General features: G+C 46.2%; 2 protein-coding genes, 3 long non-coding RNA genes, 2 other non-coding genes and 1 pseudogene across 11 annotated transcripts; 5 read left to right on the top strand and 3 right to left on the bottom strand.

Annotated features, from left to right (window-relative positions):
- Window positions 1–3986: 3986 nt before the first annotated feature.
- On the top strand, window positions 3987–4374 carry LOC131815543 (uncharacterized). The gene is made up of 2 exons (XR_009347787.1): window positions 3987–4119; window positions 4289–4374. It is a non-coding gene; the product is annotated as an uncharacterized LOC131815543 (long non-coding RNA).
- Window positions 4139–4210, top strand: LOC131817222 (small nucleolar RNA SNORD104). The gene has a single exon (XR_009348406.1). It is a non-coding gene; the product is annotated as a small nucleolar RNA SNORD104 (small nucleolar RNA).
- A 29-nt stretch (window positions 4375–4403) lies between the features above and the next one.
- On the top strand, window positions 4404–4539 carry LOC131817239 (small nucleolar RNA SNORA76). Its single transcript, XR_009348423.1, has one exon. It is a non-coding gene; the product is annotated as a small nucleolar RNA SNORA76 (small nucleolar RNA).
- An 866-nt stretch (window positions 4540–5405) lies between these two features.
- TEX2 (testis expressed 2) lies at window positions 5406–110229 on the bottom strand. Of its 3 annotated transcripts, XM_059147274.1 has the most exons (13): window positions 110100–110229; window positions 66273–66476; window positions 63267–64932; window positions 45532–45732; window positions 44254–44593; window positions 42516–42763; window positions 31903–32049; window positions 27004–27103; window positions 18605–18737; window positions 13103–13228; window positions 10982–11191; window positions 8703–8823; window positions 5406–7094 (listed from the first exon to the last, which is right to left on the bottom strand). In XM_059147274.1, the coding sequence occupies exons 3-13, from the start codon at window positions 64905–64907 to the stop codon at window positions 6972–6974; spliced, it is 3390 nt and encodes a 1129-aa protein (XP_059003257.1). In that variant the 5' UTR covers window positions 64908–64932; window positions 66273–66476; window positions 110100–110229; the 3' UTR covers window positions 5406–6971. The 3 variants fall into 3 exon arrangements, with proteins under 3 accessions (XP_059003257.1, XP_059003256.1, XP_059003259.1); XM_059147273.1 differs by lacking the exon at window positions 66273–66476; XM_059147276.1 differs by lacking the exon at window positions 66273–66476 and having other exon boundaries at window positions 13103–13222.
- LOC131817301 (U2 spliceosomal RNA) lies at window positions 89720–89861 on the bottom strand (annotated as a pseudogene).
- Window positions 110230–110331: 102 nt separating the features above from the next.
- LOC131816094 (uncharacterized) lies at window positions 110332–112643 on the top strand. Its single transcript, XR_009347943.1, has 2 exons — window positions 110332–110456; window positions 112227–112643. It is a non-coding gene; the product is annotated as an uncharacterized LOC131816094 (long non-coding RNA).
- A 32918-nt stretch (window positions 112644–145561) lies between these two features.
- On the top strand, window positions 145562–154837 carry LOC131816907 (uncharacterized). The gene is made up of 3 exons (XR_009348232.1): window positions 145562–145739; window positions 153876–154030; window positions 154485–154837. It is a non-coding gene; the product is annotated as an uncharacterized LOC131816907 (long non-coding RNA).
- On the bottom strand, window positions 151799–210233 carry PECAM1 (platelet and endothelial cell adhesion molecule 1). 3 transcript variants are annotated; one of them, XM_059150057.1, is made up of 17 exons: window positions 210032–210233; window positions 206580–206736; window positions 206468–206494; window positions 195541–195834; window positions 193152–193457; window positions 189251–189526; window positions 184745–184993; window positions 183211–183486; window positions 179467–179754; window positions 178722–178829; window positions 177570–177597; window positions 176287–176363; window positions 173938–173991; window positions 172322–172384; window positions 166802–166858; window positions 157632–157654; window positions 151799–152842 (listed from the first exon to the last, which is right to left on the bottom strand). In XM_059150057.1, exons 2-17 carry the CDS (start codon window positions 206641–206643, stop codon window positions 152813–152815), a joined length of 2220 nt encoding a protein of 739 aa, XP_059006040.1. In that variant the 5' UTR covers window positions 206644–206736; window positions 210032–210233; the 3' UTR covers window positions 151799–152812. The 3 variants fall into 3 exon arrangements, with proteins under 3 accessions (XP_059006040.1, XP_059006038.1, XP_059006041.1); XM_059150055.1 differs by lacking the exon at window positions 210032–210233 and having other exon boundaries at window positions 206580–206817; XM_059150058.1 differs by lacking the exons at window positions 166802–166858; window positions 210032–210233 and having other exon boundaries at window positions 206580–206817.
- Between the last annotated feature and the right edge of the window lie 23456 nt (window positions 210234–233689).

Here is a 233689-nt window from a genome sequence, read left to right as displayed (position 1 = left end):
GTAATCGAATTACTTAATCTCTCTGAGTCCTGGTTCTGATTGCTCTGGAACTTAGAGCTAAAAAACAGAAATAGCATTCCCTACCTTTCAGGACTATCCCAAGAATTAGAACTAAAGTATGTCAAGGGCCTTGCCTATGGTAGGCACTCCCATATTAGTAGCTCATGTTATTCTCGGGGGGACGGGGGTTATAAATCTGGGCTCTGGAATGTCACAGGAAGCTTGAACTCCACCACACGGTCACTCTCTTGTTTAGAACCCATCAATGATAAATTGGATTTCATCAAAATTAAAAATGCCTCCTCTTTGAAAGACACTATCAGGAAAATAAAAAGGCAAATATTCCCAATACTTAGATATGAAAAAGGATCTAAAGAACTCATATAACTCATTACTAAGAAAACAATTTAAAAAGTGGGCAAAAGATCTGAGCACGTTACAAAAATAGATATAGTCATGGTCATATGAAAAGAGGGTCAACATCTTTGGACATCAGAAAATTGTAAACTAAAACCGTGATGAGCCCCATTAGAATGAGTGACAATGTCAAGTGCTGACCAGGATTTGAAATAACCAGACCTCTCATACATTGCTGGTGGGAATGTAAAATGGTGTAATCACTTTGGAAAATAGGCTCTTTCTTATAAAGATATATGCTTATCACATGATCTAAAAATTCCATTCCTAGAAGGAATGCAAACAAATGTCCATAAAAAGACTTCTAATGTTCATAACAGCTTTATTCATCATAGCCCCAGACTGGAAACAACTCAAATTCTGTAAACATGCGGATGGAAAAACAAACTGCGGCATATTCGTATAATGAAATCCTACTCAGCAACAAAATGGCATCGATCATTGATACAATAATATGGACAAATCTCAAAAACATTCATTTAAGGGACAGGAGCCAGACACAAGAGAGTACAAACTGCGTGAATCCATTTACAAGAAAATCTAAAACAGACAAAACCATTCTGTAATAACAGAACATGGGTCAGTGGCTGCCTGAGTTGGTGACTAAAGGCGGGGGTGGGGGGGCACTGATTACAAAGAGGCAAGAGAGAAGCATTTTGGATCAGTGAGAATTTTCTGTGTCTTGAGTGTGGGGGAGGCCACACAAATGTGCCTATTTGGTTTTTGGTTTTTGGTGTTTTTTAAAGACATTAAAAAAAAAGTATATTTTATTTATTTACTTGACAAACAGAGGGAACAGCAGGCAGAGGGAGAGGTAGAAGCAGGCCCCACGCTGAGCAGGGAGCCAGCCGTGGGGCTCAATCCCAGGACCCTGGGATCATGATGGAGCCGAAGGCGGACACTTAACCAACGGAGCCACCCAGGCACCCCCAAATGTATCTATTTGTAAAAACAAACAAGCAAAACCCAGGGAAATGGACACTTAATATGGGTACCTTTTACTGTATATAAAGTTTAATTTTCTATAGTTTATTTATTTATTTTTTTTAAAGTTATTTATTTATTTATTTGAAAGAGAGACAGTGAGAGAGAACATGAGTGAGGAGAAGGTCAGAGGGAGAAGCAGACTTCCCATGGAGCTGGGAGCCTGATGTGGGACTCGATCCTGGGACTCCAGGATCATGACATGAGCCGAAGGCAGTCGTCCAACCAACTAACCAACTGAGCCACCCAGGCGCCCTAATTTTTTATAGTTTAATTTTAAAAGAGCAACTGCAGAAGAGAAAACCCGATTGTCAGCTGATTGCTCAATGATCCTATAAAAATTAGTAAATGCTTTCAAAATTTAACTGCACTGAGATACCATTGTATACTCACGTATGAAAAGTCTGACAATATCAAGAATTGGAGAGGGTGTAGGCCAATGCGTGAGTGCAAAGGAGAGCATCCACTTTGGAAAGTTATTCCCTATTATCTAGAAAATTGGAAATGTGCCTACCCTACCGCCCAGCAATTGTGCCTCCATCTACATACCCCAAAGGAACTTGTTGGCACACCCACAAGAATATTCTGAATGGCTTCCTTTGCAATAATGCAACCTGAGCTAAATTTAAATTAAATTTAACTAAAGACTGTGTAGAAAATAATGAAAATAAGTACAATGTAACTACAAGCTCAGGTTGAAATGGTTTTCTTGTTTTTAATTAGGAGGAAAAAAGGAAAAATTTCCCCAAGAGAACATGGAGGAAATAAAACCAGATATTGTGACTGGTTGCTGTTCTCCCTCCAGGTAAATTAAGCTCTCTTGGGACAGTGCCATATTTTTCTCCATTACAGTTCACCCTTGAACAGCATGGGTTTGAACTGCGTTGGTCCGCCTTTTTTTTTTTTTTTTTTTTTTAAACAGATACCGCCTTTTTTTTTTTTTTTAAACAGATACCATACAGCACTGTAAATGTATTTCCTCTTTAAGAATTTTTAAAAAGATTTTATTTATTTATTTGACAAACAGAACACAAGTAGGCAGAGAACCAGGCAGAGGGTGAGGGAGAAACAGGCTCTCCCTGAGCTGAAGGTAGCCGCTTAACCAACTGAGCCACCCAGGCGCCCCTGATTTTTTTTTTTAAGAGAGAAAGAAATAGGGAGAGGGAGAGTGTGCGCAGGAGCAGGGTGAGGGGCAGAGGGAGAAGAGAATCTCAAGCAGGATCCACGCCTGCCAGAGCCCCGCCTGAGGCGTATCTCACAACCCAGAGATCATGACCTGACGTGAAATCAAGAATCAGGAGCTTAACCTGCTGAGATACCCAGGCACCACCCCTTGGTGGTGGTGGGAGAGTCATAATAGAGTCAGGAATTTTCCACCGCTGGGTGGTGGGTGCCCCAAAGCCTCCCTCACCCCCTTCCTTGTTCAAGGGTCACCTGTAATGAAGAGGGTGCCTGGGTTATAGTAAGAGTTCAGTACTTAGAAGTACTTCTAACTTGCCCAAAGTTGGGCATTCGGCCCTTGGGGCTTCCACAGCAGATCGCTCATAGCTCTGTTTCAGCATTTATTTATTTACTTATTTATTTATTTTAAAAAGATTTTATTTATTTATTTGACAGACAGAGATCACAAGTAGGCAGAGAGGCAGGCAGAGAGAAAGGAAGCAGGCTCCCTGCTGAGCAGAGAGCTCGATGTGGGGCTCGATTCCAGGACCCTGGGATCATGACCTGGGCGGAAGGCAGAGGCTTAACCCACTGAGCCACCCAGGCGCCCCTGTTTCAGCATTTATTAAAGCACTGCCCTCACATAAGTTTTCCACATCACAGCAGTCCTTTTTTTTTTTTTTTTTTTTTAAAAGATTTTATTTATTTGTCAGAGAGAGAGAGAGAGGGAGAGAGTGAGCACAAGCAGACAGAATGGCAGGCAGAGACAGAGGGAGAAGCAGGCTCCCTGCTGAGCAAGGAGCCCGATGTGGGACTTGATCCCAGGACGCTGGGATCATGACCTGAGCCGAAGGCAGCTGCTTAACCAACTGAGCCACCCAGGCGTCCCACACAGCAGTCCTTTAAAAACAATTATTTCTTTACCACTCAGAACGTGCAGGGCAAATGACATCATTTCATTTAATGTTCACAACAACTTTTTTGGATATTCCTAATCTCCTCCAGTTGAGGGTCATACAACAAATTCGTTACAAAGTCAGGATCTGGTTGCACGTCCTCGACATTCAAAGACAGACTCTTCTTAACCGAACAGGTTACTTTCAAAAAAAGGACAAGGTTAGATTATCACCTTTATATGCTCAGCTCCTAGCATACCTCCTGGAACAGAACATCACAAACAAGTGAATCAGTTGGGTCCTATTTGTAAACTTTTCTGTAAACTGCAGAGAAACGGGCTAATTACAAGCCTGCAATCAATACAAGAGAGAGAAAAATGCAGACTGGCAGTCTTTCTTTGATTCCCATCTCTATGGTTGGCATGTGACCACTCTACACTCTGGAGGACTCAACGAGCACAGCCGCTCCTTAGGCTACGTTACAGCACGTGACAGGATGCTTCACTTGCTATTGGTTACTGCCGGCAAGGCCCGCCCAACCGCCTCCCATCAGCTCCTTTAAGTAGAAGCCAGAAGCAGCGCTTCATTCTTTCCGGGACTGAGACGCTGGAGCCTTCTGGTGTGTTTGTGATGGGCTCTAGCGGGTCGGCGCGGGAACCGGGTGGGTCGCTGGGGGTCCTGCAGTGATGACATTCCCAAAAAAAAGCACGTGTTAGACTGCTGATGCGGGTGATGCGAACAACAATCTGAGCCGGGCCTCCGGGGTTGCGGCGGGCGGGGACCGGGCTTGCGGACGCAGCCCCACTAACCCACTCCTCTCGTTCTTGCAGGTTCTGGCCGGGCCGAGAGCGTCCGATTTCTCTGTCCTCCCCTTTGATCTCTCCCCACAGCCCCTCAATAAAATAATTTGATGCCAGTGCCGGCGTTGGGTGTTCTTGTCGCGACGCGCTGCCTTTGAGCCCCCGTTGCGCCTGCGCGTGGCGCCGGGGGTCAGGCTGCAGCGCCAGAGTACTGCGCTTGCGCATAACTGGGGCCGCCTGGTTCCCCCCGCCGGCGGCCCTTTTAACCGCGAGCTACAGAGCGGCGCTTGGCTGCAGGGAGCTGGGAGGTTTTCCGCGGGAGGTTGCGACGACTCCAGCCTGTCTCGTAGCCGGGTTGAAGCGCCCTGGAGAGACGTCGGGGATCCTGTAGGCTTTGCTACTCAGTGCCCGGCACGTTCCTGACCGTGATCCTGGAAACCTGATTAACCGTGGATGGCCTCTGAAAGGCGGGGGTTGGTTGCTAAATGAGCAGTATAAGAGCCCCGGTATACTTAACAGGAACTGGTTTCAGTCTTGATGCGGCATGAATTTGGAAACTAGCCTGGCCAAGGTGTAGCAGCAACACACCTAGGAAAACTATCATTTAGGGCCAACTGCGTATTTGTATCCTGTGCTGAGCATGGGATAAAGGCTTTGGGCAAATTAGCCCAGTTAGCCTACACAAGGTCGTTGTAAAGATATATTTCATGCATTACTGGGCCCATCAGGCACCAAAGTAAATGCAATGCACACTCCTTCCCAATCCAGATTGATGGTGATGAGCCATCTCACCCGGGTTTAGGTGAAAGGTCTATCAGTTCTGAGCACAAGGCAGCACTGCTGAAGGGCAAGGATGCATGAGGGCCGTGTTTAAACTACTTTGGTATATCTTAAGTGCAGGGCGCTTTAAGTTAACAGGATTAACTACGCTATTGAGGGTGTTAAGATGAGTGTAGAAACCAGACTCTCTTGGGTTCTTAAAATCTATGACGTCAGGGTGTGGTGAGGACCACCTTGCAATATTAGCCCATCTGGTGGTCACCCAGGAATTGGAAGCCACTTGGGCAGCTGAGTGCCCAGGTGACTTGTACACACTTTATTCTCTCCCTATTATCCAAAATGGATTGAGTAGAAATAACTTGGATGCTTATCTAGTGTTTGACATTGAGATATTTATTTTGTGAAACAACGCAAGCGACTGTAAATCCCCACATACTATTTAAGTGCAATAGGGTAGTCATGTGTAATCTCTTTACACAGTAGTGCATCTAGTCCTCTGCCTTTAGTTATTGCACAAAAATTATAGACCAGTGAACAAGACATGCGGACTGACAGGCAAATCGGCCTACACACAGAAATTAGAACAGTACACCGACTGGAATGATCAAATAATTTAAGTCAAATGTTTTAATGGTGCAATTAAAGTAATCAAGGATTCAAATATATTTTTTCAATATATTAATTTCTTTAAAGTCATGTTCAGGCAAGGTGCTGTTTAAAAAACCACTATTAGCTTTGTCCACAGATGTAAGTTATCAAAAGTTACCCACGGTAGTTTTGATGTTGAATGCAGCTTTTAAAACAATAAAAAATTGTGTTTTAAGAGTACTTCTCAAAGCAAATTCTACAACTAGGGAGCTCCCAAACTTGTAAACTAAAGATTCTGACACAAATGCACCAAATAAGGTTGGCAACGTTAAAGAAAGGTCACATGGATTTTTAGATAATGTAGTGTTTAATGTTGAGCAAACTTGGTCTTGACTCTCAAAGGTGACAGTTTGTTTTGACTGTCAGAAGAGGAAACTGTCCACAACCTCAAAACCAGTTAGATTAACCCCTAAACCAGTTGATTAACAAAGCATGTAGATGCCTATATAAAGCACAGAGCACATAGGAGGTGCCTGATAGAAAGATGTGGATCTGGCTCTACCCCGACCCCAATCCACTCATGATGTGCAGTATTTGACATTTTCACATATGCTCATGTCTCAGGAAAACATTTGGGATTAGTTAAAACCAGGTGATTGTATCTCATTGGTAGAAGGCTTGGGATGGTTTGATCTCATGGCTTTGCCTAATGTTCACATAAATCCCACTGTCCCCACCCCTGTCGATCGTATGTTAGTGTGTATGTGTTCTATGGCTACTTGCTTCCAAAATGCACAATATGAGAAAAAGTTAAGTTGCTATGCGTATCTCTTTATCATCAATGAAATGGTTCACAAAATTCCACTCCCCACCCTTCACATGTTCCTGAATTGACATTCTCTGGGAGCATGGAGGGCTATATCACCCACAAGATGCAGAAGTGAAAAAATCGTTCCATTGTGCACCAGCCGCCTGAGGAAAAGCTTTGGAGGAGTTGAGGCAAAGGGAAAGCCTTCCAGTTGTACAGCTTTGCTTTTACTGTGCTCTGGCTGCCACAAAAACTGGTAGACTCAAGAAAGCCATGGAGTGAGTCATCTGTAGCCTCTGGGCCCACTGTGGTGATTGTCCCACAGTCCCCTTGGCTGAGTCTAAGCTTTGCAGCCAGCAACCTGGACACCAGTTCCCCAGACGCGTGGAATGATACCTCGCAGTGGAATGGGCACCAGCAGGCAGAGGGCAGAAGCTGTGGCACGAGGAGAGGCCAGTGCTACAGCACGGATGGCAGCCGAGAACCCCACACCTTGAGCTAGGTCTCCTAATACTGGGAAGGTCAGATCTTCACCCATCACAGCTGATCAGCAGCCTCCACAAGTGGGTCCTTGAGGAGGCAGGAAGCGGAGCGAGGGTCCATGGCTGAGTGCATTATAGGGATATAGACATCATCCATGTTTGGCATGACAAAAACTTTCTGTAGAAAGAAATAGCCATGTGGAAGAATGCTTGCTTTTCTCAGGGTGTCACCCTATTCTGTTCTGATCATTTTAGGATTTGGAGAAGTTTTAGAAGTACACATGAAACAGCTTCGTGCACATTCTAAACTAGTTTCTCTGCCATATTTAAAAAGTCGAATCACATTAGCACATGGACTCAAGAACTCAGGTCTGGGGCAGAAGCAGCCTTTGATTTCATGTACATATGATAAAATTCATAAATAATAATGAATTCATGAATGAATTCATAAATAATCAACACCATTACTTTAAGAAAATTGGCTTCAGGGACTTTTAGTATTTCCAAATTGCTAGGTCCAGAACACAAATCCCAAGTGAATTTTATTCATTTAGATCTTAGCAACAAATGTAAGCTCATTTTTTTCACCCAGAACCAGACAAAGCTATAAATGAAAGAAATCCTACTTTATAATGAACATAAGAAAAACAAGCAGTGATTGATAGTAATGGTGCTTTGCCTACCCTGTTTATAAACTAATTTTATGCAAGTGAATTTTGGCAATACGTTAAGTCTCCAGTAACACCCCTCTTACGAAAGCATACACAAAGCAAAAAAAAAGATGGCTATGGGAGGTTGTAGCAATTACTCATCAACTTCCCAACTTGCCTCAAAAATACCAGATGCCAGGGTGCCTGGGTGGCTCAGTCAATTGAGTGTCTGACTCTGGATTTCAACTGAGGTCATGATTTCACAGTCATGAGATAGAGCCTCAAGTTGAGCTTTGCAATGGGCTTTGCACTCTGGAGGGAGTCTGGTTGAGATTCTCTCCCTCTCCCTTTGCACCTCCTCACACTCTCTCTCTAAAATAAATAAATCTTAAAAAAAAAAAAAAAAAAAAAACAACCAAAACCCACAAAACCCAGGAGCCAACCTCCACCCCTTGTCCTTTCTTTGTGCTCTTTGTACCCCAATATACCTGAAAGAGATGACCCACTCTAATGCCTATTGTAGGATCTAGGGAAAAGGAAAAAAACTAAAGATTGTCTTTTCCCTCCCTAGGTTCAAAGTACTTTTCCACTTGATGATATTGCTAAGCTTTCCAGAAACTGGTTTTCGGTTAACATTCATCCATAGCTTTTAAATATGAATATAAGTTTTTAAAGGCAAGAGCTCAAGATATACCCCTGCAAAATTAGGGGTCTCCTTCAAAAGGTGAAACTCATTTACAAAGTAAATTGTTTGCCAATTTATGACACCATTTAAAGACAACCATGCCTCGAATTCCTGACAGTTGATCCCAGGGCCTTGGCTATACCGCTGTTTGCTTGGGCGGCAGAAAGCAGAAACCAGGCTTGGAGAAAGAGCTCTGGCTTAGCGAACCCACCTTTGGGGCTTCCTCTGAACAACTTAACGGGGTTCTGTGGCTAGGGCTCGGGGTTTCTGAGACTGTACCTAAAGTGGTATGCCCGTTTGATCATGATGGGTACTTTCCTGGGATGAGGGCCCATAGCTTTCAGTAGATTCTCAAAAGCAGATCCTGACCTGGATGGACCTCAGAACCGCTGCTCTGCCCTGAGCTTTGAGACTCTGGTGAAAGGCACACCAGGTGACACCACACGTTTACCTGAAACTCTTGTTCCAGTTTCTTCTCTATCCAGTCTGTCACATGAACTAAAGTCACTTCTCTCTCTCCAAGTTTTGGCCGAGCTTTCAGCTCTACATGTGGTGGCTTCCGGAAACCGTACCTTTTGAAGAAAACAAGTAGTAAACAACTACGTTTAGATGCAAAGAGACAAGTGGACAAGTACCAACAGCAAACACTGTTCATTTACCCAGGGCTATCTGCCTAACTAAATGTTCTCTTGCTGTAAAAACCCCTCTAAAATGATTCAAGGCACCAAACAGGAATCATGAGCTCCCACATCCCTGGACTACGTGTAAGGCTGTGATGATCCGAGAACAGTTCTGACAAGCTGGGAAATTTAGGAAGCACTACTGGAAAAGTCTGACCTGGGCATTATTTTCTGTTTGGTTTTTGTTGTTGTTGTTGTCGTCATTTTTCCTGAAACAGCAAAGATCTTTGTTTCTATTTTAATAAAGGTAGTATATGTACATTGCAAACCCCAAAATATACATGTGTACGAAGGAGAATGTGAAAGCTACTGCCTCTCTCTGAATCTCACCCCCAAGACAGGACCAGGGTCAACTTCCCTTACACTCCTAACATGCATATGTAAACAAAGAACATTCTGTAACCTGCTTTTTCTTCCCATCCCCCACAGCATGCTTATTAAGGCCTCCCAGTAGAGCAGACTGGCATTCAGAACTGTTGGCAAAGGATCCAGACACGAGACTGTGTGCTATCAAACTACCTAAAAACTTCCATTTGTCATGGATCGATGTTCTAAAAATTACAACAAAAATGTCAAATTGCTACAAGCATTTCTAAACACTCTCAAGATCTATACTTAACTTTATGGATTCATAATAAAGGCACTGGGTAGTAGGACCCCAGAAGCCTTTAATTTTGTCTTCCACTAAGCAGTGGCACCTGTAACTAATACATCTTAAAGCACGAAAGTGAAGAAATGTGTCAACTCTATTAAAAAAATATTTTTTGTTAGGTTTGGAAGACTGTACAGTAAGATATTAATAATGGTTATTTGTGGGTGGTAAGATGAGAAGCTTTTTTTCCCCTCCACTTTTTTCATTTGTTCCCAATCACTTTTTTTTTTCCCAATGAAAATACTACTCTCAAAAAATCTAAAAAGGCATTTTACTCTTTTTTTAAAAAAAAATATTTTATTTATTTATTTGACAGAGAGAGATCACAAGTAGGCAGAGAGGCAGGCAGAGAGAGAGAGAGAGAGAGAGAGAGGAAAGCAGGCTCTCTGCTCAGCAGAGAGCCCTATGCGGGACTCGACCCCAGGACCCTGGTATCATGACCTGAGCCGAAGGCAGCGGCTTAACCCACTGAGCCACCCAGGCACCCCTAAAAAGGCATTTTAAAGTTTTTACTGGGAAGCACTGGTATCATCTTCAAATGGTTAGTCAACTGAAAAACTGTCTTCTGATCATTCTCATAAACCCTTCTAAATGCCAGGGGTATGTACCAGCATGAGTTTCAACTCTAGGATAGAACAGAGCTATCTTTTTTATGCCAACATAGTTTCTGATACAATGAAGTCTCCTGCAATCACTGTATACACTTATTATATACATTTTAAAGGATCTGGAATGTCAATTTTTAAACTGAAGTTCACAGATAATGATTTTCTTCTGCTGGACCCATGAATAATAGGTTATTTCAGTGTTTCTCAATCCTGGCTTAGTGCCCCATGCCCTGGATCCTGGGGCTGGGTAAATCTTTGTTTTTAATGAGTCTGAGGTTGACTGTGATACGCAGATAGGGTTGAGAACCACTAGTTCATACGATGACAACTCGGTTAGACCGGCTACCACAATTACCAAGTGCAGAGGTTCTGCCTCCTTAACACGGAGGTCCAACCCAGGGAGTCTTCCCTAAACATCTCGGGCTCTGCTGAATGCTTAAGCAGGTAACAGTGGTACCCATCTCTGCGGGATGCTATGAGGACTGATAGCGAAGAAGCGACACCCCAGGCCAGGCAGAGAATAAGAGCTCTACGATGGCGGCTGTTCTAACTGGTGGAAAGAGCTGGCTTCCAAGGGGAGGAAGACCAAGAAGAGAAACATGTGAAGAGGAAGCTTTCAATGGGAATCAAGCATTCACAGAAGAAAGCACAACTGGATTTGCAATGGACATTAAGGTTCCATGATGGAACATCTGAGAGTGCTTCTGCCCAGGAGTGGGCACTTTCCATCATTTCGGGCTAGGGGGGAGGCAGGTGGGATATGTAGGGTCACGTGACCAGCGGTACGCACCATATTCGGTCAGTCGGCGGAGGTGGAATGTTGACTGCCAAGGTTCCTCTGCATTCCTGCACTTCCACGGTTAGCAGCAGGGGTGTGTTGGAGACTTCTTCAATCTTCTTCTTAATGAACTCTGTCTCTGTTGCTTTTTGGAAGTATTTTGACTTGGTAATTTTATCGACAAACCTCATGATCTTACTTGTTCGATGACCTCCAACATACCTTTAAATGAGGGACGCAGACAGGTGTTACATAAACTTTGCCCTCTCTCCCCCGCAACCCTGTGGCTCTTCATTCACCTCACCTTAGACAGGAGTTTCTCAACCGAAGCGCCACCCACATTTTGGACTGACTAAGTCTTTGTTCTCGGGGCTGTTCCGGGCACTGTAAGTGGCTTAGCCACATCCCTGGCCTCAACCTTCTAGACCTCAACAGCATGCTTTCCTAGTCATGATAGTAAAAAATGTCTCCAGACATCGCTTGAGGTCCGCTGGGGGCAAAATAACCTCCAGCTGAGGAAGTACTACATTAGAGAAGCTGCAGAGAGTGGACAGAGTCCACGTCATGTCCAACAGAGAGACAGAGTTCTCACAGCACAGAGAAGGCATCTCACCTGTCCTCCTCCTACCTCCTCTTTCTTCTCCTCCTCTTACTACTACACCTACTATGACTGATTATAAATCCTGTGTCCTGTTAGAGAAACTGCCCCTTCTCTACACATCCAATAAGAAATCATGTCCCTGCAATGACAGGGACATAAAATCCAGCAGTTAACTGACTGCCTTTTGTTTATTTATTTTATTATTACTATTTTTAAAAGAATTTTATTTATTTATTTGACAGACAGAGATCACAAGTAGACAGAGAGGCAGGTGGGGGGCGAGGGGGAATAGGCTTCCTGTCGAGCAGAGAGCCCGATGCAGGGCTCGATCCCAGGACCCTGGGACCGTGACCTGAGCCAAAGGCAGAGGCTTAATCCACTGAGCCACCCAGGCGCCCCTTGACTGCCTTTTAGGTGATGTTATTATCAACTTTAAGTGGCAACTACTTTTCAAAGGGCTTTAGAACTCCTTTTTAAAGAAAACTACCCATCAAGCTGGCACGTCAGCAGGCCAAAAAAGCAAGCTTTTCTATCAGGTCCTAGCTATATAAGACTTCCCTCAGAAGAGAGGATATTTGCTTTTAACAATCCTCCAGAGTTTCAGAGTGTCAGGCACAGTATGTGTGTATAGGGAAAAGCAGTCATTCTTAGGAAGGTGAAGAGGGTAGGTTTTAAATAACATATACAAACTTTAGTATCAACTCCTCAAATGTCCACACTCTCTCCATCTTGTTTCGGATTTCAGAAGCAAACAGGCTGCTCTTTTCTTACTAAGTGCTTCTCAATCTCTGGTGTCTTTATAATCTTTGTTTCTTCGACTCACTTTAAGTAACAAAAAGCTCCTTATGGAGAAGCTGTGTAAACCCTCCAACTATTCCATAATCCAAGTAACAGGCAATAAAATTCATGATCCAAAAGATCAGCTAAGTGACCCACATCTTCGAACTACACCAAAGAAATCCCCTGCAGTGTTCCAGTCTTGCAGGAAGGTTCCGGCAGCGCCAACAGAAACGCAACCTGACCAAGGGGGCGCAGTGCCCTCTGCCGACACCAGGGGGAGGTGTTGCGTAAGCTGTGCCTCTGGCCGCAAGCAGGCCTTTCAATTCTGTACTCCTAATTTTCTTACATGCAAGGGATGAATTACTAAATTCTAATGATATAGTATATGCTAATATATTAATTATAATGCAACATATGCTAATAATACAATATACAACATATGCTAATTATTTTAATTAGCTAATAATACAATATATACTAACTAATTTGAATTTAAGTAACATCTTTAGAAAATATTAGTTTTCTTCAATGGCCTGGGAAAGCCGTTCTGATGGGGGAACCTTCTCAGCTCAGGAAAGCTATTCAGGTGTTTTTGCTCTGGGGCACGGGGTTGGAAGCCACTTTGGGTTCTTAACGCAAAAACCGTTCGCTCAACGTGAAGGCGTAAGAAAGATTACTGCGAAGAGGGGGAAAAGCTCACTCCCAACTTGGCACCTTGACCCGTGGAGACTCTGGAAACTGGATCCACTCACCCTTCGGCCCCTGGGAGAAGGGGTTTGTCTCCTGCGCTGGGCTCTGGAGCGTCGTCTTCCTCTGAGGAGCCAGCACTGGAGGACTCCTCCTCGCTGTCTGCCAGACAGTACGCCCTGGGCCTGCAACTGATGAGGGCAGAGTCACCACCGTAGCCTGCCCGTGGGGCTCCGCTTCGACAGAGAACACACATGCCCCACCGCAAACGTGTCCTCACTCTCCCCACCCCACCCAGAAAAGACGAGGCCCAATCCAAGAGCCTTGGGATTGGTCAGGGTACCCGGGAGACTCTTCAGCACCAAGTCCCCCGAGAGCAGCACGGAGGACTTGGGCCTCAGGAGTTCCATCTTGCGCATGCGTCAGGACAGGTGGGGGGCGTGACAGAGAATGCAGTGACCTCATCAGCAGCGCGCAGGAGCCACGTGGGAGGGAAAATGGAAAGAACGATGGTTGCAGGGGGGAGGTGACAGCTTATGTTGGTGACATGACCTCCTCTCACCCATGACAGGGATGTTCAGGCAAGTCCCTTGACTCTGGCTCAGCTCCGTAACTATGATGCTTCCTTCATCGCCTCCAGATTCATTTTGACTCAAGACTCCTTCCTAGTGAACCTACGTAGCCTACCCCATACCTGCCTTAGCTCCTAAAGGCCATAGAAAAAGTGACAAATCTCAACAATCACAAGAGACAAATCTCAAGGGACTCTGGGAAGCAACTGATGGGAAAACCCAGGAATTTTCCTGGAGAAATACAAAGTAAAAAACCATTTTAAAAATAAAGTAATAGGAAGCCTCATCAAGGAGCAAAGTCCCTCATTAATCCTTCCAGGTTGGATACTCAGTGTCCAGAGGCAGGGGGGTTACTAGAACCCCAGCAGGGGCAAGTGCCCCTCTATGGCACAGGGCGGGGTTCCTAGCTGAGCTCTGGCCCCATGAAAGGCAGTTCCCTCCCTGGATGGCGGCTTTGCTTCAGAGGAGCAGAGAGGCCGGGTCCATCTCTGAGGCTCAGACACTTAACTGGGATGAAGCGAACAAGGAACAGATCAGTCTTGGAACACTACTAAGCAACCAAATGGTTACAAAGCAGAGGCAAGGCCTCGTATTTTTGATCAGGACAAAATTACCAGGACAGGAGAAGGCAGCGGGGCTTAGGTCCTATTCCTACAGGTGCAATCCCTTTTGGGGTCTTCCTCTGATGCTCAAGGAGGGGGCAGGGGGAGACAGCCATTTTTTGGCCAATGGAGGCCAAGGGCACCCAAGGGCAGAGTACACACATGAGTGCAGACCTGAAGGGCCAGCAGAGGCCCCAGCCCTGGAAGGGTGGGGCTGAAATCCCCACCCCTGAACAGGAGCCGGACTGTAAGAAGACCTCGCAAGCGTCCTCCCTGGCAGGACACCCGGCTCCTCCCCAAGCCCAGCTCGGAAACATGAGAGCCAGCTGTTTCAGCCAACAGGCTTGAGCGTACAGTTAAAGGGAAGCTCCCCCTGCAGATATGAAAGCCTCCTGTCCCTGGCCAAGACGACAGGACCGGACTGACTCCGCCTCCTTCCATCAGTGTCCGGGCTAGTCTGGGAACGCTTATGGGTGCCCACTGCTCTCAAAGCCATGGCAGAGTCTCCCGTGGTCAGGCAGCCCTCACAGAGATCTTCTTTTATATAAAATATGCACAGCAAAATAGTATTCCCAAGAAAGCCCAAGCTGGGGGTTGGCCTGAGGAAAGTCAGGGAGGCAAATCCCCGAAGGTCACACAGCCACCTGAGACGTCTGTTTTGCTCATCCAGCAGCACAGCGCCCGGGCTCCCTGGCTCACAGACCCAGTGCTAGCAGGCGAGGCGTCTGTGTCCTCCCGGCTCAGGAAGCTGGTTCCTCAGCCACGCAGCACAGAAAGCTGCCTTGCAATCTGGGGCTGCGGTGAGACCCTCTGAGCCCCCATCCCCTCCTGTCCCCACTGGTACTTGTCATCTGGCAGCCCCCAGGCCTGAAGCAGAAGATGCCAAGGGCTGAGCACTGCAAAGAGCTCTCAGGAACCCTCCGCAGGCCAGAGAACAGGAAACATTCTGTGGCTTGAAGTTAGTCATGGAGACAACACCCTATCAGTTAAAGTAGACCAGGTGACATCAAATTGTGATTTTGGAACAAACGGTACCTCTACATGGCACCAGCTAATTAAATGTGTCACTCTGTTTGGCAGATAGTTTTGTAACTGAACGTGCATCTGAAGATCTCATGATGGCAGCATGAGCTTCAGAGAAAGATACACTGCACATTGTGTATAGTGTGCTAGAATGTATTAATAATAACGTATATAATGCTTATTAGCCTCATTTTTTAATATGCATCTTAGAATCCAGATGAGTATGATATCCTTTCAAAAAGCCACCTTAAAGGGCTAATTCTAGTTTTGCTGCTGCTGCTAAAAATCTTTTTGGACATGTGCTTAGAATCAGACACATAAGAAAAAGTGAATTATTGTATCACTAATACTCTATCTTGGACAGACCATTTCATTTCTTGGTCTCATAACCACCATTGCCTCTGAACAACTAGCAATTTCTCCAGGATCCAAAGCAGGATGATTTGCTGATGCTCAAAATAGTTAAAAGAATGTCACAGACTCGAGAGACAGTTCTAAAAGGCAGCTCCAAAAAATACTGTAAGTGAAGGATGAGACAGCCCAGCGAGATGGCCACCATACATGTGGCCCAGGCACGCACGTGTGCACACCCACAGAGAAAGGTCGGGTCACGGGGTGGGCTGTAGGCACCTGGCTCCCCAAAACCAGGAGCTTTGCGATAGTGGTGGTTTGGGGTATGCTATGGACTACAGACCCAATATGGAGGTGGCAGGGGCACCCCTGTGGGGACTGGCTCGCTGGACACAGGCTGCTGAGGTAGAGCATGAACAGGCCAACTGCCTTATAGGAAACGCCCTCCTCCAAAGCCACGGTCCCTTCAGAGAGCCCCCAGCATGGAGAACATTTCCCTGGCTCCCTCTGGTCCTCTTCGGGTCAAGTCCTAAAGTTACGACTGCTCAGCTTGCTACCTGAATCCCACTTTGAGCACCTTATCACCCCAAAGTGATGTTAACTACAACATATAAAATGGCAGCTACTTGGGCAATAAAGATTAAAGGAAAAAAGTCTACGAATAAAAAGTATACACACATTTAAAAGAGAAAGGACTTCACTGGACTAAAGCCACAGAGGCCGCCATTTCTTCCTATCATCCTCAGGGTAGTAACGTGAGGACACGAGCAAACTTTCTACAAGTGGGGCTTCCCGCAGGGTGAGCAGCATCTTCTAGAGAAACACCCCCGCCCCCAGAGCACGATTAGTTGCACACTTAAAGGGGGACTGAAAAGAAGCCAAGAGACAAAGCAGAGGCCCTTCCACAGGCTACTCTTCAGAGAGATTCACTGTTAAGGGTGTTCTAATACGCTCAGGACTGAGGAAGTAAAGGCGTGGATTCTAGAATCACTTCTGGGATTATTGGGTTCTTAGTCATGGATGGGCTTTCAGAGGCTCTCAATATTCCCAGAAATTGTGAACTCAAATGGTATATGCACAGGCATTTTCAGGGAGAAGGATCCAGAGCTCTTGGATTCCCAATGGGGTTCTTCATGTTTAAAAAAAAAAAAAAAAAAAAAAATTAATGGTTCATTTTTCCAGGCCTCTTTTACCAAATGAAGTACTTTTGGAGTGGCTCTTTTTCCCTGCTTTTAAAATTAAATGACAGCTGATTATCCATTAACATATAAGGTAACACCGTCATAGGAAGAAGCAAGATATTTTATACCAGACTCCACCAGGAAAAAAAAAAAAATGATACTTCAGAAGTATACTACAAAATCATACTACCATATTCCCAAAGCAGAGGATTTTTTTTTTTTCCATGCAGTCTGGAAAACACTGCTTGCTCAGAAACCTATTTCTCCTCTAATCAGCCAGGGTTTATGAACTTGAAATTGTGCCAAGAGAGCCATGTGAGTAAGGGTGAACGTGGAACACCTACACGGCCAGGATCTCAGGGACCTAGCTGTGTCGGGGCCCCACCTGCTGCCCAAGACGCCCATTACCAATGGTGCTGGCACAGGGCTGTTTCCAGAATGGACTCCTTCTGACTGAAATGGGCTCTGTCCCTGGCAGTGCAGTGGGGGCGTCCAGACACAGGAAACTGAATCTGATTAGAGACTTAGATGAAAACCCCAGCAACTCAGATCAGGGAAGTTGGCAAGACTTTCCCTCCCAGGAAAGCCTCTTATAGACTCTGACCTCAATCCTCTTAGGTCTACACATTGAGCCTTTATGTCCAGGAACATGATGAAAGGACAAGCTTCCTAGTGGCGTCACGTGAGACCAAAACAAGACTCAGCACCCACAGGGTATGAAATGCTACACGGAGAGTTGATAAACACCACTCACCAGAAAATAAAATCCACAGATTGCCGAATCCAAACACATTTTAACAAATAGCAGAAAAATGAAAGGAAAATAGCACAGATACAGGTTAGATTGCATACAGGTGGGGAAATTCTCTAATTATTTCATTAAATCAGAATAATCTAAGTAAAAGCACATTCTCGAATGTATGAAACCTCCCTATCTGCTATGACCGCATGTATGAATATACGCATTAGTCAGCATCGTAACTAAGCACAAATCTAAGAGTCTGTGTGTCTTTTATCTAGACCTTGAGAAGGTGGCTCCTTGTGGGGTTTTCCTGTTAACGTACCGTTGATTCCATGCCAAAGGGATAAAAATGTGAGAAGCAGATCCTACTCAGCATTTTTAGTTTGGTCAAAACAATACCATAATTTAAATTTGTGGTCAGAGGCAGTCATTTTAAGGTACATGGGAATGTAAAGTTCTAGCTTACCCATTCTAGGCATCTAAGGGGGAAAAAATTAACCTTCATTAACTATCTCACGAATTTGAAATGTTTACCAAATCAGACAAACTCTGGGCATCAGATACAAGATCTTCTACAAAGAGAAGAATTCACTACTAAGCAAATCAATATTGTATTATTTAAGGAAAATACATCTCAAAACACTTTAAGAGCACCATGCTGGCTGCAAAATTAATCGTCTTATTAGAAATAATTCAGACTCTGCGTGATTAAAGCACATAGACCACCTAGGGCCCTTAGCATTGCCCACACAATGCTATCTGGGGCTGCAAGTTGAAGGAGGAAGTTTCTGGATGATGATTCTCTTCACAGAGCATTTTACTGTGCAGATGAGCCTGTCCTACAGGTCTGGGTCAGTGATGCTTTCTGGGTAATTGATGCTGTGCGCCCCACCGGCAACACTGAGGTCACAAGACGCTGAGCAGAGGTGGGGATGAAAACAGGGAATAAACCCCTGAAATCCTCTGTGGTCCGGAAGCACTTGCCCGGAAACTCACTCAACATCTAAGGCTACTACATATCTAAGCTGTTTCTCAAAGACTAGAGGGAGAGGTTGGTTCCCCAGGGTTGGGTTAGTAAATTCATACGGCCCCTTACCCTTCTTTGCCAATTTCTCCAACCTTCAGGGCTTCAACAAGAGGCTCTTTACCTAGTTTGGTCAAATTCATTTTGGTCTCGAGAGTCATCAGAAAGGACCCATTGTAGGACATTTCCAAATCGATCCAGAGTCCTGGAGAAATGGTGAAAAAACAGAAGTTTTTTTTTTTTCACCCCAGAAAAACATGACTATAGATGACAGTATAAAAATATGTATTTTAAAGTATCGAAGTAGGTATCACATTGAAAATCTGTAGATTTATATCGCCTGACTACCCATGCGTGCAAGAGGAGGTCCTCCTGGAAAGGGTTCAAGCGTTTGTCAACTTGCCAACACGTAAATATCCATTAAAACGGTGAGCTCACTGCACCTGTGAGTGCTGGAGGCGTCCTGTTCTCTGGGTTCATTCTCACATGTAGTAGGAAAATACACTCCCACCAGGAGGATGGCTTGACCCACGGTGAAGCCAGGACAAGGCCTGCTGATTCCCAGCCAGTTATGAGGCAGAAGAGAGGTGCGGAGACCTCACTGAATGCAGGGCTATTCTTTAAAGACGTGTGTGAGAACCACTGCCTTCAAATGATCTCATGGTGGGGGAATGGGGCACAGGAAATGCTTCAGACTGAGCTCAGTATGATAAGGAGAGGGACAAACATCGTTAGCACCCTTTTCTTTCTAGAAATTGCTTAGCAATGCACAAAAGAATTCACATTCAAGCCCCAGAATTACCTGGATAAAGTAGGGTAGCCTCTTGGTAACTTAGTTTAAAACTCCATTCTTGGAGTGCCTGGGTGGCTCAGTGGGTTAAGCCTCTGCCTTTGGCTCAGGTCATGATTTCAGCATCCTGGGATGGAGCCTCGAGTCAGGCTCTCTGCTCAGCAGGGAGCCTGCTTCCCCCTCTCTCTCTGCCTGACTCTCTGCCTACTTGTGTGCTCTCTCTCTCTAACAAATAAATAAAATCCTTAAAAACAAAACAAAACCAAAAACGCTGTTCTTTACAAAAGACACCAGTGTCAGTGAGCTCGTATGTAAGAGGTTCTCAGCCTTGTAGAATTGCACTGGGATGGGCCACCGACAGAAGTGGCCACTAACCAGAAGGCCACAATGCCATCAGGGACCATCACCCGACCTTCCACACCAGGACTCTGGGGTTTGGGGGTAGAACATGCTATGCCGTGAGTGTTCAGACTCAGGGTTCCATAACACTTCACGGACTTTCAATCAACGTGGGATCCCTCAAGTGGGTGTTTAAATGTTTATCAACTTTATAGATCCTCATAAGATGCATGACAACATCGAAAAGGAAGCAGGAAACTAATTTAAAACCATCGTTGACACACAGCAGGATTTTCAAGCAATTACAGTAAATAACCAATCCCCCATTTGGCCACCGTTTCAGATGAAAGCTCTGCTTCACCTCTAGAGGCACTAATGGTGTAATTCCTTACTAAAGGCGGAATGAGTCCCATTTTGTTTTCAACAAAATTCTTTTTATCATAATTGAAGGTAATTGTTTTCCACAAATGATATTAAGTGATATGCAGCTCAATGCGACTGTCTTGTTGGTAGCAGCTCACAAAACTGCTTTATTTCTTGCTTAAATTAATAAAAAGTCATCAATTAGCTTGCTCTTCAAAGGTACTGTTACTAGAAACAAAGGGTATATCGGTTTTAATGAAGAAAGTCACCAATCACTTCCGGTGGAAAGGGATGGAAAGGGAACAGGGCAAAGGCTAGATACGAACAGGCTTTAAACTCAATATAGATAGAACATCAGTAAAGAAGATACTTATTGGGGCGCCTGGGTGGCTCAGTTGGAAGCGCAGGAAACTGCTGATCTCAGGGTCATGAGTTTGAGCCTCACATTTAGTAAAGATTATTAAAAAATAATAAGTAGGGGCGCCTGGATGACTCAGTGGGTTAAGCCTCTGCCTTCAGCTCAGGGTCCTGGGATCAAAGCCCACAGTGGGCTCTCTGCTCAGCGGGGAGCCTGCCTACCCCTCCCCACCCTCCTACTTGTCATCTCTTTATCTCTGTCAAATAAATTTTTAAAACCTTTAAAAAAAAAAAAAAAAGAAGATACTTGTTACTGTAGAATATCTCCACCTTTTTTTAACTTGAGAATCGATGGGCTCCGACTACCTGGCCGCTGTCTGTATTCAGAAATAACTTCTGAAAATCCTGGTCAGGTTTCTAATAAATATTAATAGTATATAGTGCCTTTGAGGATTGTTCTAATAAAGGCACCAGAATTTTACTTCTTTTCAAGTAGGTGGTTTTGTTTGTCTGTTTTTTAAATGAGGGGACAAGGCCATGGCTTAGGGCGCTGCTGGCTTATACCCCGGTAACTGCGACACCCCCCAGGGACGTGTGGGCCAGCGTCCCCTCTGCCAGGAGCTGAGGGGAGGCAGGCAGAGGAAAGGGGCATGTGGAGCGCTGTCACTCGGACCAGCGCTTGAGCTCCACTGGATGTTTCTAGACCTCTGTTCACCAGCCTCCTCATGAGCACAAGAGGGACTATACTGCCTCTTCAGGGGGAGGGCTGGGTCCTTCCAGCCAGGGCTCTTCCCTCACTCTGCTGTCACCAGCCCACTTCCTTGCCTCCAGGACTCTCTGTGCCCACCTAGCTTCCTGCTGTTGCCATGGTAGAGGGGAACCAGACCACAGGAGGCCGCTGGGCCAAGGGGGCACCGGGCAGGCAGAGAGCCCTGTTTGGGCTGGGGAAGGCACGAAGCATGCACCCTCTGACCAAGCCTCTGCGTGAGGAACGGGGTCTGATGTATATCATTGTAAGCGTCCCAACAAACCCACCCCCATGGCCTTGTTCCGCCCCGGTTCTCAGCAAGAATCGGAAGAAATCAAGAATGGCTTGACAACTTTTGAAAACAGATCTAAACTGCAACCATTCCAACAAATTATTTTACTATGACACGCTTGCATTTAGATGAGGGTAAGGAGACTATTTTAGCATTAGGTGCAAAGAAAAACTTGCTTCTGTGACAATGATTCAGCGAGCCAAAGAGCACCCCGAAAACCCTGCAGTACACACAACCTGGCGCTGAGACCGAGCGGTTATGTAACGGGTGAGTCAGGAGGCACCTGCCTGTGGGACCGAAAGATGAGAGTCACAGCTCCTGGGGAGGCTGTCTTCCCATTGCGGACAAGCACGTCAACAGTGTGAGGACGGGGACACACGCGGCTCCACGAGTGGTGTCCGAGCTCGGACCGAGCTGACTGCGGCTCGTCTATGTGAACGTGGTCCCAGAGGTTTTTCTTTTATGCTCCTGACAAATGTTAAGACTCTTTTGTGAGGCATTTCATTTGAAATGCTGCTTTCTGTAACCATCTGCTTTTGGTAGCGCTCAAGGACAAAAACCAGAAGTTGAGCAAGATAATTTTTTAAGCCACTCAACAGGAGGAAGGCCGTCAGTGCACACAGAGGTTTTCCAGAAAGACCATGAAGACAGAGGGTCTCAGTGAGTCTGCTGGGGCTGCCGTAACAGCTAACACAACAGGCATTTTTTTCTCCCAGCTCTGGAGGCTGGAAGTCCAAGATCAAGGTGCTGGCCAACTCAGTTCCTAGTGAGAGCTCTCTTCCTGGTTTACAGAAGGTCACCTTCTCACTGTGTCGTCCTCACGTGGCAGACAGACACAGCCTGCTGACGTCTGCTCCTAAAACCCATCATCACGACCCCTCCCTCAGGAACTCATCTAAACCTAGTCACCCCTCGAAGCCCAGGTACCACCATGTTATAGGTTAGGGCTTCAACATCTGAGCTCAGGTTGGGGGACGGAGGGATGTTGAGTCCCTAACAGACTCCCCCCTCCTCCCCAACACACACACACACACACACACACACACACACACACACACACACACGAGGTGAAGACTGGCAGCTGATTACCACCAAGTCTCTATGAAACCAGCACATCATATGGCAACATGGGGCACACTCTGACAAAGACAAAGATTTTCACGCCAGGAGCTTTGAGGAGCTCAGATGGCGGTTTTTCCACTCCTCAGCTGAGGGCAGGATTGGTTACCATCATCGCCACTCCGAGGGAGACTGCAGCAGAAGTTACAGCCTGCTCCACCAAAATGTTCCTCGAGTTCTCAGGGCAAGACATCCGAGCAACCCCTGAGGTAAATCCCCACCCTCAGGCACCTGATGCTTGAAGACGAATAAAGATGGCGGGGGCCACCTGGGGCAGACTGACCATGGCGCCAGGAGAGATGAGCATGCCCTAGTGTGTGTCACCAGGGACAACTAGACTAAGGGTCCCTCAGCCTTCCCTGGTGTTCTATTTGATAGATGCTGCGGCCTCAGGAACAGTCCAACTATGTATGGCCCCACAAACCTAATAATTTCACTCAGGAGCCCACTGCTTTATTACCACTAAGATAGCAAAAAGGCATCCGTCTCACTGGAGTGGGCTTAACAGGGTACCTGCCGCTTAGAAGGGGTAAGAGAACCCACAGCCTTGCCCGTCTGAGCTGGGCCCTTATCCGCTCCTCCATTTCTCTCTTATTGTAACTATTACTGGTTGATTTTTCACTTTGAGAGGCAACATTTGGCATCCAAAGAACAAACTTCTTAAAATGGAACATTTAATAATATATGACCAAGAACAGATGTTGGGAGTTAGAGGTTCTGGGAAAAGCATACCAGTGATTGTTTTGTTCCTGGTGCCATCCTGCTCGCTCATGTACCCCAGAAAACTAGCAATCCTTGTATGACAATGTGTCTTTCAGGAGAGATGCCATTCTGTCTGTCTGAACTGTTCTCAGAAACAGCTCCACGTCTCAAGACTGATTTAGTTGCAAATCAAGAGTCCCCCTCATGCACCCCAAGTTCCCCCAAAATAGCATTTTTCTCCTTTTCCGTGAAAAAAGTCCTTTCCCTTTCTGCAACATGATCTGGTTAGATTGTGTGGGCCCGCTCTGTCAGCACTGAGCCCCACTGTCTGGCCCTGTCACGGGGCTCAGCCCTGGGCTGCTGCTCTCCTATTTGCTCTTTAAAAGGGCCCAGTGGAAGGAATGGGCAGGTCCCAGTGGTTCCAGTTTTCTGCAATACTCAGTGGCAAAATCCCTTCAGCTTCAGCACTGGATAAAGACACGAGGCACTAAAGGATAAGGTCCAAAAGACAAGTCATTGATGGGGGACACCATCAGTCACGCCAAGCACGTCTCTGAAAGCAGACCAGGTTCCTGTTCCTGTGGGACATGGTACTCCTGCCACAGAAGCCAAGACCTTTGTCAAAACTCAGGCTGGTACTTGGGTATCTTGAAATGGGGTATAATCAGCACAGCACTCTGTCTGTGGGAGACGCTCAGTGTCTATCTGCAGACCCACAACCGTGCGCCAAACGTCCTGAAGACTAAAGGAACTGATCTGAACCCGAGGGGTCGCAGCGCACACCTGTGGTGCATCCCGACACTGGCTGACATGCTGCACGCACTGCTCGGACTCCCCTGGGCATCTGCGCCCACTGTGCCCCCACACACGGCCTCAGTCAGAGGTGTGATTGGAGCGAGCGGGGCTCAGAGATGAGGCACGAGGCGTGCAGCCAGTTTCCAAGGGACAGATCTTCTCTATCTCTCAGCCACCTGCCTCTGGTGGGGAGTGAACCGCCCCTGGGAAAGGCGGTCATTCAACCTGCGACACCAGCTGTGTGTCCTGGGACTCAGACAGGCCCCTGGTGGCCAAAAGGTGATTTCAGAACTACAGACATCACTCCTTTTAGTGGCAAGGCCTCAACACCTGAGAATGGCCTTTTTCTTTCCATTTATTCCTATAAAATGGGTCAAATGGGCACCGGAGCCGCCCACATTCTAAAGTCTCCAGGGGCAATATCGCAGGGGCCACAATGGGTGGTAAAAGTAACAGAAGCCAGCACTTATCACACGGGGCTTCTAGGAGCCTCCACACACTCACTCACTCAGTCCTCAGACCAGCCTAGCTTACCGAGTCCTAGTCTCCTCCGTGGAGAGAGAGGTTAGCGGGGTGGACAGAACCTGCCCCAGTCCCCAGAGCCCTGAATCCCAAAGCCTGGCCCTAGAGCTATGCTCAGAACCACAGCTCATTCCTCATCCCAAGGATGGAGTGATCCAGCCAGCTCGCCCGGATAGCCACCCTCCTCCAATTCCCCAGCCATGTGCCTCCAAAAAACTGCACAAGTTAGGAAACAAGAAAGAAAAGAAAGGGGTGTGTTTGTGCATGGCGGGGGAGGGATTCCCCCAGGAGGTGCCCCCTCCTAGTGCTATGGGAGCCTTATTCTACGGGTCCCCCGCAAGGTAAGCTCTGCTTCCCAGCATCAGTTTTAGCCAATCACTGTTGATTTTCATTTCCTTCAAAGAAAAGTTTACCTTAGAGCAATGGAATCCAAAACAGAACATTTCCTTTACGTTTATTTCTGTTTTAACTACCACATGCATCCTTTGTTGACTTGGAGAAACCAAATTTGATCAAACTTTTAAAAGCCACAGGCTTTATGTCTTTTATCACTCCTTTCGTAACATTTCTTCCCTTGTTACATAAGCAGGCAGATGTCTAAAACTTGCCCTGAAAGGAGTGAAATAAGCCTCAAATGGATTAAAAACTGGCAAAGCTTTGATCTGCGTAGTGAAATGTCTTGCTCCAAAGGAAGAGGAAAGAGACTTAGGCATTTGGTGAATTTCCCTCAAAGCCTGACAAAGCTGCCCTGGGAGTCTGCAGAGTTCAAAGCTACAGGGGACACTTGTGAGATGCGGCAAAGCCCAGCTGTGGCTTCTTTCTTGCTGGAAATTTCTACTAATTCAACAAAGGACAGAGATAAGAAACTGCCAACACATTAGGAAATAGAGCATGTCCACATGTTATTTACTTTCCTTAAGCCTGACTCTGTGGAGGTGCATGTTAGCTGATCATTTACCAGCTCGTTACAAGTCAATCCCTAAAGAGGCAAAGAACAAAGGGGAGCCCAGAGCCTGCCAGAGCCAGAGGAAGAAAGGCAGGCAGACCCTTGCATACAGATGAGGTGGAGATCCGAGCCAGGTACTCAACACATAATGCATCTTTTAAAACTTCATATGTGGTTAAAAGAACTCTAGCAGATTATCTTTTCTAGATTTACCCTCCGTGTACCAGAAATTCGCCAAATCCAGGAGCTCACAGATTTATCAAAGTGTAGACAGGATCCAGGGGTTACAGGTAACCTCAACATGCAGATATTGGACTTTTGGATTTGTAAATAGCACTCTGGTCTATTTCTGAAATCCACGGAATGCTAAAAACACAGAAATACAGGCTTGCTGTCAGCTGATATATCGCTAAGGAGATAATCAGAGCTGCTAATTGTAGGGCTAGGAAAAAAATCTCTGTATTTACATCAAACACAGAAAATGATTTCACTAAGTATGATTTAAGAGCTATCCAACGCAGCCATAGAGAGACAAAAGTAGACACTGCAGTCTATAAATTTATAAAGAACACTTACTTCAAAACAAACGTCACTTAGAAAGTTGTAAGTATTTCCTCCCCTACCTTTTGAGGAATGACGTTCCAGTTTAGGTGGAAAGAGGTACATGGGGAAAAAAATACTCTAAAAAAGAAGTCGAACACTTCCACGATGGGGAGATTTTCCTGACTGTTCTTGGACTATTCTGGCCTGTCTGGCCCATGGCTCTTTTCACCCCACTCCTCTGTATAAAATTTTCCATAATGGTCCTTTTAAAACTACGTGCCACAAAATACACGTAAATCTTCACGTCATAATTTACTTAAACTCAATACATCCTAATCAACTCTTCTTGCCCCAACCCACCAGAGTAGGTATAAATACTGTGTCAGGAGAGGGTCTTCAAAATCAAACTTGAGCACCTTCCCCCAGCAGAGAGCTCTACTCTCAAAATACTGCTGACAACATCTGTCTTCATTTCTTAAACATGTCCTGAGCACCTACTAGGTGTGGGAAGGAAGGCAAGATGCAAAACATGAAGGTCAAAGAACCTGCAACCTAGAAGTTGGGACAAGGTAAAGGCGTGAACGCAGATGGAGCAGTAGCAGCTCCTGGTGAGAGATGAGGACTGTGGGGGGCGCACACACGAGGCCACGAGGGACGGGGGCTATTTTCTGAATCACACAAGAGCCCGGCCCCATCAACGGGCACAATGAGCATGTTTGGACTGGGGCAGGACTGGCAGGGATCTGAGAGACTAGAAGAATTAGGAGGGGGATCTATTCCTGATCTGCTGCCCATCAGTTGAAGGCTGTGACTGTTCCCAACAAAAGATAATCAACATAAGACAGATGCTTAAATTGTCCCCGACCCCCTCCCAACACAAAGCTTCGGTGATCCACCTGCAGTGATGGAGACATTTCGACCTGCGCACAAACGGTCAGTTCTCTGCTCGAGTTACCTTGGTGATCAACGTAAGGCTTGAAGGCCTGAAGGATTTTTGGCACAGCCACCCCCATGTCAAGTTCCGTCAGAGTTAGTTCATTCATAAAGTAGGGGAGCTGGAGGAGAGAAGGAAACAATGAATGAGACGTTAGTAACCTGGTCAATGTTAGAATTCAGCATCCGCTCAGGAAGAGTCAAGGTCAAGGTTTTGGGGACACATTCACTTAACTGAAACTTATTGAGCATGTGTTACATATTAGGCATCATCCTACAGAGAGAACTGTGGGCAATCAGGCAGGTCCTTGTTCTCACGTTTTTGTTTTTTTTTTTTAAGATTTTATTTATTTATTTGATAGACAAAGATCACAAGTAGGCAGAGAGGCAGGCAGAGAGAGAGAGGAGGAAGCAGGCTCCCTGTGGTGCAAAGAGCCTGATGCGGGGCTCGATCCAAGGACCCTGGGATCATGACCTGAGCCGAGGGCAGAGGTTTTAACCCACTGAGCCACCCAGGCACCCCATCTCGCGGGGTTTTTGTTGGAGAGGCAGAAATGGATAAATAAACAGATAGATTTATTTGTAATCTTATTTATTATAAATAAGTAAATAAATAAATAAGATAAATAGATAACTTGAGAGAGTGATTAGTGTTCCAGAGAGTGAGCCAAGTGCTGGGACAGAGGGAGCCGGGGTGTAGGGCGGGGTGGCTATTTTGGCCAAGAGGTCGGTAAAGGCTTCGGTGAAGAATGCCGTTGCTGGGGGACCTGACTGAGGAGGCAGAGCCGGCCATCCTGGTCAGGTTAACAATGCCCGGAGCTGACCAGTGTGTGTGGAGCAGTGAACCCCTCTTAGACGCTCAGTGAGGAGTTCAGAAATTGCTACAGCCTGTCTGACAGGCAAACTCACAATATTTATTTAAATCTTTGGGGAAAAAAGAGAATCACATCCCTTGACCCGGTGCTGGACATTTTCTGTTTGCCCCCGGCCTAGATATGAGTTCCCCTAGAGGCTAGTTTGTGCGAACCACACGGATGGGCTCTCCCGCCCTCTGGCTTGTGGCTTGGCCAATGGGAAACACCAGTGGGCAGGGAAGATGGGAGGTAATGCGGAGGGCTGTTGTCAGGTAGTTGTCCCCTCCCTCTGTTGAAGCCCATGGCTCCTGTCACTTAGGCAACCAACCTCTCCACGCGGCTGTGCTGCCCCAAGGTCTGGTAACTCCTTCCCACTTTTGCCCCTACAGGGAGTACTAACAGCTCCCAGTGCCGCCAGCTTTGGTCCTACCCTATCAGTTTCTCTACATTGGCCCACACATTTATAAATCTTTCCTTAATGAACTCTCCTCTCAGGTGACGCCACTTGAGAGTAACATCTGTTTCTTGCTGCGACCCCCAACTAATACAGTGTTGTAGGAATTGCTCTAAAGGAAATAACTTGAGTATTAATATCATGCTTAGAAATTTCTTCTTTGCCTCAAGACTACAGAATTAATTCATCTGTTTCTTTCACCTGCATTTAGGTATGTGTATATATTGTTATTTTTTTAAACCTGTGGCCCATTCCCCATTTCAGTGTAAGATATAGTTACAGCTCCACCTTAATTTTTTTTCCCCCAATGGCTTGTCAGGCGTCTTACTGAACACCCAATACTTTCCCTACTAACCTGCAGCAGTGTCCTTAAATGTGAGATTGCCATGACACCGGCACCTGTAATGACACCCTGTTTTTCTACCAGCATCAAACTGCTTTTTTAAAATAAATATACACTGAACATTTCCCATAAAACGAGGCAGCATTTAGCCAGGCATGGATTTAATGCCTATTGTGGCTGGAGCTCTTCGGTTGTCAAAGGCATACACTTTGACGATTCGCCAGAGAACTCCCTCTCTGCTTTTCTGCAGGGGTGGGTCGGTCAAAGTTACAATGTCTGTGATGAACAGAACATGACCAAAGACAGTACTCAAATGCACAATGTGAATTGGTAGTTGCTGGGTTTGGAAAACCTTTTTCTAAGGTATCAATGTTACATGGTGGCTGGCCTCCCAATCAGCCCACAGAATGTTACTTGGCCAAAAATGTAGCCAAATTCTTGCACCCTTGCCCCAGACTGTCTATTAGTATCACTTGATACTAAGTCAGGGGCCTGCTGGGTTCCTATGGGAACAGGAGTGTGACACTGAGCAAAGGGGGTGAATGCCGTGATGGCATTCCCGGAGCCCTGTGCCACCTCCCACCCCGCCCATCCTGCACCCTGTGGGCCCTACCAGGGCAGAGGAGGGACCTGAGACAAAGAAGAGATGAGGAACCCGGGACTGGGACAGACTCAGCTGGGCTGGGCTGAGCTCTAATCATCAGTAGGTAGAACAAGGGCCTGCTTCCTACTTCTTCCCCTGGGGGCCCAATTCCAAAATTCTGGAATTAAGCACCTTTCCCCTCCAAATCACAACTGATTTGAATCAAAACTCTCAGGACCAGGCCGTAGTCTGGTCCATCTCCTTCCTACTCTGCAGGGAAAGGCAACAAAAGGTCACTCCTGCTCTTTTCAACCAGAAATTCTCTTTTTCCCATCCAAAGGTACCACTGTAAGACGAGAACCCACTGCCTGTTCTTTAACCTCCTGAGTGAACCCAGTTGGACACGCAGGTGTATAGAACATTCTCAGGTTGGTGGGGGGAACTGCTGGAAGCTGTCTGCAGTCGTAACATTTGCTGACACAGGGCACAAGAGGCCCTGACGACTGATGGCCCCAAGGAGGTGTTGGGAGGGACTGGCTGAGGCCAGGAATGTACTTGCTGTGGGGGCAGAAACTCAGCTTGTTTTAAACCATCCCTGGGCATCAGATACACACACAGCTCTGCTCTTTCACACCATGAGTCACTGTCACATGTGAGGGTGACAATCTGAGACTGCAGGGCAAGGCCAGCAAAGAGTTCTCCGTATGTCAGGACTTCAGGGAAAACCAGGAGACAGGGGAGATCTTTGTCAGAGCGGACAGCTCAGGCTCCTCCGGCCATTCTGGCTCTTGGACTGGCCATTAGCCAACACTCACTACTAGGTTTCCTTCTTCCCAGAATACTTGGCTCTTAGTGATAATAAGAGTCTTTTTGGCAGGGGTGGTGGTGGGTTGAGAACTAGAGTAACAGCCTGCTACCTATCTCTTCATTCCATTACATCCAGGGTCTCCTCTGGACTCGCAGGGCACTGAGGTCAGGGTGGAGGTGTGAGACTGGTGACAGAGGGAGCGCAGCCCACTCCTGGATCCAGGCCACTTGTCTCCATCCCCACCTTCTAGCACTTCTGACCTCTGTTCTAAGTCTGCAAACTGAAAAGCTCACATGCCAGCAAAGGGGGAGAAGAAGAAAAGCTTCCTCTGGGATGAAAGAAGCCACCGTTCTCCAAGACGGCAGAGGTTCCATGGGCTTCCAACACCCGAGGGAAGCACGACATGCTGCCCTACCCCTGTCGGTTTTGAAATGTGTGTAACACGAACAGGAGTATCCCATCTGGAGTTGAGGTGCACCCTGCTTTCTGCCTCCCCCTGCCGGGACCCCCAGCCCTCATGCTCAGGGAAGGGCCTGCAGCAGTCTTTGGGAAGAGAGGAGTGCCAACCCTGCTTGTGTGTTTTGACCCAGGAATTCATCAAGCTCTCCATCTTTTTCCAGAAAGGGGGAGGCGGTGAAGTGCGCCCCAGCTCGGCTACTTGTCTGTGAACAGGGGAGGGTCACTGCTGCTTCCTGACCCCCCGCCCCCGCCGGGCCTGGCTAGTAGAGTGCATTCTACCCTCGATCTACCTGAAAACAACAGGCTGACTCGTGTCAATAGAACCCTCCCAAATCTTTGCCCCAAATTCTGCCTCAAAATCTGCTCTACCAGCTCAGAGCACAGACTCTCCTCTTCATCAGGGGTTAGGAAAAAGATGACACCGGTCTGCAGCTGGCAGATAGAGCTTGCCAGAGCTTGACTGAGCCCTAAGGGGTTGGGTTTATCACCCAAAGGAATGACAAAGCCACATCGAAGCTCCTTCATGCCCTTATTTTCCTTCTAATGTAGTTTTCCCTTAGCTCACAGTTTCCTAACCTGGAGACCTTGAACCCTCTGAAGTCATGGGCAAAATTCTGCATCACTGTGCATTTTTCTAGGGAAAGGATCCATTTGTTTCTGTGTCTCAAAGGTATCTATGACCCAGAAAGATCCATGGATTTAAGCTGCTGACTGTGCAACTTCATCTGGGGATCAAAGGAACTCTTCCTTGGCTGGGTCTTTCCTGGGTCAAAAACTTACTTCTACGTAACCTACTGAGGTCTCTGGGTTGGCAGAGGTGATACTAAATGTGTCATTTAGTGGCAATCGTGAGGAATATTTATGCAGTTTAAACTTACTTCCAAGTGGGCTTGATCAGCACCAGGACTGTTGTTTTTCAGCAAAGACAGAGCCCAAAATAAAATACCATCTGGCCAGAAGTAAAGGTCGGGCCCAGACACATTTAGAGTGCCGTGCTAACTTTCCCGCTTTGAGAGCGAGCACAACTTGAGAAAGAGGTCTGGAGTCTGGCACTTTCCTCAGCAGAGATGTTGCGGCCCCCAGACTGTGAGGCTGGGTGGGCTCCTAAAGTACACTTTAAGTTCCTTACTCATTTCAAGATAATAGAGGTCTATGTGACAAACCAGCTACAAGAGCTCCCACTGTCCCAAACCAGATTCTGGATTATCACCGAGAATGGCTAACGACAAGGGCAACACCAAGGAAAAAGTAAACAGGAACACTCATGAGTCCCCAGGTACGGTGAGTCATACGGCCAAGGTCACAGCTCAGGTATGTTATTGTTCTCATGTTATATGCTTTTCACTTAGGATATAATGATACAAAACTTCTAAATCAAGACATGTGAGGAACCGGAAATCTCTTATGTGGAAAACGATACCTTTATTTTGCTGAGTTTCATTTGGATTTTCTTAGACACCAGATCAGACCAATATTTCTCTCCTAAGAAGTCCCAAAACATTCTTCCGAGCAAGGCGTTCACCCAGGCTTCCTGTTCTTCCTCCTCAGAGGGCGGGGCCTCTGGCAACTGGCAGGAGAAAGGAACCAAAATTAGCTGGAAAGCAACTGGAGAACAAGACAGGTGCTTATTTTTACAAAGTCGCTGAAGGTCCCTCCCCACAGAGAGGGGCGCCCACGGCAGATGTATTCCTTCCCTACAAATTACCAGTCTCATGTTATGTCAGTGAATAGAAAAAGGGAGAAACAAAAGCCATCACCCCAGATAAAAACTCCTCTTTGTTTTCTTTTCTTGCTAGTCGTCCTGTGATGGAGCTAGTATTTCACACAATTAGCTCAACCAGATTGCCCTGCCTCCCAAATGAGCTTGGGATTCATGGCACTTCTGATTCATGGCACCTCTGATCAAATGTCTGCCTCTCTTTCTTCCAAGTCCTTGGACATGCAAGGGTCAGGCTGGTCCTCCCGGGGCGGCCCCAAAGCCTCCCGTGGCCAGGACTCTTATGGTCAGCTGTGAACTCACAGCCCTCCGGGGCGAGGGGCAGGGGCTACTTAAAAATACAGGTGCCTAGGCCCTACAGCCAGAGACACTAATTTAAGTGGGTATCAAAATTCCCAGAAACACTCTCACAGATGTCATGAACAGGTGAGATTGCGAACTGCAGCCTCAGATTAGAGAGAACCTGTTCCCAGGAATTCTGAAAATTCCTGTAGCTGTTCTCCCCAGTCCCAGCCCAGTGACATCCCCCGGGGCCTCCCCTCCACCGGGGACAATCTGTCTTAAACATCTAGCATGGCCAGTGTGAGCAAACTATGTTAGTCTCTGATTTCCCAGGTTACTCATCAGATGAGGGATTCTTGCCTGCAGAGGGCCCTGCGGGGTGAAGCAGGAGACAGAAGTGGGCACTGATGGCCGCTGAGGGGAGGGCAAGCCAGCTGGCAGCGCGGGGAATGCCTGCTGACCGCCACCGTGGGTCACCGCTGCTGCCGCTGGCCCCGTGCCAGGCCCTGCAAGAAGACCGCTTCCCAAGCTGCTGGTTTCCATCTTACGATACCCCAGAAAGACGGAACCGTGACTTCTATTTTAGGGATGAGGAAATGGACTTGGAACCATGCAGTGTCCTGCCTGAGGCCCCTGGTTCATCAGCACAGCCTGACTCAAAGCCTCCTTCTCCCTGATCTCCACCTGCTCTGTCCTGAGGGAGGAACGAGGTGGCGGTGGGATAAGCACCTGGTGTGACAGACCTTTCCTTATGCCGAGGTCTCTAATTAGACTTAGTCCTCACAGAAACAATTAGCCTTGGAAAGCAAGGACCAAACAAACAAACAAACCTAGAAAAGCAGAAATCAACGAATTGTTTACCCTTTCTCTTCCTTCTGGTGGTTTGTACAAATGCAACTACCCTGCCCTCATGGGCTGCCTGGAGCTGTAACACACATCAGACACCCTTGTCATCTCCACACTTTGTAAGAGTGTGCTCGTGCCTACACAATCTCTGGTGGGCAGCCGTGTGCCCAGGCCAGGGGGACTGTACCCAGGTGGCCTGGTGCTCATGGACTTGACCCTCGGAGATTTGATGACTTCCGAGTACCCCAAAGGTCTATGGCACATTCCCGTGTGTGATTTTTCTGAAGCCTGGAGTTTGAAGGTCTGAAGCGGTCGCTGAGCTTGCGCCAGGGCTCCTGGACTGCCCAGCACCCACCTGTCCACTAGTCTTGTCAGAGCATGCGCTGTCTCTCCCTTTGGGGGTCTGGGAATTTGCCTGTGGTTTTTAATCTAACGTTATCCCGTGTAAGGGGAGATATTTTATGTTCTAGGAGCCCTTCAAATTCAGGTATTTTCACAGGTCTCCCTTATGAATGTTGGGGAGTCTCTTTATTTCTTTTCTTTTCTTTTTTTTTTTTTTTAAAGATTTTATTTATTTGACAGACAGAGATCACAAGTAGGCAGAGAGGCAGGCAGAGAAAGAGGAGGGAGCAGACTCTCCGCTGAGCAGAGAGCCTGATGCAGGGCTCGATTCCAGGACCCAGGATCATGACCCGAGCTGAAGGCAGAGGCTTTAACCACTGAGCCACCCAGGCGCCCCTGGGGAGTCTCTTTAAAAAAAAATTAAACTCCGGTTTAAAAAACAATACATGTTGGTCATTCCATTTCAAAAGACACGACTCTCCCTCACTCATTTCAATGGCTCTACAGCACCTCTGTGCTCCCTAGTGCTGTACTATCTTTCAATATTAACCAAGACTTTTAAGATTTTATTTTTAAGCAATCTCTACACCCAACGTGCAGCTCAAAGTCACAACTCTGAGATCAAGAGTCGCATGCCTCCCCCCCGACGCAGCCCGCCAGGTGTCCCCCACCCAAACGCTTCTACCACCAGGTCCCGGATACAAGAGCAGATGTCTGGGATCATTGGGCACTTGGTCATGCCACAGGCGGTACGTGTTTCTCAGACTCACTTTTCTCTCTGTCTGAACATCTGCGCCCCACCCTCCGAGGGGATGTGGTCTAGTTTCTGAGGTTATAGTCTTTGAGTCTATCACATCACATCTGATGGTCTACACAGTCTTCTGAGTAAACAAACACCCATCCAAGGACAATGCTCTCCTCCCCCAGGTAATTTGGTAGTGCCAAGCTGTGGCCACACAAAACAGCGCGTGTCTTGCTTTGATCTGGAGGTGACCCAAGAAAATCGGTCACTTTCCCCTCTCAAGAGTCTACCCTCTATTAACCTTTCTTTACAAACCCGGATATTCACAGCAGGCAGGTTGAGCACAAAATAGCAAGAAACAAAGGCTATTTCACAATTTATGTCCAAGCCAAAGACATATGATGTGGAAACACATTTCTGAAATAACTGACAAGCAGATTGTTTTTTCTTTTCAACAGTTCCTTCTACAGGCTTCTCTCCACAGACTTGTTGGGAACAAAGAAAAAACCCAAGAGCAGCAGAACACTGACAATGCATCAAAGCAGCTTTATGAACAAAATCTGGATTCACTGGGCTACTAGAAAGAACTCACTTCCAATGAGTGTCATAAAAATTTGAGAGCTTGAAGAATAAATATGCCTACGTTTCCTACCACTGCCATTTGCCTGCAGGAAGGAATGTGAGAAGAATATTCATTTCACCATTTCAACTATACAGATCCATTTAGATAGGGTACCTTTCTCAAAATGACTTCCAAAAAAAGGTGTACAGAGTCCGACAGCCTGAAGCTGAAGGAGGCTATTATGACTGTCTGAGTAGACCTTGGGATAAGTTTAGGAAAAGCTAACCTCCAGAGGAAAGTACAAATTTACTTAATTTTTTGGTGTAATCTTTCCTGCAACAAATGTGGTACCAGGGTTCCACAAAGCACTGCTGGGTCCAGGAGAAGGCACAACGGAAGCCCCGTCCCCCAGGTCTGTTCCCTGTTTCCCCAATTATAAAAACAGTATGTATTTATTGCAAGAAATACCCATAATCCCACTATCCAAATATAATACATAAAACATTTTCCTCTATTTACTCAGTCTTTTTTCAATGTATACATACAGAACTTGAAAAAAAAAATAAAATTGGATCACATTAACATAGTTTTGTATCTTTTTAAATAGCTTTATGAAAATATAGTTCACATAACACACAATTCACCCATTTAAAGAGTACAATCTATGGTTTTTATCATATTCACAGAGTTGTGAAGCCATCACCATCAACTTTAGAACATTTGAATTACCCCCCAAAGAAACCTTGTATCCCTTAGCAGTTACCTGCCACTCTTCCCCAACTCCATCCCTGCCACAACCGTCCCCACCCCCACCACCAGGTGCCTACCAGCCCCAGGCAAACTAATTTATCCCTGAAAATGCACCTATTCTAGACATTTCATATAAATGGAATCATACAGGGTGCCTGTGTGGCTCAGTGGGTTAAGCCTCTGCCTTCAGCTCAGGTCATGATCTCAGGGTCCTGGGATCGAGCCCCGAATCAGGCTTTCTGCTCAGCAGGGAGCCTGCTTCTCCCTCTCTCTGCCTGCCTCTCTGCCTACTTGTGATCTCTCTCTCTGTCAAATAAATAAATAAAATCTTTTTAAAAAAATGGAATCATACAAGATGTATTCTTTTGGGACTGACTTCTCTCATAAGCATAACGTTCTCAAGATTTAGCTGTGCTGTAGCAGGAGTTGGTACACTATTCCTTTTCATCGCAGAATAACATTCTATCCTGTGGATATACCACACTTTATCCACTCATGACGGACATTTCAGTAGCTTCCACTTTTGACTACTGTGAATAATGCCACCATGAACATTTGTGTACAAATTTTTGGGCAGAAGTAGGTTTCCACTTCTCTTGGCCAGACACCTACAGGGGGAGCTGCTAGATTGAATAGCTGTGTTTACTTTGAGGAACCACCAAAGTGTATTCCATGGCAGCGGCATCATTCTGCATTCCCACTGCCAACACACAAAGCTTTCTCCACATCCTAATACTTGCTATTACCTCTTTTATTCTAGCCATCGTAGTGGTTGTGAAGTGGTATCTCATTACAGTTTTGATTGCATTTCCTGGATGAGTAACGACTGAGTATCTTTTCTAGGCTTAAGGACCGACCATCTGTAGGTCTTCTTTGGAGAAATGTCTGTTCAAATCCTTTGTCCATTTCTAAGATTTTATTTATTTATTTGACACTGAGGGAGAGAGAGAGAGTGCATAAGAAGGGGGAGTGGCGCTCAGAGGGAGGAGGAGAAGCAGGCTCCCCACTAAGCAGGGAGCCCAATGAAGGGCTTGATCCTAGGGCCCTGGGATCATGACTAGAGCTGAAGGCAGACACTTAACGGACTGAGCCACACAGGTGCTCCCCTTTGCCCATTTCTCAATAGGGTCATTTACCTTTTTATTACTCAGTTTTAAGAATCCTTTGTTTATTCTAAGTACTAGTATACAAGATAAATGATTTGCAGAAATTTTCTCCCATTTTGCGGGTTGTCTTTTCACTATCTTAATGGTATTGTTTGTAGTATAAAAGTTTTTCATTTGGATGAAATCTATTTTATCTTTTTTAAATTCTTTTGGTTGCATGTACTTTTGGGTGTCTTAACTAAGAAAGCTTTACCTAAGCTCAAACCACAGAGACTGACACCCAAGTTTTCTTCGTTTTATAGTTTTAGCTCCTACACTGAGGTCTATGATCCTTTTGAGTTAATTTTTGTGTACGGTGTGAGGTAGGGGTCCAACTTCATTCTTTTGCCATGTGGATACCAGTCGTTCCAGCACCACTTGTTGAAGACTATTCTCTCCCTCCCCCTCCCTGCTCCTTGAATTGCCTTGGCACTCTATTCTGGATCCTTTCTAAAATGTTAGCTTAAATTGGCTCTATGGCTTCATATTTTTTACTCACTGTACGAGGAGCACTTTCCAAGTCTACTTTTAAATGTTTGAAAAGGTGACTTTGCTCAGGAAAGGGAAAGCCTTGGAAAACCACTCTGCCAATTAAGATTTCCTGGTTTCTATTTGATGCCTATTTGCTTTCTTAGGGTTCTCATGTCCTGATAACAGCAAACAGGGAGTAATATCTCGTGATCCAGTTTATGGGTAACAAGATAATTAACTAGAAATAATGAAGTCAGAACTCTCCAAACCTGGGAAGCCTACATTATCTCTAAACGTTTAGGGTCTTCCCTGGATAAAGAGTGTGGGAAGTGTGTGGCACAATCAGAGTATCAGGGTCTTGCACCTGCCTGGGGCACAGACATAGCCCAGCCCCACCGATGGTCCTCTCTCCTAGCCAGGCCACTTCAGGGCATAAGGAACTAGCAGCCTCCCTGGCCTCACACCCCTAAGCAAATCTTCAGGCAGCCTGTGCGGTGTCCCTTCCTAAGGTGACCACACTAGGGATAATACTATGCAACCTTTAGACATTTTTAAAAAGAGAGTTTCCTTTAAAAATATATATATTTTTTATTTAAATTCAATTAGTTAACATATAGTGTTTGAAACTTACAGTGTTTTAAACTTTTGAATGTATATGTTTGAAACTTATAGTTTCAAAAGACAGTCTCCTTATTTTCTTATTTTCTAAATTACTATTAAAATCTCCTCCTCTAACCAAGAAGACTACCTTGACAAGACAATAAAGCTCTGGTCTCTTCCGCCAGCCTCACGGTCTCTCAACTATTCTGAAGGGTGAGAAAATGGTGCCAATACCATAGGGGTTTGGGGATTCGGAGGCTTGCACAGCCTGTGGCGGTGGGACAAAGCAGTCACAAGGGCAAGTCAGGGCTCAGTGACCGGTCACTGAGCACTAAACATCTGGAGAATAAGGCCCTTCCTCCAAAATAGTGATTTTATAATTCCAATTTTGAGCTCCAAAAGTGGTTTCCATATGCAGAATCCCCTGAATATGTTTTTAATGATTATAATAATAATCACCAAAATTATTTCAGCATTGTTTAACACAAACCTTGTCTGCATTTACTAATTGTATCCTGGATGTTTTTAACATTAGTTTGGCTCCTGTGCACCAGTGGCCCCATTCTCTTCCAAACCTAGTTTAGCACTGGGTGACATGCGAGAAAGGAGGCCCAGTGGGCAGAAGCTGCCATGAGACTTGGGAGCCCTCGGGGTAAGCGATGCTTTGACCATGGCCTACAAGAGGCAGCAGCAGGGGGAGAGAGGGGAGAGGAGAAGCTGAGACAAGGGCCAGAGCTGTGTCCCAAGCTCCCTCTGGGTGAGCTCTGGCTGGTGGCCAACACTGATGGTGGGACAGTGTCACTTGAAGAGATGTCAGAGGTTCATTTGTGTCTCTGAGCCCTTTGAGTTTCTCTTGGGACTTATGATATCAGAGGTGATATGGACTCTAAGAAATAACCTGGCCCAGTCTTTGGCAGGAAGGATCAATACTACTGACCGCATCCAAAGGGTCCACATTTGGTGACCCCATGGAGAAACAGGCACTCTTACTACTGGTGGGAATGAACACTGGTGCAACCCTTACAGAAGGGAATGTGATAATACCTAACAAATACCTAACCTTGAAAATATACTGCCAATGGCACAAAAATACAAGTTCACAAATTATTCACTGCACCATTATTTGTTATTGGAAAATACTAGAAACCTAGATGTTCATATGAAAGAGAGAATGAATATACTATGAAACATTTGTACAATGGAGCAAGTTTGGCAGCTGTTTAAAAACAAGAGGAGGGAGAGGCCTCTATGAACTGATGTGGAGTGATTTCCAGAATGTACTAGGAAGCTTAAAAAGTAATGTTCAAAAGAGGATCCATAATATGCTATCATTTGACTAAGACAGAAGGGAAAATAAAGGCAGAAATTATAAACCCAAGACTAAGGAGACTGGCTTACTTCAGGGGTGTGAGTGGGAATGGAATGGAAGAATAGAAGAAATAGGGTAGGAGAGACAGCCCTTTTCTGAGAACGTCTTTGTCCAGCTTTGATCTCTGCAACCACATTAATGTTTCACATGCACAAAACATAACCAGTTAAAAATGGAGGGAGAAGGTCCTCGTGTGCTCAAACAGCAAAGTTAATAAGAAATAAAATTAGTTAAGAACTGCCTTAAAGTGTGAAAAGTAATCAAAATAGCAGAGGAAACTGTAGCAGATATTCCATTCCAAAAACAGTGACACGATATTTCCCACCCTAAATGCTCTTCCAAGAATTTGCTACTTTCTCAGCAAGGAGAACCTCTGCCCCTCCCCGAACCTGGGAAGGTGTGCTGACTGCTCTAATAGAGCCTGACGGAAGTGACGTCACTTTACTTCCGAGACTAGGTCATAAAAGGTGCTACGGTGTCCGCCTGGCTCTTTCTCGAGGGAGACTTAGCTGAAGGAAGCCCAGGCCACGTGGAGAAGTGAGCTCCCAGCCAGCAACCAGCATCTATCTGTGTGCCGGCCCCAGGAGTGAGGCATCCTGGGAGCAGCTCCTCCAGCCCCCCAGCCCCACCCCGTGGAGCCTCCTCGGCTAACACCGTATGGAGCAGACAGAAGCCTTTACTGGCAAGCCTGGTCAAGTTACAAACGGGTAAGCAAAATGAGTAGCTGGTAGGCTTTTAGGCCACCACTTCTGGGGCTGTTACGCAGTAATAGTTAACTGTAACACACGCCCGTACCTTAGTCAAGACCATCTCAAGTAGCAGACCACCCCTGAGAGCCAGGACATGGCCCACACATGCTTCACGCCAAGTAGATGCAGGAGCCCAGCACCAGACCTCAGGCACCTTCTTCCGAAGCCCCCTTTCGAAGCACCCCGGTTTCCTAGCCCACACAGACTAGAGTGGTTACATATGGGGGAGGGGGATAAGCACTCAAGGAGAAGCAACTAGAAGGACATATGCCAACAGCTGCCAGCTGACCATCGAGAGAAACTATGCAGAATCTGCAGCCTGGGGCGGCTCAGATGGCCTCTGACCTCAAGCAGGCCTGCATGACCGACAAGCCTGAATTTCTGTTTGTTTTGTTAAGTCCTTAAATTATCAAGATTAAATCCTCTCTGTCTACTCTGCCTAAGGGGGTCAGGAAATGCAATGTGGTTTTTAAAGATTTTCGTCAGACTTAGAAAAGGAAAAACATGTTTTGGTGCTTAAAGAGGTAAATGCCAAGGACTCAGAAAGGACGTTTGCACTAGAGAAGCCCCTGGGTGACAGGGATGCTGGCTTGAGGGGCTGGGTTATGGGCCACTGGGGCCTCCCAGCCCCCCCTGGGGCTTCCAGAAATTCCAGCGTTGCCATGACAAGCACATGCCACACATACGAGGACATGCTATTCTAAAACATGGGTTTTTTTTTTTCATATTTTTAACTTAAGGAACTCTTTTAAAGAGCAAGCATTTCATGAAATACACTAGTCTACTCGGCTCCTCCTGATTTCTCTCAATGTGATGAGAGTCCAGACAGCTGACAACCCAGGGAGAAAAGGGGTTTGGGGTAGGGGGATTCACGGGTGGTAAACAGGACATTCCCAGAATAGTTTGGTACTACCCGACTCCAGCCTAGAGAAAGGCCTACTTCCCACCCTAGCTGGTAACTTAGGTCAGAGGGTGGAGGCAGTGGGGGAGGGGCCAGCAGAGGCAGAGGGTCTCTTTGGGCCTGACCAAGTCTGCTGGATGAGGGTTCGGGACCTTCTCCCCACTGGAGAGGATCAACGGAATGAATCAAAGCCCGCAACGGGTTAACAGCACAAGGAAGGCACCCAGTGCTTCCCATTAAGAGCAGAGGTACAGCCACTGGAAGAGGCCAGACACTTCAGTAGGGAACTGGCTTTGTATGCATGGGCTGGCCCCATGCTAAGAGGACGAGTGTGGTAGCGGCAGGCGGCCTGACGGGCCGCACAGCTTCCGAATGCCCACCAAAATGTCAGCGGCGGCAGCTGGGGGCCTGCGAGTGTCCTCTGGTTTTACACATGCCACCACTTGGCAACTGTGAAATTAAGCTACTTAACCCGTGTGAACCTGCTTCTCCACCGACAGAGTGGAGAGAAGAGCATCTCGTCTGCAAGGCTGCCGAAGGGGGCAGAGGCATTCTGCGACAGGGCCTCACGGAGGTTGGCACAAGGCAGCTTAGTTATCTCACTGCAGATGATGCTGAGTGCGCGGCCAGCTGGTTACGCTGTGGGAAGAATGCTCGTGGCAAATCTTCAAAAGCCCTGGACATTACTAATGAGTCTGCGAATTTGAGAATACAAAGGTAACTCGGGAATCAGGCCTCTATTACGAATGATTCTGAGAACTTTCCCACTGACTGCCCACTTGCTTGGGTCAAAGGTTAGGAGTGATCTTTGGCCCCTCTGGCTCACTCACGCCCTACACATAATTCACCAGCAGATCCAGCCACTCCCCTCCGACACAGATCCCGAGCCATTCTCACCACCTGCTGCTGACCCTCATCACAGCCCCATCGCCCACAGCCGGAAGCGCCCCCCACCCCCTCTCTTCCTCCTGCCCACTCTCCACAGACAGTCACTTTTAGACTTAAATAGATCAACATGACTCCCTGCTCAAAACCCTCCCAGTGCTTCCCCTCTTCCTCAGAACTGACCTAGGAGGCCCCGCTCTCTGTCCCCTGCTCACCGTCATCATACCAGCTTCATCGTGGTTCCTTGAATATTCCAACTACATCCTTGCCTTGGGGTCTTGGCACTTGCTGGTCCCCTCACCTGGAAGGCTCCTCTCACACCCCCACACCCTCCACGGCTCACTTCCTCACTTTGGTCAGATCTCTGTGCAAACGTCACCTCTTCAAGGAGGCCCTCCTTGACCACCATTCTAAAACAGCAGTCTGGCCACCTTTCACCCTCTCTTACTTGGCTTTAATCCTTGCCACTACCAGCTGTTTTATTTCTTTCTGTCTCCCTGTTGAGAGCACAAGCTCCCTGAGGGCAAGGCCCCTTGTCTGTCTTGTTCATTACTGTGTCCCCAGTGCCTAGGGCAGGGCCTGGTACACAGGAAGCACTCGAAATGCTTCTGTAGGCAGAAAGGAGTTTGAGTAGAAAAGCAGAAAAGCCGCAGCCCAGGCAGCCAGCTTTACCTTCTTCCCAGTCGTGGGGCTGCTCTCCGCACTCTGCACTGGGCTCCTTTGGGGGCTTCGGTTTTCTTGGGGGACACACCTGGCCATGTACACGCTGTAGTCCAGAAGCATCTTCTGCCGCACGCCGCCCACCAGCTCCTTCTGCTTCGGCTGGGACATGATCTCCTCCACGCTGCCTTTGCTGCTGCTGCGGCTGTGGGTCAGGTGCCCCGAGGGGCTGCTGTGCCTGCTGTGCGAGGGCAGGACCCCTGCAGCAGAGAGGGGCCGACTGTTAGGACACAAAGTCAATGGAACATCAAACAAACTTCACTGGGCTAAGTCGACACCCAATGAAAATGCTTACAAACGATTGTTTAAGAAAATAAGGTTATAGGGGCGCCTGGGTGGCTCAGTGGGTTAAAGCCTCTGCCTTTGGCTCGGGTCATGGTCCCAGGGTCCTGGAATCGAGCCCCGCATTGGGCTCTCTGCTCGATGGGGGACCTGATTCCTCCTCTCTCTCTGCCTGCCTCTCTGCCTACTTGTGATCTAAGTCTGTCAAATAAATAAATAAAAATCTTTTTAAAAAAATAAAAAAAAAGAAAAAGAAAATAAGGTTATATTATAAAGGTACTTCCTATCTTTTCCCTAGAAGGGAAAAATACCCTCCCTTCTAATAATAGCTCATTTTTTAGAACAGTTTTTAGTCTTCTCTAAGATAATTCGGAGGAACTGAAAGCCATGAAGTCCATGTGGTAAGTAAGTACCTTTTTTTTTTTCCTGGTGATCACTTAGGGTCAAATACGGAGCTGCCACACCCCCAGACAAATGGAAAACAGGCAGAAAGCTAACTGTTCACCCACAGCTCACAGCAATTCCAGACCTGTCATCTTTCATTCAAAAAAGGTTTTTATCAAGCACTTTCTCTGGACCAATTCCACATGAAAAGAAGAATGAGACATAATCCCTGCCCTTGAATTTGGGCACCTACGCAAATAAATCCCAGCTCTGTAAAATAACCATTGTAACTGAAGCGTGACTGAAGGGTTTTCAGGGCCGAAAGGAGGAGGTGCTCTCTCTGCCCAAGAGAGCCCCAGGACTGACTTCCACAGGTCGTGTCCTCCAGGCTGCCTCTCAGAGAAACAGCTGGCATTTTCCTGGTACTGGTGGGGGGGGGGGGGAGAACATTCTAGGTAGAGGGAGGAACATATGCAAAAAGCGATGAAAGGGGAACGATGGATGTCTGGTTCAGTGAAGGCCCAAGTGGGCTACATGGGGCAGAAGGGACAGGAAATGAGCAGAGGCTCATTCATCAGTACAAATTTGGGGAGTCAGGAGACCAGAGGACTCTGCATTTCTGTGGTGATCTGGGGCTTGGAGAACCTTGTTCGGGGCCAGGAGCTTGAGAACACTAGCCTGATATGCTGTTCTGACTCACCCGCCTGCTTATCCTCACCAGGGTTCTCCTGATGTTTCTCTCAGAGGAGTCACAGTATGTACAAATAAATATAACAATAAGGAACCAATGATGGCAAAAAAAAACCCCCCACACATCTTCAAGCTGTTCCCTCACAGGTTAAATGATCCAGTACAAAGAGTTACAGCGATTGGCCTAAAAGGTGAATGGGTCCTGAGGACACTCCTCAGGTGGCACAGGATCATCGGTTCGGGATGGGCTTCCTTCCTTCCTACCTGGAAATCTCTGTCCGTTCTCCTATGGACCCTTTAAAAACACCTGAGCATCTAGCACACATGTCATTACCTGGTTTATTTGCAGAGACACCAGGGGCCTTCTTGATTTCCGACTTCAGTTTAGACGCCAGAACAAACCGCCTGAACCACTCCTCTTTCTCTCGGCCAGTTCTCCCAAAGAGATAGAGTATCTGGTCTCGCTGGCCAGATCGGGTTCCCTCCTGAGGATGGAGTGGCTTCTTGGGGTCCTCGCTTCCCAGCTCTTGCTCAGCTGGAGGCTTTTCTTCAGAAGTCTCTTTATCAGTCTGGGCCTTAGACATAAAGTCATCTTGTTGACCAAGCTCAATACAAATGGGGTACTTTTTATTCCAGATTCGTTTTCGAGCCAAACTTTTGGGTACAAGATAAATCTATGGGAAAGGGAAATGATGGTTGACATACAAAATTAAGAACTGGCCACACTGTGCAGTAATACTATGCAGAACACAAATGCAAACTTTATAGGCTTTTTGACTAAGATAATGAGTGTAAACTACCACCTGTCTACAATGTGAGTATAGAAACTGGGAGAGAGTTTTAGAAGTGACTTGTTATTCTTCGAACTCATTCCAGAAGTAGATGTTTAACAATTCTGCAAGAGTTACAAGCATCTATAATTTTTAGGTAACAGTGGCACAAAAATTATTTAGGAGGTTATCATCAACTAAGTTTCATGACCAGACCAACCATACATTTGAAAAAAAAAAAAAAAGTTTATCAAACTAGATCTAGATGAAGCTCAAGTTTATCCTTCTTAAGAGTGAACTTATACAAAAACTATTTTAAATACTTCTGTCATTTGAGGTAAATTTAAAGATCATTTCACATGAGTTATAACAAGAGAAAACCTACAGCTTTTTGGAATAACAGACAATTTACATTTCTCAACAACAGTAGTATATAACACTTACCAAATGTAGTTATTTTGCATTTCCATAATTTTCACATATACAGAGTCCTCACTCATTATTACCCTAGCACCACCACACTTGGCTTTTTGTTGGACTGAAAAAGTTAAAAGTTAACTCTCAAAGTCAGATGACTATGTTATGCCTTTGCTCCTCAAAGTGTGGTCCATGGACCACCAGCAGCAAGGGTATCACTTGGGAGCTCATAAAAATGCACTCTCAGGCCCCACCCAGAGTTACTGAAATAGAATCTACATTGAAAAAGATGCTTGGGTGATTTGCATGAAATTACACACACACATACAACACACACATGCCCTTTTGAGGAGGAAAAATGCAGTAAAACAATCAAGATTCCAAATGCTTTTTTCATTTCAGTCTCTCAAATTGGCCAGGCTCACCTTGCTGTCTGAAAGGTCGTAGATTTTCTGGCTGATGTAGGTAACCTCTGGCTTTGTTTCATTGTAGCTTGCCCTCCTGGATATATTTTTATTGGGCTTTGAAAGTCTTAAGGTCCCACCCTCAAGTCGAACAAAGACTGAATGTGTCAAAGTTGCATGGTAAGTTTCTGGATCATAGTTGTAAATCTCATTCATCCATCCCTGATGGAGAAAAATTTGCATTAGTAAAATTAGAGTAAACAGAAATCCTATTTGATACAAAAATGAAGATCACTGAGGTCGATGGGACACTGAAACCAAACCTGACTGTGACGCAAACATCGATTCATTGGTGACTGGGAGTTGCTCAGACAGGTGCAAAGCTTGAAGGATAATCAGTGTAGAGCTGTAAACTGCTAGGTTTCTGATAACTAAAAATGTGGATATGGGGGCCTAATGATAATGTCCATTTCTCTAAATAAACGGTTCTTTTCTTTCTTTTTTTAAAAGGTAACAAGCGAATCAGGAAACTCAAAAGTTTTATTCATGTAAATAGAGCAAGTCTTTCAGCCTAACCTCCTCTCAAGGTGAACACTACTACTCAGTCTGGTCTTCTTAAATCAGCCAAACCCATCCTCTTCTCACTCACCTGCAAACCATCTTTGGAATTTCACAGAGCATACTAACTCATGCTCCCATTCCAGAACTGAGACCTTCCACTCTATTTCTAGCTCACTGAAATCACACAGCAAGGCAGATGATCAGAAATTAGGCATTAAGAATTACAGATATGATCAGGGGCGCCTGGGTGGCTCAGTCGTTAAGCGTCTGCCTTCGACTCAGGTCAGGATCCCAGGGTCCTAGGATCAAGCCCCACATCGGGCTCCCTGCTCGGCGGGAAGCCTGCTTCTCCTTCTCCCACTCCCCCTGCTTGTGTTCCCTCTCTCTCTGTCAAATAAATAAAGTCTTAAAAAAATTACAGAGATGATCAACAGTATGTCACAATCCAAAGAGATATATGGTAACTTAAATGAGTAAAATTGTGCCCCAGCTCTCCACCCCCCGACCCACCAGTCAACATAAATGAACGTATACACTGATCTTCACATACAGCACATATATGAAAGTGTAAGGACTAACACACCATTAAATTATGGTAAAGCTCCTCTCATAGGGATGATCAATAATCATCATTTAATTCTCTACCTGTCCCACTGTCCTTTTTCAGATGATACAGTGGCCCAGATCTTTTTAAAAGAAGCTCTCTAGGGAATTTTAATTGATTCTCTTCCATACTCTTCATTTTCTTCTTCTTTTTTAAAAGATTTATTTATTTGAGAGAGAGCATGTGCACATGGTAGCAGGGGACAGAAGGAAAGGGAGGGAGAGAGAGAGAGACTCTCAAGCAGACTCCCCACTGAATGAGGTCAGTCTCATGACCCTGAGATCCTGACCTAAGCAGAAATCAAGAGTCTGACGCTCAATCAACTGAGGGGCCACCCAGACGCCCCTCTACTCCTCTTATTTTATAAATGTTTTTGAACCGAGCAGAGAGGTACTAAAAATCACAATGCATTTGGGAATGTCCTTCTTTTCAAATAACGGCCATTTCCACAGTGAGTACTTGGGTCTCACACTTAAGTTTTGACCTGTGAAATTTATGACACAATTACATAGTTTTATGTATCTTTTTTTTTTTTTCATGAGTTAGGAGTAGCTCTCCCTCCTCCCAATGCGTTGCTGCATCTATTAAAGTGTTGAATGACCAAGCACATGGCGACAGGGAGAGGGTGTAATCTAGATGTTGCAATGATTAGAGCAATGAAATGAAAAGAGGGACAAGCAAGACAGTGGGGCCTGCAGTGGACTGTACAGTTAGAGCATCAGTTTGGGAAGGTTTCTTTCGCTAAGTATAGAACTAAGGACATTCTTTGGTTCATAGTTTTTTGTCTTTTTCCTTAGTCTGTTATTATGGTAAAGTATATTCATTGATTTTTGAATGTTGAACCAGTCCTGCATTCTTGGGAAAATTAGGTATTGGTCACGATGTGCCAAAGCTGGGTTCCACCAGCTCATGAGAGCTAATTCTACACGCTTCTTCCTGATTCCGTTGTCAGGGACCTCACACTGGTAGCTTACAGCTGGCCACGGTGGGAGAGTTTTGTTTGTTTGTTTTTTGGTGGAAGTTTTTATATCATGGAAATCAGTGAAAAGTACAAACAGGGCTTCCCTTTGATCCAGAGAGCCATTTTATCAGCACAGTACTAATATCCTTTTTTACATTGCAGAATTTGGCTTGCTAATACTTTGTTCATTTGTCCCCCTAAATTCATAAGGGAAATTGGTCTACAGTTTTCTTGCAGTATCTTTCAATATTAGCTCGCCTCATAAAATGAGTTGGGAAGTGTTCCTTCTCCTATGTTCTGGAAGAATTTGTATAAAATATTTCTTCCTAAAAGGTTGGGTAAATTTGCCAAGGAAGCCAACTGGGCCTGGAGTTTTCTTTATTGAAAGGTTTGAAACTATGAGTTCAATTTATTTAATTTCTACTGGAAATTAGGCTATCTATTTCTTCTTGAGTGAACTTTGGTAGCTTGTGTCTTATAAAGAATTTGTCTATTTCATATAGGTTGCCTAACTTGTGGGCATAATGTTGTTTGTAATATTTCCCTATTATGCTTTTTAAATCTGTAGAGTCTAGTAATATTCCTTTAGTCCTAATATTGGTAATTTGTACTTCTAAAATAAACACTTAATGCTATTACTTTCCCTCTAAGCACTGCATCAGCTGCAATTTTTCATATGTTGGATTTTCAATATCATTTGATTAAAATATTTTCTACTTTCCCCTGTGACTGTCTTTAGACCAACAGGCTAAGGAGAAGTGTGCTGTTTAATTTCCAAATGTGTGGGAATTTTCCAGATATCTTTTTGTTACTGATTTTTAGTTCCATTTCATGATGGTCAGAGAACATGCTTTTTATAATTTCAGTTCTTTTAAATTCATTAAGTTTTTATGGCCCAGTATACGGTGTATCTGGTGAATGTTCCATGTATACTATAAAAAATATGCATTTTCTGTAAATATATTTGTCTTTTTAAATTGTCTAAAATGTTTCAAACAACATTTTTGCTAAAGATCTCCTGGCATATAACCCAGTTTTCTTTTTATCCACTTTTGTTGCAGAAAGTACTTTCTTACCTAAATGGGTTTATACTAGGCCGAAAGTTCTAAAGGCAACTAGATTAATAAAGAACTTGAAGCAGATCTGATTTTTCTGGCCTGCTTCAGAGCCATGCTCAAAGGTCAGACTGTATTTACTTGCAGAGCTACTAAAACCAAGAAGAATCTGTGGAGGGAGGGATGAAAGGGCTGGTGCTGAAGAATTTCTTAGGGCCAGGGAATGACAATGAGATTAAAATAGCCACTTCGAGGGGCGCCTGGGTGGCTCAGTGGGTTAAGCCGCTGCCTTCGGCTCAGGTCATGATCTCAGGGTCCTGGGATCGAGTCCCGCATCGGGCTCTCTGCTCAGCAGGGAGTCTGCTTCCTCTTCTCTCTCTCTCTGCCTGCCTCTCCACCTACTTGTGATTTCTGTCTGTCAAATAAATAAATAAAATCTTTAAAAAAAAAAATGGCCACTTCTATCAGTGTCACTTACGAGCCATTTAGCCATACAGTCCCCACCAGGGATTGCTCTTCTTGAATTATTTCACTCTGAGTGTACATCTCCTGCCTAGAATAGAGGCTTTTGAGGATACACGGCATGTGAGATACCCTCTCTGGGGTCCATAATTACATCTTACCTAAGATGTTAAACCTTTTTTTTCTGATTCTCGAGTTATGATGATCATAATTTGATATACGTCGAACATTTTTACAATAATATCTCCATATAAAAGATTTTTCATTTGTTTCTAGCTATGTGAAATCGGGGAGGTTTATTTTGCTAAGTATCAGGACATGTAAAAAAGTCAATAGAAGTAACACGATACTGGAATTTTGGACAAAATACCCAGCATTATAGTTGTCATCATCACCAGACCAGAAAGGCAGGAAGAAAAAAAAGTTAGGCATATTATGAAGTTATTCTCAAATAGGAGAGTCTCTGAGAAATAAAGTAATGTGAGCTGTAGAGGGTCTTCCCTTTTGAAACTCAGACTGCACAGGTTAACTGATCTATGAATAAGAGACATTTGGGAATAAAAGGCTGTTTCTCTCCAATTGCTTTCATTTTGCCTTTCCTAATAAGTCAGAAAATGCAGAACTGTGCAGGGTAGCACGGTCCAATGGAAATATAACACAAACCATAAATACGTACCATGAAAACACATAATTTTAAATTGTCTAGTAAACATAATAAAAAAGCAAAAAAGCAGGTGAAATTAATTTTAACTATGTTATTTAACTCAATATAGTCGACCCTTGAACAACATGGGTTTGAACTGTGCAGGTCCACTTATGCACAGATTTTTTTCAGTACATACAGTATACTACTGTACATTTATTTTGTCTTCCTTAGGACATTCTTAATATTTTCTTTAGCTTATTTTAAGAATATGGTACACAATACATATACTACACAAAATATGTGTTAATCACCTCTGTTAGTGGTAAGGCTTCCTGGTCAACCATAGGCTATTAGTAGTTAAGTTTTGGAGGAGTCGAAAGTTATACAAGGATTTTCAATTGCACAGGGTGTCGGTGCCCCTATCTCCCACACAGTTCAGTGGTCAACTGTGTATCCAAATATTATCATGTAAACACATCACATTAACATTATTGATTATATTTTACATTCTTTGTTTAGTACTAAGTCTTCAAAATCCAGCACATATTTTACACTTAGAGCATGGCTTGGTTCGAACTAGTGGCACTTCAAGCACTCAATGGCCCCATGTGGCCAGTGGCTACTATATTAGCACACAGCCGACTCGTGGGTTCTGCCTTTTCGAACCTAGACACCTGGCTCAAGCAGAATGATCAAAATCCCCCTCTCTTCTCTTGCCGACACTTCCAGGATTCTAAATTTTATTTCACATTAGGTCATCGCTATGTCCGTCCAATATGGGACTCAAAGTCATGACCCCGAGATCAAGAGTCATACACTCTGCTGACTGAGCCAGGCAGGTGCTCCTCTTGCTGACACTTCCAACATAAGCAGTTTTATGCTGTGTTTTACTAGGTGCTGTACAGAATCACATGAGAGAAAATGGTCTAAGTAATCTCCAGATGCAGCATTCAATCTCAGAAATTCAAAACCACTTTAAAAAGCTAACATGTGGGGCACCTGGCAGGCTCAGTCAGAAGAGAATGTGACTCTTGATTGGGGTCGTGACTTTGAGCTCCATATTGAGTATAGAGATTACTAAAAAAAAAAAAATAAATAAACAAACTTTAAAGAAAAGCCAACATGCAATCTTAAAAACTAAGGAATCAGAGTAAAAGTAATCTAAGTAAAAGGCTAAAGTTTTTGAAAACTGTTACAGTTCTATAAGGTCATTAAGACACTCAATTTGCAAACAAACTTACATTAAATTTTTAGCTTATTCTTCTGTTTTTTAGCAGAAAAGAAGATAGGCTACAGAGGCACATGTGTTAGGTCACACTGCTTCAGCTTATCTGTTTACAGGATTACCTGGTGAAGAGCCATCACTCCGTACTAGTTTAACAAACCGCTGCCCAGCTACTATTCCTGTATCTAGTTAATAAGGGCAAACACTTCAGTGCTTTGGGGATTTGCTCCTGACCCAGCAGCCTGAGCTCCTACCCAACCCAGAGAGCCAGCCCTCCGGAGTTGTTGCTAGGCTACAGCCTGTGACCCACTCCCCCACCCCCAAAGTGGCCACAGTTCCAAGATGATACGTGGTCATCTTTGCTCACTGCTCTGACAGACAACAAACAGGTCACCGTCTACCGTTTGCCAAGTTGCAGAAATACTAGAACAACCTGATTTAGAGGCACATGGAGGAGAAAAGAGAGTTTCAAGTCCTAACCAGTTCGGGAACATAACCCCACACCTGTCCCACGAGTGGACACTGGGTAGAGGCAGGAGTAGGCCTAAGAAGAGAATCTAGGAGATGCCTTTCCTCAGGAAAGGTCCAGGAGGCTCCAAGCTGCCTTCTTCTGGTTCAGGGCTGGCTTGAGCCTCCTCCCCATCACCTGCTCCTTTCGCAACCACCACTGGCTGCGTTCCAACACAAAGGGCCCTGTGGCTTCTCTTTCCTTTTTATCTTCACAGTGCCTGTTCCCTAAACTACCATTTGCTTTTCTTTGTGTTCAGGAGCTATCAGAGGCTAAAGTCCAAAGCTGTCAACAGATAAATACAACCCATGAATCAGTATTTCAACTGCATGTCTATTGTGAACAATCATTTGTTAGCTTCAGTGAGGCCTGACCTTGACCATACATGACAGACTGCTGGTCAAAACACGTGCATTGCAACCTGCCCACAAACATTAGCAGAACTGCCGAGCCTGGCACACCTAAGTTCCAATCCTGGCTTCACCACTTGCTAACTGCCAAGCTGGGTGGTACTTATCCTTAGATGCTTGGTCTTCTTGCCTGTGAGGGGGTCTAACCCAGCTTCGTGCCTCCCCCCTCCCCACCTCACCCTCTTGCTCCAGCTGAAATGAATTCCTCCACGCTAACAGTGCTTTAGTGAGGTACAATCTTCATACATAGTAAAAGGAAAAACTCTTACCCATGAGATTTTTAAGATATTAATGTTTGTAATATTCGCTGACATCTGAGCTCACATTATGATCTGGGCACTTCAGCTGCACTAGCTACTTCTGCTGATTACTTAAGATCTTCTAAGTGAGCAAGATACTGAGAGGGGTTAAGTGATTTGCCTAAAGAGGGGTTAAAAAAAACAAAAACAAAAACAAAAACGTGGCCCAGCAAGGGGCAAATCCAGGACTTAAGCCAAATTTACCTGACTTTGAGGCCCAGGCTCCTACCTTCCCTCCAGAGCATGGCCCACCTTCCATCTGTCCACCTAGCCATCCCACAGGTCATGGCGAAGGTGACACTTTTCCCAGGGAACCTCTCTGATCACCTAGCTCTGTTGTCTACTGCCTTCCTCCTATCACTGCACCTGTTAACTGCCTGGTCTACTTGTGTACAAACATGGCAAGAAAATCAGAGTCATAGCACACGTTCACTGACCGAGTACCTGAATGCACTCTGATTCAGACGGCCCCCGTGAGGGTTACAGGGGATCTGTACATCAAGCACAAGTGAGCAGGACAAGCAGTGTGCCCTTCATGGCCTGGAAGTATTGTTCTATTCGCAGAAGCGGAGAGAAGCACAGAAGGAGTGGAGCGCGCAGAGGCCGGCAGAGGTTATTTTGAAGCAGAAGGCTTGGTCACTGCTCCCAAGGAGAGAACCAAGTTTTAACTGCACAAAATAGAACAAGAGAATAAGTAACCTCAGGAAGAATCTTAAGAGTAAAAGGTGTTCAAGCTTTTCAGGGCAGAAACTGAATTAGCTACTTCTCTATAACACAGAGAGGTAGGTGTTGTGACTGGTGCTCAGGTTTCTTGATTCCCATGCAGGGCTCCTTCCAGAACATTATGAGGTTTGATAGGAAAACTTGAGTCACAAGGCTGCTACTTGACCTGCATCAGTCAGGCATCCAGGATGCAGATGGCCATTGGAAGGCTCTGGCCAAGAGGTGGCCAGGCATGATTCTCCTGCTTCTGTCCCCTAATGCACCTTACTGTCCCCAAACCACTCAGGCTGCCCTTGCAGAAAGTGATCTCCCAATGCAAACCCCGCTGGCTTTTGATATCTTCAACTGGCCAAACTTTTCCAGCCGTTTGACCAACTCCTTAGATAAAGCTGCAAATGGAATTTCCTGACCTAAGCAGTCAAATATCAAATCTAGTGAGCAGTACAGCAACTTCAAGGCCTTCCCCAGTTCCCCATATAGTACCCAGCTGTCTATTGCTTAGCTGTTCTACAATTCTTAAACTTAATTAACCTTACTTAACAAGTAAGATACTTCTCCAGTTTGGGGTGCCTGGGTGGCTCAGTGGGTTAAGCTTCTGCCTTCGGCTCAGGTCATGATCCCAGGGTCCTGGGCTCGAGCCCCACATCAGGCTCTCTGCTTGGCAAGGAGCCTGCTTCCCCCCACCTCTCTCTGCCTGCCTCTCTGCCTACTTGTGATCTCTGTCAAATAAATAAATAAAATCTTTAAAAACAAAAAAGGTATTTCTCCAGTTTTACTTTGTTATGAGACATAGGAGGGAGTATAAAGAGACTGAGTATACAGTTAGCAACTCATTCCATTTCAACAGCTCAACTAAAAAACTCAGAGATGCTCTCAACCCACACTAAAGCAGCTCAAACAAGCCTCGTTTCTTTCAGAGGCTGGAACTGTTAAAATGGAGACAGTTGCACACACTGGGGGACAATGACCACAGTCAGCTGGCCCGCAGCTGTCTGGCCCACAGACTGGTCCTGTGATCCTGTCTGTAAAAGGTCAGGGGTTTCTCTTCAATTCTCCACTGGATTTAGAAGCCGTATCTGGCTGAAAGTACAAACCACAATCTATAAAGGGACTCATTTAACACTCAGAAAGATTAAAAGCTGCAATTAACCTTTTGCAAAATAATAAAGTCTGGAAGAACTGCTATTGTGTTCACTTTCAGTTACAGTGCCAGTCAGGAGGTCAAGACCAATGCTCTCTCTTGGTCAGCTTAATGCTGTGCTGACCAGAGCGATGCGCCCGAGGAAGCGATGGGGCTTTCTCTATCTTCGGTGTCGTGTGGGCTGACATCCTGCTGTCACATGGCTGTGCTGGCATTTGAGGCTGTCTGTCACTCAGCTCCCCTGCATCATTCCTTCACCTAGCCTATCAGGAGAGGAACAAATCCTAAACATAAGGACAGAGCCAGGGCCCGAGGCCCCGGCTGCTGGAAATCCTCTGTGAAGCTGATAAAAAGGGTTGGGGACTTTTCTTTTGTCCCCAGAACTAGATCATAAGCATAAGCATAAGCATAAGAGTCTTCTCTTTGCAGGTTTTGACCCTTCTTGATGTATTAATGGTTTAGAACTGGAAGTCATCAGTTAAAACACGACCTCACAGATCATGGACTTAGAGACTATGGCAGAACAGTCTACTTAAATTTACAGAACGTTAGATAAAAATTTTATTTTACCCATAAAAGACAAAAAACCCTACAGATATATAGACTTCATAGTATGAATGACAGCCTCAAGCAAATAGTCAACATTCAAAACAGATGCTACGCAAAGAAACCACCAAGAAGGGGAAAAAAAAAAGTCCATTAGGGGAGAGAAGCACCAGCATCAATACCATCCACATCCTCCAACAGCCCACTCCAAGGTCACCTTCATGGCCACGTCACTAGAAGCTGTGGAGTCAGAGCTAAAGCCACAAACTCTGCCTGGCAAAATGGCCCTTATCTCAGCTTTTCCCATCCTTCAGGGCAGCATCTACTCAAAGAAGACTTTTTAGAATGTACTGGCAAATAGTAGAAGAGAAAATGAGCATTCCAAAAAAAAAAAATGTTTTTTAGAGAAAGAGGAAGGGGAGGGACAGAGGGAAAGGGAGATAGAATCTCAAGCAGACTCCAAACCCAGTGCAGGGCCCAACGTGGGGCTTGATCTCATGACTCTGAGATCACGACCTGAGCCCGTATCATGAGTTGGATGCTTAACCAACTAAGCCACCCAGGCGCTCCTGAGCATTCAAATTTGACAGAAAAATAACACGATCTCAGATGAACCACTGAAATAATCAAGGTCTGATTTACACTAACACATGATAAACATTAAATCATTATCAACAAGTATTGAAATTATAAGACAAGAGATTAGCAAGCCAATAAATTAGGAGCCTCTAAAATTTTAGATCACACAGACCCACTCTCTCAGATCCACTATGCCCACAGTTTCTCTCCTTACTCCATAGATGAAACCTGCAACAAAACTAAAAAGCGGGCGCCTGGGTGGCTCAGTGGGTTAAGCCGCTGCCTTCGGCTCAGGTCATAATCTCAGGGTCCTGGGATCGAGTCCCGCATCGGGCTCTCTGCTCGGCGGGGAGCCTGCTTCCTCCTCTCTCTCTCTCTGCCTGCCTCTCTGCCTACTTGTGATCTCTCTCTCTGTCAAATAAATAAATAAAATCTTTAAAAACAAACAAACAAACAAACAAAAAAACTAAAAAGCATGGTCCTGGAATACCTAGCCAGAATCCAGAATATATTTTCTCAAGGAAATGATGCTATAAACTTAGTCACATATAAGTGAACCAGAATTACCATTTAGCAATGCTGTAAGCTAATGAGTTGAGTGAGAAATTGGCAAAATGTTGGTAATTGTTGAAGCTGAGACAGGGCATCGGGTACATGGGGTTTCACTACACTATTCTCTTTACTTCTGTGCATACTAGACATTTTCTACAATAAAAAGTTAGAAAATACAAGCTCAAGAAAAAGTCATTCTGGAGTCACCTAACATCCTTAACCACACTATTCAATGGAATTTAAGAAACATTTTCTTACAGTTAACTTTCCAACCAACTTTAAAACACGGTACCTGCCTGCACTCAAACATCTCACCACCTGGTATTTCTCAAGCAACAAGGGACACTGGGAAATAGCCATATTTATAAAAGCCATCCATAAAAACTCAAGTGACCCATTATGGGAGCAGGATATTTTCAGTTCAGAATAATGTAGAAAGAAATGCTCTTTTATTTCTTGTACTCACTGTATTAGGAGTTATAGACACCAACAAAAAGCAACCCAAGTCTCTTCTGGTTGTAATGGAGCTGTTCTCTCCTTAATATCTGAACATTCTAATTTCTTGAAAGAAAGAATTGCTTGAAATTGAGATTAAATTTACAAGTTTGAATTTCTTCTCAAAATCTATAAAGTTCTCCCTACAAAATTATTTTTACATGTCAATACCAAAGCCTATTTTAGGGACTGCAATGATTTAAAAAAAAAAAAAAAAATCTATCCCCCTCACTAAAAACCTAAATGTGATATAACCTAAGAAAAAAAATAAAAAATAAAAACATTCTCCAAAATTTATTTCTATTAGTTTTGTGAGGGTGGAAATGTAATTTTAGTTGACTTTATGAGCTGTATCTTTTTTTTTTTTTTTTAAGATTTTATTTATTTTATGGAGAGGTAGAGAGAGCCAGAGAGCACAAGCGCGGGGAGGAGAGGGAATGGTGAGAGAGAAGGAGCAGCAGTCTCCTTACCGAGAAAGGAGCCTGATGCAGGGCTTGATCTCAGGGTCCTGGGTTCATGACCCAAGCCAAAGGCAGATGCTTAACCGATTAAGCCACCCAGGTACCCTGTGAACCACATATTTTAAAAAGAGCCAAGTTGGTTTGATGTTTATGTTAAAATAATTTTAGAAAAATTAAAAAAGAGAGAGCGAGCAACAGTCATCACTCTAGAAACCAACATTCTACGGTTGTGTTCCACAAGTGGTTTGTAAGTCAGAGATAAAAAATTTACCCGTGACTATAATTCAAAACTGCATGAGCCATACACTCAAACATACATCAAAGAACCTTATGAAATCTTCAGGAAGCTTATCATTACAGACACGTGGAAACCACAGTGTACAAGAATGGCACTGAATTAGGCGCACTCCTGGTCAAGTGACAAGTACATTCCTTTTTTTTTTTTCTTTAATATTTTATTTATTCATTTGTGAGAGAGAGAGAGAATGCACGTGCACAAGCAGGGGGAGCAGCAGGCAGAGGGAGAAGCAGGCTCCCTGCTGACCAAGGAACCCAATGCAGGACTCGATCCCAGGACCCTGAGATTATGACCTGACCCAGAGGCAGACACTTCACCGACAGAGCCACCCCAGCTTCCTGGGACAGTACATTCTCAGAGAAGTCTCACCCAAATTGCTTAAGAATGCTGAGCAAAACCACACATCCCAAATGCAGTGCTGACTCTGAATGTCTTTCTCCCCGTGCCCAATCCCACTCTTTCCCAGGGTGCCCAGCTCACAGTATCTAGCCAGTCGCCCAAAATAAAACCCCTAGAAGGTTCCTACAGAGGGATTGTTACTCAAAATGAAGCCCTTGGGACTCTGCAGTACACATGAGTCTCCGTCTTGAGCTAGCATACCCAGACTGCCAAGCTTTCAGTCACATCCGTGTGTCCTAGCATTTTGGTGGCGCCCCTTCCTCTCACATGTTCGACTTGTCACTTGGTGCCTGGGTAGCCGCCCTTCTCCTATTTGCTGCTTCTCATCAGCAGCATGAATGTATGAAATAACAATGTATGAATTCCCAAACATGAAGAAAAAGCAGGTTTTCAAGGAGGTTCCAAGAGTCATTCTATGGACTTGGTGACAACTGTTTGGCCTTACAGGGGTTTTGACTGCTTCTGTCCCAGATGAGAGAGCTGCTGGCTGGCAGGGTTGAGTGAGAGATGGCGAAGGGTCATGAGGCCGGATCAGTCACATATCAGTCCTTGAGAACAGCTACTTCTGGGCTGCTAGCCAGTCTCTGTGACTCTTCATCCCATATACTCAGCACTGTAGCAGTGTCATTTTTTTTTTTTTTAAGATTTTTATTTATTCATTTAGAGAGAGAAAGTGAGCGACAGCACAGACGGGGGGAGGTCAGAGGCAGAGGGAGAAGCAGACTCCCTGCCGAGCAGGGAGCCCGCTGTGGGGCTCGATCTTAGGACCCCAGGATCATGACCTGACCTGAAGGCAGATGCTTAACCGACTGAGCCACCTAGGCACCCTCTGTAGCAGGGTCATTTTTCAATACAAATATCCACTGTGTGGACGGAACAGTAAAATCACCGGGAGAAAGTATAAAAGAGCTTTACTTTACTTTTCTCCTCCCTTTCATGTGAAGTCTCGCTGAGGAGAAACTGCAGTGCTTTCTGAATTGTTTATGGAGTCAATTTAGGACTTAGATTCTCAGTCCTGGGCCTATAGGTGAGAACCTCCATGACTCAGAGGCTTAAAAACACACAGTCTTCTAAAATACTCCTGGAGCACTAATCCTCCTGCCTGTCTTGTTCATGGGGCCCTGAAGATACAGTCTACTTAGGGCATGAAGCTTGGAGGATCACTGTGCATGCTGGGCCTCTATGCTAGAGATCTTTATCACACTCAGGTTTTACAGCCCATGTCTGCAAATTTTTTTTTAAAGTTTCAATGCCTACCCTCAAAACTTACACCATTACATCCTCTGTAAAAACCAACAGAATAGTATCAGATCCGCTGAAAATAATTCGCAACAGCTAATTCCCCTAATTCAAGCCTATTTTCAAAAAGGGGCTTTTTCGGCCCTAGGAACAGGTTCACAGATCAGCTTTATAAAGAAACCAAGGCCCATCTCCTGCATCACTTTTATTTATTTTATTTTTTTTCCCCTGCATCACTTTTAAAGCCATAAATCTAGAGAGCAGAAATCTAGAACTTGCCACCATCCCCATTTCTCTAATGCTCAACTTGGCAGACGCCAGCAGTCCTCTCCCCCTTTGAATTCAGGAGGCCAGCGCTGTAGGAGTGTAGGTAAGAGAAGAGCAGATTTGCTGCCAGAGATTTCTAAGCAGTAAAAATCAAGTTCCAAATCCTGTGAAAGATGGACCACCTTGGCTTTTCCACTGCTGTGGGGAAAGAAAAACCTCTTCATAATCTGTACTTTTTGGTAATTATTTTTTGTCTTCTTAAAAGACCACCTCTTTCAATCCAACCAAATTTTTTCTTTAAGTATCAGGGATTTCTGGGCACCTGGGTGGCTCAGATGGTTAAGCATCTGCCTTTGGCTCAGGTCATGATCCTGGGGTCCTGGGACGGAGCCCCACATCAGGCTCCTGGCTCAGCAGGGAGTCTGCTTCTCCCTCTGCCTCTCCCCCTGCTCATGCTCTCTCCCTCTGTATCTCTCTGTTGCAAATAAATAAATAAAATCCTTAAAAATTAAAAAAAATATATCAAGGATTTCTTTTAAAAAGCAACTTGAGGAGTGCCTGGGTGGCTCAGATGGTTAAGCATCTGCCTTCGGCTCAGGTCATGATCCCAGCGTCCTGCTCAGCGGAGAGCCTGCTTTCTCCTCTCTCTCTGCCTACTTCTCTTCCTACTTGTGATCTCTCTCTCTTTTAAATAAATAAATAAAATCTAAAAATAAAAAAAAAAGGCAACTTCATTAGGAGATGACAAGGCCAAAACTGCCTCACCACCTACATTTCCTGATAAAGCCTCTTTCATTCATTTACTCATTCATCATCCAACCATCTACCCACCTATTCATCCAGTAATTACTTATCATGTGCCCAATATGTGCCACGTGCTGAGGACACAATGATGAACACGATGGACGTGGCCTGTGCATTCAGGAGGCCCATTGTGGACTGGAGGAGATGGGCAATAAACATACATATAACTAGGGCTCTCACAAGTACTATGAAAGTGAGGCAGAGAAGGCTAGCTGTCTCTCAAACTGGGGTACTCCTTTCTATAGTCTATAGCTGTTGCTGGGAAGAAGCTTCCCAGCCAAGTCCCAGATTCCCCATGACCCCAGACATTTCGGAGGATCTATGTGACTAGCTCACAATGGAGTGTGAGGAGAAGTGCTGTGTGTCACTTCTGGGTCTAGGCATTATAAGAAGGCATGCCTTCTTTTTTTTTTTTTTAAAGATTTTATTTATTTATTTGACAGAGAGATCACAAGTAGGCAGAGAGGCAGGCAGAGAGAGAGAGAGGAGGAAGCAGGCTCCCCTCCGAGCAGAGAGCCTGATGCAGGACTTGATCCCAGGACCTTGAGATCATGACCCAAGCCGAAGGCAGACGCCCAACCCACTTAGCCACCCAGGCGCCCGAAGGCATGCCTTCTTTTGCTTTTTCATTCTCCTTCTGCCAGGTAGATGTAAAGAACTCTAAAATCCTAGTACCCTAGGCAGGGATCAACAAACTGAGCCTGAGGCCTGTTTCTATAAAGTTTTATTGGAACAGGGCAACACCCATTTATTTACACATTGTCTGTGGCTGTTTTCCTGCTACAATAAAGAGGTAAGTGATTTAAAAAAAGAAGAGTTAAGTGATTGCAACAGAAACTATATGACCCACAAGCATAAAATATTTACTATCTGGCCTTTTAAGAAAGTTAGCTGAGCCACAAGATGGAAGGAGCTTGGGCCCCTGAATCAACATCTAGGGATGGCCACCAACCCACCAGGAATATCCAAACAGGACTCTTCCACAGGCAAGAAACAACTTCTCATTTGTTGTAATAGCTAGTGTTATCCTACCTCTTACAAAAAATAAAGCACAATGTCCAATGAGAAAATGTAAGAAAACAGACGCTCGAAGTAAGACTCCACTACCCTTTCCTTTTCTTATTACACCATCTGAGTCCTAAATGTAATGTCAACACTGCTAAATGTTTTAGAGTGTCATACTTTTTAAACGGTTCCCAAGAGTATGATCTCCAACTCAGTAAAATTAAGCCCAAAGAACATTTGCATTTGAAATCTTTGCCTTACAATACACAACCTACCCTTCTAATCTGTAGTAGTGTTCCTTTTTTAAAATAAAGTATTTAATCATGCCTCTAAAAACAGCCCTGTATACCAAAACAAAAGACTTCCCGCTAAAATATAACTTTTCCTCAATAATAATGAAGCCCCCCTAAACAAGTCACGTGCTCGAACCAGTTTAAAGTGAATGTCATCATCGTTAGGCGCTGGAGTAATATAGAAGTACCATTTTCTTTGCTAAAGTTACAGTAACTGACTTCGAGGGCATGTAACTCAGGTAGTCACAGCATCACCCTATGAAAAACACAGCAACCATAATGAGTCCTTCCTACTCCGCTTCATATATTAATACTAAGCTGATGTGTGTCACATCCTCAAGACTCAGCACCAGCTTCTCTTAAAAAGAAGTCTCATATTGCCATGAGAAAGAAAAAAGAAAAAAATCAAATACATGATTCATTAAGTCAAAACAAAAAGAGTGAGTATGCACACGTGTGGTGTATATAGACTTGCAGAAATTTAAAAAAAGAACAAAACCAGGATATATAACAAAATTGTTAATCCCTTCCCACTAGTGTGATAAAAATAAATAAATTTTTTCTTTGGGTTTCCTATGTTTTTAAAATATTGTCTGTGTATTTACTTTGAATAAGATAAAAAGTTTATGAAACTAGAAAACAAACAATGTTTTGGACCCTTAGCTTTCTTCCTCCCCTTGTTTTGCTTTTTTGCTTTTGTTTTTTGGTTTTCTTTTCTTTTTTTTTTTTTTTTTTTTTGCAGTAGAAAGACGGGCTGCCATTTATTAAAGCATTCTTATTTAAACAGAGGGGAGAAAAAAAACCTATTAACAGAGAAATGAAACCAGCTTTGAACTACCAAAATACTACAAACTAACAAACCCGCCAAAAAAGCGCTGGCAAGGCTATGAAGAAATTAGAGCCCTGTGCTCTGCGGGTAGGAAGGTGAAATGGTACAGCCGCTGTGGAAAGCAGGACGGCAGCTCCTCGAAAAGTCTGAAACAGAATTACCATCAGATCCAACAGTCCCACTTTGGGGTGTGTACCCAAAAGAACTGAAAACAAGAGCTCAAAGAGCCATCTATACACCCACGGTCACAGCATTATTCAGCATAACTAAAACGGGGAAACAACCCAAGTGTCCGCGGCTGGATGAATGGATAAGGAAAATGGGAGTACATGCACACAACCGAATGGTATTTGGTCTTAAAAGCAAATTCTGACTAATTGTGATTACGCTAAGTAAAATAAGCCAGGCCCCAAGGGACAAATACTGTCTGATTCTACTCATATGACAGAATCTAAAGGACCAAGTGGAACTATGGTTTGCTAAGGCCTGGAGGGAGGGAAGAAATGAGGAGTTACCGTTTAATACGTAGACGGCTTCTGGGGTACAAGATGAAAAGAGCTACGGGGACAGATGGTGGTGATGAGGCCATAAGAATGGGGATGTACTTAATGCCACTGAACTGTACACGTACAATGGTTAAGATGGTAAATTGTATGCCATTTGTATCTTACCACAATTAAAAAATATATATATATATAAAAGCGTATATGAGCCTATGACTTACAAGCTATATAAGCTACAACTGTATGTTTATATCTTGTATATTCTGAAACATACAAAAAACACAGCAGCTTTTTAAATATACAAAAACAAATGTGAATGGAAGTTCTCCTATTTTCTTCCCGCACCCTAAAAGATCACCCGAGCAGCCGTCAGGGGGCCCAGATCCCGAGACCGTCACAGCCTGGAGATGTGAGGTCCCTTCTCCAGCCCGCATCTCACTGTGCACGAAGGCAAGAGGTGTGCCCGTAGCTGCCAACCACGGACATCGACTTGCCTTCTCTTCCTCCTTTCCTTCGCTGGCATTCCAGGAGTGCCGAACCCTTCTCCAGGGTGTCAAGAATATGCAATCCTGGCAGACTCAGCTATAACAAATCCTCAGCAAGTCGCAAATCCCAGGAAATTTCGAGAGAGACCGAAATACGAACCGCATGCAAATGCTGCTCTCCAGTGCAACAGAGATCTTGAGAAGGTCGCTGAGCTGCTAGCACCGGATCTAGAATGAGGTTTACCAGAGAAGGCTCTCGCATGCCCGGAGAACGAAGAGAGACCCCAAAGCCTAAGACACACAGCTTGTGTGAAAACCCGTGACCATCGACTAGAAAAACGAAGCTGGATCTAAACTCCGGCCATCCCGGAGAGAGCATGTGCACTCCGCCCCGGCAGGGACTCACCTTTAGCATTTCCGGTTCTTGGATATCCAGAGACCTCGTGTTCCAGTGTTGTCGGTTTTTATGTAACCTGTGATATTTATGAGCACTTGGTGGTGTAAAAAACCAAATCATGCAAACTGCAGTCATGAATCCAAGACCAATTCCCAGGAGGAGTCCGTTCACGTAATGGGGAAAAGGGAGGACGAGGTACCCATACACGCACATTATCAAGAAGCCCAGTGTCTTCACGGGTAACTCCGGGTGCTGCACGGCCGACTGGGCCTCGTCCTCACTGTCAAGGGCCGGACCGTCCCCCGCCAGCACCGCAGGCTTGAGAGGGCTCTCCGGGAGCTTGTCGACTGTGCTCTCGGCCTCTGCTTCCAAATCGAAGTCCTCTGAGTACAGCTCGCAGAACTCCTCATCTTCCTTGCTCACTAAGGCAGACAAGGAGCATTTCTCAAGAACTAGTGAGCTCGTCTTCAGGCCTAAGTCCTTCAGGCCGCCCCCCTGGGAACTACTCTTGGGCTCCGCCTCTCTTGGGGGCTCACTGGAGGCCCTGGGGTGGTCGCCCGTGGGGGCGCTGGGGTCACCGCCGCAGCCGTCCCCCTCCGAGTCACCGTCCTCCTCCTTGATGCTGTAGTTGTTACCGCTTTCCAGGTGACCGTTCAGGCTGGACAGACTGGAGAGCTCCGAAGCACTTGAAGATAAGGCTTTGGGCCTGTGGCTGCCACTTTCTTCCCCCATGATTTTACTGAGGAGCTGAAAAGGCTCATAGATGACTTCTGAAAGGCGTCGCTTCGTGTCCTCGATTTTAGCCTCCATCTCGGGCACTTTGAAAAAGGAGCGCGTATCGGAGGGAGAAGTCAGCGGGGAAGAGGGGGCGGTTTTGGAGTCTCCGCCTGTGTTTCGTGGCTGTGTGAACGGCTTGAACAGGGGCAGGTTGAGCTTGGAGTCAGGGGGCTTATAGGACACGGCATCTGACTCCTGCCGGGAGGTGTCTGTGGACAGAGACTTCACTAAAGTCTTCACCAAGTGCCTGCGCCTCGAGGGCTGTGGGAATTCTTTTGGCTCCACCTCGGTTGACTGGGACTTCGCATGGCTCATGAAGCGTCTGGTACCGGACAGGGTGGAGGACGAGGCACTGGAGGACAGGCTAGGAGACTTGGAAGGAGAGGACAATGGGGAGGAAGAGCTGATTTTCTGCTCGGAAAGGGAAGACACACTGGGAGAGCTAGCTAAGGGCCCCAACGAAGACGACCCTGGGGACAGAGCCGATGGCACTGTGCTTAATACTTGCACTGCCGGAGCAGGGGTCTCCAACAGCTTTACCGTGTTCTCGGAGACGGGCAGAATGGCAGGGGACACGCACAGGCCATCTGCCACGATGGGCTGGCCGGCAGGGCCAGCGGAGTCATGGCCACCCTGGGTTTCAAGGTAAAGGTCTTCCTTGGCTTCGAGCGCCGTCACAATGCTTTGGTCGTCCAGCGCCTCCTCAAGGTACTCCCTGAACTCCTCCTCCTCTTCCTCCTCCTCCTCGCCGGACGCCGAGAAGTGAATGGCGATAGTGTCTCGGGACACGGACCTCTGCACGTGCACTCTGGGGGCAGATGGTTTTGGCATGTCAGTGGTCTTCTCGGCATGGCGACCATTCAGACTTGTCATCGCCGGCTTCACGAGGGCTCAGGCTCTGTGGAAACAGCAAGGAAACCAGAAGTCAGGGAGCCGTTTCTCCAAGGAGGGGCTGTCGTGTGCACACGGGAGCGCAGATGAAGCTCCCTTCCAAATGGTGATTATGATTTTACTTGGCAGATGGCCACTCTTTTTCACCCGAGCGGGTTTGATGGTTTAATTTTCACCAGATAAATCCCAGTTAGGCATTCTCTTTTATGAGCAAGCTACAAACCGGTATTACAGAGGCCCTGCGATCTGTCTGACTTCACAACAGCGGAGTAATTGTTTCCTCCCTCCTAACTGGCTCATTTCTACCAGCCTTTCCCTATCTCAACCCTTGAAATACCTGCACAATAGATGTCACCAGAGTCATTTCAGAAAGCCAACAGGCTAGAAAGCAGCAGCCTGGGGATTTTGATGATCTTGGAACAAAAATGTCACCACTGTTTTCTAGCTATAAAAAGCCAACCCAGGAGGATCATTGCTTCCATTGCTATTTTCCCAGCAATCCTAACAATTATTTGGCTTGCTTCTCCCACCAGGACTCATACTATCTTGCCACGGCAAAGGAGCAGCCAAGTCTCCAAGGGTGGAAAGGGAAATCTCTAAATGGATTGCGATCAACTGTTGGCTTCTTTGTTCCCCAGATGGCAGAGTACTTGGGTAGCCATGAAGACAAGGTCATATTCTGGAGCTTCAGGACAAAGGAAATGTATTTTAAACTAAACCCAAGATTCAGAGGGCACAAAAGTTAAGTCTCAATGCTATAATCTACCACCAGCCAAGAACTCTGTTAAGAGCTGCAGTGAAAAACATGGGAGCTATGCTTTCTGCCCTTCTGGAGCTCAGCAGCCAGCTGGGAAGAAGACAGACACTTGAAAAGCTGTGCGGCACAACAGAAGACACCAAGCTGACCCTGTGGTATCTAGTACATTACCTCTCCCCCTATTCGTTAAAGGCCCGTTTCCTGGACACCACTCACCATGACAGAGCCTACAAAATGCAAATTAACACCACAATCCGGAAAGAGACCATATCAAAGGAGCTAAAACACACTTGAGGAATGAACCTCAAATGTTCTGAGGAGGGTAAGAGCAGTGTGGGAAGTAGGTCACCTGCTCAGCCTTTTCGGATGGGTATGGGGTGCCTGGCTGCCTCCATCAGTAGAGCATGTGACTCTGAATCTCAGGGCTGTGAGTTCAGGCCCCACACGGGGCATGGAACCTACTTAAAATTTTAATAAATTAAAATTATGAGTGGATGGGCAGGTTGTGGCGGAAGGAGCATGATCAGAAAGAAGCAAAAAGGTGTAAAGATGAGCATGGGCTTGATGTGTTCTGCCAGATGGGCCTTTACCTCCAGGAGGGTGGGCGGGCGCTGGGGAGCAGTGGGAGACCAGCAGCACAAGAGCAGCATCATGGGGAGCGGAAGGGCAGCCCTGGGGGCTGCTGGTATATACATGCGGGCACACAAATAGGGCTCCTGGGACCTGCTCCTTTTGCAGCTGACTCTGTGGGACCCGGAACAAGCCACAACTTCTCTGGTTCTCAGAATCTTCATCTGTAAAATGGAGGATCAAGAGTTCTTTCCAAATCTAAAGTCCTACACGATTATAGATGGTTGAATACAACCCAACATAACACACTTCGACAAATAATCTAGGATAGACGATCAATGTCACGTTGCGTGTTGTGTTTCTTTAGTTTGAAGAACTCGTATATTTGAGTCTTCTGTCAAATATTCATGTGCAAAATGCGGGTACCTGATACTACCAACGAGAGAAAAAGTAAATCCATGGTGGGGGGTGTTGGGGGGCAGTGATCCTGTGTCATGAGAACAGAAAATACCCTAATGATGACAAGAACGGCCATTCAAGAGCACGGTCGCAACATGGACACATCTGAAACTACACATTTTTAGCATCAATGCTTAAGAGAAATTACATTCGTAGAAACTTTCCAACCGAGTTTTGTCCATGCTTACCACGACCCTCAGGTTCTCCTATCCCCAACAGATTCAGGAAAAGAAAATGATCTTTATGGACAGAGAAAGCAATTTAAATCCAGGAGCTGATGGCAAGTTGAAAACACACGCCTCAGGTCCAGAACAATCCTCTCCAGTTATCTTTAAACCAACAGGTTTGTAAGCTTAGTAAGGAGAAAAATACCAAGCCCAACACACGTTTTCTTCTCATTTAACTGTCACCTAGTTTTATAAGAGTAATTTAAGAAGAAAATTATAGAGGTAATTTGAAAAGTTTGATACTTGATAATTCTCAGTAGGCTGAAAGATAAGCTTCACTGAAATTGCTTTAATAATGGGGCACCTAGGTGGCTCAATCGGTTAAGCATCCTACACTTCGACTCAGGTTGTGATCTCAGGGTCGTGAGATCGAACTCTCTGTTGGGCTCCCCACTCAGTGAAGGGTCTGCTTGAAATTCTCTCTCCCTCTCCTCCTCCTGCTCATTCTCTCTCTCTCTCTCTCTCAAATAAATAAATAAAATCTTTAAATTGCTTTAATAACATAAAGGATGACCTGTAAGGCTCTGCTGCTCGGAGTCTGCATCCTTGGCAGCAATGGCTACATGTTAAAATGACTGTGGGCACAGGGGTAAAGACAGAGCCTAACTTGGGTGCTGAACAGTGTGAGTCAGTCCTCTGGGAGCAAGGCAAGAGTGGAGAGAGGCCTTAGTGTAGTCGAGGATGCCTGGGAATCCGCGGGCAAAGTCAGGGCCAGGCAGCAGCCAAAGGGAGAGAACAGTGTATCCAGGAGCCTGTGGTACCATGAGCAAGCACCTGCCCAGGAAGGGCCACCCCCAGGGGCCTACTTGCCCAGTCCTCCTCCACACGGTCAGGTCCCCTGACTTGCGACTTGAAAGCACCTCTGCTCATCTCTGATCAGACTATCTCACGGCCTGTGTCAGCCAATAGGGCCCAAGCTGGACCCCATGCAGAGCTGGCTGCCAGGAAGCCCACTAAGGGCGGGCAATCTGGCTTACCCCCCAGCCTTTCTCCAAGGCTCAGGTGGTAGCCTCAGGGACCCAATGTAAACTCCCCCACATCCCTGCTGACCAAAGCCTTGGCTCTATTTCACCAGTTTGTGGGTTTTTTCTTTTTCTTTTCTTTTTTTTTTTTTTTAAAGATTTTATTTATTTATTTGACAGAGAGAAATCACAAGTAGATGGAGAGGCAGGCAGAGAGAGAGAGAGAGAGAGGGAAGCAGGCTCCCTGCGGAGCAGAGAGCCCGATGCGGGACTCGATCTCAGGACCCTGAGATCATGACCTGAGCCGAAGGCAGCGGCTTAACCCACTGAGCCACCCAGGCGCCCAATTTGTGGGTTTTTTCAATGCTTATTTTTATGTTTGTATTTTATCAGTTCTTTTCAGTTTCACCTGATAAAATATGGATAAAACAAGCCCTGTGAGGCCACAGCAGCACTACTACTGTTTAAACACAAGAAAATCTTGGGGCCCTGTTTGCTCATCTGAAAAATGAGGAGATGAGACCGAAGAAAAGCTGCTTCTAGGACCAACATTGCTGGGTAATGGAATGTCGTGGAATCAGAGACAATGGTTTGGGTTCCGGACAACCCTTCAAGTGGTCACTGCCTCCGCTCGGTCCTCCCAATGGCTGGCTGCTGGGGCCTGCAAAACAGACCCTCTCAGTCACAGCCCTGCAGGACGACCAAGGTCAAGAGAAAAGAGCACCTGACTGCTGCCCAGGAAGATAACATGGTTTGTCCAAGGCCATGGCACTGACTCAGAAGGGGGAAGGGAGAGACAGTTAGACACGGCTTTTTGACACTGATGTCCTGATGCCCTTTTCACCAAGCAGGCTGCCTCCTCGGGCATGTCACACAGGTTCTTTATGACTGCTTTGTCTTGGACTTGGTACCCGCCCTCTGCGCTCCTTCACCGACGTTTAGGGACAGCTCTCCCAGGAGCTAAAAGCTCAGTTTGCAGCCACCAGCCTGTGACCAGCTGTGCAGAGAAATTAAAAGTCATCTCATCATCCACCTGACAATCCAGGATCTTAAAAAATAACTAGCTCCTGCCCGCTACTTCAACTCAATTATAACCGGGCTCCAGAAAAGGAGACAACCTTATCAAGCCCTCAGAAAGTATAAGGCCAGAAAGGAAATTTCTTTCCCAACAGGTCTCCTTCATCCAAAGCCATCAGCAGATCACAGGACTCTGGGCTCTGACCCTGACTCCTGAGTCCTACGAGGGGAGGGCCTCTAGCTCATGTTGCCAAAGAGGAGGATTTCCTGCCAGAGGTGAGTCTGAACAAAAGTCTGATTTGGTTGTGAGCAAAATGGGGCTAAAGATTAACCACATCCAGCCCCAGAATGGAGGGGGGTAGCAGAGGCAACATTGATAAACTGAAGCTAGAGGTCTGGTGTCTAGGAAGGCAAGGCCTATCATCAGGCTCACCATTCTGCTGCAAACAATTAACACTGAATTTGCTATTAAAAAGAAAAAAGAATCTTCTAGAAGCACTCAAGCTTTAACAATTGGGAAAGGAAAAACCAGGCTGAGGCTAAGGCCCACGGGAACCCAGAGAAGAGCTCTGGAGAAGCCAGGCTAGCCCTTAGAGCACTGGATGATTCCTGGCAAACTGGAGCTTTCATTTTCACGATCTCCTGAGCAGAAATCGAAGTTCCGGGCTGACCGAGGTAGAGCACTAACTGAAGAACTTACCACAATGAACTAGAACCCAAGAAGGCTACATCCACTCAGCAGCAAGTGAACGACAGACCAACAGGCCCCTTTAGGCTCTGAGAACTTTGAGGACATCACACTAAGCAAAGTACACCAGTCACAGAAAGACAAACACCGAATGATTCCACTTACCTGAGGTACCTCGAGTAGACAAATTCCAATAAAAAGAACACAGAATGGCAGTTACTGGGGGCTGGGGGAGAGGGAAATGGGGAGTTGCTGTTTAGTGGGTACAGGTTTTCAGTTTCGTATGATAAAAAAGTTCTGGAGCTTGCTTGCATAACAAGGGGGATATACTTAACATCACTCACCCAAAAACCGTGAAGACAGTAAATTTTACGCTGTGTATGTTTTGGCATAAATTCAAACTAAAAAATATTTTTAAAAATATTCATTCAGGGTGCCTGGGTGGCTCAGTGGGTTAAGCCACTGCCTTCGGCTCAGGTCATGATCTCAGGGTCCTGGGATCGAGTCCCACATCGGGTGCTCTGCTCAGCAGGGAACCTGCTTCCTCCTATCTCTCTCTCTGCCTGCCTCTATGCCTACTTGTGATCTCTGTCAAATAAATAAATAAAATCTTTAAAAAAAAAAATATTCATTCAAAACTTTACAATGAAATACTAAAATACTTGGAACTCCTTATCATGCCAATGAAAACAATTCTACTCATAAAGTTCATACTGTTCTTCAGCTTTTACCATGTGGTTACATTCTAAGGTAACAAATGCAATTGTATTTATGCTCCCATACTTCTGGGAAGTAAAAAAAAAAAAAAAAAAAAAAAAAAGCTATTTGGAACCCAATGCTCCCTGAACCTTAGCCTTGGTTGGGTATGTTTCAGGGAAAAAGGACATTACAAACTGTTCTGCTTGACCTGTCTTTCCTAAGATCCTGACTGCAATTCTCCTTTAAAGTTCCTATGCCTTGTAAAGATGGTCACTGTTCTCATTAAGACTGAGAAAGCCTCCTCTCTCTATAAATAAATAAGGGGCGTCTGGGTGCCTCAGACCATTAAGCATCTGACACTTGATTTTGGCTCAGGTCATGATCTCAGGGTTGTGAGATCGAACCCCAGATAGGGCTCCGCCCGCACTGAGAGAGAGGAGCCTGCTTAAGATTCTTTCTCCCTCTCTGTCTGCCTCTCCCCCTCCTTAGGCACGGGCTTGTACTCACTCTCTAAATAAATAAGGGGCGCCTGGGTGGCTCAGTGGGTTAAAGCCTCTGCTTTCGGCTCAGGTCATGATCCCAGGGTCCTGGGATCGAGCCTGGCATCTGGCTCCCTGCTCAGCAGAGGAGCCTGCTTTCCTTCCTCTCTCTCTGCCTGCCTCTCTGCCTACTTGTAGATCTCTGTCTGTCAAAAAAAAAAAAAAAAAAAAAAAGAATAAATAAGACTGAGAAAGCTTCAAAGGAGGGCTTCTCTCCCTAGCATTTATGCTGGATTCGATTCTATCCAGTCTAAAACAAGGAATAAATCAATGGCTCAGCTCCCATCTAACCTGAACTCATAAAAAACAAAGACCTTAAACAGGAAGCCAGGAGCCAACTGCCCTCCCTGTCGTGAAGTCCAGGAGGCTCTCAAACAGTACAGTCAAGGTTAGGATATGAAACATCCATGAAATTTATTTTATTTCTAGTCACTCAAAAAGGTTATCAGCATTAATTAGGCCATGAAAAACCAATCAACAATAAATCAGACTATATAATGAAAAATGAAAAGCTATTTCAAGACTCAATGTTGGCATTTATTAACTCAGATGTAATAACCTTCCTGAATTCTGGTGATTTTCTTTTCGGGGCGGGGAGCTAATTTTCTAATAAAAATTGTCCTTCTTACTTCTAGCTGTCTTTGAAACAATTTAATCCTGGCATCCTACAGGGCCATAAAAAGAGAACACAGTTCCTTCCAGGTCACTCACTGACCAGCAATTCATCTACTTGGTCCTTCCACATTAAAACAAATAGTGAGGGGTGCCTGGGTGGCTCAGTCAGTTGAGAGTCCAACTCTGGATTTCGGCTCAGATCATGATCTCAGGCTCCTGAGACTGAGCCCCATCAGGCCCCAAGGTCAGCAAGGAGTCTGCTTGGGATTCTCTCTCTCTCTCCCTGTGTCCCTGCCCCCATTCACATGCGCACACGCACGCGCACACATACACACTCTCTCTCTAAAGTAAGTCTTTTTAAAAAATGATGTGACCATTATTATTATCATTACTATTAATTTCTAAATCATATACTAGATTAGAGAAAGCACTGGAGGAGGGAAAAAGAGGAGGAGGGAAGCAAGGAAGAAAACCATTTTTTAAAAGATTTTATTTATTTTTTTGAGAGAGAGAGAGAGAGAGAGAGAGAGCACAAGCAAGGGGATCAGCAGAGGGAGAGGGAGAAGCAGGGAGCCCAATGTGGGGCTCAATCCCCAGATTCTGGGATCATAACTTGAGCTGAAGGCAGACGCTTAACCGACTGAGACACCCAGGGGTCCCAAAAAGAACAATTTTGATTAAAAACTCAGCTAGTCTCCAGATAACATGGGCACAGTAATAGAGCAGATCTTAGGAGGCAAGCCTGTCTGGAATATGCCTCATTTTTCAGAAGCATCACTAATCCTTCAAGATCATTATTAAAATGCTTTGTCTTTGTAAGATTCAGCCTGTTGGGTATTTGCTGCCTCTGAACAAGCCTGCACTTGGACGTATGATGTGTGAGTACCGTCTGCTAGCCTGGGCTGTGTCAGTCAATACTTTTAATTCAAAAACTTCTCCTGGAAGGGGAAAAGAGGCAAGCTGCATTGTGTGGCGGAGGATGGCTTAATACCCCTTATCTGTGCTTTTTTAAAAATAGGATTTGGTTTTATAAAAAGTAGGGAAGAGGCCTTAAGACTATTTTTCTGCCTTGATGGTGTAGAGAAAACAGCTGAATCTGGTCAAACCAACCATCACAGGAAGGTCTGACTTAGTCTAAAAATTTCAAGTGCACCCGAATAGCTGTCTCTTGATTCATTGAAATTCAATGAAGCAGCTGAGAATGGCCAGCCATTCTAATCTGTTAATACTCCACCTCGCAAACAAAAATCAATATTGACATTATAGATAATGAACTAGCTCTGGCCTTAAGTTTCATCTAAAAAAAGAAATGAAAGAGGAAAGAAAGTACTTTCAGCACAGGGAGCCTTCCCAAGGCACTCTGACTGTCAGAAACTGAGAACGCCTTTCCCATTAGTTTTCAGGTTCTAAGACGCACACCCCAAAGTCTCTTCCAACCCAGCAGGGTCCTGCGCCTCGACCACAGGCTTACTGTGGTCACCCTCTTCGCCAATGCCTGGACCTTTTCACCTGCCACAGAGAAGGCCCACCTGGGAGGAAAAAGGTGTTCAAATGCAGCGACACAGTTAGGATTTTGCTTTATAGACTGCTAGCTAGTTCCGATAATGGAATCCAAGTTCAGTTCATAAGAACTCCTTCAAAACCAGGTGATGCCTCCAGCACAACCACATGAGGCCTATGGAGGCAGAAAGAGGATAACACCGCTGCTATCCACAGAGGGGAACTCAAGGAGCCAACAGATGGAATCGTGTAGGACATCGACGTGAAAGCAAAAAGACACTCAAGTAAAACAGAAACTTAGAACAGGTAGGCCCAGATCAGTTGGTGCTAATCAAGTAAAGAAGTCTGGAAATGAATTTTTTTTTTAAGCAGAAAAATCAGGTCTATGGCCTAGACATGAAAAGAAAATTGCAGATGTGAAACCTTAGCCCCTGAGATGGGAACAAGTCGGAAACAAGAAGCAGCTAAACAGCTGGGTCAGCTACAGCTGAGGGGCTCTGCTGGGGGGCAGGGGAGGAAGGTTAACCTCCGAGTTGAGGGGCAGGGAACCAACTGTTCAAAGCTTTTAAAGTGTTTGGATTTATATTTAAATCTTAGGAAACAGAACCCCTGTAGGTTCTTAAGATATCTGAAAACTGGGTGTAGATGCTTTTGCTCAGGTGAGTTCCTGCCTGGAACCCAGGAGACCAGTGTTAGAAATCTGGAAGGAGGGTAAGAAGAGTGGTTAGTGGCTGTGGTCACCACATAAACATGGTTCAGCTGTTTCAACTGCTGATGTTCACGGGGTCAAATGTTAACAAAAGGCACATCTGGGAAAGAGTACATAGTGCTCCTTATTCAGTTTTTATTTTTGCAACCATTTTAAATTTTGAAATTATTTTCAAGTTACAAAAAACAAAAAACAAAAAAGGCAATGTTCCTTGCCCTTGTTTGGCGTTGGATCTGTTGTCAAATGTTGCTGCCTCCCACACCCACCAGCTCTACCAGTCAGAATGATCAAGGCCTTCAACAAGTACTAACAGGAGGGACCCTGACTTTTACCATAACCTGAACTTTTTAAAACTTTATTTTGAAATAATCAGAGGCTTGCAGTAAGTTGCAAAAGTAGTACAAAGAAATGCCGTGTACCTTTCACCAATCATTCCTTAAATTTTATTTTTATTATTTTTTTTTTTTAAGATTTTATTTATTTGAGAGAGCATGAGAGCAAGAGAGAGCAGGAGCAGGGAGGGGGCAGAGGCAGAGGGAGAAGCAGACTCCCCACTGAGCAGGGAGCCGGCCAAGGGGCTCGATCTCAGGAACCCAGGATCATAACCTGAGCCAAAAGCAGATGCTTAACCGACTGAGCCACCCAAGCGCTCCTCATTTCTTAAATTTTAAAGTCAAATAAATCCCAAGTGGTTAAGAAATCACGTTTTAACCACAGACCACCAATTCATCCTTGTAAGAAAAATGCATTCTACCTGAGATTGAAACTTCCCCTTATAAGGACTTCCTGATAGTCTTTCTTAAGTCTTAAATGATCAAGTTTAGGCAGGTATCATCAATAGATAATTCCTGATACATCATCAATAGATAACATAAACAGGCAATTCACCCAAAAGTTCAAAAGGCCAATACACAAAAAAAGTTCAACTTACTAAAAATATCAGCTGGGAAACAAATCAGTGAAACAATCTGGGTCATCAAATGCCAACATCCCATCATTAAAATATAATGTATGATGTTGTCAAGGGCACATTGATAGAAACCCACTATTGCACTAATGGTTGGAACAAAATTGGTAAGAACTTTTTAGAAACTAATTTTGCAGTACATTCCTCAATAATGTTCTTTCCAGGGACACCTGGGTGGCTTAGTCGGTTAGGCGTCCGACTCTTGATTTCAGCTCAGGTCATGATCTCAAGGCTGTAAGATGGAGCCTAAGCTTGTCCCTCTCCCTCTGTTCCTCCCTCTGCTTGCATGTGCTCTAATAAATAAATTAAATAAATCTTAAAAAAATAGTAAGGTTCATTCCACACATACACCAGCCAAAACCAGAGGGAGGCGGGCAGCACTGTCAGTTGAGCTTATCAGTAATTTTTATTTTCTAGATCTAAGTATTTCCAAATATTTTCATAATCTGGAAAAAAAATTACATGTAAATGGATGTCAATCTTTAAAATGAAATCATGATCTTTGGAATATAAAATTGTACTAGCCCATCTCCCATAAGTTACCCAAAAGAAAACTAAGGCACAGAAAGATTCATTTTTATAAAATGAGTCACACCATATGAATGCCTGCAATGTTTTTATACACAAGATTACACAGTGAAGTGATCTAGCATATGGGTATCAGTGAGGCCTTTGGCTTCAGTTCCACCAGCCTGGGAGGAGTCTGACCCTCAGGCGAGTTATTTACACTAGCCAAGCCTCTGTTTCTCCATCTGTAAAATGGGAATGGTAAAAGACTTCAGATTAAATAGAACAATTTATATAAAGCACTGAGCATGATCTTTGGTACAAAGCAAGCATTCCCTAGATGTTAACTGTGCTTTTAAGTATTTCCTCAAGTCAACAAGAGATTCTTCTACACATGATTTTAAATAGTTACCTAAAATTGACTATTCCATAACATAACTGTTTCAACACAAGATACTACTTGGAATTTGTTGCTATCACAAACAACTCTACAATGCATTATGATCCTATATGCAACCTTTGACTGTCTCTGATTATTTCCTCAATAAATGAGGTTTTAGAAGTGAAAATATACGGTTACATAGCATCTATACATTTGCACTCCAGTTAAAAAAAATACAAACAACAACAACAAAAACCAGTTTCAAACTCATTGTAAAAACCTTCCAAAACTGCTCCCCTCAAATCAACTGCTTGGAATGTATCTTTCCTTAAAAAAAAAAAAAAAAAAAGTACCCTTCCTCCCTGTCCTTTTGTATTTATAAATACACACAAACACATAAAGCTGTTTTTTAGTCTTAAATGAGATCATATTACACATACTGCTTTGCAGTTTGTTTTTCACCTACTATTTTTTAAGATTTCGTTTATTTATTTGAGACAGAGAGTTGGGTGGGGGGTAGGCAGAAGGAAAGGGAGAAGCAGCCTCCCCGCAGGTCAGGGAGGCCGATTCGGAGCTCCATCCAAGATCATGACCTGAGCCGAAGGCAGATGTGTAAGTTACTGAGCCATCCAGGCAACCCTCACTATTTCTTGAACTTTTTCGAACGCCTATATAGTAAATTGATAAGTATACATACACACACACATTTTCTTTACGTAATATAGATACACTATCATCCAATTACTCATTCCTTTGATAGAAATTTGAGGTTTTTTTAAATTTCCACTATTAGAAACAATGCTATCTTGAAAAGATAAATCTTGTGTCCAGGGCATGCCTATCTGTAGGATACATTTCTAGAAGTGGAACTGATGGGTCAAAGGAAGTGCATATTGACAATTCTGGAACTGTCTTGCAAATTTGCCCGATTTGCTAATTTACTCTCCTACCAGCAGCATATAAAGTATCCACCCTGAATTTTGGTCAAGACCGAACATTATTTTTAATTATCGTCCAACTGATCAATGGTAAAAAGGCATCTCAATGCTTTGATAATCATTTCAAGCTTTTCCCCATCTGTTTTCCTTCTTCTGTCAACTGGTCATTCATCATTCTTGCTCAAGGGTTTTTCTAATTTACTTTATGAGTCGTGGACAGTTACCACTTTGTCTACTGTCTATTGCAAATATCACTTCCCATCTCTGGCCTGCCTTTTAATTTTGAAATATACGAAGTTTTGGATTTTGAGGTGTTGACTCTCTCAATCTCTTATTTGTAGTTTCTGGGTTTTACACTTCCCAAGAAAGTATTCCCCATTCCATCAGCTTAAGAACATCAGTCTCCGAAATCGCTGCAGAAAACGATGACAATAGTATATGTAACATGCGTATTGTTCTCTGGTGCCCACACAAGGATCACACTCTTAACTTTAGTAAAACAGACTGTCAGGAACAATCATTCCTCCGTGTTTTCTAGTCAAAATAAACAGTAAAGTATGGATTTTTTCCCCTCCAAATCATATTTGTAAACTAGAAAACCTAGTTCACATATCTGAATCCATTCATATCAACGGATGGCTCAGCTTTTCCATGTGAGGAAAGTATTTCAGATCAATTCCTCAGAAATGGAAAAAATCTCAGAGAGAGAGAAAGGAAGAGACGGGTGAAAGTAAGAGAAGGTAACTTGAAGAAAGTGGAGAGCTGGCTCTTATAGATTTCACAGGCTGACCACAAAGACTCAGTGAGTGTTGAGAGTACATTCTGTGAAGGACAGACCATGAGAAAAGGAAAGAAGACAAGAAACCCAAGGCCATGTTCAAGACCTACAAGGTCACGAGGTACTGTGTTCCTGGTAGAGACACAGTCCTGGATGGCCAAATGGCCACACTGCAGTTCCCTCTGAGTTGGACTACTTGCCTATAGGCCCCATCAGGTAAAATCCGCCCCATCCCACACAACCACCATTGTGGATGTGACAGGGAAGGACTGGAGCTGGCAGCAGCCCAGTGATAAGACCGAGCCCAACAGTTCTACCCAAGTGTGAGATTTTGATAATTGTTCAGCTGGTAGTAGAATCAGCCTCTGAAAACTCATACCGAGTGAAGCCATGAGGCAGCAGGGCCAGGAACTCCAAGGGGAACCAAGACCCTCAAGTGACAGTGGTGGCGCTACTCCACTTCACCTCCCTGATCCTGGGTTGCTTCACTGTAAACTGAGGGGACCCTCCTCGTCTTTGAGAAAGCTTTCCAGAAAGCTCTAGATTCTGTACATCTATGGTTCTATGATTCAATGTTCATGGAACAGAACCTACTTAGAGTTCCAACATTTTCATTTTGCCCAGAGAAACTCTTGGCAATTGCCCAAGTCAAGCAAAAGGATGAGAGTACGCTTGAAATGATTAACGTGCCTAAGGCAATTAAGTCAAAATATTTTTCTAATAGTATTGAAACAATTCATCTCAGATTAACAAATACTTCTAGATCTTGTCTTGCTTAGCCCAGCTGTGGAAACATCCCTCACTTCTTCTGGTCCTAGGTGGAGAGTCTGCCGAGTCTACGAAGAATGAGATGCAGACAGAAAATCAGTGCTCGCGTGTGCTGTGGCGACAGAAGTCTTCACCCTCTTGTGGATTCAAACAATACCTCCTCCAGGTTCCCATCTATCCTTACAGGACACATTCCATACCCTCTCACAAAAAATGATCCCCCTCCTACTCTGCCTGGCTTTTTTTTTTTTTTAATGGGGGAAGAGAGCAAGGTAAGAGAAGGGCTGGCCTAGTTTTTAAGACGAAACCACCATCTGTATTGTCAGATCAAACCACCATCTGTACTACCCCGTCTAAATCATTAACACTGCTATCTATCGCCTGCAAGACATCCCCACCCCCATGCCTACAAGTCCTTCCCACTGCTAGGGATCTTCATCCTGGGTAGGGAGGGTGTGGGGGGAGAGAGCGGGGTGGGGGATGCTCCAGATCCCAGCTACAGAGCTGACTACAGCATGCAGACCTGGGCTAGGACATTGCTGTTTCCAGGAAATTCCTGAATTAGCTCACTGATTTCCTGGTCAGATCCCCCACTGGTGTGATATCAGGCCTTGTCTCTCATCCACGCCTCCCATTTTGTCTCCCTCTTTTCTCCCTCTAAGCAGATGGCCTTGCCCCTAATTCACTGGGAACGTGGTAGGAGTTGCCATCTTGTCTCCCATACCCAACTACATACACGAATCCATTCCTTGGCTAGAAATTCTAGCTGTTCCTCTCTAATCTACACCCACACAGAGATCCTATCTAGGTCTAAAGAGGCCTAATTCTAAACCAAATGGACCCATCTGTCCCCTCATTCCTGCCCACCCAACCTGACCCCACACTAACTCCCTCTCATCCATCAAGGGACCCCTGATCTTCCAACCACCAAGGCTCCAACCCCAGTGGTTCATCTCCAATGTTCTCCTCTTCTTTATCCTCTAAGCCTCTTTTGTTCCCCGAGTGCTGTTGATGGAGTTCTTTCATCATCTCATACCTCAACGTTTCTTTCTGGTTTCATCCCTCGTCCCCAGAATCCAGCCCACATGGCATTCTGCAACCCAGCTAGCCTTCTTTTTCTTCTTCTTCTTCTTCTTTTTTTTAAGATTTTTTTATGTATTTGAGAGAGAGAGAGAGCATGAGAGGAGAGAGGTCAGTAGGAGAAGCAGACTCCCCTCTGAGCAGGGAGCCCGATGTGGGACTCGACCCTGGGACTCTAGGATCATGACCTGAGCCAAAGGCAGTGGCTTAACCAACTGAGCCACCCAGGCGCCCCAGCTAGCCTTCTTTAAACACTGCTCTCATTATGTCCCTCTTCTGCTCAAAGACCTATCTTGAGTCTCATCTAATCTCTTTGGCTTTAAGGGTCCAACATAACCCGGTCCCTTCTATCTACTCAACCTTATTTTCAGTTACTCTCCAACGTGTTCCCAACATTCTGGTGGGGTCTGATGAGCCACTGGCTCGTGTGAGAACCATCCTCCTTCCCACCTTCATTCAGGCAGCTCCCTGTATTTCAAGTGCCTTCCCCTCTTGTCTCTGCCTCGTCAAGTGCAATGTCCTCCATGAAGCTAGTGATGCTTGAACTGAGCCCCAGGTCTTCCTCCTAGACAACTCTGGCCTGTCAGCTGACCTTCTACAACATTTATGCCATACAAGTAATCATAGTAAGTGAGTTCTCACCCAAGAGCGGGCTGAGTCTCAAAAGTTCATCGGTAAGTCAACTGTGTGAAATTTAAAATCCATTTATCCTGAAGGAAAATACATGGGAAAGAGGTTCCTAAGCCCACAAAATTTACGCAGTCCACAATGCCACCGTGCTACAAATGTACCTTTTAGACCACACAGAACATAACTCAAAACAAAATCACATTCTGAATTCAGATAATGCCAGGACCCTAGAACTAGGATCCCCCTGTACACACTCCAGAAAAAGATAGTTCTAGAGAATAGGAAACCAGAAACCCAGGGTGTAAACCCAGACACTTCTCACCCACCTGTCCCAATTGGACTTCTGGAGTCCAATCTCCAATCCAGCTCAAGGACATGAATCTGTTTTAACTCCTGTGTAAAACTTCAATAGACCCTGGAAAAATAGAGGAATTGGACCGCCAGTCCCAGACACATAGGGGCCAGGCGGCAGTCAGAGGAAACACCTCCTCTCTGGCCCTTCCAGGCAGCGAAAGAACTGCTTCGATGACTTCTAAGCATTGACATGGAAAAGGCATAAGGGAGAACATGGGAACGTTTTTAATTTGTCCAGAGGATAGAGCAGGGCACATAGATAACTTCTAACTAGGAATCTGGTGGCCACTCATCAGTGGCGATTAAGTTCTAAGGTCAGGGCAAAAATCTACCAAGAGCCAAGATTACCCTACAAAGTACGGTACAAACACTTCAGGTGACCTTGTGCGGTCATTGTTGTGCCCAATCAAGTTTGAGAAACTCCAAGGCCGACTATAGGATGGAGTGAAAGAAAAGCCTGACTGTGGCCTGGCTGTTTGCCCCACTCTGCCCCAAGGAGGACAAACAAAGCTCTGATGCCGAGGGGGGTTTCCTGGGGCTCGGGCTCACCTGAAGCATTTGCTCCGGCTTATTCTAGTATCAAGCCTCTGTGACTTTAATGCAGGTAACAGATGTGTTTGCGGCGAGCATGAAGGTGGAAGATAGAAGGTGGGAAGTCTTCTGAAGTCCGAGAAACCTGGTTACCAGTTTAAACGCTGGTGTTACACTGCCCCAGCCTCCGACCCTAGCTGCACTGCTGACCAGCGTATGACTCTGGACAAATTATCACAAAAGGCCTCTTTCTCCTCATTATTCAAATAAAACAGAGATAACAGTGCCCACCTCAAGAAGGGCTGCTGGGAAAATGATTTAGCACATGGAAATTATAATTATCATTATCCGCAGCATGCACAAGCACATCTTTTTATCCGTGCCCATGGGGCCAGAGCTGACCCCACCCAACCACGTTCTCAAGGATCAAACAGCTTGTCCCCAGCCTCTCTAACCACCTGAACTAGACTGTCCCACCTGGCTGACTTCAGCTTTAGTTCAGGCAGCTGTGACCATTAAGAATTACAAACATAAGGGCAAAGCAGAAATATGGAAAAGTCTATACATTACAGCACAACATGAAAAAGTAGAACTTGGGAGGGTGTGCATGGAAAAAAAAGAAAGTGCAGCCAACAGGATCCTAGGAGGCTACAGAGACAAAAGGTTAATAGTTGATGCTTTACTGTGAGTTGTCTGTTTTGCTTTTACTGTAGAGCTGGTTAAAAGGATCGCTTTTAAAATGAAGGCACCAGGCGCACCTTGGGTGGCTCAGTCATTTGGGCTTCCGACTCTTGATTTCGGTTCAGGATTGTGGTCTCAGGGTCATGGGATCAAGCCCAGCATCAGGCACTTCACTCAGCAGGAGTCGCCGGGAGATTCGCTCTCCCTCTCCCCTCCCCACACTTGTGTGTGCATGCATCCTCTCTCTCTCTAAAATAAATCTTTTTTAAAAAATACATAAAATAAAATAAAGACACTGAATGACATATGCAGTCCTACCAACATTTTTTCCTGTCCCTTCTGCACTTTAGCCACATATTTGTGGCCAAGATTCTAACAAACGATGTTTAGTAGTAATTGGGCTAATACTATATACTGTTTTTGCATTTCAATGCTGATCCAAATTTTAACCAATAATCCATACTTATAAAGGGTTTTAATTTTTTATTTATTTGAGAGATACAGCACGTGTGTGTGTATGCACACACACATGAGAGAGAGAGAGAGCGCATATGTGCACACGAGCAGGGGAAGGGACAGAGAGAGAGGGAGAAGCAGATGCCCCACTGAGCAGGGAGCCCAACACAGACTTGATCCCAGGACTCTGGGATCATGACCTGAGCTGAGGGCAGATGCTTAACTGACTGAGCTACCCAAGCGCCCTATAAAGGGTTTTAAATAACATTATGAAATCAAATCACTGCCATAGGTATAAGGATGATAAACATTGCTAAGTAAGCAAGAAAGAATCAGTTGCTTAACTTTGATAGTCAAGGTCAACTCCATTCTAAAGGCAGTAAGAACATTCAGTTTGGGGAAAGAGACCTGATACCAGCTCTAATAACAATATCCAGAGTCAGACCAATCCTGTCTCAAAAGTTCTTATGTAACTCACAGCCAATCAGCACTTGGAATCAGCATGAAACCACACAGACTTGGCAATTCCAAACAGAAGAAAAGAAACTTGATGATTTGGGTAGCTTTTGTGTCCTTGTCCCGGGTAAATGCATAGCTTGTCTGAAGCCTTTTGAAATACTGAAAATGGCTCCCTGCCTCCCATGGGCTCCTTTGCAGATGTCAGGTTGGAACCACCAGCCTAGATCGGCCCCACCCAGCACACTGTGGTGGGCTCTTACCACCCAGCTCTGAGCACCTTCCTGTCCCTCGTAACCAAAGGGTAAGTGGGCAAGTGCATTTGGGGACTGGGTAGAGCGGAGGTGTGCCAGAAAATCCTAGGGAATGTATTTATGCCAATGACACAGCCACCCCTCCCCATCTCAAGACATGTAATAACTGAGAAGGGGGGATTAGAAGACAAAGAATTTGAAACAATTTCCCAGTAATCACAGCCTATGTATGTGCACACATTTGCCCCAATACCTGCCATGGAATTAAGACTCACCGGTCTATGGGGCGCCTGGGTGGCTCAGTGGGTTAAGCCGCTGCTTCAGCTCAGGTCACGATCCCAGGGTCCTGGGATCAAGTCTCTGCTCAGCAGAGAGCCTGCTTTCCTCTCTCTCTCTCTCTCTGCCTGCCTCTCTGCCTACTTGTGATCTCTCTCTCTCTCTCTGTCAAATAAATTAATTAATTAATTAAAAAAAAAAAAAAGACTCACCGGTCTAAATCACCTTGGAATATCAGGAACGCAGTATACTCACTCACTTACTAACTTACACACACACACACACACACACACATGAAAGGGTGATGAAATCATGAAATCCCCAGGAACTCAGCTGCAGGCACATTATCAGCTGTTCCTCGGCACCAGTAACTAGTTAACCCAGTCTACATCTACGTTAGAAGACACTACCTTAGAGGCAACAACTCCTTTGTAAGAGGTGACCTGGCTCTGTGCCTACATTAGAAAGGCAGGGGCAGGCCTACCTCCATCAAGGTTAATCAGTGAACTACTTCAGATCACTGTCTAAGGGCCCAAAGCAGGAGAGAAGGCAGAAATGAAGGGTAAGTGAAATACACAAACTTGATGCACAAAGTAACCAGAGAAAAAGCTGTTTCTTGGCGAATCAGGGAAAACACACACAAGGAGCATTTCATCACCAGAAAAACACGAGTACACAGCCTAGAACCAAACTGCCTCATCTAATTTGGGAGGCAGTCTAAACCTGACGGCTGTACTGGGCCTCCATCTGACATCTCAAAGGGGTGAACGGTATAAAGTTGTGATCTTGATGTTCTTCTGTTCATAGGTCCAGCAACTGCCTAACAGCAGTGTCCTGCCCTTTCCAGGTGACGATGCTGAGTCTGTTGTTGGCTTTTGTCTTCCAGCTCATGTGGGTCCTCAGAGAGGACTCTCCGCCAAAGGAAAATGCCAAAACAGGAGCAGAATTTTCTGGCTACCGAAGTGTAATTAAGGATACCATAAAATCCCACAGAGATAACTCAACACCCAAAGGCATAGCGCGGGACAGCTGAGGCTAACTGGGAAGAGCTCTGGCTCGGGAGCAGCCTCGCTGGGACTGTAGTTTCTGAGCTGTCAAATGAGGGTCGTGATGGTGAAAACCCACTCCTCAAATTGCTGGGAGAAAGGATAAATGGAACAGCACTTCATGAACTTCAGTGAAGTTATGGGCACCGATGGCACAGAAATGTTATAATTAACCACGATGCTCTTTCCCCGTGGACAGGACGGAGTAAAGTATATCAAGGAAATATTATTACTTGTTCTCAAAAGACTCTGTTTGGCAGTTATTTTTATTTAAAACAATGTATTACGGTCATCATACAAGGGGTTTTTTCCTCCAAAAGCTTTGAGAGCCATTTAAATGTCCATGGTAAAGAATACCATTCACGTCCTGAGCATACACGCCCAGTCACCTAAAGCAGCAGGAATTATTTTCCGGAGGAAAGGAGGGCCAAGGCCCACAGAGATCCAAGGGAGACACGATCTGGGCGTGGGAGGATGTAGCAGAGGGATTCTGATAATTAACTTCTACACGCGCCAGGCCTCGGGGCCTTACCAACAAGATCTCACCCAAGACTAATGACTCGGTGAGGTAGGGAGCTAGTATTATTCCCACATTTTGCAGATGGGGAAAAAAGAGGAATGTTCTGGGCAACTTACCAAGGCAACAGAAAACTACCGACTAGCTTGGGGCTCACCCTCCAAGGCCATGCTCTACACCCCTATTAACTGCCTCGTTCATGTATTTCCAAAGGCAAATGGATCCATGGGCAACAGAAGCTCTCTACCAGTGGTCTGTGCTTCAAGAAAAGCTTCCAACCACTCCACATTTACTGAGCACGGGCTGTATGCCAAGCTCACTGCTGAACGACAAAGACCTTCACACTATCTGTCCAGGAGGGAGCATCAATTCCAGGGTGGACCCTGAGTATAACTCAGTGAAGCAATGAAAAGTACTTCTTAAAAAGTCCCAGTAATTCATAGGACAGGCTATAAAATGCTTTATTCTTCTCTCTACTCTTCCAGGCCCCTCAAAGCCTGCTTGGGATAGTAATCAACCTATTAGGGAACTACGTTCCACGTTGGGAAGACTTTCTTATAGTAGATCACAATTTACAGCAAAAAGAAATCCAGCAGGCTGGTATCAGCCCTAAGGACTACATGTTCTACCCCCCACACACACACACTTTATTGCTGTACATAAGTAAATGTTCTATTGCATGCACAAAAATCTTAAGAAAACCCTAAAAATGCGGCACATTTCTTCTTGTGTGCTAGTGGAACGTATTTGCATCCTAGGGAAGATGGTCACAATTAGCTGGGACTTCACGGGAGACAGTGGAAGGTGGCATCAGAGGCGACGGCTGTTTGTAGCAAATGGTCCACCCATGTTATTGATTACCTGGTGACTTTACTGATGTCTCTGCCTTCCCTTTTATACTAGCCATCACAGGCAGTCGCTACCACAGGTTTTCCCTACGTGACCACTCCACGAAATGTTCATCCAAAATGTGTAAAGGTGTGACCATTCAGAAACTGACTTCAAAAACAGCACCTAAAGACATATTCATTTTCCTCTCCATTTATTATGTATCCAAAACAAGCATTTGGCGTTGATAGTAGATCTAAGGCTCTCTTGATTTCACAGTTTACGCACTGGTGCAGGTCTATTTGCACAGACATTTTAATCTCAGCCAAACCTTTCTAGTTGGACATGTGGAACTAAAGCTCTGAGAGCAGAGACACGTTTTAGCATTCAGTGCTTGCCACCTGCCTCCTGCCTTACAATGTCATAGCAGCACAGTACTGGAGCAGCCCTCAGGGAGCTTAGAGGACAGGGGGTGGAGACCATCAAATAGTCAATGCAAGGGCTACGAAGGAACACGAAGGGTGCCAAGAGAGTACAGCCAGAGGGGAGACCCCATCAGTTTGAGGCTCAGTCATGGAAGGGTCCCTAGAACAAGTAGAATTGGGCTGACATTTCAAGGATGAGGCAGAGCTGGCTGGGATGGTAGTGTGGGCGGTCCCCAGGCAGAATGGCATGAGTAAGGGACCTGAGGCAGGAGCACAGCTTAATGGAGGAATCCAAAGGAGAACCCTTGAATGTAGGTGTAGCGTACACAGCATGAGACTGGAGAGGTGGGCAAGGAACAGGTCATGCAGGACATTGAAGGCCACATTGAGGAACTGGTTTTTATCCCAAAAGCAATGAGGAACAACTGAAGGATTATTGCTTGTGGTCTAGAGGCAGCATGACGGTGATCAGATAGACATTCTGAAAGCTTACTCTGGGTACAGTGTGGAAGCATACTGGAAAGGGACAAGAAGGGACTCAGAATGATCAGTTACACTCTTACATTTAGGCGAGAGGTGACAATAGCCCGGACAAGGGAGGTGACTGTGAAGATGAAAGAAGGGGACTGAGAGAGAGAAGATGACATGCGAGGGACTTGACGGGGAGGATAGGGAATGAGAAAGAAGGTGCTTTTAAGGACAAGCCTTAAGCTTTAGGCTTACAAGACAGTGGTCAGCAATCCCATTTACCAAGTCTGGGGATAAGAGAAGGATCAGTTTAAGGAGGACATAGTAGGTTCAGTTTGGGACATCTTAAGAGTCTGACATTTGGTGGCCTCCAAGGGTGGATGTTAGAAAGGTGCTGGAAGGGCGCCTGGGTGGCTCAGTGGGTTAAGCCGCTGCCTTCAGCTCAGGTCATGATCTCGGGGTCCTGGGATCGAGTCCCGCATCGGGCTCTCTGCTCAGCGGAGAGCCTGCCTCCCTCTCTCTCTCTCTGCCTGCCTCTCCATCTACTTGTGATTTCTCTCTGTCAAATAAATAAATAAAATCTTTAAAAAAACAAAAAACAAAAAACAAAAAAAGAAAGGTGCTGGAAGTTCTGATTCACTAACTGATACTATTACACAACCACCAGGAAGAGAGACTAACGGTTCCTCACAAATAATGGCAAACAAGGGGCACCTGGGTGACTCCGTTAGGCATCCCACTCTTGATTTCAGCTCAGGTCATGATCTCAGGGTCCTGAGATTGAGCCTTGGGTCGGTTTTTGCACTCAGTGGGGAGTCTGCTTGAGGATCCACTCCCTCTCTCTCTCTCTCTGCCCCTCCTCCCACTCCTGCACATGCACACGTGCTCTCTCCCTCTCTAAAATAAATACTTAAAAAATAAAAATTAAGAAAGCAAACAAACAGTAGAGAGAGAATTTGCTGAATGACATTCTTTCTCATTCCCTATTTAAGATGTTATTTATTCATTTGACAGACAGAGATCACAAGTGGGCAGAGAGAGAGAGGGAGAAGCAGGCTCCCCGCTGAGTGGAGATCCTGATGTGGGGCTCGATCCCAGGACCCCGAGATCATGACCTGAGCCAAAGGCAGAGGCTTAACCCACTGAGCAACCAAGGCGTCCCAACAAAGTATTTTCTTTGTTCAAAGTCGAAGTTCAAAGTCATGAACTTCTAACAATACTGTGCAAGTAACATATGCAATAAAACCATTGCATATATCTGCCTACATTCAACTTTTTTAGAACATCTTTCAAGAGAAATTTAATGCCATCTACTATTCTACACACACACACACACACACACACACAAACACACACTTTTCTTCAACTTTTAGGACCCTAATTTAAACCAGGCAGCAAAGAAGAAACCTCAAATTGAAGCAGGAAAAAGAACTGTTTCCTAAAATGAGGAACAGGGTTGGGGTGGGGTGCGGGGAATCTTGGCATTGCCCGGGCAGCTCACTTGGCAGGCACCAATTCATCTGAAGTTCTGAGTTACAGGGAAAAACTATGATTGAAGATATAAGTCCTGGATACATCAAGACACTCCTCATTTCACTTCTGGCTCTAAGAAGCATGAACGGCGTTTTCATTTCAAATGAGGAATAGGAGATAGAGAAGTTGAGAGACTTGCCTAAGTCATCATTGCCAGTTAAGGGCAGAAATGCAAAGCAAATGGGTCCGGGCAACTCCCTTCAGTGATGCCCAACACCACAGGGGAAAAGGAAGAAGCAGCTATTTCCTTGATGTTAATCCTCTGCTGTAGAAGTCGAACGTTGGGATATTTATTTCAGAAGGTGTTTTCTGTGATCACCTGTCAATTTCATCCTTTGCCTCAAGATAATCTTAATTTTTAAAAAAAATTCTAAGCTGTAACTACTTTCTTTATTTTATTTTATTTTATTTTTTGAAGATTTTATTGATTTGGGAGAAAGAGTGAGCCGAGGAAAGGGCAGAGGGACAAGCAGACTCCCCACTGAGAAGGGAGTCTGTCATGGGGCTCGATCGAGCTTAACCCACTGAGCCACCCAGGCACCCCGAGATAATCTTAATTTTTAAAAAGTTTTGTCAATTCAGTCCTCTCTGCTTTAGCTTCTGAAAAGGGTTTTGTCTGGTTAGATATGTAAATCACACCCAAGGAAAGTTTTTAAAAGTTTTAGTTATGATTGCTTATAACATTGGGATCCAAATGTAAACTCCAATCTGGAAAAACCAAATATTTGTTTTTCATCAAATGTCTACTACACGTTTCCAAATAAAATCCACTGAAACTATAGTGAATAAGTGTCTCTAACTTACAGAGCAATTTTTCAAAAACCATTTATTTTTTCTTTTTTTTTTTTTTAAAGTATTTTATTTATTTATTTGAGAGAGAGACAGTGAGAGAGAGCATGAGCGAGGAGAAGGTCAGAGGGAGAAGCAGACTCCCCGTGGAGTTGGGAGCCTGATGCGGGACTCGATCCCGGGACTCCGGGATCATGACCTGAGCCGAAGGCAGTCGTCCAACCAACTGAGCCACCCAGGCGTCCCAACCATTTATTTTTTCTTAAGCCAAACTCAGAACTTGTCTTCCTGAAGAAGAAATGCTATCAGGTCCATTCCTTGTCAGGCCCCAGAGCTTAACAACTCAAATGGACAACCAAGGATCCTAACTGTGTTAATGGGAAATATTACATAGTCCTTACAAATAGTAAGTATGGGGCTGCCTGGGTGGCTCAGTCAGTTAAGTGTCTGCCTTCAGGTCAGGTCATGATCCCGGGATCCTGGGACTGAGCCTCAAGTTGTGGGGGTGGGGGGGTCGTCCCTGCTCAGCAGGGAGTCTGCTTCTCCCTCTGCCCCTCCCCCTGTTCATGCTCTTTCTCAAATAAATACATAAAATCTTGAAACAACAACAACACATAGCAAGTATGTACAGAAGTCGGGCGATACGCAAATGAAATAATGATAAATGAGGAAAAAACACAAACTAGCACCTATACTGATTTACACAATTTTAGAAATGTAAGAATGTAGAGTTTAATTTTCCACTGCATCTCCACACACACAGACACATATGTAAGTGTATGTATGTACATATATGTGTGTGTATAAAGCTCTTCACCCACAAATGTGTAACACCTGTGAGCCCCCAGGGATCTCAGAAGCACTGCTCGGCTTGGCACAGCCCGGCCTGCCTGACCCAGGTTCAGGTACCAGGCAAAGTGGCTGAGGTGACACTGAAGCGGGGGCAGAGCAGGAGTTACAAAGGGAAGAAGGGAGTAAGGGCCAGGGGGCCTCAGCCAGGTGAGGCAGGTGCCCGGAGGGGGGTGAGAGCATGCTTTTGCAAACCCCACCTGGGTGACTCCCTCGCCAGCTGCGTGACCTCGGGCTAGTTACACAATGTTTTTGCGCTTCAGTTTTCTAATCTACAGAATGAGAAAAATAAACTCTACCCCGTGGCATCTGTGTGGGGATGAAAGGAGTTCCACACAAGCCTTTATACGGGCTTCTCCCTGTGTGACTAGTGCCCTTCCTGCCTTGACAGGTGTGGTCAGTTTCCTGGTCTGTAAAGGGGCAGCAGTAACAACAGGATGTTGTGATGATTAAGGGCAGGGGTATGGCCCTGGCTCTGTCCATCGCAGCCCGATGCAAATACTGGTTATTAAAGTATCCCAGGACGACTGAGTACAGGCAGTAAGCATGAGGCTAACAGGCCCCACGTGTGAACAAAGGCAGCATCGCTGGCAGAAGTATATACTATTTCCAAAAAGGTTGTTTTATAATTTTATGATTCAGTGCTTACACTTGATCTTAGCCAAAAGGCCGAGAAGTGATGTGATTCAGTGCTTAAAAAATACACTGAGGAGAGGGGGGGTTAAAGCCTTAGGCCAATAGCTGTAACCCTTCAGTCTGTACCCAGGCCCCTGTGTTTGGGACTCGGCCACGCTCAGGTCAGCTGGCCTCTGGATGTGGGGACCCTTTCAGGGAAAGCATTCAGGTTGTCAGACCTCATGGAGCGACAAGTGGAGGGTCAGTTCGTGCGTTTTAAAGACTGCCGGGCATGCATAACATCAGAAAGCGAGGTTCAGTGGTCAAGTTCAAAGCAACCCAAGAGTAGGGAGATGCTTGGTCTGCTTTGAACCACCAGCACGACAGCCAGAGGCAACTTGCTCTCCTCCTATTCCTGCCACAGGAAAACTGACAGTAAGAAAAAAAAAAGAGGATACCAACCAGAATAAGGCCAGTCACTCTCTCAAAAGGTCACTGATACCAAAGTCCCAAGTCCTCAAAAGATGCTTCAGATTAGTCGGTCAAAATCTCTGCAAAGATGCCTCACTGAATTCCAAGGCCCCCAAGACAACTGTTACTCCCCAAAATTTGTTGTAGTAAAAACAATGGCAGGACTCAGCTCTAAGGTTTCCTCAGAAAGACCTTCCTGACCACTTCATTCTAAAAGCACGGCCTCCCCAGCCCCTTATTTTATTTTTAAGAACAGTAATACTACCTGACATCGTGTTACACGGCTACTTACTTGTTACCTCTCAGAATATATGCACTACAGAGTAGGCACTTAAATATTTATTGGTTCAATGAATGAAAGAACACCGCACTTAATACCTACGTAACCTGTTTATGGCCTTTTCAGGATATTCCATACGGTACAGAAAATGAATATATCATTTAGAGTCTAGTATATTTTTAGCAACTGGGCACCAAGTTTTAGCGCCAGAATGTAACATATTATAACACCTGCTAGGAGAAAGTGAGATCTAACTTCACACCTAGATCACCTCTACTCGTATCCTCTGCAGCAACACAAGCCTTTCCTAACACAGGCTATGAGCATGGTACCACTCTTTTCTACAGAACCACTGTGTATATACAAAATGTTGTTTCTGCTGGGAAAATGCGTTTCTTCTAGGAAACTGAAATTCCAAGTCAGCCGCTGTCAAAGGAAAGGATCCTTCAGGAGAAGGGGGGTATACCTCTGGGTGGTAGTGGCTTCTCAGATCATTTTTCTAAGGTTTTAAAAAAATTTTTATATGAAAGAGAGCACATGCACGTGCATGCAGGAGCAGGGGAGGCACAGAGGGGAGGGAGAGGGACAAGCAGACTCCCTGCTGCACGGGGAGCCCAACAACATGCTCGACCCCAGGACCCAGAGATCATGACCTGAGCCGAAGTCAGATGCTTAACCAACTGAGGCACCCAGGTGCCCTATAGATCTCGATGGCATAATAAAAGCTCCTCGGCAAGTCACCATCTACCAGGGATTCAGAAGTGGAAATCGCAGAGCTGTTGCCATCAACAGAACTCCAAGGTATCCACCTGTAGCTCCTGGGCCTGCCTTTGGAGCAGAACCACCCCACTCCCAGCTTGTATCACACGCCAGGCCCACTGGAAAGTGGAGCAGAGGATTTGAAAGCAGGACACAAATCCAATACATGCAGTTCTTACAGAATATATATTCTCAAATGAGAGAATTCTGAAATCCTGTTGTGCATAGTAAGTATGCAATGCCTCCTTTTTAACTTACATAACAAGCAATTTATCTAACAAATTAATTTTCGGCTCTTAAGTCCCACTAGATCAAAGTATGTATCAGTCTTTTTAAGGGGAAAAGGATATGAGCAATGAGGGAAATAAATGCAGAGTTGGTCCTGCTTTGTCACACACACATAATCAACAACGCACTTACAAAGGCCTTCTCCAAAAAGCCTCTGACAGCAAACACTGGGCCCAGATCTCGAGGGGAGCAGGGAGTTGCACCTTCTGGAAGCACTACTCTCAAACTGTACAACTCTCTCAAAATAGGCCTGGCTGGGGCACCTGGGTGGCTCAGTGGGCTAAAGCCTCTGCCTTTGGATCAGGTCATGATCCCAGGGTCCTGGGATCGAGCCCTGCATCGGGCTCTCTGCTCCACGGGGAGCCTGCTTCCTTCTCTCTCTCTCTCTCTGCCTGCCTCTCTGCCTACTTGTGATCCCTCTCTGTCAAACAAATAAAATCTCAAAAAAAAAAAAAAAAAAAAAAAAAAAAGGCCTAGCTGTGTATTCCAGCCCTGCTAAATCTTACTGTCCAACAACCCACAATGCACACTCCCCAGCGAGCACCTCGATCCTCCAGAGAAAAATCAGCATCAGCACCAGCAGCATACTCCTTCCTAACATTCTCTTCCAAACCTTCCATTTTACTATTTTATATCAAGGGTTCTTAACATCTTATGGGCCAAATCTGGTCTGAGCGTACGTGTGTGGTTTCCTTGGGAGACGGTGCGTAGCTTTCAGAGGCGCAAAGGGGTGCACGTTCCAAAAGTTAAAACGCTGCTCTTTCGAGGGAGTAGCAGAACTTCATCTGTTATTTTGGGAAACCAAAGTTTCTTTCTTTCTTTTTTTTTTTTAAAGATTTTAAAAATTTATTCATTTGATACAGAGAGAGAGCGTGAGCAGGGAGGAGGCAGAGGGAGAGAACGAGAAGCAGACCCCCTGCTGAGCCAGGAGCCCGATGTGGGGCTCGATCCCAAGACCTAGAGATCATGCCTGAGCCAAAGGCTAAGCACCTGAGCCACCCACGCGGCCAAAACCAAAGTTCCTCAGAGCCAGCTCTGGTTTGAACTGTTTCAGATCAAACAGTCTTTCCCAGGAAAAATACTAGGAAACCAGAGTATTGGCTCCCATACTTGGTTGCTGGGTGTGGATCTCGTGCATTTCTGGGGTGTCCAACAAGAGCCCGCTGGACCTCCCAGCAGGGTAAATCAAGATGACATGTCAGTGTGAGGTCTGCACTGAGGATGTTGATTCTGGAATTTGTTTGGGATTCTTCGCTGTTGGCATTTTCCACCCCAGGGGCTCTGACACCTCATGAAAACGACTATTTTTTCCTCAGAAACAATATTGTTTTATCCAGCTTCGTAAGAAAGATCAAAATTAATGTTGAGTCTGCAATGCTCTAGTGCCTCACTCAAAATGCAGGGCACATCTCCACAGAGACCTTCCTCCTGGGCAAGTTTCTTCTTTGACTGAGTGCTTCTACATCAAATGTAATCCTTAAAGCACTATTCCCACTGCGCTCTGGCTCCCTCACCGGACTGTGTCCCAGGTTATCTTTTTTTCAACATCCTGTAAGATGCATACGTGTACATTCCTCCTCCCATTTTTTAAAAACTGATTTTCTATTTTGGTCTTAACAAACCACTGTTCTTGATGTGGTTTTTCTAACTTGGAAATTATATATCATACCAACTTAAATATCCTGCAGATTTCATGAATTCTCCCCTTCCACCAACCGCAGCTGTTAGACCTACTGTGATCACATATCCTTTGTTTCTACAACCTACGTAAGAAACCGGACCTTGTTACTCTGAAAATCTCACTTTCATCTCGATTCTATCCAGTTGCCAATATTCCTTCACACATGTGGCAATTCTTGGTCTCTCTTCAAAAATGTGGCCAAAGGTGTAATAAAAAAAGAAAGGCTAAAAAAAAAAAACACCCTGTTCTCTGCTTGTCTCCTGGACCACAATCTTCCTCTATTGTTTCTTCTAAACCAAAAGGTACCACTGTATTTGGAAAATAATCAGTTCTGGGAAAAGGTACCTTCACACTATTATTTCCAGAACAACGAGATGTACAGAAGGAGAAATTACAATCTGCTGAGAAAATTGCAAAATTATTTCTGACACTATTTGCTATAATTTGACAATTCTGTCGTAAGAGTCTGAGAACGGCACCATTGTGAGATGTCTGAAAACCATTGTCCTAACTGAAATCTGTTCAAATAGAATAGTTAGTTGATTTTCAAGTCACATAAAAGCACAGATAGGGGCGCCTGGGTGGCTCAGTGGGTTAAAGCCTCTGCCTTCAGCTCGGGTCATGATCCAGGGTCCTGAGATCAAGCCTCGGCATCGGGCTCTCTGCTTAGCGGGAAGCCTGCTTCCCTTTCTCTCTCTGCCTGTCTCTCTGCCTTCTTGTGATCTCTCTCTGTCAAATAAATAAATAAAAATCTTAAAAAAGAAAAAAAAAAGCACATATAGACCAGAGATCCTTCCTATTAAATCAAGGCATGAAATACCTACAAAGCCTATCACCAAAGCAATATAAATTTTAGTCTCAAAGTATCCTAGCCATTCATCTCAAGTCTATGTAAGTAAGGATCTTAAGATCTTTAAATTTTGACTTACACACTAAATGAAGTAATAAACAATGCTCCTTTATTTTTTTTTTGTAAGATTTTAAAAATTATTTTAAAAATTAAAGATCTCCGCTGAGCAGAGAGCCTGATTCGGGGCTTGATCCCAGGACCCTGGGATCATGACCTGAGCCGAAGGCAGAGGCTTAACCCACTGAGTCACCCAGGCACCCCAACAATGCTCCTTTAAAAGAAAAAAATCAATGTCAGGAAAAGCAGACATGTTCTATTAATCTAGCTGGTTTTCACTCACACATATTTGTTCTCCATACATTTTTACTGTTTTCTTTTTTTTTTCTAAGATTTTATTTATTTATTTGACAGACAGAGATCACAAGTAGGCAGAGCAGCAGGCAGAGAGAGAGAGAGAGAGGAGGAAGCAGGCTCCCTGCTGAGCAGAGAGCCCAATGTGGGGCTCGATCCCAGGACCCTGGGAACATGACCTGACCCTAAGGCAGAGACTTTAACCAACTGAGCTACCCAGGCGCCCCATACTGTTTTCTTTTAAATACATCGGACCTTTCACTTCTCTGTGTTCACAGAAGAGAAATGTAGAATGGATAATCCCAAGCAATTGATTTGGGAATAAATGGCATTTTTTGGTAGCTTCCCATTAAAATGGGTCTGCGTGGGAGGAACGTGAACCGAGCAGAGTGGAGTGGGAAGGGAGACCCCGGGCACAATGGGGTGCAAAGGGAAGCCAGCTAAAGGCATAAAGACGAGCAAGAAATAACCTACTCAGATAACTGAGGGCCACTGCCATAATTTCCTCTGTATTTAACATCCACAGTGCTGAGTCTTCATTAATTTTAGATGAATTTCACGGTAGGTTTTGTGTAATTACCAACAGCTTGCATTACTAGCTCATGAGACAGCTCTATCTATGAAGAGATCTGGTTTCCTAAGCAGAGCCTCCTGGATCGCATGCCCACCTCCGTGTGAAGGTGAGCGCTGCCAAGGAGCTAACGAGTCCTCAAAAGCAGGAAAAGAAGGAGACCTTCTGCCCAAACCCTTTCAGGGCCAGAGCCCTAGCTCCCCAGAGCACTGGGAGAAATTCGGAGAGGGAAAGAAGCTTAAACTACCAAAGGTAGAAAATGATCATCTTTCACTGTAATTTAAATTTCTGCTGTTGCAATGATGCACATTTGTCACCAATGCTCTCTTTCTTATATACTGGCCTGCCCCTGGAAGAACAGTCTTTCTGGAAGCAATAACTTCTGTTGTTTCTGCCTCTGGAAGCACTGGAATAAGGATTATAGAACAGAATCATACTTTCATGAACCGAGCTCACCATCATGGGATACATACAAGGTCCACAAGGAAAGGCAGGAGCCTGTGACAGCAAATGCATGTGTGTGTTCCTGGCTGGGTGGAGGCCACCAGAGCAGATGGCTGGACTTTGCGGATGGAAGCAGGTAGCAAGCTGAGACCCCCAAGACATCCCAGGGAGGGGCAGGATCCACCGTCCAGAACCACAGGGCTGGGAGGCTTCCTGGTTCTCTGTCTAGCTCAGGGCCCCCTTTCTGGCTGCAGACAAGAATTACCAGACCGAACAGAAAAGCCAATGGCAGGGAACAGATTCACTTAGACTACATTAAGGGGGAAAAAAAAAAAAGGGAGGGGAGGGGGGAGTTAGAAGGGGAGGAAGAGAAGGTGGTATAAGAGAGAAACCCAAGAAAAATGAGAAGAGAGGCCTCGGAGAAGTTAGGAGGCAGTTAGGGCATTGACCAAAAGAAAGTGACTAAAGAAGCCAAGGACAAAATATCCTGGCGCATGGCACCGGGCTTGTAGGACAAGTTCATCCAGTGCTCTCTGAGCAAAGGGTACCTTACAGATTTGAAGAGGGGAGAGGGGCCAGTAGGGAGAAAAGAGGCTCTCGAGGACCCAGAGGTAGCCAGGTATGATGAGTGAGAAGCCAGGCTAGCGTGCATGGGCCCCCACCATGCCTCTGGCAGACTGTGATCTAGGTTCTTTCCCTACTGTTAATTGGTCCTTCCTTTCTCAAAAGCTGGCTTCAGAGCTTTCTAAGTGAGAGGTACAGAAACTTCAGCTCCTTCGAGGGCTGTGTGAAAGCTTGACGAACATATGACCCTATCACCACCAAACACAAATCCACAAACACCCGCAAGATTTCACATTCAATTTGCAAGCAGGTACAGACTTCTCCCTTCCCCTCCCCAAGGTTAAAAACCCCGATTTAATGGGCTCCCTGCTCGGCGGGAAGCCTGCTTCTCCCTCTCTGACTCTCTGGATTGTATTCCCTCTCTCTATGTCTCTCTATCTGTGACATAAATAAATAAAATCTTAAAAACAATAACAACAACAACAACCCGGATTTCAAGAACTCATTACATTATTTTCAAGAACATGTATAGAGGTTCGATGTACACCCTTTGGGTAGTGGGGTATGCAGTCTTTTAGAAGTCTGGGCAGGACAAGAGAAAGGGCAAGGTGAAGTCCTGCCCCAAGAAAACAACAAAAGCTTTGTGGGGTGTTTTTGTTTTTTTTTTTTTCACTCCTGTGGCCAAGACTTTCGTGGGAAAATAGGTGGTTCCTTTCTAGACACTTTACAACCAACCAAAAGTTGAAAAGCAAATATTCTAAAACATACTTAAGTGCTTGCCTAAGTTAAAAAAGAAAGAAAAACTGGCACACTGACTTTTAAGCTATTAATCAGGAAGAAAAAAATTGAATTAGCCACTTTTTAATTGAGAATGTATCATGTTTCATGCTATGCAAATACTTGCTTTAAGATTCTTCGAGACCTTCCTTAAAAAGAATGACAAAGTGGGTGAACACTTTTAAGAGACTCTCATTTAAGAGACTTGCAGAAGACTGCCTTTCACTGCCCAGGAGAGTGTGGACCTGCCCTGTGACAGTCCCCAAGTACAGCCACTGCTTTGGGAGCGGCGTCATCTGCTGAATGCTCGAGCGTCAACGGATGCCCAGCCCAGGTTAACTCAAGGTGGGGACAACCCGTTTGATGAGTCCTTTCTCCAGCCCCAAATCACCATGAAATCTACAAGCTGGCTCGATGAAAGCTTCCAAAGCTAGTTTGAGAGCTCCCTGCTTGTGTCGCAGGGTCACCCCCTCCCTAAGCAATAGCATCACACTAGTGAGAGATCCGGGTTTGTACTCTACAACAATGGGCAGAAATACAAACTGACAGGGCTGACCCAGGGAACCACCCTGCTTTACGGTGGCAAAATCCTCATTTTCCCTTTACACGCCCATTGGGGCCCCTGTATGAACTCCAAAAATAGAAAAACGTGGCTCCCAAAAAAAAAAAAATCACACTTTTCCCCTTGGCTTGCTTTGAAGTACTGAACACTTACCAACCAATAGTGCCCACCCACGCTCCATGCCATGCTGGGCGAGGGACCACCAGCCCCCGCTGCAGTGCCGTGCCAGAGTCCAGAAGGAGCAACAGGATGTTTCTGGGCGGGAAAACTGGAGCTACTGGGTCAACTCTGCCAAATCACACAAAATGCTCAAATTCTTAGGCCACAGTACAGCTAAGGACTTTGAGATTTTGAATCCTGCAATTCCTGGAAGCCGTCTAAGCTGTGGGTCATATATTTTAAACGTTTAAAATTCTATTGTTTGAGATAAACACTCTGTATGAATTATAAATTCATACAGTTGGAAGGAGCTCTTGATCACCTGCCCCCAGAAAATTCTGGGCCCTGCCCTTGCTACATCTGCTGCCAAAGCAACTCTCACCTAATTCAGAATCTCAAGATATGTTTTTCCCTTCCACAAGACTTTCGTCCCACAAATCAGACCTCATGAGATAAAATTCGCTTCAGGCTGTTAAGCCTCTGCCAACAGCCCTCTTGATCGCAGTCAGACCTTAAAACAAAAGCTAGGCTGACCAAAGAAGTTCAGCCTCTGGCTCAGAGTATGATCAATAGTCATTTCTGTTGGGAGTTTTAGCCTTAAAAAAATTTAATGTTCCTGCTTTACTATTAACCTTCCCCATCAGGATCGAATACCACTCATCATATCCCCACAGACATTAGTCTACCCTGGGATATTAAAACAAAAGCAACTCCTTTCCCATGGGTTTTCTACTACTCTGACTTATTTTCCACTTCAATTTTGCCTCTGAACTTCGCCAGGGCAAGCAGCTCAACTTGCCCTGAGGACAAGTCCCTTCAGACTTCTAGGACAGGTACTGCAGTTTCTACTCCAAATTCTTCCGGGGTGGGGCGGGGCGGGGAGGGAGTGGGGGAGTTGAGGCAGATGGCAGCCCAAGGAGGAGCCACATCAAATTAGTCATTGCCATGGCCTGATACTCTAAAGGTCATTTCCAAAGGGCATCTATATTGGAGGACACCAAGATGGCTCCTGTACAGCGAATGGGAGGAGCGGTTCCATCGTTTTTATCAAAGGAAATAGAAAGAGGCAGGAAATGCTCTAAGAGCAGGGGCTGTGGAGCAAGCCTGCCTTAAGCCCCAGCTCTGGGCTTATCTCCCAGCTCCCTTGCCCTCTGGATGGCTTTATCCTATCCACACCCTCAACTGGCTTTTCCTTATTTGTCATCATTAGGTCCAAACAGCACCCACCCAACACACACACACACACACACACACACACACACACACACACATCCCTCTACCTGCTCTCAGAGGTAAAATATCAGCAAGGTGCTATTAAAATTTACCATGTGGTCCACTTCTATTAACACTCACCTACAAACATCTTCACAGTCTACTACATCTGCCAGGGGCCTCTTTTAAGATCTGCCTGTGGAACAAAATCACTGCCTGCTCAGTCTGGGAGGCCGTCCTACGATTACATACCTGGTCCTGCCATCATGACTGGAAGGCTTGCTGCCAGCCTTCTGCGGTCAAGGCACACAGAGGAGTCTCTCCTAGGGTTTTCTTTGGGGCCATGTGTGCCCATACTCCTTTGCTCTATTTCAGTCTATGCCAATCCAATTCCAATAAGCGGATCACTTATTTATCTGGCTGTGATGTTAAGGTTTCCAGTGCCTGGAGACATTGGCTGCTCCCCCTCAGGCATGAGTTGACAGATACCTGACCCCTTCCCTCTGCGCTGTTCTCAAGCAGCTTCGGTGCTAATTTCCACTGGAGAGTTTCTGGGCACCACTTTGGTGCCCACACTGCCGCTGAGTCACATAGGTCTCTATGTTATCTGGTTCTGCAAATTTCCTGTATGCTTTTTTTTAACATGTATATACTTTTCGATCCCCTTAATATTCAGACATGCAAGTCTCCCAGAAAACACATCACTCTTATCCTCGATAAATACCTCCACTCTGGTTATCAGAGGACCTGGTCTGGGGACCCAATCCATTCTTCCAAAACAAAACAAAAGAAAGGAAAGTTACCTAGGAAACCAGGTAATAACGTCCCACATCAGTTTTCTCTCTCAGAATCACAATCGCAAAAGCTATAAAGAAAATGTAACTGCCATCTCTGCCTCAAGTCCTTTTCCTGCTTAGAAATTGAAAGTTCTGGTGAAGATCCAGGTGTTTCCTGTAACTCCCTCCCAAGTGACAGGTGATCTGAGGAGGCAGACTCCTCCCCTCATCTAGAAGTTGGCCTCAGAAGGAAGGGCAAGTCTGCCCATCTGCAGGGCCAGGTCTAAACACAGTTGCCTCTTTTCTCTCCAGTGGTCAATCTCCCAACATCAGGAAGATCCCTCCACCCCTACTGCTGTCTAGCGCCCTCTTTAGGGCCCATCTAGCATTATTTTTGAGTAGTATGGGGGCTATTCACAAACACCTGCTGAACACCCAAGGGTAGAGCACTCTGGTTTGCTGATAAGAGCTGGGGAGGGAGTGAGGAGTGTCAGAGGGAGGAAATACAAATAGGAAAAGGGCACAATCTCCATCTTCTAGATAGAGGAAGACTACTACGTCCCTGACTGTGGGCTGCATATGGAAGACTCTGCCCTTGAGGCCTCAGTTTGGAGCCCCATGCTACCGATGGCATACTCAGCAAGTGATGCCTCCTGAGGCTGGGGCAGGAGCCCTGGCAACGTGGCCCATATGAAGGCTTCAGGAGGTAAGGCAACCCCAGCCCAGAGGATGGAGAGGTGCGGAGGAGATGGGCTGAGGGCCTGGGCTGTCTTGCTCACCTATTTCTCCCCAGCACATAGTAGATGCTCGATGAATATGTTTCAAAAATGGGTGACAGTTGTCAAGAATAGATTTAAGAGCAAATAAGGAGAGCAGCTTTAAATTTATCTAGAAATTCTGAAAAACAGGTGCCAAGGGAAGTGTAATACCAGTGAGTTGCAGAGTATGCACAGCCAATGTTTTCTGCCAGAAGTAATTTACATTTCTTTTCACTGCAAATGCAAGCTGGCCCTCACCTAGTCCTTTACCAAGTGCTGTGATTTTTATCTTTAAACCTCTCCTCTCTCTCTTTCCAATTTCGCTGCCACCACTCTGGTCCAAACGACCACCTTTTTGCTTGGAAGACAGAAGCAGCCCCCTCATGGCTCTCCCCACAGTGACTCCCCTTTATTCGCCCAATAGCAGTGGAAGTGGTTTTAAAAATTCCTAATATGGGGGCCCGCTGCCTGGCTCAATCAGCAGCGCATGTGACTCCTGATCTCAGGGTGGGTCTTGCATTCAAGCCCTACACTGGGTGCAGAGCTTACTTAAAAACAAAATTTAAAAATTTAAAAAAATCCTGGGGCGCCTGGGTGGCTCAGTCGGTTAAGCAGCTGCCTTGGGCTCAGGTCATGATCCGAGGGTCCTGGGATCGAGCCCCACATCAGGCTCCCTGATCTGTGGAGAGCCTGCTTCTCCCTCTCCCTCTGCCTGCTGCTCTACCTACTTGTGCTATCTGTCAAATACATAAATAAAATCTTTAAAAATTTTTAAACACATAATCCTAACATGAGCGTACCATATCCTTGCTCAAAACCCTATGAGAGCTTCTTGTGGCTCATGGACTAGGAGCCATGTTCTGAAAAGTGCTATATGGTCCAGCCCCTCCTGCCTTCTGCCTCAGCTGGGCCCATGCCTCTCTCCTCCTGGTTTATTATATTCTAGGCACCTTCCTGCTCCCAGGAGGAAGGGAGGGAAGCCTTTCAGGAACTGAACCACCTGCTCCCTCTTCAGGAAACGGCTCTACCCCCTCACCTCATTCCCATTTGTGCTTTCCTTTGTAGCACTTCTCACTATTCTTTAGGACGTATTTTTTAGCAGACCTCTGCTTTTCTCCTTCCTCCAGGAGGGCAAGGACCTTGTCAGTTTTGCCCACTGCTGTAGACACAGTACCTAGCACACCATCTGACCCATTGCGCAACCTCCTTTAATGTCTGTTGGGTGATGAATGAATGAATGCAAGCGTGGTAGAAAACAAGCAGAAACCTGAGATACGGCTCTTCAAAACTTGGGTCCATAGAAGGAGTCAAACAGTTTTTAGAGTAGAATAATCCAGAACGGGAAATAAGGGGGGAAAGAGTCTTGGGAATCCATGCCTGGAGCTGTCCAGTGGGTTCAGACCCATCTCACAGAAGAAGCATGTTCTGTGCCTTTGTCCCAGACTTGAAATGCATTCTCCTGCCAACTTTTAAGGGTGGCCTTCTCGTCTGGGTGGGCTTCCTGTCCCAGGCTCAGGAGGCATCACTCTCACGGAGTATGTCATCGGAAGAATGGGGCGCCAACCTGAGACCCCAAGGTTATAACCTTCCCTATATAGCCAGGTCAGGGACACCTAATTTTCATAAGCAAGACTATGCAGACTTGCAAGAAATGTTCATTTAGGATTCTGAATTTCAACTACTCACACCAGTCCTGTAATTAGGCAGCATGTGATATTTTTTTTTCTCTAGGACCATATCTACCATATAATTTTATATTACAAAGATACATTTATACTGTGACAGAAAATCCAACAAAAATGCTTCAAATGGAAACTATCTTGGAATAAGATTAGCAACATGTCGATAATTATTGAAACAATGATAGATACATGGGCCTCATTATATTATTCTCCACTTTTGTGAATTTAAAAAATGTTTCCAGAATAAATTTTTTTTAAAAGGAACTAGTGCAATTATATACAAATTTGATCAGCTCTAACAAAATACCCTGTAGGATACTAACAAACTCTGATATGGCTGGGATTCTATTTTACTGAACATCCCAAAACAGGCCAAAGAACCAAAGCCAGTGACTCGTTTCATGAAGTTTTCCTCTTGTATGATCCCGAGGTGTGGCCATTTCCCTAAGAAAGCACCACACCAAATCTCATCGAGCATGGAGTTCAGGTGGGTACCACTTAGCAACTCTTGAGTTGTCACCTTTGATCGCCTGGTAGTGAGGCCACTGGCCTCTGCCTCCTTTTATGGGGGGAAAAAGGGGCTAAAAATCTACCCTCCATATCAAACCCCAAAGCAGACAGCTGCAGGAAGGAGCTGAGCAACAAAGCTTCCTGTTGAACACGGCTCCCACGGCAGACGGGGCCCAGGCTCCCTGCCAAGTGCTCCCCAGGCACAGGTGCTCCATGGTTAGCACACCACAGAGCATCTAATACCAAGCCACCTCAGAACGCGCCCAGCAGATGCATATTAGCCATCTCGTCTCAACTTCAGCCCTGTGGTTACTTTACACATGGAATGATGGGAAATGCTGACCACGAACAGAAGCTCATCCATTCCAAGTCAAGATGCCGACTGTGTGAGAATCAGCAAACCCTTAGCCCCAGTCCTTCCTGTACGTGCCTCGCAACGTCCTCCAGAATCCCCAGACATCAGCTCATTCTATCCTAACGGCGACTTAGGATGCGAAATTGAGGCAGCAGGAGCCTAAGAAATCCCCAAGTCCCCTAAAGAAGTATCTGGCTCCTGAGCCGGGGGTCTTCACCTCTACCCTGCAGGGCTCTGATGACTGGCCGTCCCACAACCTCCTCCACACCTCTTCCCTTCTCTCCTCCCCATGCCACACTTTCTACATACATCCTGTTCCCTCTAGAAATGCTTTGCTGGACACTCCCAATTGCTAGCCCCCCCCCCTTTCTTCCTTCTCAGTCTCCCCCTTCCTAGGAAGGAGCCTTCACACTTAAATCACAATGTAATATACACATACAATGTATACATCTCTTGACTTGTTTACTGTCTGGACTAGATAATGTGCTATGTGCCCGCAGAGACCACATCTGTTTTGCTCCCCACTGGATTTCCAAGGACAGGCACAATGGTTGGCTCCAGTAGATGCTCAAATATTTATTGAACGCGTAATAATCATTGTTTAGTCAGTCCTTTCAGTGAAAAGATTTTTAAATTCTCTATTTCAAGCCCCAAATGATAAATATGACCATATTTAGGAACACTGTTTAAAAGGCAGCGTTAGATGCAAAAAGGAATTTAAAATTGAATATGAAAACAGCCCAGCTTACGCCAGCTGTAAGAAACAACAGAGAAATGAAACTCAGAAGTGCCTGTTGTGATTCTGAAAGGTTACTGCAGGAGGGATCTGAGGGGTGGGTTTAATCTCAAATCCCAAAGAAGCTTAAGACTGAAGTGGGCTCTGCTTGCCTGTGCTATTCTCAAAAAACTTTTTTTTTTTTTTAAGACTTTATCTATTTATCTGACAGGCAGAGATCACAAGTAGACAAGAGAGGCCAGCAGAGGTTTGGGGGGTGGAAGCAGGCTCCCTGCTAAGCAGAGCTCGAAGGCAGGGCTCATTCCCAGGACTCTGAGATCATGACCTGAGCCGAAGGCAGAGGCCCAATCCACTGAGCACCCCAAGTGCCCCCATCTCAACTATTAAGATAAGCCCAGGAGGCACTCAATTTGTTAGGTCCAATAACCTGCCTGGGGAAAAGCCCTTAGAACCAACACTCCAGGGGCGCCTGGGTGGCTCAGTGGGTTGAAGCCTCTGCCTTCGGCTCAGGTCATGATCCCAGGGTCCTGGGATGGAGCCCCGCATCGGGCTCTCTGCTCAGCAGGGAGCCTGCTTCCCTTCCTCTCCCTCTGCCTGCCTCTGACTACTTGTGATCTCTGTCAAATGAATAAATAAAATCTTAAAAAAAAAAAAAAAAAAAAAACCAACACTCCAGGCAAACCCCAAAGCGAAAGGCTCCCTGATTGTTTCAAAGCCCACCTGCGTTTCCCATCCCACCAGCTCCACAAAGAAGGACTGGATTCTGCTCTCAACGGTCCCACTTATGCTCCCGGTGACCCAGCTTGCGGCTTCTGTTCACCAAAGGAAAATCTTGCCTTTCAAGGACTTAGGTCGCCCGCAACTGGCACAGGGGCTATTCTTTAAAGGTTGAGCAAAATTCTCCCAATTCATAGTGATGCCCTGAACAAGAACTCAGATTTTTTTTTTTAAGATTTTATTTATTTATTTGACAGAGAGACATCACAAGTAGGCAAAGAGGCAGGCTCCCCGCTGAGCAGAGAGCCCAGTGCACGTGGCTTGAGAGGATTCCAAGAACAGGCAGAGTCCACCTGAAAGCAACCAAAGAGCTCGCATTGGAGAGCAACAGAAGCCCTCATCTTTGCTGTGTGACCTTGGATGAGGTTCGTACTTCTCTGAACTTCAGTGCTCTCATCTTACAATAAGACTGACCATGGTCTCCCCTACTCAAAGGGCCGTGTGAAACTGAAAAAGAGACAGTGCCTGGCACACACAGCAATTCTCCATAAATGAGAGTTACTCATATTGTTATCACCTGACTACTGGTTTCTGCTTTAACAGACACCCAAGTGAGACTTCACGAGCCCTGAATGAAGGAACTCCTTTCAACCATTTAATTTCTCAGATTCTGGGGCACCTGGGTGGCTCAGTCGTTAGGCATCTGCTTTTGGCTCCGGTCACAATCCCAGGGTCCTTGGATCAAGCCCTGCCTCGGGGGTCCCTGCCCTGCGCGGAGTCTGCTTCTCCCTCTCTCACTCCCCCTGCTTGTGTTCCTTCTCTCACAGTGTCCCTCTCTGTCAAATAAATAAAATCTTTTAAAAGAATAAATAAGTAAATAACTTCTCAGATCCTTAGTTCATAAACTCACAAAATCTGATACTGTGTCGAAGGGAGTCAGCGGAGGAGACTGAGAAATCAAGTCTTCATTTTGGAAAAGAGAGCCTCGAGGCCCAAGAACACACACAATACCAAGATAAACCCCAGGACTGGGAGCAGGCCTTCCGATGCCCACTCTAGAGCTCTCTCTGCCTCATCCAGTGCTAGTCATAGGCTTCTGCACATTCATGACCTCCTAGGCCCCTACTGTGTAATGGCATCTCATGATACTTTACCCAAAGCAATTAAACACCACAAGGAGTTTTGAAAGGGGAAACACAAGAATCTTGTATATAACCTTGAGGAGCATTAAAATTCACATGTAAGACTATGCAGGTTTCCAATCTTCTTATAATGATATTTATTTTTAACTTGGGATTTAAAGTTGACAAAGACCTTAATGAACAGGCAGGACAAAGGGAGCTGTCTGCCCATGGCTCGTTAGCTCCTAGAGTTAATGCTCCTCATGGGGACAAGAGTCAGCCAAAGGACAGAGTTCCAGGCAAACAGGAAAACTTTCCTCCGGCCCACAGATCAAGGATTATTGCCTAGGCTCCAAGTGGCAAATCTTTGGAGGTATTCACCGGCTTCAGCCCAGAGCCACCCACCAGTTAACCCTAACCCTGTCATTCAGTACCATCAACTGACATTGGGTGCCCACTATGTGCCAGGTACGGGAGTGGCTTCATGTAATCCCCACAACTACCTATAAAGACCGCACTACTGGGGTGCCTGGGTAGCTCAGTCAGTTCAGCGTCTGCTTTTGTCATGATCTCAGGGTCCTGGGATCCAGCCCCGCGTCCGACCCCTGCTCAGCAGGGAGTTCGTTTCTCCCTCTCCCGCCAGTCCCCCCGCTCATGCACGTACATGCTCTCTCTCTCAAATAAATAAATATTTTTTAAAAAATGAAGAATGCACTACTATAGTTCATCTGATCTAGAGCCCACTACTGTAAGACGTACCATTATATTATGTACCAAAAAAGGACATCATTGCCAACTACAACTGTGAGACCCCATAGATTATAAGATATTTTTCTTCAGAAATGTTAAAATGAGAAAAACTGTACTTGTCTTACCATTGTTGGAATGTGAATACTGTCCCATTTTATAGATAAAGAAACTGATGTACAGAAAGAGAAAAAATAATTTGCCCAAAGTCACACAGCTGCTAAATGGAAGCATTGGGATATGCCCTGGTAGGTCAGGTCACCTTTTCACAGCAGTAAACTCAAATTTCCTAGCAGCCACACGAATGACCCAAAAAGGCACCAGGTAGAGACACAGGACATAGGGTGCTAACTCTTGGTCCACCATAAGCACAGTAACTGTGGCAATTCTCTGAACATCTCTGAACCTGACCTTTCATACGTCCAAAGAAGGCACTGTGCTACAACTGCCATACGTCTTCTGGAAGAAGCAACATAGTACAATGGAAAAAGCATGTTTTGGAATCACAAAGTCCTCGACTGACATTCTTGCTCCACTATCTAACCAGCTTATCATTCTAGACAAGTTACTGAGGCTGCTCAGAGCCTCAGTTTGCTTGTCCATAAAATGAAGCTCCCAAGATCTATCTCCCTTAGAGGGCTGCTCATGGACTGGAGAAGATACCTATATCCACATCCACGTCTATCTGATAGAGAGATCTCCTGGAGAGAGAGAAAGATAGTAGTACAGAACAGAATTGAAATTCAGCAAACGCTTTCTTTTCTATACTAGTTGCCTTCTGCTTTGGGACAGAATCAAAGAACAAACATTCCCTGTGACCTCAACAATGCCCAAGGGGGACCCTCAGGGGAGAATAAGGATCAGAGAGAAGAAAGTAGATGCTGAGGGATAGTCTGGCAAAGAAAATGAAGTGGAAGCACCTAGAGGCCAGGGACAGTATTTGTCTAACGAACTTCCAAGTTTTTGAATAAATAGATAGCAGAAAGGGAAAAAAGAACAGGAACCAATACCATGAAATGATACCAGTGAATAGATATGAGAATGCAGATTATCTTATACCAAACCTGAAACAGAAAACCACTCTTTTTTTTTTTTTTAAAGATTTTATTTATTTATTTGAGAGAGAGACAGTGAGAGAGAACATGAGCGAAGAGAAGGTCAGAGGGAGAAGCAGACTCCCCGCGGAGCTGGGAGCCCAATGTGGGACTTGATCCCGGGACTCCAGGATCATGACCTGAGCCAAAGGCAGTCGTCCAACCAACTGAGCCACCCAGGCGCCCAGAAAACCACTCTTTGAAGTTTCAGTTTGATACCAGAAGTGAATTAAAGTGGGAAGAATTTCCCATTGTTCTGTTTTGTTCTTACATTAAATAATATTCTGTGCATTTCTCCCCTTTCTTTCCTCAAGAACTTCAGAACAACCTCAGAAGAGAGCTTTTGACTTGGAGGGAAGGCAAATCATAGGGCACGTAGAACTAAACCCTCCACCCCTTTTGTTTTTTTCCACCATAACCCACAATGCCTTCCAGGTTCTGGTACACTACCGACTTAATAAAAATAAGTCGAATGATGGGGCGACTGGGTGGCTAGGTGGCTTAAGCCTCTGCCCTCCGCTCAGGTCATATCTCAGGGTCCTGAGATCAAGCCCAGCATCAGCACTGGGCTCTCTGCTCAGCAGGGAGCCTGCTTCCCCCTCTCTCTCTGCCTGCCTCTCTGCCTACTTGTGATCTCTGTCTGTCAAATAAATAAAACCTTAAAAAAAAAAACATTAGTCAAATGAATATTTTTCAGCTACATACAATTTCTTTTTGACGAAGACTCCAAAACACCCTGTACATTTATTCTACCTGAAAGCCTAATCTCTTCTGCTTTTCCAGAAGTATTCTAAAATCATCATCTCTAATGAACAAACAATACATTTGGTACATGTGATTTCTCCAACCCTCTCATAGGAGGACATTCTCCTCTCTTCAAACCTCCAGGCCCCAGAAACTCAGCCCAAGCAAACTCCTGCACTTGCCCTCCCCCACTCTGTCCCAGTCCCTGGGTCCCTTGTCGGTTGTCTCCATTACCACCAACCTCCAACTTGAATCGGGTTGTTAATCTCCTTCCTCTCAGGCACAGCCCCTCTTCCTGCAGATAAATGAACAGGCCAAGCTGAGTTCACCCAGAGCCCTCCATACGCTGACTGGAGGCCTTCACTGACACTCCTGGAGAGCCCCATGTGAAAGAAACTGTCTGCCTAAAGACCCACTCTGTACCCATCACCTTAAGAGGCTTGTTTTCTGAAAGTTTGGACAACTACCCATTCCTGGAAGAATCTGAAATACCAAAATATCTTAAGGGTTAAGAAAAGCTAATAAGGGGCGCCTGGGTGGCTCAGTTGGTTGAGCAACCGCCTTCGGCTCAGGTCATGGTCCTGGAGTCCTGGGATCGAGTCCCGCATCGGGCTCCCAGCTCCATGGGGAGTCTGCTTCTCCCTCTGACCTTCTCGCCTCTCATGCTCTCTCTCACTGTCTCTCTCTCAAATAAATAAATAAAAATCTTTAAAAAAAAAAAGAAAAGCTAATAAGAATGACTGCTTGGAATGACTCTTCCAATACCTCCTACGAGATAAGCTTCACAGTGTCACCTAGTTCTAACCCCTCAAACCTAGACTCCTCAAATACCCCCTTACTCTGGAGTTCAAGGATCATTTGCCCCTCCGTTTTTCCTTATTGGTTTCCATATAACAGCCACTCATTGGTTTCTTCCACCTCACATCTGGCTCCTGAAAGGACTCCTTTAAATCCTTTGATGGGGATCATCAAACATGCAGAAGGCTGGTTCCTTTCAATTCTTGAGCAGAGCTGCCAGGGTGGACTTCAAACAGGAATATGGTACCACCCCTGCCTTCAAGGAGCCCACGCTTTCCCTTCAACTCTAAAAACGTATGCCCTTCCAGCGCAGCGTCTGTAAAACGTAGTGACAAAGTACTTCATAGCTTTGGAGAAAAAGAGCGAGGGTGGGAACAGACTTTGCCCTTATATTTGATGCCCTGTAACCATAACAACCGATGGTTTAAGTAACCATCAACCCACTGAGGGGCTAAGTTTTCCAAAAAACCGTTTTCAAAAGGGGAAAACTCCCCTGCACCAACTCCCGCGTCGGCCGTGCAATTCGGGCGGCGTGCATGGTGCAACTGGAGTTGCGGTGCATTCCTTCTCCGGGTCCCTCGGCTTCGCTGGTGTGCTCGCCAGCGGCCAGCAGCCACAGCCTCCACCGTCACACCCGCGCTCGCGGGCAGGGCACCTGGCGTTAGGCCTCAGCCCAATGTCACTTGTTAACCTTCCGATCCCCCGGCTCTCGGCACGCCGCCGCCCCCTGTCCACGGCCACCGGCGATCTCCAGGAGTTGGGGGAAACAACCCGAGCGCAGTGAGCCCCTGACAGATCCGCGTAAAAGTAACCGCGGTTCTTGACTTGCAAAGCGTTTCGTGACGTGGGCGAGGGGGGCGGCAGGAACCCGGGGCCCCATTCATAAATTTACAAGCTGTTTTCCCTTAGTTGCGTGTGGACTGCCCTCCCTGGTCCCGGCCGAGCCGGGAACCCGCGGACCGCAGGCTCGGGGTACGGGAGGCGGGGGCGGTGGGGGGGGGGGGGGACGGACGGGCTGGCCGCCGCCACCGGTCGGGGTCAAGCCTAAACCGCCACACCCGACCCCGAAGGAAAGAGGGGTTCGCCCGGGGGCGTCGCGGGTGGGCGTCTCCGTCAACACGGGGCCGTGACAGCGGGGCGGAGACCTGGGGGGGCCCGAATCCCCGCGCCCCGCCTCACCAACGGCCGCCGGCCCCCAGCGCAGCCGGGACCCAGCGGGGTTGGACCGCCCCCAGCCCGGGCCTTCTCTGCGGACGCCCCTTCCACCGCCCCCCTGCCCGGCCCCAGTCGCGCTCACCCCGGCTCTGCTGGCTCCTTCATTGTACTGCGCCGGCGCCCGTGCTCCGCGGCCGCCGCGGATCCGGCTTGGGCTCCAGCTCCTGCCGCTGTCCTGCCGCCCGCCCGCCCCCGGGCACCGGCCGCCCCGCCCCGCCGGCAGACCCGCCCCGCGCCCGCGGCCGCCGCCGCCAACCAGAGGACGGCAGGGGCGGAGCAGGCCGCGCGCCAGGCCCGGCCAATCCAGCCCCTACCCGCGCGCCGGGGAGCGGCCGCGGAAATGGGCGCGCGATTGGCCAGGTCTGTTAAAGGGACCGCCGCCCACGGGGCTAGAGCGGGGCGGCGGCGGCGTTACTGTTAAGAAGTCCGGATGGGAGGGGTAAGAGCTTCTCTTCTCTTCGGGCTGCAAAGCTTTCTTCAGTTCTTTGCACTTATTAATTTACTCTTCCTGCAGTCTAGCAAACAAGTGGAGACAGAACCTGGCCGGATTGGAGGGAGAAACTGAGGCTACGAGAACCAGGGGTCCCGCGCGGGGCATATTCACTAAAATTTGGGTTTTAGAAGGCCGTCATCTATCCCGCCCAGTCCCAGAAATTCACTTGAAAAGGCACATTCTCAGTCTCACCATGGAGGATTTTAACATGAAGATCCCTAGGTCCCACCCGAGTCTCTAATTGTCCACTTCTGGAATGGGTCTGGAGAAAATATGCCTTTTTCAACATCCCTCCCCCGAGGTGAATCTAATGTAGATGGTACAAACAGATCCACGCACGCTCAGGTGCATCTTTCGAGTCCATCATAGTCATGAAATTCAAATTTAACTGTCAAAAATAAAGCTAAACTCTTTTTTATCCTCAAAATCAGTAATATGGCTGGGAGACTCTCTAGTGGGCTGGAGGTCGCCTACTAAGAAACTCAGAGCAGTTCCCTGAGAGCGTCCTGCGAAGAATTGAATTTGAAGGGAACCGGGGTGTGATGAAGCAAGAAACCAGTCTTGTCCTCTGACTGGTGAGACAGTGTTGAAATATCTTAATGGCAAACACACCCAGACCCAGTCATAAGCCCTGGAGCACGCCTTGCCCCTCTGGAGCATCCCTCCAACGCCTGAGCCCTGCCCGCCCTCCCAGCCACATTCCTCTCCTCATCCCCAGTGTCCCAAATATACATCTGACCCAGAAGTTACTGCCTTCAGTTTCAAGGTCAGCCCTGTCCCCCTAGACCACTCCTATGAGGAGCAAATGGCCTCCACAGAACACCCCCTATTTTGTTGTAGTATCTGCTGGGTGCTGTGTTTGCAGGGACAGCTCCACACACACAGCGATCTCCCTTGTCAGGATTCAGTCTCAGGGTTGCTGATATCACTGCCTGGTATTACCATGTCTCCTCTTGGCATTCCCAAAGGGAAATGAGCTCTTGTCTCAACAGGAGAGGGCTCCATTCATGGGATCTGTGGAAATGTCCAACAAGGGTGATTATCAGTGGAGAAACAGCCCCAGATTCTTTTTGGACACATCTTAAAATCTCCACCTTGATGGGGGTTTGGGGGGGAGCAACCCCTGAAGCTGCATGGCTGCAAGGGTCCTTGGAAACTGGCAAGGTGCATCAGAGGGTACCCACCCTCCTTTGTGCCTGTTCCAAGCCCTATATAAATATTAGATTAATTAATGCCTCATCAATCTGACCTTAAAGTGGAGGCCAATAAGATCTAGCACGAACACTTAGAAGAATCCCTTCTTTTTGAAAAGTGAGGAATTTGGATTCTTTGAAAAATAAATGAATATATAATAACAATAATCTAACACTTCCTACCTATTAAGAGGCTACTATGGGGCACCTGGGTGGCTCAGTGGGTTAAGTCTCTGCCTTCGGCTTAGGTCATGATCTCGGGGTCCTGGGATTGAGCCCCCACATCAGGCTCTCTGCACAGTGGGGAGCCTGCTTCCGCCCCTCCACCACCACTACCCCCCGCCTGCCTCTCTGCCTACTTGTGATCCCTCTCTCTCGCTGTCAAATAAATAAAATCTTAAAAAAAAAAAAAAAGAGGCTACTATGTGCCTTACTCTGTCAAGACCTTTGTACATATTAATTCACTGAAACCTTACAATAATCCTGTGTGGTAGATAGGATTGCTATTTTCTCCATTTTACAGATGCAGAAACTGAAGCCCAGAGAGGACTGCTGACACGTCCAAGATCACAAGACTAGCTAAAGAAAGAGCCAGCATTCATGACCCTAATGACCAGGATCCTCCTAACTGCTCTGCTCCAGTGCCTGGCAAAATGCCCTTTGTTGCTGCCAGAAACAGGATGGATAACTTCAGAAGGCAAAAAGAAGCAAATATCACTAACCTTCACCAAAAGACCCTGTGATATAGACACCGCCTGGAGTTGAAGTTCCATTGCTCTAACTTACATCTGTTTGACTCTGAACAAGTCACATAATTAAATCTCTTTGGCCCTTGATTGCTCATCTATAAAGTGGGATAATTTTATAAAATGGGATCATTCACCAGGCCCTTGGGCTGGTATGAAAATCCAGTCAAATAAAGAATATGTATATGAATCTACATGGACTTTGAACTTATAAATGAAAAGAGTCATTTTAGAGCTTGGCATCTGTGACTTCCTATGGTGACCCTGTGACAAAGGGCAGGGATTGTGATGCAAAATTCAGATATGAAGCAAGATTCCTTACTCTATCCCCCTAGTAGCTGCTCTGTGAAACTTGGGATTTTTTATACAAAGTAAAATAAATTTTTGTACCTACAGTAGAGGTAAAAGTCATAGAAATTCAAGCCCAAGTTATTAGTATTATTCTGGCATCTCCCTCTTTGTCCCCAGCCATCAGCCCGGTCTCTCTCACAACCCGGACTGCAGCTTGAGCCTACCTGGGTTCTGGTATACTTGACTTATTCCCCGTTGTGATATTTCAAGATAAACCTTATTTTCTCCCGAAACTCTATACAAACAAACAAAAATGCTCTATGGTTTTTAATTCAATGTTTTAAAATATTTTTTTTTAAGATTTTTATTTATTTGACAGAGATCAGAAGTGGGCAGAAAGGCAGGCAGAGAGAGAGAGAAGAGGAAGGAGGCACCCTGCAGAGCAGAGAGCCTGATGTGGGGCTTGATCCCAGGACCCTGGGATCATGCCCCGAGCTGAAGGCAGAGGCTTAACCCACTGAGCCACCCAGGCACCCCCTTTTAATCCAATGTTTTGACACTGCATTGCACTTTTGAAGCGAGAAGTGGTTGCGACATATACAAAAACAGAAAAGTTGATCCACTTGTATCCTTAACAAAGGCTAGGGACCCATTATGCTGCAAGCTGTACCATTAATGAGCAAACACGGAGAGCTCAGTATGTACCAGGTGGTGTTGTAAGCACTGAGGATAGAGATGAAGGTAACTATAAAAAAGTGTAAAAAAAAAAAAAAAAAGAAGAAGAAGAAGGTTGAATTTGGGCACTAGAGCTAGTAGAGAAAGATCAACAAGTTGATAGACCACTATAGGCTTCCGCGAATGTAAGCCCAGGGGCTATGGGGGCACAGAGTAGATGCTACTAACCCCTGGGGAACAGATGAGGTTTTAGGGGTAGCCAGAATAGGGCTATGAAGAAGAGAAACCAGAAAGGCGATAAAAACCCCAGAAAGAGCGTTGTCACCAAAGCCAAGGGAGAGGAGACTGGAGAAGGAGGAAGTGGTCGATAGCAACATGGCCTCTGAAGGTTCAAGTTGGAAGAGGTCTGAACCGTGAACCTTGGCATTTGGATATTAGACAACTATTGGGTCACTGACCAAAGCGGTGTATGGGGGGGCCTGGAAATGCAGAGGACCCCCGGAGCTGGGCTGAAGAGAAGAGCTAAGAAAAGAGAATGAAAAGGTTGGGCAGAGGGCGCCTGGGTGGCTCAGTGGGTTAAGCCGCTGCCTTCGGCTCAGGTCATGATCTCAGGGTCCTGGGATCGAGTCCTGCATCGGGCTCTCTGCTCAGCAGGGAGCCTGCTTCCTCCTCTCTCTGCCTGCCTCTCTGCCTACTTGTGATCTCTCTCTATCAAATAAATAAATAAAATCTTAAAAAAAAAGAAAAGAAAAAGAAAAGAAAAGGTTGGGCAGGAGAGGACCCACAGGATGGGGTCCCAGGAGGCCCACAGGGCAGGGGAGTAGTCCTGGGGCAGGAAGAGGGTCCTCGCTTCCACAGTAAGTTCGATGCAACTAAGAATGGGTGTGGGCGCAGCTTCATTCATAGGTGGAAAGCAGGAAGTTGAGGAAATTCCTGCCTGCTGGCTCCTACTTTTTTAGCTCTAAAGTGAGAAGCATAGTCATCTCTTGAGAGTAGGTGGGAGGTGATAACAGGGGTTTGAAGGAAACAGTAAAGAACTGGAAAAGCCTCTGAGAGAAATGAAAGAAGGAGCTGCCAGATTGAGAGGGAGAATTCTGGGCGGTGCCATGGGCTCCTGCACTCACTACGGCCCCAAGACTGTGGAGGGCTAGGGGGCTAGGCAGCGGGGGCCCAGGTGGGCGGAAATCAGAGTCATGAATTCACAGGGTCAGGAACAGGAGGAAAACAAAACAGCCCAGGGCCACCTGGGTGGCTCAGTTGGTTAAGTGTCTGCCTTCAGCTCAGGTCATGATCCCAGGGTCCTGCAATGCCAGGGTCCTGGGATCAAGTCCCACGTCGAGCTCCTTGATTAGCGGGGACCCCTGCTTCTCCCTCTGTCTGCTGCTCCCCATGCTTGTGCTCTGTCTCTCTTCCTCATTCTCTCTGACAAGTAAGTAAGTAAATAAATAAACAAATAAAATCTTTAAAAAAAAAAGAAAACAAAACAGCTCAGATACTGACAACAGGGGATTTGAAGTGATGGGTCTCGGATCCTATGTTGGATGGAGATAGAGGGAAACCCAAAGACGGGGGAGGGGATGGGGAGGGGAGCCTGGCAGGGGGAACACGTGGTGGCAGGAGAGACGAGGGGAACCAGAGTTGCCTTCATTTGGAGTGGGATGGTAGAGGCAAGGTTTTCAGAGAAGAATGATTTCGAGTGATGACAAGGTCAGGTGTGGCCAAAGAACTGGAACTTCTGAAGATGGTCAGCTCCTGGGTTTCCCCTCCCTCTGCTCTGTATGAAGAATGATCAGCCACAGTGAGACTTCTAGCACTTTCTGTTTACTCTGCACCAGCACTGGGGTGAGGCTTCAAAACGACGGGTGGTAGTGGGTAGAGGGTACACGGTGGGGAGAAGATTTTCTCATCTGGTTTTCCTTCTAAAATAAAAATCTGGGGCCCCTGGGTGGTTCAGTGGGTTAAGCCTCTGTCTTTGGCTCAGGTCATGGTCTCAGGGTCCTGGGATCGAGCCCCACATCAGGCTCTCTGCTCAGCGGGGAGCCTGCTTCCTCCTCTCTCTCTGCCTGCCTCTCTGCCTACTTGTGATCTCTCTCTCTGTCAAATAAACAAAATCTTAAAAATATATTTTTGTTTAAAAAATAATAATAAAATAAAAATCTGCTAATAATCAGGACTCACACCATCATCAAGACACGAGCATCTGGGGGAAAGAATGCTTGAGAGAAGTCTTCAGGGCCTTCAGTGAGGCCTCCTCCATCAGTGGGCTGACGCTCTGTGATTTCCTAGCCATCATGGAACAGCAAACAGCAAGGTGATGTCAATTGTTTGCTCTGCTAGTTAGCATGTGAGACCTGCGTTTATCAAATACAAATGTCTCAAAGCTCTGTCATTCCCTGGGACACTGGGGGAATGGTGGCTTCCAACTGGTGTAGACCAGCCAGAATGAAATTTCTGGGGAAAAAGACTGATATTTCCTTCCCGTTCCCTGCCTACTCTAAGCCTTGCCTCCCAGGCCCACTACCCCAATGCTCATAGAGAATGAATACACAGTACAGAGGTTATTCCCTTGCTTTCCCGATAATGTTGATGTCACCCACCATCCCTGCTGTCTTCCAACCACCAGGCCCACTGCTCCACTGCAGCATGGGAAATTCAATCTCCAGCTTGCCCAGAATCACCCTGGAGCATAGTTCTGACTCCAGGAATGAGAGCTTAGGAGTGCCGCCAATAAAGGTAGGCTCAGTCATGCATCTTTTATCCCCACCAGAACACATCACCCCTTAAGCAGCAGAAATGGGAGGGCTCAGCTGGACATTTAGTGACATATACATAGGGGCAGGTTGAGCATTTTGTTTTTGGTTTTTAAATCTTGGAAAGGAGATTTATATAGTATGTATTATATATTCACACCCTGGTATATTTCCCAGGAGTTAGTGGGAAATGTTAGCTCCTGACCAGGTTGTTAAACAGAATTGAAATGAAAGTGGGCTTGCTTGTCTTGGCCATTTCCACATATCTATTCTACTCAACACCTCTGCAGTTCAGAAGAGAAGGGATGGTCTGTATTTGAGGGAGCGTTTAAGGAAAGGAAATGTTTGGGAAGCTCGTGGGGATATGGCCACGGAATCGGCCACGGTGGCCGTAGCTGGAAGTTCTCAAGTGGTGTGGTGCTTAAGACATTTCTGATACAAAGTCCATTTTCAAAAAGAGAACCTTGTACAGTCCTCCCCAAACTGCCATCATGGGGTATCGGGATACAAGCTTTCAAATGTCTTTTGATGTTGCTATAATGTTCATTTTAGGGAATCGGCATCAGGCGAGTAGCTTTGGGGGCATTTTGGACCTGGTTCAGGTTTCACCTTTGTCATTTCTGAGCCGTGTGGCCTTGGAGAAGATATTGAATTTCCTGGAGCCCTGTTTTCTTATCTGTAAACTGAGATACCCACATCATATACTATTGTAAAGATTAACTGTATGCATAAATGCTTAATATAGCATCTTTCCATAGTAGTTGCTCAGTTAATGGAAACTGTTGTTTTTTCACTCTAGGGAAAACACACTCTGGCCAGGGAAGAAGACGATGGATTGACAGGCTTAAGCCTCAAATATAAAAGTGAAAGAAGAGGGCACCTGGGTGGCTCAGTGGGTTAAGCCGCTGCCTTCGGCTCAGGTCATGATCTCAGGGTCCTGGGATCGAGTCCCGCATCGGGGGGTCTCTGCTCAGCAGGGAGCCTGCTTCCTCCTCTCTCTCTGCCTGCCTCTCTGCCTACTTGTGATCTCTCTCTGTCAAATAAATAAATAAATAAATCTTAAAAAAAAAAAAGTGAAAGAAGAGATCACATGGTTGCAGGGAACAAAAAAAAGGACTCTTAATACTTTAAACAACCAAACAGTTTCAACTATGATGGCTACCTATATTGGAGTTTGAAGGAAAGCATCAGTATCAAATATTCTGTCAGTATGTAAGCTCATATTTGAGATCAAGTCATCTTGATCTCAGACCAGGAAATAACATGATAGATATATCTCATCAAGGAGAAACCTCAACCCTCTACTTTCCTTTGCCCTACCCAATCCTGGAGAGTGGGAAGCATAGGTCTTTTCTAGGACAAGTTTCTTCTTCCTACACCTCAGTGCAGGGCTCAGCTTTGTTTGCACAGGTGAGCTAATTAACAGCCAACAGCAGAGGAAGAACCCAAATCCACAGGTAGGGGGCTCCTTCCTCACTGCTCCCCCAGCGCCCCCTCAACCCCCGCAGCACCCCACTCTCCTCCTGGGCCTGTGTGGTCCACCACAGCAGGAAATGGTTTGTGGTTTTCTACTGTGAAAGTGACAGAAGCTCAGTTTAGAGTATTAAAAAAACAGAAACCTAGAAGAAGGGGAAAAAAAAAAAACCAAACAACCTCCCTCATTTTCTTACCACTTATTAAAAACTGTCAACATTTTGTTTGTATTTCCTTCTGTTCTTTTTATTTTTTTTAAAGATTTTATTTATTTATTTAGCAGACAGAGATCACAAGTAGGCAGAGAGGCAGGCAGAGAGAGAGGGGAAAGCAGGCTCCCTGCCGAGCAGAGAGCCCCATGTGAGGCTCGATGCCAGGACCCTGGGATCATGACCTGAGCTGAAGGCAGAGGCTCAACCCACTGAGCCACCCAGGTACGCCTCTTTCTGTTCTTTTTAAAAGCATAATTTGATTTATATAGCTGTTATTTCATACTCTATACAATGTTGTATTCCCTATTTGACATTTAACACTGTAAATAATGGATGGCAGTATAGGCTGTGGGAAAACAGGGCTTGACTGGGGGTCAGAAGGGTCTGAGTGTTAATTTCAGCTCTGCCACTTATGGTATGACTTTGGGCATATTATTGGCCTTTTTTTTTTTCTCTTCTCAGCCTCAGACTTGCCATCTGTATAAAGAATATGATAGACGCAGCCATTCTCTGGCACTAGTTTTTTTGTGTGTGATCCTGGACTGTAGGAGCGAGACCTGTGGTCTGGACTGTAAATTCTGTAAGCACAAAGCTCTTTTGTCTAGTCCTCTGCTAACTCCCTTGGGCCTTGGGCTGTGGGGGAGTAAAGATGGTCACAAAGGCTTGGTCATTCCCCCCATCCAGATGTAGAGTCTATTTCTCTACCCGTTGGAATCTTGGACTGGCCTGGCTTGACTTCCAGCCTCCAGAATGGTTCAGTGGTCCTCACTTCCTGATCATTCGTGTCCCTTCACAGTCTCCTCTCATTGCAAATTGGGGCTGGCCTGTGTGACAAAAAGTTATGGCAGACACAATGAAGTCTGCCTTCGAAGCTCACTTATAAAGGGCTGCCTTCGTCTTTTGGATCGCTCACTCTGAGGAAGCCACCATGTCACAAGGATATTCATGTAGGTCATGGAGAGGCCCATCCAGAAGAACTGAGTCTTCTTGCCAAGGGCAAACCCAAATTTGCCAACTCAGTGAGTCAGCCATCTTGGAAATGGATCCTCCAATCCCAGTTGAGCCCTCAGGTGAGCACAGCTCTGGCTGACATTTTGACGGCCATCTCATGAGATATCCCAAGTAAGAACTGCCCGGCAAAACTGCTCCATATTTCCTAACTAACCCACAGAAGATGTGAGAGATAAATATTTATCATCATTTTACACCACTAAGTTTTAGAATCACTTGTTATGCAGCAGTAGGTAACTACTACACACACTATGACTGGCTTTACCCCAATAGAATGCAGCAGAAGTGGCCTTCTGGGACTTCTGAGCCTGGGCAATATGGAGACTGACAGCTTCCACTTCCCTGGCTCTTGGCAATCAGTCACCATGCTTTGAGATGCCCAAGCCAGGCAGAGAAGCCATACAGAAGAGAACCGAGGCATGCCAGGTGAGAGACACGGGTTATCTCCCAACCAAAGACCGGCACCAACCGCCATCTTTCTGAGTGAGCCATCTTGAAGGTTCTAGCCGAGTCTTGCCTTGTCCAGGTAACTTGGGGCCTCGGCCATCACCCTGTGGAGAAAAAGAACCACAGAGCTGAGATCAGTTGAACCACAGATATGTGAGAAATAATAAAATGACGGTTGTTTTAGGCCTCTGAGTTTGGGGGTAATGTATTGTGCCACAATATTTAACCAAAACACTGGCCTGGCACTTGGGCCCATAATTGGCTCTTGAGAAATGCCCGGTGAATAAATGAACAACCTTTGTTGGACTTCAGTCTCCTATAACATCACAGAGGTGAGGCCATTGCGTGCCCTACATTCTGTATGTTTCCATCTGTCTATTGTTTTATGGCTCTTTACCTGGCTGCCTGCCACGTCGTCACTTTACTATTGTAGGAAAATCTGGTGTCTGTGGCAGCTCTGTTCCTCACCCCACACAGTTCCTTCTTCTTTCTTCCTGTGCCGCGTACACACTCCAGGCCCCTGGCTACGTTTCTGCTTCTGAGAACTCGTGTCAGCTTCTGGTTTCTCAGGTTCCCTTGTTTGCCACAAACGTGCTGCAATTTCATTAGTGGTGCCTATGGCCACCTGGGGTGGTAGATCTCTATCCATTCCATTAAAAAAAAAAAAACAAAAAAAACCACCCCCCCAAAACAAATTAAACAGGATGGAAGAAGTCAAGTCGTTAGCTCGAGGTCACTAAGCAAACCCAGCTCCCTGGTGGAATTGAACTTGCCTTTCTCCCATCTTCTGACCACCCCGCCCCCTCCATCCACCCTGCCCGTGTTGCTCTGAGCAATCATGGTGTGACCCATTTAACTGATTATTCAGAAGAGTAATTGGTCCTCGCTGACTGTAAGTCATCCCCAAATCCTTGTCATATTGTAATTAGTAAGGTCTCTCTTGTGAAGCTCTGAAGGTATCTGTCCCAGACTCTACAAAGTCACCCAGTTTCTGGAGGCTGGGGGATCACTATTACAGGATCATCACCTGCTATTCATCTACCTTCACAGAAAATATTGATTAAAGCCTACTGCCTTCTAGGTGCTCTGCAAGTCGCTGGAGATACATCAGTGAACAAAACATGGGCCCTGTCTGCAAGGAGCTTGTAGTCAAGGGCTGGAGACTTTTCTCCTCTTTGTGCAAGTCAGGATGGTGAGGCCACACCCAGGTCCGGCTCCCGCGTCAGCCTCATGCACTGCGGAGCAGAGCAGAGGAGAAAACCTCCCCCTTATGCTCCAGCCTTCCTGCCTGCTTGTCTCTATGATGCCTCCTAGTCAGCTCATGTTAAAATTCCTCACGTGCATCTCTTGGTCCCTACCACCCCTATCTTAGTCCATGCCCCCGCCCCACTTGCTTGCTTGAGTCAATAACAATCAGTTATTCTTTTTTTTTTTTTTTTTTTTTAAGATTTTTAGTTATTTATTTGACAGACAGAGATCACAAGTAGGCAGAGAGGCAGGCAGAGAGGCAGGCAGAGCAGGGGAAGCAGGCTCCCTGGCTCGATCCCAGGACCCTGGGAACATGACCTGAGCCGAAGGCAGAGCCTTTAACCCACTGAGCCACCCAGGCGCCCCAGTGAGTTATTCCTGATTTCATCCTCTCCTGGCCATATCCAGTCCACAAGCAAGCCCCCGTGGGGACCCTCTGCTTTCACCCTCTGCTTTCACCCTCACTCAGTGCTTCGAGCTTACATCCATCCCGAAAGACTCCCTCCCCCCCACATGGGCACTCCAGGCCGGACAGCAAGGCTGCCTTTCCCTAGTAGGTTCACGCTCCTGCTCTCTGGGACAGTCTGACCGCTCTCCCAGCAGATGCCCAACACCGCCTCCCCCCTCTCAGCTGCTGGTCTCATATCCTTCATCCCCAGACACAAGGGCCCAGGGGGACAGAAAGCCCCCCGTCTTCTCCTCAACAGTCTACCTGTGGCATCTTCATGCATACCCTCTGTTTCCTGTCCTTGGTCCTTTTATTAATTTATTTTTTATTTTTTTAAAAAGATTTTATTTATTCATTTGATAGAGATCACAAGCAGGCAGAGAGGCAGGCAGAGAGAGAGAGGAGGAAACAAGCTCCCTGCTGAGCAGAGAGCCTGATGCGGGGCTCGATCCCAGGACCCTGAGATCAGGACCTGAGCCGAAGGCAGAGGCTTAACCCACTGAGCCACCCAGGTGCCCTCCTCGGTCCTTTAGAGGCTGACGTAGCTGCCTTCCTAGGAGTTTGTTGCTCAATCTGCCCGTCCCCCTCCTCCAACTTCTCCTGCATAATCACTTTCTCTCCCTCTACTAGATCATTCCCACCAACACACAAACATGCCCTAGCAGCTCTCTTCCGAAAACTTCCTTCTTTCTAGCCCAAGACTCCCTCCTCTGGTTCCCAAGCTCCACCATCCCTTCCAGCATAACTTCTCCAGAAAGTTCTCCTCTCCTATTATCCTCTATAACCTGCTCCTGAGAAGCTTCTGCCTCCACTGCTGCCCTGAAACGCTCCTGTCAAGTCCTTGATATCTGGACCCTGCCAAATCTCAGGTCGCTTCTCTGTCTTCCTTGACCCTGACTCAATCCTTTCCAAAACGTCTACAGGCTACCGCTCACCTCCTCCAGACTTGGCTCCTCTAGTCTGGTTTCTCATATCCCCTCGGAGCCAGGTTGCAACAGAGATGGCAATCTTAGCCTTTCTGGTCTGGTTACACATTTCTGGTGGTCTGTTTCCTATCCAGCAGGCAGGACGTCCATCTGTCTGTTGGTGCCAGGAAATGTAAGAGTGGGGTGTTGGCCAGGGCAGGCCCGGGAATGTCTGCTGTGGTCACCAAACACTGTCCCCGCGGGCCTGTTCTCTTCATCTGGCACAAAGGGTCGGAAATGGAAATTTCAAGGCGTTGATATGGGGTGGTGTGATAGGATGGCTGGTGTTTCTTCCCTCCACCCCTCTCCGTTTCCATTATGTAGTGCTAATGGTGTTTGGGAAACAGAATACTTGGATGCCCCCAAAAAATAAAATGCCAGATAAGAAGATTTGGGGCTCCTCTGCAAGGACCTGGTCTAGGGAGGAGGTGCCCAGAACAAGCAATCTCCATGGAGGGGATCATAGCAGTAAAGGACAGGGCAGTCTGGGTGGGGCCTGATTGGCATCACTCAAGCCTCCCATGGAGCCGTGATTCTTTCTCAGTCACGTTTTCAAGAGCTTGGCTATAGAATTCTCAGATCTGTTACAATTCTCGTTAGTGTTTATGCAGACGGAGTGTCCAGGGAACTTCCTGAAACCTCCTTCCCTTGTCTTCCTTTCTGGACATCCAGCAATTTAAATCCCAACTTGTCCAACCTTTCTCACCAATATCTACCTCCTTCTTCTCAACGCCTCTTCACTTTTACTAGAATCTTCCTTTTCTAAAGGTGAAACTGAGCCCGGTCTCCCCGGTGACTGTTTCCTTTGGCCCCGAGTTGTAAATCAGAGTGGTCTGGGTCCCGCGGGTGCTGCCGAGTGTCTGCTCTGTGACACTGACCGACAGGGTGATTCAAGTCATTACTGGCATCTCCACCCCTGGATGGTGAGTTCCAGGAGATCAGGAATCATATCTCGCTTCTCTCTCCTTCTGCAGGATGAGGCCCATCATGAGAAGGGCCCTTTCTGGGCCCGTTGGGCAACAGGAAACGTCCATCAACTCTCCTCTCCTTGGCTCTTGTAGACACGTATTCCACCAGCTTGAGCTTGGAAGGGTCCTGGCTGCCTTCAGCCTTGTCGACCAGAAGGCCAGACGGGCAAAGTTCCTGCAGTTGAGATACTGTTAGGCTAGATGCTGTTGGGATGAGCTGGAGTTTTCGTTCGCACTCCATGGTGATCGGACAGACATCGATTCTTTCTAGGCGTTGGAAGCTTCGCCCTGACATGTCCCATCAAGGGAACAAAGCAGCCCCGTGAGAGAAAAGAGGCTCAGACTCTGAATGCATAGGAGGGAGTCTCCAAGGCCTAGGGAAAAGGGCAAAAATTCTTCCTCTGTGTGATGAGAAGAGAGCAGCGACTCCACTGACTGTATCCAACATCCACCAACCGAATAAAAACCTGAGGAGTACTGTTTGAGAGAGTGGATTCTCTCCCCTTGAAGGATTTTATTTCCTAAATCCTATGGAATATATAAGGATAGGTAGAAATTCCTGTTTCTCTGGCCAAGTTGGGGAAAAACAGAGGGAGAGGGGCATGCTAATGTTAGGTTCCTCTCAAAAACTCTTCCCCAACCCCCAGAATATCTAATATTAAATATCAAATGTTAAAAAACATATTTATAATTACTCATCTATTAAAAGCTGAAGGCTTGGGCGCCTGGGTGGCTCAGTGGGTTAAAGCCTCTGCCTTCAGCTCAGGTCATAATCCCAGGGTCCTGGGATCGAGGCCCACATCGGGCTTTCTGCTCAGCAGGGAGCCTGCTTTGCTCTCGCTCTCTCTCTCTCTCTCTCTCTGCCTGCCTCTCTGCCTACTCTGTCAAATAAGTAAACAAAATCTTTAAAAATTAAAAAAAAAGCTGAAGTCTTCTTTTATTTACTAAGCACCTAGTTTATTTTTTTCTTGCCTTTCTTAATGGAGATGTAATTGACATGTAACATTATATTATTTTCAGGTGTTCAACATACTGATGCGATTTCTGTGTTTATTACAAAATGATCACCACAGTCAGACTAATGAACATCTAACGCCACCCATAGTTACAAAAAATGTTTTTTCTTGACATAGGAACTTTTAAGATCTACTCTCCCCGCAACTTTCAAATACGCAATACAGGATTAGCAACTAGAGTCTCCATGGCATACATTGTAATCCCAGGACTTATTTATTTTATTTTTATTTTTTATTTAAAAATTTTTTAGGACTTATTTAATTTGTAAGTGGAAGTCTATAACTTTTGGCCCTCTTTACGCATTTCACCCACCTCCTAACCGCCACCTCTGGCCACCACCAATCTGTTCTCTGCATCTATGAGTTCTGTTGCTTTTGTTTTTAAGATTCCACCTATAAGGACTCTTGAAGACTGAAAAATCAAGACTGGTCACACTCTTTCCTCAGCCTCCTCTTCGGGTCTACTGCCTGGGGACAAGTTGCCCTGAGTGAGTGCGGGGGTGGGGGTGGGGGGGCAGTGCTTGCTGGCAGAGTTGGCATGGTGAAGCCCATGTATCCTGGGGCAAGAATGCAGGTAGGTGGATAGAAGGTTCCAGCCCCAGGAAGAAGTGCCAGAGGGGAGGGATGGGAGTAAAACAATGGACGGGTGCTAGAGCAGAGGGAAAAAGAGCATAACTAACTCTTTTTTTTTTTTTTTTAAGATTTTATTTATTTATTTGACAGAGAGATCACAAGCAGGCAGAGAGACAGGCAGAGAGAGAGGGGGAAGCAGGTTCCCTGCTGAGCAGAGAGCCCGATGCAGGACTCAATCCCAGGACCCTGGGATCCTGACCTGAGCCGAAGGCAGCGGCTTAACCCACTGAGCCACCCGGGCGCCCCTAACTCTCATTGTGATGCTGGGACCTCTCCTGGAGAGTCTCCAAATGCTCAATGCTTACCCTGGTCCAGAACATACAAAACATTTCACTTCTTAAATTTATTTATTTATTTTTAAAAGATTTTATTTATTTATTTGACAGAGAGAGAGAGATCACAAGTAGGCAGAGAGGCAGGCAGAGAGAGGGGAAGCAGCCTCCCCACTGAGCAGAGAGCCCAATGCAAGGCTCCATCCCAGGACCCTGAGACCATGACCTGAGCCGAAGGCAGAGGCTTTAACCCACGGAGCCACCCAGGTGCCCCACAATTTTTAAATTTAAAACGATAGGTGAGGTTATCCCCTAGGAAGGGAACACTGGACAGTTCCAGAAACTTGAAGCCTACCCCAAGCTAGGGTTGGAAGTGAGTGCACAAAATTGTCATAGAGCATTGATTATAATTCAAAAGAGGAATCTCAGTCATTTAGAAGAATGAGGGCCAGATCTCAAGGACCCTCTCCATCACACCGTTTCTTTGGTCTTGCTGTGCCCTCCACTCCTAAATGTGTGATCTGGCCTGAATGTCTGGTCAGTTTCTTTTTATATTTTAAGACCCAGCTCAAATATCACCTCCTATGATAAGACTTCTTTACCCTCATCTAGGTAACTTTAATCATTCCCATCTGTTTTTCCCTAGCATTTTCGACATGTGTAGCTGGATTTTAGCAAGATTAACATGATTCAGAGATACTTATGTGTCTCTCTCCCTAGCCTGGGAGCTTGGCGTATAAAGACCTTGTCTTATTCATGTTTTTATTCAACCTGCCTTACCTGGTAGAACTCCAGCTAGGGGGCTCACTAGATAGCTATGAAGTAATGTTGAATCAAAAAACCTTTTATATGTTTAATGGTGTTTATGAGGCCTTTAATGAGAAAAAATAAACTTTAAAAAATAAAAAAAAAGACCCTCTCCAGCTCTATGACCCTATTAAAAATAAAGAAAAGTCTTACCAAAACAAAAATGATTGATATGTTTTGGTTTTAGGGAGACCTTAACTCTTGTTCGATGGGAAGAGAGGGATGTGCTAAACTACTCTGAAAAGCTATCCCATTTTTCCTGCCTTTCTCACTGAATAAGGCAGAATAGGAATTATGGGTCTAGCTTCTCTGATTATAAGATTATTTTTATGGGTATTATTTTAAGCCCTTTATCATAGAAATTTTTAAACATAAGCAAAAGTAGAAAGAACAGCATTATTGGATACCTGTGTACCCATAATGGAGTTTTTTTTTTTTTTTTAAAGATTTTTTATTTTTATTATTTATTTGACAGAGAGAGATCACAAGTAGGCAGAGAGGCAGGCAGAGAAAGAGGAGAAAGCAGGCCCCTGCTGAGCAGAGAGCCCGATGTGGGACTCGATCCCAGGACCCTGAGATCATGACCTGAGCCGAAGGCAGCGGCTTAACCCACTGAGCCACCCAGGCGCCCCCATAATGGAGTTTTATCCATGATCAACACATGCCAATTTTTTGTTTTTATTAATCCCCTACTCCCTCCTCAACTGGATTACTTTTTAGTAAATTCTAGGTAATATTATTTCACTTGTAAACACTTCACTATGCATCTCTAGGAAAGATTTATTATTATTTTTTAAGATTAATTTATTTAAGAAGTGATCTCTACACCCACCTGAGGCTGGAACTCCTGACACAGAGATCAAGGGTCATATGCTCCACTGACTGAGCCAATCGCTGCTCCAAGAAAGGTTCTCCAAATATGTAACCACAGTACCACTAGCATGCCTAGAAAAATGAACAATAATTCTTTAATATAATAAAATATAATATAATAAAATATCCAGAATTTGTTTTCCTGAAATTTTTCTCATATTTGGTGCTGTATCTTTATCAAGAGCCTTCCAGATATTTAGATGAGAGAAGTTCACCTCCAGCAATGAATCCGGAAAAATTTTAAGTGTAAAGATGTTTTCTGACGCTTTATCTAAAATAATGAAATTTGGCAATAAATGGAATGGACACACTAGGTGAATCGTTAAGTAAAACCCAATGAAACAGCACTATGATTAGAGAAAGGCAATTAAGCATCTTTCTACTCAGATAAAACATGGGTAACAGGTGTCCACCTAAGTGGGTAGGCACTACTATCATGAGGATTCTGGAAAAATGTGCTTAAAACATTCAGCTAATGTGCCTGGTTTCAAGTGAGCCCTTAATATATGTTCGCTGTCTAATGGGCAGCAATAAACATGTTTATGATGAACTTGTAATAAGAAAAATATATCAAGTTTTAAAATGACTAACCAATCACACTAGTCCAAAGCCACAACCATGAAAAAAAAGTGTCCGAGTCAATATATCAAAATAACAGTTTATCATTGAGTGGTGGTGCCCCTCAAAAACTGGAAAGTGCAGAGTGGGTGGGGGGAATGTGAGATTTGATCAGTTAAGAAGCTGAGCAATCTTGGGTGTTTCTTTTTAAAGACCTCAAGGCCTAACTGCCCCCCCAACTATGGTCCACCAAGCCCGTTAGCGCCACCTTGTGATAAAACTCAGCAACTACTTGGACAAAAATCCAATGCGGAATTAAACTGACAATGTTGTAATACGCAGCATAAATGTCACGCTGAATTTCCTGCCATGGGACTTCTCACGCAAGGTCCATCTCAGCCTGTGGGCATGGGGGGAATCCTGGGTACCTCATGTAAATGTCCTCAGATGAGAAACATGGTTCATGTCCTTTCATATGACATCCTACATGAATCTAACTCACCTGTCCCATAGCTATTCTATATCCGGCTGGAGCATTTCTGGAAGCTTGTGTTCCCTGAGTGTGTCCAACTTACAGAGGAGCCCAGCTGTCTCAGGGTTTACCGCCAGTGCAGAGAAAACCCAGCTGACACCTGCCCACCAGAGAATCACCTGAGAGAAGAGTGGCCCCCTCCCCTATAGCTCCCCCCACACCTGACCCTTCCCATGTCACCCCTGTTCTCTAAGGCGCTAGACTAGCTGTCAAGTCTCTCGTCGTGTGAAGTGGAGGGAGTAGGCCTGAGGTTCCCTGAGGTTGGTGCCTAGATCAGCTGCATCTGAGTCGTTTGGGGAAGTTTGACATAATGAGTTTTGTTGCTTTCGCCCAGAAATTCTGACGCAGGTAGTCTGCAAGGTTGAGCATGAGGTGGTGTAGAATCTTCAATTCACAAAACCTCAGCAGGTCTGGGGATCTGGGAGTCTCCAGATGATGTCCCTCCCGGAATTGCTGGTCTCTCTCTTCTTCCTGCAGAGTCTGGAAAACTTCCTCCGGAGTACGGTGTTGTTTTAAATACATCCAAAAGTAACACAGACGTCATTGTGGTTAAAAGCGGGGCTCTGGAGGCAGAAGATTTCCTCCTTTAACCTTGCTAACCCTTAGATTCATCTGTGAAATGAAGATAATGATGTTATACCTACCTCACAGGGTCATCGTGCGGTGAAGATTAGATTATTTATTATAATCATTTAATTACACTTGTATTTAAATTTAATTACAGTTCATTAATGTTTGCACAGCCCGAAGCCCTTAAAACAGTGTCTAATACATAAAAGCTATTATTAGCAGGGATTATTTTTTAACTGTTATCACCATTACTATTATATACAGATGGGTATTTCTAGATAATAATACTTTTAAAAGATACAACACCGAAATCTTGAAAAAGAACCTATGAGTTAAAATACCGGGTTCAAACCACAGCCCTACTTCCTTCCCAGAGTGAATCCAGATGGAATACCCAGGACAAGGAGAAGCTTCATCATCTACAGAAGTAATACTCTCTGGGGGAAGGATGAATCGTGGGGCCTGAGGCATTTTAGGAGCACGCAAGTCCAGTTGTGGGGACGGGGTGTGTCTCCAGGCCTTTAGGTTAGTACATGATGATATGGAGCAGGGTATCCTGAAGTGGGCATCCCTGCAGACACAGAGATGTTTCTGTTGGTCCAGGGACCAGTGGGTCATTAAGACCATGAACCACACCACTCTTTCGACCCTGACCATGATGGGTCAGCAGATACCAGTGCTCAGTGCTCTGGCTGCTCTGTGTCTTGGTTGAAATCAATTAACTGCAAATGGAGGTGCTGGACTGTAAGACACTCTATTAATGAGCCCGGGAGACCCCTCCCCACCCAGCACCTGATGCCTGGGCTTCACAGCGCTGTGCTGGGGGCAGTCAGAGCCGGTCAGAGGGGCCCCAGCCTCCGGCCCCTCCAGCCCCACTGGCCGAGTTTAAGTGTTCCTCGTGTGCACCCAGGACTGTCAGTGTACATAAGGCCAATAAGGTGAATGAGTTTCCATCACAGAAAGAAGCGCCATCTCTGAGATACAGATATGTGGCTGCTGGGAAGTAGGATCTGATTTTCAAAATGTGGCCCCCAGCCCACCTCAGGGGCAGGTAGCTGTTCTCAAGGGCAGAGCTCAGAACGGAGACTGCCACTGTTCCCTTCTCTGACGATCAGCACAAGAATTAGAAGAGTCGGGTGCCTGGGTGGCTCAGTGGGTTAAGCCGCTGCCTTCGGCTCAGGTCATGATCTCAGGGTCCTGGGATCGAGTCCCGCATCGGGCTCTCTGCTCAGCAGGGAGCCTGCTTCCTCCTCTCTCTCTCTGCCTACTTGTGATCTCTCTCTCTGTGTCAAATAAATAAATAAAATCTTAAAAGAAAAAAAAAGAATTAGAAGAGTCACCCTGGGACACCACAGCAGCCCATTGGAGAACTGGGGAAGCGAGAGCGCCCCCTGGGATATCCCACAGTCAGGATCTGTCACTGGCCTAGCGTCCCAGCATGCCCATGGAAGGAAGGTCTCCTGTCTTGGAGGAAGCAGTGTGAGGCAGTAGAAAGAGCACTGTCTTGGGAGTCCAGGCGGGACCCATCCCCCTCATGAGCATGAGGTGAGCTATGATGGAATCACTTATCAGGGGAAGTTTCCAGAGCGACTGATCAAGGGATGAACCTCTCTCTGGGCTGAAGGACGGGTTCAAGGTCTTCCCATCCTGAGGGGACATCATGAAGCCTGGGGGCCACTGCAAGAACCAGCTGGAAACTTCTTCACAGCCCCAGGCTCTGGGCACATCAGGCTCCTCCTGCAAATTTGCTGGGGACCTTCCTCTGTGCACAGAGCCCCCTCGGCCTCCCTTCACGTTGGAGATTAAAGGGAACCCCACCTGAATTGGATCCTCTTTCAAACAAAGCAACCATAAATAATGTTTTTGAAATAATTGGAGAAATTTGAATATGAACTGGGTATTAAGGATATTAAAGGAATATTATGACTTATGCTCGGGTGATAAGAGTATTATATACAATAAAGTATCCTCATTTAAAAAAATTGTACTGAAATATTTAGGTGTGAACTGCCACGGTAGCTGAAATTTACCTAAAGTATTGTTCAGAAAAAATCTGGCAAGACGTTAACTAACAGTCCTTACACCCAGGTAATGAGTATGTAAGGCTTTCTGTAGGTTTAGAAATTTGTGGCGTATAATGTGGGAACAACAGAAGTCACCCCCCTCTAAGAAGCCTTCCCTGATTTCCCAGAACTGGATGGAGGGCTCCTCTTGTGGGCTACTATTGTTTCAGGACAGGAACTGTTGTCACCAGGGAACTTACTATCCTGAAGGCAAGCACCTGCTTCTTCCACCAGGCGAAGACTCTTGGGTACACGTTCTGGAGTCTGGCAGAGAATAGATGCTAATAAGGGGAGGTGAGGGGAGGCAGGAGGTTACAGGCCTAGCACCCATCTCAGTGCCCGGCAAAAAGCAAGTCTTCGAATCTTGTTTATTAGGCTGAATTTGCTAAGAAGCAGCCTTCTCTCCTGTCTTCTTTCTCCTTGAAGCCCCCTCAGGGCAGCGGTCAGAACACAGACTGGCTTTCATGGCCACCTTCACGGACTTTGTCTCAAGCACACCATCACCCAAAGTGCCAATGGAAATTAACATTAAATATCTATGTCTACTGCCCAAACACTCGTGCATGGATGTGTCTGACAGTGTCTTTCATAAGACCCCAGACAACCCAAATGTCCATCAACGGATGAACGGACAAAATATGCTACTTCGATACAATGCTGTCTTATTTGGTAATAAAAAAGAATTAAGTACTGATTTGGTGATCTGGGAAAATAGGACGCCAAGTGAAAGAAGCCAGTCACAAAGGACCACATACTATCTGATACATTTGTATGAAATAGACAGAACAGGCAAATCCATGGAAAGAGAGAGTAGATTGGTAGTTTCCTAGGGCTGTGGGCATTAAGGGAATAAGAGGGACTATCGGGGGTCTGGGCTTTCTTTCGGGAGGTGACAAAAATGTCCTAAGATTGATGGTGGCGATGTAGCACAACTCTGTGAATATATAAAAGTCACCGAATTGTACACTTTAAAAGGATGTGTTTTATGGCATGTGAATTATATCTCAATCAAGCTGTTATTAAATATATATGCATAAATATATATGGCCATTACCCAGTCTGTACCCAGGGGTGGTATGGCAGAAGAAGATGGATATGGTGTTGGCTATCTCCCCAGTTTAAAACAGAATAATAAAAGATGAACATGGCAGGGAAGGGGGGTGGTTTAGTAGGTAACAGAGCCCATAAATAAGGCCTTGGCTCTTAGTTGTCAGATGCAAGGTGATGATTAGGGCTGGTTATCTGTGACTCGGCAAGGCGCAAGGTTTGATCTCCATCTATTTGCTAAAGAGCAAGTGTGAGGCTACAGAGATAGGAAGGAAGAAAACGCCTTCCATGATGCTAGAGAAAGATCTAATTAAAAACATAAATTATACTTTCTAGGCTTTGGAGGCATTCATCATGCTGCTTTCCGCAGGCATGCACAGATAAAGCGGTGTGAAGAATTCTATTAATTATCTCGGGAAAGAAAAGGAGGGGCCATCTCTGGAGCTGTGGGCGCTGTGACTGCCTGGAGGAGGGAAGGAAAGAAGACAGAGCTGCAGTTCGGTACAGCTCAGGGACGGGGAGATCAGGAGGGAGCCTCACAGCCCGGTCGTCCTCACCAGAACGTGTTTGGTGGGTGCACACAGCATCAGAGAATTTTCTTATTCAGTTGCCCTGAGAATGTAAGCTGTGGGAGGGCAGAGATTTTTTGTGTGTTTTGTTCATTGATGCCTCCAGATGGCTGGTATTCATTAATTTTCTGTGCATGCAATGAATGAATGAATGGATATTTTAAAAATTAGGATATTTTTTAAATCTCCTGAATTTCTCTAGGTTTAGAAATTTGGTCCAGTCTGACCAGGATGGAGTACCAGGAACCAGTCTGAAACAACTTAAAAATTGGACAAAAATATATGCAACGGTGGTGGTCCAAACATTGGATGTTGGGCAGCAGGGATCAGTGACTGTGGAGAGATAGGTCACAGATGTAGTGAGCCCTGCGACTGCCCCAACTAACTGCCTAAAGGGTTTGCAGGTCCTGGTGTGGGCAGTGGGAATCAGATGGAATTTGGCAGCTTCCCTGAATTGAGGAGGTGGAGTTGGGTGGCCAGGGCAGCTATTTTGCAAGGTAGAGACCTGGAGAAGAAAGCTTCAGGAACAGAAAGTTCCAGAAATCTGCACAGGGTCCTGCTCAAGTCATCAGCTAAGTGCTGATCAGCACAAACACATGAAGAAACTACCAGAAGCCAGAGAATGGACCCCCCCTGAACGGAACAGAGAGAACAATCTCTGGAGCTCACACAGGGCCAGGAATGATCCATGCTGCTACCAGCCAGGGCAGAAAACCTTGTAATTCGTGAGGCTGCCCTCTGGATGTCCCCCATACTCTACCGGCAGCCATATGCAATGGGAGTAAGAGGCCAACAGAAGTGCCTTAGAGTAAAGAAGAGAAGCCTCTTTGACTACAGCGTCCTTCTAGCGCCCCCTACCGACAACGCTTAATACAGTGCCGGCAACAAAGAAGAAATGCTTGAGTTCAGGGTGAACCCTGACACATTCATTTGTAGCTGTGAGGGAATAAACTGGTAACTTGTACAGTCACAGGTTGATATCCAATAAAAAATTATCAGGCATTCAAAAAGAAAAATATATGACCCACAATGAGAAAAAAAAGTCGATCAATAGAAATAGATGTAAAAATTGCAGATAGTACAACTAGTAGACAGGTCATAAGAACAGCAACAATACACCCTATGTATGAGAAGATAGAGGAGAAGGGGCATGTTTAGTAAAGATATAGAAAACAGGAAAAAAAGATCCAGACTAAACTACTAGGGATGAACAATACAATGTCCAAGGGGGAAAAATACACTGGATGGTATTAATTTCAAATTAGACACTGCGGGAGAAAAGATGAGTAAACTGGAAGACATAGCATTGGCAACTACCCAAAATGAAACACAGAGGGGAAAAAGACAAGGGGAAAAAAGGAACAGAGAGTCATTTCCCTGCTTCCCTTACCTCCCAGTGCAAAGATTGGGATCGTTTTTCTTAAAGGGTAGCTAGTGTTAAACTTGTGGGCCATATGGTTTCTATTGCAATCACTCAACTCTGCCTATTCACCTGTGCTCAAAAGCAACAGCAGACAATATGGAACAAATGGGCATGTCTGTATTCCAATTAAACTTTATAACAGGCATCCAGAAGTGGCCTAGAGTTTGCTGACTCTGTCCCAAGAGCATTTAGTCAGCACCCGGACTGCTCATTCAGCACCCCTAAAACTCAGAGGGGCTGTCTGGCCCACCAGATGAGGGCCCAGCCCAGGCTTCTGGCCTGTCTCCTTCTCTTCCTTCCTTTCTCTCCCCATCTGAACTTCTCCTTCCAGCTTCCATCCCCCAGGGCCTCCAAAGCTAGCTAGCTGATAAGGTGACTTTATCTAGCTATTGTGGTTTGTTGGAAAATGGCCCTCCAAAAGATAGCCACTTTCAAATTCCTGGAACCTGTGGATGTTACCTTATATGGGAAAAGGATCTTTGCAGACGTGATTAACCTAAGGACCTTGAGACGGGGATGCCTGGGTGGCTCAGTTGGTTAAGCAGCTGCCTTCGGCTCAGGTCATGATCCCAGCGTCCTGGGATCGAGTCCCACATTGGGCTCCTTGCTCGGCAGGGAGCCTGCTTCTCCCTGTGCTTCTGTCTGCCATTCTGTCTGCCTGTGCTCGCTCTCTCTCCCTCTCTCTCTCTGACAAATAAATAATAATAATAATAATAAAAGGAGACTTTCTGGAGCCTCTGCCTTAGTCCAAAGCTGGCTTCTTGGGAATGGGTAAGGCAGCCCAGTCAAGGAAGTGAATGGAGTCCCAGCCAGGGAGTCAAGAGAGCTGAGCTTGTGTCCCCCTCTGCCCTCCTCACTTGCCTGAGGCCCAGGCAAGTCCCAGCTTTTGGTTTCCTTGTCTGTAAAACCCCCACACTGGGGTAGAAGAAGAGGTTTTCCTCCAGCTCCAATAGCCATTAAGCTTAAAGGAAATGCCGATGGGAACACTCAGCACAAACATGGGGCTGGGGGGTGAGGGGAAGGCAGTAGTTCTCAGATTCTACAACTGGAGTTTCAGGAATAACAATATTGATAATAGGATCAGCCCACCTGTACCAAGTGTCTCCTACGTGCCAGGCACTGTGCCAAGCATTTTATTTGTGCCCTTCTCCAAAGACACGAGGACATGGGATAGCAAGAGTTTGCACTTTTGGAACCAGAAAGACCTGAGCTAGAATCTCAGATCTGCCACAGTTAAGCTGTATGACCTCAAGCAAGTGACTTAGGCTTGGGAAGCATCAATATCCTCACCTAAAAAATGGGGCTGCCTTGAGCTATCGTCCTAGGAGGACTCAAGGATCAGATTTGCCTTCAACCACACATCTGGCCAAGTCCTCTTATTACTATTTGTCTTTTATAACGAGTGGTGGACTGCTGGTGAACCCACAGGATCATAAGGGGTTTACTGATGTCTCTCGGGGTGGGAACATCAAAGTGCCGCTGGCATCTATTCAAAGGGTAGCCCCCCAATCTTCCCCAGTCCCCATGGCTGCTGTACTATTGAACACCTTCTAAAATGACAGCACCCGGACACCTGCATTTGTGGAAATCTTCGGGCAAGAGCTGAGCAACTGATTTCCCTGCCTGAAATTTATTCTCCCTTCTTTTGTTATTACAGGCTGGGGAACAGACATAATAAAACCCCTCTAAGTCTAGCAGAGAGAAAGAACATGAAATGTGATTTGAAACTGGGAGTAATCATTGCATCTACAATTTTTAAAAAAATTAATAAATCAAGGAGAAGCTTTTAGAGTCAGGCTTAAGGGCCTGAGTTCAACACCGAGGGCTCTGCACACCCAGCAATTCAGTTGTTGTTTTTCTCCCTGTGGAGGCCAAGAAAAACAAGGCTGTACCTACCTTGAGTCTAGCCCTGACATAAGTACAGCCATCTTGGCAAAGCAGAAGCTGGCACCTTGCACCCCCTCTCCACCTGCTCCCCTCCGTCATATGTGTGACATTCCTCTGCCACCCCTGGCTGCCCTAAAAGAAAAACAAATAGTTAACCTGCAGAAATCACAATCCTGCAAAACAGGAGTCTCCCTTGGTTTACAAATGTCCTAGAGATTTAATAATGGCCCAATTTCCAGGGCCAAGTAACTCAGTTCCCCAAACCCTAATGTCGCCCTCCCCACCATAAAACAGAAGGAAATATAAATAAAGTTAAATTTCTCCTAAACCTAAATCTCACTAACAAGGACACTTGATAGGAAAAATGTGAAACTTTCTCGCTAAACCTCCAAGATAGTGTCAGCAATCAATCCCAAGCATATGACCCACTGATATACATCTAAAGGGTCTCATGAGAAGATTTTTATTACTGGTAATGAATAACCTTTTCTCCAGACAATAGCTAGCCCCTCAAGGTCCTGGAGACCTCGCTTCCAAAATTCCTTAGAGACTTACATCATCCACCCCACCGCCAAGTACCCCTACTCTGCCTTTAAAAACTCTGACTGTAATCTGGTTCGGGGTCCAGGTCCCTACTCCGCTGTGTCGGGTATACTTGGGCCCAAGCTTAAGCTTGTCAAATAAACACTCATGTGATTGCATCGGTGCTTGGCTCCTTGGTGGTCTCTCGGATGCAAAAACTCGGGCTTAACACTCCCGAAAATGCTGCTCTGCCTAGACTTTCTGTCCCCGTAACAATTCCTACCAACCCCTAGACCCCCAGACTGGAGCTAGACTCAGTGATGCTGTCCATGGTCCCTTCTGGCTCCATCAGGCTGCCCGGTCCTGCGGTTTCCTGCCTCTTGCAGCTGCGGAACATTGCCCTCCCCCAGCAGCAGCAAGGCACGTTCCCTTGCCTGCAGGCCTGAAGTGGGCTGAGCACCTCCAGGCCAGCTGCCGAGGGATCTTTCTGAAACATGGATGGAAAGATCCTAACGGTGATCGACAACTACTTAGTGCCTACTGTCTACCATCTTGCTCGTACTTTCATTTCCTCTCCAAAAGCCCACCAGGTAGTTCGTCCTTGTCCTACTTTACTGATGAGGCACCTTGCTTCGATGACTTGGCGGGGTCCCTGACCTGGTAAACAGGGGGACTGGGATTTGAACCCAGGTCTGTGGGACTCCTAAGCTTTCATTTCACTCATTTTCCTCATGGGCAACCTACTACTAATCACAGTTGGATTTCCCAAACTCTGCCCTTGGGGACACCACTATGTAAGATGTTAATAATAATTTTTTTTTCTTTAAAAAAACAGTGTCCACAGCAATGAGGTGTGTGTATGTGTGGTTGTGGCGGGTCTATAGTTAAGTAGATCGGAGGTATATTCCCTAGGCTGCCTTGTCTTGGAGAATCCCTGGCATATTTGTCTATTGAAGGCTTTGATGTGTCCTGCAACTGAAAAAAAAAATCAAAGAACACATTAGCCTTGAGTTTTCCAAAGGCATTTTGCCACGGGACCCCTTCACACATCAATCTGCAAGAGGACTAGTGTTCCTTGGCACACAGTCTGGCAACCACTGGCTCTCCAGTTCAAATTGCAGGTCCTTAACTTAGTGCACAAGCCCCAGAGCTGGCCCTACTTGCCTCTCCCAAGCTCACCTCTTCCTGTGCCTTGTAGAAATTTCTACTCCAGCCCCACCTCACTGCTCACATTTTCTCAAATACGTGAAGCTGTTCATGCCTCCATGTCTTTGCACGGGCTGTTCCCTTAATCTGGAATGCTGATCCCTTCCTTTCTTCCTTCCCTCCTCAAGGACTGGCTGAAAGGTCTCCTGCTCTAGAGATGGTTTCCCAGGGCTTTGAACCAGAACGAATCACTGCCTTGATGGCAGTGAACCTCGCTCTTACCTAGCTCATCACGTTTCTCCACATACATTGAAGATTTGTTTTCCCATGGCTGTCACCCGTGGAAGGCTGTGAACTTCACGAAGGGCCAGACCGTGCTTTCTCTATTTCCGAATCAATGCCTGAATAGGGCCCAGTACTTAGTCGGTGTTGGCAGGCTGACCCTCCTATTGTCTTCTGGTCTATTTTCAAGATACATTTTGCTGATTATAAAAGTATGTCAAGCCCACTGTGAGATTAATAATAATAATAATAAACATGGGACGCCTGGGTGGCTCAGTGGGTTAAGCAGCTGCCTTCGGCTCAGGTCATGATCCCAGCGTCCTGGGATCGAGTCCCACATCGGGCTACTTGCTCCGCAGGGAGCCTGCTTCTCCCTCTGACTCTGCCTTCCACTCTGTCTGCCTGTGCTCGCTCTCACTCTCTCTCTTACAAATAAATAAATAATAATAATAATAATAAACAAAATCATTTGTTTATTAAGATTTTATTTATTTATTTGACAGAGAGAGATCACAAGTAGGCAGAGAGGCAGGCAGAGAGAGGAGGAAGCAGGTTCCCCACTGAGCAGAGATGCGGATGTGGGACTTGATCCCAGGACCTTGAGATTATGACCTGAGCCAAAGGCAGAGGCTTAACCCACTGAGCCACCCAGGTGCCTGATGATAATAAACAAATTTAAAGAAAAACCTGCGAAAGGGACCAGGCTAATGGTTCTCAAACTGTTATTAGCATAAGAATGAGCTGCACGAGCTTGTTAAAAATAGAGATGCCCCCCCTGGAGCGAGGTCACCTGGCTTCTGCCCCGGTGTACACATGTGCACGTGTGCACGGGTGTGTGTGTGCCTGCGTGTGTGTTCATGGGTTCAGTAAACTTCCAGTTGATTCTAAAACGTAGCTCTCATTAAAGCTCACTGCTTAGGTGAATTCCAATATTTTTGTCCTATAAACAAGGCTGTGACGAGCATCTGCATAGATAAATCTTTTCTGTGGGTCTATATATTGCCTCAGGATAAATACCCAGAAACGGGCTCCCTGAGCCAAAGGGTGGGGAGGTTTTTAAAGCTCTTAGAAGGAGTGATTCTTTAGAAAGACCATGCTACTCCCCGCTCCCACCAACAGCTGATGAGGGGGCCTGTCTTTCTCACAACCCGTGATTATGGCCACTTTGGATGAGAACGAATACAAGAATAGTTGCTATTAAATGCGGAAGAAAAATTGCCTCGCTGGGTGGTTCTTTGGGAGAGACATTTAGCAAGCTTTTGAGATGTAATTACTGTTTACTCCAGCCTAGGAACACACAGACTCATTTTCTTTTTGTGCATGGTTGGTTGGTGATTTTGCCCACTCTGTGAGGCGCCCGTCACTTCATCCGTCCCCGCCCCCGGGCTCAAATTGCTGGTGGGTTCTCCTAGAAGAAAATTTCTCTCTCGCTCTCTCTGTAAGGAATGAGTTTCCTCCTCCCCAGAGTCTCGGCAAAGAGGCAAGTGCCCCGACCTGAGAAGGTGAGAAGGGGGCTGCCCACCCCCTAAGCTCAGAGCTCAGGATGCTTGGCTGTCCTATTTCATTCTTTCCCCCTTTCTGTCTCCAGAAACTCTGCCGAGCAAGGGCACCCCTGGCAGAGCTTCTCAAAGTCTAGACTCACCTGCACCCGAAGTCTCTCCGGCCAGCTCGTTCCTGCCTGAGGATGCCCGAGGATGGAAAAGGCCCCACCTGCCTCCCTGTGCTCAAGAAGCCAAGGGTCTCCGTGAGCTCCAGGGTGGTAGGAAACACGTTTGCGAGAGAAGGGAACCACCTGTGACTGAGTCCAAAGGAGGACAAGAGCCATTCGAATGCCAAATATGCTTGTGCTCTGACCCACGGTTCCCATGCCAGAAATTCCCCCCAGAGAACACTCACAGATGTGCACAATGGTGTTTGCAAGAACCCTGCTGTTTGCAATGGGGGTGGGGAGTACCCTTTAATGAGCGAACTGGTTAAACAGCAAAGGTCCTTCATTGTTATGGGATACCCGGCAGTTGCACCAGGCAGTTAAAAATAATGAGGCAAAAAGACGACGAGGCAGAGCCACAGAGCCGTCCAGGCACCAGGACAGTATCTGCTTTAAATGAAAACAACAAGCAGAGGAAAAATATGTTCCAAATGACCCCATTTATGCGAGAGAAAATACTTATTTTATTCAACCAACCTTTAATGAGAACCTATGCCAGGCCGGGCACTGTGGATAAAAAGGCAAACGATGCAAAACCCCTGCCCTCAGAGCACGTGCCTAGTCAGGGTTTAACAAAGGAACGCAGGCAAGACGGGAAGCACCTGTTCACGCTGGCTATTTCTAGGCATGGAGTATGGGAGCAGGGAAATGGTTTTTTTTTTGTGTGTAAATATTTTATTTATTTGATAGAAAGAGATCACAAGTAGGCAGAGAGACAGGCAGAGAGAGAGGGAAGAAGCAGGGTCCCTGCCGAGCAGAGAGCCTGACGCGGGGCTCGATCCCAGGACCCTGAGATCATGACCTGAGCCGAAGGCAGGGGCTTTAACCCACTGAGCCACCCAGGCGCCCCAGGGAAATGGTTTTAACGAGGGTTTTTCTATTTTGTTCGCTATGCTTCCATATTGTTGGAGTTTGTAATTTACAATAATACAAAATAAGGGAATGAAATGAATGAAAGATGCAGAAATGGAGATTTGGGGCTGGAGGCACAAGCCTGGACCGGGTCTCACTTCTATTCTTTCTGTGGCCCAGAGAGGCGGGATCCCCGTTGCTTCAGTCTTCCGTGGGCTCAAGGGCTTGACCTTCAAGTTGTCCCCCAGCTCATACAACCTGATTCACAGGTACTTGGTGTCCTTAAGTAGTGGGGGGGGTTTTTGGTTTGTTTGTTTGTTTGTTTGTTTAAGATTTATTTATTTGAGGGTGGAGGGGCAGAGGCAGAGGGAGAGGGAGAATCTTAAGCAGATTCCACACTGAGCATGGAGCCTGACACAGGGTTTGACCCTATGACCCTGAGAGCATGACCTGAACCAAAATCAAGAGTTGGATGCTTAACCCACTGAGCCACCAAGGTGCCCAAGTAGTTTTTTGCAACTTAAAGTGCGTCTAAAGATACTGGTTTCCCTTTCTTATTTTGAAAGATTTCAGAAAAGTGACAAGAAATAATACAATGAATATGTGTATATCCTTCACCTAGATTCATACTAGTTGTTAACATTTTGCCTGTTTGCTCCCTCTCTCTGTCTCTGTTTCTCTCTCTCTCTCTCTCTCTCTATATATATATATATTTACACTCCACTTTTGCTGAATCATTTGAGACTTAGGTACAGATATCATGATGTTTTATTCCTAATATTTTAGTATGTATCCCCTAAGAGGAGGGACACCTTCCATAACCACCATATATTATCAAGCTTGGGAAACCTAACATTTAAGAACTACCCTACTACTAACACACATTCCAAATTCAAATTTCCCAAATTGGCCCAGTAATATTCCTTAATAGCTTTTCTTCTCTTTTCTTTTCTTTCTCTCTTTCTTTTCTCATTCTTTCGTTCCTCCCTCCTTCCTCCTCCTCCTCCTCCTTCTTCTTCCTTTTTTTTCTTTTGTTTTGTTTTGTTTTGAAGGCCTGGGGTTCCCATCCAGGATCATATATGTGTTGCATTCACTTCCCTGAAACTAGAGAGTCTCCTTTAATCTAGAGCAGTTCTCAGCATATTCTGTCATTTCTGACATGGAGACTTTGAAAAGTCCAAGCCAATTGTTTTAAAACGACAATATCTTTTTTTTTTATTTATTTTTTTTAAAGGATTTTTTTTTTTTTTTTAAGATTTTATTTATTTATTTGACAGAGATTACAAGTAGGCAGAGAGGCAGGCAGAGAGAGAGAGGAGGAAGCAGGCTCCCTGCTGAGCAGAGAGCCTGATGCGGGACCCGATCCCAGGACCCTGAGATCATGACCTGAGCCGAAGGCAGCGGCTTAACCCACTGAGCCACCCAGGCACCCCAAAACGACAATATCTTTAAATATGATAAAGTACTAGAATCTTAAATGTGAGCCTTGTCCTAGAAATGTAAATTTTCTTAAGCCACCACCAGGTGGTGCTCTCGGCAGCCCTTGGACCACACACGTGGAAAGGCAATTTCAGACAAGCAAATCCACTTTGTCTCAATCAGATAAGGCTCTTATTTGGTAAAGCGTATGATGTTAAAAATGTCCACATATTTATAAAGATGCTATTCTTTTGAGCATGACTTCTCACATATGATTCATAATCCCCAGGGCTGTTGCACATCGGGGTTCTGATTCAGTGGGACTGTGGTGGGTCCCCAGAGTCTGCATTTTCTCTTTCTTTCTTTCTTTCTTTCTTTCTTCTCTCTCTTTCTCTCTTTCTCTCTTTCTTTAAAGATTTTATTTCTTTATTTGGCAGAGAGAAATCACAAGCAGGCAGAGAGGCAGGCAGAGAGAGAGGAGGAAGCAGGCTCCCCACTGAGTGAAGAGCCCAATGTGGGGCTCGATCCCAGGACCCTGGGATCATGACTTGAGCCCAAGACAGAGATTTAACCTACTGAGCCACCTAGGTGCCCCTAGAATCTGCATTTCTAACAAGCTACGGTGTGACTGTGATGGTGATGGTCCTCAGAATACACTTTGAGGAGCAGGTGTTTAGAACAAGCATGTGAACAAACATATCTACTTACAATTCAGCAACTTCTACTTCTACACCGTAATCAGCAGGGAATCTGCTCCTGTGCCCTCCTGCTGAGACCCCAGCCCTCTGGCCTCCTTCCTCCGAACAGTAGGGATTTTGCTCTAGCTGTTCTCTTTGCCTAGAATGTTCTTTCCCCAGATGTCCTTCCACTTGTCTAACTCTCTTGGTGCCCCTCCAGCCTTTGCTCAAATCTTACTTCTCAATGAGACTTGCCCAGACCACCCTGAATCCCTACTGAAACTGCCACCTGCCCCCAACCATGCTTCCATTTCCTTCAATCTGCTTGATCCTTTTTCTTGTAGCCCTCACCACCTTCTCCTATACCCTTTAATCTCCTTACTATGTTTATTGCTTATTTCTGTCTCCCCTTGCTAGAATCTAAGTTCCACAAGGGCAGGAATCGTTGTCTATTTTCTTCTCCAATATAGCCCAAACATCTAGAGCAGTGTCTGGCCCATAGTAGGTGCCCAAGGAAATATCTGTGCATGCTCATGGGACCTTCAAGGTAACAGAACCCCCCCCCCCCATTTTTGCTGGTGAAGAAATGAGCACAGATCTTTAGGCAAGATAAAGACTTGCCCAAGGTCACACAGACTGGAGGAATATTTTCCCTAGTCTTCTACATGAATCTAATTTAAAAACAGGACTTGTTTCTATCAGTTAAATCTGAAGCTACCTTTTTAATTTTTATTGTCTTAGGCCTTTTCCCAAAAGGATCTGAAGCAGTGGACAAGATTAAAGGTCATATAAAATGGAACAGTTAGGAATCAAAATGCAAGAGATATCATCTAAAGGAAGAGGGAGCCACGTAACAGGCACTTGACAGTCGTTAATTACTCTAATGGGGTGCAGGATTTGGCTCGAAGTTCTTTGGCAGCTGAGTTAAACGGGAAGCACGTGGGACTACATAGTGTTCATTGTCTGACCTAAGAAAGCCTTGAGTACTCAGCAGGGACTCACTTCCAGGAGGAATTGGTACTGGAGAACTCCGTGTAACATCCATTGGGCTCCAAGTTGGCCAATGTTTACAAAATACCCAAAGTCACAGTTAAAGAATGCAACCCGCTTCCTCCACGAACACAGAGTATAGCATTAAACCATGTGCTATCTTTCATGGTTCAAGTGAATTCTCTTCTGATGCTCTCGCTGAACATAAAGATGGAAACTGGAGAATCTAGAAGAACGCAGAGTTCAACACATCCAAGAACATGTTCTACAAGTATCTGATGTCTTAAATCTTTGGTCAACATTGAACCCCAGGCAATTCATGGATTGGATTTTCTTATGACCAACAAATATTTATTGAGTTTTCGCCACAAACCATCTCTTTCCTTTTCTTGCTTGCCCAAAGGCATCTCCCTAGGCCCAGGATCTCTAGGGCAGAGAGGACAGGAGAGGAAGCCATGTGTGTTTCTCCAATTTGCATAATGTACTTGCTAGGGTTTACTATGTGTCCAAAAGAGAGAGACCGCACACAGAGCAAATTCATCTCTTCTGGCCACTTGGAAATTGTCCCCCCCACCACCAGGCAAGGACAATTGCTCTGTTTTCTGTTGATGTGCTTTCAAAACCCATTTCTCTTACAAAGCCTCTGACTACCCAGTGAATGAATTCTAGCCAACATATTTGAATGAACAAATGACAATATATACTTTCTTACAGAACGTTAGTCTTTTTCTTCTTTTTTAATTTAAAGATTTCCCAGAACTTTGGTCTTTTTTTTTTTTAATTTAAAGATTTTAAATAAAAGATTTTTTTAAATTTAAAGATTTAAATTAAACTTAATTTAATTTAAAGATTTGCTTAGGCGGCTCAGTTGCCTTCGGAAGTGTCTGCCTTTGGCTCGGGTCATGATCTGGGAGTCCTGGGGTAGAACCCAGCATTGGGCTCTGGGCTCAGCTGGGAGTCTGCTGCTCCCTCTACTCCTCCCCTGCTCATGTTCTCTCTCTCAAATAAATAAATAAAATTTTAAAAAGATTTCCCAAGGCATTTTTTCCTCCTGGTGCACCCAAAATTTGTGTGTGTGTACCATGTGTGATAAAATCCACATAACATAAAATGACCACTCTAACCATTTTTTTCAATGTATGGTTCAGTGATATTAGTCACATTCGTAATGTTGGGCAGTCATCACCACCTTCCAGCCCCATAACACTCTTCATCTTATAAAACTGACAGTCTATCCATTAATAACCCCCCTGTGCTCCCCCAAGCCATGGCAACCACCTTTCTACTTTCTATCTGTACGATTGTGACTGCTCTAAGTACCTCATGTCAGTGGAATCTTAAAGTATTTGTCTTCTTGTGACTAATTTATTTCACTGAATGTCCTTAAGTTTCCTCCCTGTTGTAACATAGTGCTGGATTTCCCTCCTTTTAAAGGCTGGACAATATTGCACTGTGTGTATTTACCATGTTTTGTTTCTTCATTCATCCATCAATGGACACTTGGGTTGCTTCCATATTCTAGTTTTTGGACATGCTGCTCTGAATACAGGCGTACAGATAATCCCTTTGAGCCCTGCTTCAATTCTTTTGGGTAAATACCCAGAAGTGGAATTACTAGACCATGTGGTAATTCTATGTTTAATTTTTTTTTTTTTTAAGGAATTACCACATTGTTTTTCATAGCAGTTGCACCACTTTACGTTCCTACCAACAGGGCACAAATGCCCCAATTTCTCCGCATTCTCGCCAACACATTATTGTCTTTTGATTTTCTTTGATAGAAGCCATTCTAATGAGTGGGAGGTGGTATCTCCCTGTGATTCTGATTTGCATTCATTCCCTAATGATCCGTGATGTTGAGCATCTTTTCATGTGCTTATTGGCCATTTGTAGGTTTCCCTAGGAGAATTGTCATCCAAGTCCTTTGCTCATTTTGAATCAGGTTGTTTTGTTTTTGTGATTATTGAGTTTTAGTTTTCTGTCTATTCTGGATATGAATCCCCTATCAGATATATGATTTACAAATATTTTAATATACTTAATATATTTCCCAAGACTTTTTTGTTTCTGTCTGGTGCTTTTTAAGACAAAAGTCATTGTGACCATGTCTTCAACTGAGTTCCCACTGTACGGTGCCTCTGCTGGTCACAGATACATCTTTCTCTCTCTCTCTCTCTCTCTCACACACACACACACACACACACACACAGAATATTCTTTCTCCACTTGGCATTGGTTGTGCCATGTTAAGAATGGTAGGCTGTGAGAGGACCCAGAGCTTGCATTTGCAATGTGTCAGGTCACCTTGGCCATCACCCGGTCCTGGGTTCTGCACTGATCAAACCCTGGGCTTTTGCCTGAATGGCCTGGATCCCTCTGCTTCAACTACAAAGATCAGCCACTTCCCTCGTGAAAGAGAAGACCTGGTTGGGTTTGTCACAAACCTGCTGTGTGGGAAGGGGTGCCATCTTTGAGGGGCGGGGAAGCCGGTAACGGGCTTCTGGCCTGTGCTGGCCATTTGTGGGCTCCTGCTCCTTTGAGGCATCTGCTTATTCTGGCATCTTCTGCATGGCCACGGACTACGCAGAGCCTCACACAAGCCAGATGTTTGGTGTTTGTTGAATAAAATCTGATAAGCAAAAGTGATATATGGACTGTTTGGAGTCAGGCTGTCTTGACTTTCACTTTTTGACTTCAATCTCACATGTCCATATGCCAACACCTTCCTACAAAACAGAGGGAAGCCCCTGTGTTGGTCTTGGCACAGGATCTGTTCAGGGGGAGGGCTGGGGCTTTCTTGTTCTCTAGTGTGCTGTGCATGTGTGTGTTTATACGGGGAGCACACAGGCGTACTTACCCAGGGCTGGACAAAGTACGTCACTTCAAGACGGCAACAGGAACTCAGACAAACTCAGAAATGAATATGGCAGACCAACAGCTCCCAACCTGTTCAAGGGTAAGGACTCTTCTTTAAAACAAAAACACTTGCAAAGACTCCCACATGAGTTTAATTGAACTTTTAGCATTTGTAGGTTGATAAAAATACGTCCCTATGTATTTGAGGATCCTTTGTAATGACTCCAAAGCTCTCCAGATCTGGGGGTCTACTTCCTGAGTAGACATTAAACTGGAAAGGGATAATTACTGTGAACATTTGACATTTTAGCATCTTTCCCCCTAAAAAGCATGACTTCTCTAAGCAAAGTATCACAAGTACCAGAGACCATGTCTGTCTGGTTCCCTGATGCATCTTTTTCCTTTTCCTGGGGTCCTGTCCTAGGATCCTTCGAAACCCCAACAATGGGAGGTTTTCTTGTGCTACAGATTTTGGCTTGAACAAGCTGAGCCCTGAGAAGGAAAGTGTTAGTTGTACCAGAAACTAATGGAATAGTTTCTGGCACTAAACCAGATCTTCCTGTGCCAAGAAGTTCCAGGAAAACCAGCACATCCCAGGATCTGGAGGAAGTAAGGCAGTAACTTGGGACTTTTTCCTAATGAATCCAATAAACCTTTGGAAAAATAATCCATCAATGGTTCAAATATAGACAGAAACCAAAAACAACTTTGCAGGCTTTTGGAGCCATTTTTCTTTTTTTTCCTAAAGAGAGAGAAAAACAGAAAATATTCCATTCCATTGGCTCTCAAAATAAATGAAACTATAACGCTCATCTATAAATATAAGAAATAGATAAAAGGGGCACCTGGGTGGCTCAGTCGGTTGAGCATCCATCTCTTGATTTCAGCTCAGGTCTTGATCTCAGGGTGGTGAGTTCAAGCCCCGCATCAGGTTCCACACCCACTCTGGGGGAAAAAAAAAAAGAAGGAAATATATAGAAAATTAAAAATAGAAATTCCACTGCTGGGTATTTACCCAAAGAAAACACTAATTTGAAAAAATATATGCACCCCTATGTTTATTGAGCAATTTTTTATTTATGATAGGCAAGAGAGGGAAGCAACCCAAGTGTCCATCAATAGAAGAATGGATAAAGAAGATGTGGTATATATCTACAATCGAACATTATTCAGCCTTAAAAAATTAGATCTTGCCTTTTGCAACAATATGGATGGACCTAGGGGGTATTACGCTCAGCAAAATAAGTCAGACAAAGACAAATACCGTATGATTTCACTTGTATGTGGAATCCAAAAAACAAAACAAACAAAGCAGAAACAGACCCATAAACAGAACACACTGCTGGTTGCCAGAAGGGAAGAGGGTGGGGGTTGGGCAAAGTGAGTGAAAGGAAGTGGAAGGCACAGGCTTATAGTTGTGGAATGAATAAGTCATGGGGATGAAATGCACCACATAGGGAATATAGTCGATGGTGATAGCCTTGGATGGTGACAGATGGTGGCCACCCTTGCTGTGAGTACAGCTTTATAGACAGAATTGTTCAATCACTATATTGTACACCTGAAACTAAGGTAATACCGTGTGTCAACTTACTTCAGTTTTTTTTTTTTTTAAGGAAATCTTTCATAGTAAAATAAAGGAATAAGAGAGGAAAAAATATATATACAAACTTCAACTCTGTATCATCGCCAAGTAATCATAGATGGAGGAGGAAGGAAAAAGATGAAATGGAGGGGAAAAGGAAAGAAGCAGGGAAAGGATGAGAGATGAGAGATGAGAGAGATGAGCAGGAGGACATGAAGAAGGTTAGAGACAGAAACACAGTGTTAATTTCAGAGGCGGAGACATCAAACACAAGGGAGCAATCACAGTGAGCAAACACCAGACGTAGACGACTCCAGAGATTGTTATTTTTGGGTAAATCACTGGTGCCACACCTTTCTACTTATAGGAGCATCTTAGAAACATAGAAAGTCAGAGCTGCAAGGACTTGAGTTCATCTTGTCTATTTCCTTCTGTACCGGATTGAACAGTGTCTCCCTGAAATTTATGTCTACCTATAGGAGCCTTGGAACACAAGTTTCTGTGGAAATAGTGATTAGTAAAGATGGGGTCGTGCCGGATTAGGATGGGCTCTAAATCCAACAATTGGTGTCTTTATGAGAAGAACATGCGGCAGAGGCAGGGATTGGTAATGTAGCCGCAAGCCCAGGGTCACCATCCATTACCAACCACCACCAAAAACTAGAAGAGGCAAGAAGACATCTTTGGACACTCCCTAGAGCCTTTGGAAGGAGTATGTGGGCAACTTGACTGGGGACATCTGGCCTCCAGAGCAGTGGGAGAATAATTTTTCTTATTTCAAGTCAGAGTTTGTGGTAATTTGCCATGGGAGCCCTAGAGAATGAATACACCTTCTTTTTGTAGATGAAGAACCCAAAGATGTGTGACATCTCCAAGGCCACAGAGTCAACAGGTAGCCAATGTCTTAAGGCACCTTGCCTTTTCCTTCATCCTCTGGAAACATAGAAATAGTTTTCCTCTTCTATTCTCAAAGTTCATGTTGAAATACAATTTTTTTCCCTTGAATTTTGAAGTCCCTATGAAGGGACAATTCAGGCTTTATAAATACTTTGGACTATTAAGTTTTTAAATTAATTTACTGCCTGTTCCTTTGCTTTACCAAAATAGTCTAATAGCTTATTACTTTTGAGAGACGAAGGCTCTCTCTTTCTAACACTTAAATCACCCTTTCTTTCTTTATTTTGAGCAATTATCTCAAGGTGAGCCAACTCCTTCTGGGGATATTAGACTTAACACTGTCCACAAACTAGACTCTTTGAGAAAAAACAGGTTAACCATGCTTTTGGTTTTGTTTTCTCTTCTTTCTTTCTTTTTTTCTTTCTCTCTCTCTCTTTTTCTTTTCTATTTGTTCATTTGAGAGTGAGAGCAAGAGCACAAGCAGAGGGGAGACTTAGAGGGAGAGGGAGAAGCAGGCTCCCCACTGAGCAAGGAGTCCAACTGGGGTCTCCATCTCAGCACCCTCAGATCATTATCCAAGCTGAAGGCAGACGCTTAACTGACTGAATCACCCAGGTGCCCTTCTTTTGTTTTTGTTTTTGTTTTAAGATTTTATTTATTTATTTCACAGACAGAGATCACAAGTAGGCAGAGAGGCAGGCAGAGAGAGAGGGGGAAGCAGGCTCCCTGCCGAGCAGAGAGCCCGATTCAGGGCTCAATCCCAGAACCCTGGGATCATGACCCGAGCCGAAGGTAGAGGCTTTAACCCACAGAGCCACCCAGGCGCCCCTCTTTTGGGGGTTTTAACAGACATCAAATCATATGGAGCATACATGAGTTTTTCATTAATTTATAGGTTTTTTTTAAGGATTTTATTTATTTATTTGTCAGAGACAGAGGGAGAGAGAGCGAGCAAGCACAGGCAGATAAAGAGGCAGGTAGAGGCAGAGGGAGAAGCAGGCTCCCTGCCGAGCAAGGAGCCTGATGTGGGACTCGATCCCAGGACCCTGGGATCATGACCTGACCCGAAGGCAGCTGCTTAACCAACTGAGCCACCCAGGCGTCCCTAATTTATAGTTCTTAACCTTGTTTTGGACCTTGTCTCTGAGAAACTGGTAAAAGCTACAACTCTCTTCCAGAAAACTGCATCTTCTCACAACCTTCGCCCTGACTCTCAGGGTGGGTGTTCACAGCTGCCATATCCTACCCATACCCATCCTGTGGGCCCTGACTGTGGAGACTCTCCTCAAATAGCCAGGCTTCCACTTCCCTGCAGTTCACTTTTTCATTTGAGCCACACAGGGCTGAGCAGGGGCAGAATCTGGTCTATGGCGGAAGATTTTTCTCTTCAACATGCTAATGACACCCATAGAGGGTCTTAAAAACAACTGTGTTCAGGAGCTGAGTTCTGGTTGAGCAACTTTCAGAAGGCCTCTCCTAAAGACTCTCAAATATTGAGTCAGGGCAGTGAGGTGACCAGCAGAAATTTCAGAGGACAATGGTGGCTTTTTGAAGAGGACTGATTGATTGATCCTCAGGCGGGAGAGGACCTGGGACCAATAGACAGTCTTCCTGTTATTCCTTGAGGACACCATTCTCTCCCTTACCTCAGGGCCTTAGCACACTCTCCCCCTTTGTCAGCCATGTTCATCCCGCCTCTTCCACCCAGTACCCTCTACCTGTTCTCAGGTCTCTGGTTAGACCCAGCTTCCTCTGGGACACTGTGGTTCCCCAAGCTCAAAGTGAGGAGCCCTTCCTCCGTGGCCCCATTGGCTCTAAATTCCTCCATTGCGGTCTTTGTCCCATCGTTGTAATCGGTGCTTTCCTCGCTATATCTCTACTGGATTGTGTGTTCCAGGAAGAGCAGGAGCCAAGTGATTCTTATACTCTGGCCTATTTCCAACAGTGTCGGGAAAACAGAGCATGACGGGGACAAAATAAATGAATAACTGGCTGGTTCAGAGCAGGCATTACTGGTATTTTCGACTTGATAATTCTTGGCGATGACGGGCTGTCCTAGGTGTTGTGGGACATTCAGCGGCATCCCTGGCTTCGTCCCACCAGATGCCAGGGGCTCCCCCGACCCAGTTGTGACAAATAAACATGTCACCAGACACTGCCCAGTGATCCTGGGAGGCAAAATCTCCCTGGTAGGAAAACCACTGCTTTAATGGATGAATGCTGACCTTGGCGTCACCTCGCCCATCTTGCGTTTGTCAAGGGGTGAGAATACAGTTTATCAGTTAATGCTGATGGAGTGCTCAGTGTATATTCCTGAAATGGGTGGCTGATCTCTAGAGGATCCTCAGAAGAGGGGAAAAAATTTCACTACGCGTTTGCAGAGAGTGGTAAGTCCTTTAATGGCCCATTACAACACGAGAGAGAGCTCTGAGTGCCGAGGAGAACCAGGCTCTCCTGGAAAGGGTGACTGATGCTCTTCTTCAGGGAGGAGCTCTGGCTTAGACCCTTGGTTATGCCATCTGGTTAGGACAGCTGAACCAGGATCTTGGACTTAGATTTTTAGATACAGAATCTGCTATGAAAAATCCGTGTGTGTGTGTGTGTGTGTGTGTGTGTTTTCTCTCTCAGAAACACAGGTAAGAAGGAAGAACAATTAAAAACTCACTTACACTTCATAAATAAGTCATAAGCTATAGGAATGGATCGTCCCAGCTTCTACCTCAGTGGCCCTGGTGGGAGCAGGGACTGAGGAGCTGACACGTGGCTCTGGGCTTTCCCCAGATCATCAACACTTCAACTGTCAGACTTTAAGTTCATTACAGACCATCTCCTCCTTCACCTCCAACCTGAGTCCATGACCCTGGAACCTGGGAAATTATAGGACATTTTTGTGAAACAACTTGGTGTGTGTGTACGTGCATGTGTGCATGCGAGAGTCCATAGCTTTCATATTTTCAAAGGCGTCTAAACCCTCCAAATGTTAAGAAACATTAGTCCAATCTCCTAATTGTGGAGCTGAAGACCTGAGGCTCAAGGTTAAGAGGCTTCTTCACATTCCTGCTGCTGTCACGTGGCAGAGCCAGGACACGTACTCCGTGGCTCCCTCTGCCTTCGGGCCCAGGAGGGTGATGCTCTGATTGGGACCTGACCCTCGGGGCAGTGAGGTGTGGTCCGAGGCCAGTGAGGCCGGCTTATAGGGGTAGGAGGGTGCTTTGCCAGTATTGTTACCAAATAAAATAGGAGATGCCTAGTTAAATCTGAACCTCAGATAAATGAATACTTTTACTGTATAAGTACATCCCACATGCTATGGGGGATATACTTACACTTAAAATATAGTCCGATTACCTGAAATTCAAATTTAACCAAACATCCTGTTCTGGGTTTTTGTTGTTTTTGCTCAGTCTGGCAACCCCAACTGCCAGGCACAGCCTGGTAGGCTTTGGCTTGGGAAGCAAACACCTGAGCACCAGCCAATGGTATTAATGACTCAGTGATTGACACTCGGACTACCTCTGGCTCTGCTTTCTGCAAAGGCCAGAGGCCCTGGGCCCATATGAGACAACCGGCTGGTAAGACCTGCTTGGTTCTTTGTGACTTCAGAAAGCCCGGAGTCCTCAAACACTACACACATCCTATATGCGTGCTGCCTCTTAGAAGAGAACATTTCACAGATCTTTGAAGAGTAAAGATCAAATTTATTTCATACAAAACCTTGCAGCTGTGTCACTGAGGCGGCTGGGGGGAAATGAAATGGATGGGTTCAGTTAGGTCTGCTCCCTAGTGAAATCCCACCACAAAATGGTCGCAGCTACTCATCCAACCACTCAAGACACCATCAGAAACATCTTAAGAACTCAGGAGACCATTTCTTTAGCAAGGAATAAATTAAAAAAAAATTAGTAAGAAAAATATGTATTTCATTTTTCTATTAAAAACAGTATCCGCTGTAGGCCAACATCCTCCTGTCTTGCTGCCTTCAGCATGGTAGAGGAAAAGAAAGAAAAGGTATAGAAAATCAGCTTAAGAACATCTGTGCTCGGTCCAGTGTCGTTTTCTATTTTGTGCATTGCCCGGAATGAACCTGAGCTTCAAGTTGGCATCTCAAAGTGGACACTCCCAGGCAGCTTTGGTTTCGCGTTTGTGGCAGGCGAGGTCACGGAGGGAACAGGGTGCCGCTGTCTGGTCAGTGCCGTGGACCTGACTACCCAGGAGCGAGGACTACCCAGAACCACAGGCCTTTGAAGGACCAAAGGCAAAGAGAAAAATTAGCCCCTAAGCCAGGCCATTCGCTAGGAAGTGATTGACAGCAAAACAAAAATGGTTTGTGTGTGTGAAGATACTTGGAAAAGTTCTTTATCTCTGTACGAGATAAAATATTCAAGTTTCAAAATATCCCAGTGGGTTGTTGACCCTGAACGTCCTTCTGCGGCTCTCCACTCCTGAGGGTGCTCCAACTTGGTGGGGGGGGGCTGGGTGGGAATTCACCAGCCCCTCTGGATCCCTCTGTGCCCCACATAAAGGTCTTAGGAGGGATGAAGAACTGGTGACTTGGCCTGAGGAACTGCTATGCCCGGTGGGAGCAGGGCAGGATCATAAGGAAGCGCACAGAGCTCTTGGAATATGGGAATCATCTGCTCTTCTTGGAATGTGGGTGTCCCCCCCGCGGAGGAGTGTCTGCTCCCGCAGTCCTAAGTTCCATCGAGCGAGCCTTCCGTTCTCTGCAGAGACAAGAGAGAAGAAGACAAGCTACGGTCACACCCTTCAGGACTGAAGATGTGCCTGGTGGAAAGAGATGCAAAACTCCAGACAGCCCTTCACAAAGGAGCTCCAAAGCAGTGTTTGTCTTCGGCAGGACCTCCACCTTGTGGGGCCGGCCCCTGGCCACACTCACTCTTCCCTTCTGTCCTTGCCAACTCTGTAAGCCTGCAGCCTGTCCTCCCCGGAGATACAGCGCACAGCAGAAGGTCTACCGGCTCTGTCAAGGACCTACTGTGCCCCAGGGTTGTGTCCCTGATGGGGGGGGGGGGGGGGGTCACCCTTAGCCACAGAGCAAGACTAGGACTGTTAAGAGAGACCCGGCTTCTTGCTCCAGCCCTGCCTCTAGGTCTGTTGAAAAGTTGAAGGGCTTCAACTGAAGGCTGAAGCCATTACACTGCTAAGGGAAAGAAGCCAGACACAAAAGGAACAAATACGGGTTCCACTTCCACAAGGTACCCAGAGCAGTCAAACTGAGAGAGATGAAAAGGAAAACTCTGGTTTCCAGGGGCCCCTGGGTGGCTCAGTGGGTTAAAGCCTCTGCCTTCTGCTCAGGTCATGATCCCAAGGTCCTGGGATCGAGCCTGGCATCCCGCTCTCTGTTCAGCAGGGAGCCTGCTTCCTCCTCTCTCTCTGTCTGCCTCTCTGGCTACTTGTGATCTCTCTCTGTCAAGTAAATAAATAAAAGTCTTTAAAAAACAAAACAAAAAACAAAAAGCTCTGGTTTCCAGGGGAAATGGGGAGGTAGTGTTGAACAGGCAGACTCTTGGTTTGGAATGATGAGAAAGTTCTGTGGATAAAGGGTGGTCACGTCTGCAGGGCCATGGGAATGTACTTCATGTCACAGAACTGGATACTTAAAAATGCCTAAAGTGGTCAATTTTGTTGTGTATGTTTTGCATCATAAAGTTAAAAAAAAAAAAAAAAAAAAGAAGATTCCATCTTGTGTTCGCTGATTGCTTTGTATGGGATTTTTGATACCTGCACATCCACCAGGGACTAGACCCACCTTGGACCCTGTTATCTGTACTGAGGATGCTCGAGTTTTATACCCTGCCCATCACGGCGGTGTGGCCCCGTGGAAGATTTCCCAACGATCCGCAGGAGCTCACTGGGGACTCACAGACGGCGTCATGGACAAAGCCTCCAAGGTGGGGCAGATTTGGACAAATGCATGTGGCAAGGGGGCGAGTGGATGGGGAGTACTGCAGTAGAGGTGCCCTGGGCCCCGAAGGGCAGGCAGCAAAGGAAGCCCTGACTCTGGCCCCTCTGGGAGCAGAGGGCGCCCTGCCGCAGGGGGACCTCAGGGAGGCCAGTGTTGGGGCAGTTGTGAGGATTAGCCAGGTCTCGGGAGCCCTGTGGCCAGGCTGGTGGGTTCCTGGAGCTGGCGGCTGGGGTCGAGTCCCCCTTTTGTTCTGGCCCTGCCCCGTCAGAACAGGACGCAGGTCCAAGGAGCTCCAGCTGGCAGGCCCAGGCTCTGCCTCCTCCTTTGCCAGCAGAGAGCCTGGCAAGCCGGCCAAGAGAGAGGTGTTGGCCCCAGGGGGCTGGAGGCCTGCCAGGCCCTCGGCAGCTCCTTTCACTTCATTTCTTCCGCTTTGCCCACAGGGGTGACCCTGGTGTCCAGGCTTCCTGCAGGCCCCAGACCAAGCCCCTCCCTAGACGCCTCCGTTCTCCTTCTCCAGGCGAGGCAAGGACTGCGGATGCAAAGGGCTGGGCCCCCGGCCACCGGACCTTGAAGTAAAGGTTAACATGCTCACATCCAAGACCTGTCTGTCCCCGTGCTTCAGTCAGCGGCCAGCTGTCAGCCACCCAAGTACAGTCCTGAAATCGCCCCACTTCTGTCCAGAACATGGTGTGGATGCTCTCAAAGGTCGTTTTGCTTCTAACACCTCTGGGATTTCTACTTCCTGCTTCTACAATGTGCCCCTTATAGAGCGCTTGCAATAAACCAGGTGTGTGCTAGACCCTCATTTAATCTTTGCAATGGCCGGGGGGGGGGGGGGGCGTCGTTTTTACCTCCAATTTACAGATGAAGAAACCAAGGCGTCAAAAGGTTAAGAAACCTGCCCAAAGTGACATGGCTAGTGAATGGCTCATCAGGGAAAGGTTAGGTTTGGGGGTTAGGAGGGGGTCTCCGGCTCTTAAGTCAAAGCCTGGCTTTGGTTGAATCCTGTGAAGAGACATTTCAGGGCTAAGGGATGTAAATCCCCCATCCATACCTCATAAGGCCAGAGTGATTTTTTTTTAAGATTTTAAGAAATTCACTTATTTGACACAGAGAGAGAGATCAAAAGTAGGCAGAGACGAGAGGGGGAAGCTGGCTCCCTGCTGAGCAGAGAGCCTGATGTGGGACTTGATCCCAGGACCCTGGGATCATGACCTGAGCGAAAGGCAGAGGCTTTAACCCACTGAGCCACCCAGGCGCCCCAAAAAAGGTCTTTAAAGAGATAACCAAGCTGCATTTATATGGGCGTTTGTAAAATACTTTGCACACGTTGTTTCTGATTTTGCCCTTAAGACCCTTTTAATTGGGTCGCTGGTAGTGTTTTATGTTGGTCTCACCATCAACGTTTTACAGATTGGGAAGCTTTGAGGAGGACAGGATCACCCCCAAAGACGGCTGGAGGACTGGCCTTCGTAGTCCAGTTCCCACCACGGCCCAGGGGCCGGCTGGCTCCCTGGAGCGAAGAATGCCAGTTGTGACGGGGAGCTGCCTTTTGGCAATGAGAAGGCAAGGCTGTTTGCAAGATCCAGAGCCCCAGGAAGGTCCAGATTCACCCCTTCCGTTCAAGTACAAGGTGTTCTCTTTCTCGTTATCTGTCTGCCTGGGCCACAAGCACAATTTATAAACAAGGCAAAAATGGCAGAGGAAAAATGAAGTCAGCATGTGCCATTGAAGCAAGTCAAACAATACTAAATTAGTATTTGGCTAAGTGGCTATCTCATTGTTAAGATATTTCCTCCAATGTGTTTTCAGAAGCAACGGCCATTAAACAACTGGGAATGATCGCCAGGTTTGATTTCAGGAAGGAAATCTCCTCCCATTTCCCTGCTGGGCAATTGAATTAATTTTCTCCTGACCCTCACCAGCTGATTATTAGCAAAATTATACCTGCTGCTTTTATAGACAAAATGCATTCGCTTAAAGATTTCAAATCTCTCTCCCAAGGGCTGGGCACCCCAGAGCTCCCGCCAAAAAGGCTTTATGGTTGGGGTGGGGCAGACTGGTTTGCCAGTGAGATCTCAGGTGCATCCTGGGAGCAGACTTCAGGACCTACGGGCCATCTTCTGGGGGAAAGGAAAGTTCTATCTGTCCTGGAGTTCAGAGCCTTTGTCCAGAGAGACCCTTTGGATCAAAGACAAAGTAAATAAGTCAGTCCCGCAGATCCAGCAGACCTGCCTTGAAGGGTGATGTCACTTCTTCGAGGGAGTCTGCAGATCTGACCTAGGTTCTAGTCCTGGCCCTGTTATGACCTAGCTGGCTGACCCTGGCCGGGCTGTTAAGCCCACCTGTAAATTGGGCCCCCTGCCCTTCCAGTGCGAGTCTCTGGTTTGAGGAGTCTGGGTGGGTTTAAGCTGGAAAAAGACATTCATTCCATTCCTCTTTTCCTCAGATTGATAGCTTTCCTCCATGAAAAGAATGTCAGTGGTTTCCTGCCCAGCAAAGGCATAAGGAGTTCCCTTTTTTATAAGAATTAAACAAAGGAAGCCAGGGGGCCCATTGGAAGGTGACCAGCAATTTTGCATAGAGTTCTTCCCAGACCTTAAAGAAGCAGTTCCTTTTTTCTCAAGGTACTAGAGGCCCAGTGAGTTAACCCCCGCACTGCTGGGTAGTTGGTATAGAGGTCAGGAGTGGGAAGACAGAAGACAGGTCTTGGCAAAATTCGAACTTTGGATTTCTACATTTTTAAAAAACATTCCCATCTGCCAAGTAGCAGCTTCCTAAATCCTCAGCTTTCTACAGGGTGAAACCTTGTACTTAATGAGGCATTGGAATCCTTTGCATGCAAACCCTAACTGACCTCTTCCTGGCACTTGCCCCCCACACACTTTCTTCCCCCATTCTGAGCTGCTTGGCAAATATAGTGAGACTCATTCCTCACAGCCCATACCAACGACCCCTTCCTTGGCGAGGAGACCCCTAACCAGGCCAGTCTTTCTTCTGCATTTCCATAGCATCTGGTGAGTTAGGACCACCTTGCTTCCTCATCAGTGTTAACTTATCTAATTCCCTCATTGGGTCAAGGACCTTGAGATCAGAGGGCCTGGTGTATTGGGGTGACTGGCGTAGGTTCCCAGACTTCAAAGTTTAAATGAGCTGTTGGATCCTCTCCTCAAGCAGACTCTCCCCCACCCCCACCCCCCAGTCTGCCTCACTTCCAAAACCTGAAGCTGGACTAGGAGGAACTGTGCACTCTACTCATGGGCAGCTAGGGCATGCCCTAGGTTCCCATTCCCATGGTGGTGGTGATGGATGGGGGGTATCTCTTCACAGGAGGGCTGAGATGTAATGTTGCAACCTTGGGAGAGAGTATTTGAAACCACAACAGGCCCAGAGCACCCTGTCAGCCAGATGACCAAGCCTTCCCTGTCCCAGGGTAGTTGCGACGTACCTGGGGCTCCTGGTCTAATAAAACAGACAAGGCTGGTGTAGGGGTGTAATTCGTGGGAACACGGAATCTGGGTGAGTTTAGAAATATTACAGTGTTCACTGGACTATTTTAAAAAAATGTTAATGAAATGTATACTTACAGAATATCTGTTTTCCATGAAATCTGCAAAACAAAAGATAACAGGGAGGTGAGAAGATGCAGAGTGCCTTAGGCCCCCTCCCCTCAAATCTCAGGAACTCCAAGGTAAAAGGAAGGGGTGTGGGATGCAGAAGAAGCCCAGAGTCATAGGCTTTCTAGGTCCTCAGCCAGATGGCTGGATGGCTCCTTTGCCCACAGACAGCTTCCTCTGGACCCTGTAGCCCCATATGACAAGCCCATAAAGTCCTTGGCAGCTCACTAGACATTGAAAACAATTTAAAGATTTTATTTGATTTTTTAAGTAATCTCTCCACCCATGGTGGGGCTTGAACATGACCTGAGATTAAGAGTCACACATTCCACTGAGTCAGCCAGATGCCCCTTAAGTAGGTTTTTGTTTGTTTTTTAAATTAGTACCACATGGTATTTCAGGGAAAAAACCCTGAAAACTACAGGGAAGTAGAAAGTAGCAGATAAACATGATCTCTGGTTCTACTCTTCAAACCTTGTTGATACTTTTGTCTTCCAGTGATTTTCTGCTCTCCAGAGGTTCTTTTCCCCCTGAGTTCTGATATATAATACCGGCCATTTCATAGCCTATCTTTCTTACATAACACGATTCCACGAACATTCTCTGGCACCTTCTTAGACATAATTGGGAGTAGCTGCGTAATTATCATTAAATAGATGTGCAATTGTTTACTTATCCAGTTCCTTATTGTAAAAATTTAGGTTCTTTCCAAGTTTTCACTATTTTAAATAATGCTGCCATATCCTCTTTGGGAATAAAGCTATTTCCATATTTCCTATAGTTTGTCCATTCCCAGGAGTGGGATCAAGGTATAAACATTGCCTATCGCTCTTGGGATACACGGCCCAAGGGCTGTCTCAACACCAGAGTGCCAGAGTGCAGTGGGGGGAACCAGCAGCCCCGGCCAGGCTGCGGTGCTGAAGATGGGCCTGACCAGAGGTCTGGAAAATCAGAATGAGGTAAAGAAAAGCAAAGGAGCGCAGAAGACATTATGGTGAGAGTGAGCCATGCTCGCCTACTAGTTAGAGATGGTTTTCACTACCATAAGCAAGAGAAGACTGTGGTTTGCCCCTTTGGAAAGGATCAGGCCGCCCACTAATAGTTTCTAAATGAACAGGGGCCCAAATGGTTGGGGCCGATTCCCCAAACAACCCCCATGGACACAAACCTGGAGATAGAGAAACTATGGGGACTTCCGGTCTGGGGAAGAAAGCAGATGTGGGCATGGGGGGTGGTTGCCATTCCTGAAGGCGGAAGAGGTAATGGCAGGAAGGTCATCACCCACCCCCTTCCGAGTCCTCAGTGTCATAGACGGTCGCGTTCCAAGGGGCCTCAGTTTCTGCTCTGCTGTCCAACCTTGAACCCAGTCCCTTCAGAGTCTGGGGAAGTCTCAGGGCCCACCTGTCGCAACGGGAGTCACAACCCTTCTGTTTCTTTCTCTAATTTAAAAATATCCTGTTTCCAAAAGTCCACTTCCCCCTCCAACCCTGTCTTATCACAGCTCTATTGTGCGTCCCCTTGAGAGGGAACAGGGCCAGAAGTTCCTAAGGGGCCCCCTTCTGTCCTGGCTGGGCCAGAGGCAGACGTCAACGGCCAAATGGATGAATCAGCCTGACCACGAAGTCAAGCCATTGTATAAACTTCCACGCATTGAGTGAGGCCCGGGCAGGACTCCCACCTCCAACCCAAACCTGACCTGGAAGGACCCAAAGGACCCCATGCTTCCCACTCCCCCTTAGCCCCAGCGGCTCTGCAATCAGACACAAGAAAGCGAGAGTCTCAGGCTGTTTCTTAAAGCAATATGAATATAAAATACTAAAACTTCGAATATGCTGGTACATACTGAAGGAACTCTAGGTTTATGCACACTTGTAGTTTCTGCTTCTTTTCAGTAATAGAGCAATCACCACAAAGATAAAATATGGTGGGGGCGCCTGGGGGGCTTAGTCAGTTAAGCTAAGTGTCTGCCTTCAGCTCAGGTTGAGATCCTGGAGTCCTGGGATCGAGCCCCGTATCAGGATCCCTGCTCTAGGGGAGTCTGCTTCTCCCTCTCCCTCTGCCCCTCCCCCTGCTCATGCTCTCTCCCTCCCACCCAAATAAATAAATAAAATCTTAAAAAAAAAAAAATAGGATCTTTTTTTTTTTTTTTTCAAAGTACTTCTTTACCCGCTTGGATTCTCAAGTGGGAAACAGCAACCTGGGGCAGGTTTGACAGTGACCGCTGGCCTGATTGGCTCTGGACCCCACAGAATGGGTGGGGACTGACCCCCAAGTGCTCTTCTCTCCCTCCCAGAGGGGCTGGAACAGAGAGGCCCTCTGCTCTATAATTCTTTCTTGATGACAGCTACTCTTAGTATAGTCAATTTCTACCCCCTTTGGAAACATCTGGAATACCAGGAAAAGCCAGAGCAGAAGGCGAAGGCTGAGTGAGCAGATACCGGGATGGGAAGGTATAGGTTAGTGTCCCATCCAGAGTTAATGTCTGAAGAGGGACTTGGCATCTCTTCCCAGGGCCGGGAGCTCTCAGTGGGGTGTGCTCAGGACACCTTCTGAGAAGGACCCAGGCATCCAGGAAGGAAAACCAGCTCTCCTGTTCGAAGACTCACAGGAGCTAAGTTCTTATAAGTCAGGTTTGTTTTTGTTTTTGTTTTAAACACTGGCATTATTGACATTCTGGGCTGGGACATTCTTTTCTGAGTTTACTTATTATTTTTTTATAAGATTTTATTTATTTATTTGACAGAGAGAGAGAGATCACAAGTAGGCAGAGAGGCGGGCAGAGGCAGAGGGGGAAGCAGGCTCCCTGCTGAGCAGAGAGCCTGATACGGGGCTCGATCCCAGGACCCTGAGACCATGACCTGAGCCGAAGGCAGAGGCTTAACCCACTGAGCCACCCAGGCACCCCTACTTATTATTTTTTAATAGTCTCTACTAAATGTGAGGCTCAAACTCATGACCCTGAGATGAATAGTCTCCTGCTCCTCCAACTGAGCAAGCCAGGTGTCCTTGGGCTAGATCATTCTTTGCTCTGGGGGCTGTCCCGTCCACTGTAAGATGGTTAGCAGTATTCCCAGCCTCCATACATTAGATGTGAGAGCACCCCTTCTACCCTCCACCCCCTGCCCAAATTATGACAGCCAAAAATGTCTCCTGCCTCGAGAACCAGTGCTCCCAGCAGTGGAAATGTCATCCTAGACCTGATTTCTTTCATAGGGAAGAACTTGACTGTATTTCTGATTGTAGGAAACCACTTCATTCTTCAGTTTTAAAATCCAAGGTAAATATACATGAATAGGTTTTGCTCTGAGGTGAGCAGCAAGTCGTTTTATGAAATGCCTTTAGAATGAGCAGGAGCACTAGAAAATGTCAGGCACTGATTCAGAGTAAAGATACACATTTTCCTGCGTAGCCAGAAACAGCAGTTTGCATGAGGCTCAACCAGGCTGAGTGAGGTTGTGGAGAAAGTCAGAGGCAGTCACGCCTTCATGGAGAGGCTCCCTGCCCAGCCCCGCTGTAATGTCTCTCTTTTAGGTCTTGTCACGAGGAGAGCAAGGGAGGAAAGGAAAAACAAGCCTTTCCCTGGATTAGTCAGAGGAGGAGGAAGCTGACAGCAGGTGAACAAAGAGGTTTTCGGGAGGTGGTGTTTGGGGGTGAAATGGGGGGCTCTTGAGGCCGAGTCACCCTGTACCTCAGAGCACCAAAGCTATGAACGAGCCCCCTGGGAGGGCAGCACCATGTAAATCGAGAGAACTCAGAGGCGTGACACATGAGAGTGTCACAACTGCAGTAACGATTGGTTCCTGTTACTATAAACTGTATGACTTTCTTTAAGCACTCACTTTTTGGACTACCTACATTACTGCTTAACAAGAGACATAAAAGCAGACTTCGTTCCTGTTTCTGGAAAGTCAGGTCCGATGCTGAAACCAGAGCCACCGTAGCTGACTGGGATTTGCAAACCTGACCTCAGGCAAATCACTGGAGAAAGAATAAGTACTTAATTAAAAAAACCCAAATGCTATCCTTGCAGAACCAAATTATGAGAAATTATCTGCGTGGTCTCCATTAGCTAAGCCTGCCCATGGTTACGTAGATGCAGAAGCTCTTTCTCAACCCCGTTCTGGCTCTTTTCCAGGGCTTGCTTTCCCTTCTCCTTAGGCTTCTCTCAATGGGGTTTCTTTCAGAAATAAATTTCCTAATACTGAGAACCCCTCTCCTTCTTTCCCTAACATGTTGTAATGAATCACCTAAGAGTTGAAGAGGGGAGAACTGTAAGATCTGGGGTTTCTTTGCCCTGGATGGAGTTAACGGCTGGGACAAGATGTTAGCTTAGCTCTTTGTCAATGAAATAGTAGATTCCCAGCAGAAGAGCAGACCTAACCACCACGACCCAGCAGGGGACACTGGGTTGGAAGAGATGTCCTCTTCTTCCCCATTTTACCCCCTACAGTACCCACTACTCCTACCCACCTGCCCACTACAGCTCTTAGCCCCAGCACACTCCCGAGAACACAGAGTGTTCTGCAGCAGTCCCACATGAGCGAGGGACATTTTATTGAAAATGAGAAAAGTAACACCCAAGGGAAAAATGAGGGGTGGGAGCCAAGTCATACAACTGGATAAGGGCAGGGCTGAAAATCAACCCAAGCCTCTATCTCCCAACTTAGGGTGTTCCCCTCAGGATTACAGTGCAAAGAACCATCCAGGTGGACGTGAGCCAACACAAACACGGCAGAAGCACAGTGAGTTGGGCCCGGAGATCCATGACTTAATTCAGATTTGAAGGAAAACTCAGGCTTAGGTGCAAATACCTATAGGGTCTTGGAATCAAGGGTGAGTAAAAGATTGGGATTGGCTCCAAGGGACCTAAAAAGTAACTCTTAGAAGTCACTTAGAACCAACATGTTCAGGGGAAGGGTTCCAGACAGACCAAAACAAAGACGAATGACCATTAATTCCAAATGCCAGGACCGAGACTCTCCAAATGTTCTGACTGGAAGGCAACTTAAGATCATCCATCCAACTACCTCATTTGACATAAAAATGCGGAGCTTAGTCACATTCAGAGACGTGCAAAGGAGAATGGTTGTGGCCAGGGGCTGGGAGAGTCACGCGTTACTGTTGACTGGGTATGAAGTCTCACTCTGGGAAGATGGAACCGCTCTGGAGATGGATGGTGATGATGATTGTAGGATTGCGTGAATATATTTAATGCCACTGAAATGTACACTTAAAAGTGATTAAAATGCCAAGTGTGATGTATGTTTTCTCACAGTTAAAACTCCCACACAGACAAGGCGGAACTTGGAGCCGAAAGCCACGATTGCCAAGACCTGGCTCCTCCCCCAGCCTCCAGATGACCGCCAGCCCTCAGCCGGTCGCCCCGCAACCCTCTCCCCAGGGCGCTGGTCCTACCCAGAGCCCCGCCCTGGGGCTGCTCCTTGGAGGCAGGCCTGCCCGATGCCCTTTAGCTTATCTAGAGGAGCAGTTTTCCTTTGTATCACTCAGGGGAAAAAAGGGGGGTTAAGAGCCAGAACTACGCCCTGTGAGCCATTTCCCAAAATAGCCAGCCCTGAAGTGCGGCTAGTTGGAAGGTGGCGAGGACTGAGAAACTAAGGTGGGAAGGAAAAAAATCTAAGAAGGAAAGGTTAGAGAAGACGTAGTTCTGCACGCAGCCTGCTCACTGGCCTGTCCAGACACCCACCCTCACTAGGTCCCTTATTTTATTAGCTGTCACCCTTCTCCACCCCCCCGCCTCCACATCTACACCCGCACCCATGCACCCGTGTTGGAGGATTCTCTCTGCTTGCCAACCCTGAGGGATCCTTCCAAGACTGCTGAGGAGGGGGAAAGACTCCAAGACCCCACCTGGTCAAACAAGAAGCACTTGAGTGGCATCACCTGAAGGGAACCCGGAAACTTCTAGAAGTGTGGTCCCCAGACCAATAGCCAGATATGTGAGAATCTGTGAGGAATGCAAAGTAGCCTCACTCCAGACCTACTGAATCCAAAATTCAGGGGGCTGCTTGCTGCACCGTCTGTGTTTTAACAGACCTGGGAACACTCCATCTAGATCGGGCATCTGCCCCTCATCTCACTGAGGTAGTGACCAGGGTCCCTAGAGGTTCCACGATTCAGCCAGGGTCACCCAGACCATACCGGCTGTCACTCTTAACAGAGGCGACTCCTCTAGGGAGACTGGTAATGATGGGAAGCCGACCAGAGAGCTGGAAAACGCAGCAGCGCGTGGTCCATCGGTTCGGCAGCGTGGAGAGGAGATGTGAGGAGCCGCGCTCCGCAGCCAGCCTCCCTGCCTCCGACTCCCTGCTCTGCCAACCGCTGGCCTTGGGATCTGCTCCGGGACAAGTTATTTAACCTCTGGGCCCATTTCCCCATCTGCAGAACAGGAAGAGTAGTAGAGCTCCCGCCACCCCAAGCTGGTTTTGAGGCTTGCACATAGAGTAGCATATGAGGCTGCCAGCCTCTCCCCGCCCCCCGCCCCCATCCCCCTGGGGAGCAGCAGCCCAGCAGGAAATGTTCCAGAACAGCAACTCCTGAGGCTTCCAAGACGGAGCCTCTTCAGTGAGGGGCCAGCAGGGACTTCCAAGGCAGCACCGGGGATTTGACTACAAGACCCAGGGCTCTCTCAATAACCCCCAAACACTGGGCAGGAGCTGGGTGCTGGGTCGGAGACCAGATTACAGAGGTGCCCAAGGCCCCACTGACTCCGCCCAGGTTGCACAGGGGGAGCGCCCTGGCCGGGAATCAGGACACGGCTCTAGTCTCTGCCTGGGCTCAAGCTTCTCTGGCATCTTTCAGCTAAAAGGGCTTGGATGCTCACTGTAGGACAGGGATACTATGAGGACTGGTGCTTGGGGTAATGTGCACCATCTCCCCACTTCTCTCATTTAATCTCAGTGGAAGAAACTGGAGTCTCAGAAGAGTTAGATATCTTGGTCAAAGTCACACAGCTGCCAAGTGGCCGCACGGGGACTGGGGCTCCGATGTCTGTCAGCAAAATAGGGCCCTTCACCACCCCAAATCCGTACAGGGTTAGGTCCTACAGTCCATTCCTGCCTTAGGTCAGAGGGAGCAGTTGGGTTCCCACAGCGGGGGACCGAGGACTCAGGACTAGAGAACCAGCCCGGGGACCCTGAGGGAACCCATCTGAACAGCGGCCTTAAAGCAGGGGTAGAAAATCACAATAGGCCTCCTCCAAACATGCCACATCAGCACAGGCAAATGACATGAGCTGAAGGCAAATGACAGTCAACGGACGCAGAAAGCACCTACAAAAAATTTTTATTGTTCTTGGTTAACTTCCTATATAAGCTCCCACTTCTAACCACTCTGCAGTTTCCCATCACTTGGTTTTTCTCCTGTTAACCTGTCTTTTGCCAGCCTAATTTGCGGGGCACCTAACACACACCCTTCGGGGTGCACACTGGGGGTGGCCTTTTCCAGCTGTAAAGAGCCTCCAGCAGCAGGCTCAGGACACAGCAGACTGCAGGCTTCCCGCGGGTCTCCTGTGGGGGGGGGGGGGGTCGCTCTGGAGGCAACCCCTGTGGGCTCCACAATCCACCAGCTTCCTTTCCCCAAAACCAAAGGCAGTGCAGTTCCCTGATCTGTGATCAGGACCGTGGAAATCCACCTCCAGGGCGGGCCAGTGTGGGGACCTGCTTCCTGTGTGAACTTGGGCAAGTGTTTCAACTGTTCTGTGCCTCAGTATCCTCATCTGTAAAATGGGACTTACTGTGAGGATTCAGAGATATTCCAACATAATAAGCTTTCTGTCCTTCTTGTATAACCAAAGCAATTAAATGTGAACGATCTCAGGGACCTCTAGGAGAGCAGAAGGGGTGTTTTCATACAATTGGGTGAACCCTACTGGAGCTCTAGCTTTTTGTTACACTGGAAGAACAGAGAATGTCTATTTACTTCTCAATTTGCATTTTGCTGGCTCTGAATGTATTGAGATTGCAAAATGAAACACTGAAACCAAAAATTGCCCTCGGAGATGCTTTCTGAAAATTGGTCACTCAGTGTCAAGTTCCTCAAGAGGTTGAGTTTCTGCTCTACCCATGAAAATACCATTAAAAAAACATGTTCACTAAAGGGAGATTCCTCTTTCAGATGAAAAGGGGGTCTCCCGTGGTTCAGACAGTGCTTCTCCAATGTTAGCAATTGTCAACAGTATCTGGAATCCAGCCTGTTAGAGTTCAGATTCTGAAGATTCTGATTCTCACGGGTCTGGACTTGCCCTGAGACCACCTCGGCCGTGGGTCTGCAGACCCTGCTCAGAGTAGCTGGGCTGTCCCGAAGCTTCCTGGCCAGTTGTAATGCTCCCCAGAAAATCCACTTAAATACAGGTCTGAGGCAAGATATCCACATAGTGACTATTTCCTTTTGGCCTTTTGGCCTGTGACCTATTTTCAGAATTGTAAAAGGAGTCTTTGTGTTCCATTCATTTCCCCAGAATGGGATAGAATGATGAAACAAAAATGATACTGCTGGGAGCTTCCCCAGTTCCATGTCTGCTTGGGTACCATGTTCAGTCCTGGGGGAGGATCTTCATGGGGGAAGTGGTGGAGACGGGGACTGAACTGGGGTCTAGCACCAGAGAAAGGGAGAATGGAAGGTGCAGATCTACGCCCCCCCACCCCCAGGCAGTGTGTTCTTATAGAGACTGAGCTCCCCCACGTCTTGAAAGCAAAGCACTGACTTTGTCTATGAACTATGGGTGCCCATCATGCACCAGGGCCCGTGGGGGTGGGGGGGGGGGAGGGCAGATGAGATGCCCTGGCTGGCACCTGAGCACAGGTCGGGCCATGCGGCTTCTCCTGGGGTCCCGGGAGCACACAGTGGTGCCAGGATGCACTCCAGCCCAGATGCTCCTGAGCTGGGTCTGAACATGTGAGGTTCTATATCCCTGGCATGCAGTAAGCGCTTAATAAGTGTGTGTTGACTAAATTACAGCACATGTAACATGTGGCTATGTTTTAGGGGTGGCAGGAGAGAGGCAGCCACCAGCTTCAGTATAAGGGGCAGTAGTTCTCCTTCTCCCGCCCACTCCCAAGCCCCCATGGATGATTCTGGGGGAACCATCCCTCAGGCTGGGGGAGTCAAGGGCCCTAACTCACCAGGGTTAGCTTTCCGGATTTCACTGTACACCGTCTCTGTGCCCTTGGTTTCCAGACCTGGAAAGTGACCGGGTACAGGTCAATAGCTGCCTCTGGGCACCAGGTCAGCCCACCGCTGAAGCAGGAGAAGGTCCGAGGCTCCCTGCTTGCCCACGAACCCCTGCCCTCATGAGCACCCTTCTCCAGCAGGGGCTGGAGACCTTCTTGCCACAAAGCTCAGGCCACTTCCTGGCTTCAGAAGATCCTGGTCTCTAACTAGTGGCGCTCAGCCTGGAAGGATGAGGTCAACAGGCCAGTGCAGGGGCGGGTCCAGCTGCTCCAGGGGAACCCTGGGCCTGAAGGACCACAGGTGGAGAGGTCCCCAGTATCAGCCTCCAGCCTCCAGCTCAGGGGCCCCACCCTTCCTTCCCTGCCAGGGTGTCCCAGTGTCTAGCCACTCTCCTGGCCACTCCCAGGGGGCAGGGCTCTGGGCTCCCAGTCCCCTGAGGCCTGGGTTAGAGCCTGGGCATCGTCTGTGACTTTAAGGACCAGTTGGGACAAAGAACCACTTAAAATCTTGCCGGGCCAGCTGACGTCAAATGCCAACACCGGGGCCCCATTCTGGTTCTGACTGGTCTGGGGTAGCCCTGGCACTGGGGTTTTTAAAGAGCTTCCAGGGGATTCTAAGACGCAGACCGGGCTGAGATCCTCTGGTGTGGACTCTTTCAGAAGGGCAGACAGAGGACTGGGGAATGCATTAAGCCCTGAGGAGACTCAGGGTTTGGGGGACAAAGCACCCATACGGGCATCTATTTAAGTTCAAGTCTACGTACAGGTTGTATATACACATACTTGTACATACACCATACTGTGTCTACACGCAGCATACACACACACCCAGTGTGTACACACACAGCACGTACATATACACCCCCCCCCCATAAACAGGACGGGGCCCAGCCACTTCCCCCGCCTCCCCTCACCTGCACAAAAGACCAAGAAGCCTCACTGTGGAAAGGTAGCTTTCTACATGTGGCCAACATTCTCCTTCTACGGATCCGGAAACAAAGCCCCAGACAGGGGAAGACGCTTCCTGACCGTCTTCTGTACCGAGTGGCTGTTGTTTTCCTTGGTGGCCGGCAGCTGGCTGGGCCACGCCCGTGGACTCTAACTGCACCAAGATGCCCTTGACTCACTAGGCTCCAGAGATGCCCCCTGACCCAAAGCGTGTCCCTTCACTGCCCGCAAGGCCCTTTCTCTTTGGCCCACTCCTCCTCGTCCTCCAAGTCCCAGGACAAGCTTTGTTCCTGCACCTGGGTTCACACACCCTCACACACCTACCTGCTCCCTAACACGCTCACCCCTTCCCTGTGCCCAGGGCAGTTACACAGGACCCCTGTGCTCACACAGCACTTTGGGGACACTTTCCCATGACCACACCAACATTATTTGTCCCCAAGACTATCTCCCTGGTGGACCCAGAGCTCTGGGTTCACCTCTCGGGCCCAGGCCTTGCATGGCTACCTGGAGGCATAGACGTTTGATAGGACAATGAAGGCACCAGTCAATGTCCTTGCAAGGGTCTCTAGCTCTCTCAAACCCCTGAGCCTGAGGAAGGTATTAGTATAACCAGCCTGTTCCCCGAGGTTTTAGATCTTGGTGATCAAAGTCATGGTCCTTCATCAGACACTGAATGGTGAACGGTAGTGGTTCCAGGAGGAAGGCTGGGGGTGGAGGGGTGGTTCAGATCCCCCAGCAGGCGAGTCTGGAACATTTGGGGTGGCCAGGCCCTTGCAGAAGGCTTCACAGGACTCCACCAAGACACCAAACAGAACCTGGTACTCACCAGTGTGGCTGAGCCACCAAGCACCCCTCTGCTAGGACACCTGCTTTTTTCTAAGAGGCCAGCAGAGATGCCTACCCCGCTCTCCACACTCCCTCCATGGCACCAGATTCAGGGGTGCACAGGGAGGCTCCAGGGATTTCTGCATCTCCTGGGAATCTGCCACATCCCCAAGGGATTCTGCAACGTGTTAGGCCTGGGTGAGTCTCGCATTCAGTGTGATCCTAACACTTGCTCTGTGCTGGGCACTGGACCAGGAAGGGAAAAGGTGATTTGGACCCAGAGCTTTCAGGAACTCCGGGCTGTGGGGCAGACAATGCGGGGAGAAATGATGGTATAAGGCGCTGTATACCAGGTGTCCTGGGGCCCTGCCAGCTCATCCTCAGACCCTGTCCCACAATGGGAGCCGGCGCCAGCGGGGAAGAAAGGAAGGAATGGGGTGGGGTGGCCAAGCCTGGGGGTTGGACACCTTGTAAGATCCACACCCCCCCAGGCTGGCCGGTAGACCTCGCTGGTCACCTTGGGGACACTCTCACACCCTCTGGACTCAAGAACCACACTTGACTCCCTTCCTTCTCGTAACTGTGGATCAGTCCGGGTGGCAGGGTCGTTTCCACTTCTTGGCCGAGCGGCTATCTTTGCAGCTGCCCCAGCAATTCTTCCCGCTGCCCCCCTGTCCTGCCCCCAGTGATGGGCTGGGGCTGGCCGCTCACCTCCACCACCCCTGCCCTGCTCTGCAGCTGCCCACTAATGAGTAACCCAGGCCAACAGGCTGTTTGTCTCTGCTGTCAGGCATGTTTCCGGATGGGGCTTTATTTTGGCTTCTGTTTTTCTCTGTTCTCAGAGAAAGAGATGGCTTCAACGTCATGGGGTTTTCCCAGCAATTAGCTTCAGAGCAAACAAGCAACAGACCGGGCTGAACAAGTTCCTTCCCACCCCGCCTCCATCCCCCAGTGATTCCTTGGTCAGCGGCCAGTCGGAGGCAGAGCTGGACGCAGGCCTCACCCCCTCCCCCACCCCAGCTGTGGAAGAGGGAGCCTTGAGGTTAGGGAACTGGGTTGGCCAAGACCACATCAAGTTTACTCACTACTGGCCTTGAAACCACAAAGCCCTTTCCCCACTCTAGGGACACTCCACCCACCACCCATGAGAAAGCAAGGGGACAGCTTCCTAGGCCAGGCTGGCCCTCCCCTGCTGTCCCTGAGCACCCGAGAGGCTGGATCCAGAAAACACAACGTGTATCTTCCAGAAACTCTCCATTTCCACCCACATGGCTATCACTCTAGCTCTCATGAGACCCTCGCAGCAACGTGGGGAATGGTGACCACAGCTGTGCACAGCCTAGCAAGGCACGCACCCCTTGTCATCCTGTCCTAAGACTTCTTTTCCCTTTAAAGCCCACCCCACGCTCACGCAAAAAAAGAAAACCAGACACTCTAACATGGAAACATTCCCCAAAGAAAGGAAAATGGACCCTTTTGCAAGGACACAACCCGGCATCCTTTCTCTATCAGCCGCCGTCACTCCAAACCCTCCGAGGCATTAGGCCCGGTGCTCTTAATCCCACCTGGTCCTGGCCCAGCGGGAAGCAGAGGCGAGGACAGGACCTGGCCCTCTGCGGGAGGAGCATGAGAACCTCGAGGCCAGAGCCCGGGGCAATCCCTGTCAGCCTGAGCACCCCATGGAGTTTGGAGGGTTGGGGACAGCAGGGTTTTTCTACACATATGCAAAATCTTGGGGCAGCCCTGACCTCTTTTTACGCTTCCCCTTCCCTTCCCGGGCCTGAATTCCCCTTTAGAGGAAGGAAACTGTTATCGCCAGAACTGAGCCCATGATGCACGGTGACAAAGGGGCATCTGTAGCGGCTCTGGCAGGACCAGGAAAGGCTGGAAGGGAGCCCCCTACAGCCCCTTTAGCCGCAGCCGAACCAGACTCTGTTCTGAGCACCAACCCCCGAAGGGGCTGTCTCCTCTTCGGCATCTCATGCTTAACCTAACCAGACCTGTTCCTCCCAATCTCAGATATCGGGACCGTCCATCCAGACCTGTGCTGATTTGGTCTCCATGATCCTTGCCATAAAATGTCATCCACGGTGGCATGTCTCTGAAATCTCTCTCCAGTCGACCCACTGCTGGGACTTTGTCTCCGCCTTCACCCCTTCTGGCCCGGGACGACACACCGACCTGTGCCTCCTTCCAGATCCTCAGATGAGCCAAGCTCTGGGCCACCGCACGCTGTCCTGCCCATTTCCTGGGTCCTCCCAACCCTCTCTCCTCTTATTGGGGCCACCTTCTTTGTGCCCTGCAGGCCCCAGCTTCAATGCCAGCCCCCAAAGCCGCCTTTCGTGCCGTCTCATTGCTCCCTTTCCTTCCGAGCACTAACCATCACCTGGCACTGTCTATATATTCTTCGTTTCCGTGTTTTCTCGGCTCCCTCACAGGCTCTACCCCCATGGGGGGCGGGAAGACGGGCCATATATGAACCTTTGCTGCTTGCACAAGGGCTGGCCCATCAAGGACTTTACTTTGTTAACAAGCGAACCTCTTTACAACAAAATAAAGAGGAAGAGAACTCTAGGTCTGCCACGGCCCCCACCCTTCCCATGTCCAGTCCAGTCTCACAAGTGGGATGCCCAGTGATCATGCAGATGGGGCAGCGTCAACCCTAGGGGCCATTCTGGTGGCGGACTGTGGGAATGGTGCCCCACTGGGTAGCACAGAGCCCGGGAGCCATAGGGGAACCTGAAGCTTCTGTGCACACACCCGCTGACATGGTGCCCAGGACCTAAGCAAGGAAGCAGGAAGGAACCCAAAACTCTTCCGGATTCAGGGAGCCAGAGAGGACAAAGGGATGCCATTGCCCTGGGACTCTGGCTAATGCTATGCATGGCCGGTCTGGAAAAGGGCCCTCAGCTTGCCAGGTGGAGTGGACCCAGCAGCAGTTCTGGGCCTCAGTGGGAGGGGGGATGTGTGGCTATATAGCCTTAAAGAGCCTCCCAGCAGGGCAAGAAGGCTCTGGGTGGCTAGGGTGAAGGAAAGCCAGGAGGAGATGCATCGTTTTTTTGACAGGGGCGGCAAAAAAGCAACTGCAACTGACATTCTGGCCTTCGCTGTGGAGCAGCCCGCTCTGCATCTGTGTCCCCAAGGGAGCCACAGAGCCAGGGACCCCCTGGGCCAGCTGCCCTGAGAGAACCGCACACAGAAAAACAAAACCTGAAGTGGGAGGCTCGTGCCACTGTTCACACAGAAGGGGACTCTGGTTTCAGAAGCACTTCCCCAAGAGTCCCTCTTTAAAGAGCCAAGCCCTCACCACCTTCAAATATGTGTTTCATTTCCCCAGGCTCCGTGTGCAAGAGGCTGTTTAAGGAAGATACTAGGCGCGGGCAAGGAACATAGCTCTGGAAGAAAGTCCAAACACGGGCAGTGAGGCCCTCAAAAAGCTTCTCAACAAACACATTTCTTAGCACTTAGTAATTGCTCAGGAAAACCTACTCATTATTAATAGTGAGATAAATAAGAATGAAATTTATTTAATGCCTCAAAAGCCTAGGCAGGTGTCCCTGCTCCCGCCGTAGGCATGCCCAGCAGGTCTGACCGACTGAAGGGACCTTTGTCCTTGGGTCACAGCACACCTCCCCCTGGTGTCTACACCCCAGCAGAGAACAAAGCATGGGGGGTCACCCCAGTACTGGTGCTTACCTTGGTAAGACTCAGGCGAGGTCACTTCCACTTCTGTGTATTCTACATCCAAGGTCAGAGGCTCTGCTCAAAAGAACCACAGCACCCCGCCGTTAGACAAAACCTCCTCTGGGGGCCTCCCCCTGCATTACAGATTTCCAAATGACTGCAGAAGTCCCTGTTTCAAGGAGGAAGCTAGACACAGGCTAAAGGCTATTTATTCCAAGTGAGAGGGACACCTCAGGCTGGGGAAGACCCTGACGAGTCCTGCTCTCCCCAGGACGTGGGGGGACCCTCCTGCCCAGGTCCCCCTTGTTCCTACAGGGGAAGGATTGTTAAAAGCTCAGGATCAGCCACAGCAGTTAACTCTGGAAGCTTATTCCACAGCCACAGGCATAGAAAACTATCTCCAAGAAGGAAAGAATCTCAGGAAATGGGGAACAGGTTTCCCCATCCTAAAAATGCTCCGAGAACACAAGCCGTATGCATCGAAAAACAAGCTGATGAAAGCAGTCAGGCCACTAGGGTGAAATCTGGTAAAATGGCTGGTCTTTAGCTCAAAGTCACATTATTGTTTTATTTTTGAAGCCTCAGAGTCGGTCTTTCTCACCAGCATCAGAAACTGATGTGTGGTTGAGGACACCGGTGTTTACTGCTTTAGATCTTTAGTTCTTGTGACAGGACCCCGGAGGCGAAGCGACTTCTGCAAAATGAGTTAGCCCCATCTTTCTGAGCTTTAAAGCTGCAGCAAGGAATCTATTGTTCATTGTCTTTAAACATTAGCAGCAGTGGTATTTTATATTTTTTATAGTGTGTTTTATTTTTATTAAATACTTAAGTATCAGAAAATATTTGTAAGTTATGTATAAAACACAAATAATAATAATAAATAATGGTGTACCCTTCACCCTTTTCAAGAAAAAGAACATTTTTATTACCCCTGAAGTATCCTGTGTGCCTCTCCCCATCCCAGACCCTTAATACTTTCCTTCCAGCCTAACTGAAGCATAAAAGACATGAAACCTTGTATAAGTGTAAGGTGTACAACTTGATGATTTACCCCAATGCTATTATAGAAAACACCCACTTCCACTATTCAAGAGAAAGGCGGTCCTTCTATGGTGCCCGGTACACAGTTCCCTGTTATGTATAACCCAGCTCTTTCCTCCTGGAATTCAGGTTACCGTCTTTTTTTTTTTTTTTAAGAGATTTTTAAATTTCTTTGAGAGAGAAAGAGAGAGAGAGAGGAAGTTTGGGGGCGGGGCAGAGGAAGAGGGAGAAAGGAACTCAACCATACTCCATGTTGAGCACGGAGCCCCACGTGGGGCTCAGTCTCCCAATCCTGAGATTGTAACCTGAGCCAAAACTGAGTCAGATGCTCAACCTCCTGAGCCACCCAGGGGTCCCTAGGTTACTTTCCAGTAAGGACACAAGATAGCACCTTTGGAGCAAATGACCAGCCACTTCCATTTTATACAGCAGCCAGGGACAGGGTCCCTGGGGGGTGAAGGGAAGGGTTACAATATCCCCAGGTCTTAACAGTTTTAGTTCTTTCCTAGAGGTCTTTTTTTCTATAAATGCTTCTAATAATAAAAAAATTAAAAAAAAAAAAGCCAAAAACTTAATTTGATAATTACCTTTATTTTCATTTATTGGTTTCATTGCATGGTTTCCAACATCTTCATTGTAACCTAGTTGAAAAATAACAAAGAGGATGAGTGGCAACAGAAATCCTAGTTTCCTATATAACTTGCAAAAAAACTGGGTGCCACAAACACACAGAGTCAAGTTTAACCTCTTTGGTGTAGTGGGCCACCAGCTGCATAGAAGATTCTGGATTCCCTCCTCACCCCCCCTATGGCCCCTTCCAACCCCCAAGTGGTCAGTTTCTAACACCAGCGATGCCCATCATTCCATGGGAGGAATACATCTGCTTATGAAATGTTCAAGATTCAGAACTGTTCACTTTGAGCAAGCTCATTGGAAATGAAGCTTAATTCTAAAGGAGTGGGCCTGTAAGCAGAGACACGAAGAACGCTAGCAAACTAACCGTCTCCAACCAGAGAGCTGGATGCAGGAGAACGTGGTTTAAAGAAATGGTGGTACCTCCAGGCTGCCACCTCAGTGGGCAAAAAGAACTTCTTAACTTTTGTCCCCCCATCAAGTTGTTCTTTATTAAAAATAATTCTATGGATTATAAATAACATAAATACTTCTGAAGAACACATGACTTTTCCATTATGCTTTTAAGTTAACTGCTTACAGTGATTACTAAAATACTTCATAAAGTGAAACAATCCACAAAGAGACAATATAATTAGAGTATTTCTTGTCTTTTGGAAATATGGGGGGGAAATCCTATTTCTTTTTAATGAAATTAAATTTTTTTCAGTGTTCCAAGATTCATTGTTTATGTACCACACCTAGTGTTCATGCAATACATGCCCTCCTTAATACCCACCACCAGGGTCTCCTATCCCTCTACCTCTCTCCCCTCCGAAACCCTCAGTTTGTTTCTCAGAATCCATAGTCTCTCATGGTTCGTCTCCCCTTCTGATTTCCCCCAACTCACTTCTCCTCTCCAACTCCCAATGTCCTCCATGTTTTATCGTATTTTAATGTAAGTCTATATTAGCATTCAATTTAAACTATGTACTTACATATAATACAAATAAAAAAGACCCCCCCATACGACAAAAAGATACTTCTGTAATGCTCACTTTTTGCTAAACAGTCACCAAATTTTTCTGAATGCAGTTTCTTACATGATATACTTGCTTTGTTTTCTTTATTGGTCCATTACTTTACTTTTGTTATTACAAATGTTTTTACATTTGTAACAAATGTATTACTTTTGTTATTACAAATGTTTTATTCACTTTTTAGTAAGGATTATACCTCACTGTGTGTTTTCTTTATTTCCTGTTCTATTTGATGGAACTTAGGAATTCCCAGGTTCTTCTATCTGCTTATTATTTATTTATTATGTTTTTTTGTTTGTTTTAACATATTAACATAACATAAACATGTTGTTTATGTTTATTGTTTGTTTATGTGTTGTTTTTTTTTTTTTTAAGTAGGCTCCATGCCCTGTGTGGGGCTTGAACTCACCACCCTGAGACTGAGTCTCACACTCTGCTCACTGAGCCAGCCAGGCGCTATTTTATTCACTTTTTAAAGGTGGGTGATTTGGTAGTTATAAGAATTGCTCAATTCTTAAAATATATTTCTCAAGTACGCCCTGCTAGAGGAGTATCCTAAAATTCTCATTTTGTGGATCACTTATACAATTAGAAAAGAACATCAGCATTCTCTTCCGAGACCTGCTGATAAAGAAAACTGCCCCCAACCTGGTCTGGGACAGGGAATAGTATTATCGGCCCTGCTGGGAGTTTTCTCAGAGACTGGATGGGATTAAGAACTCCCCACCCAACTAAGCCGGCTCCCAAGCTTGCCCCAAGCCTTATCAGATACTCTTTGCTTGTACTACTTTTTTCTTTTAAATGCCTATCGAAAGCAGTTGAGGTAAAAGCTGAAAGGAAACTGTCTCCTGCTTGTGATAAATAATTCCATCTGAGATCTTTTACCGAAGACTTCAGTGGATGACTTCAGTGGATAACTCTCTCTCTCTCTCTTTCTCTTTCTCTCTCTAACAAAAGGATAATGATTATACCTGGGCCATGTTCAAAGTTTTAGACGATAACCCAGGATGGGGTATCTGCAGCCTTGTAATCATTCTACCTTTCCTTCCCCAGCATGTTTAGGAGGTGGTGAGATTAGGGTAAAATGTTCTGCCTTTCTTCCTAAATTTCTGTTTTGCTTATCAGCTCACCCTTGCACAACTGGTTAGATGAAGTGCCCCTGCTTGAGGACAGGGCCTCCCTTCCAACTTGAACTCTTGCCACCTATAGATTCTGCTTCTAAGAAGGGTAAGGAAGTGTGCAGCCAGCTAGGGGAAAACACTTAGCAAGAAACCACGACTCTACCGTAATGTCTGTTGGCTTCAGTATTGGGATCTGACAACATCTTCTCATTGCTGGAGTTCAGAAGGGGAGCTGCTGGCCTTGAAATGAAAAAGGAAAGAAAGAATATGACTTTTTTGGCTCTAACTTCAAGCTATGAAAACAATCAAGGAAAGATCATGGGAAAAACAGTTTTCTGAAGTGAGGAAAAGGTTACTCTCTTCTGTGGAAAACTAACCATTTTTCCAGAAGGTTGATAAAAACTCTTTGCTGTTAAAATAAGTGTGAGGGCCCTCCTATACTGTAGCAAGCTCTGAAGAAGTAACGTTTTCTTGACCTCCTTTGGACGGTCTTCACTTACTTCCAGAATTGCTTGATTATTCTATTTATTCCATTCATTAAATAGTCTATCATCTCATAAATATTTGACACACCAAAATTATCCTATATTAATCAAATACATATACACATATGTCCTTGTTACTTTCACTTACATATAAATTACCTGTTAGGAATCTATTCTTGTATGTATAGAAATTGTTTCAGATAAATTTCTGCCAAACTGAATATTATTGTACACTATAGTTACTATAAATATAAAATATTTTGCCTTAAGTAGTATGTATGATTTCATTATTGTTGATCAAGAGTATTATTTGCTCTCACACAGTTTCTCATACATGTCAATATTAGCCTCAAACTAGAAATGAAAATGACACCTTTTAATAGTTTGCTTGGGAATCTGTGTAATTTCTTTTAATTTATATATAATATGTGAAGCTTTTTTATAAATTCGGTATTTGGTGTTTGTTAAAAAAAAAAAAAAAAGTGTCAGGGCCAAGATGAATCCTGTCCCTCTGAATTCTTCATCCTATGCTACTGTTTTTCTCCAGAACAGAATTATCCTTTCCATACCTTCAGATTTTGGATTTCAAGAACAGTAAAAATATCACCACCTTCTTTTTTTTAGGTCAATTCTATTTTGCCAAGTATGCAAATTTTAAAAATTCCATCTATTACCAGTATAGTTTCATAAGGAAAAAGGGATCTCACAAGGAACAGTATAGGAGGGACATGACCTCAGAATAAAGCCCCTCTTTCCCATTGAAGGACAGCTGGCAATCGTCCATGGAGCCAAAGACACACGCACGTGTGCACACTCACACTTTCCTACGCTACTCACACCTAAGACCCTTATTTTTCTGGGCTTTCCAGGGGATACTGAAAACCCTCTAACGACCAGAATTTTCCTTTAGTTGATGCATGTCTACAAAGCAGCCACCTCCCTCCGAAATACACACACTGACCTGGACATCTCCACGGGTGTCTGCTTGGCTTTGAAAGAGAAAGAGAAAATCCAAAGTTAATATAATGTATCCATGTTTGTACCAGATAGGAACACTCCTCTCCACCATATTTGACTTCCTTGAAGATTGAATACCCATAAAAAGAAAAAAGAAAGCCAAATAATATTCCGCTTCAAAAAAAGAAGAAAAAACCAACCAAACAAAATTCTTTTGGTCTTATACCGAGAGATTTTGCATCATTTCCTCCAGAAATATGGACATTCTGACTGTTTTAGCCAGGAGCGAGTTTCTTTACTGGCATGTGATGGAGATGAAGTCAAGGAACCAGGTCAGGGTAAACAGGCAACTCTTTCTTCAATTCAAGATGATTCCAAGAAGGAAAGGCTCCATCAGTCCTATTCTCTTAATTCCAAGCTGGCCTGAGACCTTAGCAAGGGGCTGGTTCTGGAGCCTGTCTTCCCAGAAGGGTTGCAGCTTTCTTGTTCTAGAAAAAGCCCAGAGCCCCGCCTCATCCTATCTGTCCCCACCCATCCCAGGCTGCAGCAGGTCTGGAGCTCCAAAAGAAACTGCTGCACTCCACAAAAATTTATGCAGAATCTACTGGGGCTGTGCCCTTTTCCTTAAGTTCATGATGGCTGACTGATTCCTGAGTGTCTGGGTGATCTTGACTTCCTTTCCATGTGTGGTTAACCTCAAGCACAGGGTAGAAATCATGGCACAAACGGCAGATCAACTGGGAGGCATTCAGTGGATGGGAAGCTACGCAGGGCAGGTGTCCGTAGCCTTCTGCCAGCTGCAGGACTAGGTGTGGTCAACCCCATGAAACAGTATCTTCTGACCACACATAGCTACAACCTCCCCCTCACCACCGCTCCAATGCATCTTTTCTGGGTTGTCCAACTAGGAAAGCAGTTGCTTTCATTTGTGCCTAACTAAATCCAAAGGGCAATAAAACCTTTTGGCCCACCAAAGCCAAAGTCTTTGATTATCAAGGTGACACCACAAAGAGAAAAACAATTGTTCTCAGCTGTGTCTCCTTGGTTCCCAGGGGGGCAGAGCACCAGGCCTCCACGAAACTGAAGCCCCTCCTGTCCATGGCCCATTTCCTGGACAGAGCAACCTATCAGAATGGAATGAAAGAACTGTACTCACCCTTGGCTTTCTTCAGAAAATAACATCTGGCCCCAAGTACCAAGACGGCAATTATCACTCCAATGACAAATACTGCAATAAGTCCTTTTATCCATGGGGCAAGAAAGACTGGAAACGAAGAAAAAAAATACACACACATACACACACAAACACAGGTTTTTCCTCTGCCAGCAAGAAATAATACCAGGTTCAAGCAACAAATAAGACTAATTTTTATAGTCCTTGTAACTAGCATCTTACTTCTGAAAGACACTGTTCACAGCTGGTGCAGAACTGTTCTTGTGTGTTTTTTGTTTGTGTACTATAGCATCAGTTTAAAGGACCACTGGGCTGAAGTTGACTCATTTTGGGGGTCTATTCAGCCCTTCTCCTTCGCTAGGAGAGCACCTTCTACAGACTTGTGTGGGCTCCCCTATGTCCCTTCTGCATGACCCAATCCCCTTGGCCATAGGTAGTCCATGGGTGGACATTTGACCCAACATGAACCAACTGGTATCTCTTGACCAAGAATTTGGAATTATGACTATGGGAAAAGTTTCTAATTTTTTGTAATAACCAATTCCTCTTTTATATAGTTTGGATGTGTGTCTGTCATTTGCAACAAAAGAGCCTGGAGGACATTGGTCTCTTAATCCTCAGTGAAATGAGCTAAACAGTGGTCCACCTCCTCTTCCAAGGGGTGAGGCCTTGGCCTCACCCTTTGAGGTCACACTAGGTCCCCCTGTTTTTTGAGACCCTGACTCACCTCTGACTGTCAGTATGTTGCTTTGGGGGCTGCTTTTAACATGATTGGCTCTGTTGGAGGCTGTGCAGTAATACCGTCCTTCATGCTCCTTGCTAGCCTTTGAGTTGTGCCAAATGGCCTGGGTTTCATTCAAGGTGGTTTGGTGGAAGGGCCTGGTCTCTTTTTCTCTGTAAAAACTGAAGGTGATCGGGCCAGACGCTTCATTCACGGAGCATCGGAGCACGACGGCCTTCCCAGACTCCACATCCTCTTTCAGCAGGATAGAGAGCTTGACCTCATCCACCGGGGCTGAAAGGCACGGAAAGGGACAGTGCTGAGAAGTGGGGGAGATGCAAGGGACAGAACACGACACAGCACTGCTTAAAGCCAGCTTCCTGCTGTACTGTGACAGAGACTAGGGCTCTCTGTAACTTTTTTTTTTCCCATATGCTAAATTTTACCCCTTTTTCTTTTTTTTTTTTTTTTAATTTAATTTTGTTTTTTCAGTGTTCCAAGATTCATTGTTTATGCCCCACACCCAGTGCTCCAGCAATGGCCACAGTTTGCCAAACAGTGCAAAGAGCCAAGATGCCCTTCCCAACAGATGAATGGATAAAGAAGATATGGTCCATATATACAATGGAGTATTATGCCTCCATCAGAAAGGATGAATACCCAACTTTTGTAGCAACATGGATGGGACGGTAGGAGATTATGCTGAGTGAAATAACTCAAGCAGAGAGAGTCAATTACCATATCTTTTCACTTACTTGTGTGTGCCTTTTACTCAATTCACCACCCTCATCCCTCGTCCTTCATGTCTCCCTCCTCCCTCAGCCCAGAAGGGCAGCAACCGATGCCTCCTGGAGACACCTCCCTTCACTTACCCCTCAAGTATTATTGACCCCTCAGCCTGACACTACAGCTCATCTCTGTATCCTGTTGAGTGTGTGTGTGTGTGTGTGTGTGTGTGTGTGTGATTTCCCTCCTGTGCTTACAGAGATGTATGGCACTTCCAGGTCTTATGAGTAACCTTGACCCACTATCTTTAGCTGTTCTTGTTTTTCTACCTTCTCCTTTATGAATGTTCGAAACCAGTTGCTCTCGCATCCCCATTCCCCACCTTGTTACCCCTGTCACCTGACTTCCATCCCTCTGCTTTGGAAACTGCTCTCCAACTCCAGTTTTGAAGAAACGGCAAAGGTCACCCGATCCCCTGACGATCCCATCCCTGAGTCCTCGGCAGATTAATTTCAGTCCTTAATAGGGGTCCATCCATTCTTCCCATCCAGAACCAGTGTGGCTTCCTCTGAGGCTTCTCTGATGCCTCCCAGCCCAGATTCTCTAACCTCCTCATCTGTCACTCCCTCTTTATTCACTAGTTTTTCTTCCTTTTGCCCCTCAAATATGGACTTTTTGCAAAATTCAGTCCTCGGCTTTCTATCTCCGTTCTCCTCTTTGGCGATTTCACCTACATCATAGCTTCTGTTCGTGTATTTAACACATAAACACAGAGCATTTAATGCTGAAATAGATAGCTCTAATCCAATTAGTCTCCTGAATTCCAGGTCTTGATTTTGACCTGGGTGTTTCCACCAGGAAGCCCTGCCAACCTGGCATTCCCAGCAGATCCAAGCAGAACTCAATTTCCTCCTATAAACCATTTCCAAGTTTGATTACCAAAATTCTGATCCTCAATTGTTTTCCCAAGGAGATCTCCATATTAGTGTGAGAATGGAATGGTCAGCAGACTGATATCTGACTTCTTTTTTATTCATTCACTTGAGAGAGAGAGAGAGAGAGAGAGAGAAAGAGAGCAGGTGGAGGGGCAGAGAGAAAGAGGGAGAGAATTCCAAGTAGACTCCCCTCTGAGCTAGATGTGGGGCTCCATCTCACGACCCTGAGGTCATGACCTAAGCCAAAACCAACAGTCGGATGGATGCTCAACTGACTGAGCCACCCAGACACCCCTGACATATGACTTGGAGATGAATCACCTCCTTGAGCATGCAGTGGGCGGCCAGGCCATGGAGAGGCCAGTACCACAAAAGGGAGCACCAGGACCCAGATGGGAGGGTGGAAGTCAACCATAAGGGCAGAGTCCTGGAGGGTATAGCCTGATTTGGCAGTCTCTCTCCTGCTGAAGCACAGTGGGGTGGTGGCAAAACAGCTTCAGGAACCCGGCTGCCCAACCCCAATTCCCAGTCCCACTCCCCATCAGCTGTTCATCTTAAGCCTTTGCTGCATCATCATAAAGCAAGGATAGTATTTTCATGGGTCTTACAAGGCTATTGTAAGTATTAATGGGGATAATTTACTAGACTACTTCACATTGGGATGCCCACATGGTCAAGGTTCATGGTAAATGTTAGCCGCTACTATTGACCCAATTTAAACCAACTTAAACAGTTTCACATGGGCCTCTGCATTGACTTCTTAAGCTATTGTGAGGTCTGAAGTCTCCACTTCTAAGAGATAGAGCCCCCCAGTTCATCTCCCCCAAGCTCCATCCTCCTCATGACCCCCTTTCCTCTTCTGGCTCTTATTGCATACAGGACAAATTCTCAACTCTAAAGACCAGCATTCGATGCCCTTCACAGTTGAGCTCAGTCACATTTTCAGTTTATATCCAATGATTTTCCAGTCCCAATCTTTTGTTTCCAGCCATCTGATCTACCCAGTCTTTTGAACAGTTCCATGGAGACATTTTGCTCATGTATTTAACTGGTTGGCCATTTCTTGACCCAGTCCTTTCTTGACCCATTGTCAAGACCTGGCTCCCAACCCAGGTCTTTGGATTCAAGCTAGATGATCGCCCTTTCATGGCCCAAATTTCTATCACCATAGTTGTAAGGATAGTCCATGTGACAATAATGGGTTCCCTAGCAGCATTTTTTTTCTATGCTTACTTGCACTGTCATTCAAATACACTAAACTATTTCTCCATTATTTAATCAGGATATCCTGTGTTTCTTGCTATGTCATTGAAAACAATATGTTTTCTTTTTTTGTATGCCCTATAGCATTAGATGCTTTATATATATTGATATTAATTTGAAATATATGGCTCCTTTTGGACCATACATTAATAGAAGCAAGAATCTCTATCCTACTTAAGAGGTCCACAGTGGTACCTGCAGATAGGCAGTTATTAAACAAGAAGGAGGATGAAGAAGGAGAAGCCTATTAGGCTTTTTGCAAAAGGATGTGGAATATCTCAGAGATGCAAACAATGGTGGTCCTGAGGCCTTCTGAGAGATGACAAGTCAGAGGCTCAATGGAAAATATACACCCCCGCACAACAGTCTATTTCTCCTGAGTATGACAGTGTCAGTCCCATGAAACCACAGTCTGCAGCTCTCATGGCTGTGGGTTCTGCACATGATGGAATCTTCAACATCAAGGGTCAACAGCGGAGAAGAACTCTGGTCTACAATTCTCAGAGACGGCGGTCAGTTCCTCTAAAAAGGGAGCCCCATAACACAACTTTAGTGGTTCTTGATGTCAGGACACTTTACTCTGATATTTCAGCAGTTCAGTTGAAAGGTTCTGCCAAGAGATGTCATTGGCCACACCAAGAGCAACCAGATATTTTCTGGCCCTGTTTACCTGGGTCTTGGTCCTGCTTTGCCACATGGCATGTTTAGGGCTTTTGCACGAGTACCAACCACTAGTGTGTACAACCCCTGGGGAACCCCAAACCTTTGAAGATGTGAAGTAAAGCCCCCAAACCACAAGATTTCTTCCCCCAGCACAGCAACTTACCTATGACCTTGACCCGCAGAACTTCGCTGACCATTTCATTATGGGAATGACAATTATCCACAATACACTGGTATTCTACATCTTTCGTTGGTTTGTCTTTGAATACTGCAGGCTCATTCGAGTTCATGTCATGGCTATATAAGATGGTATTTGCTTTTAAAAGGTGATAAGAAATGGGCGCAGTTCCATTTACAGACTGGCAACTGACTGCGATGGTCTGTCCTTTGATCACTTCAGAGCCGGAGTCATAAAAAATCCTGGGCGTGGAGAGCATTTCTAGAATGACAGAGAAACAGCTTGAACAACACTGAAGGCAGAAACAAAACATCCAGCCCAAGAGGGTCCTTCTCCAAACTCTGTTCTTTGCTTCTCTGGCTTGACCATAGTTACTTGCCTGTCTCACCTACCTTCACAGGACTATTTGAAGATGGACAGGTGATGTGTGTGGGCATAAGGGGAGGAGTGGGGGTGCGAGGGAGAGGAGAAACGAATGCTGTAAACAAAAACGAGGGTGACACCAATTTAAGAAAAACATTACATCTTCCTAAATACACGTTTATATGTTTGTACGCTCACACATCCGTATGTTGCTGTTGGGTTGAGAAAAGATACAGGAAAAGCAGAAGATCTATAACAAGTACCCAAATGGATTCGATTTGAAAACAAATCCTCAGTGCCTCAGCCTCGTTTGAGAGTAAATCGCATGCCTCGAGAAGCAAGAATTCTACTAGGTCCTTATTGAAAAGTTCGCTTATTTATAAAGCTTATAAAATGTAATAGTCCGCCATTGTCTCTTACATCATTTCCTTTGGAATTCTATGATGAGAGAGAGAGTTGACAAGAAAATATGACCCCGTTTGAGCAGAGACTAAGATCTTGGCTGCATAGAGCATAGCCATAGGTTAAACTAAAGGACAGTGACTGAGTCACAGCAGAGCCTGTGACAGCCTGACCAGAGTTCCACATTCACTTCGACCTCTACTTCAAGGGCGGTCCACGGCCCAGCATCCCCAAGGCAGGCACTAGTGAGAGATGTGGAATCTGGCTCCATCTCAACCTGCCTTCTAACCAGGTTTTGCACGCACGGTCAGCTCTGGGAAGCATGGCTTTAGGTGGTCCCAGCACCTACATTCTGCCCACCAGAAGACCTAGGCTTGCTTGTCAGCCAGGATATGGATAAAAAATGAGGGACTTAGATCCTAAAGTTTGCTGTTGAATAAGGAGTGTTTCCTCCCTGAGTGGGAGCCTGTTCTAGCAGCCAGAATCTTGTCAGCTCAGCTCCATCATCAGCAAGCAGCCACAATAAAGCCATGAACTTGACTTTTGCCTATGCTTGCCTTGTATTGCCTCCTCCTGGTACTCTGAGTGGGAACACACCCACTTGTTTGGCCTCTTGATTTCACTATTCTCTCTTTCTCCCAAGTTCTTCCCCTGCCCCAGTCTGATCTGCCTTCAGCCTGGAGAGGGTGGCAGCTGGTGACAAACAGCCTCTGTCCCATCCCAAGATTCTCTGAGCCAGTGAACATGTACCTACCACACACGGTTATCTGGACTGCATTGCTTCTCTTGACCACCCTGCCCACGCTCGCTCTGCAGGTGTATGTCCCACTGTCCCTTGCTGAGACGATTCTGGTGAAATTTTGAGACTCTGACACAGTCGTGTTTTCCTTCTGGATGGTGAAGTTAGCTGGAGGTGCTCCTGGAATGGAGCACCACAGGTCCAGGCTTTTTCCCTGGTCCAGACGGGTGGTGGAAGATTCCAGCTTTGGTTTGGAAAATAGCTCTGAAAGACCAATGAGTGGAAGAGGGTGAGATGTTTCTGGGCACCACTCCCACAGCCCCTTTACGGAGAGAGAAAAGAGAAAATCAGGAAAGGACTGTTGCAGGAAGCTCTCCAGAAGCAGTGAAACAGGCCTGGCAGGAAGCAGTACCCGAAATTTCAGGCATTCTGGAACATAGTGGGAGCAGAAGCAGTCACAGGAAGACCTATAGATTTGAAGGACCTTAGGAACCACCTAAAGAAGTGTGAATTGTATCTTAGGGGCAATGGGAACCATGGAGAGTCTGGGTCAGGGGAATGGCATCAGGCTCTGCTAGAGCGAGCTATCTGGAAGGAGAAGGGACTGACGGGGCCCAGACTAGAAGCAGGAGGGATGTAGTACAGGCTTGAAGCAGAGTGAGAGCATGAGGTTGGGGAGAAGTGGCAGCTGGCCACCATCCCTCCCACGCTTCCCACAGAGAAAGATGACGATGACGATGACACCTGAAGCCACCCAAGGTTGAATAATTTGTAAACTAGAACATTCTATGCCACTTTAAGGAGTCACCAGTACCGTAATTCAGGTTGAATGTCAACAGCAGTAAAGACAGAAGTTGACTTTTAAGAAGTCTTGGCATCTCCGTGTTTAAATATTCCCTGATATATGTCAAGATCTTGTTATGGGATATGTTTTTATTTTCAGATACTGGAAAATTACTAATTAATTACTTAGCTGCTGTGAAGACTTGGTCCTTTGTGTAAGCAAGTACACTCTGGCTCAGGATTTTGGCTTTTGATGCAGAAGGAAGGAGTCAGTAACTTTTTTTAAAGATTTTATTTATTTATTTAAGAGGCACATATGCAAGTGAGTACAAGCAGGGGTTAGGAAGGACAGAAGAAGAAATAGACTCCCTGCTGAGCAGGAAGCCCAACATGGGGCTCAGTCCCAAGATCCCGAAATCACAACCAGAAAAGAAGGCAGACAACCAACTGAACCACCCAGGTGCCCCAGGAGTCAGTAATTTTTGACACTATCTGCATATTGAGAAAGGAACAGAGACCCAAAGTTCCTCCTAGGAAAGCTTCTTAGACTACAGGGTTGAGAATGCAGCCAGGAGTCAGGGAATCAAATTCTACTGATTCTAAATTTACCTGCCATACAGGTTTGTGGGTACAAATCAATGCTGTCATTATCATTGATGTTACATAGCTATAGAAATCATTTCCATTGTAATCAGTCCCCAATGCCTTCCTAGTTTCCTCAATAAAATCAAATAAAACTTCAAATAAGGTGGTAGCCTAATAATTAACCTATATTTTATTAAGACACACTCCATCTTTTTCTTCCATATAATCATTGACTTACTTGTTTTCAGAGAGAAAAGAGAAAATCAGGAAAGGACTGTTGCAGGACTGTTGCATCAAAAGCTCTAGGTTGGGGGGAGGGGAAAGGAACCAAAGAGACTGACATCCTAAAATGCCTTACAAGCTCATTGGGTGGATATCAAAAAAATGTGAAAAAAAATGATATAGCAAGAATCCCAAAGAAATGACTCTCTGTTTAAAAATATGTAAACGAAAATGTGAAAAGTAAAAACCATCCTGCAGAAGTACGTGTAAGATGGTTTAGAATTAGGAATGAAATGTTAGCGAACAATAGTCCCTTTGTAAAGGATGTAATATAACAGACAGGCCCATCACGTACACTAATCAGAATTAGTCTTTTATTTGCTCACTGAATGAATGTTTATTGAACTCCCACAATGTGTCATGTTCTGTTTTAAGTATCAATGATGTAAGGTGAATTGAGGCCCAGACTTGGTCTTTTGAGAGCTTACGCAGAGTGGTTGTGGCAGATGCTAAATCTTTGCAGGGATTGCTGACTTGAAGATGGGAGCAGAAGTGTGGTGGGAACTGAGGTGTGACCATGGGACTCTCCTGGGGGAGCCTCAAAGGATATCTGGGGCTTGGTCTTTAAAGAAAACAGAAGTTTTTCAGTAGCCAAAGGGGAAAGGGTGGTCAGAGTAGGAGGCATGTTGGGACAGGGATGGGGTCAAAGTGAAGGATCATGACCATGCAGGAGTTTAAGTCCATGAATAGTGATATCAAATAGGGGCCATATTAGAAGTGCTTCTCCTACAGCTGGTTGAAGAATGAACTGGAACAGAGATGGTCCAGGATACCCCTGCAATAGATAATCCTGGTGTGAGGGCCAGTGTTAGGATGTGATTACAAATATAGGAAGACAGGACAGAGTTGAGAGACTCTCAACTATACCTGGTGACAGATTGGATCTGTAAAGGTGGATAGTTTCAGGGCTAGGGGAGGCAAAGGTGTCATTTCTCCCCAAAGACAAATGACTAATTCAATGACTTTTATCTTCATAAAATTATTGTGAGCTGCTAATATCACTATATAGAGCCATTGACAGTGAGGCTCGATAGTAACAGAAGTGAGTAACAGTGAGGCTCGATAGCAACAGAGGTATAAGTGGTCCTGGAGACATTTCCAAAGGCCTAAAAGAACTTGAACGTGAGGATGCATGCCAGCCCTGGTATGGCTCAGTTAGCTCCATGTAGAAAGGGCAGAGGTCAGGATCACAGAGCACTCAGGTTGAAGGGATGGGAAGGGCAGGCTGAATATAACCTTGGACCAGGGAGACTGATCCACTGAATGAATTGTATACCCCACATGATACAGACTTCTGGGTGTAGGTGATCACCTACAACAGTAGTATCTTAGGGACCAATGATGCTCTATGCTTTCCTAAAGTAGCTTGGCCCAAAGGGTAGTGGTGCTGCTTTGACTGATACAAGAGTCAGTTGGTTCACCACTTGGTCCCTGTTGCTCTCACAGCAGTCTGCCCACCATGTTATTGTACTTTTTCATGATATCGCATTTGAATGGTCTATTTATGTCTGTGAATTCTTTAAGAGCAAAGCTCAACCTTAGAGCTGTCTATCTCCAATAAGTTGCCCAGCATACAGTAGGCACTCAATGTATGTTCAATTGAATACTTTTCGCTAATGAGGTACTATGTCTTACCAGTGAAAAACATCATGTACTATCAAGATATTTGTCATTATCAATGATAAATTGCTAGTACACACTATAGACCATCAGGATCTGACACATAGACCAATCACCACATTGGAAAGTTGGCAGCCTACCTGTGATACTATGGATTGTCCCTATGACTCTACATTCAGTGCTTGACACTTTGAAGGCTTTCAGTAAATGAAGGAATGAATGAACACCTTCATTTGGCAACCAAGAAGTGCTGATTCTCTCTGCCCTGAGGGAGGGCAGAGAGAATGTTCATTCATTCCCCCAGCAAATATGTATTGAAATCCTACTATGTGTCAGGCACTATTCTAGGTGTTAAAGACTTAACAGGGAATAAATAGGTAATGTCCCTGCTCCCATTGGCTTACAGTCTAGTGCCTAGATACATACAATAAACAGGTAGAGGTAGAGTATATTTTTTTTGTAATAGGTACTATGGAGAGAAGTAAATCCAGGAAAAGCGAAAAAAAGTCTAATAGAACTTTTAAGTGCATAGGTTTGGTAGTCAAATGGGCCTGGGGATGACTCATTCTGCCATCTGGTAACCCTGTGATTGCGGGGTGAATGACGTAACATCTCAGCCTCAATTTCTATATTCATAAATGCAGAATCATGATAGCTATTTCATAGCTTTGTTACGAGCATTAACTGAAAACATAGGTAAACCACTCACACCGTGTTCAGCAAAAGGGAATTTTTCCTATTGTTTTTGAATATATTAATGCTTTGTCACTCCTGACCCTGTCTGAGAACCTGTGTCTGGGATCTAGCCTACAATGTGGCCCAGAGAAAAAATAAATGTGCTATATATCATAATAGACATTCTAGCTCACATTCACCAGGGGCTTCTTCTGTATGAGGTGCTTTATAGCAAGACATGTCACTTAGTCACTGTAACAGTCCTACAGGTTGAGTGCTATCACTATCCCTGTTTCATAGAGTTGTGGCACGGAGCAGCTGTATAACTTAAGTAAGGTCACCGAAGTAGTGAGCGACAGTGCTGGTATCTGATGCCAGAGGTTCCACACGTGACCACCACGGCTAACTGCTTACCGGCTGTGCACTGACTTTCCCCCTTAAGCACGACACACCCACCTGAGCACATCATTGAGACAAGCAGGAGCAGAAGCATTGGCCCTCACTGGCCATTTTGCATTCTAGCATGGGGACTGCTCAGGCCCGCCTTATTCCCACACCCTCCAGCAGGAGCCCTACCTGTTATGTTGACCACGATGCTGCTGACCTTGGATATCCAGCTCCTTTCCACTTTGCACGTGTAGTTGCCATTGTGCTCCACCATGGCCATCACAGAGTAGGTGGCCTCCAGGTCCTTGCTCTCGTGCGCTACAATCTCCTTGTCCTTCTGGATTATGATTTCTGGAAACGCTTCAATCAGATGGGTCACTTGAATGGTGCACCTGATGTGAAGCTGATCTCCTTCTGTGATCACTCCTTCGGGGCTGATGTGGAATTTGGGAGTAGAGAAGGATTCTACAAGAAGAGGACAAGCTGGTTGGACTCAGGTTCAAACCTGGGGGAGGGGAAGAGGCACTTAGGTCCCTCCCTCTTTTGCTTTTTGTTGCCAACCACTGTTCTTCCTTGTTAATGAAAAAAATTCAATCTTTCCCCCAAAAAACCTTCTAAGTTGCTCTGATAACTTCTCACTTCTCCCTTCTCACTCATTCTTGCATCTTCAGCCTATTTTTTTTTCTTAAAGATTTTATTTATTTATTCATCAGAGAGAGACACAGTGAGAGAGGGAACGCAAGCAGAGGGAGTGGGAGAGGGAGAGGGAGAAGAGGCTTCCTTTAGAGTGGGGAGCCTGATGCAGGGCCTCTGATCCCAAGGATGCTGGGATCATGATCTGAGCTGAAGGCAGATGCTTAATGACTGAGACAATCAGGCGCCCCTCATCTTTAGACTTAATTGCAATCCTCCCTTGAGCTTCCCAAAGGTGAAACCACCTTTTCTAGAGCTCATCTACAGAATCTTCTCCAAACGACCTCAAAAATAATCAGAGCATTAGAAACAGACTCTCACCCCTGCTCACAGAGAATTGTCTAGGCTCTTCTCACACCACTTCACGGAACTATGGCATCAGTATAAATATTCCATAGCTTTCAAAAGTGACAACGACTGTGCTGCTTCATGGAAATGCACATTTAAATAACGATATGCCCCCACCCAAAAGTGATTTCTTGTCTCTTCTGTTTTTGTTTTTTTTTTTTTTTTTTTTTTTTAACGTTGGCCTTGACTGACTAAATTGATTTCATGACTTATGCAGTTTGGAAAACACTGCTTTGATAAGGTATGGGCTGGATGCCAGGGCATGGGATCTTCAGGAGCTGGTAAGAAAAGTAGGGACAAACCTTTGCTTCTGCAAAACGAATTGCAGAGCATTAGAGAATACACACAGATGGCCAACTATGCAAAATCAGATGGGACATTTAAAAATGCCCAAAGTAGTTTAATTCATTAACCTTTTTTCTGCAAAGTCATCTAACTTCACAATAAGTAACTATCATTAAAAAAAAAAAAAAAAAAAAAGTCTGGGGCGCCTCTGCCTTCGGCTCAGGTCATGATCTTGGGGTCCTGGGATTGAGTCCCACATCGGGCTCTCTGCTCAGTGGGGGGCTTGCTTCCCTTTCTCTCTGCCTGCCTCTCCATCTACTTGTGATTTCTCTCTGTCAAATAAATAAATAAAATATTTTTTAAAATAGTCTGTTTTCCTGAATAAAAGTCAAAAAAGAGAGGCCACCTTTTAGGACACTCAACAACTACCCTATGGAAGAGCATAATAATCACTAAAGGGTTTTTTTTTCTTATATCTTAATTAATTCCAGATGTGCCAGAGATCTAAAGGCAGGAAATAAAAAAACATTAAAATAGTAAGAGCAAACATAAGTGCATTTTTACTTCAATAATTTTTTTAAAGATTTATTTATTTATTTGTGAGAGAGGGAGAGAGGGAGAGAATGGGGGGGCGGGGGCTTGATCTCACGATCCTGAGATCACGACACCAAGATCATGACCAGAGCTGAAACCAAGAGCCAGTTGCTTAGCCTGACTGAGCCATCCAGGTGCCCCTAATTTAATAACCTTTAGTAAGGTTCAGGTATGAATCATGAAACAAATGCCAAAAAGAAAAAGATGGATAGATTCAATTAAATAAAGATGAAACACTTCTGCATGCAAAACCTATCATAAAGACAAATGATGAACTCGGGGAAATTTGTGCATAGCACTCCAAAAAGAGCTCATGCCTTTCATTTATAAAGGACTCAAACAAACCAATCAGAAACAGTAAAAATGGGCCAAGTGTATATGAACGGGAAGTTTATGGAAGGAAATGTAAGAGGCCAATAAATGCAAAGAACACACTCAACCTCAGTAAAGACCAAAGAAATACAAAGCGTAAGAACAGTGATATATCACTGTGCCTCAATCAGACTGGCAAAAATAATGAAAGTAAATAATACTCTGTGAGAGTAGGGATGTGGGGAAACAAACACCAGCCTCGCTTTTGATGGAAATGTTCAGCCATTTTGAGAAGCGCTTTGGCCAGACACGTCAATATTTCAAACGCACAAAACATTTGAATCAACAAATTGACTGCCAGGAATCAACCTTGGAAATAATAATGAAACAAAATACTTGGGAAAGTACCCAAATGATGAGTTTAAGAATGTGTATTCCAGGATTGTTTTAACCACAAAAACCTGGGAAAATATCTAAATGTCTATCATTGGAAAAATGAGGTAAATCATGGTACCTCTCTCTCTAGGATAAGGTTATGAGATGCCACAGAGATTGACCAAGGTCTGTCTGTCTTGACACAGACCCAAGTTCATAAAATACTGCTAAGGAAAAGTCATAAAATAGTATGTTTGGCAGGTTGTATTTCTTTGTCAAAACAAAGAAGAACACAATAAAAGTTGTGTGTGTGCGTGAGCACATAAAGCAGAACAAGGCTGGGACCTACCAGTGATTTTCTCTGAGCAGTGGTGCTGTGAATGATTGTCACTTTACCCTTTATATTGTACCCTATTTTCTGAAAACTAAACCCACACCATGTATTATAATCAGAAAAATATTATATATACATACTATCATCCCTGTATATATGTGGACATATGTCCATACACAATGGGGTGGTGACACAGATACCACAAGCAGGAGGGTATTTATGACAAACCTTGGGGTTCCTATAGATAAGACTTGAGGCTATCTGCACTAGGGTGTGCCTTCCCTCGACTCTTCCTGGCTCGTGAGTCCTGTCTCATCCTGCGGGCTGCCTGTCCCAGGGCTCCCATCATTCTGGACATGCACATGCAGGCTTCCCTGTTATGGCTTTTCTCTCTAGAGAGCATGCCTTAGGACACCTCATTGGTTTATTTGTCCAAAATCTCGGTGATGAGGGGTGGGTAGAAGAGGGGAGTCCTTTATCAAATGTGGGAGGCAAAGGCTGAGGACCTCATGCCCTTCCCTCCCTCCAGACTCCACCTCCTGGTGTCTGACCCGTGTTGGACTAAAGCTGTGGTTTCCACAGTGCATCGTTTCCCTGAGTCGTGACCAATGTTTTAAAAAACTAAAGTAGAGGGGCGCCTGGGTGGCTCAGTGGGTTAAAGCCTCTGCCTCTGGCTCAGGTCATGATCTCGGGGTCCTGGGATCGAGCCCCAGGTCGGGCTCTCTGCTCAGCAGGGAGCCTGCTTCCCTCACTCTCTCTACTTGTCTCTCTGCCTACTTGTGATCTCTCTCTCTGTGTCAAATAAATAAAATCCTTAAAAAAAAAAAAAAAAAAACTGAAGTAGAATGGAACAGAAAATACCAAAATGCCCCATATATCAAGATGATTTGTGAAACTTTTGTTTGGGAAATTCCTCTCTCTCTCTCTCTCTCTCTCTCTCTCTCACACACACACACACACACACACACACACACACACACACACACGTTAAACAATAAACATAATCTTTAGGTAGTTAAGAACAGTCTTGAGAACAGCAGCCCAGCCCAGAAGGCCCCTGCCTGCTTCCGGAATTCTGGGCCCTTTCTCCCCACCCCCAACCAGCAAACCAGAAAAATTGATTTTTAAAAAGGAGGGTAGGACTCTGACCTGTCACGGTGACCAGTTCACTCCTGATGGGTCTCGAGTACTCCATGTGGGTCTCAGAGAAGATGCTGGCCTGGCACTGGAAGTATATAATATGGTCCTGCTCCTCCACTGAGAATTCCAGCAGGACAAAATTCTGGTCATACGATTTTTTTTTTTTTTTTTGCTTTGAATTGTTTGTGTGTAGTTCGAGTTTTTCAATTGTGAACTGTACTGGGGGCTTTTCCTCTGGGACAGAACAATTGACCATCACGACCCCGCCTTCTATTGCCTCTTTCCTGTCCAGTATCACTCTGGGATCAGACACTCCTTGGGGAGAAGAGAAAGCCCATTAGTATCATTTGCTGTAGATATGCAAGCTTCCCTCAGCTGGGAAATTCAGCCCATTGGAGGGTCTTCTGCTTTGTTTCTACTACCTATCAGGTAATTATTGAACCTGTATGTGCCTAGAGCTATGGCAGCTACTTTGAAAAATACCAGATACGTTTAAGAGGTGGTTTGTGCTTTCAGAGTTTATTAACCCATTGGGAAGACTAGTCTTCTCAACTGATAAATACAATTACAGACAAAACAAAACAGCCAGTATCTATTAGAAAGTACTCCCCTACTTCATGCTTATCTCCCCAAAGGAAGGGGTCATGTCCTCCTCATTGTTGGGTTCTTGGCTTGGCTCAGAGTGGGACTCAATAAATATTTAATGAATGAATGAATAGCCTTTTGTCTACCTCAAAAACCAATAATGATTAAGAGTTAGAGAGGCCAATTTTGGAGTCCAAGAGATCTTGGTTCTAACCAGCTTTGCCTTGGAGCAACTCCAAGGCATGAACATGCCGCTCAACCTCTCTGAGCCTGTGACTGCCCCTGGAAATGATTAGATTGGGGGGGGGGGGGGACCATGTTTGACTCCCAGTGCTACTACAGGGGTTAAATAAAATGTGTGTAAAGCACTTCTAACTGTTGACTTCATGAGGGCCTAATAAGGGGGTAGTTCTTACAATGACTGCTCTGATGACCAACATGAACACAAAAATGCAGAAATGACAGTCATGGTGGCCACTGTCAAGGAAGTACAGGGCTCACCTCACTAACTCTACCCATTCAACCATCCAAGTTTTTAAAAAAATTACCCTAAGTTTCAAAAGCCTGCCAGCAGGTTTCTTTTCAACAACATTGCCCAAATTCAGCCCTGCCAATCTTTCTCAGTCTTTGCTCTTCCACCCATGCTATGTTCCACGTCTCTGCCTTTGCTCAACTTCACCGTCGAGCAAACTCCTATGCCATCCTCTGTATCTGGACCGAGTGTCCCTTCCCCCAGGAAGCCAGCCCTACCTTCTCCAAGAGGAATTGTTTCCACTCACTTTTGTGCTCCCTAAGCACTCAGATCATGTGACTATTAGACTCTAATTATTCTTGTACATGTTTCTCTTCCCCACCAGACAGCAACTGCCTCCAGGGCTGGCCCCGACCTAATGTTTTTTCACGCCTTGCATCTGGTTTTCTTCCTGACTTTCAGCCTTGGGAAATGCTCCTTGAGGGAGGAAATCCATGCGTGGATGGATGGAATCCTCTATCTCTGAACCCAAATTCCCCACGATTTCCCTCGTTTCTCCATTTGTACCTCCCTTTTTCTTCTGGTTAATTTATTCCACGATCATCTATTGAGTGCCTACTATGAGCGAGATTCTTTGTTCAAGATACAAAAAGGCACCAAAGCCCATCTCTTTCCTTGTGATCGCACATTCCAGAAGAGCAGACGGGTGCGTGAGAAATGCTTCCAATACCATGAAATGGTAATTACCATTTACTGGGAATTCATTATGTGCTGGAAATTATACTAAGCACGTCACCTACGAGATGTCTTTTAATCCTTCCAATAACTCCCCGAGCTGGGGATTACTGTTATCTTCATTTCACAGAGGAGAATTTTAAAGTTTAGAGAGGCTGAGGGACTTGCCCAAACTAGACGCCAGGCAGAGGGGACGTAGCAGCCGGGGTCAGCAGTTAGCATATGGCCTTTCTACAAATACCACTGGATGCCGAGATTGCATAAGAGCTGTGAGCACCAGGACCCTGGGGGTGATCGATTTCGCTTGGGAAGGCGTCAGAGAAGAGATCACTAAGCTGATTCTTGAAGGAGGAAAAGCAGTTGGTAAGGACAGGAGGGGAAGACGGGTATTCCCAGGAGATGGACTAGCATATGCAAAGGCACGGAGAGGAGAGACAGCCTGGCATATTGGGAGCATGTCTAAAGCCCACATTTTCAGGTTAGGAAAATGCCAGGCAGGGGAGTGGGAAGAGTGCGGCCGGTGTTCCCGGCCACTCAATTACTCTTCTTGCCTTCACATCTGCTATAATGCATCAGCTCGAGCTTCACTCAAATGCAAGGACTCACCTTTCACCAACACCTGGTACTCCGAGGTGGTTTTCTCCTTGTTGTTGAGAATCACGGTGCATTTATATGTCCCTGCATCATAGACCCGGGCTTGGGGAATAAAATAACTCTCGGTGGTGTCCACGGAGGAGATGTTGTGAAACAGCACGTCATCCTTATAGAACAGCACCCAGTGCTGAGGCTTGATGTGCGAGGTGGTGCTGATGTCCACGACACACTGCAGGGTCAGGTTCTGCCCATTTTGCACCTCCCGGCCTGGCAGGATCTCCATGTAGATGTGGTTGATGGTGAAAGCTAAATGCCAAGGGAAGGAGAGCAGACACACCTCTTATCTCAGGAACATCGCCACGGTGTCCTTGACCACATCAGACTGGTATGATCATACCCTCTGCAGTGTAGCCTCCAGGGGCTCCTGGGACCCCAGCGACCAGGCAGCGAGTGGCTGTGTGTAGTGCCCATTCTCGAGGAGGCCATCTCTCCAACATCAGGACCTGGGGTTGGGAGCTACTGTGTCTGGTATGCTTCGTGAGCCTCCTGTCTCATCGGCTTCCATGAAGTGTGAATAGGACAATCATGAGATTAGAAACATTTTATTGAAACGTGTAAGTGGCCAGTGCAGTCAAGCGTTTCCAAACCCCCAAAGGCAGAGGATATGATGTCTATATTGTATAGGCATTATTTGAAATAATGCACGTTGAGAAAAGCAGAGGGAGATCATAAATATAAAAAAATCAGGATAGTGGTCACTTCTGAAGGGAAGAGGGGTATACGAATAGGAATACACAGAAAGATATAGTGTTGGTGATGTTCTCATTTTAGCACTGGGTGGCAGGCTCATGTGAATTCATTATGTTACTAAAAGCATGTCTCTATAAATAAAACAAAAGGCAGTTGTGCATAGATCACAGATGAAGGTATGTTACGAGCCAGGAATTATAATCAATTTAGTTCTGTGTCCCTGAGGTCCCCAAAAGAGAATGTATTTTCTGTATGAGGATACAGAGTAAAGTCTCTTTCCCATTCTTTTCCGGTCCACCCAGTTCCCACCTCCCCTTGCAGAAGTAAGCACTGATTTTCGTTTCTTCCAGCTCGTCTTTATACAACTATAAGCAAATACAAAGATAAATTCTTACTTATTCCCCCCCCCCCAACCCCACAGCTTTTACACAAGAGGTAGATTTCGACAGGCAGAGTCTGGCTTCTGACCTAAAGTTTATATGGCCCATGAGGACTTCAGGGGCCAGAGACAGTGTGGGGCTGTGGGCACCCCATGTTATTCAAGCAAAACAGGGTCACATGGCTTAAGTAAGGCTCCTCAAATTCAGTTCTTCTCAGATACTTTGATCACAAAAATATTCATGGGCTGTGCTTGATGAATGTATATTTATTGGGTATCCTGCATAACCTGAATCTCTTTACCCTGGGACAGAGGAAGATCTTCAGAAACCTGCAAGCTTGAACCATTCGGCTATGGTCCCTTATGGCCTGGTACTAACAAATTAAGTTTGGCACTCTATCAAACACTGTTAGGTAGGGACTGAATTGCGTTCCATCCCCCTAATACACACACACACACACACACACACACACAACGTTCCTATATTGAAAACCTAACCCCTTGTACATCAGATAGTGATTGGGCTTGAGCAAAAGGCCTGTCACGAGGTGACTGAGTTAAAATGGGCCTTAATCCAAACTGACTGGTGGCCTTATATAAGAAGAAATTTGGACGGGGGGGGGGGGGGGGGAGGAGGGACGTGCGTACAGAGGGTTGACCGTATGAGGACACAGCAGCAAACAGCCATCTGCGAGCCAAGGAGGGAGGCCTCCGAAGGGACCAAACCTGCTGACATCTTAGTCTTGGACTTCTGGCCTCCAGAACTAAGAGGAAATGAATTATCTTGTTTTGGCCACCCAGTCTGTATTAGTCTGTTTCCTGGTAGTCCTAGGAAACTAATAGATGCTGGTGAGAAATTGTCTTATGGAAACTGATATTGTCTGGTCCAGGATGCCACAAGGATGTTGTTCATGATTTCACTGGGTTTCAACTGCATCAGCAAATGCTGTGTTTAGGGAGCCTCGGTGCCTCCATCGGTTAAGCGTCTGCCTTCAGCTCAGATCATGATCTCGGGGTGTTCAGATTGAGTCTCTCATTGGGCTCCCTGCTCAGCGGGGAGTCTGCTTCTCCCTCTGCCCCTCACCCCCCACCTGCTCACCCTCTCTCTCTCTCTGTCAAATGAATAAACAAAATCTTAAAAAAAGAAAAAAGCTGTGTTTATTCTATCTTGTAGATTCTGAAATTTTTCTAATGGATGTTGTTTTCATTTTTGCTTTGACTGCTAAGAAGTATAAACCCAAAATTTCATCTCTGCTTCTAGCAAACTTTGGGATGAATTTCTATATGCTAAAAGAACCCCCCAGTTTTATTTGCTTGCCTTTTCTTCCTTCCCATTCTGATTTTCTCCTATTGAACAATAATAGTAACTGTTATAAGTGGTCCCAAATTATTTTTCAAGTAAGAAATGGTATAGATAGCTAGCTAGCTGACCAGAGATACTGGCAAAGATTGTCTTTCTTTCTCTCTCTTATTTATTTACTTACTTATTTATTTATTTATATTTTTAAAGATTTTTAAATTTTTTATTTGACAGACAGAGGTCACAAGGAGGCAGAGAGGCAGGCAGAGAGAGAGGAGGAAGCAGGCTACCCGCTGAGCAGAGAGCTCAATGCGGGGCTCGATCCCAGGATCCTGGGATCATGACCTGAGCCCAAGGCAGAGGCTTTAAACCATTGAGCCACCCAGGCACCCCTCTTTCTCTCTCTTTTAATAAAGCCAAATCTTTCGGAACAATTTAGAATTTGGTTTGGCTACAATATGTCTCAGGTTTTAAAATGAATACAACAGTCCACACCTGTCCCTTTCTTCTGAGCAATTAAATGAACAAAAATAAAATGGCATCTGATCAGTTGACAAGATGAAGCAAAGTGGTTGTTTAAATGCAAGTTATTTCCTGCAGCATGAATGCTTAGAACTCCCTTTTTTGTTTTTGTCTATTCCTTACTAGTCCTGGTCTGAGGAGCTGCTCAGTGAGCTCTCAAAACAAAATCTCTTTGGATCATATTTAGTTTCCCATCAATTAATTTGGTCCCTTCCCAGGTAAGGACAGGAGTCTCATTCCCCTCCACACTACCTTCTCCTCATTTTAAACCATGCTATTTAGCACAGTGATTCTAACAGGAGAATGAGGTAAGTGCAGAGTCAGGTTGCCTCGGTCAAATCCCACCTCCGTTCACAAACTGTGTGGCTTTGGCCAGTTCCTGAACTCTGAGCCTCAGTTCGCCCATCCATACAATGGACGTAATGATAGTAAGGATAAATGGGAACCTAAGTTTAAGTACGAGAAACACAGTTCCTGGCACAGAAGAAGTGCTTGAGAAATGTTAGCCAGGTCTGCCAGTCACAGATACAGAGCCAAACTTTAGTCTTGAGGGTGCCAAAACTCTGCATCCATTCCCTATTTCTAACAAAATTTTCTCAAAAGAAAATCATTTCTTAATTTCCCAGGTTACTGACTTCTCCAGACTTCCTGGGGTTCATCACCCCCACTTTATTAGCTGGGGGATGCTGGGGGTCTCTCAACCCCTCTAAGCTACCACTTCTCCTCCTATAGAATGGGGAACATGAGTACCTGCCTTCCCTTGTCTTTCAGCCTTGAAGAATGACTGAGCCAAGGCAGCTGAGAGCCCTGAGGGGCAGATCCTGGTCCCCGGCTAACAGCCCCTTCCCTCTTCCTTAGCACCATTCGGCCCATGTTCAAGGGGCCTTCTCTGTGCTAGGCACCGTGTCCAATACTGGAAGCTCACAAAAGAGTGAGATCAGCACGGTCTTTGCTCCCCCGGAGCTCACCATCTGCAATCCCAAGCCTTCTCTATTCCAGACCCTCCAGCTTCAGCATAGTCCCTGCCTGGGCTTCCTACCTATGTAGACCTAATGCACATCCTTCTTAGAGAAGCCCTAAAGCAAATCAGCTAAAGCATCAGGTGGTGTTTCTTTCAAAAGGATGAGAGCCACTAGCCCGGGGCACTCCGGCCAACTGCTTTTTCTAAGCCACAAACACACATCTGCTTAATAAATCAACTCAGCCTGGTCACTGGAAGAAACGTCACACTCCCGTGGCCAACAGCAACAGACAAGGGACAAGGAAGGCAAAATGGAAGAAGGAAAAGGATTTTATAAAATGTATCAATAACTTTATTGTAAATTTATGAAACCCAGCTCAAAACCTCATCGATGTGAGGCCAGCAAAAGCAGCGGCCCAGCTTTCAACACGCCCACCGTCCCCACCTCCATGTCCTCGCACATGGTAGCCAGACCAGATGGCCCCCAGGGAGGCTCGTGTTCCACGAGTCCTACAGGCACCCTGCCACCTCATACCAGGGTTAGTCTTCCAACCAAACACACTGAAGTGTTGCTTTGTTGCTTCTGAAATGATAAAAGACGTGGCAACTTTTACCTTGAGCACTTTTTCCTTTACTAGGATCACTCCCTCTGGGCCAAGCCGTGAGCGTCCCTCTGGAGGGGTCCACGTGGTGAGAAGCTGTCACAAGAGTGAGCTTAAAAGCAACCCCCCAGCCCCAAACAAGCCCTCTGTTCACTGTATTCCTGACCAGCAGCGTTCTCTGGGCGATCTCCTCCTGACAGGCCCTGAGCCAGAGCCCTCAGGTTCCTGACTCTCAGACGCTGTGAAGTAAAAAACCGTTATCTTGAGTCACTACATTTGGGGGTAAGTAGTTCAGCAGCGATATGCCACCAATCTCCTCTTCAAAAATCTCTACCCGAGGGTGCCTGGGTGGCTCAGTGGTTTAAGCTGCTGCCTTCGGCTCAGGTCATGATCCCAGAGTCCTGGGATCGAGTCCCACATCGGGTTCTCTGCTCAGCAGGGAGCCTGCTTCCTCCTCTCTCTCTCTGCCTGCCTCTCTGCCTACATGTAATCTCTCTGTCAAATAAATAAATAAATAATCTTTAAAAAAAAAAAAAAAAAAAAAAAAAAATCTCTACCCGATTGTTATGATAGTATAGAACACATCGTCATCTTCGTGAATGAACCGCTGGGGAACAGCCAAGCTGGATTGCTGTGTACAGCTCTCACAATTCACACAACAGAGTGAGTGTTCACACCTGGCCCCCCTGGGGATTCACGGGCAGGTGGGAGGGGGCCCACGAACCACCTTCAAGTGTGGGGTTTTGGGGTGGGGTGGGGAGAGAGGAGCCACAGTTTTCTTTCCTGAGCCCAAACAGTTCAGAACCATTGTGATCAAAGTTTTTTTGGGGAGGCAGCAGCCTAAGGAGGTCAGATCTTTTCAATCTGGACAGAGGAAGGCTGACAGAGGGGGACCCATGTAACAGTCACCAGAGCACAGATAAGGCACCCATGAACCATTGTGCCAAATCACTAGACCCTAAAACAAGGGGCCTGCTCTCCTGGACCTCGAGCCCCCCATCAGCGGATGCGGGCTCCTTGGGAAGATGAGGCATCGTGACTCAGCCAGCCTCTCCGGCAACCTGGAAATGACTCAGAAAGGGAGGGAGAAGAGCACCCCCCTCCTCCCCCTTTGTCAGGAAAATTACAGGGAGTCAGCTAGCACAGAGCCCCTGGTGAACTCTGGGGCTCAGAGGAGAATGTGCTGACCCATCTCGTCTAGATCCCAAGCATCTCCCATCTCGGTTTGGGTCCCCTTCAGTGAGATGTTTATGGAGCACCTGTGTCAGATGCTGGGATTGCAGGTAGATAAGAAATCGTCCCTGCTGTCCTACACCATACTGGCTGGCGGGGACCCAGATAACCGAAGGACAATTCCAGACGCACCGAGAGGAAGGGCAGCCCAGGAGGGGCCACGGAAGTCTGAAGGACGAGCTTCCTGAACCAGCCTTGGACCAGGTGGGGCGCCCCAGGCCGGAGCTCAGCATGTACCAGGGCACAGGGGCAAGAGGACTCACAGGTTCCGTATTTCCACAGGGACCCTCTTTGCTGCAAGCTGTTTTAACCACGTAACTATTTGCTGCAAAGCCATTTTTGCCATCAAAGATAAAATCACAAAATATAAAAGAGGGACATTCATTAAAGGGGACATAACAAAGCATGAGGAATGAATAACAAAATCAGAAAGCTATTGTAAAACACAAAATAACTGAATACGTTTCAAATGTGTGGAGATTCATGGCAAATCTATGTAAATAACTGATTGTATTTCATGGATTGTACCTAAGTGTGTGTCCCCAAAGTCTTTTGTTAATAGAATTATACTTTTTTTTTCTTTTTTTTTTTTTTTTTGGTCTGTTGATGGGTCTCCTCATTTTTTAAAAAAGATTTTTATTTATTTGACAGAGTGAGAGCGGTTGAGAGAGCACCAGCAGGGGAAGTGACCGAGAGAGAAGGAAACACAGGCTCCCTGCTGTGCAGAGAGCCTGAGGTGGGGCTTGATCCTAGGACGCTAGCCAGCCTCAGGGCCTGAGCTGAAGAAGGGAGACACTTAACCTACTAAGCCACCCAGGCGCCCCTCCTCATTCTTTTTTTAACTGAAGTTTCTTCCTCAGGAAGAGAGGTAGAGTCCTGGAGCAGCTGGCTGCCTCAGTCGGTGTGGAGCTTACAACTCTTGATCTCACGGTCATGAGTTCAAGTCCCACATTAGAAGTAGAGATGACTTAAAAATAAAATCTTGGGGTAACTGGGTGGCTCAGTGGGGTAGTGGCCCAGTCGTTAAGCATCTGCCTTTGGCTCAGGTCATGATCCCAGGGTCCTGGGATCAAGCCCTGTGTCAGGCTCCCTGCTCAGCAGGGAGAATGCTTCTTCCTCTCCCACTACGCCCTGCTCCCCCTGTCTCACTGTCTCTCTCTCTCTCTGTCAAATAAATAAATAAAATATTTTAAAAATAAATAAATAAAATCTTAAAAAAGAAAAGTAAAATAAAAATAAAAGAGAGGTAGTGTTTCCAAATACTAGGATGCATATTTGTATCAGAACTCTGTACTACATTGAGAAGGCGAATTGCCTCCTACACTGTTGTTTGTTCTGGCCAATTGTCACAGGCCCATTAGTAGCTGTTCCCAAGTTCTGTGGGAAACGTGGGTTCAAACTCTGCACCACTGTATAGACCATCATGAGGGCCAAGATTTATGTAATATAAAAATGGAGGGGTGCCTGGGTGGCTTAGCGGGGTAAGCCTCTGCCTTCGGCTCAAGTCATGGTGTCAGGGTCCTGGGATCGAGCCCCACATCAGGCTCTCTGCTCAGCAGGGAGCCTGCTTCCCTCTCTCTCTGCCTGCCTCTCTGCCTACTTGTGATCTCTGTCAAATAAATAAATAAAATCTTAAAAAAATATATGGAGCCTGTGTCAATGGAGAAATGAAACCAAACTCAACCAGTTGATAAAACCAACAAACTGCCAACCTGTTACTTAGTCTTTCACAGCAAGATTGCCTACGGCCTATTATATGCAGCAAAAATGCTTACAGCAAAGATATTCATGGCAAAACCACCTAGAACCGGGAAATCAGCACATTCTGGGCACGTGCAGTTATAGGAACTGGACTATGGGGCCCGAAGGGGCGGGCGCCAGGTAGGAGGGGCCTTGCCTGGGGTGCTGACAAGCTGGACTGTCTGAGGGTATTTGGAAGGGGGGTGACAAGATGACACCCGAGCTTTAGAAAGATCACTGTGGGCTGGAGGGAGAGACCGGAGGCCTGTAAACATCCTGGACCACGGTTCAGTGATAGCCCAGAAGGCCTGTGCTAGGGCAGGCATGGAGGGACCTTGGGAAGGAGTAGACTTGAGAATATTTAGCGGACGAGAAAGGACTTGCTTTCTGGGGTGATGAAAGTGTTCTGGAACTAGACAGTGGAGATGTCTGTACGGCATTATGAATGTACTGTCATTAGTAGCCAAATTTGTTATATATAGATCAGCACAATAAAGAAAAGACTTGTGGGATTGGATGTGAGGGTTGAGGCAAAGAAAGCAAGTTTCCTGGGTCAGGTATCCAGGAGGGACTGGGTGCGGTCCACCGAAGCAGAGAACACCAGAAAAAGATAAAAAAACGGGACAAGATCCCAGTGGTGCCACTGGGTTTGAGGGGCCCAAGGGACCGCTAGGAGATGTCGGCCACTGGCTCCTCTCTGGAGCCGGATGCTCAGCGAAGAGGACCAGGGCAGGGATGTGGACAAGTGGAGGGATGCGTTGAACTTCAGAACCACAGAGACTGCAGAGACCAGGGAACGGCGTTCAGACCCTGGGAAAGTTCAAGTCTCCTCTGGAATAAGGGGAAGAAGGTTTGTCAGAGGGGCAGGAGAACACCAAGGAAGAGTCTAGAAGCTCAAGGCAGGAGGCTTTGTGCACAGGCATCACAGGGGTGCAGAAGACTAAGGGCTAAAGAGTATTCATGGCATTTGTTATTACAAGGTCTTTGATGACCCCTCAGTGAGAAGATTCCAGTGCCAGGGAGATGTGGGGACCAAGCACTAAGGCCAGAATACTAAGTGAGGGCAGACTGAGAGCTAGGGTTGCAGAGACAGGGGCCGTAAACCAGTCTGGAGGCAGGTGGGTTGTTTGTGATTTTTCTTATTCCTAAAAGAACAAGAGCTACCGATTGTGTCTGTAGAATGAGGAGAAAGAGCCAGAAGAGGGTGGGGGAGAGAGATACTAAGAGTGCGGAGGGGAGCTGAATGAATGACAGAGTGAGATTGGGGCAGGAGTGCTGTGAGGGATGGGCTCAGAGCCCAGATGGACAGGCTGCACCCCCCCCCAAAAAAAACGTCAGCCACGAGGGGCGACAGGGCTGAAGCCGGGAGGATGGGTGGGGAGGAAGATAAGCCCGGAGCTGGGGCAGGGCGGGAAGTAGAGGGAGTTGCCTCCAGACTGCAGTGTTTTCTGAGGTCATCTCCTGAGGCCTGAGGGCTGGCGTGGGGGTGGGGGAGCCTGGGATAAACGGAACAGAAAGGGCCAAGGCTAACCAAGGACCTCAACCACAGAGCCCGCAATGTGGGGTGATCGGACGGGTCATGCCTGTCCCATGTGACATGAGCGCGACGGCAGGAACGGGAGAGCTGGTCCTGGCCCCCACGCTGCCGACACCCACTGGACCACACACAAGCCCCCCATGGCTTCTGCGCCTTGGTTTCCTCAAGGGTTAAAACAAGGTGGAGGATGGCGGCCTGAGGAAGCAGTGGGAGAGTCTCCCCTGCTCCAGTGCTCCAAGTCCTGCCGTTCTGAGGTCGGCCCTGAATGGACCAAAGGCTTTTCTCCAGGAACCCTGGGAAGGGAGCCGTGGACGTCCATGTGAGGTGGGGAAGGTGGAAGAGACTCGAGACTGGGGGTCCTGGGGAGCAGAAGGCAGCAGCCTGCGCGCCTGCAGGGCGTGGTACAGACGAGAGGGGGGTATGTGGGCAGCAGCGGACAGATGGGGGATACACGGGTAGTGGGGGGCTGGCGCAGGGGCTGTGACTGTGAAAGAGGGCTAGGACCAGACAGTAAACTGTCATTAGTCACCGCCTGCCTTGCAGCTGAGTCACCTCCTCTTAGCTCACCTTATCCTCGAACTGACTCTACGGGATCAATGCTCATATCATCCCCATTTTACAGATTGGGGAAAAGGCTCCGAGAGGCCAGGTGAAAGCGACTTTAAAAATCTGAGCTGGGGGGCGCCTGGGTGGCTCAGTGGGGTAAGCCTCTGTCTTCGGCTCAGGTCATGATCTCAGGGTCCTGGGATCGAGCCCCACTTCGGGCTCTCTGCTCAGCGGGGAGCCTGCTTTCCTCTTTCTCGCTCTGCCTGCTTGTGATCTCTGTCTGTCAAATAAATAAATAAAATCTTTAAAAAAAATTTAAAAAAAAGAAATCTGAGCTGGGCTTCTGGTTCCAGACAGAGAGTCATATTTCAGACAGCAGAAGTTCTATTGCCGACGCCCGGCTAACTGGCTCTGGCTTGGTCTGGTTGGTTATTTCTCTGAGGACAGAGACCTTATCAGTTCATTAGGATGGTAGGAAGATAACGGATACCCTGCCGGATACCCTGCCTCCTCGGGTTATTGCAGGGGTCAAAAGCCAGCCAAAGCACATGAACACTGGGGCAGGAGACCCGCAAACTGGCTTTGCTGGTAGCTGCGCTAGCCTCCCCGATCCTGAAGCCATTCACTGCTCAGAGCCTGGGCTCAGCCAACCAGCCTCATGCACATATACCATTGCCGAAGAGCTGTACAACCATCCCCCATTCTTTGTGGAATGAAGTGACCGCGCTGGTAAAGGGGTCCTGTTCTGTGGGCTCTCCCTCCATTTAGACCCTGACGCAGCTGAGCATCTTAAAGATTCAAAACTAGCTCTAAAATGGATGATAAACGAAATTTTAAAGCTGGGCAGAAGCCCCCTCCATGGACATGAGTGCAAAATATTACAGATAGAATCTTAGCTTCCCAGGTCAGTGAGGAATTAAATCCAATGTCTGTTATAGATCATTTAGAAGAAAAAGCCATAACAACAAATTATGTTCTGTCCTCATGAATCTAACAAATTAATTACATCTCATTTGTGATGAAAAACAATCAGGGATGGGGAGACTACATTTATGGTAAAAACGACAAGAAATAAAATGCGAAATCACTCCTTTTTCTTTTTATCAGCTTCCAATCCAAACAAATAGCAATTCACTCGTTTCTAGGGGAAAAAAATGTATACGACTTCTAGAACATGCTGATTAGAACTTGGCTTAGAATGAGGGTTTTCTTCTAAAAGCCTTCTAGAAATGCCGGGGGGGAATACATGTTAGCTGTTGACTGGAATATTTTTCCCAGTTTTTATACCCACTAAACCCAAGCAATTTGATGTGAGTTTTAAGCATCATGAAAAGACACAGCAAAGCTAGGTAGAAACTTAACAACTTACAGTTTTCTTGTCCCTCAAGGCTTGGACCTGGAAAACACAGAAGAAATATGTTGATTCCATCAGCTTCGAGTTTCATGAACTTTAAGTAATGTGGGAGAGGATAAAAACTCACACAGCAGAAGCATGAGCAGGACTCCAAGCCACATCTTGCCTTCTTGGGCCCACTCCAGGTGCATCTTGAGAGACAAGACCTCAGGCAGTTAGTTCTGCCTTTGGGCCATGCCCCTGGGGGCAGAAGACGCTTCCCACGTGGCCCAGATGAATCTGCCCTGAGAAAGTAGAGAAACCACTCTGGTAACTTCTGGCAGCTGCAGAGAGACTGGCTGTCGTGCTGGTCAGGTAATGGCAGCCATTGCTGGAAACTGGAAACAATGAAGTATGGGCCCGCCTGATATCTCCTCAGGAAATGACTGGCCTTCCTGAGGGGCCACTGAACGCAGACTCTTTGTTTTAAAGGCACAAGTGACATTTGCCTCTGGTACCCCTGACCCTCCAGTCTCACCTGGCTTTGGAGCCTCTTTCATGGCAGTGTGAGAGGGTTCTTCCCTCTTTCCGACCTCTACCCAAAGGGCTTCTCTCTTTGGACACTCAACAAGATCACTCCATCTTTCCTGAGCACATCTCTCCCACGCCCGCTGCCCAGGGGCCTCTTTCCACACAGCATGAGTTTGTACCTCTCGCCTTTCCTGGCAATGCTGTGGGACAGGGCTGACTTTTCCAGAAAGTTGCAGGTTCACCAGACAGACCAGCTGCCTGGTGGCAAACTCTGCTTGGAACCTAGTGTACCTAGGAGGCTCTCCCTGGCTCCTGCTATGCATGTTTTTCTGGTCACTCCCTCCAGCCTGAACCTTTATTTTACTTTTTATTTCTTAAGTAGGCTCCATGCTGAATGTGGGGCTTGAACTCATGAACCTGGGAACAAGAGTCACATGTTCTACTGACCGAACCAAACAGGCACCCCCAGCCTGTACCTTTAAATATGCACAGAGTGTATCAGGCCACAGAGAGCCTTCTGAGATATAAATCAGTTCCTTTCACTCCCGGGCTTGAAACCTTATGATGGCTCCGCACTGCCCTCCAGAGAGAGTCGGTTTACAATCCTCCACAACCCAGTCCTTGCTTACCTCTCCAGCCAAGGCGCTCACCAATTCTTTCTTGGCCCCCATATTCTGATTGCTAAAATTTATAGTTCCCAGGACACATCATGTGTCTGCGCCTTTGTCTATGCTGTTCCACTGCCTGGAGGACTCTTCCCCCTCTGCTTTTCTGGTCTGTTCCCACCCATGCATCGTAACTCAGTTTAGGCATCCACTCTTGCAGAATTGTCTCCTGTCTCCCCACACTGAGCTGCCATTCCTCTGGATTCCTCACCTCCCTAGTGTTCCCTCTGTGAGACACTTTTTATAGTGTGCCATAATGGCCTGTCCTCCCCCAAGGGGACTGCTGGCTGCATGAAGACAGGGACAGAGCCTGGTACCTAGTAGGGGATCAAAAAACATTAGTAGAGGGGCGCCTCTACTTTGGTGATTTTGGCTCAGGTCATGGTCTCAGGGTCGTGAGATGGAAACCTATCCCATCCCGATGCCCCCCCCCCCCCCCCGCCTTCAACCCTCCCCATTGACTGGAGCTGGGAGTGGAGCCTGCTTGAGATCCCCTCGCCAGCTTGTCCGCCCCTCCCCCACCCGGGAGTCCATACACACACACTCTCTCTCTCAAAAAAACAATAACAGAAACAAAAATTCATTAGTAGAATCGGTGATTGGGTGAATGAAGATAAGTTAACCGTACTGTCTGAATCAGATTACTGCCCTGAGGTCAGAGAGCAGTGTTGTTTCTGAAATGCTACCCCTCTGAGCCTGTACCCGGTAAAGCTAAGTCAGGGACAAATAGAAACCAAAGAAAACCAAAGACTTCTATTCTCTAGAAAACAACTTCTCTCTCTGTTCTATGATTCAGTGGAAGTTATGAGAAGAGATATTAAAGAGTCATACAGCAAAAAGGAATGTTTTCTTTTGTGTCATTTACTTTCGGTGTTTGGTATTGTCTACTCCCCACTGTAAACTCTCTTCTTCAACAACTTAATGGAAATCACCTCCACCCAGCCACCAAATTTCTATTTGTGGAGAAAAAAAGAAACACCATGAGTCCCAAAATAGATGTTGGCTTCAAAGATAACTTTCGCTTATGGCAGACTAACCAAACTTTGCTTCTCAAAGGGACTTTCAATCAACGGTGGTTAATGCCCCACCCCATGTCCCCTAAGTCCCAAAGTAAACTTCTAGGACTTAGTCATTGTTTCGTACACAATGCTAATAGTTTTAGAACATCATGAGAAAATAAAACTTCATTTCAAAATAAGTGTTAATATCTTAAAAGAAACATCGAAGAAAAACTGTATCCCCCCACTCACACCATGCACCAGAATAAATTCCAAATGGACCAACCATTTGAAAGGACAAATGAAGCCATAGGAGTTCTAGAAGAAAACATGAAAGAGTTCCTCATGACCCTGGAATGGTGAAGTCTGGTTTAACTCTCACTTAAAATCCAGAAATTATAAAAGACTGACAAATTATACTCCATGAAAAAAGTTCTCCTCATCAGCCCTCCTCAAAAAAAACAGTTCAGTCAAGAGAAAAAAATACAAACTGGAAAAAATATTTGCAATTTACATCATAGACAAAGAACTAACCTCTCTAACACGTAAATTAATACGTAACCTCTCTAATAGCTACCCCACAGTCACCATCCCTCATTGCAAACACCTACCTGCTTTCCGTCCTTATAGGTAAAGTGTTTATTCCTAGAATTTTATAAAATGGAATTATACAGTACTTAGTTGGGGGAGCATTTATCTTCTCTCAGTCAGCGTCGTCAAATATTAATTTCTTTTTCTTGGTGAGTGGTATTTCATTGCATGAATATATCACAGTTTGCTTATCATTGTTTATTAATGAACATTTGGATAGTTTCTAATTTTGAGCTAATAGAGAGAACTGCTTGGACCACGCCCTTGTATGGACATACACTTTCATTTCTCTTGGGTAAATACCCAGGAGGAGAATGCCTGGATGGTATGGTAGGTGTATGCTTAACGTTTCAAGAAACTGCCAGGCTGTTTTCCAAAGTGGCTACACCATCTTACCGTCCCGCTCGCGATGTGTGAGCGTTCCGGTGGCTCCACACGTTACCGGCTCGTTACCATTTCAGGTCCTGGGGCTAGCCAAGCAACAGAGAGCCCAAACTGAAAGTTCCAGACAAGGCTTTTACCGTGGCTTATGTTAGAGCTCGAGGGAGACAGCAGAAAGGGAAGGGTCCCTCGTGCTGGTTCTCTGAGCAAAGGCCAGGGAAAGATTGCAAAGAGGCTGTGAGAGGAAAGGGTTGGCTGGAGCAGATAAAGGCGGGGAGAGAAGGCAGGAAGCGGGGAGCATTAGTGTGGTGGACAGGACGTGCTTTATCATGCATCACTCATCTCATGGTCCTGTTAAATCTGTCCACCCAGGGCTGGATTTTTAGTACTTTGATGAGGGGGAAAGTCAGTGACAGGTCAGTGCTGGGGCCCACCTTAGCGCATACTGGCTTGGCTCAGTCTTCACCAGTCTAGGTAGTGGAGTCCCTCCTCTGGTGAGCAGCCCGCATCCACGTTCCTGCAGGATTCGCACAGAGATTCAGTCCTCAGGGGACGCCAGAGGGGCGCCTGGGTGGCTCAGTCGGTTAAGCAGCTGCCTTCACTCCGGTCATGATCCTGGGGTCCTGGGACTGAGTCTCGCATCAGGCTCTTTGCTCAGCAGGGAGTGTGCTGCTCCCCCTGCTTGTGCTCTCTCTTGCTCTCTAACAAATAAATAAACAAGATCTTTAAAAAAAAAAAAAAAAAAAAAGGGGGTGGGGAACCCTGGGCTTCTGTGGTCTGGGTTGAGAGCACTCGAGTCCTGTCCCTTCCTCTGTCTCAATTTGAAGTTCCCTTATGAATTTTAAAATCATCTTCTCAATCCCTACCCAAAAATAAGCCTACTGAGATTTCAACTGAAATTGCATTGAATCTGCAGACCAATCTGGGGAGAAGTGACATTTTAGCCTGACCGAGAGTCTTCTAGCCCAGGGACACGGCATCTGTCTCCATAAAGAGCAATGTTCTATAGTAGTTTTCAGTGTACTTTTCCTTATAATAAACTTTGTGTCTCTTTTATGTCATGTTAAAGTATTACCTATTAAAAATCAAATTAGGAAGTTAAATTCTAAAATAAAAGCTGCGCCCTCAGTGTTAGAAATCAGTAGGAATGTCTGTCGTATCCACCCCACGCCCCAGGAGCCAAGTCAACATAAGGCTGAGCCTTCACAGGACAGCATCCCCCCCGAACTCTCTGTAGGTCTATCTCCCCCTCTCTCCAGGAACCCCTCTCTCTAGCTTTCTTCCCCCTCTCTTACTCCCGGCCGTGATGTAAGAACAGAAGTGTATGTTCTGCCTCATTTATTTTAGTCACTGAAAAGATGATCAGGCTCCTCATTCATTGTGAAGTATGAATGCCTTATTAAAAATTAAAAATGTGGGGCACCTGGGTGGCTCTGAAGCCTCTGCCTTCAGCTCAGGTCACGATCCCAGGATCCTGGGATAGAGCCCCACATTGGGCTCTCTGCTCGGTGGAGAGCCGGCTTTCCCTTCTCTCTCTGCCTGCTTCTCTGCCTACTTGTGATCACTGTCTGTCAAATAAATAAATAAAATCTTTAAAACAAACAAACAAAAAAACCCTTAGGAGGCCGGTGTTTTCCTTTCTTGTGGCTGCTGTAACAAATCCCCACAAACCTGGGGGCTTAAGACAACACAAACTTACGCTCTCACAGCTCTGAGGGGCAGAAATACAAAATCAGTACCCCTGGACCAAAACCACTGTGTCCACAGGGCCACACTCCCTTCGGACGCCCCAGCTCCAGCCACTCCAGCTGTGGGAGCTGCCGGCATCCGTGGCTGTGGCCAAATCAGCCACAGCTGCGAGGCCAGCATCTTCAAAAGTCCCGCTGTTTTATCTTCTCATTGCCTTCTCCCCTGTGTGTCAAATCTCCCTCTGCCTCTTTCTTTTAAGGACACTTGTGATGGCATTCAAGGCCCACCCAGATAATTCAGGATAATCTCTCCATCTCAAGATCTCTGACTGTACACATCTGCAAAGACCTTCCCCCACTCCCCATATTAGGTAACACTCACAGGTTCCAGGGATTAGGACCTGATATCCGTGGGGGCCGTGATCAGACTTCCACACGTGGGGTCAGGATCCCTATCAGAGATGGGGAAACGGAGGTAGAAGAGGAAGCACCAACCAGTTCTCAGGGTCACATCTGCCAGGCTGTGTGTCTGTCTGACGCGCTCCGAGGCCTCCAGTAACTGGCCTTGAAGAATACCTTTCTGATAGAAAACTCAAACCCAGGCCCTGACCTGACACACGTGAGTCACGAGACCAGAACCAGCTTCTCAGGTGTGGAATCTGGGCAGTCACACAGGGCTTGTGCTCAGAAGGGGCCGTGCTTGGTTTAATGCTCTGCTGTCACCATCTCGAAATTATATTTTATTTTATTTATAGAACATGAAAACAGGGGGGGGCAGAGGGAGAAGAAGAGAGAGAATCCGAAGCAGACTCCATGCTGAGCAGAGCCATACATGGGGCTTGATCTCATGACCCTGAGATCATGACCTGAGCTGAAATTAAGAGTTGGATGCTTAACCGACTAAGCCACCCAGGCACCCCACCATCTCGAAATTCTTTTTTTTTTTTTTTAAAGATTTTATTTATTTGAAAGAGAGAGATCACAAGTAGGCAGAGAGGTAAGCAGAGAGAGAGAGAGAGGAGGAAGCAGGCTCCCTAGTGAGCAGAGAGCCCGATGTGGGACTCGATCCCAGAACCCTGAGATCATGACCTGAGCTGAAGGCAGAGGCTTAACCCACTGAGCCACCCAGGCGCCCCACAATCTCGAAATTCTTAATCATTTTTGGTAAAGGAGCACTGCATTTTTCCTTTTGCATTGGATCTGCAAAGTATGGAACTGGCCTTGTGTGTGACTTTGGGCAGGGAAAAAACCAATGAGATGAGGTGGGCAGGAAGGATACCCCGGAGAGTATCAGGCTCCCTGACCCCGCCAGCTAGCCTCTCTGCTTGGACACTCTTCCTGCCCCCCATTTCCCAATAGCTAACTCCTCCCCTCCAGGCTCAGCTCAGAGGAGACTCCCAGCCCCCAGCAGAATTCCTTCCAGTTGCGAACCCTCAGAGCACCTACACTGTTGGTTACCCTCTATTTGTCTTCTTGAGCCTTAAGAAGTGTCACCCCAGCAGCTGTCAGCTCTGCAAGGGCACACGTGGGTCTGTGGGGCTCACTGCCGAGCCCTGGGACATAGGGAGCCCTGCGTGAATCTCTGCTGAATGAATTCAAGAGCCAGAAGCACAGCCGGGATGTGACAGTCGCCGGGTGCCATGGAGATGCCCGGGCCACGGCATCAGACTTTCTCTCCATGGCTGGCCACAATGCTGAGCTGGACTTCTGGGGGGCGGATGGAAAGCCAGGGTCGGCCCCTCACCCTGTGAGGCAAGATACAGCCCTGAAGGGAGGGCAGGCCCGAGACCAGTGGAGGTGCCCAGGGCCTGAGGAGTCCACAGGAACGAAGGAGGGAGCATGCGTGTACATGTGCATGTGTGTGCGTGTGCACGCGCGTGACAGTTTGCGGGACCTGCAAGCTTTTGCAGGAAAGGCGGTTTGGGTTGGAAGTGGGCAGGGCCAGGTATGCTGAGGCCCCCAGCAATCACCTCTGCCTGCCCTGGCTTAGCAAACAGAAACACCTGACAGCCAGTTACCTTTGAATTTCACGAAAGCAACAAGTCATTTGGTCATAGAGATAGGCCCCACGTATTGCCCAGGACATCCCAGAACAGGATTTGGTCTCCCTGAAATTCAGATGTAACCGGGCACCCTGTAGTTTAGCCGATAGCCGTCACTCGGGACCCTTCTGTTTCAGGAATGCTTCTGTGAAAGGGGAGTCATATGCAGAAAGGCCAGAATGTTTGGGGCAGAAGCAGGGCATTTCCCCATTTTTAAAAATTTTCAGGCGATTTGAGGGCACGCAAGGGAAAACAGGCACTAAGTGGGGTTGCAGTTGGGCGGGAGGGTCAGATATGCAGGCCCCCCCCCCCCCCCCAGGACCAGGTCCCAGTCCTCTGGGAGGCCTGATCTATGAAGCAACAAAGATTCTCCCTGCAGAGGGATGGCTGGTCTCCTCCCTGGCAGGCCCCCAAGAATCAGGAGTGAAAGGTCTGAATAAACCTCCCCCCACCCAAAACTTGCTTAAGCCTGAAAGTGTTTATAACCAGCTACTTCCACTTCTGTCTGAATGCTTGCTCAATGCGCGGACTAACCAGCTACTTCCGCTTCTGTAGGAGCGCTTGCTTAACGCGCGCGCGGGCTCTCTGCACCAATCAACCAACGCCAGGTATGATTTTTTTTAATGTTCAAAACGTCGACCAATCAGCTTAACTTGTTTGTACCCCAGCCAAAACTTGTTTGTACCTGCTTATAAAAACCCTGCACCTACTCTGATCAGGACCTCTTAGCGTGACCGGCAACGAGTGCGCGGAGGTCCAGGTTCAAACTCCTAATAAATGACCCTTGCTGTTTGGCTTTGACTCTGGACTCTGGTGGTCGTCTTTGGGAGGGGGGGGGGTCTCGAAATTTGGGCACAACATATGGGGGCTCGCCGGGATAGCCCCTCCAGACCCATCAGACGCCTAGTCAACAGGTCGCTGAAAACCGATCGGTAAGTGAGCCGGCTCTGTCTCTGTCTCTGTCTCTGTCTTGTCTGTCATTCTTGGATCCATAGCCTGAAGCTGTTTCTGGAAAGTCAGAGGTTGGAACTGGCAAATAGTCCTGGCGAGCTATAAGGCTCCCAGTGGGCGGGTAGGAGACCCTGGACCCTGGTCAGGGGGCTATTCAACCCATTTGAGTAGCCGCAGGGGCGGCTGGAAGTGTGCCTAGGGCTGATTACCGGCCCATTCGATTAGCCCCCCAGCAGCCTGAAGCGCACCAGCGAGTTGTTTTTGTGTTGTGTGACCTCTAACGCCTAGGGCTGATTACTCGCCGGTTCCATTAGCCTTAGCCGCAGAGCCGCCTGAAGCGTGCCTGTGAATTGTGTTTTTGTGTTGTGTGTCCCCTGCGCCTGGGGCTGTTTACCCAGCCCATTTGAATTAGCCCCGGAGCTCATTTCCTGTGTAAATGGCTATAACTGGAGCCAACTGGGGTTGGTCTAACTCGGGACAGAGACTACAGGGAATATTCCCAAGCAGCTGCCGAAACTCCCTTTGTTTCAGGGAGCTTTCCCTGTCTTCACTGGCCGGACTTGGACTGCTTAGCCCCTTCCCCCCTCTTGCTGATAGGAAAACATGGTGTCTGCTCCTCTGTTGGAGTGGATAAGCTCTAAAATTGGGAATTCTTTTTCTGCCTTCTGGCAGCACTTTGTTTCTTCTGTCTCCCCCTTCTCGTGCTTCTGCACCAACGTGTGTGCAGCCTGCATGACTAGTCTCTAGATCATGCACCACGGCTCCTTCTCTCTTCACTGTCAAGGAGCAAGAAGAGCAGCCCCTGGACCTAACACCCCCCCACTCCAGATCTTCCCATCTGTGTCTCAGCCCTGCAGCGGGTCCCACAAAAGGATTTGGCCTAAACTGAAGAACTTGTATGAGACAGGACCACCGCCTGCATCCCACCAACTCCGCCCAGCGGACTGGGTCCTCGTCAAGCAACATCGGCCTGAGACGCTTGAGCCCAGGTGGAAAGGACCTTACCAGATCATCCTGACCACCCCCACAGCCGTCAAAGTAGACAGCATAGCCGCCTGGGTCCACCACGCTCACGTCAAACCAGTTGACCCCCTATCAGATCTCATTGGGAAACCTGACCAGAACGCCAGTTGGACAGTTGACAGCAGTAAAGACAATCCCCTAAAACTCACTTTGCGCCAACACTCTCCACATGGAGGACCTTCTCATAATCCTGGTTCTGTTATCAATGTCTTGGACCCCCATGACCAATCCTCATGCCCCAGCCACTCTGACTTGGCGGGTCACTAATAGTGCGGGCCTAGTAGTTTGGAACATATCACACACAGCTACTCCCTACACCTGGTGGCCTAACTTGTACCCTGACGTCTGTAAGTTAGCCATGGGAGCTCCAGCCAACTGGGACATAGAAAATTACTTTGACCTACAGAAGCCCCCTTCACAACCATCCCCCCGGGGGCGACTCGGGTTAGATCCTTGGGGAGGCTGTGGGGACTGGAGTCAGCGAAGTATGTTAAGCACACTTACCTTCTATGTATGCCCCGGGTTTCACAGACCCAGAGAATGGACCCACTCATGTAGTGGGGCAGCCCACTTTTATTGTCGCAATTGGGGCTGCGAAACCACTGGTGACACTTATTGGAAACCCACCTCAGGCTGGGACTACATAACCGTGACGGCGAATTATTCTCACGCCAGGAGCAGCCCCAAATGGACACAGAACCCAGCCTGTAAAAACCAGTGGTGTCACCCACTCAAAATAGCCTTTACCGAGTCGGGAAAAAGACAACTTAACTGGGTGAGGGGATATACCTGGGGCCTCAGATTCTATAAAGAACGTTATGACGACGGTCTAACGTTCACTATAAAACTTTCTATAGAAACCTCTAGAGCCGCTATAGGACCCAATCCAGTTCTCGCCTTACCTCCCCGGAGGCCAAGGCTGACACCACCTGCACGCACACACACACTTAGGGACGTGGGGCACACGTGCACGCACAGCCCGATGGGGCCGCCGGGTACACCACCAGGCTTTCGCAACCACACCAACCCTCCCAAGGCAACGCCAACCATCCCCACCCCAAGCCCCGAAAAGCAGCCTGTAGAAGCCACAGGCCCTGAGCCAAAAGACACGCGCTCTCACCTAACCCAGCTAGTTCAGTATGCCTTTCAAGTCCTAAACTATACTAATCCTAGCGCCACAGAGTCCTGCTGGTTATGTTATGAGGCCACCCCCCCTTTTTATGAGGGCCTGGCCACTTCTGGAAGTTATAATATCTCCAGTTCGCCTTCTGTGTGTCGATGGTCTAACTCTAACCATCGCCTAACGATGACAGCCATAAGTGGAAAAGGGACCTGTATAGGACAGGTCCCACTGGAACATTCACACATCTGCAACCAGACTATAGCCGTAAATGACACAAGAGAATATCTATTACCACCCCAAAATGCCTGGTGGGCCTGTGCTTCTGGACTTACCCCATGCATCCATCTGTCAGCACTGAATCGAACTAATGACTATTGTGTTCTGGTGCATCTTGTACCTCGCCTAATTTACCACCCCTATGAGGACATGATTTCATACTGGGAGGAGGGATTGCATAGGGTTAAGAGGGAACCCGTGAGCCTGACTCTTGCACCCATTCTGGGACTAGGACTAGGAACTGCCAGGGTGGCTACCGGAACCTCAGCCTTAATCTCACAACAACACCACTATCAGGGCCTGCGAGAAGCCATTGATGCAGACATACAGGAGCTAGAATCATCCATTTCAAAGCTACAAGAGTCTGTCAGCTCATTATCGGAGGTGGTCTTACAAAATAGACGAAGATTAGATCTCTTATTCCTCCAACAAGGGGGCCTCTGTGCTGCCCTTAAGGAGCAATGTTGTTTCTATGCGGATCACTCAGGGGTAGCCAAAGATTCTATGGCTAAGGTGAGAGAAGGCTTAGCAAAGCGGAAAAAGGAGCGAGAGGCAGCACAGGGTTTGTTCCAGTCCTGGTTTAACTCGTCCCCTTGGCTAACGACCTTAATCTCTTCCTTGCTGGGACCCATCTGTATCTTACTCCTCCTGTTAACTTTTGGCCCATGCATCTTAAACCGCCTGGTGACTTTTTTCAATCAACGCCTCCAGACAGTGCAAATCATGCTCTTAAGACAGCAATATCAGCCCCTAGACTCACACGACAACGACTGCACTCATGACGACGGAGGATCCAAGATTGGCTCCTCAGGTACTTGAGAGAGGGGGAAAGGAAAGGTCTGAATAAACCTCACCCACCTGAAACTTGCTTAAGCCTGAAAGTGTTTATTAACCAGCTCCTTCCGCTTCTGTATGAACGCTTGCTTAAGGCGCGCGGGCTCCCTACGCCAATTGACCAACGCCAGGTATGATTTTTTTAAATGTTCAAATCGTCGACCAATCAGCTTAACTTGTTTGTACCCCAGCCAAAACTTGTTTGTACCTGCTTATAAAAACCCTGCACCTACTCTGATCAGGACCTCTTAGCGTCACCGGCAACAAGTGCGCGGAGGTCCGAGTTTGAACTGGTAATAAACGACCCTTGCTGTTTGGCTTTGACTCTGGACTCTGGTGGTAGTCTTTGGGGAGGTTTCGAAATTTGGGCACAACAGGAGAAAGACAAAGGCCTGGCCCTGCCCTCAAGGGATCTGTAGGCTGATTTGTCAGCAGATTATTCAGCAAGGAGTCAGGCATGCTGAAAGGAGCTCCCCCTAGAAGACAGAAGATGGGAGGTGGCTGTTCTTGAATGTTCCTCTCTGGTTTTCCTCTCCTGTCTAAGGTGGAAAACCAGATCTACCTCCATGACCTGTGCCTTTATCTGCCCCCCCCCTTTTTTAAAGATTATTTATTTATTTGACGCAGAGAGGCACAGCAAGAGAGGGAACACAGGGGGAGTGGGAGAGGGAGAAGCAGGCTTCCTGCTGAGTGAGGAGCCCAACATGGGGCTGTATCTCAGATAGATCGTGACCTGGGATCGTGACCTGAGCCAAAGGCAGAGGCTTAGTTAACCCACAGAGCCACCCAGGCGCCCCCTTTAGCCATCTTCTCGACAATTGATTTTACCCTCTGACTTTTTTCTTCCCAGTTTTGAATCATCCACAGATTTTATCAGATGGTCACCAGGGTCCTCATCCGAAGTCATTAATAAAAATATTCAGTAGATAAAGATAGAGCCCTATAGCACTCTGCCAGAGATGTGCCCCAGGGATGATCCTTTTTTTTTTTTTTTAAGATTTATGTATTTATTTAAGAGAGAGAAATTAAGAGTGCAAACAGGGGGAGGGGCAGAGGGAGAGTAAGAATCTCAAGTAGACTCCCCACTGTGCGTGGAGCCCAACACCAGGCCCAGGAACCTGAAATCATGACCCAAGCTGAACTCAAGAGTCAGACACCTAACCGACTGGGCCATCCAGGCGCCCCTGCCCCAGGCTGATCTTAATCAAAACCCTTCTGATATAAATATTTAACAAGCTAAAAATTCCTTCCTCTGCTGTCATGTATCCCACACATCTCCCTGAGGATATGAGGCTTCTTCATGAGGATGTCCTGGGTTCCTTGATCAAATCCAGAAGTACTAGCGAGCTACACAACTGTTCGATGGCAGCCACTCTCTATACTGTCCTAGCGGCCATGGTAGCAAATAACAATAATACTGGATTTTTTTTTTTTTTTTGTCTTCACTCTCCTTTTTCTGTCCTTTCTATCCAAGATGAAGTAAACTTTGCCAAAATAAGAGGAAACCTGAATTGGTTTATCATAAATTCAAGGAGGAATTACCGTGCCAGGAACAACCCTTGGGGGGTGGGGGGCAGGGGTGGGAAACGGTCATGGTTTATCTAGAAATCAACAAAATGAGTTTTAGATACAAAAAGTGACTTTGGTTTAAAGTACAAGCAGTTTCCAGCTTATCATCGGATGGTTTTGATCCAGGAGTTTGTTTTTATGCTGGCTATCGAGCAAATGCTGAATGTACTCAGAAAACAGCCTGACAAACACTGATTAGGTTCTCTGCTCGGCCCCCACAAGCCATTTATCCACAATGAGGCTGAAATCATAACTGGGCCCCGAGTCTCTTCAAGCTCCCCGACTTGAGCCCCTCTTAATCCCAGGGGCAGATCTGGTGGTTTCCTCTCCCTGCAGGTGGGACCCAACAGGCAGTCGTTGGCCTGCAGGGATTACTTTTAAGTCTGCTGTCTGTAACTTTAAGACATTTTGAATGGAGCATGATCCCCTCATTTGGGGGACTTTCCAGTAGGAACAGTGTCCCCATTCCTCACCTCACCCCATCCGTGCCTGTAGACTCCCACCTGTAGCGTTCCAGAGCCTCACCTGACCCAGGAAAAGGTGGAGGCCATGTCTCTCACCTGTTTTCTTAAGCCCACAAAGTGTCCTGAGTTTAAAAGTTTGGGGAGGTAGGGAGTTCCAAAACCACAGATCCCAAACTGTAGGAAAGACTGATGAGTTGGAAGGGTCCTGTCCACCATCATCTCTGGCCACATGAACAGAGGTAAGGAGTTCAGAAGAGGGGAGGATACAGCCCCACAGCCTGATGTCCTGCAAGCTCAGTTATGCAGGTCAAACCCAGACACATGGAGACCTGTGACCAAAATGCTAAGGCAGGAGCTTCACAACCCATCCTGAGAGAAGCATTTGAAGGAAGTGGGAATGTTAAGATTAAGGAAGAAGATCTGGAAAGCATCTGATGATTATCTTTAAATAATCGCATTGTTTTAAGTGAAAGAGAAATTGGATTTTTTTTCTGCCTCTGGGTAGAAATCGCAATGAGGTACATTCCAGTTAGAACCATGCAACCAGACAGTGAGGACAAGTTTTACGAAGGTTTTTTAAAAGACAGCTGAGAGAGAGGGAGACGTTTCTAGACGGCTGTCCCCTGGGGCCGATGTTGAGCAAATACAGCTTCTAGCAAGGGGCAAGTGTGTGTGCTGGCAGCCACGTAGGCCACTCCCCCCTCTCTCTCGGGGGGGAAGTAATGCCCCTGAACATCTCTTCATCCTACTGATAAATAAGCTACTAAGAAGGTAAATATTGGTCAGAACCAACGCTGTGGATCAGAGCAGTGTTCCTGCTGATTGCCATGGTTAAGGACAAAGGAAGAGGAAAAAAGAAAGCTGTTTTCATCGCAAGCAAATCGTTAAGAGGCCTCTGTTGCTTGTGGGCTGGGATCACAGTTCTGGCTCAATGCGAGGAAGGGCCGTGATGTTGTTCACGGAGCTCGTGGATGACCAGCCAGAGAGCAAGAATTGTGTCCCTGTTGTGGAAATCTGAGCAGATCCGTCTGACCACTCGAATAGCAAGCACGACAGGAACCAAAACAAAAAGGAAAACAAAACATAGCCTAAGAGTTCCCAGTCTTCATTCCCTAGAAGTGGGGTGCAGGGCAGGGGGGGAGGGGTGCGTGTGGCAGAATGACAAGGGCTCCTGGATGAGATGCACAGAATTGAGGAAGAAAAGGGCCCATCTGGGAGTGAGCAGGACTGACTGGCTGACATTGGGAGGGCTTTCCTGGACTTGATTTTGAGGGAGAGGCCTCCATATTGGATTTTTTTCCTGAGATGTGAGGTATAATTCTCTCCTCACAGTCCCCTTCAAAGAACCTTCAGTGAAGCCCTGTATTACTTTAAAACAATTTGGAGGGTCACCTGGGTGGCTCAGTGGGTTAAAGCCTCTGCCTTCGACTCAGGTCATGATCTCAGAGTCTTAGGATTGAGCCCCGCATCCAGCTCTCTGCTCAGCAGGAAGCCTGCTTCCCCCTCTCTCTCTGCCTGCCTCTCTGCCTACTTGTGATCTCTGTCTGTCAAATAAATTAATTAATTAAAAAAAAAAAACAATTTGGAGAGGGGTTTCTGCTAAAATGTATGGAGCATTTAGCAAGTCTCACCTACTATCTTGTTGAATCCTGTGAATCAGAGGCTGGTAGTAACCTCATGTTACAGGACAAAAACGAGACTCTCAGAGAGGTTAGTACACTTGCCCAAGCTCCCACAGCCAGTTTAAGTGATAAAACCTGTTGGAAACTCAGAGGCTTGACTCCAAGGCCAAATACCTCCAGAGGAAAAACATTTCAGGGTTTCTTGAAATGCCCTCGCCCACAGGAAAATTTTTGGCTTTGAACAGAGACCAACAGGGTCAAAGTCTGAAAAAGGTGAAAAACAGAGTATGACATATTTATTCACCAAGGTTATTCTAGGATGTAATCCTTCAATTTGTTCTATACAACTGTCTTAATGTTTCCTGTTTCTTTGTAGCTTCGTTACCTGATTAAATAAAATTAAAATAAATAGATACATACAAATTTTTTAAAAAGGCAGCCAAGTTGGGGTATGAGAATATGCACAGGAAACAGTGCTTCTGGACAGATGTGAGATCCATGTGACTTAGGACGAAGCTGGGAGCCCGGATAAGCATTTCTAATATGGAGAATATAAGGATGCATGTGCCTTTCCAAAGGAATTCCTCAAGAACCTCAAGGATCTGCTTTAATTAGAGCCGTTTAAAAGGTCACCGGTTGCCCAGAGAAATAACAAGCATGGGTTCACACAAAAACTGGCACGTGGACGTTCGAAGCAGCTTTATTTGTAATTCCAGCTCTCCCCAAAAAGCTGGAATCCGTTCAGATGTCCTTCAGTGGGCAAAGGGTTAGATAAATGGTGGTACATCCATACTATGGAATATTCTTCAGCAATAAAAAGGAAGAAAATAAAAAGGAAGAAACTACAGACATCTGGATGGTTCCATCGGGTAAGCGGCCAACTCTGGATTTTAGCTCAGGTCACGATCCCGGGGTCCTGGGATGGAGCCTTGTATCCAACTCCACGCTCGGTGGGGAGTCTGCTTGATGGTTCTCTCTCTCTTTCTGTTCCCCTCTCCCCAAAATAAATAAATAAATTTATTGCTTGCTTGCTTGCTTTCTCCAAAATAAATAAATAAATTTTAAAAAAAGAACAAATTATTTGCAATTAATTGGATGAGTCTCCAGGAAAATATGCTGAGCAAAAAAAGCTAATCCCTCCAAATATGATTCTTCTTCCCTAACATCTTTAAAGTAACAATATTGTAAAAACAGAGGACAGAGTAGCGGTTTCCAGAGATTGGAGATGGGGGCTGGGAAGGAAGCGGATATAACTGTGAAAGGTTTGTAGGTCGGATCCCTGTTGTGCTAGAATTCTATCTGGACTGTGGCGGCAGATACACGGACCCACAGAGGTGTTAAAGCTGCACACGTACAGATACAAAGTCCAGGTAGAAATAGGGGGATTAAACAGATCATGACTTGTATTGATGCCAGTGTCCTGGTTGTTCCATTAGACTACACTTTTGCAAAATGTTACCACTGAGGGAAACCAGGCAAAGCAGGCAAAGTGTGCAGGGATCTCTCTCTATCATTTGTTACAAATGCATGTAAATCTACTGTTATGTCAATCAAAATCTCTTGTTTTTAGAGTTCTGGTGGCTCCGTCTGTTAAGCATCCACCTTTGGCTCCGGTCATGATCCCAAGGTTCTAGGATGGGGCCCCATATCGGGCTCCCTGTATAGCAGAGAGCCTGCTTCTGCTTCTCCCTCCCTCTCTGCTGCTCTCCCTGCTTGCTCTCCTTCTCTCTCTCTCTGTTAAATAAATAAATAAATAATTTATTTTTTTATTTTTTTAATGGACCAGGTCCCTGTCACTGAAGGATTCAAGCTCTGGCTGACCGCTGTGATACAGTTGTTGGAGTATGACAGTATTTGGTGGCCCCTTTGGCCTCAAACCCTCCAATTCTCCTGAGGTCTTATGGGGAGTGACACCCTTCAAGCTGAACGTTATGTGAAAATCCTCTCTTTCTGCTGCTCCCACAGGCACAGAGTGAATCAAGGAGAACCAGAATGTCCTCCTCAAAGAGGCTCATTCTCTTGTATCATGAGGAAGAGGTGATCTGAGCTGCTCTGAAGGCGTTTGGCAAGACTGTGTCTCTGTCACCATCTGCTTCTCCCTGACGCAGGAGCTCCCCTGGGATCTATAGGTTCAGGCCATTCCACTGACAGAAATAAAACATGAATTTTCACACTGCTACTTAGAACCTGGAAACAACTTGGAAATCCTTCCCCAGGGCGACAAGGAGCAAACATGCTCCGAATAAAGGGGCATCCTGGGTGTAAAGGGAACAGAAACATTTTGAGACCTAAGAAAGATCTTGGATGTTCAAAGAGGTCAAGGAGGGGTTTTGAACATGATTGTAGAGATGCACGGAAATGCCCAGCTCCTAAGTGGAACATTTCCCTCCCAGATAATTTCATGACCAGGAAATTATCCTCCTTTGGCTCTCTGGAACAGGGAAATGGAAAAATATGAGGTATCCTTGGGCCCCCCTTCCCCTATAGGATGAAGCCAAAGAGCCATCCCTTTGGCTGGCTTACAGATGTCCCTGAAGTTGGCCATGACTTACCCGTGCTGCCAGAGAGGGGCCCGTTGAACCTGGCCATGTCTCAAGACTTCCTGGCCAAAGGAGCTTCCTTCACTGTATCTGGGATCCCCACTTACCATGTGTCCTGGGTCCTCACATCCAGGATGTGGCACAGCATGTGCGATGACAGCCCCAAGGTGCTCTGACCCAGGCACTAGGCTTCCCAAGAGTAGCCTGAGTGCTGGGCCAACTCCAGGTGAGCCAGCTGTCACCAGAGCCCAGCTGACAACCCTTGAAACTCACATGAATGGGGAAGTGACTGATGATGACAGAGGGTGCCTGCCCCTTGAAGGCCAACCGCAGGCCCTTTTCATCTCCCCTCCTTTGCATCTGCAGCTTTATCCTCCCAGCCACAAACTTCCCTTGGGGGTCTCCACAAACAGATGGGCCCTGCCCTTGCAGAAGGCTTTGTACACACAAAGGGACGTCGAGTTGAAGTTTTCAGGCCCCCTAACATGAGGCTACCTGCGACTGTCTGCAAACCCATTTTTGAAAACTTTCCTAGCTAGGAAAGCTAAAGAAAGGAAGGGGAAAAGCAGGGCCCCAGTTCAGCCCCAGAGGCCTTATTGTTCTCTGGTTCTCTGGCTGCCACTTACCCAGAAGGCCCCCCACACCCCCCGCCCCCTGGGGAATCAAATGAGATTGTTTTTCCCAAGATCCAGCTCTTCAGGTGTGAGCTGCTGTTCTGGGGCATTTCTGCAACAGGAAAGAGGAAGGAACTTGTGAACTGTGAGCCATGGCATCAACAATGTGCGCCCCCAACCAGCCACCAGCAAAGAGGAAAAGAGCTCAGTTTCCATAGCGATAAATCACGAGGAAGCCAATGAGGGAGAGACCGGCAGGAGGATTTTTTTCCTTCCCCCCAGTTCCCTGCAAACACGTTCCCAGCTCCTGAGCTGGCTGGATGCCTGGTGCCTTGCCAAGCTGAGCCTCCAGAACCACACAGGTAGAGGAAGCAAGAGGAGGTCTCTGCCAGATGGAAATCCACACCGAAAACCCTCTGCTCCTGAGAGCACCGGGGAAGGGCATTGGGCTCTTAAAGGCCTGTAAGGGGCACGGGTGTGTGGGCCACCCAGCAGGCCCAGCGCGGTCTCACCCTGGGTGGCTGGGCGCCATCTTGAAGGCTCCTCAGTAAACGACCTTCTGTCATGCCCCGCACGAAACCATGATAGTAACGGTGAAAATCAGCCTTTTTTTTACAGCAGAAGAACAGGCCTGGTGAGGGAGAGAGACTGGCCAGAGACAACTTATCCAGTTAAAACAGTTGGCTGTAATGCCAACTTAACTGATTGTCCTGGTTTGGGTTTTTTGCTGAATTTCAGCTGTATTTATATTTATATTTATGTACATATTTGCTCTATTTTCTAATAGGGAGAGTTGTGCAACTGCCATCATAATCTGGTTTTAGGAGGCTTCCAGAACCCCAAAAGTTTCCTCTTGCCTATTTTCAGTCAATCCCCGATCCCTCCCCCAAGTCCCGGGCAACCAGCGGTCTGCATTCTGACTCTATAGACTTAAGGGAGGATGTTTTTCAGTGGAGGGACTCAGCGGCTCCACAACTTAGTTTAAATCTAAGTATTTGCATGAAGAGTGTGGTTTCATTTTTCAAGCGAAACCACAGGAGAGACTGGCCGCCCACCAGGGGGCTTGGTTTGTCTTTTGTCCTCTGAGCAGCCTGTGGGTTACAGGTATAGGTGTTCCTGGAATCTGTCACCATTTACAGACTAAATGGATCATGCAGGTCTGGTAAGGCTGAGGGCCTCCCGGCCTAGGCCTAGCGCCGAGAAGGCAGACACTTCCCAGGCCTAGCCAGGACAGGGCAGGGGGTTGGGAAGGGCTCTCAGGCAACCCAAGGGAGCTATTCAAGGATACTGCCTGCTACACTGGCCAAATGCTGGTTCTTGTCCACCTGGACCCTGTCACGGCATGACGTGTCAAGGTGCCTAACCTTCACGGCTGCTGCATAAATGGTAGCTGGAAAACTGCCTTCCGCATGTGAATTCAGAGTTCGCTGGACACACAGAGCTGAGCATCTTGATCTGAGGACAAGCATGAAGGATGGCCCTGCTTTAAGAGAGTTAATTCTGTAACAGCTAATATCTACTGAGCACTAATTGTATGCCAGCATTTTCTAAGCACTTTATTTGTGTTAATATTTAATTATTGCAAACACTATAAGGCATACACTGTTATTCTCCCCAACTTGGATATGAGGAAGTGGAGGCTCAGAGAAATCAGTCAGTCCCCCAAGGTCACACAGCTTGTCTGGGCCTAGAAGAGCCTTTTCTTACCACCACTGCATTGCCCACATGATATGGTGTATGTAGTAAGTTCTGTGGGAGCCAAGAGAGCAAGTGTCTGAACCAATGAGGAGGAGGGGTCACGCATCTCTACTGGGGAGTCCACTGACCAAAGAATCAGGGAACAGCATTCCAAGCAGAGGGAATAGCATATGCAAAGGTAAGAGGTAAGAGAACACAGCACAATGAGGCTCAAGACAAATGACCTTTCAAAAAAACCTGGAATTTTCCTTCGGAAAAACAGTCTGATTTTGGCAAGGGGAATGAATGAGTCTCTGATGAGAGCCATGAAGACCTTAAATTTGAATTTCAGATAAGTAACAAATAATGTTTTTTAGTGTACATATGCCCCAAATATTGCATGGGACACACTTACACTTAAAAAAAAAAGTCGTTTATCTGGAATTCAGATTTAACGGGGCATCCCATATTTTATCTGGCAATCCTAACTAAAAGTCATTGAAGTGTACATTTCTAGTGGGTGAATTTTATGGCATGTAAATTACACTTCATTGAAAATTTAGCACAGGGCCTAGATACCATGATTGCTTAAAGAAAAATGAAGCTTTTCCTTCTGCACACTCTCTCCACTCTCTTTCTACACTGGCTCCTGGCAAAATACAATTATAAAAACCACCAGCAACCGAGACACCCATAGAGGTCACCAGTGCAAATTCAAACCGTTGCCATAGGTTTGTTTTGTTGGGACTCAGGGCTTGCGGAGAGCAAGACCCCAAGGTCGGAAACACCACAATGCAAACCCGGGAGTTTGCAGCAGTCCTCGGTTTGCTGAGCACTCCCAACACTAAAATCATCCCCATCCTACACGTTGCTAATGTCTGCCCTGCAGTTCAAGTCTTATGGGGTGGGAGAGCTACAAATACAAGTCCATACTTCCCTGCTCCTAAGGAGGCACCATCTTTTTTTTTTTTTTTTTTTTTTAGATTTTATTTATTTGACAGACAGAGATCACAAGTAGGCAGAGAGGCAGACAGAGAGACAGAGAGAGAGAGAGAGAGAGAGAGAGGAGGCAGCAGGCTCCCCGATGAGCAGAGAGCCCGAGGTGGGGCTTGATCCCAGAACCCCAGGATCATGACCTGAGCTGAAGGCAGAGGCTTTAACCCACTGAGTCACCCAGGTGCCCCAAGGAGGAGCACCATCTTAAGGATGGCACACCTAGGGGCACCTGGGTGGCTCAGTGGGTTAAAGCCTCTGCCTTCAGCTCAGGTCATGATTCCAGGGTTCTGGGATCAAGCCCCACCTCGGGCTCTCTGCTCATCGGGGAGCCTCCTTCCCTCTCTCTGCCTGCCTCTCTGCTTACTTCTGATCTCTCTCTGTCAAATAAATAAAAATGTTTATTTAAAAAAAAAAAAAAGAAGAAGAATGGCACACATAAGCGTGCCTGGATGGCTCAGTTGGTTAAATGACTGCCTTCTGCTCAAGTTATGATCCTGAAGTCCTGAGATCAAATCCTGCATCAGGCTCCCTGCTCAGCAGGGAGTCTTCTTCTCCCTCAGACTCCCCCCCCCTTCATGCTCTCTTTCTCTCTCTTATTCTCTCTCTCTCTCTCTCAAATAAATAAATAAATGCTTTTTTTTAATGGCACACACAGTTTATGCCCACCTGCCAACACACACACTCACACATCATCAGCACTGGATTCAAAAACAAAGGGAAAAATTCCTCCTCTGACCTTTCTATAGGAGAGAAACTTTTTCACCTCCTCCAATCAAATGAGCTTTCCTGTATCTGTGGAGTTCGCTCATAGAATGGCATTTTGTAATTAATGGTAGAATATTACCTTTTTAGAATTAGGAGAACGCACTTGTGGTAAACACAAAACCACCTTCTGGGAAATCTGGCTTCAAGCCATCCAAGTACCAAATTCTGACCTGCTGTCAAATTCTGATGATCTGTTCTTTCAGCTTCACCTGAGATCTGCGAACTGATTCTCTTCTGGAAGGAAAAGGACTTCTCAATATTCCACTCTGTACTCTTTACTTTCGTGGTAACATCTCAGTCCCAGAGGATTTCACAAAAAACTGCCCCCAAACAGTGGGGCAGAGGCAATTTGTACACGGAGAAACCCAAGAATCCCATTCCTTAGTTCACCAACTATATAAACAGGGTGATAGGCATTTTCAGTAGGGGAGGGAAGCTCTCGTGGGCATTCTTGTTATCCCGAGGCTGCCTGTGGATGAGGTGGTTCTTGCCGAAGAAACAGATGATAGTAACTGGCCTTTACAGGGCTGCGCTAAGTGTTTTTTCATGCACCGTGGTTCAGTCCGATGTCAGCGCAGCTACAGTAACTCGCCGGTGGTGCCGTGGCTCGTCAGGGGCCGACCCCAGGATCTTTGTTCTTACCACCGGTTCAAGTTCCTTCTGCTTTTAGCTGGAATTACATCAATTTAGCAAGGCTGTTCCTTGTCCATTAGGAACTTTAATCAGTCAAATCCATACACACATACATAGAAAATAGAAAAATCATTAACGACTTCGTTAATGCTGTTTTGGATAAAATTATCCCAATAGTGAGATTTGAGAAATAAGAATAATTGGAGGGGTTGTTGATGGGTGAAAAGGTAGGAAACCCAGCCTGCTCAGAATTAAGGAGAATTCTGAAGCAGCAAACAGCATTTTGCATTTCTGATAATAGGGTATGAGTGGTGAATTTTTACAGGACTGGGGGAGAGTAACTAGCTAGCTGCCTATTGTCAGTCTTTACATGCCTTTGGCTGTATTTTCCTTCTAAAGACTAAATTCCTTTACTAAGCATTCATTTCATTTACCCCGGGGGCTTGAAATAGTAGCGTGTTTCTGAAGGGAGATTTAACTTGTCCCCTCACTCCCACCCCCACCCCATGACTTAAAAGAAAAGCAAACAGTAATAAAAACAATTGGTTACAGGCAGAAACAGTTAATGCAGTCCACCTGTCTATCCCCCGCCCGTTTGAAACTACAGAAATTTGACAATGGCGCCATCTAGTGAAATATTAGGTTAGCTACAAAATCGTTTCTTTTGCTTTCAAATTTATTCCCAGCAGCTTCTAAGGATCTCTGTATCAGCTTTGGACACCCCCGTTGCTTATTTCACTTTTGGTTGTTATTCCCACTAACAATATATCATTGATGTAAAAAATTATATGAAATATGTAGCATGAAAATAGTATACAGAGGCGCCTGGCTGGCTCAGTTGGAGGAGCATGAGGCTCTTGGTCTCTGGGTAGTGATTTTGAGCACTGCTCCCCTCCATGAGGTACAGAGATCGCTTAAATAAAAAATTTTAAAAATAGCCTAGAAAAACGTATTTAAAATAAAACTCCCAGGGGCACCTGGATGGCTCAGTCAGTTAAGTGTCTGCCGTTGGCTCAGGTCATGATCCCAGGGTCTTGGGATTGAGCCCCACATAGGCTCAGCAGGGAGCCTGCTTCTCCCTCTCCCTCTGCCTGCCACTCCTTCTGCTTGTGCTCTTTGTCAAATGAATGAATAAAATCTTAAAAAAATAAAATAAGGGGCACCTGGGTGGCTCAGTGGGTTAAAGCCTCTGCCTTCGGCTCAGGTCATGACCTCAGGGTCCTAGGATCGAGCCCCACATCAGGCTCTCTGCTCAACAGGGAGCCAGCTTCCTCCCACCCCCCACCTGCCTCTCTGCCTACTTGTGATCTCTGTCAAATAAATAAATAAAATCTTAAAAAAATAAGTAAAATAAAATAAAATAAAACTCCCAGATATAGCACTCTATGCATATACAAATAAATCGAATAAATACATAAACATAACTTTATAGAGAAATGTATGCTCGTATATACTATCGTAAATAAATAGGATAATTTGTTATAAATTTTTGCAACGTGTTTTTTTGCACCTTTTGCCCATCATGAATATATTTCCATTTATATAGAACCACCTTATTTAAAAATTTTTTAATTAATTAATTAATTAATTAGAGAGCGCGGGGGGAGGGGCAGAGGAAGAGGGAGAGAGAATCTCTGAAGCGGACTCCATGCAGAGCATGCAGAGCATGGAGCCTGAGTCGGGCTCAGTCTCTTGACCCCGAGATCATAACTTGAGCTGAAATCAAGAATTGGACACTCAGCCAACTGAACCACCAGGCGCCCCTCGCACTACCTCATTTTTATTTTTTAAAAATATTTTTATTTATTTATTTATTTGAGAGACCACAGAAGGAGAGGGAGAGGAAGAAGCAGACCCCTCACTGAGTGGAGAGCCCAATGTGGGGCTCGATTCCAGAACCCTGAGATTATGACAGACGCTTAACTGACTGAGCCACCCAGACGCCCCAAACTACCTCATTTTTTTAAAAAAAAGTCTCCAAAAAATCTCATCATGTATGGGAATTCTTCTCAGGGTAGTAAAATTGTTCTAAAGTTATATTGTGGTGATTGTTGTAGAGCTTAGTGGTTATACTAAAAACCACCTAACTAGCATACTTTTAATTTTATGATATGTATATTTCAATAAAACTATTTAATAAAAGAACCAGATGTCAAAAGAAAACCATTATAAGAAGTGCCTGAATTTAAATAACTAGTTTCCAATCGATGAGCACATAAGTATTTGCGGTTTTTTGTGATGGCCAGCAAAAGAGCAGGGATGCCCTGTGCCTCTCTTTGCACCCTTGTAGATCCAGAGGGAAAATTCCAGGTCTATAAGACACAGCTCTGGATGCAGGGATTCTGACGTTAGCTGGTGTGGTAGAAGCCACTTCAAATTTCTTCCAAGAAGTATAAAGCTTTTAACACATGCTAAAGTAAATTTTTGGTTGAAGGTGGACCTGTGTTCCCCAGTGATTGCATATAGTGGAGGAGGGAGTTGGGGTTTCATCTCATGACAAGCTCCCATCGCTAGGTAGGGCTAGGCATCCTGGTTATCCCAGATCTGCTGTACATCAGCTGAATCCCTCTCATTCCTTTGTTCCTTCCCTTGTCCAGCCCTACTTCTCAAGCCCTTTCCCTTCTCCTTCTGTCACTCCCCCATAGGTCATATACTCATGAAACTCACATGAGGCTCTGTGGCTTAGGAACCGGTCCTCGGGCAGGTGTGTGTGGGGGTGTCTAACTCTTCAGTCATTTCTGGGTGATGTCATTAAGGATGTGAATCATGCTGAAACCTTCATGTGTGTGCCCAAGGATTTCTGTTTTTACCACCTTTCATCAAATAAACCTCAGAGACAGTTAAGTAAGTATCTCAAAACTTGGGCATGACGATGGTGAAAACTGGAAGGTTTTTGGACCTGTGCAGGCTGGTAGTGCCTACAGCACAAACAGTTTGGGAACTATAGAATCTTGCATATTACGGTTAACGGAGATGGTGAAGTCTTTGGAAAATGAGACCTTGTTGGGAGCTCTATCCTCAGTGATATTCTAACTGAGACACTACTTTTAGATTTACAAGATTAATTTGATGAAAGACAAGTAGAAGATACTAGAGAAATGTAGAAAACATGGCACATCACCTGTGTGTGTGTGTACAAAACAAAATAAAGTATCGATTCCCAGAAGAAAATTGTGGTATTTTAAAAAAAAATTATTATGTGAAAATACATTTGCTGTCTGGGGGCAGAAGTGAAAATAAGTGAATTCTACAGTTACTCAAATGCGTTGAATCCTGTTACTTTACCAAATGATATTTGTAAAGTTCTATGGAAGGATAAATATTATACTAACAGATTAAATGACTTTTGTGATTTAGAAATATAAGATGATAGATATACCAGATTTAGAAAAACTACAAACATCGTTATAAGGGCTGAAATGTTTTAAAATTTTGTAATTATTATTGCTTATTGAGGGTTGAAGATTTAACACCATGAACAATGTTCTTTTTAAAAATTTTTGTTTAGGGGGCGCCTGGGTGGCTCAGTGGGTTAAGCCGCTGCCTTCGGCTCAGGTCATGATCTCAGGGTCCTGGGATCGAGTCCTGCATCTGGCTCTCTGCTCAGCAGCCCTTCCTCTCTCTCTACCTGCCTCTCCGTCTACTTGTGATTTCTCTCTGTCAAATAAATAAATAAAATCTTTAAAAAAAATTTTTTTTTGTTTAGGGGCACCTGGGTGGCTCAGTGGGTTAAAACCTCTGCCTTTGGCTCAGGTCATGATCCCAGGGTCCTGGAATAGAGCCCTGAATCGGGCTCTGCTCAGCGGGGAGCCTGCTTCTGCTTCTCTCTCTGCCTGCTTCTCTGCTTACTTGTGATCTCCGTCAAATAAATTAAAAAAAAAAAAAAAAACTTAAAAAAAATTTTTTTTAATTTAAACTCGGTAAAAATATAACATATTCTTAGTTTCAGAGGTAGAGGTCAGTGATTCATCAGTCTTATATAACACCCAGTGCCCATTACATCAAGTGCCCTCCCCAATGTCCATCACCCAGTTACGCCATCCCTCCCATCCCCCGCCCCTCCAGCAACCCTCAGTTTGTTTCCTATGAGTAAGAGTCTCTTACGGTTCGTCTCCGTCTCTGATTTTGTCTTGTTTTATTTTTTCCTCTTTCCCCTATGATCCTCTCTTTTGTTTCTTAAATTCCACATATGAGTGAAATCATAGGACAATTGTCTTTCTCTGATTGACTTAGTTCACTCAGCATAATACCCTCTAGCTCCATCCATGTCGTTGCAAATGTCAAGATTTCATTTTTTGATGGCTGAGCAATATTCCATTGTGTATATTACACCACATCTTCTTTATCCATTCTGTGGATGGACATCTGGGCTCTTTCCATAGTTTAGCTATCTTGGACATCACTGTTATAAACACTGGGGTGCACATGCCCCTTCAGATCACTACATTTGTATCTTTGGGGTAAATACCTAGCAGTGCATTTGCTGGGTCATAGGGTAGCTCTATTTTCAACTTTTAGAGGAATCTCCATAGTGCTTTCCAGAGTGGCTGCACCAGCTTGCATTCCCACCAACAGTGTAGGAGGGTTCCCCTTTCTCTGCATCCTCACCAGCATCTGTCATTTCCTGACTTATTAATTTTAGCCATTCTGACTGGTGTGAGGTGGTATCTCATTGTGGTTTTGATTTGTATTTCCCTGATGCTGAGTGATGTTGAGCACTTTTTTCATGTGTCTGTTGGCCATTTGGATGTTTTCTTTGGAGAAATGTCTACCATGCACAATATTCTGATGTGAAGAGAAATTCTATTTATCTGAGACTACACATTGTCCAAAGGCCATCTATTTCAAAGAATTCATTGGAAAAGATCAAGGTAGTTCTCTATATCAAGTCATCCCAGCGAGCTCTGTATCAAAAGACCACACCAACCATTTCTAAAAATCAAAAAAAATTTTTGGAAATTATGAAAATGATTTGTTTAACAACTTGCATAAAAACGTACATCACTAGTTAAGTAGCTTAGTTTATTTAGAGATAAAAGAGGGGGTGGTGAAGGGATATATTTTTAAATTTTTGATCTGTGCATTGAGCTATATATTTCCATTGCTCTGCTGGTTGTTAGTTTTGTTTTGTTTTGTTTTTCCCCTGTGTGTTTTGTTTTATTTGGTGGTTAAATATTTTTAATACCTCTGCATACCTCATAGAGATTTTATAAGGATTAAATGAAATTATCAGTGTAAAGCTCTTAGACAACAGAAAGGAATATACTAACTTTAC

Source organism: Mustela lutreola, chromosome 15 (assembly GCF_030435805.1).
Source record: "Mustela lutreola isolate mMusLut2 chromosome 15, mMusLut2.pri, whole genome shotgun sequence".
Taxonomy (NCBI): Eukaryota; Metazoa; Chordata; class Mammalia; order Carnivora; family Mustelidae; genus Mustela; species Mustela lutreola.
This window is presented reverse-complemented; position numbering and strand designations above follow the sequence as displayed.

What these genes read in the sequence shown, in the direction of transcription:
- TEX2 (XM_059147274.1), bottom strand. Translation starts at nt 64,907, where the DNA reads ATGACAAGTCTGAATGGTCGCCATGCCGAGAAGACCACTGACATGCCA. An exon ending in GCCCCACGACTGGGAAGAAG is followed by an intron (nt 32,050 to 42,515) that starts GTAAAGCTGGCT and finishes TTCTCCTGCCAG; the next exon opens with TTGCCAGAGGCCCCGCCCTC. An exon ending in AACTGGAACAAGAGTTTCAG is followed by an intron (nt 7,095 to 8,702) that starts GTAAACGTGTGG and finishes TTCTTTCTACAG; the next exon opens with AAAGTTTTTGTCATGCCAAA.
- PECAM1 (XM_059150057.1), bottom strand. Translation starts at nt 206,643, where the DNA reads ATGCACCTGGAGTGGGCCCAAGAAGGCAAGATGTGGCTTGGAGTCCTG. An exon ending in TCTGCGGGTCAAGGTCATAG is followed by an intron (nt 179,755 to 183,210) that starts GTAAGTTGCTGT and finishes CGTGCCTTTCAG; the next exon opens with CCCCGGTGGATGAGGTCAAG. An exon ending in AATCCGGAAAGCTAACCCTG is followed by an intron (nt 157,655 to 166,801) that starts GTGAGTTAGGGC and finishes TTTGTTTTGCAG; the next exon opens with ATTTCATGGAAAACAGATAT.